General features: G+C 40.5%; 1 long non-coding RNA gene across 1 annotated transcript; it reads right to left on the reverse strand.

The window, feature by feature from the left end:
* Positions 1-88,320: 88,320 nt before the first annotated feature.
* LOC127029314 (uncharacterized) lies at positions 88,321-207,420 on the reverse strand. Its single transcript, XR_007768177.1, has 5 exons — positions 207,362-207,420; positions 117,162-117,308; positions 105,861-105,963; positions 99,757-99,832; positions 88,321-88,643 (listed from the first exon to the last, which is right to left on the reverse strand). It is a non-coding gene; the product is annotated as an uncharacterized LOC127029314 (long non-coding RNA).
* Positions 207,421-219,574: the final 12,154 nt, after the last annotated feature.

A 219,574-nucleotide genomic window follows, 5' to 3' on the forward strand; every position in this document is an offset into this window, starting at 1 on the left:
GGCCAGACTCATTTTCAGTCATTCTAGTCCTGCTTGTCACTGAACAATGCACTGATGTTGGTCCTTCGATGCCATTAGTCATACGTACATGCTTAATATTTTGTTGCCTCAGCAATCGTGTTATATCAAAATAACCACCCTGATTTGGGAGCAATTTCATGTTTCATCTGCCAAAAAGAACAGTTATGTACCAAAAAAATTAGATACAAGGAAAACCATAACAGGTAATACCAAAGGGGTAAGTAAGGCATCACTTTGTGAATAAAAAAAGAACCGAGATGCTCAGACTCTGGTTTTGTCCCACCTTCTTTTCCTGACCACAGTCCCGCAGCAGCAGTTCAGAGCTAAGTGACCTTGGTTCCTGTAATTTTAGATAGCTTATCACCTGACATGTCGGTGCAAAAGTGCCAACAAGACGGAAATACCGTTGTACTATCATTGGAAATCAAAAGGAACGTCTACAAAAAACGCCATCCAAACTAACTATGAAACCTTCACGGTAACAGGGGTTACTGTTCCTGTTTTTAAAAAATGCTTCCCATCCACAAAATGACCATACCCCCATTGTTACACTGGGCATATCCTTTTGCTCTAGGGGTAGTTATATTTCAATAGGAATATGTGAATAAGCAGCTAAATCATAAGCTGGTTCTGAGTAAGGGAGCTAGTATGTTGCTTATAGGCACTTGAATCAATCAAGTGGCTGCAAATCAACACAGCTGTATGTAATTCAGGACTTAATTATGTGGCTTTTTAAAAAAAAAATTTAGTTTGGGGGGATTTTTTTTTTTTTTTAAAGGAATTTGTAGCATCTCAGCAAATTAGGAACGTGGAAAAAACACAAGTAACAAGAAACCAGTATCACGCAGCATAGGTTTGCAGAGCCACAGGTTTCCCCCTCCCTTGTCATTCGGGATGAGGACCATGTGAAGTGCAACAACATACAGAGCAAAAACCACACCCCACCCCCCCACCCCCCAAGCAGTCAGGTGCATTTTGGGAAAATCAGACATACAAAAATACTTTAAAAAGTACTGTTGGCATAATTAACATTTTCATACACACACATTAACATAAAAGCATCCTATGCAGCAATCTCTGCCAGAAGATTTTCAAAGTAGCATGATGCTTTGTTTTTGTCTCTTGATTTTGGAAGAACCAAAAAGGCAGAAACCCACTCCACCTTTGTGCACGGGCTTCTATCCAGTCTAGCTGAGCACTTGGGGGAGGGACATCCCCCCCCCCCCATCAGAAACAACACTAATCAAAGAAAAAAACAACTACAAAACAACACACACCCCAAAACCCACAAGCCAATTTAATCCAATAGAGGTTTTCACCTCCTTTCCTCTCTCTTCGGCTCTACACCCCTCCAAACACATCAACACCTCTTTCAAAAAGATGCAGGTCACTTTTAACCTCACTTGGCAATTTTACATCATCCAGCATGGCAACAGTTTGCTCCAAAGTCAGGGCTGTGTCTCTCTCCACCCCCCTCCTCCACCAGAAGCCCAGCTTTACAAATGCATGTATTTGAACAGGCATGCTTGCATGTAAACTAGAGCTTAAGCAAGGACCTCAGGTTGCCCTGAGTATCTGTCATTAGAAGAGTAACCAAGACACTGACAGTACAAGACTCTGGTTTGTGATACCAGACCTGCTATAGATCGAGTTTCTTGCTTACCTTTCCTCATAAGCAAAATAGGTCCTTGAAGCACTTCTGAAAATCTTTCTTTACTTTTGCAAGCCTTAACAGTTCCAGAGTAGTGCTTTGTTTCTTAATGCTCATTAGGAAGCTGTGTTTCCCTTCCCACCCATCCCCCATTTAAGAGGTAGATAAAACCCAACCCAACAATACACTACTCTGCAGTTACAAAAAGACGTATAATTAGCTTTTCTAGAGACAGGGCCAGCATCAGCCTCATTCTTCTCTGACCGGGTCAAACTTCCTCTGCTGAAGGCCCTCCGCAGCACTGGTGGGGGAAGCACGTCCTAACAGCAATGCTGACACCCGGCGCAGGTAAACTGAAAAGGTGTTGAGGACTGGAGAGCAATACTTCTAGAACTTACTAGTGGTTTTATTTATGATATCATACATAAAATATTAATTAAATATAAGGCCTTAATTAGTAGGACATAAGAAGACCACTGTAAGACACATAATGTTATATGTGAATTGTTGCAAGTTTTGGGTAGCACAGAAGATACAGAATAAAAATGGCTGTGCTTAAAACAAACCCCAAAAAAGAACAGTTCATGCACAAAACAGCCAATACTTGTGATTACCATTCATCAGTAGCTTACCTTTCCAGGAAAGGTTTTTCCCTTTTTCAAGTTCTGGTATGATTCCCATCAACCAAAACTCTGTTTAAAAAAAAAAAAATTGTCATTAGAGCAAGCCTTACTCTAGTCTATCACAGAGTGCTTGATCATTCCCACCAGCTGGTCACGGGCTCCTGCTAAGGCAGCCCATTGAAAAGCAATCTTCTCTTTTAAATCTGGGTGGAAGCCAGCCTTTGGCTTAAAGGGTTTCTTCTGGAACAGAAGGTCGTGCAGATTTAACAAACCTGTTTGCCTGGAACAGATAAACCCTATCACCTTGTAATTCATGACTTTATATTACCACACTGGGCAATAGAGGCATTAAGCAAGCTGCACAGATGAACTGAAGTTTGTGTCTCGGTGAAGGTTCATACATGCTCTCATAGTCTTTCAGAGGATTCGTAAGTAGTTCATTGGCAGCTTCACAAAATCCTCATAGTGAAGTCATTACTCTGCATTTGCTGTTTTCCACAGATGTGAACCAGGATGACATCAGGATCTGCCCCAAACTGTCCTTCCATCCGCTGGGGTGGGCCAAAAACCCGGCTCTTGGAGTGCTCCACCACCTACGGGAAATGAGATTAGTCCAGGTCAAACAGTCAAGAGAGGGACTGGTATCCTGTCTTCGCAAGTGAAGGCTGCTTTTGTAGTGCACTTACTTAACTTTTTAGACAAAGATAGAGGAACAATATTTCCAAGCATGCTCCATACAAAAAAAGATTGTCTCTTTAAATACAAGATGGATAAGAACAAACCTTTCAAGTAAGAAAGATGAGCACAGTTACTGTAGGTCTTTTTAAAGTGAGATGAGCCTTGCATTATTATTTTCTGAACTTTATTTACATGGGGAAGACTTTAAAGAAATAACCCGACAAAAATCAGAAATACAAACTGATTTTTTTTCAAACAAGCGGACAGAATGTAATCACAAGAATTTGGGGCAAGATCGGTTGGTAAGTTCTTTACATGTCACTGAAAAGCCCAATCATTGATTTCAATGATGATGTGAATCTTCTTTTCATATTTTGTTCCTGCAGAAAATAAAATGTTTTCTACTGCTGCTGTAAAGCACGTAACTTAAATGGTTACTCTCTCACCTGTTTGCGCTCTGTAGCAACCTTTCTTCTGAACTGGCTTTGGACTTTTATCAAAAGGTGAAGACACCGGGAGTCCCAGGTTCCCCACCACTAATGATATTAGCAGTTGATGCATTCAGCAGTTCCTTGCTCTGTTTTGGGTGTCAGTGACATCATTAGCTGAAGCTGGTGAAGCAGAGCTATGACCTATGATCTCAAGGGCTGAAAATGCAGTTTAGTTCATCTGTAAGAAAGTAAGAACAAACTTCGCCAATATTTCAAACGTCCAGCTACTGCCAGAAGCCTGAAGAAACTGTTACTAACCAAGGATGAAATTGATTTAATCAGTCTTACCTTACACCCTGTGGTAGGTCTTGATATAAAAAACACCCTCCACCCCCCCAAAAAAAACCCAACCAGTGAAAATTTAAAAGTGGACATTAGTTCCTCAGGAATATGCACGATGAATATTAAACAGACCCCTGAAGCACTTCATGCCTTTGCTCAGAACCAGTTGGGTTTTCTTCATTATGTGCACTGATTTTTCTGCCGCTAATGTTGGGTTTAACTCCTAAATTGCAAAGAGTGTTTGTGTAGGCAGGTGGCAAAACAATACATGAAGCAATGATCTCCAAGGGCGCAAAGGGACATTAGGCATCCACCTGCTGTTGAAACTCAACCACCCCGCTACCCTTCATGCCTCTGAAAATCTGTCTTGTCACACAGCCAAAAGAACCTGATCTACACATAGTATCTCAAAGCCAAAACTTAAATTGTCTGCTATTCTTTACCAGAACAAGGATCTATCTGGGTACAAATACAGAGCTTTATGTTTGCAGTCAGAGGAGAAATGCAATAGGTCCAAAGATTCTCTGACTCAATCAAAAATAAAACATACTTGTGACAGTACTGCATTGGGAGACCAATTTTAGCCTGTCCCTAAGTATGATGTAGACAGAGAGTGAGAAAGCAACCTTCCAGACAATCCAGAAATATGATAACTTCCCATGTCTGTTGTACTTTGTACTATACATAAATGCATAGCGTAATACATTTTTAAGTATTAAGTGTTGAACACAAGCCATGTTGGCTTTATGCAGCAATGCCAAGTTTAAACTGCTAGAAACTTTCTATCCAGACTTTCAGTTCCTAGTGACAAAGAAAGTTGCAATGACACTAATGTCTTTTGCAAATTGCAAACAGGTTTATACGCCACTGCCCCAGTGAGAGTGTTGGGGACTCCAGTGTGCTAGCAAAATTCACCTCCACGTCTATTCCACCAGAGTTCAAAAGTCCAGTCGCTTGGCGTGGCTATGTCTGAGCCTTGGAGGACAGCTAGCTGGCTGTCACTCAGTTCTCCTAGCAGAACGGAGATGCTGGCTGGCTGTGGGAGGCAAGCAGAGGAGAGAGAGCAGGTGGTACGTGTCTGCTTGTTTGGGGCTTATGTTCAACTGCTGTTATGAAGGCCTGCCATCTAGTGCTACCGTTGGATGCTCAACTGTCGCGTACTGGGAGCGCAGAGGACGTGTAGCCTATAGATGATACATCTACACTCCAGGAAGCAACAACATGTTACAATAACCTGTCTTGCTTTAAACAAGCTGTATTTGACACCAGCATGGAGCATAGTGCAAGCCCATTTGTGCTGGTTCGCAAGGGGGAGAGAAGGCCCAGGTAGCTCTGCAGCTGTTCTGGCTACCTGTCTGTCATCTCCACAGACACTGCAATGTTTATGTGTTGATTTGCAAATATACTTACAGCAATTTTGTGTCTTCATATTAGCTACAAGGATTTGTCTGCTCAAAGACTTAGGCTTTGTGCTGCTGGTCACAAGGTTGACTTTTCAGTAGAGTACAAAGCCAGTTTTGTTACCTTGCCCTATAGGGCAAAAGCCAGTCCTGCCCCCTGACCCTTTTATTTTGCCTTTATACCAAGAAAAGGTTTGTCCAAACACTGTCCTGAAGGCAAATTCTCTATTCTATGTTAGTCCCTTCCTTCCGTGTATTAGGTTTCCCATCCATCATCCACACCAGTGAAAGCAGATCCATGGATGCGCTGGTGCTCACTGAATGTTCACATGGAAGTTCATCTGAGTCCAAACAAAGCATTTTGAGATCCCAGTGAATGTACATATCTGACCTCCTTAGCTTAGCAATAAAATAGTGGCTATGGTAGCTGCCAGTGCGGCAGCTTCACTTACAGTGTAATTAATAGGCATGCTGGGTTCTTCCAGGCTCGGGCACCATCTGCCCTGTGGAGCCTGCCACTGGTATTTAATTATTAATTCCCTTGCTGTTTCATAAACCAGAAAAGAACCTGGCTCGCTTTCTTCTGACTTGGTTGGTCATATAGGACTCTACCTCTTCCTCTGCACTTATAAAACCTCCTCATTTCTAGCCCTTTCATTCAACTTTTCTCAGCTCCAGGCTCTTCAAGTCTCCTCATTCTTCTGGATGAGGAAATGCCTCCCTGAGCCTCATTTTCTGATTTGCATCACACGTATTTCCTTGCCTCTGTTGCTGATCGCAAAGTGGGATTCAAAGCATCTGGTGCCATCCAACAAGACTTTAGTCTTAATACTTAGGTTACATAGCTCTGCAAGCTGTACTTGCACTTATGGAAGAACATGATCCCCTGCTGTTCCCCTGGACCAGTCTGTGGTCTATCAGAAGGCAATGTCCTGCTTCTAGGGTTGCTCTGAGATGTTGTATCCCTCTGTGATGTAGTTTTGAAGGGAGAGGTGTTAGCTATCATGGAGAACCTGAATTTTGAGCGCTCTCAGGGTAGTGACAGTGCAGCAAGGCCCCTGTCTAGCCCTCTGAGGTGACACAACCAGCTGTTGTTGAATTCAGGTCTGACTCTGTACCTGGACTCACCTTAATAGCTGCACTTCCATCTAGCCCGTGCGCAGGGAGTTGACGATGCTATGACTTTGTGGACACCAAGGTCTGCTTTCACGTTCTCTGACACTGGTTTTGGGAACTTCTGTTTCTTTCCTGAGGGGTTGAGCCCTTGTTTCAGAAAACACAGGTCTTGTCTTGACCCTTCCAATGCTCTACTACCCTGGCAAAAGGGACCGTAATGTCAGCATTGATGTTAGACAGGTTCCTGCATAGCACTGCAGGGGAGAAGTGTTTTCCCGCTGCTGACCCTTTGGAGCCTGACTCTTTATGTACTGTTGGTTTAAGTGCTGGTCTTCCACAAGTACCAGTGGTTTGCATCCATTACTGGAAACAATCTGTAAATGGTTAGCTGGTCATGCAAATTATATTGTTGCTACACTTATTAAATATCTAATTATCTGCTTTGGAACATTATCACTAGACCTGCCCTCTGCTTCTCCTACCTGCTGAGGGCAGAGGAAGAAAATTAAACAAAATACTCTGGTCCTTCCAGGAAATACACATCTGAAGTTGATGGTCTTACAGGGATTCTGACCCGCTGTTTGTTTATTATTTCTCTGGAAATCTTTATCTTGTTTCCAATAAAACACTTTCTGTCATAGGTTCACTATGTTTCCCTCAGAATGGGGCACTGTTTTTCATTTGTATTCTCTGTTTCCTGGCCAAACATTGCATTACAACCGAGAAAGCTTGCAAGAGCGTAGCAGCATATTGGGCTGGGAAATAAACAGTCTAGGGATATTGCAAGTATTTCCAAAGCAAGCAATACACTCTCAGCAGGGTCAGAATTAAAGTTCATCTGAAAAGGAACACAAACACTTGACGGTTTGAGACAGCACAAATAAGATTTCTTATACAAAGCACTCTGCATTGTGGGGCAGGGGAGCTTCTGCTTACAACATGACAAAAAACGATGGTCCATATGAAGATATATCTGCCGTGCAGCACTGCTGTCTGCATATATCAGCTGCAGTGACATGTCCACTCAGCCACTCTGCCTTTGCCTAATTGGTCAAATATGTTTAATTAAGATACTAAAACGAATACGAAATGGATGTTTCTCACATGGCTAACTACTGATGTGCTGTCAGTGGAGTGTGTATGTGTGGAGAATCAGATATTTTAAGGACAAAACATTCTCCCCCTCCCCCCTTGGATAATTTCTACCTTAGCTGACAAAAATCCTTTCACGTCAAACTGCATTATTTTGGATGACTTATTGCCAGTTTCTCACTCAATGCTTTGATATAATGTGATACACCAGATCTTAAAGAAATGCTTGTATCCGTTATGTTTATGTAAGCTGTTAAAACCAACATAGTTACCAGGGAACACACAAGCTAAGCTTATATAAAATATTTGCTAATACAGTTATCAGCGTGGCAACATCAACTTGGAATTTGGTGGTCTTTGCACATGCTTGTCAGGGACGACTTACGTTTTTTCCCTGGGGATCAGGTATCCATCCATTTGCTGTTCCATAAATCAGGTTTCCATAAATAAAGTCACTTTCTAAAGGTTATGCAAGATCTGCTGTAGAGAAAATGCATGTGCATGCATTGCTATCTGTGAAAAACCTCTTTGATTTTCCTCCCAAATTCTTTTTTTGTATTGCAAATGAAACCCAGAAATGCGAAGGAATTACAGAGAAGTGGAAATTTCGTGAAATTCAGCTTTGGAGGAAATATTATGCTGTGTTTAAAGATGATTCTCACCGGTGGAGAGCTGGGCACTGGGTTTCCTGGGCGGGCAGGGCAGGAGTTGCCCCACTGCCTCCTCTCCCCCAGGCGGGATGGCTCCGGGGGCACCTGCCTGGCTACGGAGCTGTGAGGGCTCAGAGGCGTTAGCAACAGCTCGTTTCCTATTAAACCACGAGACGCGACGTCCAGTTCCTCAGCCTGGAAATTCCCAGTCAACTCCAGCTAAAAGAGACAAGAGACAAGCGCGTCAGCGGGGCGAAGGGAAGCGAGAGAGGGCAGAGCTTCTGAATCATATGGCAAGGTCTTACTAAACCCGGCTCAAACACCCTGCAAAGGCGCATGACGCAGCTTAAGGATTTTTATTTCCCTGCCCCCCGTAGGTTAGGAACGCTAAGGCGGCACACGGGAGCTCTCCTTTCGACACGCCCGCGGCGCGAAGCCGGGGTGGGTGGGGGAGCCCCGGCCGGCGGCGCCGCCGGCAACCGCGGGGTGGCGCTGCGGCACCGGGAGAGCCGGCACGCGCCGCAGGGCGGCGGGCAGCGCGCCCGTCCTCCTCCTCCTCTTCTTCCTCCTCCTCCTCCTCCTCTTCTTCCTCCTCCTCCTCCTCTTCCTCCTCCTCCTCCTCCTCTTCCTCCTCCTCTCCTCCTCCTCCTCCTCCTCTTCTTCCTCCTCCTCTCCTCCCGCAGCCTCAGCCTCCTGCGCAGCTACAAGCCCCGCGGTGCTTTAAGCAAGAAAAAGACCGGGGCAAAATGGTGATTTCTTCTTCTTACAGAAACACTGTCCGGAGAAACCGGCTGCACTTCATCTTCTAGAAGAGTCGTACTACAAATTAAGCAAGTCCTGGCATTTTCAGGATTGTGAAGTCCTGTAAACACACAGTTAACGTTTTTTAAATTATTATTATTGTTTATGGGCAAACAGGATTTCTCCCCACCATTGTAAAAAGTAGACATTTAGTCTGGGTGAACACTTGCAATAGCATTTGGAGATTTCGGGGAGTAACTGTAGCACATCTGAAGTGATCTGGGTAAATTAATCCTCCCTTCCGCTAGTGGTATTGTCTTTGAATTAAAGGGAATTAAGAAGGTTCTCTCTCAGAGTTTTAACAATTACAAATTATACATAAAATCAGAAAAAAATCTATAAATTGCAAGGATAAAAGCAAAGAATTCATTAGTCTGGATGGCTATGATCTTCATAAATGAAAAAGAAATATTTGAAGTATAGTGGGCAGAAACTGCTTACTTTTCTTTTTTAGCTAACCCAAAACCTTTCCTAAGAAAGTATTGGCAATATACTCTGATGGTAACCTCAGATAAGCAGGGGATCATCTCCAGTTATATTTTCAAGTGTGTCTCAATGATCTGGTCATTCGTGAAGGCTTCTCAGGCAATTCTAGCACTCGCAGCACCCAAACTAAGGTTTTGTATCATCTGACTGTAAAGGAGGCTGAAAGCAGTTGCTCAAGGTATAACAAAGACAACAACCACCTGGAGATACTAATTTACAGTTACATGGCTCCATACACTATTTATGACAAAAGCAAATTAAAAAAAAAAAAAAGGTGTGTTAAGGGATCAGAAGTCAATGCTTAAGATCCTGTTATGTACAGCTGGATTCCCATCCACCATTTCTGGTAAAGGTCTCCTATATGTTCAGATAGGTCCGTCAAAGCTTTCTAGCTAGAAACAACTACCTTATTTCTGAAAGTTACACCAAGACCCTGGCGTGAAAAGTAAAACTAAACCCTAACCCAAAATGAAAGTAGCAAGTCCACAGATTATCAACAACATTCTCTGTAGTCAAAATGTGCTGGGATGAAATGAGCACATCTGATTTATATCAACAGGCATTTTGGGTAGCATCTTCACAAGCAAAATGTCTCTAAAGTCATAGCACTGTACCACACAGACAGTAAGAGTTATTGCACAGTAGCCAGAGCTTTGACTGTGCTATTATTGAACACAGCCCTACCAACACAGGTCTTACTTATTCACAGGTCATATGAATGTTTATGTATAGTCTGTTTATGCCACTGACTGTAAAAAAAGAGGGCAAAAAAGGCCAGATGAAGTAATTTTCTATGCAGAAGCTTCTTAGGAGGCACAAGATAGGCAGAATGGGTTTTTAGCCTCAAACGTGCTTCAGTCCCCCATGCAGATGGCAGGTTTTGCACCAGGGAATGGAAGAGGGAGTGTTGAAGAAAAGAGATGAAGTGCACAGCTCTAGGCTTTTTCATTGCTTTCCAGAGCTCCAGAGGGATCAGGGGAAATGGGATATAAACTGGCTGTTCTGACTTATGCTGGTGATCAGGCAGGGACCAGGTGGCCCTTGTACGTCTTAACCAAAAATATCACTTACAATAACCTTAATCCTTATTTTTCCCCTGAGTACTAGGGATGGGGAACAGAGCTGAGGCCAGTCTTTCAAATCAGCCATACTAATACTAGAGGGAAGTGGGAACACCAGCTTTTCTCCCAGACATATGAACCACTAAGTGCCTCACAGTCCCTGTTCGATTTTTAGGTAGTATTACTTCTTCCTCTCCACTCCTTATCCCAACTGTGCAGTGCATGAATCTGATTTAGACTGAAGGATCTGGTAAGACTTCAAGCTGGAATAGAAGGTAGTCTCCTGTCAAAAGTCAAGCAATGATAAAAAAACAGTATTACCTTTCAAGTGAATTTGGAACAATTATCCATACACAAGAAATGAGGCTGGAAATTTGATCTGTTTTGCTCTTCAATAAGCATGGGGTTGGGGGGGGGGTGTTGTTGTTTTGGTTTTGTTTTGACTATAATAAGGGAAGAATATAGCAGTTTGGAAATATGGAAGTCATACGCATGTTTGTAGTTTCCTGGTTGTCCTGAAGCCTTTTCGAAAAGCAGCATCAGATACAGAATGTCATAGATCTCTAAAACAAGGCTGACTTAAGTGCTGAGATGCAAGAAGAGTTGACTGCTCTTTGAGTTTCTTTAGAGCTTTTGCACCAGTTGCACACTTACAGCATGGCCCTTGTCCCTGTTGTTGTGTTGATTTGTTCTCATCCCCTTTACTATCAAACCACTTCAGTATCAGCAGTTCCTCGGGACAGTCCCCAACAATTGGCTCCAACAGGGAAACTTCCTTGAGCCCCTCCATAATGAGCCTTCACAAATGTAATACTTCCAAGCTTTTCTGCTATAGACTTGTCCTTCTATAGTGGTCTTTTCACATTTCAGTAATATATTGGCCCTATCAACTTGCTGGCAAACTTCCTGCTTCTGATGTATTTGAAAAAAAGTTTTTATTGTTAGACTTTGCACCCTTGCTCCTCAGAATCTTTTTTGGCCAGCTTTATTATGACTTCACATTTAGCTTGCCAGAAGGTTTATTATCTTTTCTACGTTCTTCATTTGGACTTCCACTTATTGAAGGATATCTTTTTTACTTCTAATAACGTCCTTAGTTTGCTTTTAGCCATACTGGCTTCCCTTCTTGTCCCCAGTTCTCTTAGACTTCAGGAGTATTGGACCAAACTCCAAACACTCTTTCTGAAAACGCCAAAATAAAAAGAAAAAAGTACCCAACTTCTCGAAAGCTGCCAGAATTCCTTTTTTTTTTTTTTAATTAAATTTGAAACTGAAAAGCCTACCCACCCTGTAGCAGAAAACTAAGGTTCAAAGTAACTTGCTCCCTCTTACATCCCCCTAAAGTCATCATAGTTTTCCAGGATGAAAATAGAAGCATCTGAAAAGCTGATGGAGAATATCTTTCATGTGGGGAACCCCAGGAGGCAGAAAGATTTAGGTATGAGATTGAGTTCTTCAATATGCAAAACATCTACTTGCGGGTCTAAAAGGTTTAATCAGATCTTACGAAGTGATGCAAGTTCAAAGAATTTAACATGAGCGTGTACTGCAGTGCTCGGGAAAAAATGCTGTGATGTTGATAATGCAAGAAGATCTGAAGTGAATAATTCTCGAAGCACGTGCACGGAGCTGGCAAAGATTGTGCCCTTAAAACAGTTGTCGAGAGGAAATGTGTGATTTAGTAAATCAGTCAAGCAGTGAGCTTTCATCTTTGGAGCCCTGATTTATAACTTACTTAAGGCGTTAATTATAAATGTCTTGGGTATCCATTCCTCACTTAATTAATCTCCACACTTACGTGAAGTGTGAATCTAGATCATAACCAAAAGCTCTTCTAGCACAGACGGCCTCATCTGACTGGAGGAGAAGGAAAGCCACTTCAGGATCCAGACACAGCGGAAAGACAACTCACATCTGAAGGCTTACAAATACTTGTGCACCAGAGATGGTAGAAGATTTCGCTTTTTCGCCCAGCAGTGATCTTCCAAGTCTGAGGATCCTGATCTAAACAAGGATCCTCAAAATTTTTGCGCAGTGTAACCCCCCATCAAAGAAGGTTTTGCAGGATTTAGCACGCACCTATTCTGCAGACTTTTCTTAGCAGGTTACCTTAGCTCATGCTGATCCATATGGTGCCTAGACCTGTATTGTTAACGAAGTGAGACAATTTAAAGCTAGCATGGATATCTACATTATTGTCCTATGACTGTAGAGCAGACATGCCTATAACCTTCTGGTGTCTGGTCCTTCATTGTGCAGTGGCGTTAAATTTCTGATTCGAAGAATGTTGTCCATTGAAACTTCATTGATGAAAAGGAAGCTGAAAACAATAAAAAAGGTAATATGAAGATGAGAGAGAACGGAGATAGAGGAAGAACCATGTACCAAAAAGAGAAATAGATCCTGGAGAAAAAAATATGAAAAGCAGCAGACATGTCAAAGGCGATTAGATTGATTTAAATGCTTCAGAACCTGGACTTTTCTCATAAAGTGCATTAAACGGAGAAACACTGGCAAACATGGTTTGTTTCACTGCACCACACAAAGCACTCGCTAATTAAAAATAAATAAATCAAAACTTAGATTTCTGTGCACATCCTGGTCTTGTTACCTGTGTAACTTGATTTTTAAAGATTTTTTATGTCTTCTGGTGATGAGTTCATATAGAATAAAGCATCAGTGGATTAAAAAAAAAAAAAAAGACAAAAAGCTTTTTAAGTTACCATTGTTCTTTTCAACCAGCTGGAGCATGAACATTCTTCCTATGATTAGTTTTGCACGTGAGTTAAAGATATAATTCCATAATGAAATCATCAGGTTATGGGAGCTTCTACATCTATCATTTATGCAATCTGTTTATTATTGAAAAGGTAGAGATGCACACACATTATTGCAAAGCATTATTAACCACTGTAACAACATTTAAACATTAGATGGTAGTAGTTATTTTAGTTTTTTAAGAATTTTCTGGTTTAGTTTTTCCACACAGTCAAGCTTTAATTAAGATTGCAGTTAACTGAGGCATCGCAGGCTCTGTCTGGGTCACTGTTTCAATTTGGAAGCTCATATGTGCCTATCTTCTAGAGTACTACAACACAACAGCTTTCAGAAGTTAAAATTTTGTAGATCAGGGATTATTATATGGAATATCTGACTTCCCCCCCACACCAAAGGATGGACAAACAATATTTCTCAGATAGTACAATCTTTGTCTGCAGACCCACTGAATTTGGCCCTGCAACTCCAGGTGAAGATCATGCTTGATGAATAATCACAGGTTTAACACCCTCAGTCCAGCTTCACTTCTGCTCAACATTTGCACCGGATAAGGTGTAGTTAAATAACTGAGTTAAGTAGAAAATACTGCTATTGAATGAAACTATGAATAGTTTTACCATGAAGATTTTTTCCTGACTGTGACTGCATAAGTTTTACTACTTACAGTAAAGCTACAGTTTTACTATTATTATTCTAATAGAGGATAAAACAACTTTTCCACTTTTTGAGCAGAACCAAATGTGTTACAGAGGCATCTGTTTATAATTGTCAAAGGTCTGGCTTCGCAGCAAGTGCGAAATCACCAATAACTAACATACCTGCAAATCCCAGTCACCTTTTTTATATAAAAACAAGCTGGTCGATGATGCAGAAGTGCAACATAGAAAAAAGGCAAGGGGTTTGCCACCAAGGACCTGGCTAGAGTTCATCAGATAACCTAGAAGAAATTTCTTGTGCAGAAATACAGTTATTATTAAAACACAGTAAAATATACATTTGCCATATCGCCCTCAAGGTTGTTGAAAGAACTTGGAAATGTACTGCTTAATAGCTTAACACTGGAATCCAAATAGATAGCATCTCTTTTCATTGAATTTAAAACTTCTGATTTGGGTTTGATTTCTTAGCTTTTAGTGACTAGCTTTTGAGTTGTGAGCACTTGAGAATGCTGCTATTTTTATCTCCTTTTTTCTAGTCAAGGGTAAACAAAACCTAGCTTTCTATATCTAATTTCTTCTCATTGCTGTAAGCTCCATGCATGCATAAACATATAGAGGATCATAGCTTCATCTGGCTCTTATGGACCCAAAGTGCTTCAGAGGAACAATTTTAAATGTCATTACCTTTAGGACTCTTTGACGCAAAAACATAAAGTTCCAGCTGCGTTGTAAAATTACAAAGCTAAAGCGAATCTCAATTTTATTTTGCTTGGAACTCAATGGGCAATCTTTGGTTCAGAAATCAATTAGATGAAGAATCATGAATTCATGACTCTCGAGCCTCTTGTGGTTCACCAACAATTCAGGTGTGACTCAAGCATGCAGGCAAAGTCACGCAACAGCAGCAGTGTCACAGTGGTGCCACACCTATGGTAATCCACATATGCAGTGCGACGATGGAGCAACCTAATGGGGAGCGTTTACTCAGTTCATTGGTTCATCCCCACCCTTGGAGAGGGAGGTGGGCTCCTTCAGAGCACTGCTGGTACCTCCTACATGACAAAGCTTTCCTGGAACGCTCTTCCCAGGTTTGGCTTTCTGGGTCTCAGTTCCTTCAAAATTTCCTAATGGTACTCCTAACATCAAGAAAGTTGTTTGCTCCACCACTGGATATGTCTTCCATTTTGTTTTTGACCCCTGAGTCAAGTAAAAATCACATATCAGTAGGGAACTTGCTTGACATGAAAAGGTGTTATTATCTGCAAAAAGCATTAGTTCCTTAAGAAAAAAAAAAAAAAGACACAGAATATACTAAGACTGTGTTTTCTGTGTGCCCTAACTCAAAGTGTGAAGACTCTGCCAGTCAGATTGCTACGGGGACTTAGAAGACTCTATACAATGAGTGGGACACAAGGACATAAAACACTTTTATCACTTAACCTGGAAAGCTAACACAACTTCCCATTCCACATGGGGAAAACGAAAAGGAGACACTCTTAAAAAATAAAAGCTTCATGCAAATGAGTAAGTGCTCCAGGAAAAAAAAAGAAGTGAGAATAATTTTTTTTCCACTTAAATGGATTATATTGAAATGTCACTCACCAAAATACAACATTTCAAATGGTTCACCAAAACATGGACAAAAATCCCACAGTCTTCATGAACATTTTTTTTTTTCTTTTTTGCATCTACACTTCTGCTTGTTTTGTTGGGGCACCATGAGGAGGTAGAGGTGTGTAATACTGCAGGGAGTTTGGTAGGGGTGGTAGCTTAAATAAGAGCCATCGCTGTGTAAATAGTTTGACAGTCATTTCAATTGCATAGCTTCCTGGTGGGGATAGACATCTGATGGCCTTAATTCCATACGAGAGCAACAGATATTTTAATAATCACATCATTTTTCACCAGCAGGCTATGAATATTCAATAAAAAATATTTCCTACAGTATTTCTTGTCCTGGCCTTTTTTCCTTCCAAATGAAATTTAAAAGAAAATGAGGAAAAAGTCGCAGCTGCTTGCTCTACATTCCCATTTTCTAACTTTGTTGCTGCTGTTTTGCATATTCAATATTCAATACAACTATTCAATAATCACAAGAAATCCTGGCTTGCAACCACCAGATTTCACATCTTTTGTTCTGCTCTAAATGCTTACCCTTAAGGACTTAAAAGAGGCCCAGAAAGCAGTAACCACCACTGCTGTATCTGCCATGTTAACCTCTCCTTTGTGGCTGTTTGACAGAGTATAAAAGACGATGTAAATTGTACTAGCTTGACACCATAGGAAGAAGCCTCAGTACAAAATTAATCAGAAAAAATTACTTCCATTCCTTTATCAGACTTGTAATCAGATAAGCCAGTGATTGCAGGAGCACAGGAACTGAGGTCTGTGTTGATGCCCAGCCAATGTCCCTTAAGATTTATACTTGGGCAATGATGACAGTCTTGTTTTACCTCTACTATGCCACCTGAATATGTAAATAGATTAGGGCCATTGATATAACATCTCCAGGAACTACAAATATTTAGGATCTGGAATTATTCCTACAGAAGTCAATGGAAGTCTTACTGATGATTTTAATGAACGTTGGACCAGGTTCAAGGACGGGGAAAGAAAAGGGTTTGTTCCTGTGAGTACCTTGGGCCTATTCTGACCTCCGCTATAATGTTTTATTTTTTTCTAAGCATTTAACAGGAACAAATATTTGTATAGGTGTTACACAATTGTGCTATGGGGAAATGTTGAATTACAAAATAAACTGCATTCCTGACAAATTGTAATTACTGCCCAGGAGAGCGAACACCAAGAAACTGCTTCCTTTCAGTTGTGGGAACCAGGCGTGTGCTGTGCACCTGATCAGAAAAAAAGAAATAAATCCCGTAAATAAAAAAAAATAAAATTCCCACAACCAGAGTACTCACACAGATTCACACCAACATGTTTGGCATTTCAGAGTTCTGCGCAGGTGTCAGATAGGGGACTGGGATAAGAGGGACCAGTGCCTGGTAATTATAGTTACATGAGCTGACATAAAGGAAATTTGAGATTAGAAACTCTCCCCCAAATCCAGAGGCCAGAAGTATACCTCCTGTTTACCAGAAGTTATGCCTTTCAATTCCATGATATGGCTCCAGATACACATAACACATCCAAAGGCAGGATCTGGCCTCTTCATATCTTGCTTTTTCCACAGTGCTGTTTCAAGAGTTTCAAAGATGTGTCACCATCACCCCAAAATGCTAAAAAAAACCCCAACTATGTGTCAAGCCTCAAAATTCCTGAGAAATGCTAAAAAGTAGACTTAAAAATAATAAATGCTTAGCTCTTTTAATTTGCCCACCCCCTTTCACAGTATGTGAAGTTCACGTATTTCAGATTTTTCTCTAAAGCCACAAGGGCCAAAAATGTATTTCTTTTCCAATAAAAACTGAGATTCTCAGGTGAAAATCAGATTGCAGTCCATATTGTGAAATTCATGAAGCTGGAGGACTCAGCAGTGGCAAGGTGAGACTCCAGTCGGATGAGAGCAAGAGGTGGGTGGCCAGCCAGAGCTAGCGGGGGATGATTCTTCTTAAAAGCCAGACAAAACTAAACTGGAGCCAAGGGGTTCGTTGCGTGGTAAGCGTGACCCGAGGTCATATTCATACCAGGTGCTCCTGCATCCTGCCATACAGGCAGGACCGCTGCTGCCATCGATCCCTCAGAGCATGCCCCCACCTACCCCAACACCTATAATTCCCCTCATCCGGGCTCTTGCCAGGCTGACGGGGATCGATGTGCTCTTCTCTTCATGTCCATAGTCCTCCCAGTGCCTGCCCACATCCCCGGAAGGTGCAGGGTCTCTTTTCACAGAAATGGCAGCACAGAGTCACCATGTGGGGCCCCAAAGACCCTGTGATGACTCCCTCCCCTTCCCCACCAAGCCAGGGGCTTACACACCCCATCTGCCAGAGCTCAAGCCTCTGCATACCCTGGGGCTTACAAATAACCCTCCAGGGCAAAATAGGAGTTGAGGGGCACAAACTGCCTCTGTGAATGGGTCTTCAACAAAAGACAGACGCATGTGAGGTATGAGGCTGTGGATCAATAAAATGGGCACATTTGTTTCTGTTTCCTCACCCAAGTGGAGCATCCTTGGGCTGAGGGCAAAGTCCTCAGAGATGTCCTCAATCTTTCTCTTACAGTTTATAATTTTTCTCTGAATCATTGGAAACAGTTAAACAGCCTGTCTGTCTCTCCTCTGTCCCAGCCAATTTCCTTTGATTTTGTCTGGACACGCAGTTAAATAAAAACAAGTTCCTCAGCTCCTCCTTCCTGAGGTACTTTTTTCCTTCAAAACCAGGAGGCTTTGCTTCTCCAGCCACTCCTGATTTTTCATTTCTCTTATCTGTGGGGGAAGAGGGATATTCTCTCTACCTGTCCACCTCTTGGAGAAGCTACAGGAATCAGTTCTCAGCTTCAGCCAATCTCTTGTCCCCTACCCATGTTTCCAGCTAAACATGGGATGAGTAAGGCTCACTGATATACCATTATCCCCAGCTTCTCATCTGGGAAAAGACCAGAACCAAGACTAGTATGCTTTAGCAATAGCAGGGGCCATGCTGAAAAACTACCTGTATTGTATGGACATCAAAACTTCCCAACTGGACGAAGGTTGAGGCAATGGCTTTTCTTTTGTGCCACTACAGCTTCTTCCAACCGGCCAGCTCTCACCTCTGTCTGTAATAGCCCCATTCAGAAAGGCTCAGGCACTACAGAAATTTTTTACGTATTTGTCCTCACAGTTCTCCCAGAAGCAGGGAAGTGCACCTTTAAAATAAATGGGAAACTGAGGTGCAGAGAGACTGAGTAGCACACCAAAGGTCACAAAGGACACCTGTGGGGCAGCAGATCAGGCTCTCAAAGGCCACTCTCGAGTGCCTCAGTCACTCAACCACTCCTTCAGTCAGGTTTGGAGCCAGGAGATGATGTCCGAACACCCTTTTAATAAAAAGAAAACCAGGTAAAACTTTCAGATATAGATCCAAGACTCAAGCCTTAATTCTCCACAGAAGCTCAGTTTGCTCCAATTTCAGTCATGGACAGCTAAAGAAAATGTTCTGGGCCACATCCTCCACTCATTCAACCCTGCACAAAATCACTCAAACCAAGACAGCTTCACCAAAGAGTTACCCACATATCTTATTTACTTCTCAATCCTTAGATGTAGCCCTTACCCAGATGAGACTGAATCATGTAAAGCAGAAAAAAGGCAGCACTGATCTGTGAAAAGGGGAGAGAGAGGGTAGAGGAGCAATGCCATTTCCCCCTCCCCATTTTCCATAAAATCGTGCCTTTGCTAGCATATTACTTTAGCAACTGAAGGGAGCATGGATTGCGTTTAGGAAGAAGTTCAGCCTCCACTCAGCCTCCACCTGTAGTTGATAGCTGGACCAATTCTCCAGTGCAGCCAGTTTGTTAACACTCATAACTTGTCCTTCTAAGCAAAAGTACACCAAAGACAACTGGGAATTCAGACTTTGGGCTGGATAACAAGTATTCAAATAGCTTTCCAATTCAATGAGGCATTTTAAGCTTTTCATTAACAGTAATTACGCAAGAAGTAGAGGTCACCATCAGAAATTTTACAGAGCTTAAAGAGGCAGGATTCAAAATGGATTTAAAGTTAGAAAATTAGATTGTACATTAACAAAAGAGGCAGCTAGATAGAAGCTATTGCTACTGTGAATCATTGTCTTGAAAAATTAATTGCCTTTTTTTTTCTTACGTAGCTTTTTTGCAACTTTTGACTATTAAAGCACAAAAGTTTTAGGTTCGAGGTGCTATTAATGGGACTCAGTGAAGTAAATGAAGAGAAACATCACATTGAATTAGCCCCCTAAATTATCATGCAACTATTCATTCATGATTTCAGACAGGGAACAACAAAAATCCTGTCTTTTGGCAAACAAGATCTTTCCCCCATTCTTCCTATCTACTACATCAGGCCAAGCCAACACAGAGAGAGCTAGACATTTTGGTTACTGATGTAGAAACCAAAGTTCTCTACCCCAAAAGTGCGTCCATGTAGGTGGATTCTGAGCAGTGACATTTATAGGATCACAGCCCTTGTGTAAGATGCTGTCTTTCTCTCCGGTAATATTCCAGGAGTAGCAACAGAAGAGCTGTAACACAGCTGGAGGTCCTTGGAAACCATTCTGATTTACTGAAGTAGCTGCATACAGCACTGTGAAGCTGACCCTCGTGCTCCTTCGAGAGCAAGCCTGTACTTAGAAAATTCATCTTTCATTTTCGCACCACATGGGTCAGAATCCCTGAGGGACCGTGGACTTTCAAAATGCAATGCGCCTACTCTTCGAAGGGTCATGGTGTACAAAGCCAGCCTCAACGCTCAGTGTGAGTGCTGATGCTAGGCTTTCCACCCAGCATGCTTCCTTGCTCCAGGGCAGCTATAGCCTCATTAAGAACAAATGCTGATTGTGCCCATGCACAAACGTTGAGTAGGAGGATGAAGGCAAGCAAAGACTTCTTGAGCCTTTGCCCTGTGGCTTGCATGTCTGTAGAGACAAGCTATATATTGGCTGCTCAGATCAAATTCTGAAGAGGTATTTGAACCTTTAACTAAACAAAGTTTCACAGAGAGATGTAATCAAGGGCCTCTGTCAAATGGAAGTAGCTTATTGGTGGGAAACAGACTTCTTGAAACATGGGAGCATTATTCCCCACAAGGAGAAGGACAACCCGTTTGATTTTACAAGCATACAGATTCTTTAGAGAGCAACCAAGTCACCTGTAACGGGCCTGTTCTCTAAATGTCACTACTCTCCATCCAGAGGAACTTCAAATATTGGCAACATGATTATTCTAGGTTGGCAGTGCTGAACAAGTAAGCACAACCTGGCACATTATTTTTCTTTATCCATTTTTGATTCAGGAATCGAGAGTTTCAAATGGACTTAGCAACTCAGGAACACACGTTTGAAACCATCAGCAGGACGTGCTCCAGTATCACGGAGCACATTGAATGTCTTGCTCTGCAGGAATCGGAAGAGGCCAAGTCCTCAGCAAACTCTACTAACAAGTGAAGCTCATTTGGCCTTGAGAGTGATACACTGATTTCTAGCAGCTGCCAAACTGTCTGTAATGGTTTTAAAATACACTGCAATATAACAGGACGAAACTCACAATATATTCTTATAGAGCTGCAGAAGCTGTAATTTCATTTTCAAGCTGCAAGAGTCTGGATTCCTTAGAAATGGATGTGAGTTCACTTCCTGGTCATGCTAGTAAAAGACCTCTCTGATTATAGGGCACAGGAGAACCAAGGCTCTATAAATGTGAAGTAATAAACTTTCCTTACCTAAATAATATAGGGGCTGCATGTTCCTGTTTGAACTACAAGCTCCGATGGTACAAGTTAAAGCAGAGTATGAGTTAGTTAATTCATTCAGGGGCTGCTACTGGATAAATAACACATAATAACAGCAAACGATACTTCACAAAAGGCATACATTGAGTTAAATAATGTGGACTCTCCTCAAACACGGAGAACTGCCTGCTCGTACGAAGTCTTTAGTTTTGATTAATCATTTGTAATCTGATCAAATGGAAGAAAGAAAGCTGCCTGGTCCAAATGACTATTTTCCCTTTCTTAACAGCTGACCCAACAATTGGGCACCCTTCTGGGTTGAGGAACAAATTAATATTCCTCAACTGACTTGAAAGCATTTAAAGACTGAAACGGGCTACATATGGTGATGTAACTAAAAGTGGGTTAAGTAGTAAGCAATTAGCTGCATGTAAACCATGAATCAGTCTGTTTTGATGATAAGACTGTAATTTCAGCTTTTGCCTTTTCAGTACATTTCACAAACACAATAGGCAGGCTTATACTGAAATGTGAGCAAAATATAACTCTTCTGTTGAGTGAATAGATTTCTTTTTCCTTCCTTACTGCTCTCTAGGAACCAGGAGGAAGGTTCAGTGCAGCACTGCAGACACTTTCTGAAGTTGTGTTTGTATGATCAAGCCCTTCAAAAAACATGAGGAAAAGATTCACATTTACGTTTTGAGTGTCCCATTGGGAAATGAAAGACATCACCAATAAGCTCAGCAGATCAGACTTTCTGTGTGATATCATGCTTTTAAGTAGTTCAATGTGAGTGTCCATAAAATGTTGATGAATACTAAATGGATTATTTTTTCTAGCTAAAATTTTCCCCCTTCATAAATTGAAAGTAAAACTTGTATTTCATGTTTGTTTGTCAAGTTTGGGTTTTTTTAATTATTATTCTAATATAATAAATACTTACATCTCTACCTGAATTCACACAGTAAAATTATTACTGATGTTTGAAAAGGAGGCTAGAGGTAACACAGAAGTTCAAGAAACAACAAATAAGGAGTGCATTAATCTGGGGAATGCAAGAAAAAAAGCAACACTAAAAAATTCTTCAGATTCATCTTAGAGTTTCTGTCCCAAACTATTTTAATTGGAGCCATTTTATGGTTCAACTCACTTGGACTTCTTGATTTGAAAGACAGTGTCAGAGGCCTGGTCTATACCTTGATTAGTAACATAAAATCTGATCAAACACACTGGATTACACAGGCACCAGTGTTAAAAGAAAGTTAAATGAAAAGAGGGTATAGCCATGGTTGTTTTAACCACTACCCACAACATCAGGATAATTTGAACAATGATTTTAGAAGGATTGATTAGTTATTTTTTTTTTTTATGTGATGATTTTTATTCTTTGGGCTTTCTCCCAAATTTCCTTCTACTCAGAGGATTTTAGGTTAAAAAGTGTCCTCCGTCTGGTTGGAGAGAAAGGGTAGACAGAAGCACAGGAGAAGTTCTAGGGGGACCCGTTCACTGAGCCCAGTTGCAGTACCATGTATTGTGATAGATCCCTATATTAATTCTGTCAGCACTTCATGCGTGAAATAGATAGTCAAATTGTGCATATTTCTTTCCTTCTATGCACACACAGGAAAATGCCCTTTCTGCAATGGTGGAATCAAGGATACAAAGGGAAACAATTTTTCAGAGATGCAACCTTCACCTCTGCTTTTCTTTAGCCTCTCAAAATTTCATGGCTTTTGACCTCTAGCTTTCTCATTGCTCCTACTCTATTACATAGGCATGCACCTCCAAACCATTAATGACCTTTATATTTATAGCGCAGTTGTGAGCCTGGCCTTGGCAGTATCTCACGAACAGACCATGGCATTTCAGAGCATTAGCCATGGTTAGGCTGAGCCTAAAAGTGCAAAACAAGAGTTCAAGCTCTTACACAGTGTAGTAACAATGGTTCTGGCCCCTGTTACAGACCTGAGTTGTGTTTTAAGAATACAGTACAAAATCTACTTCCTTTTTATATGCAAAATCAATGTAACTACAATAAGAATAAAACATGAAAGAGATTATGCTTGTCAGCAATCATAACAGTAGGGTCTAGAGGATAGGAACGCCTTTTCCTTCTCTTATTCATGCATGTCCTTCTGTTCATAGCATGTTAGGACAGCAACACCAATGATGAAGCACTGCAAGGATTTATTGACAGTTTGATAGGTAAGGGGTGAACAGCTCATTAAGGGAGCAAGTGTGTCTGGAGCAAAGAATAAATTGAAGACTTCCTGGCTGCAGTTCACATCAAACTACTATAAATTAGTAACACAACTGGGCCACTTAGTCATCTTCTGTTCCACGAACAGTTTTCTCTACTTGAGTCAACTAAATTATTAGATCGTTTAGTGGATGGATACACCGATTTCTGACCACTTCTCAGAGTTTTTCTCTGCATGCTGATGCATGGGTATGGCTGTGGGGCTTGGAGCAGGCTCAAGATGGACCATCTATCCTATCTTCTTTCTAGTCATGACCATACATGAACCTGTATTGCCCAATATTTGTTTTTAAAATCAATTTTATCATGCATAATACAACCACGTTAAGCCTGTGTGAGTTCTGGAACCCACTCTAGTAGTCAGATAGAGCCAGGAGTGTTTTAGAGCTGGTCCTTCTCTTTATCACATTTAACCACAGAGAAGATAGCTAGCAGAAAAGTTAATTAGAAGTTTAGTACCTTAGTTCTGGTTTACCAATGGAGAAATGATCTTTCCTTGATAGCATTTTAAGGAAACATTTACAGGAGAAATAAAATAGATACAACTGCCTTTTGGGCGTTTCTCTTGCAGAAAAACCTTATGAAGTTTGACAGGAATTTAATAAATAAATTTATAGGTGTTTACTATAGTTGAATAGAAGTGACTTATAAAGGCCTGCAGCTATTAAAGCACTCCTGCCTCCAGCAGAGAAAGGCCAGCTAAGAGACTGTTGGCATAACACAGAATGAAATAATTTCTTTTTTTAACCATCCTATAGAGTCCTATGCATGTGATGTAATTCTCTCTTCGATTCCACAGAGACGGTAACATTTCCTATTAAAGTCCATTGGGTGTTTGTATGTAGGTTTCTTTTCACAGACTCCTTAGCATAGCCAGAAAATTAATTTTCTCCGTGTAAACTAAATTGTGTAGCTCTTTTTCCTCTGAAGTCATGTGATGTCTGTCACCACAAAAACAGCCTACATGCAGCTGAATCTTGTTTTGGAGCCTATACTCTTGCATATGGTTTCTAGATGGAGGCAAATATCACTGCAACAGAGCTATTTAATTAATATATTGTCACACAATGACTAATTTCTCTTTTATTTTCAGCATGAAAGTCTGTGGCATAGACCCCCATATGGTAAAATAATAGGCTGAAAGATTAGCCACCACCACCATCTGTTACTCTTCCCTGATTTCACTCCCTCTTTCAAGGGCTGATTGCAATTTCAAAATCTTTCATTGAATGAGTCTATTTTCTTTCAAGTTATTACCTAGATGACTTCAGTAATTCTATATAGATGGGGCCTGAAAAAGAAATGCTGAGAGCAGTGAACGTGTGTAACACATTTGCATAATGCAGTGGAAGAGAGGGTGCGGTGAGAGGGAATTCTCAGGACTGGCATCTCAATTCACCCGGCAGTGTTTACAAGAGCGTAACTCCATTGCCTGCTTTGGAGTTACTCTCACTTCAGAGAGCCATGCTGCTGCAAGACAGAAATGAAGTCTTCAGTGTCCCATTTCTCACCAAAGTCATCCATTGTATACAACAGGTGGGAGAGAAACCATTTCTTCTTTTAGTATGCCTCCTACATGCTGTTTTCTTTAGATGAGTATTTATGTCTATATAGGTGAACTGATTATGTCCAAAGCATAGGAAAGTAAAAGGGAGAGGGGAGAAAGGAAGGATAAGGAAAGCCGAAGAAGAGCAAGCATATCTTAGGTAAGCATGAAGGGGAAATCAATAAAAAAAGTATTCTGTGATCAAGATCCCCACTAATTTGTATGACTGCCAGGCTCCAAGTCAAGTTAATATACACTATACATTTGGCATGCAGCCCTTCAAACGCATGCCAGTCTTTGCAGAAGAACCTTTGTCATTTGAAGGCTCGGCACTGCTGGCACAGCGGACACTGGTTGTGCTGCACTGCACAGTGCTTTGGGATAAGCATGAATCATTCTCGTGGATCAAGATAAGGCAACCAAGCCTGGTAAGCAAACATACATGTTTAGCCTGTGGCAAACCCTACTGAAAGCAGAAAGAATTCACACTACCACTTTTTTTTTTTTTGCTATGGGAGACACTACAAAGGCATAAGCTGCATCTCTCCACATTTTACCAGCAGCAACATTGGAAACACTGCTGCTGTTTCTGAAACAGAAGTAGAAACAAATAACATTTCTGATAGTAGCCCTATTTATGTTCCCATTTGAGCAGAAAAAAAAACCCCACCTTTGTGCCTTTGGACAATGTTGTATTTAGAGATGCCCTCTTCCTTCTCTATCTCTATGTGCAAGTTCTAGCTGGGGACCCCCCTTAATGCTGCAAAGTTTTCCCTGTTTAAACTTTGAAACTATATGTACAACATGGCATCAATGAAGAGTGACATTTTTCTATGATATGGGTAAAAGTGTTCAACTTCTTCAGCAATGAAATGAAATTTCACTATCAAATTTTCAGTTTTGAGTGAGCGATTGCTTTATTCCAGGCTATCATTAAAAACACTTAGACTACAGGATCTGCCTGTGCTAATGCCCTTCTTTTTACACAAGCGTAGAAAAATATTTAACTTGCAGCTTTTTACTCCTTTCTGTTAGCTGAATGAATGCTAAAGTGTCATGACTGGCCTGCATTTTCTCCACGAGCTGATTCAAATCACACGTGCTCTGAGCCACAGAAGTGTGGGCATATCGCAACTACGAAATCCCACTCTTCTCCTTAGCCTGGCCTTGGGTCCCATTGCCTGTAACATGCCCTGTTAGAAAGCTTTACTTTCTAAATTAGACTTCAGGCATATGAAAATGACTTCCCTGCTTGTAGAGTGCCTAGCATATCATCAGGAAGCAATAAACAAAAACCTCGAAGAGGTACTTCATGCCACATGGAGTGAACTTTGTTTTCTATATCCATCACTTCAATTGTTCACTATGGGATATCAGGCCAGATTCTCAGTGGAAGTAAATCAGCACAGCTTTGCTATGCATGACAGAGCTGCCCCAAAACTGAGCTACTAATGTTTATGTGCAGGAACAGCCTAAATGTCACTCTTGTGTCTGGCTCATGATTCAGAAGACCATAACTGTTTGACATAGCCCATGTATTTGTTATTTTAGGGGGCTGGTTGGAAGGAGATGGCAAAGGTTTAGGAGTCAATGATCTCCATCAGCTCTACAAACAAGGCAAGACTGCTGGGCTTTGTTTTCTTTTGGGAACTTTCCAAGCATCAGTACTTTGCAAGTTACCCCCATAGGCAATTCAGTGTCTGTTTCAAGTTAATGTGCTTTGTTTTTCAGGCCACAAATAAAATCAGAACAAAGTAAAAGTTCAGAATTGTTTGAAAACAACCCAAATTGTGTATCGTGTGAAAAGAAAGGTAAAAAGAAGGTCAGGGAAGCTGGGAGTAGAGAGGGCATGGGATAGGGAAAATCTCTCCAGAAGAGGGAAAGTGATTTTTAACACACAGAAAAAGAATAAACTGAAGAGAGGAGAAAAAGATAATAGTTAGAAAGTCTACGTGAAAATCACTTTGAAATACTGTAGTTCCCTTTCTCCTGGTGAGGTTCTGGTCTCACTCATAAGAGGGTCAAAGGGACTGAAACTGCTAGCTCTCGTATTACCATTGTATTAGAGGTACATGAAGCAGATAGATACAATCAAGATACCAGGCCAAATTCTGCCCTTGATTACAGTCATTCAACTAATTTGAGAACCTTGTTCAATGTGATCTTTTAATTCTCTGATTCCTGAAAAAGCTATAGAAACAATGGAGGACTTGCATTAATCAGATATCAAACACACACATACCTTTGTTAAAACAAACATAACCATAGAAGGATTTAGAGGGATTTTTTTTCATAACAGCAAAGAGCTGTTAAGGGAGGTGCCTTTGTTTCCAAATCTGTGAATATGATACTGGGTTAGTTGATTTTCCCCCTACCTTACACTTACTTTCATCCCACAGCTCTTTTCTCAAGGATGGCAGCAGAGTTAAGCTGCTAACTTGGTGCTTGGAAGACCCAGTTTACAATTCTCCATCCCTTTACAAATATTGGATGAATCTGGGGACAGCGGTTCCCATCTGTCAGGTGGGGATTACACTTTCCCTACAACATAAATAGGGCAAAGCGAAGAAAATCTATACTTCAGTGACAGGCTCTGTTAGTACCTTTTCTGGATTGACACCTTTTCTCTCGTGTGTTGGATGTATTGCTTTGTGAAATCGGCCTCACAAATTTCCATTGACTACCATGGAAACTGCATTGGGCCAGTAGTAGCCATAGTGATGCCAGACGGTAAGAAGCTATGCATATGACTGTGATAAAGAATTGCTTAGTGAATACTAAATTCGGATGAGTGCATTGGATCCAAAGCAATCAGAGTTGGGCACAAATGCAGACAGGGAACCACCCCCCCAACACAAAACCTAGTTAAAAATGATGCAAATACTTTGTGAGAAATTAAAGCAGGCTAAAACTACATTCAGTGATACAACCACTTATCCACTATCAGTGGGGTAGTTTCACCCTTTGATTCACTGGATGGGTTAATCTTTCCATGTAGATATGCACAAGAAAGGAAGGGAGATAAAAGGGAAAAAGAGCTGATTTGACTAACATGAATGCCGAGCAAAGGAACTGGCAGGCTCAAAGAAGTGGAAGTAAGAGATGAAATCCATGTCACCACTTCAAGACTGGCTCAAATCAGCAGTGACCCACAGCCATTATAATACCTGGGTGAGATTTTGGTAGTCTCCATGAACTGGATTTGGGTTCTTAATCCAGGTAAGAGCAGATGTTCACATCAAGCAATTCAAAACCCAAACCTGCACTCTCAGGCAGCTGGAAGAAATGAAAAAACTAAATCTCATTTGTGACATTGAAAGGAATTGCATCCTTGTCAAAAGCCAGAAATTAACAGGGCCAAGACTTCCTTGCTGCACTGCTCTGTTTAACAGTAAACCTCAGTGCCTGGATATTACAATGAAGACAGCCAAAGAGAAATGCAAGACAGATGAATGTGTTAACTGTCACCTGGGATAAGAAAGTTGGTAGAATGGAGAGAAATTTTTATTACTCCTGTAAATTGTGTGACTACGCTTTGCACTATTTATTTATTTATGTTTGTTTGTTTGTTTTTCCTCTGAAAACAGCTCAGAAAACTCTGCTTGTGCAGAAAACCAGCACAAGCAACGTAGGCTTCACCAGGCAGGGCAAAATCTGCAATGTCCAGTTATGACCTTGCCCAACACTTTATTTCCTTTGCAAGAGATAGAGAAACAGGTTCTTACCTTTCAAAAGACCTCTTGCTAACACCAACAAAGAGATGCAACTGAAAAACAAAGCAACATTTTAGATAGTTTCCTTTCACGACAAAGTTTCAAGATTTTCTCATATAACCAAGAAGCAGCGGTAGACAAGGAGAGAAGCATACAACACTCTCCTCTTGGATGATTAAAAAAAATAGAAAAAGAGCCATTTCAGTAAAGCTGCAATAAGAAAAAGAAAAAAAGGAAGCTTTACATGCCATGGATACAGCTAGAGGAGCAGTCAACAGGGCGTGATTAACAACAGCTTGAAAATGTTTCTCCACACACAAATTGAATGCATGAGGGAATATATTTTCACTATTGCTCTTAAAATTAGTCTGAGGATGATCTTCCCAGATGAGCTAGGCACGTACCTGATGTCTAAAAGTATTTGTTTGCACAAGAAGAGACACTGATATAATGGCAATTTTGTGCAATGCAAATCACACTAAACCATTGATTTTTTAAATTCAGCAGCTGATCTTGCATGGTTGCTTGCAAATGCAGGCAAAGAGACCACAGTGATTGCAGCAGTAAACTGAACTCATGTCTCACATTGGCTTGAAGATGCAGTTTGACAAGTGCTGCTTAAACAAACCTGAGCACGTCAGTTATTTTCAAATTATTTACTCGTTACAGTCCCTCACAACATAAAAGCCAACAATCAGTCATTAGCACACAGCAGAGGAAATTTTCCCAGGGTATTATGTATCGTGTTTGGACAGTTAGAACTCACCGCTATTATTTATTCACGCCACTATAAATTATTCTTCTCAAAATGAACCCGAGTCACGTAAATGCTGACTTGGAAAGTACCAGAGGCCTCTCTTTTCCTGCAGCACGTATATTTCCTTTCTAATAAACTTCCTGCCTAAAAATGGAAAACCAAAGGCTAGTGGAGCTTAGGTGTTTAAAATCAATGCCCTGGAGGCACAGGGGAAAGCAGTTTGGTTAACATATGCTGTGTCCCTTTTAAGGCTCTAAATTCATTGAGGGTTTAAATTGTTCCAGTGCTGCAAATCAGCACCGCTGAAACATGTGAATAACTTTCTTACTGGTGTAAGCATCAGATTATTTGTCACAGGTTTTTTCCTTCCTCCTTTTCTGTTTGTTTTTTTTTTTTTTTTAAATACATATTTTGTCCTGTCAAGCAATACCCAACTAGGCACTCTAGATACGTAGCAGTTTTGAGTAGCTACGCGTGGTGTCACTTACAGCAAGGAAACCAGAAGCAGTCAACCAGACCAAGTCAGCCCTCCACGCAGTGAAAAGGCTTTTGGGACACAGATGCTGTTCATATTCCCAGCGTGATGCAGTCTACTAGAAACTGTACTGTAACACCAGTTCATTTTACGCAAGCCTCCCGATAGGTAACGATGTCGTCTCGTGGACGTTGTTAACAGGGGGTGGATTTAAACCAGGGAAAATGAGGTCTGAAAAGCTCCCTGGGAGTCATTATAACCAGCCAGAATCTAGTACCGAGTTATCATTAAATTGAAGCCATTTCAAGGCGTCTCTGTGGTGGCTCATTCCCATAGGCACTTCCACAAATAGTGGATGAAAAGAAGTTTTCCCCTGTTAAAAGTGGGAAGAAAACCCCAAACAAACAAACCAAAAAACCCCACCAAAACTGCCTTCTGCCCCGTTTTGGAAGCGCATGATTTTGAAAGACAGCTAGCCAGAGATACTGAGGATGAACTCACAGGAGAGAAAATTAGTTGCACTCACAGGTCCAAGGGCTCTTCTTGGGCTCATCCTGCTCCCACTGAAATAAATGAATAATGCCATGTCCTCTTGCATTATCAACATTGTTGTGGAGTTAAAGCCAAACTTTTTCAACAGATGACCCTTAAGCATAGACCATGTTATGCCCCTCATGTTCTAGTGGTACCCCAGCGTGCTGTGGGGATCGAGTATCACACAGAGGCTGGTCCAAACCATGAATGAGTTGGAAATTTTCAGTAGAAAGTTATATTTCTCACTGTGTTTAGTACTTCCCCTAAATTACAAGAAATGCAAACATAAGCAAAATTTTGGTCAGTCTTTGATGAACACAGCAGATCGTCTCAGCTCTAACATGCTCTGAGATATTTGTGCTACAACTTCTGTATCTGACTTATGCAAACACACAGGTCAGAACCACTGCGTTCTGGGGCTAACTGCCTGCTCAAATCCATGACAGCTTTATTGTCATACCATGTGAGAAGTAGATACCTCCTTTGAAAATAACTTGAAAATGACTTTGTCGTTATTTTAGGCATCACTGACATTTCTTCGGGATTTTCTGTCTGCAGCTCCACCAGACGCTGCTGAGAGAGAAGCAATTCTATTGACAAGTTGCCCCTGGAGCATGCTGCAAATGGGATGTCGTACCTCACTTTGACATTCTGGAGATACCTTCTTGTTTCATTTGTTTGGCAAAATTTATCTCACAGATGCAGGAAACATACACTTTGAAGAATATTGTTATTGTTACTTAACTGACATAAACACTGCTGAAGGTATTGGCAAATAAAAGAGTTGGCCTCCACTGATTGCTGCTGCCATAAAATGTCTTTGGAGAATTGTTCCTCCAGAGCCTTCAGCGATACAAGACAAGCAGTTTTGATCTAATCTCAAATATGTATATATTTAAATGTTTTGATAGTTTTTTCTATGCTTAGATACATTTCTCTCCTTTTTGTTTCAAGACAGGACCAAAACCAGCTGGCCATTGTCTGAGTCTGGTTATTCTAGCATTATCTTTATCTGTTGTTGAAGCTTGAAGCTCCTACAGACTAAAATCAAACAAGATCAATTTTTGCAAGCTCAGGAAGATCAAATAATGTGAACAAGCATTGAGAGACAGATCTTTGATGGATATAAGTTGTAACCAATGGTGTACACAAATTAAGGGCATGGCCCTTGAGCTTTGGTATTTCTTCTGCAGGACCTTAGCTTTGAACCCCTGAGGTCCCTATTTACCCATTTCCTTGCGGAGAATGTTTCCCACTTAAATAAACATTCTCAGGGCTCTTTGCATAGGACAGGAAGTCCAGGATTCAGATTCACTCATGATCTTGCTGAAATGAGTCATTTATTCTTTCAATTAATTATTCAGCTATACTTATATGTTTGCTATCATTCTACTGGTTTTTGAGCTCTTTTTTTTTTTTTTTTTCATCCTCAGGACATGATCCTTGCAGGAAAGGGCTGCACAACCAAGACAGCTGCTAAAGAATGATGTCACTCATTAGTTTCACACCGGAAAAGTAAATATGCTAGCAAATGTCTTACATGTCTGTGTTTATTTGTGAGCAATAGGTAGTTTAGAGAATGTCTACGGCTGTGACTTAAGTGCAATAAACCAAAACAAGACAAACGTCAACACCTTGGTTGACAAATGCAAAGCAAAGCAAATCAAATGGCTTTATCCTAAATTGAAAGTCCCTTTTTGCATATAGGAGAATGCTTGCAGTTCCACTTGCTGCAGAGGAAAGTCAGGAGCACAGTAACTGAGATCTCCAGCCACATCTCACAGTTTGTCCTCCCATCACCAGCCTGGGTGGGATGCAGCTGGCTAGATGTTTGTTTATGAAACTCCCAAGTTTTGCTCATCAGGCTATGCTGCTTGAGCTAACAGCCAAGTCCTCCCCCGTGACCCATCCAAGTGACTTGTGGAGCCTGTGGGGAGCCAAGAGAGGGAAGACTTTTTCCCCCTATGCTGAATAACAGCTCCGTTTTCAGCACTTCATTAACTATTGCAGCTGCAACAGAATCACTTTAAGTAGGGAAAAGAAAAAAAAAAAACCACAAACCCCAGCAGACCCCCAAACTGAACTGTAGGCTCTGCAAGCTGGTTTAGCCAGTGGCTCTTCTCCCTCCTCTGCTTCCCCTGCTGAAGAGCTCTCAGGGACATGGTGGAGCAGGGCATGCCTGGAGCCATGCAGAGCTCAGTCCCCGATGCTCACTCCTGTCATGCAGGAGACCCTTCCTGGCTGTGCTGTCAGCAGGGACAGATGTACTGGCAGAGAAGTAGAGGCCACTTGGTAATATCCCTTAAAGAGATGTAAGCAGCACTCCTAGCTTTCTTCTGAAGTACTAGGAGACACAGACACTGCCATATAAGCCCAAAGCCATCTGAAATGTATTTGTTTACAGAGCAGATATCATTGATGCTGCATCAGTTGCCGCATCCATCACTAAGGAGAGCACAGCTCTTCACACCATTTTCAAACCTCTTAAAAACACCCTTTTCATACCAATGTGTACAGCTAACAGATATACTAGATCCAGCAAGACACCACCCTCCCTCATCTCGCCAAGTTTCAGTATCAAATCAGTCACTGTGGTCTGGGTTTCTTGAAAATTTGAATTTCAGAATGGACCACAGCCTTCTGCACTCTGCCTGCCCCACTGGCACACGGTCCATAATCAAAACCAGCTCTTGACGGACCTGTTAGCATATCTAGTTTGCATCTCATCTGGTTTTGAATTTTCCCTAATCGCCTCAACCTTAGGCCATAAAATAACACTGATCACCATGGACAAAGGCAGTGCAACAGTGCATACTTCTTATACTCTCCCTCAAAGGCAGCCCACCTTTGACCTGTGAGCATCATCTTCACAGGATGCAGAAAATTAGGCCGTAGCTTGGTCTACGCAGCCATTCTGACCATGGCTCCTCCATTATTACTGTCAGTAGAATATTAATTCCAGAGTTTTAGTAAGAGGGCTTTGTGATTTCCTGGCTACTGTGCAGCTGAGGTAAATTGGAGCTGTGAGTACATAATAGCTTAAAAAACCCAAACAACTTAGATCAAGCGATATCAGTGAGGCTGGATGGTCAGAACATGAACCATAAGCAAGTAGCCACTTCTCAGGATAATGAAACTAAGGGGTTTGTCTCAGAGCAGACAATAGGTTGATATGCGTGTAAGAAAAACAAGTACAGAGCTGTGAACTTTCAACCATTTAAGTATTCAGCAAAGAGCCTGTGTTTTTCTGAGGGGGTTTTGTTTTTGGGTTTTTTTTTTGTTTTTTAAATAAGAGCTGTTGCCTGGGCCGTTCCATTTGCATTAGTAAATGAATTATGCACACTAGCTGAGAATCACACTGTGAAGCGATGCTTTGAATAGAATACAGGATGTATTGGATTAGGGAAAATTTAGACTACACAAAATCTCAGTTGTTTCTTTCAGTAAATTTGCTGCAACAGGACTCTTTTCCTAATCCTACCAGCTGAGACTTTCTGAGTCTGTATCTTTAAACCTGTTTTTATTACTATATAATAAGATAAAAAACCTCATAAACCTTGATTGAATACAGAACTAGGCAATTCAGGGATTTTCCTGTCACTTATGAGCTCACCTTTTTAAACAGTTGTTAAAGCATCCAGCCACGTATGGTGCCAGGATAGGAACCTGCAGAGCCAGCATCTTACACACAGCCAGCTACCAGCAGCAGCGGCGATAAGAAGAAAAGGAAATCAGCGAGGTGGTTCTCACAGGAAGTTTGAATTTGCTGCTCACCTCTAAGTGGTGCAAGTATGTAATCGCAGTTGTATACACACACCTGACAAATTATGGTTGGATAAATGAACTTCTCTTACAGGGAGCTGCACCATTCAGCGAATCTACCAGGATGAAAGATGAAGATGGTGATGATAATTACAGAAATAAACAAAGCCAAATAAAATATATATACTTAAATTTGAAAGGGACCCAAATGGAAAGACCCTTGTTAGCTGTTCTAAGCTGTGGATGTACCCCTTTAATGGAAACTTAATATGTTCAAAAGTCTATTTATTTTTACTCTCTCACTCACATACACAAAACCCCCAAACAATCAAGCTATGTTTATCTCTACTAACTTCTTTTGGATTTTGACAGTCCAATTTTCTTTACTTGATTTTGATATTTGCTAAGAGCACCTAATTGGCAACTGCAGAAAGGCAAGTATCCTGATTCCCAAGCAAACGGACTGCATTGTGTTGGCAATGGCTGTCTTTTCCACACTGACCTGAAACGGAGACCTCTTGGGGGAAGAGGGTTGAACGTAATGTCACATGAATGCCGTATTTTTGCAGCTGAACTGCACATCATTCTCTGCACACTGTGTTTTTGCAGCTGGAATATCTGATTTGTCTTATTATCCACACCATATAGAATCTCATGTAGAATGCTGTTATGGATGTATCAGAGCAATACAAATGTACAGAAACTATTATAGAACATTTTGTCTTCATTTTTTTGTTGTCGCAGGGAAAAATTGTCTCATTCAACCTGATGCAGGGCAGAGAATCACCTATTACAGATATGTGTCTGCTGTAGTAACACGAACAGCCTAACCATCTTACTGAGCTCGTTACCCCACTGGGTAACTTAGGTACCGGTAGGTAGCTGTACTAGTTATGCAAGGATTCAGCACATGCAATGACTTAGCTTAATGGGGGCCAAAATCTCAATGAGAGGCTCTAAACATGCAGTTTGACTCTCGGCCAAACAGCAATAGGGAACAGGATGGTTGGCAGAGGAGAATCAGCCTCAGTGCTCAGACCCTAAATCTTCAGGTTTAACCACGCGGTAGTGTGGAGGAACCCACTGCAGGCAATGCACATCAATGACTGCAAATTTTGCAGACTGGAAGGCTGTGAGTTTGGAATTTGTTCCTTCCCTTCACCCTCATTTTAAAATAAAATGCTTTAGAAAGGATGAGAAATAGTGTTCTTAAAGGCCAGGAAATTACTATGGACAGTTCAGAGTTCCCCTGTGGCTTAGAAGTGTCCCATTCATCATGAGCTTGTATTCAGCCCTAAGGGCACCAGCCTAACAAAGGGGAACGCAGTGCCAGTATTTTGGGGGAAATTTCTCTAAGCTCAGGTTTATACCTGTGGTAGATCTTCAGAAAAACAATACAGAACATGTGCTTTTTGCATCTCTGATGCTCCCTCTGCACATCCAACCAAATGTTAATCATGATTTTCTATTTCTAAAGGGATATCCATTGATTTGAGCACTGCACAAACATGTTACAGAGTGCAATTTAAATGTCACATTGCATAATGTCCTCCCAGAGGAGGGCCACAAAGACGATCGGGGGGCTGGAGCACCTCCCCTATGAGGACAGGCTGAGAGAGTTGAGGTTATTCAGCCTGGAGAAGAGAAGGCTCTGGGGAGACCTTATAGCAGCCTTGCAGTATCTAAAGGGGGCCTGCAGGAAAGATGGGGAGGGACCCTTATCAGGGACTGTAGTGATAGGATGAGGGGTAACAGCTTTAAACTGAAATAGAGTAGATTTAGATTAGATGTAAGGAAGAAATTCTTCACTGTGAGGGTGGTGAGGTTGCCCAGAGAGGTTGTGGATGCCCCATCCCTGGAAGTGTTCAAGGCCAGGTTGGATGGGGCTTTGAGCAACCTGGTCCAGTGGAAGGTGTCCCTGCACATGGCAGGGGGGTTGGAACTAGATGATCTTTAAGGTCCCTTCCAACCCAAACCATTCTATGTTTCTATAAAACCATCTGCTTACCTACCAAAACTCAGCACCGCTTGCCCACTCCAAATCTCTAGGCGTGCTCTCCCAGCCCCTAATTAAAAAACCCCTACAACAAACAAAACATGAAGATGGCTATATCTACTTATCATTGCCTAAACAAAACTCAGTTTAAAAGCAGAGCTCAAGGAACTTTGTGAAAGAACACGATTTTGTGCTGTATGTCTTTTCTGTAGTAAAACCAGTGTCTCTTACTGCAGTGGGCTCATCCCACTGATGGGAGACTGCCACCATGGCGGGATGGAGAGTGTGTAACTGAGTCCCTTCTGCATTGCAGGGAGCCTCATTTGTCACTCAAATTTCAGAGAAAGATACAGCATAGATGTACATCTGTTTAAGCTGTGATGCCATAAGGAAAAAGAGCTGGTGAAGCTACATGGATAGCTGAAAATGAAGAATATTCTTTCCTGGCCATTTACTACTCTGAAGAGCACCCAAAACAGTTTCACACCAGGATCTAGCTGCCCAGTCATTGCCAGAGATCTTTCGAGTCAGGATTACAGTCTGTTCCTAAAAATACACCTTGGGAGAAAAACCAAACAAACCCTAAACTCATTTAAAGTATCTACATTGCTATCTGCTTATCTTCACTTACATCAGCTACTCTTCACTCGGATTCTCATCTTGTTTAGGTCACTATGGAAACTGCATAGTTTTTAATTTCCAAAGAGAAGACTGTAGTACTAGATGCTAATTGAATATTGATAGCCTGGGAGCCTCCCAAATGTCTTTTTACAGACTCATAGAAACATTTACTAGGCATGGGAAGAGACTGAAACTTGTGGAAAATGGGGGGAAAAGAAATCACCTTCTCTACTCCCCTGGTTTCTATTGGAGAAGATGAAATATATTTTACTTTACAAATAACTAGTTTGAGAAACATAATCAAGTTTGAGTTTGTGTTTTTTCCCTACCCATTTCCAGTGTTTCCCATTTAGAAAATAGAAGAGTGTCATGGACATACGCAAAAAACCTCCTCAAACCTGGAAATGATAGCTCTTTTTTTTCCTTTGCTCCAATCTGACAGTGAATTTCTCTAAGGGCTTCTAGATTCAGCCTCACACTGCCTTTTCCCCTAGATGCTCTGCTATGCCTCTGTCTGATGCGAATTCAGAAGCTGCATCTAATTTTAGATGCAAGAAGAGACTGTCTGAAAAAAATATATAAAAAAGGGCAAACCAGACTCCTTTAGCCTCTAAAAAAGGGATGACAGCTCTTACACTATCACATGGAAGATTGAAGGGTGCAATGTGCAGCCAAACCAGGAGATGTAACAGCAGGTTTTCACTTTCTATACTACGACTATTAATCTCTTTCATAGAGGCAAAGCTCTTTCAAGGCTGACATCGATATGAATTTTGCAGGAGACTCTGCTGTCCCTGGCTTAGCACCACTAATTAATAGGTCTTCGGCTAAGTGGCAGGCTGAGCCCCTGTGGTTATTAGCACAGCAGCTCTAGCTTGAGGAGGTGATGCCAAGTCATTAGGTACTGTGATATTACAGGCTCAGCATCTCCAGTGCGCTGGCCCGATGTCCAGGAGCCGAAATCCAAGAGCGCTAGCATCAGCAAGTCTGGCTCGTTAGTCTGATGCCAAAGCCATCGCGTCGTTATTGGCTCAGCACTTCTGCGTGCTGAGATAAGGTCCACATGCATCTCACCAAGGTCCCTTGCTCAGCACACTCATCCTGCTGAGTTAAGGCAAAGTGCTTGCGGTTTCTTGCTGAACACGTGTAGTTTACTGTTTTGATGCCAAGAGGTTAACAAACCTCGACAGCTCAGCTGGTCCCTCCTGAAACCTGACAAGTCCACGGACGTGACTGGCACATGCCCTCTTCGGTTTCTGAGGGCAAGACTTAACTGACAATGGATATGCTTTCAAGCAAGTAACCCTCATTGATTCTAAGGGATTTAGCTCTTATAGTGGTCTAGGTAGAAAAACAAACCCTGAGTATGAACTGCAACCTGTACCGCACTCACTGCAAGGTGATTACATCACCTGACAGCAGGATTACCTGAAAGCTACAAAACTCTCTTAAAACAGCTTCTCAGACTGCAATTTTATTCCACTTGAGACTGAGCAGACAGACCTCTGTATACCTGAGGCAAGTCCGACACCATACCTGAATGGCCCAAACCGCATCAAGTCTAGACATGTAGAGCCCTCTGTACTCCTTGCCCAGGGTTACTTGCAAGTGCCCTTCCAACCTTTTCTCCAGTGCAGCTAGCCTTGCTAGTGGATTTTTATTTTTCTGTGTATGTATGTATGCTTTTACATGTGCTGTAAGGTGTAATATTTAAGATGTAACTTCTATGTTCAAAGCAAAACATAACATTTGCTGTGTTTACATGCTAGTTTTCAGAAAAAGAAACAAGTGTCATTTCTCTCTTGAACATTTTAACAAATCAACAATTCCAAGCACTTTTCCTGTGACAGCAGGGAGAACAAAAACCTGGAGCACCTTTCTCCTTACTTGCTTGCTTCTGATGTTTGATGCAATGACTAATTATCTGCATTCATTTATTCAGTCTAAACTGGGAGAAAGGCTTCCTGCTTGCATGTGGTGGATGGAGCACATTAGGACATGTCCTGCAGGTCTGGAGCCTGCCAGGGGCTGACCACTGAATGCACCCACTCCTGCTGACCACCACCAGCGCGACCTCTCTGTTCACCTCAGTAAAGAACTGTTACCACCCCCAGCTAGAGGCAGTTTTTCATCTATTGAGAATGGCTGGGTGGAAAAATGCCTAGCACATTTTAAGGCCAGGATGGACTGTTACGGTTGTCTACTCTAACTCTGTGAATACCACCTCAGGCCCTGATGACCACACCAGAAAGTCTTGTTTCAAGATAATGATTTCTTGTTAGACTACAGAAAATCTGTTACGAAGTTATCAAGTCTTGCTTTAAATATGTCAAGTGAAAGTGAATAAAGTAAGCATCCAGGGAGGTTGTTCTGGTAGTTACTTATGTCCAGCACTAAAAATTCACACCAAATTTCAAGTTTGAACCTGTATTTCCTAAGCTTCCAGAAGCTGCATCTTGAAATGCGTCTGCTAAATTAGACAGCTTGTTAGGATCAGAGAGATCCTCTACCAGGATGGCGTTATCTGCCATCTGCTGTGCAAGAGGCAGGTCAGGCATTTTGCGAGTGCTCTCCAGACTCAGGGAATCATGTCTGAAGCTGCTTGCTTATGCACAGTCAGCTATCACCAGGCTAGGGGGTAACTCGCATGCAGGAAAGAAGGCGTTGCAACGAACTGTAACATTTCATGGGGAATTTCAAGACATAAGGAGAGAGAAGGAACGAAAGGCGTTCTAGCAGTCTTTTTTTTTTTTTTTTTCAGGGCAGAACGAGATGCGTTAGTTTCATTTCACCTACAAACCTTTCCTGGGCAACAATGTGAGATTTTCTGTCCTCACTGCTGGTCCACTCTTCATAGCACCTTTCCAAATATTCTAGATCAAATATTCCCTGCTGAATACCTGCATAGACTAAGCATGAATCTGGAACAACCCCAAAGCTGTGAAAGTGAGACGGGTCCCCACCCCCTTTCCTGTTCAGCTGGAAGTGCAGTGCATTTTGGGGGAGAGGAGAAGAAAGTTTGAAAGTGGAAAGTAAAATACAGTAATGGAAAATATTTAGTGAATTCCAGATGATTCACCAACCGCTCGGCTAGAAATGCAGAGGGGAACTGACAGACAGAGAAGGAAATGCAAATTAGATAAGCAATAAAGCAGCAGAGCTGCATGGCCACAAATTCTCTTCAGATTTCTCAGAAGTCAGAGTGTTTAGACTTGACTTTGAATTGACATAATGGGCACATTTTACTTGATGTCTTACTAGCAACTGAGCCAAATCACAGTGCACTTTAGCGCTCCAGTGTTCTAATAAGCATTTGCTTCAAAGCAGCGGTTCAGATCTCCCTGTGAATTTTGTCAAGTACACATCATATCAAAGGATAAGCATTTGCCAAGGCCTTTCTTCAGCCACAAAGCAGGGGGAAGGTTTGTTTAAAGAATGTCAAGTTGCACCTGCTGGCTCACACTGGGAAGATGAAAGGAACGACCGGAATTTCTGTCACTGTTGAATTTTATTTTTCATTTCTTAAAGTATTTTTATCAATGTGAAAAGACTTGTATTACAAAAGCAGAATGTTGCTGTAAGCCTATTCAGAGCCCCTCAAATGGGAAGATAATAGATTTGTGGCTAATAAAGTGGTACTTGTCTGTGAAGCAAGAGTGGAATTAGGTTGGCATGTTAACAAGATGTGAATGCCATGCATGCTAAAGCAGCCTAAAGTATTGCACGGCCTTTGCTATGTCTAAGCTCAGACTTTCAATACATTAGCCCATAAGCTTACAGTAAACATGAGATTGTCCTTTTGCCCCCATGGGCAGAGCAATCAGGGCCCACAGCCCTCGTGGGGTAGTTAACTTTCCACTACATATGATGGGGGAGAGGAAGTTTTGTTTCTACCCTTTAGCTTCACCCAGAGCTATTTTACCAGCACAGAAGAGGAGGCAGCAGGGAGCGGCTGCAGGCAGCATCCCCCTCTCAGGGCAGGCAGGGAAGCATGGCTCTGTGATAGACCATGGCTGAGGCCTGCCTCTGTACAAAGTGAATTCAAAGGCATGTAGCATAAGCCAATATACAGCTTCAGATGTTCATGTTCCCTCAGCTCAGTGTCCGTTTGTGGTATAAATTATGAGCATGTGCACAGAATAAAACAGTTGTTTCTGTAAAACGATAGTTTCTAGGGGAGGAAAAAAAAAAGGGACCTACATAAGGGTAGATTCATGTGAACACGAGTGTGCTGCACGGGCTTAGTCCTTCTGTGCCTGTTTCCATTTTGCGAGCCAGGGAGAACATCACCTCCTTTCCTAGCGTGGGGGTTTGGCAGTGCGAACTCTAAAAAGAATGAGGTGCTGAGATCGTTTTGCAGCTGAGCCCAGCTCCACAGTGAAGAGTCACATTAAGTAGGATAGTCTACAGTGAGATACAGACACTAGACCTATTTAATAAACCTAAGCTATTATCACAAGAGCACGTGGAAGGTCAAGGAGTAGAAAACAGGGCTGCCTTTCCTGCAGTCCCACAACACTTTCCCCTTCATTGTGCAGTAAGGGATTACAAAGAATGGAAAGTAACATTAGGCAGCACAACTCCAATCAGCTAGTCTGAGAACAAGGGACTCAGAAAACCCAATTAGAGAGGCTTCTCTGGTTTCTGTCATCTATGTTAACAATTGTCTTCAAAATTGTTTCCCAGGTTTTGTCCTTTTGCTATTATGAAGTCCGTTTTCAAGTTATTGCCCCTTTTCATCCACGCACTACATGGGGAAAGAACAAGTTGCTCCTGATTTGCAAACAACTATTAAAAAGCTACTGATTACTTCAGAGGTTACCTTGCTTTCACTTATCGGGAGATTGTTCGTAGTAAGTGTGTCCTGAGTCCAGCTGGTTATAAGGAGATGAAAAAGAGTTACCAAATCAAATAGCATTTTTTTCCTTTTCAGGTGTTAAAAAGATGTGCTATAAGCAGCCCTCAGAGACCAGCTGTGCCCTGGAGACAGTTTATCTTTTCTAAAATATCAGCAGAGGAGATAGGTAACACAGAGCTACTGATGGCAACACACAGAGCATTTCTCTGTTAAGTTACTAGCCCTAATTAGAACTTGGCTCAAGTCAAGCCCTTGGATCAGGTACAGCAAAACTCTGTTGCGTTTTTGAATCCAGACACAATGTTTAGACATGATCCAATTCCCAGTCCAGCCTAGCATTGTGCTCACTTGGAAAGGGATGGGACTCATCTCTAATTCAAGCCAGCCTGATCGGAGGCTATCCAAAGTTGCCATCTGCTGCCTGATCCGTGGCCTGATGAAAAGAGTTTGCTGTTCTGTCTTGCTCTTCCAGAAGGAGGGTGAAGTACCAGCAATTTCTGCAGCCAGTAAAAAAAAAAAAGTGAAAACCCCAAACTAAACAGTTGTACCTACATCTAGTTTATCCAGCATTGTTTGTTACTGTTTCAGATTTACAAACAGGCTAAAACATATCCCTCACACCTCCACATCTTGGTCTCTTGAACCTATTCCTAACATGTTTACATTTCTAACCATACATGGAAAATATTACAAAATTCACTCAGGAATTACGCATTTCATTCATCCACATCCCCTTCAGCTTTTTAAAAATAAACATTGTTGCAAATGCCTAAACTGAGGACTACTGTCATGATTTTTTCCTAGCTAACAGCGTTATAGGCTGTCACATGGCGGACAGCCCTTGCCATCTCTCATAGCCCATTGCCTTAAACTCAGCACAGTGTCCTGCACCACAGGAAGCTTCTGCAAGGCATCATCTTTCCTAGGCTTCCTATGGGACAAAAAAAAGCCCCTCTTTTTGCTCCACCTCCCAATGCTGTTTGCTATGCACTATACTGTACAGTCTAATTTACACTTCACATATTAGTTTGCTACGCTTTATCCTATGGGTCTGCCGAGAGGCACAGCCCTGTCCCAAACAGCAAGCTTCTGCCGATTTTCCAGTCTTAGGTTATGGAGACCCAGAGAACCCTGTGTCCATCACCATAACCCTGGCAATCTGCGCCCAGATGTACCAGGCTAATGGGGACAGGATGAGGGGCTTCTAAAATGTACTTGCAGCAGAAAGTAAGGATAATAGATGTGGAGGGGGGAAAGAAGGAATTTGAAAACAGCAAAATTTACCAGAAACTGGGTGACTCTTCTTGCCCTGCTGTTCCTGGATGTACTGAAAAGGAAGAAGTAGAGAAATAAACTCCCCTGCAGCTGATGTTTTTTTGGTTTTGGGGTTTTTTTTAAGTGCAATCATGTATTTTTTCTGTTTCTGATGAACTCAGATGTTTTTAGTAAGTCCCTTTGATGGCAAATGACATTCATTAAACTTTTCTGTTTGTAACATAAATTCCTCTGGTTATAAGGCTTACATGACTCAGTGTCCCCAGATTGCTTTTAGCATCCCCCAGACAGTTTTGTCAAGCTGTGCCGAGGATGCAGGGAAACTAAAGGCAATGCCAAAGGTGCATATTATAGTAATGATCTTCATTAAATAGATAGCGAGATAGAAGAGAAGCTTTATTAGCATCCTCTTTAAGAGAAAGGATGCAATGTCAGCCTACAGCTTAAAACATACCATACAGCAGAGGAACTTTAACATGACTCAGTCATGGGATAAGCTTTGGCTGAAGCTCACAATATGTTTGGTAACCAGTTCAATCAGCCAGGGGGTCCCAGACAAATTTGAAAGTGTTTTAATTAACCTTAATCTACATTGAGGGGGAAGGGTGGGAAGAGAACAAAAAATTAATGGGAAAATACAAGCTGGTTCTGGTTTGCTCACACATCTGTGTTATCTTCAAGCTTGTCATCATGGTAACTGAATGCATGACTCAATGTGCTTTTTTTTTGCGCTTCCCCCCCCGCCCCCCCTTTTTTTTTCTCCAGTGACAACAGTTCAAGCAATCGTGTCTCCCATCCCAGCTCCACCTTTTAAATTACATGTACAATTTTGGAGGGTTTTTCTTAAGAGGGATGTTTCCAGCATTCTAGCTTGTAGCATCACAGAACAGCACATCTTGAGTCCTGACACAGTTTAAAAGTCTGCAGACTGCACCATAGGATCTGAAATCCACAAGCCAGCTTCTTTAATAAAGAAAATTCCCATGGAAACACATCCTGTGACAAGTCCACCTTCCTAAGGCATTCCCAGCTTGTATGAATTACTCTACCTTTAATTCTTTTTAAAACTACTGTATCTTCTTTCTTATACTTTTCTGGGCTTGGGACCTTCAAGGCACAACTAGTTTTGTTGATAAGTTAGGGAAGTACATAAAATATCGTGATGTTGTAACATTTTCTTTTAACAATCTCCAAGCAATTATGGAAAAATTTTGTCTCATGATAATCTTTTAATCCTGTTTGGTTTTCCTTACAAGTCTCTAACTAAATAAAAAATATTTAGCTCAGTCACGCATTCATCCAACAACCTTTTTCTAAATTATGACAGAGTAATTCTATTTCAATTGCAACTCTTTCAAGGACCCTATTTTCAGCTACTTTACACTGGGCTCTGAGATAGCTATTTGCACATCTTTGACTCTTGCTTGTGGCAAAGCCAACCTATATATTCAGAGAGACCACTCATCCACCATTTCTGGGTGTCTGGCAAATGGGCCACGGCAAACAGCAAAATACCTCAGCCTAGGCAAAATTTATATCTGGGGACTTAAGTAAGGAAGCCCTGAAAAAAGGATTGCCATATTTACACACTTTTGATGGCCTATACTGGGATGTGCTTACCTATACAAGAATGCCTGATTGTGCACATAAATCAGATATCTATACACCCACACAACCAGCAAGACTCCTGTATGTCCAATTGGTAGATACACACAGGGTACTTGCTTATATAAGTCAAGAGTATGCAAGGTGAAAATGAAAATTAAAGGGCCTGCCCCAGAAAATGTGGCTTATACTGATTATCCTATACAATTTCATTAGATAGAGCAAGGCATTTTCCATTTTATCTTTAAGAACATCACTTCTGATAGGAACCTTTTGTTTTCTTTTGGTCTGGGATAATGGACCCATATTGGGATTAAAACTGAAAAATCAAGGGATGCACTTTTTTTTTTCTTTTAAAAATATGTTAATTAGAAGAGTTGCCAAGCTCACAATGCAATAAAAAAGTAATTTCTGGCAAAACAGAGGAGGTATTGCTAAATTAATTTTCATGATGTAAAAACACTAGGGGCACCCGGGGGACCAATCAAGGGACGCCAAACTCTTTGTCACTGTTGTACAGATTTTAACACAAAATTATGTCCCTCAGAGAGTTACTGAGAAGCTGATGATTTTGTGAAGTTGTCATTGCATCAAATAAAGAACATTTCTCTGTTTCAGTAGTACCCATAGTCTGATCTCAGTTGTTTCCAACACGTGTGTCGTGGTTTAACCCCAGTCAGCAGCCAAGCACCACGCAGCCGCTCCCTCACTCCCCACCCCGCTCCCAGTTGGATGGGGAGGAGAATCAGGGAAAAAGGTAGAACTCGTGGGTTGAGATAAGAACAGTTTAATAACTAAAGTAAAATATAATACTAACAATAATAATAATAATGAAATATAATAATAATAATAATAGTAATGAAAAGGAATATAACAAAAAAAAAGAAGAGGGGAAAAAAAAGGAAATAAGACCCAGTGATGCACAATGCAATTGCTCACCACCCACTGACTGATGCCCGAGCAGCGATCCACCCCTCCCGGCCAACTCCCCCCTGTTTATATGCTGGGCATGACGTTCCATGGTATGGAATATCCCTTTGGCTAGTTGGGGTCAGCTGCCCCAGCTCTGCTCCCTCCCAGCTTCTTGCACACCTGCTTGCTGGCAGAGCATGGGAAACTGAAAAGTCCGTGGCTTAGGATAAGCGCTACTTAGCAACAACTAAAACATCAGTGTGTTATCAACATTATTCTCACACTAAATCCAAAACACAGCACTGTACCAGCTACGAAGAAGAGAGTTAACTCTGTCCCAGCCGAAACCAGGACAACGTGTGAAGAGCTCCCTTCAGAGATTTGTTTGTTTTGCTGGCTTTTCAACACGAAAATAACATAAATTCAAACTTTTTAACTGAAAGATGCAATTTTCTTCTGTTTTCAATTACAAAAGATCTTCCGGGGAGTTACTATCAGAGAAGATTATGATCAACTTTTAAAGTCCAAGTGAAAGTAGCGTGGTTAAGTGACAACTTGGAAATCCGATAGGATAAATGGTTGCTATAATCTCCAAATACTTTCAGCATTTGTAGGAATTTTTATGAAAGCAGAATTGAAAAAAAAACAACTAACCCCATAATAAGTATTACCATATGTATGAGAAAACATGATAGATGCATTGTGTTTATGATTTCTGAAGCTCATATTTCCTCTAATTTATTTTTGGTGACTTAATGGGGGACAAGTACTTACTGATTATTTATCCTGTTTGAGATTTACTGAAGATGACTGTGCTGTAGCATAGTTTCTGCCAGTGCCTGGCTCCATAATCATCAAAACCTATACTAGGCTAAGTTACAGAAATTAGTGTTAATCCTTTCTTTGCAGAGCATTTGTTGCCTAGTTGTTCTTCAACATCTATACCTCGAAAGCATGCATTTTTTTCTTCATATAGAATTGGATATTTTCTACACCCTTCTTAAGGATTTAAAAACTTTTACCGCCAGTTTGGCCTTTAAAGGGAGCTATAACTTTTACACTGATGGCATATTTGCTATGGACAACTTATGGACCAAGATCCTTCTGTGCTACTCAAAGAGATTTCAACATTTTCAAAGGGCTATTAGCAGCTGTATCAGCCTTTCTGTTTCTTGGAACTCGATGAGTGTGGACAGAGTGGGAGATGCTTGTAAACTTACTTGGTGAGTTTTGATACAGAAAGCTAATATTTGCAAGGCTGGGAAAAGAAGGGGAAAAAAAAAAAGAATGGTGAAAGTTATATCACTTTTACTGCTTTGGCTGGATAATCCTAGAATTAATACTTTCAACTTGTAGTAGTTATTTAGTGTTTGATCAAAACACATGCTTGGTGTTCTGTCTTAATGTAAACAGGAATTATACACACACACATAAAAAAAAAAACCCCAAACCTACTACTACAGCTTTAAAACTAAAAGCGAAGTATCTGCATTACAGTTGCCCTTTGCAATGTTGACCCAGCCCTGCTGATAATATTTGCATTATGATGCAGTCTGTAATTACATACTTAATTTTCTCCCCTAATAGGATACCACCCATATTCATTACACAGGACAGAGGTGTCATTGATGATTGACTATTTGACATTTTCCTGTATCCTTGCTATTTGGAATGTGGCCCTGTGTTGCTTTCATTGCATAAGGTTTCAATTCTCCTTTCAGTCTATTTATATTTTTAAAAAAAATCTTTGTACTTCATTAAAACACATTACTAGATAGAGATTAAAAGATCATCAAGGCTAGTCCACTATTGATGCAGGCATTTATTTATTTTAGCAGTAATATGTCTCTGTTTTGGTCTCATTACTTCTACTAGAGGGTACTGCATAATTTCACTGCTGTTCTAGTTTTCAGTCAAAATACAGTTATGGACAGTTTATGTCCATTCCTTTTTGTGCATTGATCTTTCGCCCTAAAGAGGGTTTTTTCCCTCCTGGATTTAAAGCAAATAAAGTTATAGACAGCAAGAATAGCTCCTGTCAAAACAGCAAACAAGATTAATCCCAGAGAGCTTCACCTCTAATCAGCACCGTAATCCACCTTTCAACAATGCCTGTCATTATATCATGTGTTTATGATTCATTTACGTTATGATTTGACTTACAATTCTCCTATTAAACATGCCTTTTCCAATTTTTTACTAGTTTTCATGACCGAAATTTATGAATGTCAGGCTGATACTAGACAAAGGATACATAGTATCTGTATGAATTTATCAGAGTGATTAATCTGGTTTGATCTACACCTTAAAGCCTGTGCTATAATGAAAGACATTTTCTAAGTATTTCAATGTTTTTAATTGTTCCTTCAATATTTTATTTTTTTTTAATTCCTCAATATTACAGATGCATGTAGATACACGGATCATTTTTCTCTCCCCATTTTAAATATAGGTATTATATTTTAAATATAGGTATTATATTTGCTGTTTTCCAGATGTATCTGGCTGGCTGTCTCAACATGGTCCTTGCTACCAGGCTTACACCTTCCTTTTCGAATTGTTTCACACTCCTGGGACAGAGGTTGTTCAGTTTACTTAAGCTGATTACCCCCTTTAGTTTTGGGGAGTGGAGGAAGTCAAGGCAAATTTTTTACTTCTTTTTTTAATGCCACATCCCAAGCAACACCTGTGCTGTCACTGCAGCATGAAAGTAGCTCCATTTATTTCTTTATTTATATAGCTGAAAAGCCTTTTCTTACCTGTTTTAATATACAAATTCTAGCTGAGTTAGACTTCGGCAACTCTTACTTTATCTTTACATATATCACCAACAAAGATTTTGGAGATAAGAGTCTCCTCATATCCCCACAACCTCATGTGGATCACAACACTGGGGTAATTACAGACATTCTGGGTCTACCCAATATTAGAATGCCAAATATTAATTTAAACTTCGGATCATTTAGCCTAGTAAAGTTTGCCTTTCTCAAAAGTGTGCTCTGCTATTTATTGATTTTTCAATTTAAACTAAGCAAAAGTCAACCATCAATCATTTAATCCAAAGTTATTTTCTACATCCAGCTCTTTTAACGCCCTCATTACTATATAGCAAAGGACTATGAAGTTTACAGACAGAAGAGCTTTCTCTAGACACCATTGACATAGAGATTATCCCCATTTTTAAACTCAAGATACTGTTCGTTCCTAAAAGTACTCCATATCCTCTTCCAGGCGGGGACACCAGGTTGACTAAGAAGAGAGTTAACTCTCTCCCAGCCGAAACCAGGACAGCTTAATACAAGAGAAACAATGCTCTTACAGTTTAATTGCACCTACAGACAAGGAACAGAGTGTGAGTAGCTGAGAAAATTTTCTGTGAGAGGAAGAGTTTTGAAAGTTACAGATAGGTTCGTCAAAGGAGTATCACACATCTTTACCCATAGGCGACAGCAGAGACTTAGTCTATGACAAGCATCTAAAGAATACAAGAGAATTGCAAAAGACCAATATAAATTGTGTACAACACATACTCTTCCCTCAAAGTACAAAGAAAAAAAGATTATTTATAGAATCTTTATGTACAACCCAGGGGTCGTAATTTAAATAAGCATTTTGTTGTGATGAACTTCATGTAAACATATGGTGAGACATAATTTCTCCCTCAGTGACATTTCACATCAAATGAGGCAAAAGACAAAAAGCTGGAGGTCAGGCAAGTCGTAAAGGCCACAGGCAGCTGGGCAGCGTCAAGGTGGCAAAACCCAGCTCAACGCACTGCTTTGGTGCCCTGCTCTACATGCATCCACAAAACATGCAAGATGCTGTCTGTATTACAGCAAGAATGCACGTGAAGTACACATGCTTTCTCGCTGGAAAATTTATAGATTCTGCTGCCAGGTAATTTAAGTTTTTTACATGTTGTCAATAGCATTGCTCAAAAGCATTTGTAAAAGCAGTTGACGTACAGTACCTATTCTATGCGTTTCTCCTCTCCTCAGTGAAGTTTATTTACTTCAGGGAAAGTTACGTCAATTAAAGGAAACCATTTTCTGTTCCAGGGGAACTGATGGTATCCCTAATACATTCCAGGAGTAAACACCACTGCTCAAACCATCTGTGAGAAAGCTCTATTCCTGCTGCCTGTTAGTTTCCATTTTACAGCTGGTATTTCTATTATTCTATAGCTGCCATGGTCAGGCATGGTCCTGTAGAGGGAAGCAGCTCCTCAGGTATCTAGAAACAGTCTCCAGAAGGGTTTGGAACAGGATCCCATTCTTAAATTTAATTTTTCACGCAGATTTTATCTGGTGCTGAATAAGATGTCTGTTGTGATTTTTGCATTCTAAATCTCATATTATTTGATATACTGCTGTGACTTGACTGTCTCCCTTTTCAGGATATAGACACAGGCAGAATAACCTTTTATAAAAAGATGATAGTTTGACTCTCCGGCGGGATTTTTTTCCTACCTTAAAAATCTGTGTATCATTCAGATTCTGTGATGAATGTCATAAAATAAATGTGTGGAGTATTAACTAGCTCAACAGATGATAACTTGACGGGACAAGTGGAATACTGTTTTCCCTCTCCAGGAGGGAATATTATTTCCTCTACTCTGAGATCTCGTATAAGAAAACAAGTATATTTCTATGTGTATGCATGGGGAGGCAGGGTAGATTTCTGTCAGAGGACTGTACAATGCCAGAGTACATGGAAAATAATACTATTCACATGCTGGGGCGTAACTTGGGCCAATAATCATTGGCAGTGTAAAGATAAACAAGAAGTCATACATGAAAAATTATGAGAAACTCCAGCGGACCGATTGTCTTCTGGCCCAGCACCTAGCAAATGAGTTTAGCTCCATCTATATGATCCTTGCTATGTTCAATAGTCCCTGTACGGGACAACAGGAGGGATCTAGAATCGCCTTCAGGACTAACACACAATTTCCACGTATGCTTCAGTTCACAATGAGCATTTTATGCAAGGAAGTAAATAGATCACTAAGCATATGATAAACATCTGCAGAATTGACTACTGTGTGTGCTACTCTGTCACATCTTATAATTATTATAAACCATATTCAACGGACGGTTAAAAAGAGTTAATCATTGCTCCCATTTCAGACTTCTAACTCAAATTTAGTTATAGCTGACAAAATCGAGTGTTTGCACCTGTGAACTTCAGACTACTGTATATCTCGAGACAGAACAAGAACTCAAGTCACAGCTACTGCGTCTTGTTCATATACCAGTGTTTCTGACAGCTGGGTTAAGAATAACTGAAGCTAATAATAATAAATAAATAAAAACAATACAGAAAAAAACCCAAACCAAACAAGCCCTAAGACATCCCAATAAATCTTGTACTACAAAGAGAAGAAGAACGACTGATCAGAGTTCACCTTCAGAATGAAAACTGAAGAGTAAGTTACTAAAGACTGAGTACAAAAAGATTCTCTTCAGTTCATTTCATTTGCCCTTCCGTTAAACTCCCAAGGTAATTTTTCACAATGAGGTCTAGGAAGCAAAAAAGCTCAACGCTGACTCTAAGAGCAAAAGAAACTACTTCTCTTCACACGCACACACATACATATACATATTTTCATATGTACATATTTTATGTCATTCTTTTTCTCCACCACCTTTGCTTTTCCTGACATTTAATTAACAGCATGTCTCTGATGTCAAAACAAACATAAAATATAGCTGCGTGTAGGGAATGCAAACCCTAATTAAGATGAAATTTTGGACATAAGACAAGCTTTACATTTTCATTGGGAAAATACTCCAGTTTATAAAATATTCCCAGATGTGCTTTTGACTCTCTAAATTTCACTCTGTCTTGAAAAACTACAGCTTAAATTAAAAACTGCAATAGTCATCTTCTGTGAAGGAAGTTTCCTTCTTGGAATTTTAGACAATATTTACCACTGGCCTGATTCCACTGACTTTGGTGAAGCTCAGGGTGAGATGGAGCACACCATCTTGAAAGCATTAAAGTTGTGGGAAATAAATTCAGACAGAATTAATTTTTCTTTTAATTTACACTAAGGAGCAATGATCCTAATTTTGGACATCTTGAATCTACCCCAGGAAACTTTAGAGATAAGAAATTTGCAACAATAAAAAAAGTCAACGTTTATTTATAGTCAGATTCCAAAACCTGATATTGAATCTATTTCTGCCCTCCCAGTTCAGTAGGACTATTTGTCAAATAAAATGTTACTTAGCACGAGTACATCAGAAGCTAGTCTGTGTTATTTTACCATTAAAAAAAAAAAAATCTGTACAAATATTGCTAGTTACTTGTATATAACTGGTTGCAAGCACTAGGTAAAAAGCAAACCTGGTCCCTCTACCCCCAGTGAAACCATGGAAACGGACTGCCAAACTTTCATCAAGACTCCAGAATAAATCCCTTCTTTTTCAGAAATATGACAAAAGCTTTTATTTCAATTCCTTGTATTTGTTGTCCTAATGCTGTAGCAAATCTGAAGGTCTGCAGGGTCCTGTGCAAAGATCCCTTATACGTTATTAAAAAGCACCTGTGTGGGTACTCCTGGTGAAATGCCTTCTAATAGAAAACACTTGTGGTAAGCATACTGTGCATCCCAAAGGAGGAATAATTAAAACCAGTTACTTACCCAAAGCGAACGGAAAATTTTAAGGCAGAGCATCCTGAAGACAGTGTGCAGCCTTTGTTTTCATTTATTCACATGAGTATGAAGCAGTGATTTTGTGCCTCCTTTAATATGCCAAGACAACCATCCTAACCCTAAGTCCTGAGCCCAGAGAAGGTACAAAAAGGCCACCACACTAACTGCTTTTGCTTCCTCTATAGGAAGTAAGTGAAGTTCAAAAATTTTGCTTAGACAAAGGTAATAATACCTCTGCATTTCTGTTTAAATTTTTGTGCTGAAATGTCAAGTAGCAAATATACTGAGATTTATTAATGCATTCTCCCCTTCACTTGCCCTTCAGATGGAAAAGTCAAAAACTCCATGGGGACAAGATAGTGTCATCAGCAAACACAGTCTGAGCTCTCCACGTACGCATCAGGACACCCAGTCAACCCAGCAATGCAATTGTCTGAGCATCCCCAAGGGAGCCTAATAATTTGACTTGTGCCCTATACTCTTCTTGTGAAAATAACTCATGCAAAGCTCTGTTTTTCATCAAACCTAACAGGAAATTTTCCAAGTCTTCAAAGAGATCTCAGTTCTGATGGGAACCCTTGTTGAGAACACGGGTTTAAGAACAAGGCATGTGATATTAAGTTGTGTGTCCTAGGCAGGCTTTGTACGTGCTTGCTCTTTTACCTAGTATTTTATAATTGGAAATGGAAATCTGTTTTTCCCCATTGCTGTACACCATGGTACAGCAACTGTGTAACATTAAGAATAGCTGAAGTAAAGGGACCTTTTGGTCCCAGCTCATACATATAGACTTCATCTAAGCTGGAAAACCAGAGACAAATATGCTTGTCATATTACCCTGAGCTCTTGCTGCTCCTCTTGGTCAGAGTAAAGCATACATTTGCTTCAGCCTTGTCTTCGCAAATTGTCCACCTTGCCTTTCATGCAAATTGTGGAAGAGTGATTCCCGATATGCTGACAATTTCATAATTTCATGGGATTTTTAAGCGTCTGTAAATCACATATATTATCTCTGAATAATGATAAAAAGCTTAGAGAAATTAAAATGCAAATCTACTGGGCATTTTCAATATTGAACATTTGGCTTTGTGTAATTGATAACTTGGGGAATTCTAGAAATTAATGAAGGAAATATCATTTGCAGTTAGAAAAGATTTAATGTTCACGATCCAAGATTGCCTAAGGATATAGTTTAGTTTTGGGTCAGATTCGTAGGCGCTAGATCTGAATGCTATTGTCACAGAGAGAGTGACCTAAAATAGGATAATTCTGATGAGATCAGGCCACACAGACAGAATTTGATGATCTTGAACTGAATAAACTAGCTGTAAACCCAGCTTCTTTCATAAGGTTTTGAGCACACACAGATGGGATTTAAGATTCTCAGGCTTTTAAATTCAAAAAATGTTATAAACAGACTCAACTCTTAGCTTCACTGTATTTAAAAAAAAAAAAGTTTTGATTTCAGATTCTGGTTTTGATCCATCAACCAACTGATGTTAATCAAACTTAGTAGAATAGTTCTTTTTCCAAGATCTGCTTTTCAGCCCGCTCTGTCCCTTTTAAAAACATACTGGAAGACTGCAGGAGAAAAATATTTACCGATCCAAATTGACTCTTGACAGCAATATTTTATGCCAGCTATACAGAACAGAAATACTAACTCTGTGCTGAATAACCTACTGTTCAAAACTATTCTGAATCAAACTAGGAAAATAAACCAGTAGGGAATTTTCTAACAATTGCTCTTCTACAAATTCAAAGATTAATGTCAGGCTTCAAATTTTTTTTTCACTCATTTCTCTTTGAATTAATACCAAAGGCACTTGAGAACATCTCCTACAGCTACTTCTGTAATCTTCACATAATTGAACTTCTCAAAGGAACAGTGAAAACTCTGCCCACAAACTAGAGATGATTATAAGAGTTGATTTAGAGAGACCTACCTTCTCCCTCTCTCTGTCCCTCAAAGCACTGCAGATAACTTTTGCAATAGAAACACAGTCCTTAATAGGGGGCCAACAGTAGCCCAATCAAATTTAAGTTGTTTAAAGAGCTATTTTTTCAATCAGATTCCTAAGTGCCTAAACTCCCAATGTAGAGTGCCTAACCCCTCAAATCACTGTTACTCTTCATGCTCATCACCTGCCTGATGGCTGTTTTTTGCCAAGAATGCTGAAGAGGCACAAAGAACAAAACGTGCCTTGAGGTGTAGAGCTGGTTACTTTACCTCATTCCAAGGCAAGATGTCATCACATGCTGAAATATGGTAGCCACCATTTCTATCAGAAACAACTCAGTAGCTGAACTACAAAATACATACTTCAGAGAAAGAGAGACAGGTAAGCCAGAACTTCTCAGAAGGATTTATTAGCAAAAATTCAGTGTGTCACTAGTATGCCTAGCTGCCCATTAGTCAAACTACTTGTTTAATTAGCTTATTGTTTGGAAGAGAGAGATGAAATACTGATGACATCACTCATTCAGCTACTTCCTCTGCCTTTGCTTCTGGGCAAAAAGAAAGATCTACATCTTCAAGAACAGAACAGATGCCTAGAACAACATATTTAGTTACTCCTAGGACACACAGATTAAATTTGAAAAAAGTTATGTTCATTACTGAACCTTAGTGGCCGAAGTTCATTCTTTTAAAAATTCTGATCTTTCAGTTATGGATTAATTTTAATGTCAAACAAAAACATCCCATCTCTAATTACAGAGAAAGGATTTAAACTAAGTCTTTAGTAAAATGACAAAATGGTCAATGAGACAAAATTCGCAGGAAGACATAGTGTCTTTTACTGTATTAGCTAATATGTCAAAAAAAAGTTGAGGCTAGCAAATCACTCTTCAGATCTTCTAATTGTATCAGTAGGTCTGGTAAAAAGCATAACCTTCACTTGAAATTTTGTGGATCTTCTATCTATCTCAGATATAACAACTCAGCTAACATAGCATGGGAAATAATTGCCAGAGAAATTACTGACTAGTGATGGTAATTAGTGTCTGTGTAAGTGTCAGTCAACACATACAACTTGAATCAATTTAGACTCCCATGATCCATATTATAAATGAAAAACTGTAAGTTTTCAGATATAATTTAGCTACTATGAAATAGGTTTAGAGGGAAAAAAGTAATTTTTTCAATGGTCAAAATAAGAGATTAATGTATCATATGAATATCTATCATTTGGCTGATGGTAGAGGCAAAATCATCCCAGGTGGAATAAACAATTGCATTGTATGGCTATGTCTCTAGAAGGACCACATGCATTTTCCTTTTGGTTAGAAGGAAAATTAGTAGAAGTTATTTTCCAATGTGAAATTCATGGTCATCAATAATGGTTCTTAGGAATTGTCTGTGGCCTTATTTGGCCCAAGAGCATATACAGATTTGACCTTTAGCTACAGAGAAGAAACATCTAAACTAGACTTTCTTATTTATTCCTGGATCTTTACTTTGTTTAATTGTTTGAGAAATCATCAATTAAAACAAAGATTATATTTGCTTATAAGCAAGTACAGGGCAGTTTACTTCCAAGGAAAAAAAAGGGTTGGCATACGCATTAACCTTTTCAGGTATCCTCTGTGGAGGTACAACTCTATTAGAGCAGTAATCCAGTTTGGGTTACTGGCACTGCTGAGAAAGTCAAAAGTAGAAGATGCAAATGTTTCAGTAAAATGCTCTGGATAAGAAGAACAGGAACAAAGCACCGTGTCCTAAACCATGGCTCTTTGCAGTATGTCTTCTCTGGCTTCTTCTAGAAGACTTCTTAATCATCTTACCCCTAGCAAATTATTTCTCAGCCATCACATGTGGGATGATAATAAATTGCTTTTCCATTGGTGAGGTCTACCCGGTTTGACTGTGAAGACATCACAGTGTATCAGCTATAGAGTCAGGCCAAGAGATCCAACACAGAGGCCAATATTGTGTCTCTCAGGATGACCAACAGTGGATACTTAAGGGAAATATTGAAGAATCAAAGCAAATGTACAGTGTTCCTTATCTTATCATTGAACAGCAGATTAGGGAACTCCACTCAATGAACTGGTGAACCACTGTGTTTAATAGTTCATGGCTCCTTTGTAAGTTTGCCTAATCCTTTTTTGACCCCATTTATGCTTTTGGTCGCTAAAACATCCTGATGCGATTAAGTTAATTTGCATTCAGCAAACTTACTTTTGTCTAGTGACAGTAAAATTTGGAGGTACCCAGTGCTATCAAAAGCACTCTATTCCAGTAATTTAGTGGATGTCCCTATATTCAACTCAGTCTCCTCATCAGAAAAACAGACAATATACCAAAAACATTCACACTTGAAAAAGTAAGTGTAAGAACCCAGGAAACTGGAAACTCTAGAAGAACAGTATGCTTCCCTTTTGTCCTGTGACTTAATCATCCTCCACACAGGTATATACATGGTAGTATTAAGATTAAAACTACAAACTGCACAGTTGATCTCATGTCACTCTGAACATAGCAGTTTTTACTCAGTTTAGCTGTTTCCTGAAGTACTATTCATTGCATCAGTTCAAATTGTACCCGAGATGAAAACTTCATCACTTCTGCTGTTATTCTCCATTCAGTTGTAATTCTTTGTGATCATTTAACTTCATAGTTTAGGGCAAAGGTTGCAATTAATACAAAAGCAAATCTATCCCCTAATGCCAAGGAAAGAATAAATTTATGCATAAGAATGGACTGGGACAAATGAGACTAAGCTTATTCAGTAAAAATCCATAACAGATTTAGCAACAGGGTTCAGGTCACACCAGGAGTGTACCATATTACTTTGCACATTCTTGAGTGTTTTACTGGATCAAGCAAGATTGTTCAACAGCTTGTTGAATTAATTTTTAAGTAGTACTATAGGGAGAACTCAAGTAGATGCCTCAATGCTTTGCTAACCAGATTATAAGACATAGCACGTGTCTAAGTGGTTTGTTGTATTAAAAATAAAAATTATATTTTTGTTTTGTTTTTCATACTGTACCTTCTTTCTGTAAGATTAGTTATTAGCAGTTGCCTGCTTTCAAAATACATCAAGAACTTGAATAGTTTGTGGAAGTATATCCAGAAATAAAAAGTTTGCCACTGACTGCTCCTTCTTGACTCAGCATCTACGTATTTATATAACTCAAAGTCTGATCTTTTTTTGCTCACTTTCTTTGGACAGCTTCATTGGCAGCTTTGGGTTGTAATAACCTCATCACAATGGGAGCAAAATGATCTGGAAGACAGCAACAGAACTGATTGCCATCTTTTGCTATCTATTGCATTTGCCTTTTCTGCTAACTTGCTAAATTATATGTTCAATGATATTTATATCATATAAAAATGTACAGGTTATTATTTATTACACAGATTTGATTTCGATCTGGTTCTAGAAACATCATAAACTGATAGAAAAATCTTCTGTTTTGAGACTGCATATCAGTTCAGTTAGACCTTTTGGGGTTCTTGGATTGCAAAAGTAAATTGGGAGAAAACATTTAAGGTTACTATTTGCATTTAAATAAGCTTTGACGCGTGAATACTAGAAGCAGAGTATTCAGCCCATGCCCATCTAATTGTCAATTCCTGTGGAAAAAATAGGATATGGGATAGACAGCATCAGCAAATAACACTTATAAAGAGTTAACATTTATATAACAGTTAACTTATAAATGGTTAACTGTTAAGTTAGCTTGCTTTGTTTTACCCACCACTCTCCTGGAAAATCCTATATTTTGAAATCTGACTAGCAAGTTTGAGAGTAATCAAGTTTGAGCATGCTGCAACTGTATGGCTGGTGGCTATTAGCACTGCCAATGCACAAGTGGGGAACTGAGTAGAAGACAGAAAGACCATTCCTATCTGGATGCCCTTTCCCTCTTCCTTTTCAGTATAATGAAGCTGCTGTTTTGATCTTGATGGTATTTTCCTTTGAAAATTTTAGTGTGTTTTGAAGAAATGGAGGGGTTAGCTTTCTTTATATCTGATCTCAATTGCCTGATCCTGTTTTATTGGCTGTAAACCACTAATTGCCTAATAAAAAATACTCTCTTTTCCTTTTATATGTTTGAATACAGGTTGCTCAGCAGAGCACACCATGGTCTTTTTGGTCCCTTATCTAGGTTCTCCCTTCTCTATAAAATCCTTAGCATTTCAGCTTGTTGTTCAAGACTGTTTTCTTCATTATTTTCCCTTTCTTGCCTACTTTAGCTATCAGGAGGCAAGAGTGGATCTGTCAGACGGCCTTTGTCAAGCAAAAGACAGGGATGATGTTCCTTTTGCATTCCATTTCACAGTCTCTCATATTTATTGTTTATTGAGAAAATACACTAGTCAGCTCCCATCATTAAACAACACAAACAGATTTATTCCCCAGAAAAACACTGTAGTTGCTGAAATCCAGTATCTTTGACTACTTTGGATCAAAGGCAATCAGTTTCTATTGTATATGTTGGCTCCTAAATAAAGACTTTCAAAAACTGTAAAAATAACAAGCAAAAAGCCCCAAACAAATGAACAGAAAACCCCCAAGCAAACAAATGTAATAACATTCAACTTTCTAGGAGAAGCAGTTTCTGAATCCAGTACTCTAGTGTTACAGGGAATTTGAATAACCGTGTTAATATGTATGCTCTTTGGCAGTACTGCTACCCATGAATATGACAACTGTCAGAGCCTGGAAAGTCACTCACTCACTACTGTCACAAATCTGCCTAAAAACAAAGCCACCACATGTTTATACAAAGAGATGAGTTACTCTCTTGGCTCAAGTGCATAAAGATGAAATATAGAGCATTCATCAAAAAACTATAACATAATGCTTGGCTCTCTCCCTTCTTCCTCTATTAAATTAACTTTTTTTTTTTTTAAGATTAATATTTTCATCCATTTTGCAGCATGTCATAAAATATGGAGTAGTGTGTATTACTAGGGAAACAAAGATCATGGGTCATGGCATGCAACAGTTATTCAAAAGACAACAAGAAAATCCAGACAGTGCACGATTCAGAGTGCTCTGTAGCATCTGGAATTCACTTCTGCAAACACAATGCCTGAGCTCCCTTTTACATGGAATTTAGATGCCCTATTGACTTTTTATTTAAATAAACATTTGAGCCACTTCAACTTGGCAACTCCAAGCTTACCAAAAGGAAGCACAAAAAAAGTTGGAGAAAAACCTCATCTGATTTTTATTATTATTATTTATGAAAAATTATTTTCTATTACTTTCTTTGTTTTAATGATCATAAACATGTATATATGTTCAGAACAGGCTTGCATTGCTTTGTTGCACTTACTTGTTTCCATCAATCCACAGGAACTAACACAATAATAATACGCTGTCCAAAATGATTTATGATCTCACTCAGCTTATGCAAATGCCTAACTTTCAAATGTGAATCAAACTACTGTGGTAATGTGTCAAACAACTTGTGAAGTATTTAAACAGCTGACTACACCTGTTTCCACTTTATGAATGCTTTCAAGTTTGGGCTGCTTTGATTCAAAGCAATATGTTTAGTTTAGAGCATTGCTATTCAATATGAAAATTAAAATTGCCTTCTCCTGAGTGTAACAATGTGATGAGGTCTAGCAGCACACAGACCTATTAAAATGCTGAGGCTCAACTGTCTCAGACTAACTGGGTGGTTCTCGTCAGAGTACGTGAAAGCTGCGCAGTTTGCACACAACACACGGCTTCCAGAAGCACCCTCCTGCATATGTGCAAAATAAGCACCAGATTAAGACGTACCTATGGGCCCGATTTGGCAGACAGCTGGCAGTTAGCTTGAAATCTTACAGCATTAAAATGGGAGTGAAGACTAAGTCCCAATTCACACACTATCTCTAGCTGAATTGCATCACTTTGATAATTGAGGCTAATGCCCAACATAGGTAGCGATAATTTATTATTACCATATATGAGAGAGGGAAGGAGGTGGAAGCAGATGGCAGGCTATACAAATCACTACCATGGCCTTGGCTACTGCCGCATCCCTCCTCTCAGTAAGTCGGTGTGGGCCTCTAAGAGCACGCAGTCACGATGTCTGGGTAACCACTCACATGACAGCCCCTGGAGTGCTTCTCTCCTGTGCGGAGAAGGGGCATAACCCACACGGAAAGCGCCATTCAGGTAAGTGCCTGCTGCCTTAGCTAACACTAGAAGTCACCCGTGTAAAGGCTAGAGCTTCCAAAATGAGCATGCAACTGTCCACAACCGTATATACTCAGAAGAGGAAACTCAAGGTAAATTGCATTGCACACAGAACCTTAGGCTCAGATTTAAAGGTGAGGAATAAATAGGAGGGATTTAGCACTGACTGTGACATACTCCTTATGCATGCTGCTGCTGCATTCAGCTCTGCAAGGTCCTGTGTACCTCCCCATTTTGCATGCATGTAGGGACAGATTTTTCAAAGCTGACTATTCCGTCATGCTAAATCCTGAAGATGTAAGCAGAGCAGCCTGGACACAAAATATACAAGGAGGTAAAATGCTTGCTAATTAGACAAGTCATGGCAACTGCTATGACACCCGTCACCTTGGGTAACAATGCTGCTATGTCCAATGTCGGTTATTTGAAAGCTACCCTTTCTGGAGTGCAAAGATAAAAATAAGGCGTTTTGAAAATAGTATGGTTTCAGCTTTCATGCTCAGGGACATCGCCCAAATGCAGCCCAAAAGACTCGGATAGTAGAAGGCAAGAAAATAAGTATCAACTTTTTCCGGGATATCAAATAATCTAGTGTTTAAATCTCATTTCACTGGCCAATGTTGGAGTCAGCTGGGTCACTTATGGAAGCTACATCAGTTATTTTCCAGTTAGGCTAGGCTAAATGAATATATTTCTCTTGCAGAACAATCAGAAATCTGTAACTGAATTCTATACTCCACATAAGCCTTTTTAATTAGACAATACCTTCCTCGAGCCAGGTTAGGCACAGCAAGATCCTTGAAGAAAGTGGAGAACCCCACAAGAAAATCAGATATGAGAGAAAAAATAAAAATATACTATATAATATACAAAATGGATAAAGACTCCATTTTGATTCATATTTAATAATTTCAAGTTTTCCTGGATAATTATATTGTTGCTTCTTGTTTGGTAACAACTGGGTTATTGTTGGGCTAAAAGTGGCACCCTGCCTTTGGTGGAAAACCTTACTGTATTACACTACACTAGCTAGTAAAGGAAAAAAAAAAAGTAAGATAAAACTGTTGGGCCTCTCTACTTCCCACCAAAGTTTAAAATTATTAATTTCATTTTTTTCCCTGTTGGGCTTGGTCTACAAAGTTATTGAGTATTTAGCCATTAAACTTCAGTATCTGCTCCCTCGTGGGAATCTGGAGACATTATCCATTTTTCTTCCAGCTGCCGCTTGGGTTCAAACTCATTCACCGAACAGCCACTAGACAGTTCAAGCCTCTTGTACTTACCCCAAGCAGTTTACAACATTGAACACAACAGCTACAACACAGGCCAAAGCATCAGATCTCCCGCAGAACAGACAAGGCAGGAAATGTAGCTCAGAACAACCAGTCTCCTCAGTCTGGCTAGCAAACCCTCCTGAGCAGCTGAGCCCAGACTTTATATAAGAAAGGGGAGTGACAAATCCAAACATCTGACTCAATTAGCTTTAGCAGGCCAAATGTATATATTTCTTCCAAACTTATTTCTTGAAGACTGCCTCTGGAGGTCAAGTGGTTCCAAGAGAAACATTCAAACTACTGCAAAGGATTTCCACATAAACACAGTCATTGCAAACATGCGCTTATTTTCCACAATAATTTGGAATTTCGTCTCGTGGCCTGTTTGTAAGCCCCATGACTCTGAATGACCTCATTCCTCTCTCACTCTTAGGTGAAATGCTCCCTCGTTACAGCGGGTCTCCAACTTCCATTGATTTTTAAGAGCCTAAAGGACTGAAAATGATCCCTCTGTAATCTCACTCCTTCTGAATATAAGGCATACCATTTCATACAGCAGTTTCTGCTCACAGTCCATAAACTTATGATTGAATTAGAAGTTGTTCTCCTTCCCCTGTTCTCCCACGGGACACCCAGACTTGGTCTAGATGCTCCAAACAGTATACATTTCACCACTGCTTATTCATTACAAGGGTGAATTTTTTACTGCTGTAAGGGAACTCCTTTCAAAGTGTGTCCTTTGTTTCCAGCCCTGCTTCAGACAACTGAGGTAAGCACTGGTGAGGACACAGCACTGACTATATGGCTGTAATCCAGAACTGGGCTTTCTAGGTGTTATGGTCATATAAGTAGATAGGGCTTCTACCGTCCTGTATGTGAAGAAAAACTTCATCTCTCTGCTACCGTAATGAAGCAATATAGCAGAACTGGTCCTTATTTAATTGATGTAACAGAGAAAATGATGATCTATAACCTACCTTTTTCCATCTCTGATTTAACAACTATTATAACCACACGTATGATGTACATAAAACTTAGCGAAATAAATAGTGGGAATTCTTATTTTATCATAATTTAGTCACAAAGCTCAAAGAGTTGAAAAAGGAAAAAAAAAAAGTCATGGGTTTGATTTAGCATTAGGCTGACAAACACATCCAGAGCCAGTCCCCAAGTCCTCTATTAACATACATTTTCTAAGGAGGAAAAGTTAATGTTCCCCTAAAGCTGGAATTTAAATGGCTTTAGCTTTTAACACAAGACCCTTTAAATTGTAAACTAGGTGGATTTTTTTCATTGCATTACAAATATCTGCCTATCATCCTTCCTTTCTTTTTCACAGTGAGACCTGAGCAGCTGTGATTAGTGGGAGGAATAGTGTACTGCAATATAAAATTAATTGCTTCTACCTACGTTGTTCTCCCCAAGTTTATAGCTCATTTGCTGCTGGGTCCTGCACCACCTGCTCCCTCTTGTACCTAATTTTCCCTCCCGCATGGCCCAGAATGCAGAACACAAAAGGGAATCAGAGCCTGGGACTTCACTAGAGAGCCATTAAGCAGGTTCTAACAGATCTAAGAGGGTATGGAAACGTGTTATTGCTGAGGTCTTCTCAAAGATAACAGGAAATATCTGTCATAAAGTGAATGTACAGTGCCTAGCTTCGCTCTAAATCAAACTCTAACAATCCTTTCTCATAAATCACCATACTACTGACAGCTAGAAGAAGTGCAGAGTGGTAAATGAATTTCTTGTTAAATAAAAAAAAAGTATGCTTTGAAAATTCCCTCCATCTTACCAATGCCTATATGTGTGAGTTCATATTTTAGGTATAAATCATACATTCACCCACAACAAACACACCCACTTGATATTTCTTTTCAGAATTCAAAAGATTGGTTGTCTGTTCTTTAAAATTTCCCCCTCCATACTTCTGCAGAAGAGAACGGTCTTATAAACACCTGTCAAAACCAATTAGAATCAAGTGGGAGCATTTTAATACTTTGAGTAAGATAGGAACCTTCCTTTATATGTAGGATTCAATGTTGTATTCAGAGTAGTATATCCACCCACCTGCAGTCAATGCTTCATTTGCTCCGTTGCATCCTCATTTTAATATGGAGAACTGACTGAACACAGAAGCAAGTTATTCAGCAATCGCTCACTATTCATTGAATTAAGCTCGTTATTTGTGAAGTTATTAAACATCCCACGTAACCAGTAATTTAATACCACATTGAAAACCATTAAAGTTAAGCTTCAAAAGCAAAACATGCCCTGGTATTTTCAAATAATAATATCCTATTTATTTACCGTTTTATGAAGAGTTCCCCATTTGCATTATGTAGCTCTTGTTAAACATGAAGGACACAAAACTCAGTGACACCTAATTTATTCTCAATATATGCAGTATAAGAATACTATATTTGACTCAAGTAGCTGTCAAAGTATCCCACCTGGCAGCATGCAGCATCCCTCTTACTTGACATATCCAGACAAATAAACTATTTAAAGGACAAAGAAAAATTAACATTTAAAATGAAAGAACAGAAAGTGTGAAGTAAAAATAATTTTAACTAAAATATGAGCTTGCATACAAGTTCACTGCATTTCCTCTTCAATTTGATTTTTTGGGTGTTTTGTTTGATTTTTCCTTTTTTTTTTTGTTTAAGAGTACTTATTTGAAACATCAACACAAAAGATGCCTGGAGCATAGGACTCCACACCTATCTAACACTTGATCAAATGTCAATTAAATCCTTGGCAGTGGTCAAATCCATTTCCACTTTTTTCTAACAAAGGCACAACTACAGTCTTTGCAATTCAATATTTTTAGATGTTACTGGGACGTATTCCAACATCCGACTGTGTGAAACAATACCTGCAATGCCTTAAGAGAGAGAGGAAAACCATCCTCCAAGTAGGGCTAAGCAGGTGTGTTGCTCTTGCAGAAGAATATTTCTTGTCGTAACATCAAGATACTGGTCAGCTGTATGGCACCAACTCCCTTGGGAGGGTGGGGTAATACTTAATAGGAACAACAGCAGGGCTGATAATGGCAGCATTACTTTCAGTTTCAGACCCAAAATTTCAATTGCTGGGGAGGATCGCTAAGCATAGCGGAAAGTGGAAGTGAAATGGACTTCTTGGAGTGACTCCAGCAAAGGGCTGTGAAAATAATTAAGGGACTGCAGCATCTGACATACAAGGAGAGATTGAGACAGCTGGGACCATTAAGCTCAGAAAGACTCAGAGGGATCTTATCAGTGTGTATAAATGTCTGACAGGAGGGAGCAAATAAAATGGAGCTAGGCCCTTTTCAGTGGTGCCCAGTGAAACTTCAAGAGACAATGGGCACAAGTTGAAATACAAGAAATCATTTAAGTATAAGAAAAACCTGTGGGTTTTTTTGTTTGGTTGGGGTTTGGGGTTTTTTATGAGAGGGACTAGACACTGTCACAGGTTGCCCAGAAAGGCTGTGAAATCTCCATTCTTGGAAATACTTAAAACCTGCCTAAACATGGCCCTGAGCAACCTGCACCAGCTGACCCTGCTTTGAGTAGAGGGTTGAGCTTGAGCATCTCCAGAGGTCCTTTCCTGCCTCCACAATTTTGTGATTCCGTGAACTACCCTCTGACACAAATGTGTTTGAGATTTTCTCCCATTACTAATCCTGCTGTACCTGTTCCACATATAAATGAAAGCTTCATGCACTGAATCAACCAACCTGGCATCTTTTCTTAGTGCTGCACTCAAAAACAACCCTAACAAACACCCATTTATGGAGGTATATTTATGTCACCCCAGTATTTAAGAGGGATGCGTGGGAGGGTAAAGCTGAGAAACTTCCTCTTATGGTAAGTAATACCGTGAAGTGGTAAGAAAACCTAGCAAAAAGGGAAAGCGTGCAAAGGAGTGATTGTTGTAGAAAAGGTCTGTCTAAAAGCTCAAAAGAACCTTTTTTAATCGATAGAAATGAAGGCACAGTCATTACAGGTACCTATTTTTTTACCTGCTTCAATAGGAAAATACTCTCGCACTGGCTTCTATTGCAGAGGGCTTTGCCCTCTTTAAATCAGTCCCACTCCACTGCAGTTATCCCATCTATTTAAACAGAGGCCTGGGTCAGCTCCCACTGTACATTAATGAAATACCAAGTTAGATGCCCTGACTTCTTACATGGTCCAGCGAAAAAAACAAACAAACAAAACCTTACTGAAAAATGCACAACAGTACTTCCATAAATGGTTTCACTGATGTTTTAAAAAGTAGTGGCTTTGCATATCTCCATGCTTTTTCTTCTCCTTTTCTTTCTTCCTCTAAACTCTTTCTCCTTTTCCCCATCCTCTCTCCCAGCCAATTTATATTCTTGTATTAAAAAAAATTAAGGGGAAAAGTAAAGATTACCTGGGGAGAAAAAATTAGAGAAAAGAATAAACGGTATAAAAAGCAGGAAAAAACTCTCTTGACAATCTAAACAATTTTAAAATTGAAATTTTATTAAATTTCAAAAATTACTGCTTCCACTCTGGAAGTAAACACATCGCATTGTGCAATTCTGCCCACTCCAGGCACATCCATGCCAAGTTAGGGGCTGGCAGATTTCTTCATTAAGAACCACAATCCTGCTTACACTTACCGAAACTCTGTGAAGCTTCACTTCAGCTGGAGAACAGAGGCAGGAGAAAAGCAAAATTATCAAAATAAAAAAATCCTTGTGGCTACACAAGCTGACATGTTTTTTCTATTTATTTAATCTTAAAACCCATCCTGTAAAAACTTAGGGTCAGACAAGGAATTCTGAAGTAAAGCTTAATAACCATGAAAGCACTTGCAGCTCTTACCTCATATTATTTTTCCAAGACAGACTACAAACACAAATTATACCTTCACATAACTCAGCAGCCCTAAGATTTCCAGATACGGTTTCTCCTTTTTTCATGACTGTCAGCCCACCCTCCGGAACACACACTTCCTCTATGGCTGACCCAGACCACCAGTGTCTTCTTTCACATCAGATCTCCTCAGATGTCCTTTTCCTGCAGGTACTATTAGGACCATCTCCTGATTATCACTGATCACTTTTAACTTCCCACCTGCACAAAGGGCATTTCCCAGCAGCCTGGCCCCATGCTCCAACACCCAGCGAAGAAGGAGAAAAGGCTTGACAATAGAACTGATGCACCACCAACAAAATATCATTTGGTTTGGGGCAGTTCATCATTTATATATGAGGGGAAGGAGGCCTTGCTCAGCTAGGCATCTATTGAGCGTAGCACACTATGCCATGTCACATCCTCTGGTGGCTCTAAAAAGCTCTCAACTCTTTAAGCGGCTTCTGCAAAGAGAGCACTTCTGGTCAGGGTGACGCAAAGGCTGGACTGAGTTTTCCCACAATTTCTTGTGAACCCTCCCCTCCCACAAGAGAGTGTCACACTCTCCCTTTTTAAAAATATCTTGCAGGGCCTCAAAACTTTGTTTACAGCAAGTATCACAAACAAAGGCTTCCCATTAAATAAAAACTGAGCTGAACCTCTTCATCAGTAAAAGGTACCTCTTGCGTGGGTGACTTGGGTAAGACAGGAGATGTCTTTACAGCAAAGTACTGCTGCTGAACGACAGCAACCAGCTGATAGTGGCAACGCTGGACCGACAAGAGTGGCTGGGGCACTGCCTACCCACTTTATGCAGCAAGCAGAGCCAGTGCAAGGGATTGGGGGGTCAGAACTCAGCTCTTTAAAAGTGCAGTGCTGCAGCTACACCAAGTCTTTGCCCAGGGGCATTCTGCCTTGAATTTTTCTCTTGCCTTTGGCAAAAGGTTTGATTACTTTGCTGCCAGGCACATGCGACTGGACCACTTTGCATGATGTTCCTGCAGTATCAGAGGTGATACTTTGGGCTCCCTCTGAAGTGATATGTCTTTGGCTTTACAGTATTCAAGATCCAATAAACCGCACTGAGTCTTCCTTACTGGGGTTATGCTCAAATACCCAAGCACATCTCCTGTTGCTTCCTTCTGTTGTTCCTTTCCAATTCTGTACTTATTGAAACAAAAGATAAATAAATAGAGTTCTGGATATCCTTTTAAGACAACACAAGTTATGCACAGCCAGTTTTTCTTCATGGTAAAACAAACCGAGATTTTCTTAGTATTGTCAAAATTAGGAAAAGTATTTTTAGAGATGTTATAAATAACTTATTCTGGCAGAGTGCAAAATTGCTTCCTCAGCATTTATTTGAGCAAAAATCTGTTTTCAATGGAGCCACAGCTTCACATGTCTAATTCATGTAGCCTGAGCAATATCATAGAAGATAAACATTTTTTATCCTTTGTGGGTTTTTTTTATTTAAATAATAATAATAAAAAAGGCTTTGTTTTAAGAGTTGGCCATGAACCAAACCGTATCATGTTCAAAGTTTGTGGAAAAAATAATGAATACACAAAATCCAGACACAGAATATCTTTCATTGATTTAAGCTTTAAATTTTGTCTTGTACATTTAGGAAATGTGGAAAGGAGCTCAGATAATAAGTATAAGAAAGAACAGCAATTTTCTAAGCTTTTAGCCAACAGGTTGAGCCTTTCTTAATTAGGATCATCCCTTTGCACATCATTTAGGGACTCCATAAGGGATACAATTAAGTTGAATATGCTGCATGATTTTTCCATGAGTTCAGCCTTTCTCATGGCTCAGTAAAGCATTCTCTTTAGCTAGAGCCGTATATGTAGCACTAAAGCTCTTCCACACGTTGCTCTTCATTTCTAGAGGTGTCAATTGCCCCAAGTCCCTGACTTTTCCTCTCTGCTTCACATAGCTGAACTATGAACATTTATTTTCTCCTGTTGCCAAAACTGTCAGGAGTAAAGTTTTAAACCCTGAACTAGCAGCTGTACATAAGCAAATGCTTAATTTTAAGCACTTGAGGAGTCATAGTGAACCAATGGGACTTGTCACATACTTAAGCACCAGTTGCACCTTTGTATGGCCATAGGTCTTTTTGCTTGGGATTTGCTATCTGGTGTACCTTTGCATTCAGAGGTGCTCAGATATTAAACAACATTAGTCCCATGGACTTCAGTAGGCTTTAGTTTATAGAACTGTGAGCCTTAAGAGCCATATACCAAATCCTGATGTTTGAAATATTCCATCCCATTAAAAGATATGAATCCTTTCCTCCAAAGTTGTTCTTTGCTAGGATGGAGATGCAGCTGTAAAAAGAAAATCTGTTCCTGATATAATATCTCAGCAACAACTAACTGTGGCCAAATAATGTGTATTTACGCATCTTACTATATTGGAAATAGAGCCAATATTCACATAGAAATAACATGTAAAAAAAAAAAAATCTTGACTGTCACCAAAGAAATAGATGTCCATCAGTCTGGACATATGTACATCATCTAAGCCAATGACACGTGATAACCCAAACCAGCTACAGTAATGTACAAGACACTTTGACCCAAAGGCCAAATGCTCTCCTTTTCAGGGACTGTCAGAGGCATATTGCTGTCCTTCCTGCAAGGAAATATAGCGCTTAGGTGGTGCATGCCTGTGTTGGGTTTGTGTAGCAGGGTAGGGGCTATCAGGGTGGCTGCTGTGAGAAGCTGCTAGAAGCTTCCCTGGCTCCAAGGCGGACCCACCGCTGGCCAAGGCCGAGCCCATCAGCGACAGTGGTAGCACCTCTGGGATAGCATATTGAAGAAGGGGAAAAGACTGCTGAGGTAGGAAGCAGAAGAGCTACAGCAAAGAGAAGAGTGGGATGTGAGAGAAACAGCCATGCAGACACCAAGGCCAGTGAAGAAGGAGAGGGAGGCGGTGCGCCGGAGCAGAGATTCCCCTGCAGCCCATGGTGAGACGGCAGGCTGTCCCCCGGCAGCCCGTGGAGGGTAACGGTGGAGCAGAGATTCCCCTGCAGCCTGTGGAGGACCCCACGCCGGAGCAGGTGGCTGGGCCCGGAGAAGGCCGTGACTCCAAGGGAAAGCCCACGCTGGAGCAGTTCGTGGAGGGCTGCAGCCCGTGGAAAGGACTCGCGTTGGAGAAGCTCATGGAGGGCTGACCCCCATGGGAGGGACCCCACGCTGGAGCAGGGGAAGAGTGTGAGGAGTCTTTCCCCCGAGGAGGAAGGAGCAGCAGAGACAGCGTGTGATGAACTGACCGCAACCCCCATTCCCTGCGCCTCTGGCAGGGAGGAGGTAGAGGTATCGGGAGCAAAGCTGAGCCCGAGAAGAAGGAAGGGGTGGGGGGGAAGGTGTGTTTTTAAGATGTGGTTCTATTCCTCATCATCCTACTCTGATTTGACTGGTAATAAATTAAATTGATTTCCTTCCTCCCGCCCCAGTCAAGTCTGTTTTTTGCCTGTGACCATAATTGGTGAGTGATCCCTCCCTGTCCTTGTCTCGACCCACGAGCCTTTTTGTTCTATTTGCTCCTCCCCATCCCACTGCGGGGGGGGAATGAGCAAGCAAACGGCTGTGTGGTGCTGAGTTGCCAGCTGGACCTAAACCACGACAATGTCATGCATCCAGTTTTGGCTAAAAACTTCAGCACTGCTCCAAAGAGGCTTCGCTTACTTCTTACCTAAAGGGATACCACTGCTAAAACCTGATTTACTAAAAGGATGATCTTTGACAGAGATGACCTCACTCTTTGACCTAATCATTTGTACTTTCTCACACCCATTCCTCTTCTCTACTACGATTTCTTGCCATTAAGGCCCTGCACCCTTGTTCTTGACAAACATTGGGAAGGAATCTCCTCCCTGGCACAAGGCAGGCCACCAGAAGAAGCAGGTGGCAGTTGTGAGCAGAGGATGAGAGAAATCCAGAAGAGAAAGCTGTTTGGGAAGTAACGCGTACAAGAGCTAATTTATATTTTAATGATTAAAGAGAGATTAAAGCCAACAGCATCATGATTTTAACTCTGCAGCTGGTGGATTTCTTTGTCTTCTGGTCAATGAAGCTGAATTATGAGACTGAGGGAACTTCAAAAGTGTTAAAAGATGTTATAATAATAATAAAGGGAGGTCTATAATTATAGAGATATTATTGCATATAATATGTAAGTAGATTGCACTTAAACAGCCTCATCAAACCAATTTCCACTGCAACTCATTGATGCCACAGATGAGGACTTCAGGTGGGAGGATAAGCTAAAGGAATGGATGAACACTTAAGAAACAAAGTCCTCGTTTTCATGCTAATGTCCTTGTGCAGTTCAGAAGAAGGGGAGAGAAAGAGTCTTTGTAGAACATTGTGACAGCAATGCAGCATTGCAGGGGAGGAGGAACCTCCTCTGGTGTAGCAATGAACTGCTTCAAATGAACGCTTAACAAAGTTGTTCATGAGACAGCAGCAGCTGTAAGCCTTCTGCAATCCCAGCACATTTTATTATGATTGCAAAGTAAAAGTAGTCAGTATCTGTCTGGTATAACCAGAATGACAGAGATTCATCGGGGATTGGGAAATTTTGATGTTACTGTCTTTTCATCCTTCTCTTGTTAGACAGCAAGAACAAGCTATATTCTCGCAGGACTGTTCAAAAATACTTGTCTTTCCTCATGGGGAATGGCTAGTTGAACTCCCTATAATAGTAAAAAGTGTTATTTAAGTTTACATTTTATGTAGGAATATGAAAGAAGCCCTCTCCCAAACAGCCCTCTAGTTCTATTTTGGACATTCTTCGCCATTGCGATTCCTCTTGGCTTATCATCTTCCTCTGCATCCTGCCTCAGTGAAACTGCTCTGCCCGGCAAAGGCAGAAAGGCAGGTACAGTCTTCACTTCTGGTCCAAATGGCTGGACAGACTTAATAGCCATTGTATAAAAGACTAAATCACTGCAACAGAATGCTATTCCTTCTATCCTCTGTTGTGTCAGGTACAGAAGGGGAAGGAGAACAGGGGGCTTAAACATCTTGACCTTTCCCCTCCCTGCTTTTCAGGGCATGCTAGTCTTGTTTCCTGCTCCTTGGTCACAGTAATACAGCTAGGGCAAATGCTTCGGCTTTCCTATGGATAGAAGACAGTGCTGTAGCTCATGACACTCCTTTTTTGCTGCAGTGTGGTAGATTGTTCTGAGGACAGAGGTATACAAGCCCTAGAGGTAACCCCAAAGCAAAAGTGGTGCCCATCCACCCTATCGCATGACCCTCATTCATTTTGAGGCTGCATCCAAAGAACAACACTTCTGTTTAAGGCCTGGATTCAATCTAAGCAAACAAGCTTCTGCTGACTTCAGATAATTTCCCGTAAAAGAAGCTGGTATCTAACTTCCAAGCTCCTATGAAATGCACAGGGGGAAGCAGGTACCGTAAACTACAATCTAAAGCAACCATATTAAGAAAAGATCTGTCTCTTACTGTACTGTTCCAGTTCTTGATGCTACAGTTTACTCTCTCCATGACTTCAGACATCAGGAGTCCAGAAAAATAAGCTCTTTTGTTCTTCAGAAAAAAACCCAATGTTTATGAGCCTATTGAAACTAAATTCTTGTTGTTGTACACAGTCTTTAATTATAGTAGGGATGAGTTGAATCCTTAATTATGATTAAACTATGACTAATCAGGGTCCGTAACATGTCTGGGGCTGCGCAAGCTTTTTATACATTCAGAAAGTGCTTCTTTCTGAAGTTAAAGGCCTCAACCCCATTCAGCAATTAAGCTAGACCATGTCCATCACAACCACTTAGGGTTCCCCTGAATCAGGTGGTATTTGACCTGGAGTTATGTGCATTCCTGTAAAAAATTTAAACCACTGGGGTAAATTCTGCTGTTAGCCTTTGTCAAAAGATTGGTTAAACATGTATTCTGTCATATGTAAAATAAAGAGTGGGAATGTGACTCTTCTTTTGTACATGAAGCAGCATGTGTTCCTTCCCATCATGACACATTAGTTTACCTTTGTGTTCTGTACACAAGAGATTTAGTTCACCTCCCTGTCTAGATTTCAGATTTTTCTTCAGTCTCTTACACAGTGTAATGCTGGTTCTTCTCTTGAGAAAGATTATATAAATTCAACAAGGGGCCAAATTCTCAGCTGCCATAAACTGATGTTACACCAAGGTCAGTAGAACAGCACAGATTTACAACATCATAATCATTCAGACATAGGACTCAATCCCATCCATCAGTGTTTCATATCTTGCATCATCATTTGACACTCACTTCTAACGACAAAATACAAAGATGAATTGAGCCCTCTGGGTTTTTTAGCTACTAGAAGTTGCACTACTTAACAATGTAATTAATCTTTTCTATGGGTTGTTTTTTCAAACTAAAAGAGTAGTTGTCATAGCATCAAGTTCTGCTGATTTTTTTCTTCCAGTTCTGTCCTTTGTACATATTTGCTAGTTTACACTTAATGTTAATTCCTCTCATTAATTTCTTTCGTGCTTTTGTTAGTTTGCTGCCTAAAGTCAAGCTTCAAATAGATAGCTGTATTGAGACACTCAGTTTAGTGGGGTGAAAGATATATTTCATAGTTTTTTAGTGAGGAATTGACAATCACGCAGTAAAGTAACCATATGGTGTCTAGCACGATGGATCCGACTCTTGGCAAGTTGTTCTTAAAGACCACAAAGATAGTCTGAACACTGAAAAATCCAAATATAATCACATTAATTCAAATATCTCCAGACATTGCTTTTCATCAAAGATGATAAGAAATTGCTAGTTATAAAAACTATTTCAGCCATTTCACTTTGGAGGGGAGTGGGGGGCAATATATACGACTGCTACAGTCCCAAACAATTATTTCAACCACTCCATCCAATGATAACTCATCAGGCAACAGCACAGGTAAAATGAGAAATTAACACAGTGGAGATCAGTTTGGATTTATTTTTGGCACCTTTTGATCTTTAGACTGTTTTTGCAGCATCATTTTCCCCTCTCCTTTCCAGTTTCTCCTATTCAAAGACTGATTCCAGATTCCACTCAAAAGGAGAAAACAATCCAAACCCAGCTCCATCATCTAACAATTTTGAGGGTCACATTCTTTTGTATATTACCAGGTTTATCCGATTTACATTGAGGTTCACACATAAACCTCTCTCTCAGCAAGATTTACTCATACTTTCACTTCTATGTATGCTAACACATCTATTAAACTCACAGTAATGCTGATCACACATACAGAATTAAGCCCATGCTTAAGTATTTGCAGCAGCTGGGCCTTAGAGCCAATTTTTTCCCCCAAGGTATTTAGGCATCTCTGTTCCTTAATCATTTTTGGCAGCATACAAATAGATACAGATTTGCATATATTTACCAAAAGCATACTGCAGCCCGCAGCTACTGTAACTTTACTTGTAGAAAAGGTATATGATTTTTTCAGAATTGCAAAGCATCTCAGCTACCAGGTGCCTTTGTGTATTTAACAAAAGCTAAGCTTGACTGAAGTATAGAGAGAAAGATCTGCAGTGTCTCACTTGACACATGTACTGATGTATCTCCAATCAAAGCTATCTGTAACACCAGCTTAATCAGTTAGTCTCCAGCCTTGGAGAATAACTCATTAAAGAGAAGCACAAAAGAGAAGGCAGCTCGATAGCATTTTCAATGATACATAAATAAAGCTGCCTTGTCATGGTAAATTCTGTGTAACTGGGAAAATGGTATAAAACCTGACATTGATCTAGAAGCTTGGTACCTCAGGGCATAGAAGGGGGAAAAGCCATTTAATCACTGACACTGACTGTCTCCATGATCTGGTAAGAAGCTCATGCCAGTAGCTGTGACCCATTGGGCGACCCTAAGTCAATGAGCTCTGTAGTCTGAGGGAGCATGGCTGAGTGATGATGAATCTGGTTTGATGGGAAATGGGAAAGAAAACCCAACAGGATTTAATCTGCATTCAAATGCAAAAAAAAAATCATTCTCTACCTATTCTATCCTACCCTGTAGTTACAAACATTCCTGGAAAAAAAGTAATTGAGTTTCTGTTTGGAATAACAGCCTTCCAAGGACAGCTCTTTGCAGACCACCTATGTTGGAAGATGACTTTATGCTAACAGTAAATTCATTATCACATTTACTGAACATTTGCATGCACAGTATCTTCACTTTTCAACTACTATTGATTTCCCAGGCACTTTCAAAACTTGGATGAAAGAGAGGCTTTGAAATATTACCCATCCTGATTGATTTCTCTCCTATCCTAGAAAATTCCTGACTAGTTGCTAAGGACTTAGGTTCTACTGTTTTCAACAGTAGATAATTGAAAATTACTTTTTACTTTGAAATTTTAAAATCAGTCCATGTTAATAACGCTCAGTTGGTTTTATTTTTTTCGTTTATTTAATTTTATATTTATGTATTTCTGATCATTACCATATTGCTTGGTTAGCATCTTGCTTCCTTTACCTCAAGTGCTTTGTAAAGCACAAAGCAATAGTGTCATTAAATTCTGGTGACTAGTCACAGAAAGGATAATAACTGGGAAACTGGGAGGTAACTAGAAGCAGGGGGACTTCTTGTTCAAAGACAAAGAACCAATGAAGCAATCCTCTATTCAGTGTAAAGAGCTATCAATCCTAAAATGACTGTATTGAGCATGATTTTGGGGGGGTGGGTTGTGGGTTGGTGTTTGGTTTTGGGGTTTTTTTTTGATAAAAAAATATCTCCAAAGTTACTCTGTTCACCAAAAATCACGTTGTTCAACCACAACAGTCGTAAGCCTACTCTAAAGGACTGGTCAAACAAAAACTGGATAAGAAGGGCTAATGCAACCCTTACATGTCTAGAAAAGCACAGAGAAGCAAGGACACCATCTTGCCTCTGCACACAGTATCAGGTCTTTACAAAAGCACTGCATACAGTGTTGACAGCTGCAGATCAAGAACAATATGGGTATACAAGAACATCAAAATGAGATCCTAGAAAATAAGCCTTATAATGTAAGGCTCAAGGAACTCAATCCATGCAGTTTATTGAAGAGAAGGTTAAAAAGGTGACTCAATCAGTGTATGGTGCTACCAATACACAGAAGAGGAACAACAGCAAGGCGCAGGGGTTCAGCCTCACAAAGAGGTTGTCATGGTTTAACCCCAGCCAGCAACTAAGCACCACGCAGCCGCTCACCCCTTCCTCCTCCCAGTGGCATGGGAAGGAGGATCGGGAAAAAAAGTAAAACTTGTGGGTTGAGATAAGAACAGTTTAATAACTAAAGTAAAATAAAATATAATACTAACTAATAATAATAATATAATAATAATTGTAATGAAAAGGAGTATAACAAAAAGAGAGAGAAATAAAACCCAAGAAAAGACAAGGGATGCACAATGCAATTGCTCACCACCTGCTGACCGATGCCCGAGCAGCGATCCGCCCCTCCCGGCCAACTCCCCCCCATTTATATACTGGACATGATGTTCCATAATATGGAATATCCCTTTGGCTAGTTGGGGTCTGCTGCCCCGGCTATGTCCCCTCCCAGCTTCTTGCACACCTGCTTGCTGGCAGAGCATGGGAAACTGAAAAGTCCTTACCTTAGGATAAACACTGCTTAGCAACAACGAAAACATCAGTGTGTTATCAACATTATTCTCCCACTAAATCCAAAACCCAGCACTGTACCAGCTACTAAGAAGATAATTAACTCTATCCCAGCCGAAACCAGGACACAGGTATATAGCAAGACTAACGACAGAGTTTGAAGATAGACAAATCTAATCTCAACATGAAACACAAAGGTTACTTTTTGCAGGGAAGACAAGTAAACTGCTTTCCCTTTATCAGAAGATTTGTTAAACTTTCACCCTCACTTAGAAAGCAAAAAGATACACTCTAGTTTAGCTTCCCAGGAAAGCCTAGATGATGAGACAAGCAGAGATAAGCACAGCTATCTGCTGCAACTTCAGAGCATAAGCTGGGCCAGTGGGCAGCTGTGGTATCTCAAATCCAGGCCTTAAGCCATCAAGTAGCTCAGTTGTCCTCAAATTCCAAATCATAAATTCAAGTGAACAGATGTCACATAGAGGTTTGCACACAAGAAGCAAAATCTTTTTCTTATTGCTGTGAACAAGGAAAGCCTTAATTACGGCAGAGCCACTGTACTCCTGTTTGAGTGAAGATCAGACTGGAAACTACACAAGAAATTAATGAAGTCAAGGTACTCAATCCAGCAACGGGAACTTTTAGCTCTGGACATTCATTATTGCCTTAGGAGTTTATTGTATTGCAGAATATTCCTGCCCATAGGAAAAACTGAAGGCTTTAGAAATATCAGTGGCTTCCTCAACCAAAGAAGAGGAAGACAATCCGCCTTCCCCTCACACCCCAGTAAAAAATCTCCTTATTCAAACATGACACCAAAGGCAGGATTTACCTTCAGATTGCTAACATAGTATGAAACAACTCATGGGGTGCAGTTCACTGAGGTAAGGCCTGGAGGACAGATACCACCTTAGTGCTTAAAATAGAATTCCAAGAGTTTTCTGTTGTTAGCCCATGTTTCATTATATGTGATTAGACATCATGCCATCTATAAGACTAGGCACCCTATATGAGGAGTCCAGGTATTGTGGAAAAAATAATCATAGAAAATATTCTCATTTATTTTGCTTGCAACAGAGCTGATTAATTAAATTTAGTCTTGTAAACAGCTAGCTTTATAGGCTGCATCTATGTGCTGTAGTATTTAGTTGACTTAGGAGTACACTTTCAAACCAAATCTCTTGCTCTTCTGCACTTACTGGATTTTGATTCACATTTTGCAGCTGACTTGGAGCACACAGGATCCATTTTGGATCAAGTTAACCAGAAGGTCCATTTCAGTACCACATCTAATACAATCCAACTGCAAATGGACAATTAGGCCACAGGACCAGACTGTAGCCAGCCTGAAGTAGCCCTGTGAAATAGGTAAAGATTGACATCAGGTCCCCAGCATCAAATGTTTTCCTCTCCAGTGCTGCTCTTACTGAGCTGCACTACTTACTAAAGTACTTACAGACATGGAGATCTGTGCATTTCTAGGGAGGAAGTACAATGTAAGTCAAAGTTTAAGCAGTGTAAAGTGCCTTGTATATGTGCTTTGCTGAGGCAAAAGCCTCATCTGAAGGCTCCAGTCTGCCAAACTCTTGTGATCTCTCTCTCTGTCTATATGCAGAATATCACGCAGCCGGACCACTGAATTGCTTTAGGGTGAACACACACCCTGAAGACTACAGGATTTTGTGCTTAAAGTTTATTTTAAATTGTGAGAGAGTACGGCTAAGGAGAAGGTCTACCATGAACATTTTTTTTTTTTTTTTTACGTTTGTGACGAAGTTATCTTACAACAAAAGAGAAATTATACAACTTCAAAACACTGTAATTGATTGAGGGCTTTAACTGTGAGACTTAAAGTGTCCTGTTCCAAAGCCCATCTTGACTTAAGGACGGGGGGGGAGAAGCTATTTTTTCCATATTAGTCTTTTGATTTTGCCATGAACATTGAACAGAAGTCCCAGATAGCTGCCCTGTCAGAGGATGCATAAAAACAAATAAATTACCCAATCACCATCATCTAAATTTCTCATTACCTATTTTGAAATTTACAGCAGCTCAGCTTTCCTTTCAAATGTATCTTCAAGTTGGTTCTTTCACTTCAATAAGAGCACAATAGAATACCAGATCTTTTTGAAAAGTCATTTCAGTGGATTATTTTCATTATACATCATGCTGGATTGCTTAAATGTCTAGTCAGATATCAATCTCACCTAAGCTCCACACGATACTGATTTGCTCTCTGACATTACCTAGATCCCCAAGGTTTCTAGCAACAAAACACAGGATGCTGTGTATATGGGAGAAAGTGACAGTCTAAGGATTAACCTGCTTGTTGATATTCATGTTCCAGCACATTCCCTGACAAACAGAATACTCCAGGGGTCAGGCTTCATCCTAATCAGAAAAGAGAGAATACAGATTGTTTTGATCAGAACTACATGTGTCTGGAAGGCTAATCCAAAATTAATTAGATCTGGGCTGCATAATATTCATTTGGATTTGTAAACATGGTGACAGGGGTATGAGGATTATGCAGATAGAGAACAGATAAGGTAACTAATTTGTAGGTTGATGCTGCTTTAATAATGTCACAAATGTACTCCTTTGTCTTAATAATTGCTAAAAATAAGGAATATTTTTCTGTAAATTAGTGTGCGTAGACAGCATTTCATTCAAAAATGAAGATGTTTTAACAGTGAGAATGAGATACAGATAGAAATGGTTTTAGCAAGCATTATTTAAACAATATTCAAATGAATGTTTCCATTCTGTATCACAGTAGTCAGTTCAGAGCAGTACAACCTTTTTAAAAAAGACAACTACCTTTGTTAACTGGAAACAGATACTGAATTATTTTGAAATAATTATTACTCATGACCTTTTTTTAAACCATGAGGCAGACTTTCACATGCTGCAAGCTGACATAGCACTATTGATTTCAGCAGTGACACAACAGTTGTTTAATTTTTAAGCAGCTTCCCCCCCATCAACTGAGCATTAACCTTCGTGTGCCAGTGAGAGAAAAAACAGTAGTGCTTAATAATGGGGGAAAAAAAACCCCAAACCAACCAGCAAAAAACCCCCAGCCAAACACTTTAAGTTACAAGAACACCGGGACAGCTGATAATACTGTCTGGAGAAACAGACAGATTATCTGCTTAATTTCATGTGGCCTGGGAGGGATGTTGGGGGAAAAAGGTCCTCTGCAGGATTCACCTGAGGGGATGAAACACATACTGCAGACAGATTCACAGTCTGCCTGACACAAAGCGTTGATCAATTTAGAGGAATGGAATAGGAATGAGAAAGCATGAAAATGGAAACAGCAAGCACTTACAAATTTGTTAACAAAAGTGCCTTTTCACAGACCAAGGTCATCCTTATTCAGCTGCTAGATTACACGTCCTCCCCCCCGCCATCAACGCGAGCCAAGCAGGATAACAATCTTCACTTGTGTTATGAGAATGTCACAAACAGACCATTTCTCATTTTCGTTTTACAAATGGATTAGCGCTGTGCCAATTCACTACCCTGCTTCAATCTGTGTTCCGAGTGAAGACTTATCTTATTAAAACTATCCTGAGATGTTATCCTGTTACGTATATATTAAAGGTCAATTGTTCTACATACAGAGTTTTCAGATGAAACTATAATATAAATATTTCAAAGAGGACTGACTGGAAACAACTTCAGAGAACTGCATGTTTGACAAAATGTCAGACAATGGCCCCAAAAGCTAAGAGAGAAGATGAGAAAGATAAAAATGCTTGCTTAATGAATAAACCCTTTGGGACAGATTTTATGCTGTATCTGTACAACCCTAGTGCCTCTGTGACTCGACTCATGACTGGTTTTCATCAGTACTATTGCAATAAATGAATATGTTACATTAGGGAAACTGTATCAGAAGAATAAGCAAGAGAGAAAGTTAAGATGTGGAGGAGCTCCCTCCTCGCCCCCCACAAGAGAGTAAAACTGTAATTCGGTAAACATTTTCGACACCTGACCACAGTGCCCCCACAGAATTTTCTTTTGGGAAAATGCATTCCTCAGCATTGTTATACACATCGTCAAGAGGCTGTTTCCTTCCTCACCTGTTTACTGGAGCTTCCTTCAGACCTCACTACCTTTGTAACCAACCAGTTGACAGCTGACCTCTAAAATACCTACTTCAGTTCTTGGCAGGCTCCAGGCAGAAACTGTATGAGGTATGCTTAAAGCAGAATACGCACAGAAATAAATAGAAAAAAAAGCTAGAACAAACATTTTCTTTTGTAACATCAGCAAAGTCAAGGTAGTATGCTGCTGTGATATTTAATACTGCTGAACAGAATCCAAAGGGGATTGTGCAGCATCTGAACAGACTGCTAACAATAAAAAGGGTATTTGCAAAGGAGAAGAAACAGAGCAGCGATGTAGTAAGCCTTACTGTATTATGCACAAGCTAAAAAGAACTAAAAAAAGTGCTAGTCATAAGTTCTTTCAGAAACAACTTTAGAATATTTTTACACTAACATATTTTACTCTTCAGAAGCCAGCAGATATCAACTCCTAATTTGCTTGCAGCTCGCCATCCATCTACATAAAGTGTTTTCCACCAAAGATGCTTACCTCAGTGTGAAACTGAAAACAGATACTGGTACAAAGCAGTTCTGACAGTGACATATGCTATTAAGCACAGAAGCCTAGATTTGTGCAGTTATTCCCTATAGCTACGCTAGAGTAAAATTAATCCAGCAAATATCCCCAAATATCCATACAGTTAGGAATAAAACTTAAAGATTCAGACAAGAACCTCAAAGTTCATCAGAAAAATCAAAACCTTGGGGAACAAAATATGCTCAAAGTAATTAAAAATATTTTGCCTCCTTGGCCTAGAAAAATGCCAAATCAGTGTCAAGCAAGGCAAAAGCAGGAAGTAATATGATGGGGATTCAATATCACATATCTTCACTTAAAAGAATAGCCCCAAATGGAGAGATAGGTTTCTGCTCTGAAAGTGTGAACTTGTTCTGGGAAATACAAAATTTCTCATTGCAAAGACTTTTACACTAGTCTAATTTGAAAGCTATGACCTTCCTGTGAAAATGACAAGCAGTAGGGAATAAGTTCTTTAAAAGGGCAAGCCCTGATAGTAGGTAGTACAAGCAGCTTAGAAGGGGAGGGAATCACGATTCACTTGATACCTGGTGCTAGGGGAGATGCACCTTACCAGGCCCTTTACCCTGCCTTTGGAGCAATAAGATTAAAAAACAAAACCAAAAATCCCACCACTGCAGGCTTTGGACTTTACTTTGGATCCTGGCATATACTCACAAAAAGGAGAAGCTGGGATAGTACAAACTTCTGGTCCTCTTTGAGGAAGTTGCTGTTGGGTGAGCGGCTGTTACAGCCACCTGCACCAAACCAGACACCAAAAGCCAAACAAAGTGTCACTGATGCAGGCCAAGCACTGCTTAGACTTAGCTGAAGTACTTGTTTTAAATGTCTTCGCTTCCAAAATACTATGTGCCTCAGGCTTGGCAGCATCCACAGGTTTACAAAGCTTCTACTTTAGGGTATAAACTGGGAACACAGAGCATTTGCCTGGACCACCCATGAAGTTACTACCTTCTTGGCTGCACGTGCTTCCCAAGCCAGGTTGTTCACCTCCACGTGCATTCTGTGAATCCAGCCCTTCTCACACTGAAACAGCATTTCTGGGACTGCACTGTGAAATACATAAACAAAAATAGTCTGAACAAAGGAGATAAGATTTTTTTTTAAAAATTTTTTTAAGTCTGAATTCAGTTCAGAGCAGTCCCATGGAGAGCTGTGCCAGCACTCTCTAAAACAAGGGAGGAACAACAGGCGCCAGAGCTGAACACATTTTATCCTGAAAGCATGGTGATATTCTAATTTAAGGAACACCCACATTTTCCTTCAGACTCTCTGAACTGCAGTGGTTATTCCTCTGTGTCTGCTCATCTCCACTTGCACACACACAGAGCCAACTAGCTAGCTGTTACAATGCAAACATTTCTGAGCTAGCTTTAATCTAGCCGGTTGGGAAAAAACACCATATAAGCTTAGTGCAGTTATACAGACTGCCTGACTAAGCAGAATAAATCCCTCACTTTCCAATTTCATCAAAAACTTGTATTTCCCAAGCATCACTGTCCTAAACATGCTATGCTTACACCAATCAATGGGAGCACAGACATACTTTGGAGAGATAAATCACTTCCCATCAACAAAACATGATTTTCAGTAAGCACAATCAATAATATGCCAACACCAGTTGTTACTAGAACTTATACAAATGATGCCAAACACCATCGGTTGCCACAGTATCATAGTGTTCATCCATTTAGGTAGAACACACAAATAACCTGACTGAGAAAAGTTCAAGATTTTATTTTGGAAAGTCATGTAAACATAATGAGGGACATATAAAGTGATCTATGACAGCAATTTGCCTTATGGCAAAACACAAGGATTAGACAGGAAAAAAAAGCATGTGGATTAGAAAGTGATCAAGTAACAGCAACTATCCAGGTGAAAACATGCAAGTTTAAATAGGATACAGAATATTTAGTCCATAGGGAAGACATGCCAGTGGTTAGAGCTGAAGATTTAACACTGGAAATCACTTCACAAGCAACTGTGTTTATATAAAATTTGCATTAAATGTAGAGTAACAATCCTAAAGTGGCTATAGAGACATTTAGCATGATTGTTCTTTTACAAGCACAGCCTTTTGTAGTGAAAATATGGGAGCAGAATGTGTAGTATAAGTATCTTGATACCACATAACTAGATCTACCAAAAGAAAACACAGTACTTTTGCTTTATCATTTTCTAATCCAATGCAATTATAACAGCTAAAAATACTAGTGAAGTATTTTGTATATGTAAATAAGCCCAGAGAGTTGTTTATCCAGTACCGCCCTTTCTCCTCAGCCACAGATTTTGATATAGTGATTTTAACTTACCTGTTACAGCACTCATTTTTTCTGTCTGTATAGGGAAACTGAATGATATGAAAATAAATTCATTAATGTTTGGGAAGCACTGGGATCCTAGATTAACAAACCCCACTGAACATACAATAGATACAGAACATTTGTCTTCCGAGATGAATAGCGTAAACATCGGAGGAAGAAAAGAGAGATAAACTGCTCAAACACCAAAGATATTCAAATACTGAAAAGCTTCTGACTGAGCACTATCCACGGCAAGGAAGGCATTAATATGAAAATATGCAATAGAACACCCTCATTCTGTATATGCACATTATGCATAACAGCATATTATTAACCTTTACCTGTTTTTGTGCAAGCCCGAAGTTTTGCATGCAAAAGGCATAGTGGCAGTGTAACAGCTGCAAGCACATATTGCTTCTGCTTTCGCACGCTTTAAAGAGAGCAATAAAGACATACTGCAAAAGAATTTTGAAAAGTTGTGTGGTAGCACATCTTGTAAATACACAATGCAATTTTCTCCTCTTATTGAAAATAGAAAAGCCAGATCACACTAAGAAGTAGGTTGAAGAGGTGGTTATTTAAAACAGAACATCAAATCTTAGTTGGTTAATACAATTAGATTTTACTCCTGAAATACATTACAGGGTCCTCTGTCATCCATTTATGGGGAGAAAAAAACAGCCAACAAAACCCAACCAACAAACAGCTAAGAAAACAAACTAAAAAAAAACCCACACCAAGAAATAAAAACAAAAAACCACACTCAACTATATCCAAGAAACAAAACTGTTCTCAGGGCAGATCTACCTGTTATTACTTTTAAGATCATCTTAATCACCGTAGAAACTTGCTCCATTTTCCTATGATATTTGCATAATCTCAGTTGATGACTATTCCAAGAGAAAAAGATAAAATATATTTTATAAGTAAGCCTTAGACCATCATCCTTCTCTTATAAAAGTTTGCATGTGTAAATATATATATAATTAGATGGAAGGCAAAAATGCAAAAGAGCCTGAACAGATGAAGTTATTTTATAGAGATAATTTTTCTTGTCCTAAGAATATTCTTGACATTTCAGAATTTACTTATTTTACACTATTGCACTGAGACAAGTTAGGTACCTTTTGCAGATGATGAATTTGAGACATCCAGTTACTTTGTTGCTACCAAAATATCCCAGAAGAGGAAAGGTAAGGACATTTCCTAGCTTCAAATCATCTTTCCTCTACATGATTTGGAGTGCATATTTTCAGCCATTTCCCCCCTCAGCTTCAGCGAGGGGGAGAAATGCATGAGAGATCACTTGCAGTCCTTGCAGGAGCAACAACCCCACCAATGCAGGAAAAGCCAGGATCTTGGAGAAGCTGCTACTTGCACAACATTGAGCTCAGCAGCTTTTGGTGAATTTGTCCTTATTAAAAAATTTCTCTCAAAGCGTTTGTGGTGGTGCCTCTGAAACCAGCTTGCTCAGGAGCCTAGGTAACTCCAGCTGAGTCCTCCAAGGGGCACAGGTTAAGGCACTCAGATGAGATGCAGAAAACCCGAGTTCAGTTGCCCTCCTGCAGCTAGGGCAGGGCAGGGCAGGTGTAGCTCAGTCCCAGCTGTCCTACACTTAGGTGGGTATTCATAGTCACCTTGTGTGTCATCATTGAAAAGCATACTGGCTTCTCTCATTTTGATCAGAAATACCTCTGGAAGAATATTCTTGAGAAAGGATCTCACATTTCCGTGGACACTTCCAGTTTTCAAAAGTCGTCTTACTCCTCTCAGCAAAAAGCCCCAAATGTTTTGCTGAAATTGCTTCAGCCACTGAGTTATTTGTCTAGAGATTCCTCTCAAACTAAACAACCCTGCAGCAATACTCTATAAAAGGCACAAGATAGCTGTAGCTCTGAAGGACTTATGACGGGCAGCCTGGGACTGCAGGATGGGAGCACTTGGGGTCTGGGAAGGTGGTCCTGGGGCAGTGCACATTGCTCAGCTTGAAAGAAGCCACCATGAGAAATCCATCCAGAAGTCACTATCAGTCACACTGCAGTGGTAAATACAGCATCTGCAGCTATAATGGTTAATATGAAAAGGCTAGGTGATTCTCAGCAAAGGTTAGACCACAGTTTTCTAATTTCAACAGAGATGAATAGTGTATTAGCAGATCAGGATGTTTGCTTCCTGTAGGCTAATTACCAGATGCTAAAGAGCTTGCTGCTCTTTGTTTGGTAATTAATAAATTATAAGTTTATAGATGGCATATGATACTATTAACCCAGACAAGTAATGCCTATGTGTTTGTTATTTTATAATATACTAACATAAAACTTTCAATGCCGCATAAAGCGACTGACTTCACTTCCACTGGTTATTTTTCACTTCTATTACAGATATAAAACAGAGACTGTGAGGAAAGCTCTCTTTGATGAATTTCTATCCTCACCATTATAAATAAACTTGATAACTACTCTGAATCCATACTGGCAAATTAAATGTAGTTCTATATCAATGAAAATGAAGGTTTGTCTTCCAAGAGCTCATTTGTACTTCTATCCCTCTGCCCCCACACTGGCCTACCCCCTGGCCTCAGCTAGTGTAAATCAGTGCTGCTGCTCCTTTGATATCAGCTTAGCAGTAATGATTTCTACCAGCTGAAGATCTCTCGGCCGTCATGTGGTATTTTAGTAGTCTTACCTTTCCAGAAACAGAGTAGTGATTCCTTGCGTTGGCTTTCCCCGTCTGAGGCTGTAACCTCTAAACTGCATAGGGAAATCCATCACTGCTCTCAATAGAAAGCAAGTCCTCTGCTTCTCCCAGCCTCACTCCTCTCCCCCAGTAATGACATTGGGAGCCACTTAATTTCTGTGAGGGAGGTTCAGCGCAGTGGCACCCATGTGGGAGGATTGCCTGAAGTTTTGAGCTGGAGCGAAGGTGTTTTGCACCTAGGCTCACATCCAAGCAAAGCATTGCAGCTGGGTTGCACCGCAAGTCTCAAGGAGGGCAGGGTCTGTGGCTGTTTGCTTCTACATGCTGAATGATGCCCCAAAACAGGCTTGTATGTAGGGTATGGTCCAGCCTGCACACCCCCAGAGCAAATAACGGTCTCTTCAGGAGCTTCTCTCAGTGAGAATGCTCCAGTGCGCTGGCAGGTAGAGGAGCCACGCATCAAGCTGGAAGGCAGCAGGGACCTGCTTCCATAAGAGGCAATTGTTGTTTCTGCCATATGCACTTTTCAAATCATACAGCAATTGATCACAGAAAGAACAGTACATAAAATTGGCTTTTAAATGAACTGGGTACAACAGCTTCAGGCTCAATTCCTTTTATAAACTATGCCCATGTTTAAATTAACTACTGCTCATGAATCAAAGGATAGTTAACAGGAGATAAATTAATTTTTTCTAATTAATATTTGATTTGTTTATGTATTTCACAGTATCTGTATGCTACAAGTAACTGTTCTAAAATGTTTCATATTTTCATCACGTGATTTCATATAAAATAGGGGAAGAGAAGAAGAAAAACAAAACAAAAGTTAGAAAACATAACTAGCTGTTTTCATTTTATACACACTGCAATTCGATCATCACAGAAGCCCAGGTTTCATAAGTACTGCTTTGCTACATAATACCTGAGTCACTGGAGTGAAATCAAAACCTTTCTCTGTCCATGCCCAACCATTCATCAAAACGGTTTTATTCTACTTAATAACAACTGAAACAGTCAAATATTGTCTAGCAGGATATATTTCTGAGAAAATGCTAATCTGGTTAAAATCACCACTTCCTGTAGCAGCTGTTAATTTCAAATAAAATATTTTTTGTTTATAGATAAGCGGTTTGTCCTTCAACTCTATTGAAATGTTAGACATATAATATATCTCATAATTAAAAATGAAAAGACAAAATGTTTGCTTTGAGTGCAGTAGTTCAAGTTACCCAAAAATACTTCTTTCAAACATTTTATTTTATGAAAAATAGGAGTTTTAGTTTAAATTCAGAATAAAATCCTATGCTGAAAATGTTCATTTCCTGTGAAGTGAAAATTTCTAATTTTGATCTGTCTTCAATAACCAGACTGTGGGTTCTAATAGCAAGATGAAAAAGCAATAAGGTCATATTAAAAAAAAAAAAATCTTCTGTGTTAAAAGAATACTGATGCTTTAAACACACTCTAAGTGTCTGGTCCTCCCCTGTAGAACAGTGAATTATTTGTATGCTGGACTGTTTGCCTCATCTTTGTACTCAAGTACATCACAAAATCCAGAATAACGTGTCTTTTCTTAGTCATTTAACTGTATCCATTGCCACTCCTCCCATTGGCCACACAGTGTGATCTCCAGAGTGCTTCAAGCACTCAGTTTTTCTTCAAGATTCTTCTAATTGCAACACAATAATAAGAAGTGAACAGTTTCAAAATGGCAGAACAATCTCTCTTCCCCACTTTTCATGTAGGAAACACAAAGAACTTCATCTGATTGACCAGAAGTTCATAGTCAAGGTCAGAGGAGTGGTTGAGGATTGTATGTCAAATCCAAGATGTTCAAGTCTTACCTACTTAGAGGACATTGAGAAAACCATCTTGACTTTGCTAATTAGATCCAGCATTCAGTGATCCACTGCCAGGTTAAGCATCTTCCACAGTCAGTAGATACCTTCTACACATATCTCAGAAGAACTAGCAAGGGCATTCAGTTTACGAAGTAGAGTTATTTTTTTCCGGATAGCTGAAAAAATCCATTCATCTCCATTATGCCTCTCCCTTTTAAATATTAGCTATAGGGGCACAGAACTGGAAGTGGACTCCTGGGTCATTGCAACTAGATCCTGATTATGCAGAGCAGTGTTATTGAATCCCTTTCACAAACTACCACAATCATAAAAACAATAACATTTTTTGCTCTCACTAACACTGTGCAGAATTTTTATTTAGCACTCAGTCTGCTATGAATAAAATCAAGACAGGTGATTTAAGCTGCTTCTCCTTTTCCTAGTACTTTGACTCTTATATCTTCTTAATCCTCTGTTAGCAACTTAAAACATACGCTCTTGTCTCAGTTGTACATATTCATGCTGTTATATTCAATTTAAAATATTTCTAAAATCCTTCTAAACTCGATACTTATCAATGAATTCTATTAACTAAGCTAAAATAGGTTTTCTCTCTGTTTATTGTCATGCAAAGGGAATGAAAAAATACAGATTCACATCGTTGCCAGGTTCCTATGTCAAATACTCATTTATTGACAACAGTCAATTGTAACCTTCAAAGTTACTTTAACTTTTTTTCAGTCTACCTGTAGTCCTTCTACCTGGCAGTGGCTTTACAACAAAGATTACTCCACATGGATTAACTGTAGATTTGATTTGGCTCTACAGTGGGAACTCAGGCAGGTGGATTACACTTACAGATCCTGTAATCCTTCACCCTGAAGTCACTGCAGGGCTGGAAGGCTTATTCTAGCAGGCAGCTGATCTCTCCTCTGCCTCCTCTTCAACAAGGAGTTGTCAAGCAGCTTCACAAGCACAGCAATGTCAGAGTCCATGCTTGGGTAACGTATGGCTTGGATAATCTTCCTGTTTTCTCAGGGTGTGTGGAAATGTTCCTGCCAGGGAATGTTCAGTCAGCTTCCTGAACAAAACCTAAGTGAGGTGAAAGAAAACTTGAAAAGTATGCCTGCAATGCAAAATTTAAAAAAAAACCCACTAGCTGTCACATGATGGACACCCAAAATAGAGCTTCTCAACCTGGGCATAAAAAACCTGGGTTATTCAAAAGGAGCAGCCACTTTGGGAAGTATAGCAGCAAAAAAACACCATCTGCCAGTTTATTTTCATTCTTCTCTATTGGAGAATGTGAAAAAAACCCAAACCCCAAAACTGGTCAGGGATCACATTCTTTCCAGTTAAAAGAATAAAAAGGCAAAACAAAGTCCTGGATGGCTTACGATCTTAAAAGTCAGAAAATGAGAAAGCTCACCACATTTTAGTGGTTTTGGACATAGCACGTTCTCATTCCTTGCAATTAAAGGTGGATATCAAGAATTCTAAAGCCAGCTCCTAGGTATCACTCAGAAGAATAATGCGTCTGGTTAATCGGGATAGAAGCTCCAAGAGAACCTTCCACATAATTTTTGGGAACTTTCATTTCTGCTTCCAGACAATCCAACATGTGAACTTGAGCATGAAGTGCAAGGCAATATTTATGGCGTGAGACCACACACTATTCAGGCAGTTGTGCACAGATGTACCGCATTCCACAGGAGCAGAGCACAGAACGCAGGACACATATGGAGGGTGCGTATTTACATAAAACAGAAGAGCTAAGCACATAATTCACACCATTTTAAGTGTTCAATTAATTACTTCCTTTTTTATACGTAACTTCCGTCGTTATGATCTTGACAATTTTTTCCTCACTTCATAACTAAAGAGTTCCAGCAACTATTCCCGTATTATTCCCTTCAGCTCCCCCAAACCTCCAGGGATTTTTTCTCCCATGCTGGACAAGAACACTCTCTATATATGCAGGCAGACCCTCCAGTACCTCTAATTGCAACTGGAGTTGCAAATGTAGTTTTTATAGAAGGAATGATTCCTTAATTTCCCAAGTTCTGTTTGGCCTGGGTCACAGCTGACCCGGTAGCTCCTTTTAGAAGAAAGACCTTTGCTAAGCAGTTCAGCAGTTTAACGCCTGAAGCACCATGTCTGCAGCTAGACAAGACTTTTTCTAGATCTGATGATTTATACAAGTAATATACACAGAGACCATTATGGTTAGTTGCATAAGTTAATTCATGAAAACAGAAATTTAAATAAAAAATACACGTTTCTGGTAGATACACTTTGATTATGAGGTTAGAAACTTGTTTTTGTTCTATAAAAATCCAAAATGTTCTAAAAATTTTCTTGAGGTAGAATTTTGTCAAAATAACTTTTATCAGATTAAAAATCTTGCTCTTTTTATCAGTTCCTTTCTGCTTATTTATTGTGCTTAAGTCTCTCCTGTAAAAATCAGATAGAATCCTTCACTTAAAAAATTACAAAGCTGACAACAGCTTTGATCAAACAACCTGAGAAAGATTTTGAATATGATTAAATAGCATAGAGTAAGTACAGTTTATCTATTTGATAATGTTCCAAATCTGCCTAAAATTTCCCAACATCAGTAGCTTCAAAATGACTGAAGATTCTTCTGCTTGAGAAATCTTCTCATGTTAATGGTGGCTGTGTACTTTCCTAGTTATTTCAGCCCTCCACCCCAAGATATTCAGGTTGCCATATTTCAGATTTAAAAACACTTTAATGTATCACATATATAAAGCTAAAAGAATCAATCTACAGTCTTATTTTGAATAAGGAAAGGAGATGGTTTTTCTGGTTTAATATGCAGTTACACCATTGTTTGGTAAACAAGGTGCAAGCAATACTCCAAAAACTGATTAAACATCAACTCTTCATCATGGGATATCCTCAGGAAAGGAGTATATACACTATTTACATACACAAAGCAGAGCAGGTCTTCAGGAGCACCTAGCAGAAAGTAGGTATAACACAGGAAACTGAAAGACAACATTTCTCCTGACTTCTAAATTCCATTTCCTTTTTTATTTTGACCCTTATTATTTACATATTCAGTCTTAAACTAGTTTCACTGGTAAAGAAAAAATTGTCCCCAGATTAATGAACTAATATTTAATGGAGTTTCTCCAGAATCCTTCAGTCACAACTTTAATCGAGGGTGGTTTCACTGCCTGCATCTGCTATATCTCTGGGTCTTCAATTAAGTTGCAAAGAGCTGAATGCAGAGACTTCTACCTGTCACCTCCACAGTTCCCCAGGACTTGGTTTGATAAAGGAGGCCGTTAGAGGCGTCAGCATCTACTGTTTAATGTGTTTCCTGTCTCTTCTTTTAAGTGTCGCCTTTCTGAAAATAGTCACATTTTCCTCTTACACTTCTTACTGTTTTATGTGGTTAAATACGTGTCCTTTTAGAAATGAAACTAATGCTTCAGGCAAAGTAGAATGGACCAGTCCTATTCAGTGTTAATATAAAAAAGGTTTTTCACTTTCTGCACCTGAAGTTAGGGAGAGATAAAAAGATTTATTCCCTTGGTATTCAAATGGTAAAAGACCTTGTCTTATCTTGTTCTTGATTAGTCTTTAAGCTGGGTTTCTAACATCACTAAAGAACAGGATAGAAAAAATGAAACCAGGATTACAGCCAGCTCATGGGACTATGGCAATGCTCTGTTAGGGTGAAAAAAGTACATTTCCATTCTCCCTTTTGTCCTGGTGAATCAAAGGCCCTCTGATTGCTGGTGTCACGTAATACTGATCAGAAAGGAATTAAGTGGCCAGTCAGAATGTGCTTTCTATCAAAGAGCTGGCAAATTGCAAGATGTAAGAGCCCAGAGGTCAGTGTAAATCTCCATATCAGAGGAAGCAGAATGGAAAGGGGGGAAACAGGGGTGGGAGGAATCTATTACAGTCAGCCCAATCCTTCTCATCCAGATTTCTGTGAAAACAGACATTCATGATCCCTCTCACTTTTCAATCATGCTGTGTTCTCCATTTACTTTTTTTTTATAAAGACTTAGCTTGGATTTTTTTTTTGTTTTTCCTAATTCAGTGTTTTGTTTTTATCTCATAATGATACACAGTCCAGCCTGAAGATGAACTACTGAATCCAGTAGAATAGCTACCTCAGCTGCTGCCATCTCTTATAAAAAGATGATTCACAAAACCCTCCTAAAGCAAGATGTCTCTCATCCCCAGTGTTCACCAGCAATCCACTCTGCTTCAGATCAAAGACTTACTGGGTGGGGTAGGGAAAGACGGGGTACGACCATGAGAGGGCTAGATCTAGGAGACTGTTAGTCCTGTGTTGCTCTTCCAGAGCTATGAAGACAGTCAGAGTCAGAAGAGTTGCCGTGCAGGTCACCTGTGACAACCAAAGGCACATACATATCTGACTACCTCCATCCTTTTTCCACATGCAAGCGTATAGAAAATTTTATTTTGGTTCACCTGGATTTTTGCCTATTTCAACCAAGAAGTTCCACACACCATCTAGAAATCCCAAGTATTTCAAGTACTCACAATTCAGGGGAAGAACCAGCTAAGTGTAGCTCAGGTCCTAGAGTTTTCTCCAGCAGAACTAACTGCACCAGATGAACAATAAGCATTCCCCTGCTAAATCCCTTCTCAGTTACAGACTGTGTTAAATGCTCTTTGAAGAAACAGCAAACCAATTCCTTTTACTGCAGAGCATAGAAGAACCCCCTTATGAGTCAAACATTTGGATGTTGGTTTGTGTCCTGGGTAACCAGGGCTGTTTGGCTCAATGAACCTTCCATTTCCAAAGAAGGATTAATTTTCTTGTTCTTCATTAAACTGAAGTCCACAGACCCCTTATGCTGAAATTTGCATAGCAGTGCGCTATCAATGGCAAAAGGATTGGGCTTTGAATATGGACATCTAAAATTACACACTGTCTGCCCAGATTGCCTAGGGGAAGAAGGTGTGAAGTTTTCTGCCAAAAAAGAAAAAAAAAGAAAAAAAAAAGAAAGCATTGGCTAAGACTGGATGACCAATAGGCTGAATTTGGCAAATGTATGTATCAATGCGCTTCTCAACAGGAGGCAACAATTCTGTCCTGGGATGATTGTTGCCCCTAGTTTTCTGTCTGGTCAGTGAAGGTGGAACGGACACCGCAAACATTTCCAGTTCCTCCCACAAAGCCTGCCAAAGTATCTTCAGATTCTGTACGTTGGTATCTATTTTGCATGTGTTACTAACAAATACAGGCAGCCAAGCTAGATCATACCCATGCATATGGAGCTTTGTTAAATGCAGATGGTGTAGTTTAAGTTGTTCAAAATTAGGACCCATGTCACTGTAACTTGCATGCCTTTCATAAAGAGATATAAAGCTCTCCTTGTGGACCAGTCCATACATTCTGCATGACCCTGAAATTAGCTTTGACCTCAGTGAAACGATCACCTTGCCAATGTTCTTCACAAACTTTTATGCCTTCAGAGCCAAGGCACTATTTTAAACACTGCATGTCAAAAACATCCTGTATTTTTGCTTACACAAGGCAAAGCTATTTCGATGGTTTCCTCATCTCCCAGTATCATTAGCTGAATGATCAATAGTTCCAGGCGTCTCACCAGAGACCCTGATCAGACCTTAACCTGCCAGGAGAATCTGATATGGGACCAAGGCCACAGAGCATCATATGTAATTAAGGTGGACTCTGTGGATGCCTAAGCATCCTCTATCACAAATCTGAAGAATGTCTTGGTTTAGGACATCTGTAATCTTATAAACTCTTTTCCAACTATCACATCAGCACAGAGGTGTTTAGGTGTGATGCTGTATTAGATAATCCTACAGTTTTGCTTTTCTGGTGGTTCTTCAAGTCATATTCTTCACATTCACCAGCTCTCATTTCTTTCCTTCACTTTGTAATCTGTATATGAGAATGTATTTCTGCATCTGAAAGAAAAATGGAGTGCAGAGAGTCCTGTACAGGACTTCTGCGTGGAGCAATAAGTGAAAGTGGGTAAGTACATTCCTGTGGGAACACCTAAGAGAAAAAGTCTCCAAAATCTAGTTGTTGTAATATTAATTCCACACTGTACAAATATGCAAATTTACAATACATGTCCATAAAGAAGAGACTGTTACTGGAAAGACTGCTATTTCTGTGTGGCTGCAGATAAAAACGAAAAATAGACTATTGCATACCTTTTTCAAAATCAGGGATCTGAAAATCTAATATAATGCCAACCTATTATCCCTGGTTTTGTTAGTGATTTCACAAATGTTTGGTTTCACAAGATGCGAAAAACCTTGTACACCATCACAAGTGAAGATTTGGCCTCAAGGGTAAAGTTCTCACCTTATATGAGAGCATATTCTGCAATTTTTCCTCAAAATTTACTCCTTTTCAATTGATCCAAAGCAAGAACATTTATTATGTAAATAGATATTCAGAGTTAAGATCCGCTTCTTAAACCATTTTTCTGCTTCTCTTTACGGATAAATATTGCTTTTTCAGTAAAAAAAAAAAAAATTATGTTCCCTCTGCTAACTTAACTTCAGAAGAATATTGTCGTGGTTTAACCCCAGCCAGCAACTCAGCACCATGCAGCCACTTCCCCCTCCCCCCTCACAGTGGGGTGGGGAGGAGGAAAAAAAAAAAAAAAGTAAAACTTATGGGTTGAGATAAGAACAGTTTAATAACTAAAGTAAAATAAAATACAGTACTAACTAAGAATAATAATAATATAATAATAATAATTGTAATGAAAAGGAATACAACAAAAAAAGAGAGAAATAAAACCCAAGAAAAGACAAGGGATGCACAATGCAATTGCTCACCACCCGCTGACCAATGCCCGAGCAGCGATCCGCCCCTCCCGGCCAACTCCCCACTGTTTATATACTGGGCATGACGTTCCATGGTATGGAATACCCCTTTGGCTAGCTCAGGTCAGCTGCCCCGGCTCTGCTCCCTCCCAGCTTCTTGCACACCTGCTTGCTGGCAGAGCATGGGAAACTGAAAAGTCCTTGGCTGAAGATAAGCGCTACTTAGCAACAACTAAAACATCAGTGTGTTATCAACATTATTCTCACACTAAATCCAAAACATAGCACTGTACCAGCTACTAAGAAGAGATTTAACTCTGTCCCAGCCAAAACCAGGACAAATATGATAAATATTCATCTGTCAAAGTAACTTAAAACTTAAATTACCATCTTTCAAAATGGCTAAAATTATTTGAAGTCTATACCAGAAAGCACATGCATATGTAACATTAGGTCATCTCAAGCACTGGTCCATTTATATTTATGGCTACTTTCATTAGTTTTGATTGATGCAGTGTTTCCATGTACTTCTGGACTGTAACTGTTTTTAAAACTTAATTACATTAATCTGCTATACGAACCTTTAATATCCAGTCATGTTAAAAAGTGGTTGGATTGTTTTAACACTGAGATAATTGCATGTTAATCTACTTGTGAGAAACTGAGTATGCAGTAGGGAGACACCATTCAAGCAACTAAAGAGTTGTTTAAAAAAAACCTCGTCCAAACCTAAAAAAAGAACCTAGAAGGCAATGAAAGAATTTGCCCACGTACGTAGAAAGTCTGTCAGACGCCTCTCTCTATTTGCAGCAGGTACTCTCTAATGAAGAGCTCTTGCAGAATGGAAAGAACGAGTTACATTCATTAGGAAGATGGTTAGATGCTTTTTCCACACTGAAAACAAATGAGCAAATAGCTGAGAGCAAATGGCAGTATTGACATCATTTGTTGTCAAGTGTTTCCTTTTTAAATAAATGACTGTAGCGAAGATTAGCAAGTTCCTATCCTTTATTGGCAACATCGAGTTCAGGGCAGAAGCACTCCCAGGCCCAAACAAATTACGCCCCAGTTGTAAAAGTTTAAAGTCAACAACAGGGAACTGGAAGAATCTAAAACCTCTTCCAGGCTAACACCAAGTCTGGTGTCAGATGTGGGTTTTGTACCCTAAAGCAGCACTACAGAAAGCCGTAAAATTCAGAGCCTGGTCTAGAGTGACCCTTCTGGGGGATGATTTTCAGCCATGGCTTGCATACCATTGCAGGCTTTGTCAGAAAAAATTCTGCCCTTGTTTGCCAGAAAGCCAAACTTTCGGCCTTTCATCTACATCCAAACGCAGGCTGCAAATGGCGGCCATCTGAATACTCAACTGCTAACTCTTTTATTTCTGATTTTTTCAACACAGCTGTGCCTTTGTGAGTACGGTGACAAAAGACCAGAAATAAGCCAAAACACACCACAGACTGAAAAAAAACCCAACAAGATTTCACTGGATTCAGCCTTCCTGAGGAAAAGAAGATCCTCCCTGAGCTCAAAACATGCCAGCAGAGACACACAGCCTCCCGGGAGAGCCCGCCTGCACTGCGATGCCGGTGGGGAAAGCGACTGGGGAGCAGGGGGCCCAGCCGCATGGCTACTTAGAAACACGTTTGTGACAGAAACAAAGAAAATCCCACCGGTCCTTCGCAGCCTAAGGTGTATTTCCCCAGCCTGGCCCTGGCTGCGAGGCCCTGCCTGACACCCCTCTACCAGGGAGCAGGGCAGGCCGGGGGCACCGGCAGCAGCCCCAGCCCCAGGCAGAGGGCACCTCCCTTTGGACAGGTCGAGGCCAGGCTGGGATGTGGGCCCACCTCAGCAGGGCCCATGACCGGGCAGGACTGTGGAGAGCTGGAGACGGGCCCTGCTGTGGCATTAGTGGGGCAGGGGCTGTCGGCCCTGGGGAGCTGACATGGGGTCCTGGGCCCTGGGCAGGGTAGGGGGAGCCTGGGGAAGGGGGTCAGGGCCTGCTAGTGCCCTCGGGGCCCTGACGGTTTTGTCCGGTAGAGCGATTTAAGAAGGGAAATAACTCAGCTGGCAGGAGGCAATTTTAAACCATTGGTTGGGCTGACAGGATGCCCCTAGCTGGTATAATATTTTTAAAGAGAAAACAAAACTCAGACTGCACTGGAGCGCTCGGCAGCCCTGCTACAGGCCAGCAAGACTCCTTTTGGCTTGTATCTGGGTAAGGGCAGGACAGAAAAATACATGAAAAAACCTTCATCACCTCCTCTCAGACCTTACCGCTAGAAACTCCTGCCGCAGTCACACCTTTACAGGCACCCAAGGTTTAAAAGGGTACAGCGTGGGGTTTATTATAGTTAACATGTCGTTTGAGAACTGTTTTGGAATATATGCTCTCTGCATTATCAGATATGGGCAAATATATCAATGTAATGTTTACTTTTTTTTTTTTTAGTATATCAAACTGCTTTTAGATAAGGTTAAAAATTATGGCCTGCCTCTACGTTTTTAAAGTAATACATGCCTTTAAAAGAATATGGTCTGGACGCATAATACCTCTTCTGAGCCTCAGGGAAATCTTTTACAACCTTGTTTCACGTTGAGTAATGTTGCTGTAGGAATTCATTTCTGGAGGGCCTGATCTGTTGCTTTGAGAGAAACAGGGCTAATGGCCCTAGAGCAATCACGAGATTCCCCGGGTTTCTGAAGTGATAAGCATGCTCCAAAAGAGGTCGGGTTTTTAGGTTTGACCAGTAACAAGACAAGCCCCAGAGAAGATGGCTTTTTAGGAATCATTAAAATAATCTGGTCAAGACACCATGTTGACCTTGTCGTGCCTCTTCTTTTCCAATTTGTCTGCTTATATGATGCAGTCTTACCACTGATGTACTGGTCTCTGTCTTATCAACCTGCTAGCCCCACCTAGGAAGGCACTTGTTTCTAAACATAAACTATCTCTGTAAGCTGAATTAACTAGATACTGAAATGGGCTGCAATCTAATAATGTGTGTCCTGGTGTTTTCTTCTTTCTTACTGCACCTCTGCTCTTCTCTCCAACTTCTGTTTACAAACTGATCACACCATTTAGAGACACAGCACAGCTACTATGATGTGAAATAAAATATACTTCCATTGCCTGGAAACTGGTTTTCAAGAATGAAAATCCTATTTCTCTTTTTCAAAAAGAGACAGAGATTGAGGCAAATTAAACCTCTATGATAACATTACCAAAATAAATCACCGAAAACTGCAATCTGGTATCATCAGTGATTAAGAAATCACTTATACTGGCCAAACCAGAATATCTACCCTCCAAAGAATTCCTAATTCACAGGACAAGAAGATGTTGCATAATCTCCCCCAGAAACCAATAATACAATAATCCAAGCTGCCCTGATGCATCTCTCTTACAAGGTGATGAAACTGAATGCTGCGAGACATCCAGTACACACTTGAGTTAATCATTTCCATAAAGGTGGTCAGGATCAGTACCAATGAACTCCATTTGTACTACACTTCTGAAACACAAATTTACACCTCCTGTGGGGACAATCCCTGCTGGTACTCCTATCTCGATAATGAGATTACAGTGACACTGCTTATGATTTTAGCCAAAATCAAACATGCTTTCTCAAAAAGCCTGAGTTTTATGACAATAGAACATTTTTGTTATCCTCAAGAAAGCAACTTCAACCCAAAGTTTTCCATTTGACTCTTAGTTCTCCTTTCTTTTAGTGTTTTCCTATCAGTAGGATAGACTGTTGCTCCCTGCCCGGCTCTTGTGATGCCAAATCTGTTTTTGTTCATATAATGATAGCAGTACACACCCTAATAACAGTTGTCCATCAGTCATCACTGAGATTCTGTTGCATTTCTGTTATCCCTAGTAAGCCATATCCTGCACTAGTAATTAAAGTTTCTCCATTTTGTTGCCTGTGCTCTTTCCATTAGGCTATGAACATTTCTCTGGTGTGGCTTTCTTGCTCATTTGTATTTAAGCTCATTGTTTCAAGGACAGTTGTCTTTTCTATACACAATGCCTCTGTTTTACAAATGTATATACAACTTTGAGACAGAAACTTCTCTCAGCCTGGAAGAAAATATTTCATGTGAATACAGTGGATTAAATTATGAAGGTATGATTTAATCACACTCTAGATGGGGAAAATAATAAACTGCTACCTGAGACAGACACAAAGTTACTTCTTTTGCTAGTGCTTTCAGTAAAACTGTTTTCTAAAAATATGAATTCAAAATATAGTATTTCCCTCATATAAAAGCTAAATAACTTGTTTTACCTTTGCAACCTCAAAAAGTACAGTAAAGAAAAATCCCATGGCTGAGTACTGTTGCTGGCTGTAACTCTCAGACATGGATTCTGGTAGTAAAAATTGCTTTCCCACAGTACTTCTTCATTCCAATAGATGCCCAAATCAGTATTAAGTCCACATTGGCATAAGCACTGTAAAAAGCCTGCAGCAGAAACTATTTCTCTCTGAAGGGTTTTGCCTTGGCTACTGGTCATCAGGCATCTTTAATCCCTTATTCTTTCCCTTTTGCTTTATGGGTCTTCTTGACCTGTATTGTTACCTTACATAAAAGCTCTCTTTTCTGTAAGTTTTTCTACATTTCTTCTGGCCTTCTGCCTTCCATGCCTGTTTTAGCTGGAAGTTAGGTATATGAAGTCTGATTCAAAACCTGTTTATCCCTTCCAGAAGGGAGTTATTTCTCTAAGTAGTTGGAAAGCACAGTTGGTTCTGACAGTGTTATTTTGGCAGGACTGGGGCAAAAACCAAGCAGCACAGTAAATGTTTCTCAAACAAGTTTAAAAAAGATCAAAACCAACAGCCCCAATCAATCATATATTCAAATGAAAGATTCAGTATAAAAAAATTACAACTTTCTGCATACCAAAAGGCTGAATGCCTGCCTGCAAGGTTCATCAACCCATTGATTTTCAGAACACTGAAACAGAAGGGTTTGACTTTCTTTATGACTCAGCTTTTCAACTTTTAATATCACCTTCTAGAGATGGCAAAAACAGGAAGACCCGAAAACTTCTCAAACATCAAAATTTTAACATATGAAAGGAATTCTTTGCAAAGTGTCAACTTGCTCTATTACTTCACACTTCACTGCTCTTGATTTCACCTGTTTGTGATTCTGTTTAGCATATACAGGGTACGTTGTTCTGATGACAGTACTGAGCTGAGGAATTGCTCAGGAAGAAGTATTCTAACAGAGTAGGCACCAGTCATCATGACAGGAAGAAAAATTTAAGTCCTAATGTCCTGGAAAGAACCTATATAGAGATGGAAAAGAAATGCATGCAACAGTGCTGAGCTGTAAGCGGTTAATGTACACATGGGAGAAAACTTACAGTGAGTGCATCCACAAGCTTCTGGAAAATATTCCCCAGGATCGACACAACCATGGCTGCAAAGAAGGATGTGCACCTGCAGAAACAGGATATTGTGGTTAAACATAGAACAGGAAAAAAGTATGAGGCATGGAAAGCTTAAACTAATCGTGTCTGATACAGGGAGCAGGGAGGGGAGATAGGTGACAATAAGGAAGTTGCTTGTAGCACTGGATCATTTAGTTGTGCTTAGCTGACATGTCAGGCAGGAAACCTGTTATGCTACAGCAACAGTTTCACATAAGCTGTAATATAAGACAATGCTGTATCTTTACCCTTTCACCACTCTACTGTCATGCTGGCACAAGCATTTTTGCAACCATACAGTCAGGGAACTGATGATCCAGGTTAAATTGAACCTTTTTAATTACCTGAGAGGATGGATAAAGAAAGAAGAAAGGAGGGTAAGATGGCAAAAGGAAAAATGTGACTATCTCTTGGCAATTTCACCACAATTTTGGTTTAGACCAGCTTATAGTGTGCAAGGAATTGATCCCTGAACACTGAAGGGGAGAATGATGCCCAGTAATCCTAATTGCTGATAGAGAAAGAAAGAGGATTTTTTCTGTCCCTGGAGAAAGTAAAGGAGTACTGGAGGTTGTGGTTGCTCGGTTGGTCTAGGCCCACCGGTGAAGGGATAAAATGGCAGGGCTGAGGACTATTTTTATCACATTTACTTTCACTGGAGTACCAGATGGTCTGTATTTCCCTAGCTTTCCTGTAAGTTGTGATACAATTTAAAAAATTTCATTAAACGTCATCTCTTTCTCTCTTACTCTAGAAGAAAATTGATTTGTTATTACTGGTCGAGAAAAATCACCTTGACTGTTATATATTTCTCCTTGTTGCCTTCCAGATACCTAAAATTATAATTTTCTTAGTTTTTCCAGGGTTTGAAATAAAGCTGGTCAGCTTATGATTACTAGACCCCTTCACTTTTTCCTTTTTTCATGGGTGGTCCTAATGCTTGTCCATTTTTAGCATTTAAGAGCTTCCTTTACCTTTCACAAAGATTACTACTAATGTTTCTGTGATTGCTTCAGTCCAAGGATTATTTTAGTCACGCCTAGACAACTTGAAAGCATCCAGATTTCCTGAGTACTTTCTAACCATTTATTTTCCCTGGTGGCTTCAATTCCTATCTCCTTGTCACTGTGTTAGCCACCTTAACTATCTGATCCTGTTCAGTCCTTTCATGAGGACTGGAGTACTTCACTTACTTATACAACACTGTATATTATTTCTTTTCTTGGTAATAGAGCCTAATGTATGTGTGCTTGCACACACACTTACAAAAAATGAGGTTGTCTAAACAGAAATACTGTTGCTAAAGCCCTTGCCTTGACAGTGTTATTAAAAGAGTTAGGTTAAAAGAATCTTCAACTTCCCAAAACAAAAACATGCCTCAGTGGTGCTCCAAGAGCTTTCAGCAAGCTACCTAACCTACAGTTAAAATGTCAGGGCACAGTGAGGGCCAGCTGTTCAGCCAGGGAAGGGAGACGAGCAGTGCCCTCACCAGCCAGGGCCCCGTCCCGCAGCCCCCCAGCAAGGCGAGCAGGGCAGCTTTGGCGATAGTACCCAGAGTTGGCCAGCAGTGATCACCATGTTTGGGTCAAGCCAGGATATCCAGTCAACAAGGCAAGGTCCACCTCAGCAAGATATATGGCTGAATGTAGGCATATACCGACTCTGTCAGAGCTGGCCTCAAGCACAGGTAGCCCAGCTCCTAGGGGAGCAGAAGAAGGGGTGGGAGACCCTCCTGGTGCTTTTGGGGCCCTGGCTGGAACCAAGAAGGACCTGGCTCTAACAGAAGTTGGTCAGATATGGTAAAACATTAGAGAAGCAAACCATACATGACAGCAGGGCAGCACTAGCTGCTTCACAATCATAAAGTGATTAGAGGACTTTGCCACTGTCATATTTTCAAGTATCACCTCCTGTGAAGTTGGTCAAATCCAAGTTAATTTCTAATATAATTCAGTTTTATTTATTAACCCATTTAATTTCCTTTTATTAGTCCAGGACAAAATTCTCTCCCAAGCTTTACTTCAGGCACAATATGCATCTGTAATGACCTTTCCCTATCTCTCTCTCCAGAAGACATCTGCTTGGACCTGACAAGAGAAGTATTTCTCCTCTTGCACTTAGGAAGAAAGATCAGCCTTGGCTGATGTAGCCCGTTCCCTGGGACAAACAGCTGCAAATGGAGCAGAGAAAGCCAACAGAGTTCCGGCTTGTACGTCCTGTATGAGTAATTCAAGCTGAAAGACCTTTGTATGGAAATTCAAGTACTGCCTGGACTATATCACCATTTTCACCCTGGCTGCTGGAGAAGAACATGTGTCAATACTTGAGGAAACAGTAAGGCCCTGCAGGAGAAAAGGGGCTCTCACAGTAGAAAGCACACACCCTTCTTGGATAATATGCCAAAGACAACTCTCTCTGAGCACACTGTATTGCAGCAAACTTTCTGTTAGTCTATTCCTGTGTCAGTGTAACTTATTTTCTTGAAAAAGTCCCATTTCCTTCCCTTTTATAGGCATCTCAGGTGACATCCCTTATCTGTAACACACTCTTCTCTAATGTCAAGTAATATTAAGCCTAACTAGATTGTACAGAGGATACTGGTCCTGGATATTATTTTAATAGCAGTTCCATATTCATTATCATTATCTTATATGCCAGAGACCAAGTTATTCCATAGGGCAAATAAACTTGGCTTGATTTAATCAAAAGGTATCTAATAGCTATCAAGGACAGAGCATTTGAAATAATTTGCCAGGACACAGGCTCTGTTCTCAGATACACTTGAACAAAGTTCAACTTTTGCAGTTCACAAAACATGAAAGCTATCTGGCTGTTCATTGGAGAGAGCTCGCAGTCTCCGGTGGAAGGCTTCCAAGGAGGGACTGCCAAGGAGGCTATAGAGGCAGCTGTCATCAAAGAATAGTCAGTCAGCTATCACCTTTGCTGAGTTTTTAGAGTCTAGAGACCTGGAGTTTGCTATCCTCCCACTGGGCTTCATCTACAGTAAGGAAACTTAGAAAGAAATGTCATGAAACACTCAAGATATCAAACGCACTTCCCCTATTCCCCCCCATCTCAACCCCACTCCTTTTTCTCCAGAGTCATTCACCCTTAAAGAAGCTCTCCCTTCCTATGTTTTTATTCTACCACTTTGGATCTGAAAAACAGTAAGTTCATAAGTATTTTTTCTTAGGCCGAAAATGAGTTCCCATTCTTGCAGCTACCACAGATGTTATAAGCAGCATTTTATTATAAGCAAAATCAATATGGCAGTATTACAACATTTCTATCAGTGAAACAAACAGAATTAGGTTAAATGACAATCTCATTACTACTATAGAAACTTCAATAAAAGGGAACCTTTCTTGCTAAAATACAAAACAGCCAAAATAAGACAAAACAAAAAAGCAAATTACCCAATTAAGAACACTGTGTCCATAACACAACTGAAAGATCAATAGCCCTTCAAATGTACGGAGAGGCAATTGCCCCCATCTGCCTACATAAAGAATTCATTCATCAAAACGCTATCTCATAGCAGGATTTTCAGGTACGATTAACTTACCGTGGTACTTTAACGTTAAAACTACACTCCTCAGTGCTGGGTCTGTTTATGAAAAGCACTCTGTGGGCCTAAATGAAATAACATTTTTCTTTATGCATTAATAGGGCCAATCTTATTTACACTCTACAAGAAAGAATCTTCAGAAGTGATGAATTAAAACCCACGCTAATACTACTTTTATGTTAAGTCACCATTTGAAATACAACGTGATGTTGTGAAACGACACAATATTAATAATGGTCAGTATGATAACAGCTACTTAGCTTTCCTCTCACTTACTTCTCCATGGCTTTCTATTATGCTGAGGATTTTTATTATATTAAATGTTCATTCGCATTTTTTCTTATTGCAAGACGTTCATGATTAACACTGCTGACGGCCGAATCCAAGAATTAAAAAGTGAGGAGATGTGGATTTTCTGAAGGCAGATACTAAACCACTGGAGGTGTCACGGATTGTACTTAGCTTTGCAAGTCACTCTGGAAAATCTTACTTTAAAGACCTTTAAAGCCTACAGGGCTCTAGTACAGGGAAAAAGACTTGAAGACTCTCTATATACTATCTGTAGCCATCATACACAGAGAAAAAAGAACAGTTCAATATTCATAACAATATAAGCCTCTCTACCATATGTATCACAGAAGGTATCACTAACTGTGATAGACTGTGTCAAGATCACATCTCCAGATTACTTCAGAAATCACAGGGACACAAAATTTGAGACTAAGCCTGAGCTCAACATCCCCCTTCCGTCCTGAGCATCTTAATTCCTTAAGAATTTCTTTTAACCACTTGCAGTAACATATCTCTCATTTTTTGTATTAGCTGTTCCCAGATAGACACACCTATTCCTTATGAGGGGACACAAGATCAAAGCTGGGTACTTTTTTGAACAGATTGGAGAAGTCAGTGGAAAACTGAACTGTGCCAAAGCCAAAATTGTTGAGAAACTGAAGGTGGATTCAGCAAATAATATCGGTTGAAAGAAATGGATGGGAAACATTTTGAAAATACTAAAATATGTCCTTTTAACTTTTGAGGGAGAGGGGCAGTATTAAAAGCATTTTGAAGTGTCACTTCTCATTTAGAAGCTGACCTTTATAGGAAAAACAGAATGAAAAAGCAAATTTCTTTTGAGTTAATAGAAAAGTTTTAGGCTAAACCAAAATAAAATTATGGATTTTGTTTCATAAAACTTTCTCTTTCTCTCATCACCCTGAATAATTTCTGTTCAGGTTCTACAAGAACTAATAAATTTTCCCTTATTTTTTCTTTTTGACCAACAACCAAAAAAACCCCTCAAAACCTGTCCAGCTACACTTGTTTTACCACAAACAGTCCTCAAGATTTTTTTATGTATGATCAAGGGGACTGCACCCACTAATTATTTTTAAAATCCAGCCTGGTAAGTTCTTTGGATCAGTCAAATACTCTTGTGACTCACTACCAGCATCCAGAAGGGAAGTGGAGCTGGAAAACGTGCACCCCTTCAGTTTTCCAAACCAGTACTCTCTACGAATTTAATGACTTTTTATTACTCTTAAATTTACTAATATATTTTTGCTGGCAATATGTCATATTCATTTTTTGCCATTATTAAAATACTTTTAAAGATTCAGTATCCAAAGAAATACAAGAATCTTACCTAAACTGGCAAGCCGGATTGGGGCGTGTAGGGAGGAAATACATGGAAAGCCCACCCTTGCACAAGACAAGAGCGTGGCTGTAATGCACAGAAGCACAGCCTGTTCAGCTCTTTCTCCCACGGGAAGAAAATCATCCAGCTGAGCTAGGGTGAGTACAAGGTTGGCTCTCCCTCCCTTGTTGCAGTGATCATCAGGGCAGGCCTGGCCGACCAAACCATGGCCCTATTTGAGTTCATAGCGAGACCCAAGCAGCTGCCTTTCTTGAGGGCTGTTTTCCTGGGTGCGTGGCCCACCGCTCACTGAGAGAGCTGAGCAGTCTCTACAGGGTATCTATCAAACACACAGCCCCAGCAAACACCTTCTCCAGCTTAACTGTGAATGCAATTTCCTTTTTTACTATGTCTGGTAAAAGTTCAAGTGTTGTGTTTCTCTTGCAACAGTTAATAACACTGTGAGCACCTGCAACTCAATGAGCAAAGCCTCTCTTAGCTCCGCTTTTACTGTTAGAGCTGGTGTGGTCAAATTTTTCAAGAGAAACACAAAACTCTCAGCTCAAGTTATGGCCCCTAAAATCCTTTTGATTCACCAGCTAGTATGACCATTGCTGTGTGTCAGTCTTGTGAGATGAAATAAACACACAGATATATTTAAAGATTCCTAAAAGATGAGATAGATGAACTATTGACTTTGCAGTCCTAGTGTGGTAGAAATATATTTTGCTTTGAATGTGTATTTTTCACCACAAAAGAATGTGGGATAAATAAGGCACTTGTGATCTGCTCATCATGAATCCTCAACCAGGGCTGTGTAAGACTTGAGTCTTTTACCTGAGGGAAGACAAAAGGATGGATAGGTCTTCTTTTTATTTTCTGAGAAGGATCTTCTTCCACTGATAGTTTCCTGGTGCTGCCTGGCTATTTTAATCGTTAGCTGTAAAGATGAAAATGGTCATTATCTTGTTACACAGCAATTCAACAGATACTATATGAAAAAAAGAACACAAGGAACAGGCAGTGAAAAAATGTGAAGAATTGTTGGGCTATTTGGTTTCCGTTTTGAATGTTTGGCCTGGTATAAAAATGGATTGGGGTTTGACTAACCTTTTTTGGTTTTGTTTGTTTGTTTGTTTTTACTGGTATTGCATATGTTTAAACTGAGTTTCACAGGCATTGGTTATTATCAGGAATGATACAGAAGCTAACTACCTCTTAGAAACTGGAAGACATTCCCATTCTCTCTGTCCTAAGCTCCAACACAATCTCTACATGTGACCTATATTCCCCCAAATTGAATTTTTCTTGCTAAGTTCCAAAGGCTAATGCTAGAAGCCACACGTATTTAGACTGTGTATGTAAAGACAAGGTCTTGAATTCTAAAATGGGCAGATCTTTTAGCTGCACTTCCATCCCCCTTCTTCACTTTTTTATTCTTACTTGATTTCGTTTTAAAAGGAAGAGACTACATTCAGAACCCTGCACGCCTTTTGAACTGAAAACATGGCCTATGTATAAAAATATAACACAAAGGTTAAAAACAGAAACGAGAAGTCAGTATTTCAGAAGTGTAAATTCCGAATATTTAAAATTAGTATGTCCATTCCCCAAAACATGAAATATTGAAGAAATTGATTCCTGAACCTATAAAGGGACCATTTTCTCCTCAGTCTTGAATATTAGAAAGTCAGAGAAAAGGAGAATAAAGAAACAAGAATAAAGAAATCTAAGTTATTTCTTGTTTCCAGAAACAAAGGAATGAGGAAATATGTTTACTATCTTAAGGTTTACAGTCAGGTCAGAAAATTTGGTTTACAAGAGTTCTCATAGTAGGATAAATCTTTGACTCCACACATATTGGAGTATTTGTCTTTACCAGCAAATTCATATCTACACATGCCCTGGGCATCCAGGGTAGGTTTACGTTGTTGTTGGAACTGCAGCATTCTCAGAATTTGTTTCAACACGCAATTTTGTTATCAAAATTTTTCACTCTGCTTAATATTACTTAGTTTTGGGTTCACTGACTGATGGATTTGCAACTCTACACGTGACCTTAGAGGTACTTACAGTTCACAAACACAAATATGATCAAATGGAAATGAAATTTGGTTCTATATTTGTCTTGTTCCTTGCATTCAAGCCTGGCATGAGCCCAAGGCTACATTTCGTCACATAAACATGTCTGTTTCATTATGTCCAACACAATCATAGATACCAATGTCATTTCTGAATCCTGATATGATGCGGGTATTTATGTTGGTTATTGTCTTGCAGCATTCACTTTAGTTAAACTACAATGCTCTCATGCATATGTTAAGATTCTGATGAGTGTATCTTGTCCTGCCTTCTTCACACACATAAACTTCCAAACAATGTGAAAAAGAAACCCCAAAACATTATGCATAGGTTGTCTACATTAAGTCTGATTTGAACTGTTGGCTCTTATTTGCATGTTGACCTCAGTGTTGCCCTGTCTGCCTGGTACTTGGCGTTCCCTTTTCCTCCATGCAATTACAGATCTATTTCTAGAGGTCTGTGGAAATTTGTTCCTGGAGAGAATGCCCTTGAAATAAAATTATATTGTCTTGTATACCATACTATTCATAAAGAAATTCAATGCAAGGGTGTGTTAAACTTGCTTCAGAGCAAACAAGTCAAGAAAATCTCAACTACAGAAAAAAAAAATTATGCCATTAATACAGGATCTGGTGGTCTAAGGCCACCAAGAAAGCATATAGCCTATACCGAATCATTCATTGACAGCTATAAAGCTAATGAAAAGCAATACTATTCTATTAATATGGATTAGAGATGAAGTCTGGACTGTGAATCCTTGCCAGCTTAAACTGTTACTGCAGTGGCAAGAATAAAGGAATCCACAGACATCTTCCTGACGCGGGGGTACTAAATCATCCTAAAATCAATACAAGTGCTTTGGTTTAGTCATCTCTACCAAGAGTTGAAGAAGGTTGGCATTTGCCTGCCAAGTCTGTGGCAGACTAAGAAGCACAGCTTAAATAAAGTGGAACGGAAACTACTCCAGCTGCCCCCACATATATTTTTCAAATCCTGACAAGAGTCAGTCTGGGAATGTGAGGATTATGCCAGGCTGAATGAATGAAAAAGAGCACTGCTTCTGGAGCATATGTTTCCTCTCAGTCTAGAGGTGGTCTCCCAGTGGGTCTGAATTTCTTTGCACTTCATATTTGGCACCAGTGTGCAGAATCCAAAGGTATTTTTAACACACAAAAAGAAAGTGCCTGGGCAAAATGCCTCCCACACAAGATGACACTCATACTGGGTACTCTCCTAGTGAATTTCCAGACTTGCTTTATATTTATAATACAGATGATTTCACAAAAACTGTTTTTCATTTTAAATTTCTACAAACAGCAAAATAATTTCAGACTTTTCAGAAGAAACAAAGAACAATGGAAACACTATGATATTGTTAGTGGGAATAATTGGTTTTTCCTTAATTCCTACTTCTTTAAGAAAACTTAGCTTCATTTCTGTATCTTATATTTTGCAGCAAAAATCCTGGACATACACATTCCCAGAAGCTTAAATACCAAAAGACTAAAAAAAAAAAAAAAAGGAGCAGGGAAGGAGAATTTATAGGTTTTATGAATAGGAATGCAAAAGGAAAACATTGTCAGTATGCACACATACTTCTATTCAGCTGAAATGCAAAAATTTCCATTTTCATAAATAACATAATAGATAGCTCCAAATAAAAAAAACATACTTCCTTCATAATACTAATTCCTAGTATCCGACACTATTTGGCATTATTATTCTACATTAACCTATGTATTGATATCAGTTAGCAAAACATTAGATTTCTACAGATTTACTTTAAACTGTTCAACCACTGAAAATAGATAGAGAGATTATGACTTAAGATATTATGAAAGTCAGCTCAACTTTCTTACTCTAGGGTAGCTCGCCAATACAGAGATAGCCTGTGCCCCACACCTTTGGACTGGGGCCACCTGATGACAGTCAAGCTGGTAGACCTAGAATCTAGAGGTCTTGGTGTCCAACATACTCTTAAGTTTTAGAGCCAGTAACTTGCCACAGTCAAAAACTCTGAAACAGGTATCTAGAAGCCCAGAGGCCCTTTGCTTTGGGATATTCAGCTCAGTGAAACCACACCAGAGAAAGTACAGGCTGACATCCTCATCTAAGAGTTTAGTAGGTAAACCAAAAGAAAATCACATCTGAACATTCCCAGCTAACTCTGATTCAAAAGGTTTACTTCTCCCCCACCCCCCAAAGCTACAGGTTTTTGCTCATGTGGTCTTGCTGGACATCTTTCCTGGAAGATTTGAAGAAATCCCTAGGTTTCCAAGCTTAGGGATGTGGTATAGGGAGCTAGAAAAAGCGTACTCCATCAAAGAATTTTAGTGTGTGTAATAAAGACTGATAATCCATTGTACACATAAAGGTACAAAAAAGCCATGCAAGTCTCTCTCCAGTCCCAATACCACCCTTAGGTCAAGCACACCAAAGGTTTCCTGAAGGGTTCATGAATGCTTGGAGTTCAGTCCCAGCCCCCTGAAAGAAAACTGGAGACTCTCAAATCTTAACAACAGCTATTTAATTGAGAGCCATTTTCTAAGTTCTAGTAGAGACAGACAGAAATACTGAAGTCAATAAGTTTAAACTGATATAAAAATCAATATGCTATATGGTGAGGTGTAGTATTCCCAAGCTTTTTGTCTGATGCATATCATTTTCAGACTTATTTTTAGCTGATGACAAAGTGGAGTTGGTTGGGAAACGCTTCTGGAGTTATCTCAGAGAACTGGCTGAAAAAAATACTGATATGAATGAAAACAATGGTTTTCAAGGGTTATGATAGAACTTATTGATACAAATAAAAATGCAAATCTAGAACAAATAACAGCTGTGGATTGATAAGGTCAGGCTGCCAGGAAGGGCTGTACCTACAGTGTTCATGAAGAGCCTTCAGAAAATTGTAGTGGGCTGGCTGCTGGGACAATCCTCACATTGGCCCAGAACTTCTGAAGGAAAGGTAAAACTGGAAATTTGTCTAGTTTTCCCACTGCTGACTAAATCCTTTAGTGTCCGTCCTTCTTCACACTAGTTTTGATTTTACATGTCCTTCAAAACCACCAAACTTGGATTAAAGGTTTGGAGAGAGGGAGAATTTGCCATAGCCTTTGAAAAAATTACTTTGTGTTTAATTACTCTCTCTCATTGCTTTTTCTTTTCTCCCCAAAGTCTCTAACCTCACATCTAAATTTACCGTGTGCATACTATTTTGTCTTTCTATACAAGTTTTATTATGCTACCCATGGTAAAAAGCATTACCAATTCAAAACCTTAGTCAAATAAAACAGCATCACATTTACATTCCATGCAGCACACTGGGTTTTGGAACAATCCCTCGGTTTTGAAAGCACAGTAAAATACATCTTTGTCACTAGGCTGGTTACCAAATCTGTTTTTCTGATAGTGATCGGGCTTGCTCTGTATTCCAGCCACATAGCTACAGTGCACTCAAGAATACTGCGTATGAACACAGCTACAACAAACACTTTGTCTTCAATGGGTCTCATAGTTCAGCTGTGGTGCTTTTTAATGTTGTCCATATTCAGGTTAATGGGCACAGCAAAAGGGTTGTTTGCCCTTATGAATAACGATATTTCAAACAGTAATTTGAGTTGAGAGTTTTTCCATCATTTACACTCGTAGTCACAGACAGGTCTTTGAGCAATTTCCATGTTTTTTTAGCTTCTTTTGCTGGTAGATTGTTGATTCCTAAAGATAACACGACTTGAAAGATCGGTAAAGGTTAGCTAGTAAAAGAAACATGCATCATTTAAAATACCTCTGTGCATCTGGGAGTTCAACAATACCTTTTAGTGTTACTTAGGAGTTACAAGAAGCAACTACTTTTAGGATGATTTTTAATCCAGACGTTTTGCTTGTAAAGCCAATTTTTGAGTACTGGCTATCTTTTCATATGAAGACTTGGAAGGCAACTTGGACGTGAAGTAACAGCACACATATCTGTTTAAAGTTAAGTAAAATACCAAGATTGGTATTTTACCAAGATTGTCTGGGGTCTTCAATATGGACTCTCTCCAGTGCTTGAATTGAGTGGAAAAGGAATACTAAATCCCTGGTACCTGTCCTGTTTCTGCCACTGTATAAGTTGAAGAAGTATGACTCTGGCTCCACTGGCAACGATGATTCCTGCCCTGGATGCCTTCAGCAGGTCACAAACCTCCCCTTGTCCCAGGGGCATTTCCTTCCCTGTATCAGGCATGCTTCTTGCCCGTGTGGGCCAGGACAGTGAGGCCAATGATATGCTAGCCAGAGGCCCTCCAGCTGCTTGGAGCAGCCAGTGGCTGTAGCAGCTCACACTGGGAAGGGGGTTGTAGGATTTTAGCAGTGCAAAAAAGGAGGTTAAGCAGCACCAGAGCCCCATGTGTGCATGGCCAGGCCACAGGACCTGCACGATTGGACCCTCAGATGCAAACAAAACACACCAAGAAGAACTTAGAAAAAAAGCAAGGGGAGCTCGCTGCCTTGTGGTGGGGGCTCTCTGCAGAAGCTGCTAGTCAAAACTAATTTTTTTTTTTTGCAACTGTGGAAGGACCTTGGCTTTTCTTTCCATAACCCAACAACAAGGTGCTGCGAAGTTCCCTCCCCCTGCACTGAGTTTTGATTTTATTTACTCACTCTACTGGTGAGAGTGGAAAGAATAATTCACATTACTGATTTGTTCATTGTAAAACACAGTGATTATGTCTAAAGAAAACAAAGTCCCTCATGGGTCAATGTTATTGGGTTTGCGTGGCAAGGTTTTGGTAGCGGGGGGGGCTACAGGGGTGGCTTCTGTGAGAAGCTGCTAGAAGCTTCCCCTATGTCTGATAGAGCTAATGCCAGCCGGCTCCAAGACAGACCCACCACTGGCCAAGGCTGAGCCCATCAGCGACAGTGGTAGTGCCTCTGGGATAGCATATTTAAGAAGGGGAAAAAACACCTGTGCAACAGCAGCCGGACAGAGGAGTGAGAAGACGTGAGAGGAACAACTCTGCAGACACCAAGGTCAGGGAAGAAGGAGGGGGAGGAGGTGCTCCAGGCGCCGGAGCAGAGAGATTCCCCTGCAGCCCGTGGTGAAGACCATGGTGAGGCAGGCTGTCCCCCTGCAGCCCATGGAGGTCCACGGTGGAGCAGATATCCACCTGCAGCCTGTGGAGGACCCCACGCCGGAGCAGGTGGATGCCCAAAGGAGGCTGTGACCCCGTGGGAAGCCTGCGCTGGAGCAGGCTCCTGGCAGGACCTGTGGACCCATGGAGAGAGGAACCCACGCTGGAGCAGGTTTGCTGGCAGGACTTGTGACCCTGCAGGGGACCCACGCTGGAGCAGTCTGTTCCTGAAGGACTGCACCCCGTGGAAGGGACCCACGCTGGAGCAGTTTGTGAAGAACTGCAGCCCGTGGGAAGGACTCACGTTGGAGAAGTTCGTGAAGGACTGTCTCCCGTGGGAGGGACCCCGCGCTGGAGCAGGGGAAGAGTGTGAGTCCTCCTCCCCCTGAGGAGGAAGGAGCGGCAGAAACAACATGTGACGAACCGACCCAAACCCCCATTCCCCGTCCCCCTGCGCCGCTCAGGGGGAGGAGGTAGAGGAATCAGGAATAAAGTTAAGCCCAGGAAGAAGGGAGGGGTGTGAGGAAGGTGTTTTTAAAATTTGGTTGTATTTCTCGTTATCCTACCCTGATTTGACTGGTAATAAATTAAATTAATTTTTTTCCCCAAGTCGAGTCTGTTTTGCCCGTGACGGTAATTGGTGAGTGATCTCCCTGTCCTTATCTCAACCCACAAGCCTTTTGTTATATTTTCTCTCCCCTGTCCAGCTGAGGAGGGGAGTGACAGAGCAGCTTTGGTGGGCACCTGGCATCCAGCCAGGGCCAACCCACCACAGTCAACTATCGTATGTCAAAGAGCAGCACTTCTCTTTCTTGCAGTTCTTGACTGAGATTTTAGGAAAATAATTTACAAATAGAGCATGGACAAAAGAATTCAGTTCATCAGAAAACTTTTTTCTATGTTTAAAAAAAGCAATAGATTGCATTCAGAAATCTGTATTGATACTCTGGCTTTCTATAAGGTAGGGGTTTTAATATTTTCCTTCCTACTAGCAAAATAAATCCATCAAACTAATTAAAGAGAACACAGAAGGAGAAATTGAAAAGATGTTTCACTTGTACAATCTTTGGTCAAAGCTGAATCACATCCACAACTAACAAGAAGTAGTCTGTGTGTTTGGAAAAGCAGTACTTTTAAATCACAAATATACAAGGAAGATTTTGAATATTCTTCTTGTTGTGTCTGAACTCACACTGTAATATCAGACTCATTTATTTCACGTGCAGTCTTTCCCTTTCCTTCTCTTCACCACACTTTCTGTAAGCCCCTGCAATCATCCAGTGTGAAAGTCAAACAGCTTATGTCTGTCTAAAATAAGCTTCCCCAGCTATGATGTAGCCATTTTCTACCAGAAATTATGCTTTTATAAATTTAACTTACAAATATATCTAAGATGGTAATTTAGAAAATTGTACAATGCATATAATACCTAGACTAAATGTAAAAAATGCTCTCTTTACAAACATTAAAACATTCAGTGCTTTACTAATGAGCTCACTTCTATTATCTGTCAACCTATAGCCACCTTTGCAGTGCTATAATACCAGAGATAATTAGTGCATGCTTGTCAATTTGATTTTGGTTAACTTTATGGCCTCTTTATTTTACGGTCCCTATGGGAGCTTGTAGCTTGCTCGTTGGCCAAGCAAAAAAATGCATTTATTCTAGGATAAACAATAGAACTGTTTAATTAAGAGGTGTCATACTATTTATTGTATATCACGTGCTGTACCTTTGATGAGGGGCTATAAACACAGAAGGTTCGTCAGATTCAATTTCTCTGCTGTAATTTCCTACCGGAGAAAATGTGACACAAGGCAGAGATCCAATTTCCCATTTCTATTTAGCATTTATATTGACAGAATTAATGAATTTATCATCATCTTTGGCCTGCTGCTAAATGGAAGACATACATTGCCTACTGAGATAGTAATTCTTCCTCTATATTATGTATATATGTGTGTGTGTGTACACACACTTATATACACTTACACACATATATATATTTCCTCACTTATTTTTCCATGGGGAAATTATACCTTTTTATTAAACCCATGTTCAGAGAGGAAGGCTAGGTGATGGGAAAGGTAATTAGGAAGAGTAATAAGAGTGATCTTAGACAATGTTTCTAAGCAGGAATAAAAATGAAAGAGTTCTTTGCATATTTGCCATGACAAAGGGTTCAGGAAGGCCCAAGCTGATGAACTCATGGCATGTTGACGGAACTAATTTTCTTTCTGAAGTTCCCCCATGAGAATGCTATACAATATATATGCTGCACATTTGTCAAAGCTGCCATGTAAGAAGTTTCAATTTCCTTCTCTGAAAATAATTGACCAAAGGATCATGAAGTTCAAAAGACTAGGGGGAAATGAATAAATATTATATAGAGATATAATGTATTGTAATCATACTGTATATGCTATTTTAATAGAAATCTAGAGACCTCTGTTACAATTCTTGAACCTCTTAATGGAGCCAGAGAGAACTATTTCGTAGCTTCAGCGTGCTGAAATAGGGCTGAATTCCTTCCCTGCTAATCTAACCATCTTTATAATTTTGTTAGAGGTCACTAGCTTTAATTTACTGCTAAAATAATAAGAAGTGGATGATATTTTAAATCCCTTTTCATGAATATTTTATAATCTGAATAACTTCTGTTGGAATCTTTTGTAAGTAAGAGTCAAGAGCAGCCTCACTTTGTTTTAAGAAATGTCTACTCACCTATCTGACACAGAGCATGACTCATGCAGGGGAAGAAGGAAAGACAAGCTTCACATGGCATCTTACACTTTAGTCTCCTTTTGATGGCTCGACATAATGGTGCTAGGTAGTATACCCAATCAGTACAAATGTGTTTATGTTACATTTTTTGTATATATATATATACACACAAATCACCAATACATCAGAACTTCTGTGCTTCAGCTAGGAACCCCTTTATGGCCTGATACGTGATATGACACACAGCTACCATCTCTTTCTAAAAGGAGTAGAAGTAACAGGTTTGGGGTTTGGGGTTTTTTTTGTTTTTTTTCAAAGTAGGAAAGCCACTTGGAAGGAACCTTCATCTGTACACACAGGTTTTCCATACTAAAGATTTGGGAACTTCCTAAGTTAGCACTCCCTAGGGCCCCAGGCAGGCTGCACTCATACGGGTTTGGGATTTGTGGTTGTCTGGCTACAATATCCAAAAAAGCAAAGTTTCAGCTCATGTCTTTCTTGTTATTAAGGCTTGCTCTTTACTACGGGCTTGAGGTGCCATTTTCCCTTAATTAGGGCACTTAGGTGCTCTTTCTCCTCTACGCAAGCACACTAACATGAGTGAAAGATCTGCCTACCAGAGCTAGCTTGGTGCCTCAGGTCCCTTGTCTCTTTATCCCAGGCTAAGTCAGACATCTCAACATGCACAGGCAGTGCAGAAATGAGAGAGAAATGGCTAATTGCAATTGCCAGCCACCTGCTTGTGGCTAGGTGAATACAGCCGCTCATCTCCAGAGCCCTGTGAGCACACAAGTGAAATGATTTCACATTGATTTTTTTGCCTGTAGAGAGGTGGCACTACAGGAACATAAGAAGACTGGAGTTAATGGCAATCTGACCTGAAATTAAAATATTTTATTCAAGATATTTGCCTTCAGTTGCTCCATAGGCTAAATGAATCAGGGTTCACCACAGATACTACAGAGGTGAACTTCCAATCTGCTGAATACCAGTCAATTTCTGGGTGAGCATCTGCGGAGGGAAGTGTTTTCCTCAGCACTAGAACACTATTCTGATGCTTCTGCATCTTCCAATTAACCTATTGTAGGAGAGTCTTCCTTAATCTCCTGTATATGAATTCACTGGATATAAACATTGACATGAAGCATTTCTGGCCTTTTAGTTTCTTTTTTTTAAATTGTTTTTTCAAACTCCAAGTCTGCTTGGGAAAGCTACCAAGAGTAAATCCTTTTCAATATGGGCCAGCACCCTAGTCTGCAGAGTTATAGGATGCAGATGTGTTTTGAGTAAAAGCGCTTAATTGATGGTAACCATTTTAACTTAGATATTTGGCATGAACAAATTAGCCTGGGTTAAGCATATTCTTATGGGAAGTAGTTACAGGGAAATACTTCTTTATACAAGGATACTTTTTATATAGATTAATAAAAATTAATATGCATATCATACATCTGGCAACCATATATATCAACAACAGGCATCAGAGAGGTATCGCTGGTCGTACCACACACATTGTTCTGCAGAAGATCCCATTCACTAGTACCTAGAGTTTACAGGATTTGGGTTGGTTTGTTTCTTATTTTTTTTCTTCCCCCTTCTTTTTCTTCTTTTCCTTTTTTTCTCTTCCCCCCCTTAGAGGAAGTAAAAGTGGCTTGAATTCCTCTGAAACATGAGACTACTTTTCTTTGGTTTTAAAAACTACCTGTGCTCAGCTCTCTAGTGTTACTCTTTGTGCATTCTGGCTCCGCCCGGTTGGCACAAAAAATGTGGCATGTCATTCAGTTGATTTTTCCACTTTCTTTTTAAAATAAGAACATATTTTATTAATCTTAACATTTATAACAAACAAGCAAAATCAGAATATGACCTCTGGGACACTTCTGTATAACTTAATATCTTTTATCCAGAAGAGGTAAAAAATGATCATGCAAATATTGTGTGCTCATCTTAACAACCAAACAACACTTTCTGTACACAATAAAATACACGGAGCCTGTGCAGCTGCTGCCAGTATGCGAGTGGTTCAGCACTTTTAGCCGCAATTTGCGAATTACTCCAACTAGAAAGGCAGATATGAAAGCTAGGATAAGTGTAAAGTATTAACCTTACATGGTACATAAATAGGCTAGTGGTACTACGGAAACTTTTCTGGTTATAAAATTGTTGCATATATTTTCTACCCAAGTACTACAGTTAGTTGAAATGAGAGCAGAAGAGTTACCTTGCCTTAAAGATGGGGATATAGCATTCACTTCAAAACGCGAGTGAGGACATTTTCAGAAACAGCACAATTTCACTAAGTTCTGTAATGGTGGGCTGGTGTCAGGCTTCTCCCAGATTTCAGTTTCTGGCAGGTTTTGAAATATTACTGCAAAATAAAAAGCCAGAAAATTAGTATCTGCAGCTAATTTTTTTTTTAAATCTTTTAGTCACTTTTATCAGTGAAAGAAACAGCATACTTAAAATGCAATTGAAGGGAATTAACATCATTAAAGTTAGTGTTATAATGGGAGTTTTATACAGAAATAATACATTTTATATGATGAATGAAATAAAAATACGCAAAACTGAGACAACAGAAGTTACATTATTTTTATAATGTAAACTACTAAAATTTCATATTGTACAAATTATAGAGGAATACTATTTCTGCATAAACTGTTTAATTTATTACTGTAAGAACAACATTAGCAACCTTAGAGGACATGTAGAATTCACAAAAAAGTAATAGCAGCAGCACTACTGGATTCTGCTGTCTGCAAAGTCATCTACAAAAGTAAGACAAAGATGCAGTGTTTTCTGCCTATCCAATAAGGCCTGTAACTGTAATGTGTTCACTTTGGTCATTTACTATTGAAATTAACCATATGAAATAAACTTTCAGAGATGTTGTAATTATGTACTTTATAGGGATCTGGATATATTCTTCCTCTGGAAGGGCTCTCAGCTGTATTGTAAGCAGGAAAACATAGATACATTTATGACATCACTTTCCCTTTCTTTTTAGTATCACCTCTAAAAAGTTCTGAGGGGAAAAAAAAAAAAGAAAAGGAAGCTGTATCTGGGTTACAGGCTGAGGATGGAAAATGCCTGCCTCTGTAGAGAGGTTTTGGTTAATTTATAGAGTTTCCAGTGTTCTAATTTGAAATGCAGAACCCAGGATAGCTCACAGACCTCCAGCTCCTCTGTCCATGGAACAGGCTCCCACAAGACCAGAGCCCACGGGAGCATCCCTGGCACCAGTTCTTACTGGGGGTCTCCAGCTCTGCTGTTGTTTGAGGAAAAACTCAAAAAAGTTAATGTAAATTACTCCAATCCAGATAAGATGTAAAATCAAACTCCCATTTAAAAACTATTGACTGCTAAAGGTGATTTATGAGCTTTGAAGGCTTGTAATTACCAGTGTTATATATAATGCAACCTGCACGTACTTTTCCAGTCACTTCTCCTGGGACAGCTTCCACCTTAACAAGTGATAAGAAGTTCCTGGATGGGAACCAGGGAAACTACAGAGATTCCTTCAGGAATCCACATGCCAGTGAATGAGAACAGTTTATGATGATCCCTGCAAAGAGGAAACTCTTGTACCACGTGATTACATGGTGTCAATAGGAGAGTCTCCCAAAGAAAGTTGTTTCTGGAAGATTTTGCCATGCAAAAAGTGTGATATGCATTATTTCTGTGAACTAAAAAATGGATCGTGTCAATTTGTCTTTAACAAACAATGTGCAGTGCAAACAAACACCAACAATCTTAGCAAACAGAACAAGACCCATGCAAAATCAAACCTATTACATGGAGCTATCCAGCTAATTTTTCCAAGGTATCCAAGTACATGGGTATGTTGACGCTTTTAGCTATTTCTTTTAAAACATGGTAGGAACTGGTTAGAAATTTGGCAGATCATTCCATGAGTAGGACTGAATAGCAATGCAAACACATAGCTACGCTCAGCACTTTACCTATACCTCCCATCTTCTTTTGGGAACCAAAGAAAAAGAAGAGGCCCTATAAAAATGGAGAAAAGAGTAGAACTGGTGATGATTTCTACAGAGAGGGAACCATTGCAGGGGTAAAAGGGGAGGCTGCAGCCATGCACTCTGTGGTGGGTTGACCCTGGCTCAATGCCAGGTGCCCACCAAAGCCGCTCTATCACTCCCCCTCCTCGACTGGACAGGGGAGAGAAAATAAAATGAAAGGCTTGTGGGTCAAGATAAGGACAGGGAGATCACTCACCAATTACCATCATGGGCAAAACAGACTCGACTTGGGGAAAATTAGTTTAATTTATTACTAGTCAAATCAGAGCAGGATAATGAGAAATAAAACCAAATCTTAAAACACCTTCCCCCCACCCCTCCCTTCTTCCCAGGCTTAACTTACTCCCGAACTTGCAACCTTCCCCCACCCCCGAGCGGCGCAGGGGCATGGGGAATGGGGGTTGCAGTCAGTTCATCACACGCTGTTTCTGCCGCTCCTTCCTCCTCAGGGGGAGGAAGACTCACACTCTTCCCCTGCTCCAGCGTGGGGTCCCTCCCACGGGAGACAGTCCTCCACAAACTTCTCCAACGTGAGTCCTTCCCACAGGCTGCAGTTCTTCACAAACTGCTCCAGCATGGGTCCCTTCCACGGGGTGCAGTCCTTCAGGAACAGACTGCTCCAGCGTGGGTCTCCCACGGGTCACAAGTCCTGCCAGCAAACCTGCTCCAGCATGGATTCCTCTCTCCACGGGTCCACAGGTCCTGCCAGGAGCCTGCTCCAGTGCAGGCTTCCCATGGGGTCACAGCCTCCTTTGGGCATCCACCTGCTCTGGTGTGGGGTCCTCAGGGCTGCAGGTGGATATCTGCTCCACCGTGGACCTCCATGGGCTGCAGGGGGACAGCCTGCCTCACCATGGTCTTCACCACAGGCTGCAGGGGAATCTCTGCTCCGGTGCCTGGAGCACCTCCTCCCCCTCCTTCTTCCTGACCTTGGTGTCTGTGGAGTTGTTCTCTCACATATTCTCACTCATCTCTTCAGCTGCAGTTGCTGTTTCCCCCCCAACTTCCCCCCTTCTTAAATATGTTATCCCAGAGGCACTACCACTGTCACTGATGGGCTCAGCCTTGGCCAGTGGTGGGTCCATCTTGGATGGCTGGCATTGGCTCTATCAGACACAGGGGAAGCTTCTAGCAGCTTCTCACAGAAGCTGCCCCTGTAGCCCCCCCGTTACCAAAACCTTGCCACGCAAACCCAATACACACTTCCATGCTGGCAGTCTTTCCCAAGAAATTATTTTGTCTTTGTCCTTGGTCCCACAAGGTTCAGTTGTGCCTGCCCTGCTAGAAAGTCTTGAGAAAACTCTTCAGGCAGCTATGATGCTTTGCATGGACTTGTCTCTGCTTACGGTGGTTAACAGAGGTTAGAAAAGTGAAGGCAGGAGGAGATGAAGGAAGGGAGAAGGACAATGGGACTATTCCTATATACAAATCAAATCTCCAGAAATCTGGAGCTTTTCAGAGTTCAGTTTGGAAAATAGTACATTTTGTACAATGGTACAAAAGGAAAGCATTTGACAAATTAATTAAGGAATTTTAACTATTGGCAACTGATTCATACCCTCTAAATACCTCTCAACAGCAGAAGGGTATTATATAGGTGTTGTGCGTGAGGGTTAATGACAATTCTGTTATACACTAGATGTATCTGACCCCTTGCAATAGAATTTACTGCAACAGAGAAAGTAATTCATGAAGGAAAAGGTAACCAGTGCACTTTGCTTCTTTTCCTGCTCCGCAATCAGACTGCAATTTCCTATAATGTTTTCATTATCAAAAATTGCTCAATTAATTCCTTCAACTTTGCAGACGAAGCATGAATTACTTTCTTCAAATATTCACTCTTGGAGGTGTATGGATTAATTCACATTAGCTAGATAAGTAAATAGCAGTGTTTCTGCTCTCCATCAGGCAGATACTTAAGGACTTTTGGCTCAAATACTTGTTTATGAATCCAGAAATGTGGATCATGAATATTGCAGCATACAAATTTGGCATTTGCTTTGCACAAACATACATCATGCTCCCAATTACTTTGATTTTCAAAATGGCATGATTTTGTTGGACCTCTGGCAAGAATCAAAGTCAGTGTAGTGAGCTTACAACATTTGACATTTTACCTCCTGGAATCAAAATGACGAAGGGAGATTTTAAGTTTTGTTTTACAATTTGTATTATTTTTCCCTGTTTCAAGATGGAACTTAAGAGCCACTGAAAACCTCTAGGAGATTTAGAGCCTCAGGAGAAAGCAAAAAGTAGTCCAGTGATTGATTTTAATCTTCACCTTTTAGTCATTTTTATAGACCCAACATTGTAGTCATCCCAGCGGTGGGTTGTCTGCAAGCAACCCCAGCACTTGGGGAGTGGGGTGCACTCTGAGCAGCGTGCTAGTGGGCCCTCACAAAGTCACTCGGTAAAGAGAGAGCTTGAAAAATGAAATTAATTTCATAACGCCATATTTTTCTTTTATTGCCCACAACCATAATCTTTTACTTCACTGAAATGGTATGCAGGAAAAAGAGGAGGGGAAGATACAGATATTAATGAGGTAATGGAAGAAATTACTTAAAAATAATTCTAGCAAAACCGATTTTCAAAAATTATAGTTCTGGCTCCTCACTTTGGCTTGGGCTTAAGTATTTAGTAGCCATGTTTTCAAGCTCAATTCAAGCACAACCTATGGACTAGCACTTTACCAACCTCCACTCAACCAAAAAGAAAAAAGCAACCCCCAAAAATAGATTATGAAGTAATAACACAGCTCCAGAGTCCAGAGGACTGCCAATCTTCAAATCTGATGGCTGCAAACCAGATCTATTTAAGGCCTGAAAAGGATTTAAGTAATGGATGAGACAACAATAATGTTTACCAAGGAGCAGAGTGGGAAACACAGGATGAAGGAGCAAATGACGCTTTCATGTACGCTTTAGTTAAATCCAGCACTGCCCCTGAAAAAAGTACTGTCTTCCCCCCTGCTGCTTATTTTTGACAACTAGCGCAGCCTCCTTTTTGGTGACATGTTTCTGCAGGATCTGGCAGAATAGACTGATCATCTGATGTAGCTTAAAGATGTCTAATTTTTTGCCAGGTCAATTTTAATCCTAGTCCTGTTCCCCAGCCTCGTCTAAGGCTGGCCTTTTCCTCTAAGCCTCGCGAGAGCTGCAACCTACAGCTGCAAAGATAAGACTAAACTTTCCTCTGGGATGTGAGAGCACTTCTCTCTTGAGCTCTATCTGATCCTGACCTAACGAAGCAGAGAGCACTGCCCAGGCAGCTGCATCCTTATGAGAGGAGATAAAGCATCAGCCCTGAATGCCAAAATCCTCTGGCATGCACCAGGCAGGTGGTGGGTGGCAGCAGGAGCCACCCCCGCACTGATCTTGCCAAAGATACTCTGTTGTGATGGGGGGAAACAGGCAATTCTCTCTTCAGGTTGCCAAAAATTTATAAATGTCTATCCTACATACACAATACAGGAGTTGCCCCACTGCACTGAACAAGACCTCACAGAGCAGCCAAACCAATCATAAAAACTGAATGCAATTATTCCCAGTGAGTACAAACAAACTTTTACACTGTGAGATTAAGGACAGACATGAGCCCACTTCCCACATACTTTCTTTACCACTGGCTTCTGGGTGACTGTGGGCAAGTCATTTCACCTCCCCTCTGCTCATCTTCCTCTTTTGTAGCAACATGGTAGGACACAGGAGTCCCTACTGAAAATGCCTTGAGATTTTTAGATGGAAAACATGGTGAGAGTCAGACATTGGTGCTGTTGTGTGCGCTCAAATCTGAGAATTTGGTACCCTGACTCTGTACATCAAATAAACAGGCATTAACAACATCAAGGGAGCAGACAGAATCCTGCTGTCCTTATCTGTAAATGGGAAAATCTTATCCTGAAACCCTTACAAGCGGGCATCCTAACGACTAACGCCAGCTCCTAACAACTCTGACAGGCGCTGAAGTGCAGCCTCATCTCAGAGCGTAAGCCCCAGTTTGCCTCCATAGGACTTGGACACATGGGTAAGTGTATTGATAAACTAAGACTTGTCTTATCAGTGGAACGGGAAGTGTCAAAATGTCCTGAAAATTATTTCAGCACAGGATTATTTTTCAGCCAGGAACAAAGTATAGGATTTTCCTGTAAGAAAGCCTTCGGCAGAAACGTTGCCCTTCATTTTACAGGGTGATGATGTTTTGCACGTACAGCAAGGTGCCTCTCAAACCAGGCTTGTAGCATTGTACAATGTTTACTAACAAAATCAGGTACTTTCAAAACATGAGGCAAATGCACAGAGTTACAAACTAAGGAAGTTCTGTTCTGTGTCTTATGATTCATTACCATCATATTAGCCCTTTGACCAAATTAATGAAGATGACAGAAATTCTTTGAATTACCTGACAAACCCCATCTAAGCGTTCCCAGGCTCTGTTGTTGCTGCTATCTACCTTTCTAAACCTCTAAGCACCACACTATAGATGCTTTTTCATACTACACAAAGAACTTGGAAGAGATTTTATTTTTGGGGGGTGGTGTCGGTATTTTATGCAGGACACCTACAAGAGCCCCATTCCTCTTAAAAGCACATATAAAATAACATGGTGCAGTGTATTGTCTCAGACTCCTACTCTGTTCTCATGCACAAAACATGCTAGACCAATCCAGCAGTTGAAAGTGCTAAAATTAAGGAAACTACATCTACATAATTTATTTAAAAGATCGACTATCTTCCAGATTCATCATCTTGGCAAGGTGGTAAACTATTCCTTGATATTTTGAGATATGGAGAACCCAAAAATAATTTGAGACACACTAATATAGAAAACACTTTTTATCAAAGGAACTCTGGACAAAGGTAGACTTTTTCGCCCCCCCAGATGCAAGTTATTCTCCGAGTTACTCCCAGGTGCGTACAAGGAAGTGGCACACCAAAAGGGAACTGAAAAGCTAACATACTAATTTCTTATGCCAATACTTCAGGTACCGTTTGACAAATAAAGTGTTGAGAACACAACCTTAAACAACAGACTAGTGAATGCTAGTTGTTTTCCAACAGTGACAGGTGCAAGAAGTCTTGAGGAAAGTATTCATTATGGGCAAGGCTCAAATTAGGTACTTAAAAATTGTGGCTTAATTTAGGTCATTTATCATTCTCCTCAAAGGCCCTTTTGTACAATTGAATTCTGAAGTGCTTCGTTTGCTATTAGATCATCACAGCTGCTGTAGTATCACTCAAAGCAGATGTTTCACAGACAGAGAGTGCCCAGCTCATTTTCAGAAATGCAGTAACTGCAAGTCCCTCCCTGGCACTTCTGCCCATGGATGTGGATTCGGCCATGCAGGTGCCACCACACTCAGCCACTCGCAGGAGGTCAGCACGGATCAAGTGCCAGTGGTGGCAGACCCCAAACTGATTCCACTCCAGGGGCACTTTAATAAAAACAGAGCTACACACCCTGAATTTTCAACTGCCATTTTCCTTTTGAAACAAGTGGGTAATAAATCAGCTTAGATAATTACTGAACAATCTCAGCTCTCTGCTATAGACTAAAAATAAGAGGCAAATGGGTCTCCTTGGCTTTGCAACATTAGAATTATTCCCCGCGTGGTACTTGCATAAAGTGCAGACTCATCTTAGAAGCTAACAACTCATTCCTCTGAGACAGAAACACTGCTCATCTGCACGTGGCTCCTCTACCTACTTGGTAGTGTGCTATTGCACAACCTGCAAGCGGGGATGCGGTGCTGAGGGAACGCAGAGAAGTCAGTAAAGAAGTTATTTCACTCTTCCAGTGACCAAACAAAACTTCTAAGAATTTGCCTTTTCTGCACGATGCTTTAGCAGCATTGAAAATTCTTTGGCAGAAGAATCTGTCTGAAAAGAACGTGTCTGTAATTTTGTGGCAGGGGAAATGGTTGGTTTGCTTATAAGATGTAGAAGGTAATGGGAGAAATACATGCTTAAAATGAGCAAATGCAATGCAGGTCAAATGGCTCTTGTAAAACCACTCATTAATGGGAATCCTAGACTGTGAGGCACCTAAAATTAGTAAAGTGCAGAATTAGCTCAAAACTGGCAGATCAGCTCCATCTTGCAAGACATCTATTTAGTTCCAGTAAGTACTAGGGCAGAGACATTTAACAGATATTACAGTTCTCTATTTAGAAGGAACTAGGATGACATAATCATATCCTTTGAAGGCGATGAAGTACTTTCCAGTCCATTAGTAACTGAGAATGATGTCATTAGACAATATCCACTAGGGAATTAGGCATTAAAAGAAGTTTAGCTCCAGGAGTGATGATAACTTTCACTTAAAATCCTAGAAGCTTTGTCTGAAGAGATCTCTGGCTGGCTATTATTTCTAAGAATTGCAAAACCAGGGATATTTCAAAGGAAAGGAGAGTGAGTCCTTATAAGCTGCTCATAAGAAAGGCTCACAAGATAATACAGATAATGGTAAGGCAGCTAAATCAATTTGAGAAAAAAACAATGAAAAATTTAGTAGGGATTCAGACTGAGGAACAAGTTGTGCTTTTAAGGAATATAATCGTGTGAAAGACAAGTGGGTTCTAATAATCACAATGTCATCTTTAATAAGGTAACAAGTTTGGTCAATAAAAGTAACTGATCTGTTAAAATTAGACTTTTGTGAGATTTTTGACCTTGCTCTGCAGACCTCCCCAATTAATAGTGCATAATAACAAAGCAAATGTTAAATGAATTCAGACCTGTCTACTTCTCAAGTCCCAAAAAGAAGGTCAGTAATGAATCACTCCTGAACAGCTTGTTTTATTGGGAATTTTTAGGGATCTCTTCTAGGCAACTATCTATTCAACTCTTTTATCAATGGACTGGTTTAAATGTGACCACTGTTGATAACATTGTTGTAGTTGATACAACAAGTGATGATCTGGATTCTCGATAAAGTCCTTTGAAGAAAAACAAAGGGCTTAAAATATGTTGAAGTCCTAGAATAAAAAATGAGGTCTACAAAATTACTTGAGAGCTGTAGGCCATGCCATACAGCAAGACACTTAAAGATGTCAGCTTGGTTATCTCTGCAAAAACTTAAAAGGACATTATTAAAGAAACTTAACATTATGGATTGTTTAATCCAGTTAACAAAGGCACAATAGAGACAATAGCTGGCAATTAAACCAATTTCAGTTAAAACAAATAACAACAAGATCAACGTATTTGAAAGTACATCAGGTCAACCACTAGAATGCACCACTGAGGGACACAATGCAATAACCTCAAGTCACAAGTTTATACCTTTCTAGAAATTATGTGTTATGCCAACACAAGTTACTAGGCTCAACACACCGTTAACTGTGTTAAGTGTAATGGCCTGTGGAAAACAGGAGTTCAATCAAGTTGATGTAATAGTCCCTTTTGGATTAAAACTCTGGGAATTTAAATCTGGGCCTGAAAAATGTTAGGAAGAAAAAAATACCCTCCACAACTACTTAAAATAAACCCACCTAATATCCTCACCACCATTGCATACTATAATCTGCCACTTGAAATTATTAACATCTCTGGAGTCCAGTTTGTTAAATAAGGGGGAAGAAATGCTGGCTTTGTGCCTAGAAACCCTCAGTTCTTCACAACAGCATCTCAGGCAATAACGCTTTGAGTTACTATAGACCTTAACCACAGCCCGTCCTCTAACCCCACTTTCCCGAGTTAAGTAGGGATGACGTTGATATCCAGCAGAAAATTTGAATTTCCGGTCGGCATGGTCTCTTGCACCAGCTGTCAGTTGTGAGTGAGGCAAAGAATTTATCCCCATCCTTATGAAGTCCTAAAACAATCATGAAAATCATTTCCTCTGCTTTCTAAACCCTCAAGGAACAGTTTCTTGAAAAGCACTTCCATATGGTAGTAGGTACAGGAGAAGACTCATTTGGCCAGAGCCTCCCTCTCTCTCACAGACGGCATAAAGTTCCAAGATGATTATTACTAGGTCTTGAAGATTAAGGTATACCAAGGTACTGCTTTTCTCCTTTTTGCCTAGATACTCCCACTTCAGGAAGTTCCCCAGTAATGACCAGAAAAATATATATGATTCATTAAGGTTTTAAGCTTTTAAACTCTTTTTGGCTGATCACTTGTTAAAAAAAGAAAAACGGATATTAAATAGAGGAAATTTTTATTCTTCAGAAACGTACATACAAATTCCTCATTCATCTGCAGCAGGAGAGGAGGAATGCAACAAAGTACCTCAGTTAACTCAGTGCTGTAAGGTAAAGGTACAGAGGTTTTGACCTGTCCGATGTAGGCAGGAGTTACTGGTCACCCTATACAGTTATAATATTTCACCTGCTCTGCATAAAGACTAAGTTCACTAATATATGAAGACCCAAAGACATACTGTTCATCACCCTGAAACACATTTTCAAACTGTATACACAATATACGAATGAAATTTCTCTAAATCATACCACATAGTGAAATTAAAAGATTTTATAAAACAGAAATCACAGTAAAATTTGGATTTTATTTTTATTTTTTTTTTATATAGAGACATGGCCTAGTTTGCAAAAGACTACTTATCTCACCTTGAAAAACAATAGCCTTTGAGCACTTGTATCAGTCTGGTTATTTCAAACTGAAAATTGATAAAGAGCCATTTCAATCAAAGTCTTACATGTGGTGTGAATCCATTTATGAGTGATGGAGAAAACTACAAGACTTCCCTTTCTCATTTACCTAATCTCCAGATCCTATTCATTTCACAGCAGGGGTAAAACCTCAGCCCTGCATAAGTTATTTGGCATTCTGACATCAATCTAGTTGGGGTCAGCATGCTGTTCAGCACTTCATCAGGTGCTTTGCAGTGCCGAAACTGAGGTTACTCAGGCAAGTGGGAAAAAAGACAGATTTTCTAACAGGCAAATGGGTGACTTTGGCTGAGCTGGACTTCAGCACAGCAACAGGAGGAGGCCTGGGGGCAGCTCTGGAAGGCTCAGCATGGGCTAGTAGGATTAACCACGTCTTAGGGGGCTCCAAGTAGAGCAAGGGGGTCTTGAAAAGGGCATTGGGACTTTCTTCAGGCAAGAATCATTCCCTCCCACAGCACTCTTTAATAGCCTCTAACTCTGTGCTCTTGGGTGGCTGGAAAAGGGGAGAAGAGAAAAAAAAAAAAAGAGAAAGAAAAAAAAGAACAAAATACCAGGCTCAGCTTGTGCATCCTCCAGGGGCAAGAAAAGGAGAACAGGATGTGGATCTAGAAGAAGCACTAGAAGAGAGCCCCAGAAGGCACCTCCCTATCTTTCACATTGAAGAAACGGTTTGCACTCACTTTCTAATATCTGTAAATTCAGTTGGTCTTAGCATCATGGAGCTAAATTGGAAAAGGGACTAAAAGTCTCCATCTTCCCTCTGTAATTTGAATGATGAATAATCTCACAGAATAAAATACAGGGTGATCATGTCATTAAGGCTAAAAATGTAATGGAGATACAATACAAACCAAAGAAATAAGAAAAATGTGTATTGTTTGAACCGTTTCCCATTTTTAAATACTGCTCTGCAGCTGTTTTAAACTTCACCTTCAGTGATTGCAAAATAATTCCCTCTTTTCTTCTGACCCTGCTAACTGGTAATACAATATATTTTTTTAGAACTTACGAGGCAGAACTATTACATAAACCTTGTGTCAAGTTATACGCAGACGCAAGAAAAGGCATAGATGGCACCCTCTATAACAAGATATCTTCAGAGTGGGGATTCTGAATGCTGTATGAAAAAATTCAAAATAAATGGGGACAGGCTCTATTTGAGGTTTTTAGCATGTACAAGACTGGAGAATGAATTCTTGCTTCAGCATATCTAAGCTTATTGCAGTTTATTGCAGAATTTGTGACTGCAATTAATCAGAGTTAGCAACTTTGATTTCCTTTGTGAAGCAGAATGCATTTAAATGGAATCACTGGGGAGAGGTAGGAAGAAGATCTTAATAGGATGATAATTTTTGCCTGAAAGGTTCTTCCAGCAAGTTGCAAGATCCTGATCAGCAGGGGGTGACTTATACAATTTGGCTAGCAGAGTTGAAAATAAAATCACAACAACATCTGGCTGATATTTAAATGTCATCAGTGCATACAATATAACTGTGATCCCAGAGAACTAAAACCAAACACTCTCACGTACCCAATGCGATACCAAGGATTTGATGTTCATGCACTGGTTGAAAGGAGCAAGGGGAAGAATTAAGTCTATGGTCTAAGAGTACTGATGCACTAAATTCTGCCACAAATTGACAATTATATCAACAAACAATTATCTACTACTGCAAATTGGTTTTGGATGGAATAGGAACAATATAATACAAAATTTTTGTATTCAAGAAACCTCATACAGGCACTGCAGCTATCTCTAAACAATTTTTTTCCCCATTAATGCTCATGTTCCTTTCTAATCTATGGATTAGAGTAGAACATCCATTTAATCTATGGACAGGCAGTAAACTTGGATATTTAGTGTGACAAAAGTATGTCAAGAGCTTAATTTTCTCAGTCCTGAGAAGTTAGGAGAGTTTCTCTCTGATGGTTACTATCTACCTTGCTGAGGCTAAACTAATAATCAATTACTTCTGTAACATTTAAGGCCTGACAATTTATTTTCAGACAAGACTAATCTGCTTTTTGATTTCACATAACTGAAGATCAGCAATATCTATTTACTGGTACCAGCTGCTGTCTTTCCTCCCTTTGCTCTTTACCTCTGGAAGAGGAAACTGTGCTATGGTCATGAGAACAGGGAAGTGAAACCATTTACAGAATTTCAGAAAGTAGGGACATAATGGTTGTTCTCATCAAATCTGGGGACAACAAAGCAGGGTACAGCATTGTAAAATCCATCTATTGAGCAAACTGGCATGAGGCAACCTGGGAAATCCAGGAGCTGAATGAAGTGAAATAGCCAGTAAGTTAGGCAGAATGATACAAAAAGAGCACAGGTTCTTGTCTTGCTATAATATTTAACAGAAGGAAAATCTATCTTGAAGAGTCATTACAGAGCAGAAATTTAGGCTCACACTTCAGAAAATGCTGCTGCACAATCAGCTCGCTAGAGTAGGACAAAGCTGGGTGACCAGTAGAATAATACCCCAGGCTAATTCCCTTGTTCCAGTCCATTGTTTCCTGTCATTCCAGGTACTGAAAATTTACTTAGGGAAATAAAAAGGGAGATCACCTAAGGGATGATGAGATCATTGAAGCAATTGTGACTGGCAATCAAATAATTAATTTTAAACATACCAAAAGGAAAAAAAAAAGATGGCCTACACATCAAATCTTCTTGAGTGACCCATAGCAAAGATCACCCCTCATTATCAATTAAAGGAAGGAGGATGAAAATATGTAAGTACATCACTGAAAGAACCCAGCATAGGTTTTCTGTACCTTGCTATAAAGTTGAAAGTAATTGCTGATTTCAGCAGAATAATTGCACTTCGTGCAACAAAGTTGGAATTAATAAAAAATGAACTAAAATTTCTCTTTTTCTTCAAATGTGTATTATACTGAAAGAAAAAGCAGACTTTAACATCTCAGATTAAGGTTGTCCAATGTGTTGGACACAGCTAAAGCTACTGCAGTGTTTTTAAAGATTTAGGTGCAAGGGGGAGGCAAGAGGAAGGGTAGGAAAGTTCATTTTTCAAGCTTGTGTTTCCAAAGATAGCTTCATTATTTCAAACAGCTCATTTATTCCAGCTATTTTACATTTTAAGCTATTTATTTACAGAACTAGTTGAGAGTCATAAACAATTCTGTTTAGGATATAACAGTCTTTTCTAAGGCTGAAGTTTGTAAACATGTTATAGTATGGATATTTAAGTGACTTGCAGAAATATTTCAACCCTACATTGCTCCTTCTTCTAGTACTAGATACCCCTAGACTATTTTCAGTAAAAAGTAATCTGGCCAACATTTTCCAGAACAGGTTTTATACATTAAAAGAGTAATTTGCCTGTATTTCCCCAGTTCTTCCAGTTTACACACAATTATTTTATCTTGACTTCATACTTTTCATTGAGACCCTCTTATCAATCTCTTTGCAGCCCAGGCAGTACAATTTTCCTTGTTCTCAAAAAGGGCCAAAAAAAGGGTTAAAAACAATCCTATTGAGATATGGTGTAAGATACTAACATAATGTTTCTGACTCTGATTTCTTTCAATTCCAGGAGGTAGCAACAGTCCACTGTTGAGTATGTAGATATGCCAAAATAAGAGTTTTTTAAACATTTAGTGTCTGCGTAGCTCCACAGAAGAGCTAATCTAAATCTAATTCTAGTTTGTTGATTTTCTACTTTTACCTCCTTGGCTTGAGTACCTCTGGGGCTGAATATGCAATTTCACTTTAAAGGTACGTGATTGTTCTTGTACATCCAAGTCAATTTTTAGTTTGAGACCTAAAAATGTTTCAAATCATTAAGTTTACCGAACTTCCCCCCCCCATCGCCCCAAGAATGAGTTTAAGAACCAGTACCAAACAATTATGGGGATGGAGGGAAGGGAAAGAAGACTTAAAAGTCAATAATCGCTGCATGCATTATGGATTTTACCTTCATTACACCCACCTGAGTAAGATTTTGAAGTTACATTAAACATCAGGATATAAAGGAGAAAAGAAAAAAGACGGACATATCTGACCAAATTCATATTCTTAATGTGTAGCCTGCTCAATTTGTCAAGGTTTCACAATAAAATATGGGTGTGTTTTTACACCTACTAAGCCTTCAGAGCATCTTAGAGAGACTAGGCACTCCAGTTCTTTTATTAGAGTGCCCAATGGAATATCCTCCACCTTTCATTTACTTCCATTAAATTTGGTTAGTGATGCTGAGGTGGATTCAGGTGAGATTTTCTGATGTCAAAAATATACCTCTTTTACAATAATAATAAATACCCTCAGCAGCCTCAGCATCTATACATCAGCAGCACAGATACATTAGTATAGAGAGAGTACAACATATTTAGAAGTTAAAAAAAATACTTCTAAAATGCTGTATGTTTCAACTATCATTCTTAGCATTCTGGACATTTGGAATGATAAATTGGGTCAGACAGAAATACCTAAATGTTCATTCTAAAGACTAAAATTAGTAATCAAGGTTTTGCGTTCCATTGGTTTCTTTTTCAGAGTGCTAACAAATATCTCTGCTATGACAGCAGTTTTACCTTATGTTCAGTTGCACATTTATTTATTTTGTGATTAAAAATAGGACATTTTACAATTGATTTGTTTAATAAGGTAAACAAGAAACATAAAGCCCAAAACCTCTAGTAACACTATGCAAATCTCTGTGAATAAACCTATAGAAATTAAACAAAAATCACTTGATTAAGACTCAAATGCTCTTGTCACTCTCAAGCCCCAAACAGGGATGCAATGAGACAGAAATATTCTTATCTTGAACATTTTTGTGCTTTCAGAACTACTCAGTGGGCAGATTTTTTCAGGTTTTCACAATAAACTTGAGGATCACACATACAGGAATAGTTAATATCATACCAGTTTCCTGTTCTGTTATCCCCCCGCATCTTAAGTCAGCATTTCCTCTGGAATGATGCACAATATTTTGGATTGGTCTCTGAGGTTTCTCTAATTTTGACCAAAAGGATACTTTTCTGATAGTAGTTTGTCCATACTGACAGGTTCCATTAAAAGCATGAGCTTTAAAATGATCCTGTCAAAAAACTTTCAACTGACCTTATTCCTGAATCATGTTTATTTTCCCCTTGGTACAATCTTGCATCATGAGTTTTGGTTCCCGTATTTTTTGTTAGTCTCCCTGCTGTTTACACGAGTTTAGGTGATTGAATCTTACTGCTTAGGCTTTTTTGCTGTCTCTAGGTGATGACTCTCAGCACAGCTTCTCCACTACTTTTTTCCTCTTTCCAACATCTTCTCCTCTCTTCCTTTTAAAAGGGCCAAAAGTTGTCTACTCTGCCCCCTCTGTTGCTGCAGGACTAGTCACTCTGTCACTAAACACACAGTATGAAGTCTTTTCTTCTCTTTCCTCTCAGATTCATCCAATTCCCAGTTATTATCACTTCACTCTTCTTAATAAAGCTAAGTATGCCCTTTCTGTGTAGACAATGAAATCTTTCATTCCTGTTTTCATTTTCTTACCTTAACAAATTAACTTCCTTTTTACAATGCTCGTGTTGTCCCAGTTCATACTAAACTGATACTCTCTCTGCTTGTTTTTAATTAAAGCGTCTTTCAACAACTTAAGGCACAAAGATATATAGATCACTTACTACGTTTGGGCAGGTTACATATTTTTAACACTTGTTCTCCAGCATGGTTCTCCAACAAGTTTCTCCAACACCAGAGGATGGTGCATACGATGCTCAGTTTCTTTGGATCTGGAGTTTATCTTAGAATTTTTTTTTAATTAATAGCCCTAAAACCTTTGCTTGAAAAGAAGTGACACAAACATTGATTTTTCCCAGTCTCTGTACTCTATTTCCTATTTTTTAGGAATTGGGATACATTATTTTCAAGGCTATCAAGTACTTAAAGAATTTGAAGAGCATTTCCTTTGCAAAAAAAAATTGTTGAAATATCACAGAGAAAGATTGCTTCATCTCTCAAGAAAAAGTTGCTGATGTCTCATGGGTAGTTTTGGCAAAACCATCTACTTAGATTAATATCAACTGCTTACTTCCTCCTTTCCTTCCCCCTTCCCCAACTGACTACTTAGTACTAGGGAGAGAGGCATAAGAAAATTCTTGTTTTCTTGAGGGTTTGTCTGTTTCTGAAATTATATCTTGCCATTGGAGACCAATAAAACTGCAAAATTTTGTGTAAATTGCTCTTGGATTTGAAAATGACTGATTTTGCAAGCAAGGATGTGACTTTATATGGTAAACAAGCATCATTCATCCTGGTCTAATCTAAAATAATACCAGGCTTCAGAGAAAAAAGAGAAAAAAAAAAAAGAAAAGAAAAGAAATCCAGGTGTCCAGTAATAGTTACCAAAAAAAAAAAAAAAAGAAAGGAAAAACCCCAAAAGTCAACTAAATGTCATATTATATAATTTGGTACGAATTACCTTTGCTGAGGCCACTTAGGGACCCGTAGGCAGTCATTTAGTTGCAGAGTCAAAGCTATGCGTAGTTACACACACACTTTTGTTTGCTAAAGGCAGTCAGCTCCAGAGCCCTGTGTCTGAGGACGATCCAGCTCCAGGCACCCTGACAGTCGCCTTAAAGCTGCACCCACACCCAGCTGTGACTGCAGGAAATCCCATATCCCAGACTTCAAAAGCATCACTAGAAACATATCTTTAAGCATCACACTCTCAAATGCATTGCAGCAGTAATTTTGCATTTAATCTTCCAGTACACTTTCTGACGTAGTTTTGAGGAAGGATGATAAATAATTTGTTCTGCATTCATGTACTTTGATGAATAAATTCCAGACAAAGTATTCAAATTTTCTCCTGTCTATTGTGCTGATGAAAATTCAATTTAATAAATAATTAAGTTTTCTGTGTAATTTTTTTCATGTAGCAACAGCAATCACTGTAGTTTATGTGATTTAGGATCATCTTTAGCTTGGGCTATGACTTGTACAGAGATCAGAGTAATAAACTGAGTCATTCTTTATCTCTCTCAGTGAGAATAAAATTTCTGAAATTTTTGAAAATGAAACAGTCAGCAATGAAAATGTCCTTTGCTTGCCAAAGAAATAAATTTTCATGTAGCATTTGGTGGTTTGTAGTTTTTAACTTAGTTGCAAAAAAGAAATCACATTCGTCAAGCCACCCAAATTACTGTAGATTGGTAATTCAAGTAGTTGATAAAGACTTTTGTTGCTGGAAACTCTTATAGCTCTAGTACATCTATTATCTTTCTGTGAGTGATGCCTCTTTAAGGGATATTTGGATTTTCTGTTGCAAGACACTTTGCTTTTTGGTCAATCCAGATATGAATTCCCAGGGATGAGCTAAGTGTTGTGAGAAAACCGAAGAACATATACCTTCATGGGTATCAGCTGTACTGTCAAATTCATCACTGGACAAATTAACATTCAAATAGTCCTGCTGAGTGGAATAATCAATTTCTTCCCCAGAAATTCTTTGGTTTACAGTCTCAGCAGCTGCACTGGTTTCTGAGTTTGCCTCCTTACCAGTTAGAACAAAATCTATTATTGCTGTAGTTTAAAACTTGTAGCTTTTTCTCTAGCTTTTCACTAACGTCCTTTTGCTTCTCCATCTCTGTTCTGTTCCTCCACTTTCATTCATCCTTTTGGAGTTAACTAGTCTAAAGTCTACTGAGGCACTAGATTAAAAGGCAACAGTATGCTAATGCACTAGACAAACAAAAAGGTCTGTCATGAGTAAGCTATTGCTATAAAGCAAATACACAAACACCACCAAGTTTTTACCATATGAATAACTGATCAGATGGAATGCAGCAATAAAGACAAAAAGAGTAGTTTCATTACAGGCAGAAAAGATCTTAATATTTAATGCAACACAAGAAATTGAAAGATCTTCTCTTTAGAAACTTGCCATCCATTTTCTTTAATTCACTGAGATAGTATTTATTCTGGTGAGCACAAGTGATTTCTCACATAGAAGTAGAGAAAGAAAATTCCGCAACTGGAGGAGAAAAGAAGAGATGGGAGAAAAAAACTCAGGGCATATGGCAACCTGTCAACACATGAAATGAACAGTGATACGAACCGGACACATGGTCCAAACCCCTCCCGGCACAAATACTGCATTAGCAAGGCAAAGTTTGAATGGCTTTTCATACCAGGAAGGTTGCAAAAGCAAAATGGGACCAAGCCCTCCTGATAAGAGCACCCAGGCTAGTTAGATTTCAGTTTTGCACCTGCTGTTTCCAGCCTCTGCTTCTAAGCTCCTGTCACTGCTTTCCTATGAATAGGAAAAATTTCAAACCTTTCTCATTGCTCTTCAAGGCCTTTTGTCTTTCTTCCATCCTTGCTTTTGTTTTTTGGAGAGTCTGTTTTGCTTCCTGTTCACTCTCCACACTCAAAATGTTTTGCTTTGAACTTCTGCTGCCTTCACCCATTCCTGACTGTCTGTCAGACACGTCACCTAACCTTTATTGATTTCTCCCTCAGGGTGACCAATATTCCCTTTCTGTATAAGGACAAAGCCTAATTCTCCTTTTTTTTTCTTCTTCCCCCCCTTTTTTTTTTAATATATCTATTTTGCTTACTTGAATTATTGGATATAAAATTTATAAACCAAAATTTTAAAGTGCTGCTTGAAACAATCCATTTGGGTTGCTGATCTTGAAGAATTTGTATTTTTTGAAAGTATTGACTCCCCACCTGTGAGAAAATAGGAGTTCCCTTTTATTTCTCCCAGATGAGGCACTCAAAATATTCAAACAAAACCAATTAAAAAAAACCCCATGGTCTCTGTAGTTTCCAAAAGCAAAGTTGGATGAAATTAAAAAGGACTTTTAATCTTAAATCTAATGAAATTATTTTCCAAACCTCTGTTTCTGTTTTCGTAATAGTACATTTTCTTTCATTGGCTGCATGTAACCTTATGAACTGATGAGTCTTTTGCATTTGTTGTACATAAAAATTTTCTGACCAAGTCCTCAATGTACTTTACACATAGCCATAGGTTTTTGTTACTGTGAATCAGAAAATAAACCTCATTTTACAGGTGAGCAAATAAGAAGAGATGAATAGTCACAATATTCTGAAGGTGGCCTTGAGTTTTGACTTCTGAGTCCTATCAGCTGGGCTAGCAAGAAGTACAAAAGTTAACGTCTCCCAAAACGTACAGGGAGCTTCTAATATGTGTTAGTTATCAAAATGTTAATGTTAAAATATAAAGAATGAGGTAAGCAAATAGTAAGGCCTCTTGAGAAGTCCGAGAAGGCTGATAAAGAGGGCCAACCAGAAAGCCCAGCTCCCAGTTTTGTGACTTTAAAAATATGACGACCCTTTGCCATCTCCATGATTTTTAGAAGTGCCTAAGAGCTTAAATGAATCAAATCATGCTTTCTTTTATTGGCTTGCTCAAGAAGAAGATTATCCTATGGTCATAAATTATCAAAGGAAACTTCTAGTTCAATTGTCTCCGCTGATTTGACACAGTGAACATTGGGAAAAGCCACCCCTAATCACATCCTATTTGAAAGGGAAATAGCGGCCCATGTAAAAATAATTTAAAAAACTAAATTAAAAAACTTTAACAACCAAGACAAAGTTGTCATAGAAGTCAGTGAAGGAAATGGTAAATCATTAAAATGATCAAATAAAATGAGATGGAAGCATCTGGCTGAGATTCTTACTGCTTAATGGTTTCCCCCCCTTCCTGGTCAAAAGGGTTCCTGACAGTGTATTTTCCGGAATTTTATTCAACTTATTCTGAAATGACATAATCAGCAGGAGTCACACAGAGCAGTCCAGTGTCCCTGGCAGTAATACTTACAAGTAACTCCCTGCAGGCATCACCATACCTAGCTTTTTCTGCAAACTTGAACTAAATCAGTGGCAGCTACCTGCACGTGGCATGTTCCCTCTAAGCCACAATATGAGGACCACTGGTCTAGCAGGACTTACTGCTCAGGACATTTTTCCTGCTAGTTAGTGCACCTTTTCTCTTCAAATGCAGACCTGCATACTTTGACAATTTGTGACACGGATTGTGCTAGCACAATCCAAGTCCTTGAAGTTAGCATCTCGCTTTCACTATTTCACAGCACATATTTCAGCCTTTGTACGGAGCCACAACACGAGCAACCAAAAGACCACGATGTGAAAGCAACCATTACAACACTTTGCAATCCACAGATGGAGGAAAATCCAGAATTTTTCTCCTTTCTCAAGCAACAGGTTCTTCCCTCTTCCATAAACATATTTCTACCACTAATTGGAAATATCCCCAGGAATATTACATCTTAGACTTCCTAGATCTTGGAGAATTTTTACAGGTACTTGAGAAGAAACTTACAAAGAGTAGCTTTTGCAGCAGGGTCTTCTACAACACTGTTTTGTAAATTGAAGAAATAATTTGTGAAGTGTTGATTTTCCACATTCCCCTGGGGTCAAACAGCTGCCTGACCACACACACCTATACCTCAGAGTTATGGGTGGTAACAAGCTCACATGATCCACACAGAAACGTAGACTCTGATCCACAAAAGACTCTTTTTATAATACCACCAAAGTCCTGTCATATCAGCTCAAAATGCTCATTGAGATATAGATATGGTTTAGTTTTCAAATAAATATCCCTATTTGGGGTTGTCTTTTTTCTTCTGTTTTACTGTAAATGTAACCATTTTAAAATTGCAAGCAGTTTATTTTTGCTGCTAGACAAATCTAGTGACACAGCTCCCTTCCATAGTCCCCAATGACATTTGTGGAAATTGAAGATCATGTAGACTGCTTCACTATGCTCTTCTGAAGAAAAAGTTTAGCATTCAAAAACTGAAGTAATGATTTTTCTTGTTTGTGGAAGTGTCAAATGTGAGTTAGTGAGATGCAGGCCCACAGGGGGTCTTTCCTCTGCTGAGCCCCACTGACATCGTTAAAACAAACTGGCCTGTACCAGCCGGTTAGCCTCTACAGAGCTGAGTCAGACATGAGATGCCTTCAGTGCCAGCAGGTTTCATAGCGCAAGTTAAAAATTCAGTTAAACACACGTGGACAGCCATGGAAAGGACACCCTGAGGTGGGCTCTCTCTTTGCCTGATCACAAGGCTGGACACGTGCCCCTGTCGTACTGCTGCTGGTCCTCTCCATCTTTCCCTTCCCCATCTTTCCCCGTGAAAACGAGAGAGAACAGAAAGAGGAGTCTGCTGCTTGTGGCCAGCTGAGTGCCCACAGACTCCAGCAGAGAGGCAAAAAAAGCCCAGCAGCCAGGTAGCTGCTGCTTAATTTCCAAAGGACCTCTCCCCCAGATGCCTAAATCTCCCATATTACACCACAACCCTGTGGACCTTGGACCTAATTCAGGGGTGCAGAGTTGAAACATGAGAGAAGACAGGTCGATTATTTAGAAGGACTTGGATATCTGGGCCTCAGCCCAGACATTTCTGCAAGCACTCAATGAGTTACACTGGGTTGACTCGGTATTAGATGAAGCTGGTTATAAACTGAGAGAGAAATTTTCATTTTAAACTTTTTAGCAGTCAAAATTTGATGTTTTTAAACACAGATCTAAGATGGGACTTGCTCCTGCTTTACGTCTTTGAAGGAGGGTATGTCAGATAATCACTTATGATATATATTCCTCACATTCTCCTGACAAACCACAAATTATTTAGCCAAATAAAGCAATTCATAAATGCTCGCTTAAAAATAAAATCACATTTTGAATTAGTCTCCTACATGAAATAGAAGTGCTCTATACGTATTCATATACTGAATCTAAGAGAGGCTATGCACAATTCTGCTGAAGGTACTTAAAACTGCCATCTAAGGAATATAAAGAAAAATATGTTTGAAATAATAAGCTGCAATTAAACCACTTACAGGCAGATAAGCCATTTCAAATAAAATCATGTAGCAAATCCACAGAATAAAACACACAAAGAATCTGAACTGAATTTCTCTGCAGTTAAAATTTTGACTTACAATTTGAATGTTTTCATTCCTTTAGCACAGCCTGCTAATTGCTGGAAATACCCTAAGAAAGCCTTTTTTTTTTTTTAACCTATGTTTCCACTTACTTCTTAGAGCAGAGAAATTTGGATGAGGCTTACCGTTTCCAGAAGCATTCACTGAGCAGAATCATTGAACATTACATGCTTGTTTTATTACTACTGTTGGCATTGGTATTGATGGGACCCCAGATATATGAGGCCCTTAAGGGACTCCTAGCCCCTCCACTGTATTTGCCTTAAGCAGAGGCACAAGTACATCACAAAATGTAGCCTACACCTTCTTCTAAAACAAAACGTCTTTGCAGACTCCTTCATTCACGCCAAAACTGTGGGAATGTATTTCTATTTTGACACGTTATCTGAGAAGTTTCACGCATGGAAGATGCCCATGAATGCCGTAAACAGGAAGGCAGGCAGGCAGGCAACGCCAGCACAGCCATAATTGTAGCGTAAGGTCCGGAATATGGCTGCTTACCAGTAAATAGTGAACCATTCCCTTTAAAATGGGATATGATCAGACAACTCATAATTCTGTGCAGGATTTAGCCTGTAGCTGCGATCAGCTCTTTCACTTGATGTGTTGTTAGTTTTGGCAATGGCATACACACCACCAGGTGGCTGTCAGAACCAGTTGGGATTTTTATTTGATTGAATAGCTTTACTTGATAAACGGGCACCACTATGCTACGGAGCTATGCCGTTCTGGATGCAGCCCTACACGAGTATGTTCATTGTCTTCTGCTCTGTCAAATATGGATCCATGTCTGGAGCTGGGGAATTACTTTACATTCTTTTTGTCATTTAAATTCTTAAAGAAAACCAAGAGGCATCCTCAGACTTGCCTCGACATTGACACGGGTGGGGAGCCTGCTCCTGAGGACACTAGAGAACAGGGGATCCAAGGGCATTCTGTTCTCCTGCGGCCCCAGGAATTCATCACTGGTGGTGTCATATATCTTATAGCTTCAGGGAATGAAGAGATGTCCTTCCTGAAGGACGTTATCAACTGTTGTTCTTAATTTAACACATGCTGACTGAAGGACAGAGATGTCCTCATAATATTTGGCTATAGTCTCCCTGACTGTAAGTCTATGCATGTTTTAGATTCTCTGCCTCCTGCCTTTTACCTACACAGCTCCAAAACCTGGGGAATTATAAATCCAGTGGTCCTTAAACTGTCTCTCTTTTTGACTATTATTTAATATGATTGAACAACTATTATTATCTCCTTTTTTTTCTGAATACTAATCTCTGAAAAAAGCAGCAAATTACAAAATTGTACAGCTAACTACATAAAAGAATTTTAGCGGGTTGAAAAAGTAGTATACTGAGAAATGTCTGCAACTGTCAGCTTGGACAACCTTGGAAAGAACTGTGTGAACACCACAAAGAACAGTGGGGAAAGTGTATTTCTTTCATTCTGATTACGTTTTGCTGAGGGAGAGTAGTCTCATTCAGTGGACAAGTATTAAGTTTTCTAAAGGCGATATTTGTAACAAAGTGTGTTCAGAAGAGGAACTACTAACAGTAGTTATACATGATAACGTTAATGTTATGTAGATACACATCTGAAGAGAAGAGGCTTTGTTCTTATTTCTCAGATTTGAAACATAATTATGTCATAACTAGGTGAGGGGGGAACAAAAAAAAAATCAGAAAGGTTGCACTTCAGAAGATCTGACATTGTCCTAGGTTATGGATCTGTTTACAGCTTCATTATATGCTTGGCATTTATAATTATCTTTCTTGAATTTACTCTGCACTGTAGCTATACATACAGGCAATTATTTCCTCCATTACTTTCCATAAAATCTATTATCTTGATGTTATAATTGTTTTAGCAACCTTAGCAAACCTATCCTTCAGCTGAGTCCCTATTTTACCTTTTAAGGCTGTCTGTTACCTGGTTTGCAGACACACACTTTTCTTGCCCAGAGATGATCCCTGGGGGCAGACAGGAGGAAAGAGGTGAGGATGAGGAGAATGTCCAAAGACTGGTACTGTGTAATGGCTGTAATACAACATACTCCACAAACACATACAACTCTTTTCTACCATATATTGCAGGTGCACCACACATGAACCAAACAGCAGACCCGAGGACCATTTTTAATGCTGTGCGTGCATATGGCATGTACCTGACATTGTCTGAAAGATCACATCTCTGTGTTTGACATTTGAATAACACACCCAGAGAACAGTTGTTGGCGCAAAAGGAGAAGAAACAGCAATACTGCCCTTTAGTAAAAGAGGAATTTGTAGCATGGTCGTTTGGAAATGGTGTGTATACTCTGTCTCTTTGCAAGAAACTGAGGATGAAGATGTTAAAAGGGAAAAGAAGCTGCCAGTAAAACCTAGGCCACAGTGAGGATCATGCTCTGTGAAACACCTGGTAGTACAGTGCTCACCTCTGTGTCCTCTGCTTTAATTTAGGTAGGTTGCCAGCTGGATGCAGACAGGTAAAAAGTCTTCCTGCCAGCACAGAGACTTAGAAGGAAAGCCCTAGTTGCTCTCACTGTGGTAACAAAAACATTTTCTTATTAGTTTCCTGAGGCTTTAGGAGAGAAGTAAAGATATTTCTGAAACAACACTGTCACAACAGAAGGAGGACAGGAGAACAAGGAGGAGACCTGGGGCTCACCAAACCCACTCATCTTTCACTGAAGGTGTGCACGTGTCTCAGCCCAAGCTGAAGGGCTCTGGGGCATCAGAGCTTTGTCTTTTCCCTTGGAAAGAAAGCAAAATCTTTCCCCAAATCTAGGGCTCTGCTGAAAACTCTGCAGTGGGAATTTCATCTTTTTCCTCCCCCTTTGTCTGCTCCCTTGGGAGGGTGGCTAGCCCCCAGGAAGCTCTGTGATGGAAAGCAAAACCCAAGGCACCCAGCAGGTCAAACTGTGTGCATATATTTATATCTGTTTTTAATGGAAACTAGCTACCTTTAAGCTACAAATTAAGACCAGCTTAATGAGCTTGAGTAGCTTCATTCTCAATTAAAATTCTTGTCTTGCTGACTTGAGTCTGATTGCTCTTCCTGCCAAGCTGCCAGACGACAGGACTCGGAATTGGCCCTCTTACCTGTTCCACCCCGTGCTAAGCGCCTTCTTCTGTCAGCTGCATCCTGGTGGAGTACCACTCCTGAACAGCAGGCACCCGGCCCGTGCCGATGAGAAGCCATTCTTGCATCCGCTGTCATTAGTGGTGCTTCCAAATACCGGCGTGCGAAAAGCCAAATACATGGGAATTGTTATGGAGGGGGACAGGGAAGAAAGCATCATGGACAATTATGAAGCAGATGTGGAAGCAAGTGGGCAGCACCAGCACCTCACGAGCAGCACTTACTTGGTGAAGGGTTGCTGATAAATGACAATTGATTTTTTTCTTTTTTTTTTTTTGTTGACAGACATCTTGGTTGCCAGTAACTGAGCCATAATGTACGTTGGCTGCCATCGTAACAAACTGCAGGTGGACCAGAGGTTGAGGTGATGCGATTACAAATTATCATCTGCTAGATCAAAGTGCATGGGGAAGAACTGCAGGTGTGCTATGTTAATACCTACATCTATCTTTCAAGTCATTTAATAATCAAATCTAATGTGGCTTCCATATCAGTATGCTCTCTTGGACCTCAAAGGCTTTGATGAAGCTTAATGCATCACATATTGGCAGAATTCACATGCTAGATATACAATGCTCATTTTTCCTTCTTAATACTCATGTCATCTGTGAGTGGGGAATACATAAGATTAAATTTGGGGGGGACACACAGGGAACAACATCCAGGCTCAATGATTTTGTGAAATCTGAGGGGTTTTGTCCTTTTCTTGCCCCTAAAATGCAAATTGATGTATCTAAATGGGTTTCACATTCATTAGTGGAGGCTTGACTAGGTTTACATTGTTTTTTATGTTACCTGGCTTTGGCAGCTTATTCTTACTGTTTATAGTCATCTAGGCATTTCCAGCCCTCAATGCATTTATCCCCCAAACACTCCAAGTGAAATACAAAACTGTCATTTATCATCCTTGCTTTTATATGATGTGAAACGGAGACAAAGACAACCAGTGATATGTCCTCTGCCACAAAAGAGTCTATAGGAAAGGAGGGGACTAAACCTATCAGCTGTGAAACAGTCTTGTGCTTTCAGACTGTCTTCCTCTCTTTGTGGATTTCATTTCATTAGCTCCAAAGTAGCAGGCAAATCGTACTCTGTGTGTGTGTGTGACTGAGGTTCTCAATTAAGTTTCATTCATTGGTAGTTTAACAAGTTACCACAAGTCAACTGAATGCCCGTGTCCATGTGCATGCTCTCAGCAAACATAAGCTAATGCTGGTTAGCTTAATCCTTTTTCTTTTGAGTTTAAAAGAGAATGCATTGCTTTGCATCAGCCATGAGCTGAAAGCTTGCACATGGACAGTTGGTGGGACCACTGAAACACCGTAATTTGTGGAGCTGCCATAATTTGTTTGGGAGTCAGAGCCTTGAGACAGAGTGAGCACAAACGTTTGACTATTTAGTTTTCAGTATAATCTGAATACAGTAATGCAATTATTGGCTAATTTTCCAAAAAGCATTCTCATATGTTCCCATAAGCCCTAAAAATATTTTGTGGCCCTTTAGTTTTCTCAAAAGGCTACTTAATGTTTACTTTTGCAGCAAAAAAACCCCGATAATCGAATAAGACTGAAGTCAGAATAAATTCACAGTATCTTCAAAGGCACGAGGGGACTGCAGATTCAGAGGTCACAGTGCTTCCGTGCTTTAAGCCCCTCTGTCGCCTGGCAGCCTCACGCAGCACCCAACCATCCTCCCGGCAAGACCCATGGCTGCGGCAGGCACCGGCGCTCAGGGGCTGTGCTGCAGGGGAAAGCAAACGGCTCCTTGCGAGGCAATCCCCGGGGCCTGCCCTGCACCTGCTCGACCCGTGCAGAGACCAGTGGTCTCTAAGCGCAGTGGCCAGAGACGGGCTGCCTCTTCCCAGCTCTGCTGAGCGGGAACGTGCCATTTGGCACGAAAACGGTGGGTCGGCAGCCGCGGCTTTCTCCCCAGGGTCACCTGAAACGACTGCAGCTCCTTCCTGAGGGGAGAGGAGGGGAGCGCACAAGCCCGTCGCTCCCAGTCACCCTCCTTGCCAAGCAGCTGTATTTACCCCAGGTGAAGATTGGATTTTTTTCCTTTTAAAAACCCTCTGAGAGCATTTCAGCTCCAGCGCTTCTCCACTGCCAGGGTGCGACGCGCTCCTCCAGCCAGCACACCCCGGGTACCCCTTGCTCTGCTCGTCCCCTCTCCCAGCCGCGGGTACCCCAGGGTGGCTTCTCCCCTTCCCGCGAAGGGCCGCGTAGGCTGGTGGCCACCCCGCAGGCCCCGCTGCGGGCACCCGCGGCGATGAGCTGCAGCTTCCCCCGGCTGCGCGGCCAGCCCACCGCTCGCGGCTGCAACAGATGTTTCTGCTTTTTTGGGCCAAAGGAAACTTTATAAGGTTTTCCCTCCTTTTCGGGGAGGAGTGCCAAAACAGTCAAGAAATGGGAAATATATAATGTTATTCACGTTTCCAAACCAGGAGGGAAATGCTGCAGTTGGATTGCTTGAAAGCATGTATGGGGCCAAACTCTGCCGTTGAAAAAAAAAGAATGGGAATTGCACCTGTGTAACTCAAACATCCCTATCTGGATAAAGGGGGAAAAACCTTCTCTCCATTTCAAAAGATAACATATAATTATTCAAAATCTTCTTCAGACAAGGATAATTCTTTTTTTTTTTTTTTTTTTTAAATTAATTCCAAGATGGAACAAGGAACGTTTTCCTACACACATCTGGTACTTTATCTTATCACACTGGGATAATGGTGTCTTAGTTGCCTTCAAAATACACGCAGCCTAAGCTTCTTAGTCAGCCAATTCTTTGTTTAAATTAGACTTTAAAATGAACTGTTGCAAGCTTGTTATCAGACCAAAATTTCACTTAGTTTTTGAAAATCTAATTACTTTAAAGTAAATGAATAAAGCACCCCAAGAGAAGGGGAAAATATTTTATCTGTTGAATTTTCTGTTTGGAATTTTTCCTGCCTCGATAACGCACAAAGATGTTTTCTTGTCGAAATAAACTCAATTTTTAAATATCAAACTTGTAAGGATTACAAACAGCTTGCACATTTACGTTTCTGCAGGCACCCTGCTTGTAGACCTTTGCACTGCTGACTTAGTAGAGAGAGATTCATCTGAGTAATTATTTCAGTGAGCAACTGAGCTGTTCAATTTGAGATTAACTACTATAAGCATTGAGAGAACAATCCTTGAAGGCAAAAGACTGAGCACATCTGCTACACCCTTGATCTACAGGATGGATTTTTTTTTGGTTGGTTGGTTTTTGGGGCTATACATGGATGCATCAATAAGCCACTAGGCTCCTGTTCACACTAACCTTAAATACGAACAAGGTGGGTATAAATTATTTCACTTTCTTTTGTTAAACTCACATCACGAAAGACTTCTTTTTCCTTTCTGTCCCCTCACTCTTATTCACCTGTTTCTTCATCTGCCCAGAGTTGTCTACTAACCAGCAAATATTTTGTACCCACTCATATTATCTGTTCTCACTTCTCTACATGTGTCACTTACGTGCTGTCAAGTTTTTTGTTCCTCAGGAACTGCCCTACTCCTTGCCCCACTAATTCTATTTCTTCCCAGTGAATTTCCTTCCTGTTCAGCTCTTTTATTCTCCCTTGCCCCTCTTCATTATCATAATATATACTATACTAATTTATAGCTGTGCCAGGAGCCACATCCTGTTGAACAGCTAATGAACGCAGGAATGTCTCTCTGTGACAAAAGGAAAGTCCTGCCCCCTTAGAAAACAATGCAGAAAAGAGACTGTCTTTAGCACGAGTAGCCTTATGGTATCCTGCAAGTACACATGGAAAGCACTGCTCTCTTCAGCAAACGCGGTTTTACCTTCAGCGACAGGAGGCTGAGAGCACACCGTACATGCCAGCCATTTAGTTTTGAAGAACAACCAGTACTGCAAGGCACCACAGATTTGTGTACATGGTTAACTGCACAGAAGTGAGCTGCAATTGCACACACAAATTTAAGCAAGCCAGTGAACCTGTGCAAACCAGTACAAACATATTCAACTCACACTTTTGCTGGAGGTTCACAGCAAGTTTCAATCATGAGAACAGTAGTTTCCTGTGAGTGTGAACCTTTTCAAACTCCTGGTCTTGTAAATCTCTGAGAACTGGAACACACTCAGTACTCTGAAGCCCTGGTGATGTGAGTTTGGAGCGCTTCGCGTTGCTCTGGCAGCAGAGCAGTTATTAGAGTACATTACTATGTACAGAAGTAGTCACAAATTCATGGAAATAAGGTTCTGAAGACAGATAGATGAAGCTTTTGTTAAAATAAGAAGTAAAGACTTAACGTTACATTTTAGATTTAAAACTGAATCAAAAGGAAGCAAATCCCAATTTGGTGAACTTACACAACCATTCACTTAAGGTACAAATTTCAAGAAAGTGATCAAGCTGAGCACCAAAAAGTGTGTGATACCAAACTGGTGTTGCTCATCAGCTGAAAAGGTTGAAATATAAACTGTATCCTGACAGACTCCTCTATATTTGCCCTCCATGTCCTGACATGCAACTTGGACCTCTTTCATTTGCACTTTTGTCTTTGAAGGAGCTCGGAGCAGTACAGCAATCATGCTGGGGGCTGAGGAAGCAACACAGAGATGCAGCAGCAAGTGCAGGCCACAAGAGGAAGGAGACTGGATCTGAAAGGATGGAAGATAAACTGAAATACAGTCAGGGCAATCTGCTTTGCCTTGGAAGAGGTGATGTCCCAACAGTCTTTCTGTCTCCTTCTTCTATGTTGAATAAGCTCAGAGGACATGATTCAGAGAACAAAACTCAACTTTCTTTTTCCACACGTGACCACCTGCAGTATTACCCCATGTCCAGTTCAGCATAATTCTCTCTCTCTTGTACACTTATCTCTGTGCCTTTTAACTTCAGCAAGGTGCTGTCAGGTTAAGATATGATTTTGCTACACTTACACACTGCAGTTTGGCACTTGGCTCTCAAGAACCTGATATGTCTCCAATTCCAGTATGTGCCTACTCCTACCAAAGGAAAAGATGCACAGCCAACTAACCATCCAAAAAAAGCACATAAACCACATACAGGTTCTTCAACACATGCTGTGTGGGATGAGAAGCGAAGCTGAGAGCGCCAAAGCACAATTGCAGTCAGTCATCTATTTCAAGAACCTGTTTTTTCTCACATTGTTCTCAAATGTGTGCAATCTCCACAAAACCAGGTCAGGTACCTAACCACATTGGTGGAGTCAGAAAGTAGCCCCGGGGAAGCCAAATTATTTTATTTTACAAATTGGTCTCTCTACCTTTAGTTAATTATAATTAACTGAAGCTTTGCTTGTGTCAAGTTTGCTCTTCAAGTAAATTTGGGTACTCTGGATGCAAACGTATCCTGCCTGTTGCTCTTGAATTATTTGTTACATTCTTAACTTCGTATTTTGAGGGCCTGTCAGTTAGGAATAAGGGTCCATCCAAATTACATGCTTTGTTTCTGACAACTCTGAGACTGAGTTGTCATTTATTGACAGGAGGGAAATTGAAGGTTATGACACCTAAGGAAACACTTATTTCAGGAGTTTCTTTAGGTATACACATTTGCGTTGTCTGAGACACTCTCATTCTCACTGACAACCACAGCTATACCTCCCATTAACAGAGTTAAAAATACTAACGTTCAAGCGTTATGGATCCTCCAGCTAATTTATAGTTTTTATCTGAATAAACACAAACAATAACTTACACAAATATTTGCTGAGAATCTATGAACGTGCACATTCAGGTCAGTAACTCACAAGGCTTGCTGCTCTTTAGGAAATCATTCTCTAGAAACTATTGCTACAGTCAGGTGAGGAAGCCATTTCTTTTCCATTATACCCGTGACGCAAAGAAAAGTAGAGTACAGTTTCAGAAGTATATGTATGTCTGAAAGGGAAGAACAAAGGTCTGAGATAATGAGAAATGGTGTATTTCAATGCACAAGAATAGTTTTTATGTTGATGACAACAAAATAGAATTCTTATTAATGGATCATCCCAGCCTCACCGAAACATCTGGTCACCTTTTTCCATTTGGACCGTTTTTCTCTTTACTTTTTTATTTGGCTTTGCTCATCTTGGGGTTGGTGAAGGTTACGCAAGCGCTGGCAATGGGAACCAGTGAAAAGGGTTTCATGGTTTGGGGCACAGCCAAGAGGACATTATGCAAGCTGCTCTAGTCTGACTCCCAAGTGCCTGAAGTCTCCATCAAAAGAGAAGAGCTTCCCATGAGACAAGAAGTAATTCAATAATTTCTGGCTGGCTCAAGTCTTCTTACCGAAGGCTACAAGTTCATCATGACTTTAAATGAATGAACTGAAACTATCTAATTCATAACCCTTGGAACATCACCTGCAGCTTTCGCTCTCACTTGGGAGACCTGAAGTAGCTGTTTCTAGTTATCTCCATTTTCAAAAATCCTCTCTACATAAAAAAAGCAATGCCAAAGTATTACCTGGCACTAAATAAATTGCTGTTATCAGTTTAGAAGGATTAGCACTTCATCTCTTCATAAACAAACCTCACCCACTTTGTGTTCACACTATAAAGGTCCTCTTAAAACTCGATTCTGCACCAAAATGAACCAGACAGCTCAGGTGACTGATGCAGACTCAGCCATTTTTATGGGTTCATGGCTGCCTAATATTTAGTTTGACAACAGCGGGTATGATTTTTGGAGGCCTGTTCCCTGCCCCCACCCCCAAGAATAAACTTTCATTAAAAACACCAAAGTTGGAAGCAGTTACTCTATCACAGGGCTTCTCTCTAGCAATCTTTTTCAGAGCAGAATTGATACACATATTTTCAAAAAACTAGGGCTTAATCTACCAATTCTTGACCTATTTTGACAGAATAAATCCTTTGTAATTCTATGTCATTAAGGACTTTTCATAAATCTTATGTTCATAATTTTATTGAGTTTTTACTTTCAGTCTTATTTTTTCTTCTTTCTTCAACTTCATCCAGCTCCTATCTGGAGCTGTGCTGCAAATGCTCTGTGATGCTCCAGATGCTCTATGATGCTGGGAGTAATTAGTGAAAGTTAACAAAAACCCTCAGACAGTTTTTAATCTGTTGTGAGTGGAAACATACCTAAGAAGAGGTGACACTCATTCAAAAAATGCAGAGGAGTCTATGCCACCTCCTAGGCACATTGCAACTTGAAAGGAAAGATGTGAAACGTGAAAGGACCAACAACACCCTGAGCTGTCTCAACAAAATCATGGGCAGGAGGTTACAGAATCTCCTCTACTCAGCACTCATGAGATTGTATCTAGGATACTGCATCCAACGTCCTCCCCCAAGATAGGGAAGAATTTGATAAACTAGAGCAAGTTCAGAAGAGGCGCACCAAGATGATTAGGGGCTGGAGCACATGTCCTGGGAAGAAAGGCTGAGGGACTGGGGCTTGTTCAGGCTGGAGAAGGGATGGCTTTGAGGGGACCCAACAGCTGCCCCCAATGCCTATGGGGAGGTTATCGAGAGACAGAGCCAGGCTCTTCACAGTGGTGCACAGTGGGATAATAGCAGACAATGGGCACAAGTTGAAACAAGAGCAGTTCCGACTGGATAGAAGGAAAAACTTTTTCCCCCATGAGGACAGTGAGGCAGTGGAGCACAGCTGCCACCCAGTGCAGTCTCCAGCCTTGAAGAGTTTCAAGAGCTGACTGGATCAAGCCCTGAGCAACCTGATCTGATCCCACAGCTGACCCTGCTTTGAGCAGGAGGTTGGACTAGAGGCTTCTTGAGCTCCCTTGCAAACTCAATTGCCCTATGAGTCTCTGAAAATTCATGTTTGCCCCACAGGTGTTTCTCCCATGACTTTTCCAAGCTTCACAGAGCTTTTAAAAGAGCATTATGAATATTACAGTAGACTCTTTCTGGTTCTCCTATGATCCTGAAGTCCTGCTGTCACCACTTAGCAATGCAAAAAAGATCATCAGCTATCTTGTGAGAGTTTCACATACATCTTGCAGTGATAAAGTATCAAGGTACAAATCCTGTGTTAATATGCCTGCAGAGATAATCACAGAAAGGAACAAGTGAGCACTTAAAAATAGATAAGAAAAAGGTAAGTCTTCATACAATAATGTTCAGTCATGCTTAATAAACACACAGAAAGTACAGCAGCCACAGTACCATGAATAGCTATGATAAAAAGAATAAATATTGCAGAAGGGTGTGCACAAGACATGCTTTCTGTGTGATGTTGCATTTTGGGCCTCTGGGGCACCTGCAAGCCTTAATTTACCTGACTGGGCTGCACCAGGACCCATGCCCAAGCACCCCCAACCTAAGCCCATTTCCACTCAGGCTGGACCCACACTGCAGTCTCGTCTCCAGCTCCCAGAGGGAGCCCGGCCCTGATTCATCCCCTCACTGAGCTGGGAGCTGTTGCTGGACCCCGTCAGCAGCACCCCGCTCTGCCCACTCAACACTCATCCTGGTTGGGGAGGGCACAGGTTGTGGTGGGTCACTCCAGCTTCTGGCTTGTGCCCTCTCACAGGGCAGCTCCATTCCTGCTTTACCTTGGCACAGAATTTGGGATGCAGGTTTCCTAAATCTTCCATATTTTTTCCAAGTCAAAGTGTCTGACCACCTATACTTTCCATTATGCTTTTCCAGTCACTCAATATAAAGGTGGCAAATGCTAGCTCACTCCCAGTGCCAGGACTGACAGCCTGAAAGCATCTAGCACAGCATGCACAGAGCTGGTGCTTGAAGGTTCTCCTGCAGCAATTGTTGAGGAGCAGAGGATAACGTTTGGAAAGCTCTTAACACTTTGCACAGTAAGCAGAAGAGACTACATTTTCAGTACAGATCTGTTAACATTTACCTAACTTTCTGTAATAAGTAATAATCATCTTTTTCTGTTTAGAAATGGGCCAGTATAGAAGTGCAATCTAAGTGTAAGCACTCAACATATCTGTATAAATTGAGAAATGTGTATTTTCCACCCCAAGCAATGTTGTATATAAAGTTCCTTCACAAGATTATCTAAAACAGTTCAAAGGGAGAACAGTAATAAGAATAACATGCCACCTTTAGCAGAGCTATCATACGTGAAGTCCTCTGAACCTGCACGTTCAGCCATGTATCAGAACATGAAACGTCCACCACACTTATGGCCACTCAATTCAGTAAAAGTAGAGTTTAAAAAACAGATACACGTTGTTGTCCAAGCACTGTGTCAATCTCACCAACAAGACAAAGCGTCCTCTGTCAAACTTCACAAAGGTAAGTCAAGCATTACTAGAGAATGACATTTTCTGAGGTGCTACTATTCTGTTGGAAGACACTGTTTATGCATTCCCATGTAGCAATCCTTTAGCAACTCCAGCAACTGGTATCACTAGAAGAATAAATTAGGAAACTAATGCATTGGCACAGTCTTTTAGAGCATTTTAACAGATGTCATTGCAGAAGGTTGGCAAGACTACCAGACCGGCTAGCTCACCATCTACTGATACTACTGAGAAGATAAATATTCCCCAGATCTCAGCTGGAGGAGCAAAGCAGTAAAGCTCAGCTCTCAGCAGGCAACCAATCAAGTACCGATATTGTGTTTTAAAGTTTATGGGGTTTCGGTCTTTCTTACCTGAGTGCAAACACTCCATTATCGATCTGTAATCTAGGCCATTTCACAGACCCTTGTAGACTGACAGGAAAGATAAGGGTCTCTGACAAGCAGTAATTCTTTTCCACCTTTATTTTTGATTTCTATCTCCAACCATCACCCTTCCAAAGGCACCTGTAATAAAAGCTCCCAGGCAAATGAAACTCAGGTCCCCTCCAGAAGTCAGAGCTAATACATCACCATAAAAATACTTCTGAGGATTTACAGTCCAAAAAGAATACGTATTGACTGCACATGGAGCATCTTATGAGAATATCCCTGGGAGAAAGAAGTGGGAAACTCCATCCTTGTATAGTAATTCTGTACTTTTCATTCTGTTAAAGAGGTTTTTCAGTTCAGTTTCTTAAATCAAGAGAAGCTTGTTGGAAATTCAACAAAGCAGTGACGTAAGAGGAGTAAAGATTACATTTTGCTGAATATGACATCAGAAGCATTCTATGCTACAGAACAGAGCTGCCAAATGTACAAAATCCTTGTTTAAGCAATCTTAATTAGCACAACAATTCAGAACAGCAAAAACACAGCACTGCCACAGTGTAAATGTAGAGGCAGCAAGCAGAAATCATTCATGATACCTCCGTGACAGACTAACAATGCAATGCTCCCAACATTAAAATAAAAACACCTGCAGACAATTGCTTTTTGGCAGTTAGAAGCCTACAAATTGCACCTTGATACTCAGCTGCCTCTTATATTTGACTTCTTTCTTGGTGACCAGACAAGCAGCCATGAGCTAGCTCCAAAGGAAGAGGGCTCTTGGGATGGCCATCAGCATAAGACGTAGCAACATAACTTTTTAAATCCTGGGACAAAAAGAAGAGGTTGAGGAGACACTCTCCCCAGCTAACCTTGCAGGGCAGAAGCTGCCTTTGGAAGTCTGAGTCATGGGCTGCCTGGAGTCTCTGGGAGCTGAACTGCTTCTGCACCCTATAAACTCATGAAGAGACTTCTCCTGTCATGTTTCCGGTTGCATCTTCCATTCAAGTTTTGGGGGTTTTTTGAAAGGATTCGAGAGGATTTTTTTTCCTTGAGAGGAAAAAAAAATTAGGCTACAGACTTCACATATTTTAGTTAAGCCTCTGCTATGCTCAGCAACTTTATTACTTTGGTTAAGGAGTGAATCAAAGAAGAATTAGCTAAAATACATTGTATCACCCTTTTGATTTGAGCATCTCTACAGATTTTTAGGAATGGGGATTTGTAGTGCTCCTCTGCCCGGCCTCTTTGCATTTCCCTATTACCAATTAGGAAGCCAGTGAAGGCATGAATATTATATGCTGCAGAACACAGTAAATTTAGCAGGTATACAGGTTCACTGTTTCTGAATGCCGCACAGCTCTCAATACAATATGTTACTAGTTGGAGGAGTAAAGCTTTGTTTGCCCAAGAGCACTGGTAAGGTCTCAAATAAAATTTACTCAAGTACATTTGCAGAGGCATCATTGAGAATCCTCGTAAAATGGTCCTTAAACTGCATTTAAGAGGGTTTACTTGATTAATCAAGAAATATATTAGCTGCTGGTGGTGATTAGTAGACACCTAAATGTTCTCATTTACAAGAATTTAACTAAGGAAGCATTTGAGGAAAATCAGGCTTTAAGAAGGAATTTAAAAGACAAATCAAACCAAGCAAGTTTCTTTTACATATCATCTGAACACATCATGTTGAACCTAGCAGTGGAAAATCAAGACCACTGTCGTGGTTTAGACCCAGCCGGCAACAAAGCACCACACAGACGCTCGCTCACTCCTCCCCCCCGCCGGGATGGGGAGGAGAAAATACAACAAAAAGGCTCGTGGGTCAAAACAAGGACAGGGAGGGATCACTCACCAATTATGGTCACAGGCAAAACAGACTCGATTTTGGGGAAAAAATAAGTCAATTTAATTTGTTACCAATCAAATCAGAGTAGGATAATGAGAAAGAGAAACCTATCTTAAAAACACACCTCCCCCCCACCCCTCCCTTCTTCCTGGGCTCAGCTTTGCTCCCGATTCCTCTACCTCCTCCCCTGCAGCGGTGCAGGGGGACGTGGAATGGGGGTTGTGGTCAGTTCATCACACACTGTTTCTGCCGCTTCTTCCTCCTCAGGGGGAGGACTCCTCACACTCTTCCACTGCTCCAGCATGGGGTCCCTCTCACGGAGGTCAGCTCTCCATGAGCTTCTCCAACGCGAGTCCTTTCCACAGGCTGCAGCCCTCCACGAACTGCTCCAGCGTGGGCTTTCCCACGGAGTCACGGCCTTCTCTGGGCCCAGCCACCTGCTCCGGCGTGGGGTCCTCCACGGGCTGCAGGGGAATCTCTGCTCTGGCACACCTCCTCCCTCTCCTTCACTGGCCTCGGTGTCTGCATGGCTGTTTCTTTCACATCCCACTCCTCTCTCCACTGTAGCTCTTCTTCTGTTTCTTCCTCCTCCTCCTCCATCCTTTTTCTCAGCAGCCTTTTCCCCTTCTTCAATATGCTATCCCAGAGGTGCTACCATTGTTGCTGATGGGCTCGGCCTTGGCCAGCAGCGGGTCCGACTTGGAGCGGGGGAAGCTTCTAGCAGCTTCTCACAGCAGCCACCTCTGTAGCCCCTCCCCTGCTGCACAAACCCAACACAACCACATTGACAACTTCTGACTATAGGCATCCTTACTAGCAAATACTTGTATTTGTTAGTATTGCTTTGTTCAACATCCCAATGGACATATAGGGATACAAGCTGAAGTAAAATAGCACTCATTATTAAGTCCTGTTTCAGTCTGCGTCTGTGGGGATCAATTTCAGCCCCATCTCAGTCACACTTCTTGGTGGAATGCAGCAACACAGAAATGCAGCAGAGACACTCCAGCAACACACCATGCAGCTCAGCGGTCTGGAACAGCCCTAGCCAACCTACTGGTTGGTTAAGGAGGAAGCAGTACAGAGAATATTGGCTTGAGAGCAAATGCCTCCCAATTGACTGTAAGTTTAACATACAAAATTAGGGGCTAGAGTCCTAGGAAGATCCTAGGAGTACAGGAAAAAAGAAACTTTACTGCTTGTAAGACAAAGCTCGACACTTTCTCTTACAAAAAATATGACAGTAAGCATCTGGATTAAAAGGCCCAGGAGATATCTTAAGTCCTAATGGAGAACCCTACCTTCCTACCCGCTCAGGTCTGTGGTTGAAATATCGATGTCTTGTGAAAGTCGACACACCGTATTGTAATTCAGAGCAGTCAACAGCCCAAAAGGCACTGTTTGCCTATATAGATTTAACTTAACTGACGCTAACCTTTAGGCTGATAGTCCTTAAAAGTGGTTTATTTCTTTTTTATCTCTAAACAATCTGTCTTACCTTAAGCTGATTAGAAAAAAACAGTCCAGCTTAGAAAGATAAAAAGGCATTCACATAAAATAAACGAACTGTTTTGACATTATTGCTGCAGGCAAGCACAGCAACTGGCTATAGAAAAGCCCTCAACTGCTTAACGTCTATTCTGTTGAACAGCAAAACCTTCTTTAGGATCCTCTTTGGAGGCTGTGATTGCAAAGAATCTGCACACCCTGGCAGAACACCAGCATAGATCCCGGAGCCATGGACACAGCCTGGGAGGGTGCTGGTGGCACTCGCTGATGGGTCCCAGCTCTTCATGTGACCGAGGCACACTCTTGCAGAGCTGGAGCCAGGAAACTCTGGGGTGCCACATTGTCTCATGGCCTCCTACACATCCATACTATCAACATAAAAACTTCTCTGAAATCAGTGCAATAAATCACTGCAACTTGATGCAAGTCATCACTTCTGGATACAAATGTGTTAACTAAATGGAGACATACCAATTCTTACATTGATCCACATTCTAAAAGTGATTTTTATTAATTATTTTCCCTCAGCCTTTCTCAGCAATCATTTATGGGAGATTTACTAGACCATCAGCCATGAGCTAGATTCATCATGTTTTCTCTACAGCAAGCCAAAATGCTGCAGTTAGGAGGTTCTGTAAACTCCAAATATAAGTATTCAGTCTTTGCTTATATAGGTGCAAATAAGGCAGTTTTTAATATAATGAATGAAAACCAATTAATTTATCAAACCCCAGGTAATCCTTTTAAACAAGACAATTCTTGAGTATATGGGGAAGGTAGAACCAAAACGATTATTTTATACTGATGCAGCAATAGGAGAATTTATTCTAGTCCTATTAATTTCAAGTGCTACAGAAGAAACAAAATCCTTGCCCAAAGCAAATGTCACATCAGCTTCTGTTGTATGCCAAATCCAATCTCTAAGATTTCCAGCATGTTTCTAGAGCTTTAGTTTGAATAGCTTTAACACTCTGAGCAAAATAGCACCATCTTGCCCCAAACCTATGTGTTTAAATCTAAAGTTTAAAGTAGCTATTCACAGGGGAACAAGATGATCTCAAATATGAAACACTGGGGATTAATTCAGGGAAAGTGCTGGCTGTGTAGTACATATATTCAATTATATCTTCCAAAAAGAGGAAATCCTCACAGTATTTTGCTTCTAATTACCACTGATAAAATATCATCAGTGCTATGAGAATCACATGCACTATATTAAGAAGTAAAACTACATCCAGGAACCTGGATTTCTTTTTAGAAAAGTTGACATCTGCTGACAGTGCAGCAATTCCAAGAAATTTCTTTCCCCCCCCAAGGGAAACAATCTGTACTGTCAAAACTTGCTAGAAAAATTGCTTTCAGGAAGGAAAAGTTGCAGAACTCAATAAGACACAGAAAGCATTCTTGGTAAGAGAGAAAACCGGTTGGTTGTACTTCAGAAAGGACATTGTAGAGGCACAATGTAGCCAATAACATGAAGAGCGAACAACCTCAGAGCAGATGATGCGACATTCTCACAGAAGGAGATTTGGTTGCAGAACTGTCAGCAGAATAAACCCATACGCTGCTTTACAGAAAACAAGGCAAACTTTTCCCCATTTGATTGATCTACGGTTTGGCTGACAAACAAAGTTCGTCGCTTACACAAGAAGCAAGCTGCAGAATTAAGACCCCATCACATGTTCATCAGAAGAAGAACATTTTCAAATATGCCTCTGTGATTTTAAGAAGTTACTCGAGAGTCTTTTATCACTTTACATCACACTTTGACTTGTAGTGTCTCAGTTGCCTTGCAAAATGAGAATTAGGATGCTAAATCTGCTCTGATTCTGATGAAAATTGACCCATACAAGTCCTAAACAGATGCAGCTGATCTTGTAATAGTTTTCGACACACTATATTATGCTGGTTTAGTACTTCGGAGAAAATTCTTAGAAGTTCTCAGATAAAACAGAAGAAAAAACAAAAACTACAGCGCTGACTGATGTCGGGCTCCAAAGACTGCAGGGCTTTTAAAAGCAGGGCTGTGCAGTTTATCTAAACTGGTCAAATTTGTAACCCGTGTAACTACAGTTTTACTTGTGCAAATCAGCAAGGTGTTACCCCTTTTCAAAGCACTGTTCCACTTTACTGCATGTAATTTAAAAACCTCCAGAACTGACTATATTTATTGGTGGAGAGCAACTGGGGAGAGGATAATTCCCACACAGCACCTTGTCATGTAGAAACACAAGGCATTATTTTTATTAATTGTTAAGCAATTTGTCTGCTCCACCACCAAACAACTTTCCCTCATGTGTAATCCACAGCCCTGCCAAGAGAATCTTGCCAAGTCACCACTCCCTCCACCTGAAAGTCATTTTCATAAGCTCTTGTTTAAAGTAGAAACCAAATGGTTATTGTATTTTTTGTTAATGTAATGCAGCTATATTATAACAACCTGTGGCAGACACACAGGACTTGGACATTCATGCTAACAGATGTTTGAGAAAGGAACAACTCTCTGTTTGGTTTGTTTATATGCCAGCAGATCTTGTGCTGAATCTATATAAAAACCATCTTCCTCTCTCCTGAAAATATATATTAGAGAAAGGACTACATTAATCCCTAGCGTAAATCCACTGAAGTCAGCAGTGTTACATCAGCAATGAATTTGACCCTTTGTGGTTAGTTTACATTTATTTAAAAGTATAGTCATGAATCCATCTTCCCTCTGTCTGCCTGCCTTCCTTAAGAGAGGATGGGCTGCACCAGATAGTGAAGTGGATTAGTTGTGGTGGCTTGCTGACTACGTACTGAACTTCTCCAGTTATCTAAGGATACGGTTTCACATGTTTAACTTTTACATTTGGATAAAGGGATTACACCATGAGTAATGTCTAACAACCGCTGCATATGGTTTATTTGCTTTGCAACATCTGCTGAATCTGCTGAAGATCAAATCGAATTAAAAAAAAAAAATTTAAAAAATAACTAAAGTCTCAACAGTGTACCAGATTAGGGAGCCTGCCCTTTTGCTTGAAGACAAATGTTCCCATCTCCATAAGCATCTGAAATGGTCCTGCTCCAAACACATCCACTAATTTGCATCACTGGTGCCAGTAGGAAATAACAGTAAAAAGAAAAATAAACAGCAGAAGAACAACAAGGCGTAGAAAAATAAGTGCGGGACTTAGCAGAAATGGAATTTCCATAAGGATGCCAAGTAATATTGGGAGAGGGTGAGAATGGAAACAGCAGAGGAAAAGTTTTGCTGGTGAAGTAATAACACAATAGGGAGAAATTGAAAAATACTGTTGTGCATGGGACTGTTGTCTTGGACCTGCTCTAGGTTTCTTCAAACAAATCTTCTATTTGCAAAGGACCTGGGTGGCCTGGCAGTCTCCTTCCTTATTTTCCCCTGTGAACACTGACATGTGGAACATGTCTTTGAGGGTCCGTGAGGAAAGTGACTGCATAACAGATGGATTTCCTTGTTTATTGGCAGGTATAAGTTAATGACAAACAGCACCGTGGCTATTACCTTTTTTTTTTTTTATTTCCTTAACGAAAGGACCAGTGCATTTAATGATTCCAAGGAAACAGAGAGCAAGAACACCTTTCTAACTTTACTTCCCTTAAAGAAAAAGGCATCTACCATCTGTTTTTCAGCCTTGCTACTCATGTTTTACTTTCTCTCCTTCTTTTTTTTTTTTTTTAAAGTGTTTAATAGCATCCCTAATCCTTAAATCCCAAAATGGAAATTCTTCACCATCAAGCATTACATTACTGTTAGAGACTAGAGTAGAACAAAAATCTTTGTCAAATCTCCTCTCACTTGGTCCTAACATAAAAAAAGGAATTTGGAATTTAGTCTTCTTGAAAAGGGATGCTTTCAGTACTATCAGTGTTTTTATACTTATCCCTCTTTAGTATAAGTAGAAAAAGAAACAAATAGGAAAAAAAGATGTTTTATTGGTGCTCAGGGGTTGGTGTGGCACTGTTCAAGGCTTATTAGAACATGGAACAGAAAGTTGGACACTGAGATTGAGTGGCCACTTTTGTATCCCCAAGTGATGATAGGTAAGCATCTTCATCTGAAGGTTACACAACAGGACAGTGATTTGGTATGTGTGGGATTCCACTGTTACATATTGAAAAAACTGCTGGAAAAGACTGGGGAAGAGGACAAAAGGATGATGTGACAAAAAAAAAAAAAAAGGAGGGAAAAGCTCAAATAAGCTGAAAGAAATTGAGGCTGTTTCAAGTCTTTAACTTTCTCACATCATTTAGAGAGAAATCATCTGAGTAATGCTTGCTAGTTCTCTTCCATTTTCCCCCTGTATGAGGACCCTAAACTCACGTACACTCAAAAAAAGCGTGCTTAAACCATGGGCAATACCTGGATTTGTTATCCAAGTATAACAGTTTTATCTATGTCATCATTTTGAAAGTTGTCACTCCTGTCAGCATTTCTCTGAAGTGTGAAATGAAGATCCTACTTCACTGATCAACAATCCTTATTTATAGTCCCTACTTTTCAGCTGAACTTGGGAATGGTAAATGAAATTTAGCTTACCTTCATCTTCTAAAATATTGAACACAAAGACATAATTTAAAAAAAAAAAAAAAAAAAACAACCCACAGCTATCTTGATTCTGTGGCAAAGTCCAAGTTAACAGAAAAAATCCAGACTGTTTGAAAACATTTAGTCAAAGTGATATTTACTGTAATAGCCACTGAACAGTTTGCTGTTCCATCCCAGAGCAACCATCAACTCAATTAAGTAAATGAGAGAATCGAGTTAGTTGGGGAATGTACACCTCTAATTAGCTGGAATTATTTGTGCAGTTAATTCATTTATGGATAGATTTCTCAGCAAGCCCAGGGCTTCCACTGCTTTCGCACTGCTGTACCAGGCTTAATTGCCATTCTGTTTCTCTTAAAAACCTTAACGGATAATTGAGTGCTGTAGGGGAATGCAGGTGGTGAGAGTTAAATCTGTAAAGGACAGGCTGTCCTCAGTCACAGAGCTGGAAAAGACAGTCCACAAGCCCCCTTTTCTTCCTTGTCAGTGACTCTGACAACTCTTATTGCCTAAACCAGTACTTCTGCTTGTTGGTGCAAGTATTCTTCTAGTTATACACCAGTGTAGTAATTGCATGTAGTAATTGCACCTTGCCAGAGTGGAAACGTACAGCTTGCACCTCACCTAGAATGAGTCTGCTCCTGGCAAATCCTCCTTGCTGCTTTAAAGCAACCTGCCTTCCCCTAAAAGCTATAAAGCAATGACTGCTATCAAATGATGGAAAGATGTCTCAGAGTTGTCATTAAAAACACTGCCACTGAAAATATCCACATCACAGACACATGTTAGCACAGAAAACCTGTAGAACACCTCTGTTCGCTTGTTAAATTAATTTCAAGTGATTGTCACCAGTTTGGGGGAGAGCACAACCACAGCTGATTTTAGGAAAATGTGTACAAATAATAATAATAAAAAAAATAATCAAATGCTGGACCAGAGGATTCTGCTGTCTGACTCCATGAGGGAACGCAAAAATCTTACATTTTTGAATTTGTTTTTACTGCAAAGCTTTCAAGACAGATTTTTGTTTTTTCCTTTTAGTGACCTATTGCATTTTGGATGCTGAATGAACACGGTTCTGCTTATTTAAATTAGCAGCTAGGCAGCTGACCAAGTCACTCATGACTAGAGCTATCCAAAAAATATATATCTGCTGAGAGGACTGTTATTTTCAAGTAATTAGAACATGGAGATCTTTTATCAAACTGGAGCAGTTACTGTTTAAAAGTTACAAGAACAGAATTGTAACCACTGAGCAGATATGTTTTCAGCATATATAAGTTATTGTCTTGTGACAGTTAAAAGAAAACAAAAGTGCTGCTAGGAATACTGAGATAGACGCTCCCTTTTTTTTCCCTACAGACAACATTAGTTGACTGTTACATAGCTGAGCCATCACTGCATTTCTACTAAGGTACCATTTTTGGCTTAGCATAAACAATGGATATGACCATTAAAAGAAAGCAAAATCCCCCAATGTGCTGTGTTAAACTGGAATATGATGCCAAATTTCAGAGGTGTACCTGATGCATTTATGAACAGAATAAACACCCTCTTGCCAGCAGCACGTACTGCGTTTGACCGATGGTCTGCTCTGCTTCCACCAGCCTCCTGCTAGCGGACTTGAAGTTTACCCCATGGTAATTGTTAGATGTTTTCATAACACCAAAGTAGAAATCATTGTCCAGTGGCTGAAATTCAAGAACTTCCTGGTGAAGTTACTCACTCCCCTGAGGTCTGGTCTTACATATGTCACTTCAACACTTTTCCATCCTCTTTTGACGCCCGGCTGCGCCTGTTTAGGTTACAAGACATACAAATCAGGGGACGGTCGCTGGCTGTCTCATGCAACACTGTGGCCCTGACCCTAGCAGAGGTTGCTAAGTGCTATTGCAACACAAATAAGGATACGGTACTTGGCAGCTGCCTGAAATTAATGGACTAGATGGGAACTCAGGGACTTCACTTCAGTTTCAAGGATTTTTGAGAAACATTAGGCCAGCCACCCCCATTTTGGATCCCAGCTTTTCCATCTGCAAAAAACGAGATCAACATACTGACTTCATTTGAAAGTGCTTGGGAGCCTCCGTGAAAGCCAAACACTAAAACCATGATCCTTTGTCAGAAGCTATTACCCAATCATTTTAGTAATATTGGACAATGTGAATTACATTTAAAGAAAAAAACATCTCAAATGATTTCTTTAAATATATAAACTTCACATGCTGCTACCTTTGCTGATGATGCAAGTACACAATATTTGGAGATGGGGGGAGGGTGGAGCTCATATGTGCTATTTGTATTCCTACATAGAAAAGATGCATAATGCCCTGCTATTAATGGTATCAGAGGAAAGATTATTTATGCTCTGGAGATTAAACCTGGATATTTTGGAAGGAAATAAATGCAGATATGAGCTGTTTGATTGATTTTTAATTAGACATTTTAAGATGTATTTATTTTAACTGGCTTCAGGGACAGATCATTGTTTATTGCCACATCAGGTTATACTGGAAACTGGAGGCACAGAATTCATTTGCCATACTCATTGCAGACAGGAGGAGGGATGGACAAGTCTCAGTCAGCAAACAGGGGAAATTTAGAGGAAAGCTTCTGATGGCAAAGCAATCCCAAAGAGCAAACCTAGGGGAATCACAATTTCAACTGCAAAAGTAATTTAAGCAACATGACAACATGGAGCCCACATGGATGGAAACAGATGACATGGCAGCCTTGGGGAAGCCAGGCACGGAGCAGCACTTCCTGCCCAAAGCCTGCAGCCCACAAGCTCCTGCACTCATCACCCAACCTCCCCTGCCCAAAAGGCCCCCCAGATTACAAGTCCCTGACCTCAGAGGTTCCCATTCCCTTCAAACCTTCTTGTCCCACCCCTCAGCCCAATATCTTCTGGAAACCACTCTTTCCTTAGGGCCCTACCCTCCGTGGCAGCAGCACCAGCACCACATGTAAAGGGGCTGCGAGCCAGTGTCCCCACTGCAGATGTGGGATTAAACTGTCTGGCCCTCTTCCTGAGAAAGTCAGCCTAAGGATAATCCATGAGTAGGAAGGCAACCACAGAGCAGTCTCTTCCTCTCCCAATACCAGACTGATTTGCTTTGCCCAGAGGGGTGCAGAGTGGAAATAGAGAAGAAGGGACTGTTTTCAGACAGCTATCACAGAAAAAAAATTATTGCCTCTTTTGTCTGGCAGACTTTTCAGAGTCTGAGCACAAGATATGAGAGCTAAAAATCCCCTTGGACCTGACTCTGTGGTCAAAAAGGGCATGCTTGGGAAAACCACCTCTTACCTACCTCCTTTCCTCCACTATTCCCCAGGCACTGAATAGTATTCCTAGATAAGTAGCTCTCCAAGCAGTGTCCCTGGTGATTCATCACTGATTATACCAAAGTCCACCCTCTGAGCAATAAATCTCAGCTTCAAATAGTGCAGAAGCACCTTGGACACAAGGGACACACACTGTGCCCGGGCTGCCGTGGTGCATCTGCGAGCCGGGAGCTGCAGGACACAGCTGGCAGGGAAGCAGATGCAGCAGCAGACATCTGCTTCTGCTGCTCCTCCTGCCTCCCCCTTTCCTTTTCCCAAAGAACAAATCTCTTTGGAGATTTTCATGGAGGTAAAAAGCACACCTCGGGCCAGGTAGGAAATGAAGGGGGTCCAGAAAATTTGTCAGGGACCACAATGAATATTGGGAAAAAAATCACAGGTGGAGAAGTCCAGCCATTTATACTTCTCCTCAGAAGCCAGTAGCTGAAGACTGAAGGTGAAATGCCCTGTAACATAAAAGAAACTAGCTAATTATCTAATCAAGTCAATACATCTCAGAAGTGATGAATTCATTCAGCCATTGTGTCTGTCATTGTTTAAAAGGCACTTCGAAGATGTATATCCAATGAAAGCTGTTTAAGTGTTCTGCACTGACAAGTTATTGGCATGTTTTGTTACTCATGCACTTGAATTTCATTCTTGTCTGAAATAGGGAGGAAAAGGCTGAAATTTATAATTACCATGGGTGCTTCTAAATAGCATAACTTTTCAGTAACACACAAAAAACCCCAAACGTTCACCAAAAAAAAAAAAAATCTAAAAAAACCAAGAGAAGTGCTTACTACAGTTAGTCCAGAACTCCCTTTAGCTGAGGAGATGCTCTCATGCCTTCATAAAAAGACACAGCTGGCTTTGGTGGAAATGAATAGATGAAGAATCCACAACATCACAGAAAATAAGAGCAATTAGACAGTCCAGTGTTTATAGAAAAGCAATCAGCAGTCTGACTCTCTCTTGTCTTCATGTGACCAAGCGCCCTTAGAGCTCAGGTCTCCACCAAGAACCCAGGCTCAGGGTGTGCACGTGGGGGAGTTGCTGAGGGTCCCTTTCCCCCCATTGAAAAAATAATAAATTCTTATTCTACTGATCATGGAGATGTACACAGGGCTTGGAAACATTTCAATTTCTTTTCAGACTAACCCAGTATTTTGAAAGTTATTGCAGAAGAGTCTATGATAGACACTAAATATAACGTTTATACGAATGAATGAATAAAGAATAAGTATTGTAGGTCAGCAAGTCAAAAGCTTACCACAGTTACTGCCATCACACTAACTACATTTTTGCTAGCCTTTCCTTTCTCACTGTTTAAAATCACACATTTGCATCTCAGCTTTAGCGTAAATCAAGCAGACATGCAGTGTTCAAAACAAAGTATCACCACTAGCATGTTTAAGAAACAATTGTCTAGGCAGGACACTAAACTTTTAACTGGCGGTCTCTGAAGTCATCAAGAAGGGGGAAACAAAAAGGAGAACCAATCTCCAACTAAAAGTGCAGTCTGCAGCCTTCCTCGTCTTTACTGCACGGGTATTTTTCAATTCAAAAACATCTATTTACCTACTGAGGATCTGACTCTGATCTAAGCCACTTACTGTTTTAACAACAAAAACTGTTCCACTGTAAGGAACTCTTCTCCCATACAGCACCAAACCAGCTATAGGTAATGACAAAATTATTAGAAACAACTCCTATAAGTTCCCCTGTATGAAGTCATACCAGGATTATTTTGGGGTGTTGCTTTCCAGAGGTCTGCTTGCCTGTCCAGTTCTGCTAGAGCTCTCTGCAGCATCACTTATGCTAATGTACCTCTCTTTTCTGCAGTGCATCTATTTTTTTCCTGAAGGAATCTGGAAGAAGACATCAGATATTCTTGAGGACGATGGCTATTTTTCAAGGGCCTGATAAGTTTGGGCTAGGTTTGGAAGACCTGGGAAACCTGAGCTTCCACAGACTCATGTCTTTGCTAGTCTCCATCAGTGAGTTTCATTTTCTGGTGCTCTATGGTCTTCTTTCAGTTTTGGTTTTTCGGTGGGGTTTTTTCAAGTTAGTTGTTAGAGGATTTATTTTGTCATTTATTAAAACAAAGGAAATAGATATTTACTAAAATAATTCACAATATTTCTTTCAAGTCCCGATTTTGCCTTGAGGATTTCTAAATCTAACACTTCTACCTCTCAAACACAGCAGTAGTTACAGTCTGGCAAGGTCATTGTCCAAAACGATGTAACATGTGGGACCAAGCTGGAGCAATGCTGTTCCTCTTGCAGATGAAAATACAGTAATACATTTGTGGGTCCATCTAATCCTTTCTTTGCTTTTTACAGGCCCAAAGTCCTCTGGGGATCATCACAAAATCACAAGTGTTCCCAAGTGCTGCACTTCACATTTAGGGGTTGGCTTTACTGACAGATGTGAAAACACCTAGCCAGACATTCTCCAGCAAATGCACAAGAGAATGCTGAGAGCATAAGTAGTCACAGCTAAATTTAAGAATAATGTCCATTTAAGATTTAGACTACTTTATTCTAAGCTGACTTTTTGTTTGTAATGGATTTATTGTTTACTGATCTGACTAGAACACAGACATGCTATTTTCTTGCTGCAGAAAAACACCAGATAAGACGAAATTAAAAATGCAGCAAGTGTCCATTATATGTGTAAAATCTAAGTAATATCAGAGTCAGGAAACAGGATAGCCTGGATCTCACTGGTATCATTTGAGGTCCTAAATATTTTCATTTAACTTCAATTTATAATTGCCTCTAACCATTTTGCCTTATCCTACGCCCCTCCTCTCATTCCTTCCCAGCTTCATTTGTTGTATGTAGACACTGAAGCTCATAGTATTTCCTAAAGTTAGTCACCATTTTATTCTTTCTAGCTCTCATTCCTTTCCTACCACGTATCTTCATGTCCTACAGTCATGCAACCCGGTGCTTGTTTTTAAACATGTTCCTCCAAGATTAAAACGTAGTACAGAATGTCACTGTGCATAAACCTTAATACAAATCAGCATGGCTGTTCCTGAATAATTTAGAAAGCTAGTCACATACTGATGGCATTTCTTCATTGTGGTAAGAAGCTTATAGTATAGCTCAGAAAAGCATCCACATTGTACACAGGAAGACCAACGCATGTGCTACACACACATTTTAAAAGTATGATTTAACAACATAGCAAATAACTTCCACTCAATGACATTTTTTTCTCCTCTAAAATACAATAATAATAATTTTCATTAAGGACTACGGCCTTCCGTGCTGGTTAGTCTTACAGCACTACTTCTCTTTTCTGGATGCAAAGCCATCACTCGCGTTCGAGTTAAGAAAGGTAGTTGTCATGGTTTAACCAGGACAGTAGTAAGTTAGCAAACATCCCAAAGATCCTGCCATTGAAAGTGCAAATGCATAATAAGATATCAGAGCATCAAAATGCTGTTAATCCTTTTTAAACAATGCTCAACTCCAGTATAAAGTGGACATTCTGCTTAATAATGAGGTTTTTAGTTAGCTTTTATTTTCTGCCAACTGTTCCCACAAACTATAATATTGAGTTAGTCGAGCCTTTCTGTATGTCACCCTCAACCTTGTTAATATTTGTTTTAGCTCTGCATAATCCTATGCAGCCCCTTATCCAGTCGAGACCCCTGCATCCTTATTCAATAGATTAAAAAGTGGCATATATTCACCATTTTACTATTTGGATTGAGCTACTTGCTTAGTCATGCACAATCAGGGCTGCATGGGAAGGAAGCTGCAAGAGAGATGTAGAAGCCATTGCTGTGTTATTTTCTCTTGCTAAGAGACATTGTTTAATTAAAACTGCCCTTCAGACTTCAGAGTGACCATTTGTGGGAGCATACTAAAGAACGCCACGAAGGAGTTTTTAAGCTAAGAGACTTGGCAATTTTTTAGTGGGTCAAATCTGAAAGCTTTTTTTTTTTTTTTCCTAAGATTAAACTCATTACAGCAGAAAATGTTTATGAACCTTAAGTCTGACTTCTGGATGCTTTATTCTCTTAGCCTCCTCAGCTGGCTTGACAATAAATAACCCAAAGCTCTTTAAAATCTTTTCAGATACCTGTTCCATTTTGTCATGTTTCATTTCGATCTCATTTTGTGAAGATGATTTATATTTTGAGTCCTTGGAAATAACAGGCTGGAGTATGGTTCACTGCCCTACCTTGCTGCTTGCTTGTGTTTTTAGTTGCTTTAGAAGCTGTGCTGGATCAAAAGCTGGTGATGAAAGGTGAATGCTACCCTCTTCAGCCAACAAGGCATGTCCAGCCAGAGCGGTGGTCAGGGCATCGCTCCTTGCTAATCACTGAGGACTTGCTCAGGGAGGACCCCTCTTCCTCTGTCCACGCGAAGTCCTGTTAGGAGGCAAACGAGCTTTTGCCACGTGAACCACCCCCTCAGACAGCCATGGCCATCTAACAGCTCTCAAACACCAGCCCTTTAGTCAGTATCACAGCAGCAGTACCAAGTCAGAACAAGGGTCCAGCCACCATTCCTGTCTCCCAAAATATCCTTGTAGCTTCCAGCTGTTTGCAACTCAGACTTTCTGAGCCTGATTTGACAACATTGCATTTAATGTCAATTTTCCTAGATGGTTTTTAACAAATGCAAATGTTTAGCTTCCACAGCATCTTGAAGTAAAGCCTGTGCTTGCATGAAGACTGCATGTTACAAGCATCACAGCAGCGATGACAGAGGTGAAATTTTCTTGATCTTCAGAGCTACCCAGATGACAACGCACATTAGTATTATGAGGGGAATAAGGTTAACTGTTTTTGAAAGACATGCACAACACTTCAATAGTATTCAGCTCTGATCTTTATCTAGATTTTTATTTGTTTGTTTTTTAAAATCACATCTATTGAACCTAGAGGCCACAAATCAAAGAACAGAATCACTGCTGCAGAGGTGCTCCATCATTTCTTTACTGTTATTTATTGCCTTGGCCCTGTAAGCTAGCATGTGCTCAATTCTTAATTTTTTAACTGTCCTCAGTCTCTAATTGAAAAATCTGACAAAAATCTATTTGCCAATGGCAGGTTCAGCAACAGAGTACAACTTTACTTGCCTATTATGGAAACGCAAAAATTCATTTTTTCTTTTGTCTCCACAGTTTTGAAAGCTTTGGTACATTAAAGTATGAAAAAAGCAGTTCTACTTGCTGTTACTTATGCAAGTGATTAAGATGACAAAGCTGTCAAAACAAATGCAGACTTCAAGAAACACTGAGCTATTGAAAATATTTTATTTAAAAGCTCTCAAAAATCCATTCTTAGCATATATTGCACATCTCTTCTTACCATAGTATTACTGAATGAGGTAAGAAGTGAGAAGACTGACTACATACTATTGTTTTTGGTAAGTTGTTGCTTGCAGACACATAGCCTTCTGTATAGAGGAAACTCACAGTGGGCTTTCTCAATATGAAACTACTAAAACCACACAAAACGCAAATGGGCCAAAAACACAAACAAGTTTCCAACCCACAATACACAAGTTCACTTTCCCTTTTCTGAATAAAAATTCCCACTGATGCCAAAAGGGCTAGAACAGCACCTTAAATTCAACTTCTGCCTATTAATTTTTGATCCCAGCACTAGAAGAAAGTGCGAGGACAGAAAAAAATATAGTTGCTATTTGAAATAAATTAGAGTAGCATACCTGCTTAAAACACACAAGGAACTGGGTGTATTTATTCACCCCTCAACTCCCAAGGTGCTGAATTACTTTCCTAAGCCAGAGTTTGCGAATCAATCACCATTTGCCCTGCGGTGCAGCTACCCCCGGGAGCTGTACGACAGCTATTACCAGCGCCAAGCTGCAGTGTAGCGTGGCCAACACCAGCAAGGGAGCACCGGGTCCGGCTGAAGCAGCAGGGGAAGGCAGAAGGAATTACTGCCTTTGCCATTTATTACTGACATCGGACCTCGCAGCTCCACCTTGAGGGTGGCAGGATCACACTATGGGATCATGAGTCCTGCAAGGCAGTCCTGCAAGGAGCAGGGAGTTGGACTCAATGATCCTTACGGGTCCCTTCCATCTTGAGATATTCTATGATTCTATGAGTTGCCCAAAAAAGCCAAACCTCCGCTTTGCACATCACCATAAAACAGCAAGCTTCCAGCAGCACAAGGCACCACAGCACCGTGTCGGCGTTACCTGTTCCTAAATGATGTGTATCATAGCAAAGAGCAGCAAAATTCTCCTTTCGCACTAATGGGAAAAGTGGAAGAGGAGGAAACACTAGATATGTTAAAAGTTTGTTTGATTTTAATTGAATGATCAAGCTCAAAGCATGAAAATTTCCATGTCAGAAAAAGTAAAAGGTTTTGTGGAAAAACAATCCAATACAAGTATTTTAATCTCTTTGTAGTTCTCAGGTGAAGATGCTGATTTTAAACATAGCATTGACTATTTCTAAGCAGATCAGATGGCTCATTAAGTGCCTTCATATTCCATCTCCAGTTTTCTAAAAATCACTCTACTTCAATACCTTACTGCAGTTACCTCATCTTTCCTGCTCAAGAGTATCACTGACCCAGTCACCCTTTTGGAGAAGGGCAAGCACTCATTAGTTATTAATTTGTCCTTGTCATCTCACTTCTTTCCTGAACCCCAAGGTGATTTTACCACTGTGACCACCATTGGTTTTAGTGGCATTCAATGTCACCTGCAGAAGTGTTTCAAACACAGCCTTTAGCTCTATGCGTGTGCCCTTTCACATGCCAGGAGGGCCCAGAAGGTGTTTTGCAGTCCAGATGACCAGGAAAGCTATGCCTTTTCTAGGCAATGGCTGGTCCATTACACTGTCTGGCCAGGTGAAACACTAGCACGGATTTCAGATAAAGTCACCATCTTGTCAGAGAACTAGAGCTCCTTTTTCTCAGACTAAGGCCTCACCTGAAGCTGAGGTTGTAGGTTGTTCAGTGATTCAGATACCTTTTCTGGAAACATTCAAATTTTTTTCTCAAGCATTTTTTTCTAGGAATACAACCTTTTTAGCCACAGTGATTTTGTTTGGGGTTTTTTTTTTTGAGGAATTTTCTTCTTTTTTGGTGATATCTGTTGAGACTACACAAGGTGGAGATGGCTATTTTGCTCACCTCATGGTCTGCCAATGTAAAGAGAATTGATTATCACAGGCAATGTCAAACACCTGATAGTCATCTGAAGATAGCACAGCAAGCAAAGAGAATGAGTAATGGTTGTAATATGGCTAAAGCCTCTCATGAAAGTAGTAAAAAAAAAAAAAAAAAAAAGGACAGAAAGCTAGAAAATCCTGCACTAATAATTTAGGTGTGCTAAGGAGAGAACTTTGAAATCTGAGAAGTATGGTCAAAAACCAAGAGTACAGAAAGCAGTATTATTCAGTGAGAAAGCCAAGAGTAAAGCGCTATGCAAGGTATTGCTGGGAGATGATCCAGGCAGGAGACTGGGAAGGACTGTAAATTTTAGTTCAGGAAATGTTCACAGGAAAAAAAAAAAAAAAAAAAAAAAATCTTTTTCACCTACTTCCATCAAAAAACCCACAGCGATCTCCTTTATAGCTCAAGACTTTTCTTGCTTACTTTATGTTTCAACTGCAGTTTTATCACAAACTAAGTAAAATAGAGGAAAAAAAGATTTTTTTTACTTTTTCTATACCTACTCTATTAATTTGATGACAAAGATGAGGTGGGAGGTGAATAAAACATTGACTCTAGTTCCTTAAGCAGTCAGTATCATTAATTCAATACAGAAAACTTCATGCATTTGGAAAGGCCTGGTGCGTATACATGCAGTTACTATTTGGGGGGGGGGGGAGACACGGATGGGGACACCCAAACAAAAAACCAAGCACAGTCCAGTTTCTGAAACACTACCATTTCAAAATCCACAACACAAGCTACATAAAACCATTCCATCTGAGGTACAATAGCAAAAGAAATACTTTAAAATGAATTAATGAATTATAATCTTTTGGCCCCTTTTCACTCTTTTTTGTCCCAAAGGATAATTTGTTTTGTGAAATGAATGACATGTTTAAGATATCTGGGCAGAAAGACACTGTGGTAAAATTCAAAGCATGTCACTGTACTGAAAGGGTTGGGTTTTTTTCCTTCCCTGACTTTCAGTTTTGTACCGGTTTTCGGTTATGGTCACCACTCTGTCTCTGCAAAATAGTACACAGTCAGATGCAGAAACCCAAATGATCTACATTACAGTAGAAACTAGCACCTGTGGAAGAGGAAACCTCACCAAAATGAAGACTAAAAACCAATTACAACCTCAGTTATGATGGACAAACCTCTCATACAAGTTTTGCTGTGGTCTTCTCAGGTCATGATTTTTTTCTTTGACTCCCTCATATAACAGAGAGTCAGGCAACTGTCAGAATACAGACATTGTATAATGTAGAAGGAACATGGAGAAATATTATTAAAGTTTCTGAAAGTTTTGTAACTCACCACCTTGACAGGTTTGAAGAAGGATGTATCAATTTCCTGACACTCTGGCAGCAACTACTATGATAAAAAGGTAAGAGCAAGAAGAAAAATAGGTGTCACTTCTCTGCATTAATTCATAATATCGTTTCACATTCTTTAAATCCCTTCCTCTCCCATGAAATCACCAGTGTAGGGGAATGGAGCAATAATGAAATTCTGCTCTAGTGAAGGAGGAACAAAGAGGCCTTTCAGTCTGTGCACTGCTATGTGAAAACTGCAATTTATATCTAAATTGCTCATTGAAAAGTGCTCCTTCTGTAAAAGACTTGCGCAGTACCTGTCCAAAGAACTGCAACTGCTGCATTTTCAAATTATTCCCTCAAGAGGGGGCATTAAGTTGTCCCCAACCAACTCACACCCCTCTGAAACCTATATTTCAGGGGTGGGGTTTTTTGTACTCATCAAGACTGGGGATCAATGATTATGCACATTCATAGTGTAGCAACAATTCATTAATCTTGAATTTATTTCCTGCAACAGAACATTAAGTGCCTTAAATCATACAAGGCACAGATTCCCTTATGGAGGCAATACAGAGTGAAAAGCTGTACAAGGAAGGTACTAGCACAAGACAGATACATACTAAACAAATGTTATTATGGAAAAATGGCAATTAAGATTCTCTTAATTAGCCTGTCATTTTGTATTTATCATCATAATGTTTGTTTTACAATGCTTTATTAAATCTGGCTTTATGACAAACAGTCTGCTGGCAATGCATCCTGCTGTGCAACATATGGTGTTACACCTAATGAATATTAATGCTGTGAAGTACAAATGGTCTTCTGGGACAAGGGCTGATGGCTGGGAAACTCCTGCAGATGGCATTGTTATTCAAAGAGGTTAACCTCACGTGTTTCTCATCAGGTCTCTTCCATAGCTACCTAGGATTCTGCCTATAGGCTTTCAAGAGAAGGCTGTAATACACTAAAAACCTCACAGTCCCATTCCCTGTTATCAGGGTTTTGGGGTTTGTTTGCTTGCTTGTTTTTTTTTTTTTTGTTGGTTTGGGTTTTTTGTTTGTGGGGTTTTGGTTTTCTTGGGGGTGGTTTTTTTTGGTTTTGGGTTTTTTTTTTAATTTTACAAAAAGTTATAGTTTAGCTTCATATTGTAAGTTCTCCTAGTCTTTGATAAAACAAATATAGCCATCTTCCCAAGATGAAGCCAATCCTCGCTTGGGATTTCTTACTGTGCTGGACAATGTCTGGTTTTAGTTGTTCTGCTCTTATTTGTGTTACATGTTCCTTATAACAGATCTGATGAAGAGAGACAACCCCCCCCCCCCCCAAGACAGAGATGTAGGGAGATGAGCCTGTCCCCTGGTCACTTAGTTGGACCTTTGGGGCCAGCAGAGTCACAGGCCACAGATGGACACAAAGGGACTACGATAAGGAGCAGTGAGCAGGTAGCTAAGCCTCAGAGGCCACAGGAAAAACTCCCTGGGGTGCAGCACTTTCTGCAACTCAAAGTCATTGAGCATTTGCAATTGAACCTGGAGAAGAGGATCCATCTCCAAGAACACAGTGGCACAGTGGTGCACAACCCCTTCTGCTTCTGTTCTGACTTACTTCTTCACTTCTGAGTTTTCTACAAAGTGTTAAGCCTCATCTTTTCCTTTTCAATTTTGAAAGGCTTTCACTTCCCTTGGGGAGCACACAGTAGGAGAGCATCCACGCACATCCATCTAACAGACCTCAAGTCCCACCACACTTACACAAAAAGTGAACCTGTATAGTTGGGAGACTCTTGAAGAGGCCACAGAACCAAGATTACACTATTTTTGAGTCCCATAGCAGTCTTCATTGAGAAAGCCTATTGATTACTTCAAGATGAGCTACTTCTACACAACACTGGTTCCTACACTGCTTGTCTGGCAACTTCCCTTAGGGAGTAAAACCCTCCAGAGAGGGACCTTGTCCTTCTATCTGTCACCTTCATCTTCCTCTCCAGTCCTGTCTTCTCCAGTGTGATCCAATCAATTCGCAAGTCAGCGAAGGGAACGGTGGCTGTATAATCCCTAAAGTCCATTGCCCAGAAGTTTTAGTGGTACATGACTTAGTATTGTCTTTATTGAAGACAGAAGGTCCCTCATACCAAAAACTGAATAGGCAGAGTTCCCCTCCACTCATTCCTTGGTGTGGAAGAGGTCTATCTATCAAAATGCTCTCTCCTTTTTCTCTGGCTGTAAAATCATGATACCAGGAGAAGTAACCCTTTACGATTTCTAAAGGGTATCCGTTTAGGGAACTATTGCAATTGGAGAGATTCCTATTCTGAAGAAGTTTCTTATTACTTCACAGCTTCAGGAAAATAGCTCAGATCTGGCAATAATGCGATCCAAGAGGTTATTTACTGGTCTTTTCAGCACATTAGGTTTTTAAGATTTGATTGCTGAATATGGTCTATTTTAAAACAAAAGCTACTTGCTTGTTTAAAAAATCATCCTCCATCCTCATTTAAAAAAAAAAAAATCCCTCAAAAACCCACAAAAAAACCACAACAAAAAACCAACCCACATTCAAAAGCCCTGATTAAGTTTGATTGGATTACTTCCCTTTGCACACACAAATCTAACAGAGTTGTTACAAATTAATTTTGGACACTAAAAGTAAGAGTCTGAAAGAAACAGTGTTGTATCTCAACGAGGAAAGTGATTATGATTTTCCCTGCACAAAAGACAAGCACATCATGTTTGTTTGAAAAATCTTCTAGATTCTTCTAGAAGCTTACAAATTAATAAAGACAAAACAGACCCAACCAGATTTCCATAACAAGTTACTCCCAGACTCTCCATCAAGTCTGACTATAAAAATGACAGCTGTGCTCGCCAATAGTCACTTTGTTTATGCTACACCAATTATGCAGCATATTCTCCTAAACAGCTGGGAGAAACACGCTTATTTGAACGCCATAAATGCTTCAGCCATTCACAGAACCACTCCGATATATGCTTTTGGCTTCCTCCTGCTGAGAGAAGAAAAATGTCACAGTTTGACTCAGAGAAAAGAAAAATAAATACAACACTAGCTGCCAAAATACTGAAGATAGGCTGTTGGTTTTCCCTAGATTTATTTTGAGAATATTACACTTATTTTAGCCTTTCAATTGCCTGTTGCTGCAAAAAATAGAAGACACTCACAGCTCGTTTATATCCAAATATTTCTGGATAAGCACCACAGAGCCCGCACTAGCTGGAACAGAAGAGACAAATCAGCAGCTTATTGTAGGCACTATATAGCTTTATGGCTTTTGCAACACTTCCCAGCTCAAAAGCTTCAAGTATCACACAGAGATGGCCCAGGAGAATAAGAGCACAGAGCGCAGTGCTAAGCCAACCCCACACCTTCACAATTAGCAAGCTCCTTAGGAAGACATTGACCCGCAGACCAACCCTCACAACGTCAGGCATTAGCTTCTCAGATGCAATCAGACTAACCTAGATTTTTGACTCTGTTTTGGTTTTTGTGGTCTATGGAGCAGCAGCCAGGCCCTCTCTCGCTGTAGCAGGGCCATGCCCAAGCTTGGACACAGCCTTTTGTTTAAGATACTGTTAACGGGAGTTTCAGTTTTAGGCTTAATCATATAACACCCTAAGAACAGAGGCCACCACGAGGTCTGAAGTGTATTAGGGCAGAAATAGATTCGCCATTGTCCTAAGTCTCTACCTGAAGTACAGTACCTGGAAGCAGACCATACTGTTCTTCCATCATCTTTCTCAAGACCTATGTACATAGTTTACTCTGATTTTATTTTGTGCATATAATCAAGATTCAAGACTGTGAAATGTTTTCCAGGAATAGCAATGACTGTGCCTGCTGCGCTCAAAGCCAGAACAGCTTGGTTGTTTGAAATGAACCCAGTCCCCTACGTACAGCTTAGGGTGTTTGAGGATACCACGTGGACATATAAAGCTTGTTTTCTGCTGTCGGGAAGAGCTCTCAGTGTGCCTGACTCCCAAATCACCTCCCAGATCCATTCCTCATTCCCAAAAAATGTTAATCTCCAGCAGACATCTGAAGAACTAATTAGATTGACAAATTAGCACAATATACTATTGCAGAAGAGCCAGTAAAGATAGTCATGTTCTTTTAAGTCCTGAGGACCAGAAGGGTATGCAACTGAATATTACAGTGAATGAATCGGCACAGAGATTTTCCTGTCAGCGAATAGTTCCCCTTCAGTGCTTGAGAGAAATCACCTGCGAGCTACCACGAGTCTGGTGTGGGGTAACAGCAAGGGGAATGAATGGGAATTGCAGTGTATTTAAAAGCTATTCCATTTATCAACAAAAAACTGTGAAGTTTTGGCAGTCTTTGGACACAAGGTCAGAAGCTGTCCTGCCAATGTCCTCCTTCATCCCTCTGTTTTGACGCATACCTTCTCTGTTTGGCCGATGCTTTTCCCCACTGCGTGTTGAGATCAAAGCGGAGGCTAGACTGCCGCCCCCTTACTTGTTTTCCTGTTTGTTAAAGGCACCATCAATAATGTAGGCAGATCTCCAGGAATAAGGTTTGTTATTTAACTTGTGATATTTTTTGCAACTGGATCCAAAAATTGTAAAACATCATAGATGTTTCTGTGCAAGTGAATAAACAGTAGCTACTGCTTTATGGATATTTTGGCTTAGGAGTGAAGCAGTTTCTAAAAAGGCAAATTCTTCATTTTTCATGTGGGAGCTAGGGAATACATCACACCAGATTAGACTGAATTTTAAGGTAAGCAGAGACATAACAGGCCAAACTGTTTACAGTCTTGATATAATAGATCTGACAAACTCAGGCAAAAAAAAGAATAAGGTGTGTTAGTGGGTTACACTATTACATTGCTCCACACAACAGATGGTGCAAGCTCTCTTAAAAGTTGTTTCTTCCCTTGCTTTCTTTTAACTTAAAAGGAAAAAGGTTTTGGAGACATAGAAGATGACAGAGAGCCTACATTGTAGCCTGATGAAATTAACTCAACTTTTTTGACAATTTCAAGGAAGAGTCTGCTGTGAAGGAGCAGGATTTCTCAAGTTATTTGTAGTTTAAGGACATAGAAGTTGGCTCTTTATGCCCTTCAGCTATCAAACAAACAGGGTACCCACTCAGTTGCAGGGCTTTCGTGGACACAGTATAAAGGAGCACAGCCAGCATCACTTTGCCAGGCTCAGAAAAAACCTTCTAGTATTTGGTTCGGAAACCAACCTGGCTCCCAGAACGGGGTTTTGGTTTTTTAGTTATCTCATACCCAGCAAAGAACAATGAAAGGGCATATCACAGAGCTGCAAGTATTCTGTTTCATTTAGTCTTGACTACTGCCTTTGCTGATATCTACCAGCTGAGTTACTGGGTGGTGACTTCCAAAACATCAGGTCTGTACCAAGGTATGAACATATGCACCGTCAATGAGAGGACATGCCTAGACTGCTTCTCCTTGGGGCACCTACATTGACCTCCCTGGGGCAGCAGAGCTGCCCCTGTCCCCGCAGCCCCTACCCAGCTTGACACCCCCCTACCCCGGTGACCACCGCCCCTGTGGATGGGACAAGGAGGAGGAAGGTGATGAGGAGAAACACAGCAAAATTGCTGGCTCTTCTCCCTTTTCCTTGCTCAGGGGGATGGCTCACTACCTGCACACTACCTCAGAGCAGGCCAGTCCATGGCTGGCAACACACCCTGGATGGCACGGCCCCGACCTGCCGGGGAAGAGGAAGCCCAGGAGATACACTCTTTCACCACTGCCGAATCCAAAGCTACAACAGCTGCTGAGAAACCCAGAAGGTCTTTCTTTGTCTGGCTTAAGGCTGCGGTTTTGTTGCCTGAGGCAACTGTCTTCTTTTGCCTATGCCCAAAGCCCATCCTGTTTACCCAGGAGATGCAATTAGCAGTTTCCCCAATACAGCAACTATTTGAATACCATTTTGTGATTGTTATTTCTGCTTGGTGGCTTAGCATACACTTTATTAACCTTTATTTAGTTTTCAAATTAGCAGGGTTTGTATCCTGATCAGCTTAAACAAGGCAACTTCCATGGCAGTTTGTGCTCTTGTTATCAAAATCTGAACTACTCCATCTGAGTATTCAGATCACTGACCCTGAAAACCTCACCCTAAAGGTTGATAAAGAAGGTGCATTCTTTATAATGGATCTCATTCCTGATAAAGATCCTACAAAGTAGATGCAACTAAAATACAGGTTTGAAAACTTCCATACTCCTCCTCTGATTTCTATCCAATCCCCAGTTCTGAGGGTATCTACTGAGGTTAGTCTGTTGAACACTGCCCCAGATCCCCCTCCAATGGCTTCATACATTTCTAGGGAAGTTCAGTTAAAACAAGCAGCAGACAGAGAAAGTAAAACCTACAATAGTTTTCATAGATGAAGCCTGCAGCTGCAAGACTCACTATGAGAGCACAGAGCTAACTTTTCATGGGCTGCTGATACAGGCACTTTTCAAAGCCAGAACAAAGTTCATCTTCAGAAGATCATCTTCAGTTTAACAGCCTCACAGATAAATACAGGGATTAAAATAATCACCTTCTCTTATCTGTGGTACGTCAAAGCTATTTTCTCTCTTGCACAGTATACAGAGTATTCAAGGTACAACTTCTTGGCTGCTTGGTACCTTATGCAGCTGCTTCTCCTTGCTGAGGGAACATAATTCAACACTGAGAGCTTCCCTCTGTTGCACATGCATGCCTAGACATGAGTGGGAACAGCAGCAGACTCCTACAGATTTTTTAGCAAAACTGGAGGAAAAGTGATTTTAAAAAGTCTAGAAGATGGCTGGGCTAGCAAACCTGGGCTATGCCAGCTCGGCTGAGAGCGTTCATTATACTTCTAAAGATGTTCTCTAAGCAATGGAATAATTCTCTTAGGAATAAGTAGTTGATAGTAACTCCCAGCTGCCACTTTTACTCCGACCCCAGTCTTCTCATCACCACTGATGCCACAGTCTTGCTACCAAGTGCCTGCTTTTTCTAAAGCAAGTCTGAAGACCAGAATGTCTAGGTTGTAACTTGTATCCTAAGCACATTTTTCCCATCACTAAACCAATAAGCAGGTCAATTTAGTTAGCTGAAATGAAAGTTTTCCAGAAAATGTAAGCATCTCATCAAATGTTATACCCTTAAGCAAACCAGCAAAGGTTAAAACAGCATTAGCATTGATGACCTGCTTACGAATTGTTTCTCACACACAGAATGCAAGCAATTCACAATACTGTGCTAATTCAATAATAAGAATAGCCAGGAATCTTGTACTAGGTTGTATTTTTAAATTAATTGGTGCTGTATCAATCTTAAATGTCAAGCACCAAGCTTCTAAAAGCTATGCACCATCCACGAACATAACAGCAATGGCAGGTATAATGCATCATATCTTATATACTAATAACAATACTGACTGCTATGCTTTATAAGGTTATGGCTTACCGCTGCCTCTCAAAAAAAAAAAGCTTAATGCAACACTGGTCTCTGCGTGATCTTCATAGTCAGATTTAATGAGGAGGAATCACAATTAATGGTTTTCTACAAACCAATGGATCACAAGTGACAGGACCTTATTCACAATTTATAAAGACCCAATTTTTTCTATTCATAGGAAAAGGGCAAGAAAATTGCAAAGCGATAATGAAAAATAACTATTACACAGAATATGGTGGTGCGGGTTTATAATCAGAACCCACAGATTTGCCCATTGCAGAGGACTAACGGGCTTCAGGCTTGCAGCTCCAACAGGGATGAGATTTAAGGCACACTGACAGAAAAGTACTTGGAGTAGCATTTGTGAATATATCACCACTGTATAAAATGACCTGTAGAGGGCATCTTTCTGTATGATTTGTGGTTTGAAATATGAATCGGAAAAGACAGGGAGGAAAGGTACATGATGGGGGAGAGCTGAGCAGGGAGGCAGACTTTCTTCTGCTCACTTACCAGTCTAGCAACAAATTGGTCACATTATCACAAGCTCCTGCAACCCTCAGTACCCAGGTTTCAAAACAAGTCTTATTCCGAATACTCACAACTCGAATCTAACTTGCGAGTCTAAAAGCTCATGGCCATCTGTGGGCCAGGCTGCAAGAGTTCCAGTTCCCTAGACTTTTCTAGTTTTATCTTTAGAGTGAAAAATCCTGCAAAGGCTTACGTTTATACCTTTGGGCATGTATAGGGTTGTCCCAGTCTTGACACGGGTTGGTCCCTTACTCCTTTTTAAAAAAGGGATCTTGATATAGACATTAGATATTTTTCTATTTAATCTCCTGGAGGAAAAAAGGGCAGGCAGTTTAGTAGTCTTTGAAAACCTCCAATGCACATTTACAAGTTAGCTCCATGCAGCATGTGCTGCCAGTTCTTATTTCTGTTTAAGACACAAAACGCCTCCACTAGGCAGGACTTCAGTCAGTAAGGCTCAAGTACCAGATGACTGCCTGCAGTCTGGGTTTATAGTTTACATGAAGGATGTTCTGGAAGAAGACTTCTCTTATTTACTTTCTCTGGTCCAATTACTCTTTAGTTCTCTGCCTCAAGTTCATTCAGAAGAATGAAGAGGCTCCAGTCCAAGCCAGCCAGGAGAGCCATCTTCAAAATAGCCTTCAGAGAGGCTGGGGTGAAGCATTTGAATCAACAGAAAGAAAGTGGACAAGAAATACCAGCTCCTAGACCAGGACCTACCAATTAGTAGTACCAAAGCATTAAGCTCCATCTTTTCTCCCCAACCTTTCAACAGTATTGTCCCTCTTTAGAACACAGGGTCATTTTAGACTCCTCCTAAACTGCACGTAGCTCTGCAAGTCCCCAGGAGACATCACTGCGACCTGCAATAGGTTGCACAGCCACCCTAGAGCTTAGACCAGGAGTGTTAGTGCTGTGGTGCCCAAGCTGCTCAGTGGCTCAAACCTTTGACTTCTTTGGCTCATTAAGATCTCCTGTGTGCCAGAAAAGAAAAGCAAGATGACCTCCCTCCTTTATCAACTTTAGCTTGAAAGAGGAAAATACCAATGGAAGTATACTGCTAAAATATTAGTAACCATATAGGACAAGCAGAGGTTCACAAAGATTGAGTAGTTCCACTACGTGCATCAGCTATCACAATTAGAGAATTAAACCCCCTAATTCAGTAATTATGCCTCATGTAAAGGCATGTATCCAAGTGAACAGCAATGTCTACAGGCTCTTCCCCTCCTTCCCCCCACCACTTACAGAAAAAACAAACCAGTGCTACAAAAACAACCGGACAGCCCGCAGCCAAACGCAGCAGCAGCTGAGGTGCCTGGACCCGCCACCCTTGAGCAGCCAGCCATGGGCTGCCTGGGGTCTGGAAGAAACATGACTTGTGGCATGGTGCTGCGGAGGGTTTGAACCAAGGCAGTCAATAAAACATACTTTGCTTGCTTAATACTGGAGAACATGCCCTTTTGCAGCAGAGGGCAGTGACAGAAAAATAAAAACTTATTTTAGTGGCAGAAAAATAAAAACTGGAATGAGCTTGGAAGGGCTTTGCTTGTGGTACGCAAATATAAAAATACTGGTGTCAAAGTGATCATCATTGGTTCAAAACTTCCATGCCCACTCCCCTCCTCCCCAGAAAAACTTTTAGCACCTAAAGCTAAATGTGTTTTCCATCTTAACATTTTGGTTAAGCAAACCCATTGATTGTTTTCCCTGTCGCAGCCATTTACCCGGGAGATACAAATGAAGGCAGAGTGATGAAACCTGGCACAACAATTTCAGCTATGACATAGATTGTGCACTCAGATTAATTATTGAATTGGAGTGATTAGTTACAAAGACAACTCCTGTTTTCCTTCTGCAGCAATACATGCTAATCAGAGCAGGCAGCTGGTGACATCAAAAGGCCTAGCCGGCACATCTGATTTTCTCCTTGTATCTGCATAAGTCCACCAATTCAGATTTATACTGGTGTGGAATAGCGAATAATCAAAGCCAGCGTGCACTGTTTGAGTTAGGGCGGAAAACGTCAGCAACCTTAATCTTTATAAGAAATCAATCAAGCAGGGCTTTAATGTAGTCTTGATGTTATACCCGAATCTGCTATTGCATAATGATGGATGCATGGTAGGTAACATCGCTTGAAACCAGGGAAGAGATAATTGAAATACATGTGTAAACTATTACACTATTACTCCCTGCGGGGCGGGCAGGGGGAGCAGCGGCAGGATGGCTTCCAGGTGGAGCTCCTGGAACCAGAACTGCCCAATTGCACCGGCCCCTGGAGGGGGCACATAGCAAGGGAGCAGGGGAGAACAACACCCCTTGTTTATTGACTTAAAAAACGAAATAAAGCTACAGATGCACACAGTATAAGTACAAATAAGAGCTGTGACATGGCAGTAGAGCAGATCCTGATTAGGACCCTCTAGCTAACAGTCTGCTTTCCTTTAGATGGACTGATAGTGGCAGGAGGTAGAGAGAAGGAGGAGGGTGGAAGGAGCAGGGGAGGTGCAAGGGGCTAGCAGAGACAGCATCAGCTGTGCCCTGCCCTCAGCTAACTCCAGCTTGCAACCTTTTAGCAACAAAAGCGACTCTAAGCTCAATGTAGTCCAAATAAAGCCAGTGCTGCACACATCCCCCCCCCCACCACACACCTTTGCTGCATGGAGCACATGAGCTGAGCCAAACAGGCTGTGTGCTGGTATCGCTGGTCTGCTGCGAAAAGCCTTCAGGGTGACAGCACACAAACAAAACAATCAGTAAAATTTATGCAGGGGTCTAATGGCTTCTCAGTAACTGTAAGAGCGGGAAAAACACTTTTAAAATCCTCAGCGCATCTTCTACTGTAATACATCTGAGGATTCAGCCCTAATACTTCATTTTTACCCACACAGTTATTTTAGTCTCTGATGTCTGAGGACAGGAACTTCAGAAGTCAACAGGAACTTCAGAAGTCATCACATGCAATACTAAGGAAAAAACTGGAAAGCAGATCAGTTTGCAGGGACCTATTTGGCATGGATTAGCTATTGTGTCTAATTATCAGAAGCAATAGAAAATGGGACTGCATCTTTTTAAATAGGGATAAGTGTCAGAACTGTCCTTAGCTGTGAAAGAATGATTAGTACAAGAAATAAAGCCGGAACATTTCATATAAACACACAGATGCACAAATGGTGAACTTATAAAGCTGTGTGCTCATTGCAATGCTATAGAAAGTAATAAAGCAGACGTAATTAATCTTGGTTATAAACGCACAAAAAGCCCGTGCATTTACCCGTCAGCCACAGCATACGGTCTGCTCGCAGTTGTGATTTCCTCCCCCATGCTCCTGGTCCAAGTGGATTTTGTTCCATCCTTCCCCCCATCCCCAGCCAGTTCCCATAAAACACAGATAGATGGTTGAACTCTTTCAAATAATCATTCCAGTTTGACAGCAAGTTTGTTTCTGCTTTACACTCTGAATGGGAAATAAAGCTGAGTGACATTGCAAGTGATGACATCAGCATTAATACAGCCTCAAATTTAGATTATGTATAAAACATTTCTTCAGCAATTCCCCAAACCATCGGTATCTTTCCTGGCCTCCAATTGCAACGTGTTAGCCAAAAAAGATATGCTTCACATAACACACTTGAGAAAGTGAGTTCTGGAGATCTTCACTCTGGTGATAGCTTGGAGCTATGTACAGTGTAAACCCCCTGCACACTGGGACTGAAACACTACGAACCAAGCTGCCACCTGCTCCTATCTCCCAACACAGAACTTTGATGCTAATCTCCAAAACTGCATTTCTGTCCCGCACCTCCACTTTCTCCCACCCTTCAGAGAGCAACTGAGTGTAAAGCAATGAGGGACTTCCCAGCTCTCCCCAGTGCTCAGGGGATTCCTGACCGCTCTGCAACATGGGTGTCCTGCAGGGGCTGGCTGCCTCCGTTGCAAGCTGGCAGCACAGAAGCAGCCGCCGGCAGGACAGCCGAGGCAGCAGAGAATCCAGCCCACAGCCCATCGCAGGCTGGGTCGATCAAGCAAGTCCTTTCGGGCATCCACTGGCACATTTAACCTGAAGATGTTCTGTATCTGTAGCATCAAAGTATTTTCGTCAAGACCTGTGCTATTTGATGTGCACATGGTTCTCATTAGTAAGGAATGGTTTGGGCTCTATGAAGAGATTAACTTCGGTGAACTTGTTCATTGGGTAAAAAACAACTTTCAGATGCAGAACGTCTGTGATCCTTACTTACCCAGGATGATTTTATGATATGAAATAAACCAGTTGCAAAATCAGTCTTGCTTCTTGCAAACTCTGGGAGTGAACAGCAATAAAGGGCATATTCATCAAAGGTTAGTGCTCAGAGTGAAGGAGTCCATATGGCTTTAGACTGGGGGGTGGGGGGGAGAGGCGAAGGAGGGGGAAGAAGGGGAAAATTTCACTGAGGCCAAAAGCCATGAGAGCTGCTGAACATTTGAACAAGAGCATTGCAGCAGGAGGCTTGAATGCTATTTCCAGAGATAAGTCCAACAGACAGCGACTTTGTCAAATGATAAAGAGAGAGAGTAGGACTCTTAACACATCTGGTACTACATTTACCATGCTCACTAGAGTGGCTGAAGAAGTCAGATGAGCATGCAAACTGAACAATAAAAAATCCTGAAAGTCAAAATTGGGAATATTTAATTTCAAAATATTTTAGTCTCATTATTTGTGTATTTCACACAGCTATTCTTCAAGAGCTACTAAATATTGCATTGTTGCAAGACCCAGAACAAAACACTATAAGTAAATTTATTCCAAGCAGGAAGAGCTTTATTGCCCTGAAAGGTTTCCCCAGTTACTCCAAAGTCATGTAGTCCATACCTTGAACAAGTGTTTAGAGCCTCCCACTACAGAAAAGGGAATTTAAAAATTCTGGATATTAAAGCTGGATATTTAAAGTCAACATTAAAAAGAACTATTTAATTACATAAAAATGAAGTGCGCCGACAAAATGAGAGAGAAATTTGTGTTGATTCAACTTAAATATAAAAAAATATCTATAGGTAGTAGGCAAAAAGACCTCAGGAAGAAATAGCTGTTCCTTGTCAGCCAAGGACAAGGAAAAACAGAAGACAGAAACAGGGACTTTAGCCCTTCTTGTTGTGGACTCCATTACCCATTTCTGTGGGAGCTGCTCAGCACTCATAGCTGGTACCTCCAAAACAGTGCTGCAGATTGTCTCCAGTTTGCCAGCAGCCCGATACAAACTGGGCTGCTTAGCAGGAGCTGGGAATTAAGTGAGCGAATGGCCAGTGTCCCAAGTGCATGACCCAAGGTATCATACTGCAGTTTAGCTGGCATTCGCACCAGACCTGCTTCTGCCCCATATATCACAGAGAGAAAAAAATAGTTTAAAGTGTCAGTATCATCAAGAGATTTATAAATGGCAAGGTTTAGTTACAGCAGATTGAATTCGTGTCTGCATCTTATCAAATTGGGGCCGAATTATGCCCACTGATCTCGAGTCTAAGGCAAGGCACATGGAACAGACATGCTATTCATTTGCATCCAGGACTCAAAGGAAAGCGCCAGATGTGGGAGGTAAGGTGAAGTATCATTTAACCATAGATGTTAAATCCAGAGCTTAAAGTGTGCCAAGGGGGGAGGAGGGGGGGGGAACCCAAACCAAAAAACCAACCAAGTGAACTAACCCATCTGCTGCTGTTGGTTAACTCAATTATAGCCTCACCTCAACATGGAAGAAATTCCAGCGTGCTGCACAGCTTTTCACTGTGATGGAGCCAACTTCACCCCTGAGCTTCCCCAAGAGGTAAAGGGGAATGCTTTATGCAACTAAAAGCTATGAGATAGCTGATCACATTTTCTCCTTACCAGCACATGCTGTACAACCAAGATACAGTTTAAGTTGGCAGAACTCGTAGTCAGAAAAGCTTGCAACACGCTATCAGACTTCCCACAGCTTCTTTACACTTCCTTATGCTGAAGCAGAAAGTAAGTTATTCCAAAGACTGAGAAAATGTCAGTTTAAAATATTCCTGTGAGAATTTGGCACCAGTTATCTTGCTTAGTGTTTTCACTGTAAATTAATTAGCTCTTCTACAGACATATTTTCTATTTATAACACTTTCCTCTGTGATATTGATGCTGACTTCTTCCTGCCTAAATATTAGATGCCATCTGTGGGTTCCCCGTTGTTTCACCCACAAGTCAAACAAACAAACCACAACAGAAAGCACTGCTATCGGTGCATTCAGAAACAGAGATGATGGTATATTTTAAAATTGACAATATATAATGGACAACACGTATACACAGAAAACCAAAAATAATTACACAAGTAGCTGCCCTGGCCTTCTGTGAGAAAAGGATGTTGACCTGCCTTCCCCCTGCAACACTGAAGGTTTCTCATGCCCTGACCATAGGGATGCATACATTCCCTCAATCTTTATCTTCCATTAAAGTAGCCATTAAGAAACCGAGCCCAAACACCACCTGTAACAAAGTCACTAGAGGAACATCCCATGCAAGCTTTCAGCACACTGAAGCCAACTGGAGAGCAAAACATCATGGAGTAATCTTGCAATTAAAAGGAAAAATAAAACTCGATTTCTCACTGAATCCTGTGGGGAAACAGAGTTTCCTGCCTTTTCTACCCAAGTCTATGCTTTCTGTCCTCGCATCTCATATCAGCTGCAGACTTTGGCCATCCCTGAGTAACAAGGCTGTGCAGGTTCATAGCACCCAGCCTGACGGCATTTCTTCCAACCCTCTCCTCCTGGTGGCTGTTGCTGTTCTCCCCCAGCCCACCCGTCAGACCTGGGGCAGCATCCCATGGGAAACAGTGAGACACCAAAGGAAAACAGCCCTACCAGGCACCTCAGGGCACCCACCGCAGAGGACAGTTTATGTCGCCCTCCCTTGTCTGCAGCAGCTCTCCTTCACCTCCAGGGGACCAGGCCAGGAATGATGAACTCTGGTTCTAAATAATGGGATGGGATCCTCTGTGATCTTTTAAAATTTCATTTTATTGTGGACAGCATCCTCCTAGATGGGATAAATAAAGCCAACAATAATAAGTTGTTCCACAGCCTGGTCTGGAAAGTTTTTGGTGGGTGGGTTGGAGTTTGGGCTTGTAAATTTTTTTTTTTTTTTTATTTCTCTTTAAAGATGTCAGACTCCATAATGATTATTCTAAAGTCCTACGATTTCTAATAGCACGTTTGCAAAAAGTGCTAGGAAGAGATATAGATATTTTAAGGTCTCTTTCAGCTTTTTCATTCCCTCCTTTTCTCTTATAATAGTATGCAGCTCTTCTATAGCACTTTCAGAAAGAAATCTTAAAGGACTGTGAAACGATGATAATAATATGCACAGGGAAGTGAAATAAGTTGTGAAAAGCCACACAACAGACTATAGCCAAGCCAGTAAACTTCACGTTCACATAAACTTCACATGCCCAAGACCTAACTCCACTGCTTTCTTCACTGGGCTGCTCTGTCTCTTCATAAGGGCTTCAACTTATTAATAAAATGCAGAATAAATATAAGGTATGGGGGAAAAAAAGATAGATAGAAAATACTTTAAATCTTTGCTTTAATCCCAAGAGGCAGAGCTGCCATCTCATAATAGATTTCTTGTAATCCCCTACAGATAGATGACATTTAAATTTACAAAAAAAAAAAAACCACCCCACACTTCAACTGGGAATAGGTAGCTGATATGCTTCAGCTGGAAGTCTGAAAAGCTATACAAAATTCCTGCTCTCCCCCTCCCCCCCGAGAATCTAATTTACTGCTATCATTAGAAATATGTTGAATAAGAGTTTTGTTCCCTCTAAAAAAAATTTTTAAAAAGGAAAAAAAAAAATCAATCTTAACTATTGTAGGGTATATAGCTCATGAGAGGATACAGGGGAGGGAGTTAGGAAAAAAAGGCCAAGAAGTCTTTGGAGACAGGAAAAAAGTAGCGTGAAAGGGGTGCACCTGAAGAACATATATTTCTCTGCAGTGACTTGCAGACTCCAGAGAGTAGAGAACCCTGCATGACGCATCCAAGAGACTGTTGCTCAAGCAATTGCAGAGATAAGTGTTATGCACTGAAAAGAGTATGAAGAAGCTATATAGGAAAAGCTGTTGTCAGTCTAACAATATTTTTCTTTCTCTAGATATAGTGAGATAAAAAAGGAAAACTTACTGCCTTCATGAATTCTTATCAACATTTAGTGTCCTTATATACCACGCATTAATATTTCACACATTCAAGATGTATGAAAGTGTCCCTATACCACAAACATTTTCCCTTCAGCGTGCAGCAGAGATTCTTGCAGATGTGCATTATCATAGACCAATTACTTAGCAAATATTTCTCTACAATAGCTTTTCCTAAAGCTTCATGTAGGACCCAAAGGTCTATTTCATTTGGTGCTGCATATAACCAAAACTAAAACCCAGTGCCCAGAGTCTCAATGCTCTGAACTCATTTCCATGAATATTGATCAATTTTCTCCTTCACATTCTTATCATCATTTCTGATTTAGCTCCAGACAGAAAAAAAAATAAATATATATATATACATCTTGACCAAACATCCTTGTCCACCTTGGAAAACCATTGACATGCTTTATACCTCCCAGTGGCTCACAATACCAATTTGCAGTTATAATCATTTTTTGATCTTGGCTAACACACCATGAAGATCACTAGCCAGCTAACGGTTGTATCTGTTTCTCTCCTTATAAAACTGGGGAGATGTTAACAAACTTAGTTGTAGTGTTGAATAATTCCTCAACCCCACTTTCAGAGATTACTGCCTCCACACCACCTAGAAGCAAAAAAAAAAATCAGTCTCCTCCAGCTGCAGCTTTGAGGTTCTTCAGTAACATCTTAAACACAGATTTTTGCAAAAATGAAGCCAATCAGTACCCCTGAAAAAAATCCTCAGCCACAACCACTTAAGACTGCAAAATGACTAATTAAATGATTACTGAGACTCTAAATAATCACATTCCAGAGGTATTATAAGAACAAGATGCAATTTCTGAAAGGCTTTGAAGCTATAGAGCTCTTTGCATATATAGCGAGTGCTTAGATTCAGCAGCTTTGCCTTGATTACACACTTCCTAATACATTAAAGTCTATCAAATTCCTGCAAGGTCAGCATGAGATATTCTTGGCCAAACGCCTTCTAACACTTGCACATACAAACTCCAACAGTAGAAGAAAGTGAAAGTGGAATACAGTCCTGTGATTTGTTTTCCATTAATATTACAGATCATCTCCTCTTATGCAAGTTTTAGCAGGAAGTAATGTAATGATTAAATAAGACCCAAGTTAAAAGCAATGAGGACTTCAGAGGGCAGGAAAGGTGGGGGAGGAAGAAGGAAATGTGACACAAATAGAAAAATAAGTGTTTGACAGAGGAAAAAGAAAAAGAGCCAAAAGCAGAAGCATGAAAAGGAAAAACAGACATGCATACAAGAAGAAATTGAAAAATTATGAAGCAAAACACATACGCAAAATAAAAAATTAATTAACTTGATACAAAAAACATTTTATGTACTGTATTTTCATAAGCCTTCTATTTACACAAATAAGAGATGCAGTAGGAACCAAGGGAAAATTAAACGCTAAATTCCTCCCCAGCCACATATAGTGGAATGAAGTTTGCAACATGACTCTCATAATAGAATGGACATACAAGAGTCACTGATATTAAGCTTGTTTTATCTTTTTAAGGACTCTTTCTAGGGGAAACAGTTCCATCATGAGAACAGACCCAATAATTACCTACAGGTCTTTCCCCTTCTCAGTGATGAAGTACCAGCTATGCCTAGACTCAGCTTGGTGTTATGTCTAGCACAACATCAAAAAGGACTGAGTGCCCATCAGGTCGCCTAGAAGTCCTCGGTTACTAAATTGGGAAAGCACTAAGTACAAATAAGAGGGAAATGATGGATCTGAGGAACTATTCTTTTGACATTTATGCTAAAGGTTCTTCCAGAAACAGTTTATATCCAGGCAACTAGTCTTACCAGTGCCTGTAGCTTCCTAATCAAATTAGAAAGATTGAGTCATTAGGGTCAAGTGACCAGCCACAAAATGATTAAAGACAGTGATCAAGAAATCGAAACTAATTAGTACCTAAGCCTATTAAAATAGCTTAGAAATAAATTACTCCTACATGCATTTATGTCCAGAGGTCCAATTCTGAGAAGTAATAGAAGTTTCAGAAATTGGTAGGTACAAGTCACAGTATTCCCAAGTAGAATAAAGTGCACTGGATTTCACTGGGACACAGCAGAATACAGGAAAAAGTGCATGACTCCAAGTCAGCATTTTCAGGTGAATAAGCAGATTTTGAAGGGCCAAGTGTCACAGGGCTTTAGTAGTCTTGCACGGACTTTATGGTTAACTCATCTGCGTGGGAGCAAGACTACATCTTTAAATACCTAACTTCAGGAAATTTTACTCCTAAATGCAAGAGCAATAAAAATAATTGTTTTCAGAGGCTAAGGGGAGAAAGCTAGAGAATAAGTAATCTCTCTCAATTTGTAGTTATTGGAAAACCTCAAAGTCTGAGATTTTGGTTTATGCGAACACACAGAAGCTGAGATACCCTCTCGGGCTTGTTTAGTATGCAGAACTGGATAAGGTGCCACCAAGTTTCTAGCCTTTACTAATGAAAATACTGCAAATGCAACCCTTCATCATGGCATTTCAGCATGTTTGTATTTATTCTCCATTAAAACCAAGAAATGGAAATAAGCATAAAAATTAGAAGTTATGGAGAAGAGAGAAAACATCATCCAACTATTTTATATGTCAAGTTCAATTCAATCCTTAAGAAAAGGATTTTGACTTGTTTTTATTAGGAACACAAATCCAAAGAGATTTATGCATTCACTATATATGTTACACATGTGCATAGACAGGGTGCTTTTGGAGACAAGACTTCTAAAAACTGTGAAATTAAGCACATTATTCTTTCCATAGCTGAGGTTTCCTTGCTATCCCAGTCTCTGTTGAAAGCTGCCAATACATTTTAGGGAGCACATTTTCTTGCATCTCAGAATATCTTACTTCAAAGTACACTTACAGATTTTTCTCATGGGAACAAGTAAAATTATAATATGCATAACTAACTGGATAATTAAGAGTAATAATATAGCAAGTATTAAGTTCAAAATTAATGGTTTGATGATTATAGTCAAAAGAAAACCAGAAAGATTCCTTTTTTTTTAACCATAGCTATTTGTCTCCAACCCTTTGCATTTTGATTTGTTTCTTTGGCTGTAGCATCATCCTGATTTGTAGAAAAAAGAGTTTGCCCTCCAATTCCATAATGCAAATATACCTACCTGATACCTACTATCTCCTACAAGAAACAAACATCATCTCTTTTGATGCAGCAAGAGGCTAACTCCGAAGATTAATTATACTGCTTTTCTTTCCCTTTGGAAAGCTTACCAAAAAAAATGTGAAAGCAGCATCCTTATTGGAAGAGTCAGGGAGGAAAGGTGCTCCTACTCATCATGCAAGGAGAAACTACTCCCGGTGAAGTTGTGCCAAGAACATTATACTTAGTTATGTGAATTCCACCTATGCTCAGGCCGCCTTTTCTTCTTGTAAACACCACTAAGGCTAGTAATTGTGGGAGTAGGGGGAGTGTTTTGATTTTGGTTGTTGTTTTTTTTTGGTTTTTTTTTAAATAAGGCAGTCTGTTGGAATCAGTCTTGGACTTCCCTTTTGCAACTCTGTCAACTCAAATACAGCTGAGGCTGTATGGGATACTGAAACTATAGTTGTCTGTCAGACATTGTGATTTCAGCTGAATGAGCTTATTTTTAAAAAGCAACCTACTTCCCATGGAAGGTTTTATTTTACTTCATTTTTAAAAACATACACTTGAAAACTCCGATGGAGAAAAATATGTCTCAAAGAGACACTCTGGCAATCAGCAGGAACAGAAATTGTAGACCTTATCCTCCATCACCACAGTCTCCTTTAGGAAGTTAAGCAACAGTCATATATTTTAGCTTTTAAGTGGATGAAAAATTATATTCCTTTTCAAACTATTCTGCTTTCTTTCTTACTTACACCAGTCCTTATTATTTTTCATCTGCTCACTCAATTCTTGCCTCAGCTTGTTCACTAGTTCTCTACGCCTTCTTTATCTGTTCTTCCCACTACAAAATCACGTTAATTCTTTCAGAGCTGTGGCTGCAGCAGTATCGCACACCCCTCTCTGATGGCCCTTCTCTAGTCATTCACTTGCTCTGAAGTAAATGCTGGCAACTCAGTACAAAAAGAACTGTCTGGTGCATGTTAAATGAGCTTAGATACTGAGAATGTAATTTTTAACCATACTGCACTATTCTAGCCATAAAAGCGTAAAGCAAAGCGAACACCAGCTGCAGATTTTGTTCAAGACTTGCAGATAATTGCATCTGTATCAGTGTCTGAAGCGAGCACACCACAGAGGTTCGGTTCCTTTGGCCTGAGGCGGGGCTGCTCTGGTTGGCAGGAGAAGGCAGCTCCAGCTTTGGTCGAGGTAAGGGCAGGAGCACGTCTGGACTGAGGGGCAGGGAGGCACCGCTGTGCCCTGCTGACTCCTTCAATAGAGCAGGGGGCCCTGAGCTCACCTTTGTTGGTGCCTGTGCATGCAGGTGTGGGCTGCACTCAAGTCAGTGGTATAAACTACCGAGGTTACTTAAAATTTGTCCCAGTAAGTGGATTTCTGCAAGTGCATCATGAACCACACAGGACAGCACACAGCTCTGTCTGCTGTCTTACACAGAAAAGAGTCAATAATAAAAATGACATGCATAGCACATTTCAGTGTTACGTGAGATAAGCAGCATGTCTGGCAGTAATTCAGTTTGAGCTTGTTATATTTCTAAATGTGTGCATTTCTTGAGATTTGGCTACCAAATGTTGTGCTTTAATTATCATAGCTTCCTGGCGTTCTCTAGCCCCTACGAGATATTTTCGCTGGATGTATTTGTGCTCTTTGCAGTAGTAGCAGCTGCTGATAGTCACCTGGATGCATTCATCAGGGCAGAGCTTCTTAACAGTATTTCAACCATTTATGCAGGAAAATCAGTACTAAGCAACCCCAAATCTCTCTGCTTCTTCTTGCTTACATTAAGCCTTCAGTTATTCTGGTTACTGTGCTTTAAAGATATGCAAGTCAACTTTTTGTTAGCATTGAAAATGTTAATTTGGCTCTACTATAAAACAAAACCGATCCTAACAAAAACAATAACAAAAAAATCAAAATCACATTAAAGTAGTTACAGCAAATTTCCCAGGTAATGAAGAAAGTATGGTCCTTCATTTCCACCTCTATCATTAGTTACACATGTTGAATTTTAAAATATTTTTCCATGATCATGGACTACACGCCCTGGGAAAACAAATATCTGGGGGAGGGAGAGGAATTTGCTGAGGAACATTTCTCTAACAGTAGTTTTTTCATCCATTGATTTACAAGCCACTGATTTACAAGCTGTGAATGAATAGTAGCCTTCAACAACAGGAAGCCATGCCATTGAGAAACCCTATAGCGTCAGGTGGAGCCTGGAGACAAGCCTGTCTGCTAGCAGGGAAATTCACTCCAGGAGCCCCCTGTAATCAGAGCTGTTAACCAGAAGGAAATGTCTTCAGTACTCTTACATGGCCCTTAATCAGATACTGACAGAGTCCCTTTGATCAATGCATTTTCAAAACGAGGGTAACTGCAGTTTCAAGTATGTCTACACTGATTTCACAGCCAGTTCCCAATGTGCGCAGTCAGAGGAATTACTCTGACTTCACCCTCTGCTCTCCTTTTCTTTTGCTGTCTCAGAAGACGGAGTCAAAGAGACTTGGAAATCAGCAACACAGAGCACCACGGATGCTTAATAGCTTTGCTGGTCCCCCGCACACAGCAGGGAGGCAACCTTCACTTGTGTGTCTCATAGCATTTTACAGCCTTGGGGATGGAGCAGCAAGAGAGAAAACACACTTGAACAGCTATTTTTGAAGGGTCCAGGCTGATGGGGAGTCAAGGCTGGAGAATCAGACTAAAACAGTCCCCCATACATTTATTGTGGTCTAAATGATATCGTAAGGAAAGGCTTACTGAAGATTAAGACCCTATATCCTGGAAAGCTACCTCGGAGTGAATTACTTGAATCAACTATTAAGTATTAGATATGTAATAACTTACAGAGGAGTATTGCATGAAAACAGTTAGCTTCACCCAGAAGTGTATAATGCAAAATGCTACAGTGCTTGGTGTAAGAGGAGAAGCAAAGGGAGGCAGCTATCGACATTACCTGTTCATCAATGCAGCGGCATTCCGCAACATGAAAGCTGGCACACCCCAGGACTAATTTCTTCAATCGTACGAGTAATCTGGGAAACCTGAAAGGCTTACGTGTTTTTACTGCTTGAGGAAATGGCCTCTGTTTCTAATAAGCAGAAGATCACAACAAGAGGTTCCACACATTACAGAAGGAAAAGAGTGAAAGAACAGGAGACTGGGGCGGGGGGGGATGGTTTTAGGTCCCATTCCACTAAAAGAATGTGCTGCAAGCAGAGAGATCATCAAGAACAACAGGAATATATTAATCAGGCAGTCATTCCCCATCCTCTTACATCACCTGGTTGTACCCTGGTACAGCAGGGGTCCAAAGCAGTGGGTGATCGTACATAGCATATGCAGTGAACTGTGTAGCACATATGGTATATACATTGCAGAAACATAAGATAAAAGCTCACCTGCTGCTCTGTGGCTTTCTTAATAGAGTGCCTATGCACCACCGGGTGAATTAAGAGTAGAGTAGCAGCTTTAACTCTAGATTTCCTCACCTCTGTGTTAGAATGTTTTTCTTGTTTAATTTAAGTACTTATTAAGTCACTAAGGAAATGAAGGAAATGAAGAATGTAATGTTAAGACAGAGTGTAATTTAAATGGAGCAAAGGAGCCTTCTCAATTTTATACAGTCTTATTACATAGTAAAAGATACCCCACAACACAAAACAGTTATAGAAGATCTATTCCACAGCAGATGTACTCTGTAATAATAATAATAGCAATAATTATATGCATTTAAAAAACCCCACAAATGGCTCAAAAAGTTGGAAGAATACTAGCACTGTTCACAAACATGCCAAAGAATCAGACGAGACCAAAACTCGCATTCAAATGCCCTGAAAAGCTGCACACCTTCAACAATGAAGAAAAGATTAGAACATCTACAAAAGAAATGGTGTTTCATTTTGAGTTTGATACCACACCTGTATGCAATGTATACATATCTCATTAGGCATACAATTAGTTCAGATAATGGCAGCACCTGGAAAACTCACAGCATTTTATGACTGAGATCCCACCTTGGGCCTACTGCTTACCCTTTTCTCCTCTGACTACAGAAGGAGACAAGATAAAGTATTACACCCCAGATTCATCCTACCTGATTTTTGGTGCCCCAGCTAAGAATATAATTTATCAAAAATAAACAATAGCTCCATATCTTGATCTAGTCCATATATGAAACTTGAGATTTTGTTGGTTCTTATTTTTGCTATTTTCCTGAAAGAAAACAATTTTCCTGGACTTCCCCACCACTAATGCCACCTGCTATACAAAGCATATCATATTATTCTGGTTTTCTACTAAATAAGTTTTAGTTTTTCCTTCATGCAAAAAGTTGACTTATCATGGATCTGCGTGATGTTTCTTGTAGTAAGAATGACCTTCTAAGTAATCGTTTCTCTCTTTAAGGCTAATTCTGCCATTAATCTGCTGTAACCTTTTAATACAGAAATTCTCAGAAACAGTTTTCTATGATTTCATGCATTATTCCATGATAACTGAAGAACATCAACAGACCATAAGATCAGTTATCTGTTAATGTTTTCTATTCCTTAGTAAAGAATTTTTATACTTGTTGTCAAGCATCATAGCCAAAAAAAATGTTTTTATGAGCTATCATAAGACAGAAAGTAATCCTGTCCTTAAATCTGTATGTATTTTCCATGCTGTCATTCATCCATATATTCCCTCTGTTTAAGAGAAAAGAACAAAGAAATGGTAGGGTGGGATAAAGAGATTCAGCACATGCTTAAGAAGGCTGTGTTGTTGATAAGTGACTAAACAAGTGTAATACACCACCAGGAAGTTGCATCTTACAACCCTGCACTGAATTATAGGAGTGTCTATCCCTCATGTTTTAAGAGAAGAGCCCAACTTTTGGAAACAGAGTTCTTGTTTTTGCCTCAACCTCTCCCCCTCCTCACCTCCCTGTTGAATTCTCAAACCGCTGCAGGGCTCATGCTCCTCAGCCATCAGGAGCAGAGCCAGGTGGCCAAGCAGCCCCTGCAGAGCCCAACACTGGCCTGCAGTGGGCAAATGTTCAGAGTTAAGTGGTGCTCAGCAGGACTAAGAGGCTACCGGGCACTTGGTAGGAGTGATAAAATCCAGAACTTCAACCCATTGTGAGACTCTTGCTTCAGTATTTTGGTTCTTACTCCTGATCTTCTGTTAGAACTTTTCATAAAATGAAAAGCTGAAAAAAATTAAAGCTTTTCTTTTTCCCTCCCCCAAGATTTGTGTTTATCCCTTTCACAGTGAACCGTGCTCTTTTGTCTTACCATGATGCTTTTCGTCTTATCTGCAGTACAGACAAGAACTTCAAGGATGCATGACCTTTTCAGGGAGAATTGAGACCAATGCATCACCTAAGAAAGCTTACACTAGCAGCCTGACATCTTTCCTCCCTATGCCTATTATACAATCTTCTATTTCAGCAGATCTTTTTGCAGCACAGAGGAAACCAACCCAAAGTGTGGAGAGGGAAGATTTTATTCAAGTCCTTAAGCAGCTGGGTTCCTCCTTGATAGCCAAAGACAGCTGATACAAATTGACACAAAAGAAGAATAACATTAATGAGCCCCAATATGGCTTCAGTGAGTTTGGTTAGCCTAGAGCTTTGTGCCTGTCCTGACAGAGCTCAAGTGTCTTGAGGAGACAGCAAAGCATGGAAGTGGAAATCCTTCTTAGCTGTTGTATGACGGATGTCAGATGTTAGGATGTTGTTGTCCTTGTGGATGTTTATACATACACATTTTTAAAGCAAAACATAAACAAACAAGTGAAACCAGTGTGTAAGCCTAAATACAAGAGCAACCTTGTGTGCTAGCCCATAGATTGAAAGCAGATGTAGGACTTTGTAATTAGGCCTGATTCAAGCTGCCTGAAGTGCATAAAAGCAGTTGTTTTGGAAATGAAGGGAGGGACTAGGGTAATGTAAACACAATTTATCTTTTTGCTGCACATGGCAACAGATTAAAGCAAATGCAAGCAAATTAATCACGGGGGGGAAAAAAAAATCTTCAGGGAGGGCACTTACACACTGTCATCCTTCAAAATGAAATGTTTAAATGTTACTGTTTCAGAGCTTGTATTCTAATTATTCAGATCTGCAACCTGATCAAAAAGCTGAACTGTTTTAGGAAGTTCTATATTTATTGAACACATGCCTCTAAAAATGCATAATTAAAGTGACTGTGAATTCATCAGGAAGAGATTACTGATAGCTGCCTGATCTGGTCAACGGGACGCCTGCTTCACAGCTTTTGGATCAAGACTTGTGCTTGGGAAAGACTGAATGTTAGCAAAGGCTTTTCCAGATGAGTGACACTGATACAAAATGATGCTTGGAAGAAGTCACTGTAGATGTATCATATCATTTCATAAAAGTTGCTGTTGGTTTTTGCTTTACAGAAAATTGAAACACTTCCCACTCTTTACGCAAAGAATATAAGTGTGACTGCATATCAGCAGTACACAGAATTCATAGGTTGCTCCGATATCCTTTCAAGGTGAATTGGACCCTCCGAATGTTGGATCTAATTAAGACTCCTCTGACATCCCCGCCTGAATGTGAAACTTCTTTGTTTATCTCACTGCAGCCTACTAGATGCTGTCAATCACACACAGTACACAAACACATTTCATTAAACTTAATGAAAATGTTACATTAAAGACTGAAGTCATGTAGGATAACAATCCATTACTTACAGTATTATCACACAGACGAAAAAATCCAATTTTTTCTTTGAGAAATAAGATCTGATGTTTATTAACCACCCGTAGCTATACTGAGGACATCAGTATTATAAACATTCACTATTCTTAATCTTTGCTTACCATTCTCATAACATAAGTCAAAACGTTGCCATTAAGCGGAATCAGGATTTTAGTGAAGTAATTCCAAAAGCCAAAGCATCACAAAAGACCTGCGCTCCTCTAGGATTAAACACATGCATTTCCACCATACCTACTTTCATAACAGCTGTATTATCCCTCTCTGTCTCCAATTTTGTCCCTACTCAGTATACAAAAAGCAGACTAGGTTAGTGCTAGTCTATTGTTTGGTACAAGTTGAGTCACATTATGCAGCCACTATGTACGCAAAGAAAAATATTCCAGGTTTCTACACCAAACATCAGTTAAGAAGGAAGGAGGGTCTCAAAGCCCCCTCAGTACAGCGGCATCGTGCCACCAGGGCTCAGCTCCAAAGTTTGCCAGCAATTTTGTGTAACCTCAAGCAAGTCACTGAGGTACACTTATTTTAAGGGCATTGCCCTTACAGGCCTTGCAAGAAGTTTAAACACCTGTCTTCTATTTTTTAAATTAGTCGCAAGTGCACACAAGTCTCCAACAGTAAGTGAAATTTAGACTCCCTGTCCCTGTGCTCAGCATACATATTAAAAAAAAAAAATGCAGATCAAATTGTTCTTTCTCCCCTCCCTGCCCTGAGTTTTGTCACTTGTGTCTAGGATCTAGCTGCTTCAGAGCACAGACTGCATATCCTTATCTGTATGTACAGTGGCTTTTCGGAAGACGACTCCTTGAGAGGAACCTCCAAGAACAAACAATACAAATATTCCTGTTGTGTGCCACACAAGCTGTTCTTGGCATCCTGCACCATGAAACTGTGCAGGGATTCTTGCTGTGGCCACAGATGCAAAGAGTTGGACAAAATAGAAAAAGGCTGAAGCGCCCCATTTCTGAAGCTAGTTTTCCTGTAACATCACTAGTAATTATTTTTACTGATGTGGTTTAGGTTTTTTTGTTGTTGTTTTGGCTGAATATTGTAGGGTTTAATAGTAATAGGCTGAAAGGAAGTACATAAAAGCACTGGCATCACTGTAGAGCAGCAGAATGGATTTTTTTTTACCTTTGGTTGCTACATTTAAGACCTGTTAACATCAGATTGTTGCCCTGCAAAGGGAGATGTGATGTTACATTTTTAACGTCTCAGAAATTTACATGTTCCATATTAACAAAAAGAAAAATATCACAACAGCTTCAGTGCCGTTCCATTAGAATTTTAAAACAGGATAATGAGCTAAATATCTCCTTCGTTTCAGATAATTAGAGGCTTGAATGCACTTTAAAACATTAGTGATTGGTGTAGCTTTAGCCTGAATGATACAGTCGAGCATATGCCAGTAAAAATAAATCTCACAGAAGGAGGAAGAGCTGAGAAGGGGTTTTTAGGGTGGTTTCCTTGGCGCAAGGGTGGCTTGAGCAAGCAGCACGTGGCTGTCCGACTTACACAGGCTCCTTCCACAGTCATCATTAACTCTTGACTAACTTTGGCTTCTGAACTACTTACATACTGATTCGCAGAAAGCCTGTGTATAGCACTACTCACAGAAGAAAAGATTTTTGCATTGGGGTTGCTTTTTAGTGTTGCAGGAGGTTTTTGGGGGGGTTACAGTTGGGGTTTTTTAATGGCTTTTCCTGTTTGATCATCAAGTCTGAGGCAGCAGAGGCAGTAAAAGCAGGGAACTCTAACCCACCACAGTACTAAGGGCTTTGTGTTCCCCACAGTGAAAGAAATTACTGCAGCCTCAGAGGCAGTAAAGCTAAAAGCACAACAGCTCAAGTTGATACAAAAAACATACAGGAAACCAAACTCAGAAGTTGAAAAAAAAAAATATATGGAGGTTGTTTGTTTTGAATGCAGTGACATTAAAATCCAATTTAAAGGTAATTCAGGAGTCACTGCAACCATTTCAACGTAGTCAGCCTAGCGGTTTATGAAAAAAAGATGAACCTCGTCTCAAAGCAGGGATCCTTCCCTCCTCCCCCCCCCACTTTGGACCATGCAACCCTAGAATGACTTTCTAAGGGAAATTCAGTGCCTCGTTTCACCTTTGAGAGGCTCTGCTCTCAGGTTAGAGGAACCCCTATGCCTACGCTGGGGAGATAGCTTTCCTGGCAAGGAGGGCCCACGCAGCAAGCCATTTCCTCCAGGGTTTCATGGCAATGTCCTCGCCACCTCCTGCGAGCAAGTCTGGCCATACTTACTGGCAGAAGCAGCAGAGCTCAGTACACCTACTCGTTATAATAATACCAGGACCATAATGGTAGACAGTCACTTTCTTTCTTCTCCTCAGAGGACAAAGGGGGGAAGGGAAAAAAAAAAAATTCAGTGTCCCAAGTTTTGCTTTACTAACTTGTTTCCATTTCAATGATGTTTCACTTTCTCCAAAAAAAGCAGCCTTTGATTCAAAGCTTTTGATTTTTACTGTTTTGCAATGCACAAGTACTTCTTACCTGAGAGTAACGTGGTTATAAGGTGTCTAAGGTTCTGCTGAACCAGTACCAAAACTATATTGAGCTTTCTTCCATACTCAAATACAAGTTAGTATTTTTCCAATCCGTATTTGCAGCTTTCTGTCTACAGGAGTGACTCCAGGCTGGGGACGCAGCACCGCCGGGGAGCTGCAGTTACTCCAGACGATGTCACTGTTCCGCAGAAACCTTCCCAGCAGGCTGGGGAGCTCTGCATCTGCTAAGCCGATACCAACGCAGTGCAAATGAATCAAAGGGTTTTCGAAATAGGTCTCCAATAAGTTCAGCTGCTCTGTGTTTGCTCTCAGTGAATACAGCTCTACCATCTAGGTAGGCCTTTTCTCTAAGGCATAGTTAATTAATAATTTAATACGTAACATTAATTTTAGTCTCTGATCATTTCACGTTTGCTGAAATGTAAAGAAAGTTACCTTTAAGCTCCCCTTTCCCTTTCAGGATGCATGCTGTTCTCCTAACGTTTCAGTAAGAACAAAAACTGTGGAGTAGGGTGGAGGAGGAGGGTTTCCAGACAAGGCAACAGATAGGTACCTCCTCTGCTCCTTCAACCACATACTCCTGGGAGGGGGACATCTAAACCTTAACTAAGGTAAACCTTACCTTTACTGTCCTCAGGTATTTCCCTCCCAGGATCAATTCTCATTGCAATCAACCAATGGCCAGATTTAAAATGCCTGTTATATCAGCTGGATCATCTCTCAAAAGAGCAAGATGCACTAGAAAAAGCAAAGGATTTTTCTTCACAGAGCAAACCTGTAAGCTCCGTAAGCTGAATGTAGTAGCATCTCTCAGGTACTCCTTTAGTGTTATTTAGATAAAGATAAGTAATTCACACGCATCACCAGATGACTGCTTTATTATGAGGTTTTGGGGTTTTCTTTAGATCAAGACCATCTTTCTTGCTCTTATAGAATAAACCTCAGGAAAAAAAATAGAAGTCTTATATCAGGACATTGTGCTGCACAACTGTTTCTGTAAAACTATTTCTGAGATTTTATCCTCTTTCTACTTTACCCAATTCCTGCCCGACGCATTAAGGGCATTGCTCACAGCAAAAATGTTACCAGTATCCCTTGCCTTGAAGGCTTATTTGCTCTTACTAGAAAAGCTATTCACCACTGGGCAGTTACCTGAAGGCCAGATCAATTGTTCTTCCCTTAGCTGATTTTTATCTCAGTCAGTATTAAAATATTTCAGGACTTGATCATTTATGGAAGTTGTTTTGATCCCAACAAGTTTATCTTGCCAGGTCTCCCAGTCTTTGTAAGTGTAAAACTCTAGGAGATCTCCTTGTCTAGGGATCTGAGACCTTTTAAGGCATGTGCCTGCAAATTGTTTTCTATCCTCAAATATATAACTATACAATATTTCCTCATTATGTCCACTCAACTGCCAGTGTAATGAACTCTTCATAAGTTTCATTGCAGCACATTAGAATAGTCCATGCCATGAGACAGTTCAAATCCAAATCAACACATTCTTAGCAATTGTTTCTGCTCAATAAAGAATTATTCTGTTGGTTGGTGGGGTTGTTCAGTGGAAGCCATGATAGTCTAAGGACATATGAAAGTACAGGAAAAGGTAACCCAGCTGGTTTGCCATCCTTCAGCCCCCTCTCCAGCCCCCGTTAAATACAGACAACCGAGGGTTTGGGCAGAAACCCCCCCCATCCATAGACCCCATCAGCTATTACTATATAGGATTAACTGAGATTTACTGCATAACATGAAAAAAAGAAAAGCTGGGATAAACTGTGGTATCAACTTTGTAAAGATCTCCCTTTAATGAAGTTTTTTTGTCCCCACCACCACCCCAATTTTATTAATTCAGCTGATCAAAGGTATCACTACATTTACAGAGGCAAAGGAATGAAAGTGATTTCATGATAATACCAGTAGTTGTAGTAGACACTTCAGGCTGCTTCCATCATGTTCCCACCAGTGACCAGTTTCCTGGGTGCTCAATGCACTGCTACTGCCCCACTTCTACTCCAAAGAGAAAAAAACAAACAAACAAAAAACCCACAAACAACCCACAAACCCCAAATAACATACCCAAACCCAACACACTAAAGCATTCCCTTTTGCTGGGAGCTCTTCTAGGCACACAGTAAAGACGGTTTTCCATTTCTTCTTCATTCAGAGTTAATAAAAGGCTGAGCAGCCATGGATGAAGATATGTTACTGAAACCCACAGAAACGTAAAAGGTTTAAAAATTGAAACTGTTGGCCTTTAAGTGGCTGTAGATAATAGCTGAGCTGCAGCCATGCTGCTTTTAATCTAACAGCACTGAGTGACAAACGATAGCATGAGGTGGAAAGGAATGGCCCCCCGGCAGAGTCTTGCTCTTAGTAAGTTTTTAGTGTGCTTACTAATCAAATATGAAAATAAGCATGCCATCAGCAGCACCTTTTAGTTTATGAAGGCACTTGAAATAAAACCTCACATACGACTTGTGCAGTTGAGTTAGAAATTAGTGAAAGGTTTTCCATCTGGAAATTATCATTTGCTGTAAGTTCCTTTCTCCTTTCTTTTTATCAGAAGACCAAACATCAAAGTGTAAACAAGGGATTTTGGAAGTCTTTAACAAGCTATAGCATAGTCAAAGCTGAAAACGCTATGTAAACTATGGGTGTAAAGAAGTTCCTCAGCTCTATCAAGGCAGCACTCTCTAGCCCTAGCACTTTTTGCAAGATTTGTTTTTCCTCAGTGCTTCTCTTACTGCCCACTGAATCCCATAAGGTTTGTCCTCAGCCTCCTATTCTCTTTCTGCCATTTTTACTAGATCTCATTTACTCCCGTGATAACTGTGCCCTCCTACTTCTGACCCAGCTCCAAGCTTATGCTCAAGACTCCCATTTCTCAGCCTCTACGCTCTGCCATCTGATGATTTTTGACTTTGAATTAACCATTCAGCTCATCACATTGTCCTACTACTTAAATGTTGGGCAAGTTCGATTTCTAAATGAGTAGTATCTGATAGAAATAAGATATTAAACAAAGTTTATGCAACCAAGCAAAGCATGGTTTGCAGGGGTCAGCAACTTTTGTCTCACTCCTTTCAGTAGGACGCTTCTTCAGACACTGAAAGATCATTTGAATCAGCACTGAGACTTGCTCATAGCAGAGCAATTTTGAGTTACCCCAAAAACTTGAGCCTATATTAGATTATGCTGATGCAGTCAATGTGGTATTTTATTGATGGGTCAACTGATTCAAACAAAGTTGCTCCTGCGAGAAGCAGGTGGTGCACCTTCGCTCCCCACAAGGGAGCTGGGCTCTTCGGTTTGGTGAGAGGGGACAGTGTAGCTGCCATGCCAGAAGAAACGTGCAGGGGCTCAGGTGCAGCAAGCCCTTCTCACATGCTGCCAGGGCAGGACACCAAAGCACCCCTGGCTGGAGGAGACGCCACACCTGCCCCATCACATCCAGAATTAGGAGGAAAACAAGGCAGGGTAACCCCCAATACACGGGGGTACAGGTGCCGCAGTAGGACAGAAGGAGAATTATTCATCGCCCTGCTCCACTAAGCATTGCCTTTGGCCACACACATGATCCTACTGTATGATAAATTGTACTGTCTCAGAGGACGACATGCAGCTCTTTGTCTCCGAGTACGATTTCCAAGCATTTCATGTGCTTCTTCTGTTATGCAAAGGGTAAGTCAAAGCTCTGATTTATGTGTGGCTACAGCCACTGCTTTGCTTAGTGAGGGGGTTTTTGGTGTGTGTTTTAGACTTCATGTGCACGTCCCGTGCACAGGACAAACACAAAGGTGGTGACATTCAAAGGAGCATAAAGAACTCACACTCATCTGTCATTCAGTGACAGCAGAACTTGGACACTTGGCTTCTGCACAGCTCTGCCTAAGTAGCTGTAACTTAATAAGTAGGTAGGCAGGCTATTTGGAACCCTGTGCACCTGGTTTAAATACATAACAATAACAGAGAAAAGGTAGGGGCATAGATGGAAAAAAAATGTATTTGTCAGCTCAACTGACAAATTCAAGAAGCTACTGCTATTTTCTACTTTGATTTATTCAGGGGAAGAAAAAAAAAGAGCATGCAGATTTAAATAACTGAATTTGCACAATTCAAATAAAGGAAACTCCAGGTTTTCAATGGCAAAGGCTCAGCCGTGTTCATCCTAAGTTACAGGTACATAATGGTGACATGGACATAGACCAGACCTGCACGGTCCAGGACATATCTCTGGCAATATTTTAATTGCTGGAGCCAAAACTCATCCTACCAATGCTATTGAACAAGAGCTTTCATTGGAAGTCATGTTTTACATTCTCAAAAAAAATAAATTGGCCTTGATGGACTCCACCTTTAGGTAATCAGACACTCCTAAGGGTTTTAGTTTCCAGAGCTCAGTTTCCTAGCCCCCACTGAAATTCTGGTAGTGGAAATTTGACATGCAGAACCTGAAACATCCAAAGCCACTGGTCTTATTACTTAGGGGCCTCCTGCCTTCAGATTTCTTCCAAAAGTCAGTTTTTCCTTTAGCTCCTCCAGACCTCCCTTGTGTTACCGTTTCAGTTGCTTCAACTTCAGCTCTGCAACACCTTTACCAGAACTGTGGGAGTATGTCTATACGGCAAGGCTAAAAAAGAAAGCCTAAATCTTTCACTACAGCTCACAAGGTTCAATATAGATGACAAACAGTCAAAACTCTGATCAGCAGAGCCTAATCAGCATAGATGTGCCCCTCTATCCCACCCTGGCATAATCAGCAGTAAAACATGAGAAAACAAGAGGAAGAAAGGATGGGCTAGAGACAGAGGTGATCATCTTAAACAACTGTCTAATCATTCATAACCTTGATTCACATATATAGTAAGTACATCCTCTTCCTTTTCATCAGCGTATGTTGACACCTACGGTAATTACTCCCAGAAAGTTAACTCTCTGAGGCAATATTTCTATCCTGCTTAATTGCACAAGTACCAACTTGCAGTCTATCAGTACTGATGAGCAGTGACATCCTCCTGTCAGCCTAGTAATTTGTTGGCAGAAAATGCCACAGACACTTTCTTCTCTATCTTTCAAAGCCTCTCATGCAAACGAGGCAGAGTAATTAGCACTGACCTTTGGCTAATGCTGGTTGCCAATCAGTGGTGCTTCCCTACTCGGCTGCTGCATTTATATATCCCCATTTAACAACCAGGAGTACAAAATACGCACGTGGTGCTCGCAGCAGGCAAACAGCAGCGCTCACTATCTGGTCACCATCAGCATTTAGGATGTTTTCCTAGTACTGCTAGGGACTGCTATTGCAAGTGCCCAGAAGGAACAAAATTTCATGACACTCCACATCTCATAGAATTAAAGGCAAATTTTAGACTAAAAACCAAAAAACCTACAAACAGAAAACAAAATAAACTTGACAGGCAGTTTTCATGCAGAAAACTTTCAGTGAAAAAAATGCAGGCAACCTGGGAGTTGCAGAAAGCGTAGGCAAACTGAAGTACTACACTCTGGTCTGGCAACAGGACTTGCTGGTCCGAGACAACCTTATGGAAAAGGTTATTTGAAGCTTCAAAACACTAAGGCTCAACAGTTAAAAGTGACCACAGAATGCTCCATTACTATTTTCAGAAGTGACTTCCCCAGGACATGGAAGACACAGGGGGCTGTCCAGATGAGGTCGGCTGTCCATCTGTCCATCCCCCCAGCGAGCGAACTCCCTAAACCTCCAGGGTTTATTCTGAGCTCCCTTACTCCAGGCAAATTGGTTACAGTCTCATTCACTGTCAAGCGAATCTAACGGAAGATAAATCACCCTGCGTTAATCTTTTACAGTCTACATATAATACAAAAGAGCAGTAACTTGACACTTTAATCATGGTACTGTTACAAGCTGCTGTTCCCCACCAAGCTGCGAGCGCCTCCCGTGCTTCGGCCCATTGTCACGAGCCGCCCGGCAGCTGTCACAGAGTGAAAAATGCCATCTCTGCCTGCTTGCAAGAATAAAGATTAATACAGAAGTCAATGGAAGTTGCTGGTGCCTACCAGGACAGAAGAGGAAGCAAATGGTCCTGGAGCTCCGGTATCCAAGCATCCCCCCCACCAGAGGGTTTCAGCTTGCACTGAAGATGCAGAAGTGCTGGCATGGGGATCGCCATGATGGCATTCAGCAGTTAAAGACTGTCTTCTCCATACACACCAAATACATACCCAATAGGCTCTCTCTCTAGTTCAGACAAAGCTCAGTTTGACTCCACATTAAAATAAAATTTGACCCAAGGAAGACATTTGTCAACAGGACAACTTTCTACCTTCCACATCCATGGGGTTAAGCAACTGCATAAACTCTCTCCAGTGTTTTCAGCATCTCCAATTAGTCAAATGTAGCAAAAGCATTTGCCCAGTAACATACACTGTCTTTCATGGATGGAGACAAGAAAAGAGCTACTTCAGAAACCTGTAACTAATGAACTAAGTCACAAGAAAATATGTACCTAATTATCTATCAGTGGTCTACACTTTAAAGAAGCTACCTTTGCCTCCACAATAGCAGCTATGTGTTTTGAAATCTAGGGATAGCAAGCTGCAACACATTCATGGGTAAGCTTTATTTGGGGAGGAGGGAAAGGAAGATTTGTATTATCCTTATTACTTAATTGCAAGCAAGGTCACATACCTGTAGAAGATGAGTTCTGCCCAAAGCATTTCCGTTAGCCAACAAGGTAGACATACAGGCTATATCTAGAAGTAAAATTGAGACAAGTTCTTTAAGTCATGCACATTTCTCTTTCTGAATTGCTCCATGGAACAAGTTATTCCCTTTGGACCAGACTAAATATTGTTGGACATCTTTTCTTTAGGAGGTCCTGAGCCAACAGCTTCCTCTGAAGCCAGGGAAAACTGCAGTTTTTCAACACCTTCAACTACCAGGCAAACTTGTAGATATACACATATGCGTGGATCATATATACACAACACACACAGAGCTGCAGGAAGATATTTGAAACAGAGTACCCTTTCGTATTTACTTTACAATCACCATGGGACACAACAAATTAACTGAACTAATCAGCTAATAGAGAGCATTAACTCTTTCAAAATCTAGATGTTGTGGTTCCTGGATATGGGAATTGATACCAGACAGTCTTTAGTCACTGACTGTGTTACTGATTATGTCCAATTATGGCCAAGAAAAAGGAGTCTGAAATGTTTGAGCTGGAGCAGAGAAAAAAAGCGTAATTCATGCCTTATGTTAGGCAGATCCTCTTCACTATTGTAGCATTATTCAATTATTCACAATCTATTTACCATCAAGGAGACGATCCAGCCATGTGCTCTGTAATATTTACCATTTCACCAAGCTGTCTGATGATAACACATTCTATTAATAGGGTACCAAGGGGTGACGCTGAGCAAAACTGCACTGGAGTGGTTCAAATCATGTTCAGCTCACAGACAATTTGTCAAGGTGGGAGGTTGAGTTTCAAGCCCGGGATGTAATTCAATTCAGTGTCCTGACAAGAGGCAGCATTAGTGCCTTCTGCGCACAGGGTAAGTGATACTCCAAAAGCCTGCAACAGACCAGCAACGCTATTATCCCAAACATCCTCCACAAAGAATGCCTTCTGTGTTTTAGCGCCACAAAACTGCTCTTTCTTTTTGCCAAGATAATTAACTGTGTGATCTTTTTACTTATCGCTGTGTCTGGCATCCATAGTTCTGACACATGCACAGCATTCAGCATAAAACAGAAAACAATTCCTACTTACAGGAGGGATTTGGGCAAAGCGTTGCTTTAAAGGAACAACGTGTATCACTACTTTTCCACTACACTCACCTCTTTCCCCCAACTCCAAGTAAAAAAAAAAAAAATTAATCAACCTATATCAACTCACAGAAGACAACTTCTAATTCAACAAAAGATTTGCAGCTGCCTGGTAGCTGCAAAGTAGGCTGAGACCATCACTCTCCATGCTGAGGATAGTACCTAAGATGCCTCTAATCTCTCACCTGTCCCTACGCATAAAATTCTTTCCCTCCCTCCCATCATATACATCTTTGATTTAGGAAACTTCTTTATAGTGTGTTAGCCCAGCACCTACCCGCCTGGGAAAGGGCAGCAAGAGGAAGTCTGGAAGGGAAGGCAGTTCTACTTCTGCCATGCAAATAATATATGTTACAGGGAATTTTATCACTTTTCTAAAAGGACTCATACCATAAAATGATATAGCCCTCATACCTGTAAACCTTATGGAATATAATGTATTTCGTAAAAGCAGAAACCATCGAGTCTAGCTAACACTAAGAAGAGCCAAGCATCCATCCTAAGGCGTATCTAGTTCAGGGCTCACAGAGGCACAGCAAGTCTAATGAAAACAAACTTAAATCCTCCTACCCCCAACAGTTCAGGAAGCAAAATACCACAAGGATTGAGAGAGAAAGAGAGGGTCAGTGAGACACAGGAGGGAAAGAGAAACACAGGAAAGCACTGATTTCTTGGCCACCCTCCTGTAGCTGTGAGGAAGGCAAGTGGGACCCCAGCTCGGTGCCCCCATGGGAGACCATTTCCCAGAGCCACTACTCCCCCTCATGGCACAACTGAGGGCTCTGCACCCACATGTGGCCACCCACCACCTCCCAAGGCAGCAGCAGGACGTGACTGGGGGATTAGTGCCAGGGGGAGCAGAGCAGCAAAGCAGAGACCATAAAGCAGCCAGGGACAGAGGGGTAACAAGGGCAAAGGGAGCTCACATTCAGCAAAAGAAAGAAGGTGAAAAACAAAAAAAGAGAGGCTGCTCTCTGCACTGCTTCATATTTAAGTCTAACACAGAGTCACCTCCACAAATGCAGAACATGATTTTATCAGCATTCCTATAGCATGGCACAAGATCTAGGCTAGAAGCAGGAGGGGTCTCCAAGTGCCTTGACCAGAGCCTAGGAAAGGCTACATGGGGAGAATCCTCAGTGTTTTTTAAATCCCCACCAAAGCCCCAATTCCTAGCACCGATAGCACTTACTGGGCATTAAACCACATGATGAGGATCAGTCAACCCAAGATTTAACATGCATCTGTCCACAGTTTCCTTTGAGCAAGCATGCCAAACACAGCAACAAGCCTTTCACTCTCCAACACTAGATGCTACTAAAACATAAGCTATGATAACTTTATTTTTTTTTTTTAAACTCAAGCAGGGAGCAGGACAGATCAGAACCACAGGGATCCACAGGCAAGCCTGCTGCCTGTCCAGGCAGGTGGGGACATGCAAGAGCAGGGGCACAAAGGAGGGCTGCCACCACTCCTGATTTCAGTCCAGCAGCTTTTACTTCTCAAGTTGCAAAGAAATCTCTGCATCACCCAAAAGCAAGGGCAGGCACAGCAGAGCTCCCAACCCATGCAGTATCCCAAGGTTACAGGGCCAGGCACCCACACCCAGGGACTCCCCATGAAGATGAGTTCCCCCCCCCATATCTCAAGGGCTTCCAGCTCACCTGCAGCACAACAGTCATGTCAGGAAACCCTCCTCTCAGCTGCCACATCACAGCCTCTCAAGCCAGATTTTAACCTGTGATAGCCTACAAACTAGCCCATAACATCTGCCACAAGACAGCTCTAGATTCACCTCACATTTGAGAGCGCCAACAAGGGCAATATCAGGGGTTATTTTACCTTTTGTCAGCCAGCCACCAGAGAGCAGCCCTCAGAAAGTCATGGTGTGCTTAGGCATCAGTGAGAGCCAGACACACGTGCCCCACATTGCTTTAAGTATGCACAGCTGTGACAGGGGAACCTCCATTTACACCCATGCAAAGAAGCTGCCTTCAGATTACATAGTATTTTAAACAGGTGCTGAGGACTATACATGATAAAAGGCCGTAAAAAAATGGGCCCATTAACCCCAGGGGTGCCTTTTTTTTCCTTTATAACTGTTTTTAATTGATTCTGCAGGATAGAAAGCCAGAGTAACCTATTAATCCCAATATAAGTTTTTCCCTGAGTGAAAGTTTGGACTGGATTTACTTTTATCCAAATCTGTCCCCTGTGTAATTCTGTGGAAGACAATCAAGTTACAGCATGGGAAAATATACACTTTTACATCTAAATGCAAGCTCTCTTTATTATTCACTGCAGATGGATGCAGGTGTAGGTAGTGGCTACTGATACCATTTAAAAGCTCAGCTACACAGTTCCCCCTAAAGGTATGTGGATGCTAAAAGGAAAAGGTTGAAGCTGCACAGGTCAAATGTTAAGCTCATAACAACAGAAACAGAGGTTCCCATGACAATAGGGTAAATTTCTGGTTGCTTAGGTCTCCAGCGTTGCTCCCTGATGACCACAAAGTCCATAACAAGGGACTCCCAAGCACTTCATGCACCAGGGAATATCCATCTAGATGACGGGGAGATGTGTTTTGGGCCCCTGGGCACATAACATATTTTTCTTTCACATGTCAGTACATGAAGCCACTCGTTCTGTATCAGATGATCATTTCCTAAGCATTTTCTGGAAGGAGGTAAATCCCTTAACCGCCTTGGAATAAATCTGCAAGTCATTAGGTATCTCGAGGGGATGCAGGGCTCCAGCTGTGCCAGGCTGGAAGGCAGCGCTCCTTCCAGGCTTGGAATGGTGAGAAAGGGGACAAGTATCTTTCTACTTAAGCCTCAAAAACCAAGATACAAGCACAATACAATTTGATCATCTTTCATTTTTGTTTTTGTTTGGCTGCAGCCCAGTTAGTTTTGATTTGATTTGTTGGGGTTTTTTTCACTCTCATCAGTTAACAGGAATTAAACCAAAGGGAAGGCCCCGTGCATTTGATCAACCCACCCACGCAGTTTTGTAAACATCCAGTGAATCTACATGTGGTATCACTCAGTTAATAAAGAGAAGCTCATGCTTTCACCATCCCTGTCGCTGTGCAGTGTCCTGAGAGGCAGTGTAGTGCACCAGCTCCTTGCAGACAAGAAACAGGATGCTGGTTTTCACTGAGAAACTGCAGCTAATGTAGAATTGGAGTTCAAGACAGCAGAGATCCAAAATAGGGATTTCACAACACCTTCAGAGGCACATCTGCAATCTGAGCATGCTACAGACGATGCAGCAGTGTTTCTGGTGGGTTTCCGCCTGCCTGTCTGTTTCAGAGGCCACTTTCTACCCCAGAGCCACCATGCTGTAAAGGAGTCGTGTCTTCTTTGTCAGCAAAATCCTGAAGAGCAAAGGAGCTCAAGGCTATATGGGAAATGTTTTGCCTCTGGATAGGTTTTATACTTCTTGTAGCTAATGCAATTGCTTGTACGGAGAAAAAGAAAAGGGTCGGAGCATGACATTGAAGTTTGCACAGGCGACACAAACCTCTTCATGCCGTTCTGTCCAGCAAGAAAGTTTAACAAGACCAATCTTTTGCTGTACACTGTAGCCAGGAGAGAACAAAATTCTCAGCTTTCTGGCTGTGCCTCCCTATGATGCACAGCTAAAAACACTGATCGGTTTTGTTGTGTTTGTTAGCTGACCTGCTAATGACTTCTTTAAAAATGTCGGTCCTCCACTGGCTGCACCTGCGATGCTGAACGCATTGAGCCCTGGGACTGCTTGGCTCTGGTGGTGCTGGCTGCACATTGCCTTGCTCTGGGGCCTGTTTGGTGGTCCAATGGCAAAATCACTATTTTATGTATGTGGTTACTTTTTTTTTTTCGTTCAGAGTGAGAGAGAGAAGGGGAGGGCTGTGCTGAAGTCCATCAGGAAGGTGATTTCATACCATGAAACAGAGGGTACAGGTGGTGTGCAGGTGTGTGGGAGCACTCAGCTGGCTTTGATACCTGCAGAACAGTGTGGGGCATTGGCAGACAGATTTGGTGAGGCCTCATCCTGCCAAAGACCCTAAGATTAGCTGTCTTCAGAAACATATCCAAAATCTGTTTTAGATGAATGAGCTGTTTAGCTCCAAAAATGAGTCCATGAGTCAAGAAGAAAATGGTGGAACTCAGCATGAATCTAGTATGTATCTACTCATTTTCTTCAATTTCCCAGCACCCACAGTGCAGGGCATAGATGTTCACATGGGTACACTTGAAGATTAAACATAGCATATGGTACTGGATAGATCTAAGATAGCTTGTGTCCTCTGTGTATTCCTGTCCCACCACCTTGCAGGTGCATGGTTTTCAGCAGGATTGTTTGCAATGCCCTTGAGAAAACACCTTCTCATTCGAAAATGCTGATTCATGGAAATTCCAATATTCTATGAAAATTCTAAAAATATTTATCCCCAAAGCAACGTGATAAGCAGCTAATAAGTTTACTGATGTCCCCACCTCAGTTTCTCTGCTACAAGGACTGCCTCAGAGCGGAAAGTCAGGGATTTGAGGGAGCAAAAGAAGTCATATAAACTCTAGCTACACATCTGGCTTGAGCCTGGACTCCTGGAAATTTCCAGCTTCTTGGCAGGTGGGCATGGATACCCTCACTCTCCTGCTTTCGGCATCCGGGAGTCCTATGTGGTGGCAGGCATCCCAGCAGAGCTTTTCAAGTCTTCAGCAGGGCTGGAAATCCCAGTTTTTCTGGCCTCCTCCGGGTTTTATGCTCCACAGACCAGAAATCCCCCAAGGCCTTGAGAATCAGGATTGTCCAAAAAATCCTCCAAAGGTAATGCTGTGGAATCCACAGCCAGACGTGCTCTTCTGTTTAAAAAAAAAAAAAAAAGATAGAGGCTGGGCTTTTGCCTCCTTCGAGGGTGCTGCCCAGCCCTTTGGCTTTAGCAGCACCCTTGGTGAGATGGATGCACACTCCAGCTGCGCGTCCTGCAGTGCACTGGGCACCACTTGGCTCTACCCAAAAGACAACTTCTGATGTCTGCCCATGGCCACGAGACACGTGGCCTCCTTCCAGTGTAACAACCACTTCAACTTATCTGGATGGCAACTTTCAGGCTTTGGAGATGCCATCACCCCTAATTTTCACGTTTTGAACTGCTGCTTCAACATAAGCTATCTAAAATGGTGGTTAGCGATCATATACTAAGAAAATGAATATGCATCTGAGGTGTGAGTGATGTATATTGATGGCATTCAACGCATCAGATTTTCTCTGCTGATAACTGCCAGCGAGAGTATCACATACTTTGTAAGGCTGTATCCACTAAAGAGGTCCTGTTTCTAACTGTGGGAAAACAAACCCAAACACATGGTGTATTTTTAACTCCCTGGGTTGCTGTTGTGATGTCTAAATTATCATTAAAATCTACTCTACATTCCCAGATGCAGGCAGAGGCATTTGTTTCAAAACAGGACAACCAGACCGACTCAAACACTTTCTGTTTTACTTTTTTTTCAGTTTTTTTTTTTTACTAAACATATTTTTTTCATGCAAATATCAGAAGTTCACAGAAATAGGTAGCTTCTCCTAGGCTGGAGGAATTAGTCCTACGAACAGATGTGGATTAAGCCAGGCTAGGGGACTGAGCTCAGTTCTAGGGGAGCACAGCAAGGTACAGAGCTCAACATTACAGCACTATAATGAGATTAAAATGGGTATTGTAACTACCTGGTTTAGAAGGATGATGTCTTTCAGCCCAGTGAAGGGCTAAGAGTAGATACAAACCAACTACTCTTCCAAAGATAGGCCATCGATTACCTCCCATTGCTCTGCCAAGGAGTAAACACCAAAGTATACAGTTTTATACAATTTATATAATTCTATTCAACAGCATGCTCCCAATAACATCAAACAGGGACTTCCCACAGGAACCTGAGTCATGCTAATATGCACCTTTGCATAGGACTGCAGCTGAAAATATACCAAAAAAGCAAACGCCTAGAAAATCTGATGGAGCAGCAGCTTCTGGGAGCCCATCATCGCGCTCCCGGCCTCAGACCCTCCGGCAGCCCCTGAGTTTCCCATGGAGGAGAGAGCAGTTGGTCCCTGCTCTGGCCCGTGGGTCCTCACCCACGCGGGGCTCCCACAGCCAGGCTGCCAAGGGGGGGCTCAGTGCGAGTGTGGCTTGTCCTGTGGCAGCACCGGGGGCCTCGACGGTTTGCATTATTTTCTGCCCTGTTTCTTCAGCTGGCTCATACCACGTGCACCATCACAACAATACTAATAACTAGTAAAACTAGTCCTGTCCAAAGACAGGTTTCAGAGCCAAACATGCTAGAGCCTGCATTTCACCTATCATGAGACTTAGGATTTGAAAACTGCTGGTAGCAAAGAACCAATCATTGCCTCTTTTTTAAAGTGTTGTCCCTTTTCCTGTCACCACTGTGAATCATTGTCTTATAATAAAAAGAAGATATATTATGAGTACATGGAGCCAGTGATTTGAAGCTTTAATTGCTATCATCCTCTCCCTTAATTAATCCAAGAAAAAGAAAGGTTAACGGTGAGTTGGGAGGTGAAGTCTTTTCTCAAGCCACAGGACTCTTCTTTCAAGATGTTGGTCATCATTGATCCACACTGTAGTGACACAGGTCCTCGTGAGGCTATGTTAAATGATCTTTAACAGGATGTTCTTTAAACACTAATTCAGCAAAAAAACCAATGCACTCAAAAACAGTACAAAAATACAGTGTTTTGCCAGTACCTGAAGAAATGCGTGTGAAATTATTAGAGCTGCAAAAACGTTTATTTCCACTTACAGAGCAAAAACTCGCCAACAAAATCAAGTTATTTGATTGATTTTAGTTTTTATTGTCATCCAGGCCTGCTACAGCCACAGTCTCCATGTTAAAATCTACTGCAATTTCATTTATTAAACATTAAAAAAATCAGACAAGCAGATGCCTTACTCTTAAATTTCTTGAAGCTACAATTGACTTGTAATAAAATCCCCCAGTGCATTACAAAACAGGGCTGTCAAGTCATAACAGCTCTATTACAGCTTCTGCTTCAGTCTCTGCTAGTCTTTGTATGGACTGCCAAAATTTTCACCTACCCAAGGGAAGTTATATTCAACAACAGAGAAGAGGAAATTGTGCTCAGATGAGTTGTTCTCTTGCTGAACAGATTGCACAGGTTATTCTCTCGTTACTAAAATGGTGAGGGTGGAGGGCTGAGGGAAAGTGAGAGAAAAGCTATGGACTGATGAGCAGCAGGAGAGCAATGTGCAACTTTTTGGTTTTTCCCCCACTTTGCGACTCTCATAGTATGTCAGTATTCTGTAACAATAACAAGGCAAGGCTGAGCAGCCCGGTGGCAGAGGGACCATACTGGGTGGGAACCAGCCCTAATTCAGGCATCAACAAGATTAATGTCCACCTGAGACACTTCCAGCAAGTCTTGTCATCTGTCTGTGCGCGGCATACCAGGGAAACGGGAACGATGATATTTGTCTTTTAGTCCAAAGACTTTTCAAGAGTAGGGATGGGGAGAGCTGTGTAACTACGGGTGAATCACGCAGTCTGAAGCTGAAAAGACCAAGAGGTTTTCTGCCGTGGGCCGTGCCTCAGCTACACCAAATGATTTCTGTGAGATCCCAGTCTATTGCTTTTTTAAAAGACTTCAGTGACAAAGGTTTCATAACTGCTTTTGCTGCTGATTTTAAAGTATAACTAGTGTCCAAGTGAAAATTTCTGAATTATTCAACAGCTACACCCATCATTGTATTTGGTTTTCTATTTGCTGTGATTTAATCATTCCCACCCTCTGTATAAAGCTGACTTAAGGCACATTAAGAAGTTTGAACAGAAGGAAGAAAATTTCCAGTTGTTAAGTTACAAAGTAGGCCTGAGATCTTCCAAAATGCAATGACAAAACCAACGAGAACGAAAGCTACTGAGGTGTTTAACAAAGTCCATGCTGCTACCTTGGCTCTCCTCTGTTGCTGAGGCACAACAACCAATATACACAGAGAATGAAATTTAATGAGATTCAAATGATGAGCATTTTCCTTAATAAAGTATTCTACCACCGTTCACTAGTTTGCCTTGCCAAAACTGACTGTGCCCCAGCAAGGACTGGGGAGCTGTTGCGCCAGGTGCTGGTAACCCACAGGGAAGCCTGACACCAAGCTCCCGAGTTTGCAGCCTGAATGAAGCCCCCTCCCTTGCCACCATCCCCTGCAGCTGCTGCTTTGGGCCCTTCTGCAGCCGGGAAGCAGGCGTGGAAATCCCAGCTCCAACAGTGAAATTGTGGCCTTCAGACAGACCCCCAGAGGCCATGGCACCGCCGTGCGCAATGCCATGGATGCAGTGGCTGGGACTCACCACCAGCTAGCAGGAGACCTCGCCTTCGGCTGAGCCGACCTCATGACACACATTGGTGTGTCTGACCCAGGAAGAGCAAAACAAAGAAAAAAAAAAAAAAACAATTTAACAGAACCTTTTTTTTTCCTTTTCTTTTTTTTTTTTCTTTTTTTTTTTCCTTTCTTCTTTTTTTTACCTCTGAGGTTTCGATAAAGTGTGCGTGGTCTAAAAAGAAAAATATGTGCGCATTACTCTAAGCTTATAATGGTAGCAATAAGTCTCAGGGGTGTTTCTCCAAGTCGCAGTTGGACTTTTACAATATGCAGAACCCACTTTTAAGACATCTCATTCTACTTTCTCACAAATGCAAAGTGCTAGGCAATTATTGCAAGGTTGGAAATGCCACAACCCTTAAATGACACAGGAGTCGATATATTTTTCTTCCAAGAATCTTATACTCTTATGCTCTGCAAAGAGATTTATAACGCACTGTTCCCACTCCACATGCAAGACCCTGCATAGCATCTCTGGAGAGAGTGGTAACGTCAGCCCTGTGTCCATACTCGGCTAAGGCTAAATGAAGGAAACAGGAATGCTTCCCCTGAGTCCTCTACTTCTGCCTCTGATTTTACTGAGTTTGGTATTTCAGGTACTCAACCAGACCTTTTTTTTTCTCACCCTCCCATTGGACAATTAATCAGTTCTTCACAAACTGTAGGTGAAATTTCTGACAACTCTCCTGATCTTTTTCAGATTCTTTTGTACTGGAAGATATAGTTTTTCTCTGCATAGTCGTGGCAATCTCTCCCTCAAGATATAGGGCTAACAGCCTAAAACATTAAGTGCATTTCATATATCTGGTGATCCAAGCCCATGCCATTTTTATTGGTTAAATATTTAAAAAAAAATAGTTTCAGCATCACAGTAACTCAGACCATTTACACACAGACAGCCCTATCATAGCAAACTCAATGTGTTTTACAGTGTGACAAGAACAGTTACTTGGAGAAAGAAGTCATAACTGTTGATAAAACGATAGAATAGTAGTAATTGGTTCTGAAAGTTTCCTTTTGGGCAAGCTGCTAAGACATTTTTGACCATTGATTCATTTGGCTCTGTGCCTGTTGAGTCAGGATACTGTATGGACTCCAAGGACACGGACTAAGAAAGTGTCTGACCTGGATTTCAGATTGCTTCGGTAAGTTCAGAAAGATTAGGAGAAAATTTTCCAAGTTGATTGTTTCATTAGTTTCTCACAAGATGGAAAACTTTTGTTCTGTTTTGTTTTGAACAGCATCCCTTCTCATGGAGCCGTGTCTGCTACAACCCACGAGATCTTTCTTTTGAGAGCAGCAAAGTATTTCATCCATAATTTTAGCGCTCCCATAGCAGGCACTTAGCAACAGAACACTATAGCCAAAATCATTATACGGTCTCATTAGGAGGCCACATAACAGCTAGTGATTGCCTATACTAAACATAAAGATTTGGGCCAAGGATGGAATCCTGAGAGAGAGGTTCCTCTAAAAAGGCAGCTAACAGATACCAGTGAAAACTGGCATGTCATTGAAGCTGGTAGACTGGGATTCTTTTGGTGGTGTGCTTGCCATAGTTAAAAACAGACTAGATACATACAATCAGACATTTTTCCCAGCTTTGCCCAAAATGCACTTCAGACTGAGAGTGCTTAAAAACCAAACAGCAGTAGGTATTGTGGCAGCTAAAGAGAGTAAGCTAAAGAGCTACTTGTATTCATAATGTTTATGTACTTTATGTCCAAAAACACGGCTGAGATAACGGAGCCTGGGCTATACAGTGTAGACCTACATCACCATCTAGCATCAGGCAACTTTATCTTAAGCACTAATAGCATGGAGGACCTGGTTAGCATGTGGGTGCCATTAAATATTTTTTTAGAGTACAAATGCATAGCTTAGCCAGCTATGGTACTTGTTTGGCAGAGGATATACTGAGTAGAAACCACAGGAGAGGGGAGAAAGAATACACTCTAGTTTTGGATGTGAAGGCTAGCGAAGGTCTCCGACTTCTTCAGCCCTGTGCTTCAGAGTGCCTTCCTTCTGCCTGGGGATGGGACTGCTTACCTGGCCTGCTTGCAGCATAAGCACCAGGAAATTTATAAAGCTGTGTTACAAGTTACAATGGCTGGCTGGTGCCAGGGACAGAGGTTTACTTCGATTTGAGCTCTCTGTTTTATTTTATATTATATTTGTATGAAGGAATCTAATTATTTCTTTGGCTTAGTTACAGTTCTTTATATAGTCCATGGTGGGGAGGTGTTCACATATACATTTTTGGTGTCTTTTATATGCTTGGTTTTTAAAAAAAAAATTATGGAACCTTATATGAAGACGATAGCTTATATATGAGGAAGAGATAAAAAGGGGCAGAAAAATAATTCCTCTGTGGGCCAACTCCTCCTCTCCCCAAAAATCCACGTGCACAATGACAGAACGAAGGTTAGGAACAGAGAGAAAGAAAAATGAATCAAGTAATGACAGAAGATTTAAAAAAAAAACCAAAACACAAAAACCCCCAGGAAAACATCTATATCTAAACTTCAGAAAGAGATTTTATTTGTTCATATTGTTTCCTATTTCCATTTGACGTCCTTGGCAGGTAGCCCAGCACTCCATCAGTTAGAGGAAAGGAAGTTACAGTATCACATTGTTGTAGGGATTGAATTTTATTGCTTTGC

This window comes from Gymnogyps californianus, chromosome 1 (genome assembly GCF_018139145.2).
Source record: "Gymnogyps californianus isolate 813 chromosome 1, ASM1813914v2, whole genome shotgun sequence".
In the NCBI taxonomy this organism is placed as follows: Eukaryota; Metazoa; Chordata; class Aves; order Accipitriformes; family Cathartidae; genus Gymnogyps; species Gymnogyps californianus.